Source organism: Nomascus leucogenys, chromosome 1a (genome assembly GCF_006542625.1).
Source record: "Nomascus leucogenys isolate Asia chromosome 1a, Asia_NLE_v1, whole genome shotgun sequence".
NCBI lineage: Eukaryota > Metazoa > Chordata > Mammalia > Primates > Hylobatidae > Nomascus > Nomascus leucogenys.
In genome coordinates this window covers 69,783,916-70,072,273 of record NC_044381.1, presented here as the reverse complement: position 1 = coordinate 70,072,273, position 288,358 = coordinate 69,783,916, and the positions used below count along the sequence as shown (strand labels likewise).

Below are 288,358 nucleotides of genomic sequence, written 5' to 3'. Positions count from 1 at the left end.
GGCTCATGCTTGTAATCCCAGTACTTTGGGAGGCCGAGGCAGGCAGATCACTTGAGGCCAGGAGTTCGAGGCCAGCCTGGCCAACATAGTGAAACCCCAACTCCACTAAAAATACAAAATATTAGCCAGGCGTGGTGGTGGGCACCTGTAATCCCAGCTATTCAGGAGGCTGAGGCAGGAGAATCGCTTGAACCCAGGAGGTGGTGGTTGCAGTGAGCTGAGATTGCACCATTGCACTCCAGCCTGGGCAACAAGAGCAAAACTCCATCTGAAAATATTTATATATTTATATATATATATATATGAATATAGAAAAATTGGAGCCCAGAACCCTTGTGCACTGTGGTGGCAAAGTAAAATGGTGCAACCACTGTGGAAAATAGTATGGAGGTTCCTCAAAAAATTAAACATAGAATTACCACAAGATCCAGAAATTTTACTTTTGGCTATATACTCAAAAGAATTTAAAGCAAGGACTCCAAAAGATATTTGTACACACAGATTCATATCAGCATGATTCACAATAGCCAAAAAAGTGACACAACCCAAATATCTATGAATGAATACACAAACAACATGTGTTATGTTCATATAGCGGGATATTATTCAGCTTTAAAACGAAAGGAAATTATCACGTTACAATGTGGATCAACCTTGAAGATATTATGCTAAGTGAAATAAAGCAGTCACAAAAGGACAAACACTATATGATTCCATTATACAAAGTACTTAGAGTAGTCAAATTCATGGAGACAAAGTAGAATGATGTTGACGGAGCTAGAGAGGTGCAGGGAATGGGGAGTTATTGATTAATGGGTACAGAGTTTCAGTTTTGCAAGATTAAAACAGTTCAGAAGATGAATGGTGGTAATGGTTGTATAACAATGTGAATGTACTTAATGCCACTGAACTGAACACTTTAAAATGGCTAAAATGGTAAATTTCATGCTATATGTATTTTATCATAATTTTTAAAGAAAACTAAAATTTAAAGAGGTTTAGCCAGGTTTCAGAAATGATAAATACCTCTGTGACCACACATGAAGAATAAAACAAAGCAATGAACACAATCAAACCAGCTTTGTGGGGGAGATGGGGGGTGAGGGGTGGGTGGGGGGAACCAAAAGTGATCCTGGAAGAAAAACAAACAAACAAAAAAAAAACCCTGACATTCAAAAAAATATATATCCTGTCAAATGTACATTAATACCAATATTTATAACACCTTGCAAAGTACTTAATAATAAATATTATCCTCACTTTACGCATGAGAAAACAAATTAAAAGGTCTTAAGCAACTTGTCTAAAATCACACACTTAGAACCAGGATTCAGACAAAGATATGGCTTACTCCATTGCCTTTTTTTTTTTAACCCTATATGCAAATGTTTCTAGGGTAGGGAAGATCACCATTAGCTCATTAACTGACCCTAAATTAATAATTATTTTATTAGAAGGTGGAAAGGCCCTAGAAAAATAGCCTACATTACTCAATAAATATTTATTCAACACTTAGATTATCCCAGGCAACATTCTAGATTCTAAGACCATAGCTGTGAACTGAGATGGGGATGGGATAAAGGGAAGAAGTAAAAGAAGAGAGGAAAGAGGGAATGGAGAAAGATAGACGGTCATGGTGTACCAAAGCTGGAAGCCTTGATAAAAAGTCTATTGTGTTGACTTCTAAGAAGTTCCTATGCCAGCAACTACTTATTACCTTGACTGTGGCACCTTTCCCATATGATAAACTGTTCCTATCCTGTTTCTAGACCCACTCATCACCAATTTCCATGCCTTAGAACAAAAATCAAAGCTTCAGTGTAGTCTCCTATTAGTTGTAATTCAAGTATTAACTCATCTTCTTTCATATATCACCATCTTAAAAAGGCTCTATCAAAATGGAAAAGCCATTAAGACCCTAAGTAATGAAGTTATTAAAATAAAAAGAATGACAGATGTCAGCAAGATGGCTGACTAGAGATGCCTGACATTTTCCCCCACTACAAGAAAAGGACAAAGGCAATGAATGAACAGCTAAGATTTGACTGGAGTGTTGAAGGGAGAGCACCAGAGTGTAGCAGGAAACTGGAGATACACCTGTGGTGACTGGAAGTCCAGGAGGACAGCAAGGATGCAACTGGTCTCTGCAGCCTCACCTCCCACCACGCCTCCTCCCTGATTGGATCGGCCTAGAGTCAGGAGGGAATTCCTGTTGTAGGGAAAAGGTTAGCAGAAGATTCCCACCAGCCCCCATCGCCACTACAAATACAAAGAGTCCTTATATAACACGAGAATCCCACAAGCCCTGAGCCCAGTTTGGACAGCTACCAGGAATTCACACAGCCACATTGCCCTGAATAAGGACCACAAGGTGTGCCTACCCGCTTTGAGCCAATCTGCTGCAGCAGAGCACCATCTTGAGGCCAGAGACACCTCTGAAGAGTGTCTTGCCCTGGGGGCCAGTAGCCACTGCACCTCTCCAGCAGTGGGGCTCCATCTTCACTATTCCAAGTCCACACAGGTGGCTGAATGCCACAACCCCAGCTGCAGGGAAACCAACCACCATCACTGCACTTCTAGCCAGAGTAACAGTTTGCCAGTCTTCCCTGGGGCAAACCCACCCTCAGCCAGCCAAACCACTGTGCACCCTCCCCCAAGAGGAAAAGATTCCCAAATCTCTGAGCAGCCGATATGCCCCCAGGCCAGTGGAGTGACTATGTGCCCATGCCAGGACCTGAGAAACAGCCCCACAGTGCCCCCACCTCCCACAGACATGTTCTTGGCTTACCCAATGGCCTGTGCCCCCAATAAGAGTCTGACAAACAGCCCTGTAAGCTGCCCCTGGTAAGCACAACCACTTAGCTAGCTGAGCAGCCTTGCACTAGCATCCCAGACCTGAGAAACCACCCCATGGGCTTCTCCAGCACACATGCCCCCAGGTCAGCTGAGCAGGTGTGTATTCGCTTCCCAGGCCTGAGGAATGACTCTCTGGCCCATCCCCAGGAAACATGCCCCCAGGACAACTGAGCAGCTGTGAACCCATGTCCCTAGCCAGAGAAACAGCCTCATGGGCCACCTTGGTAGGATGCCCCCTCTGGCCAATTGAGCCCTGCTGTGTTTCACAGGCCCATGTCTCATGCCTATGAAACAAGCTTCCGGGCTACCTCCCACAGAATTGGCCCCAGACCAGCCAAGCAGCTGTGCAGCTGTTCCTAGGGCTGAGAAACAGCTCCGTGAGTTGCCCCCAGCAGACATGTCACCAGACCTGCCAAGCAGCTGTGTGACTACATCCCAGGTCCAAGAAACAGCCGTGTGAGCTGCTCTTAGCAAGAACATCCTCAGGCCAGCCAAGCAATTGTATGCTCATGTTCCTGGCTAGAGTAACAGCCCTGTGGCCCCAACACCACCAAGCAAAATCCCAATCTGGCTGGTCCATTGTGTGCATACATGCACCCCTAACCTGAGAAACACCCTGGCAAGCCACACCAGCAAAGTTGCACCACCATCACCACAAATTCTCTCAGTCTAGGCCACGGAGAAACTCACAAGTGTCATTAGTATAGATTATAGCTGAAGAAACTATATGGAGACTGCACTACTATGTCCCTCTAGAACCAAGGCCAACACACCCCATTGAACTGATACACCAAGACCCATTCATACAACTAAGTCTTTCCCTCTGAAACCTTCCATAAAATTGGAAGACGTGACTTTTCTGCCAGATGCATAGAAAATCAACATAGGGACATATCAACCATGAAAAAGTAAAAAAACGTGACCTCTAAGGGAAAGCAGTAATTCTCCAGTAACAGACTCTAATCATAAGGAAATATAGGAAATTCCAGAAAAAGAATTCAAGCCCTAATAATCTTAAGGAAGCTCAGTGAGATAAAAGACAATACAAATAGACAAAACAATGAAATCAGAAAAATGATTTGAATGAGAAATTCAACAAAGAAATAAATATCATAAAAAAGAACAAAAAAGAAATTCTAGAGCCAAATAATTCAATGAATGAAATTTAAAAAACCAATTGAGAGCTTCAACAACAGACTAGACCAAGAAGAAAGAATTTCAGAACTTGAAGGCAGGTCTTTTGAAATAACACAGGCATACAGAATAAAAAAAGAATGAAGAAAACCTACAAGATTTATGGAACACCATTAAGCAAACAAATATTTGGCATTCCAGAAGGAGAAGAGAAGGAAAAACATAAGAACAACATATTTAATGAAATAATAACAAAAACCTTTGCAAGATTTGGGAAAGAGATGGATATCCACTTCCAGGAAGCCCAAAGAAACCCAAATAGATTCAACATAAACAGTTCCTTTCTGAGCCAAATTTGAGTCAAATTCTCGAAAGTCAAAGACAAAGAAACAATTTTAAAAGCACCAGGAAAAAAGTGTCAAGTCACATACTAAAAAATTCCCATTAGACTAACAGTGGATTTCTCAGCAAAAAACTTACAGGCCAGGAGAGAATGAGATGATGTTAATATATTCAAAATACTGAAAGAAAAAAAAAAGCTGCCAGTCAAGAATATTTTACCCAGCAAAGGTATCCTTCAGAAATGATGGAAAAATAAAATTTTTCACAAACAAGGCATAACTAAGGGAATTCACCATCACTAGACTGGCCTTGCAATAAATGCTCAAGAGAGCCTTACATCTGAAAGTGAAAAGATGATAACTACCATAATGAAAACCTGCGAAACTATAAAACTCACTTGTAGAGCTGATAAACAAAGGACAAGGAGAAAGGAATCAAACCTCATTGTTACAGAAAACCACCCAACCAAAAAACATAAATAATCAGAGAGGAAGTAAGGAACAAAGGATATACAAAATAAACAGAAAATAACCAATAAAATGACAGAAATAAGTCCTATCAACAATAATCTTGAAGGTAAGTGGATTAAATTCCCCACTTAAAAGTTATAGACTGGCTGAATAGATTAAAAAAAAAAACAGACCCAAATATATGCTGCCTACAAGAAATTCACCTCACCTATAAAAACACACATAGTCTGAAAGGGAAGAGATGGAAAAAGATATTTCATGCAAATGGAAACCAAAAGCAAGCAGGAGTAGCTATACTTATATCAAACAAAACAGACTTCAAATTAAAAGCTGTAAAAAGAGACAAAGAAGGATATTATATAATAACTAAAGGATCACTTCAGGAAGAAAATACAATAATTGTAGATATATATGCACTCAACACCAGAACACTTAGATTTATAAAGCAAATATCATTAGATCTAAAGGGAAAGATAGACCCCAATTCAATAATAGTTAGGATGTCAACTCTCTAATTTTCTCTCAGAAAATCAACAAAGAAACATCAAATTTAAACTGTAACATTGACCAAATGGACCTAACAAATGTTTACAGAACATTTCACCCAACAGCTGAATAATACACTTTTTTTTCATTAGAACATGGAACATTCTTCAGGATTGATCCTTCAGGACAGGCAGACGCATTCTGAGACAAGTCTCAAAAAATTTTTAAAAATCCAAATCATATCAAGTATCTTATCTGGCTACAATGAAATAAAACTAGACATCAATAACAAGAGGAACATTTGAAACTATACAAATACATGGAAACTAAACAACATGCTCCTGAACAACCAATGAGTGAGTAAGAAATTAAGAATAAACATTTAAAATTTCTTGAAACAAATGAAAATAGAAACACAACATACCAAAAGCTATGGGGCTCACAGCAAAAGCAGTATTAAGGGGGAAGTGTACAGTAATGAAGGCCTACATCAAAAAACTAGAAAGATTTCAAATAAATAACCTAATAATGCACATCAAGGAACCAGAAAGGGACAAACCAAATCCAAAATTAATAGAAAGAAAGAATAAGGATCAAAGCAGAAATAAAATTGAGAACAACAAAAATAAAAAAATAAAAAAGTTAAATGAAACAAAAAGTTGGCTTTTTGGAAAAATAAACAAAATTGACAAACCATTAGGTAGACTAAGAAAAAAAGAGAGAAGACTCAAATAAATAAAATTAGAAATGAAGAAGGAGACATGACAATGGATATTACAGAAAAAGAAAAGATCGTCAGAGGCTGGGCATGGTGGCTCATGCCTGCAATCCCAGCAATTTGGGAGGCTGAGGTGGGTGGATCACGAGGTCAGGAGTTCAAGACCAGCCTGGCCAACATAGTGAAGCCCCATCTCTACTAAAAATACAGAAAATTAGTTGGGCATGTTGGCAGATGCCTGTAATCCCAGCTATTCAGGAGGCTGAGGCAGGAGAATCACTTGAACCCAGGAGGTGGAGGCTGCAGTGAGCTGAGATCTTGCCATTGCACTCCAGCCCAGGCGACAGTGCGAGACTCCATCTCAAAAAAAAAAAAAAAGAAAAAAGTAAAATAGATCATCAGAGACTACAGTAAACAACTATACAATAATAAATAAATTTGAAAACCCAGAGAAAAATGGATAAATTACTGGATACATACAATCTACCAAGATTGAACCAAGAAGAAATAGAAAACCTGAACAGAAGACCAATAACAAGTAATAAGAATGAATCAGTAATAAAAATCTTCCAAAAAAAAAAAGTTCAGGCCGGGCACGGTGGCTCATGCCTGTAATCCCAACACTTTGGGAGGCTGAGGCAGGTGGATCACAAGGTCAGGAGATCGAGACCAGCCTGACCAACATGGTGAAACCCTGTCTCTACTAAAAATACAGAAATTAGCAGGGTGTGGTGGCATACGCCTGTAATCCCAGCTACTCAGGAGGCTGAGGCAGAAGAATCACTTGAACCTGGGAGGCAGAAGTTACAGTGAGCCGAGATCATACCACTGCCTGGGCGACAGAGGGAGGCTCTGTCAAAAAAAAAAAAAAAAAAAAAATCAGGACCAGATGCCCTCACCACTATATTCTGCCAAACCTTTAAAGAATAATAGCAGTTATTCTCAAACCATTTCCAAAAACTGAAGCAGAGGGAATTCTTTCTAACTCATTCTACGAAGCCAGCATAACCTTGGTACCAAAACCAGACAAGGACACAACAAAAATAGAAAACTATAAGCCAATATCCCTGATGAATATAAACATAAAAATCCTCAACAAAATACTAGCAAACTGAATCCAACAACACATCAAAAAGATAAATACATTATGAGCAAGTGAGATTTAGCCTAAGAATATAAGGATGGTTTAATATATATAAATCAATAAATATTATACATCATACCTATAGAATGAAGAAGAAAAAACATATCATCTCCATAGATGCTGAAAAAATTGATAAAATTCAATATCCCTTCATGACAAAACTGCTTAATGAATTAAGTATAGAAGAAAAGCATCTCAACATAATAAAGGTTATATATGACAAACCCACAGCTAATACCTTACAGAGTGGAAAAAAGTTGAAAACTTTTCCTCTGAGAACTGGAACAAAACAAGGTTGTCCATGCACACCACTCTTATTCAACATAGTACTGGAAATCTTAGCCAGAGCAATTAGGCAATAGAAAGAAATACAGGGCATCCAAATTGAAAAGAAAGAAGTCAAATTGTCCCTGTTTATATATGATATGACCTTATATGTAGAAAAACCAACATATTGATTCTACAAAAAAACTCTCAGAACCGGTAAACTAATTCAGTAAAGTTGTGGGATACAGAATAAACAAAAATCATTTATTTTCAGAAACAACAAACTATCTGGAAAAAAAAAAACAAAACAGGAGGGCAATTCCATTTACAATAGCTACCAAAAATAATAAAATAAAATAAAATACCTAGGAATAAATCTAACCAAGGAGGTGAAAGATCTCTACAAGAGAAACCACAAAACACTGATGAAAGAAACTGAAGAAGATATAAACAAATGAAAAAGACAAGCCATGCTCACGGACCAGAAAAATTAATATTGTTAAAATGACAATACTTCCCCCAAAAAGATCAAAATAATCAAAACAACATGATATAAAAACAAATACATAGACCAATTGAATAAAATTAAGACCCCAGAAATTGATCCACGTATCTATAGTCAACTGATTTTTGACAAAGGTGCCAATAACACTCATTGGGGAAAGCACAGTCTCTTCAATAAATGATCCGGGAAAAACTGTATTATCTGTATGAAGAAGCATAAAACTAGACCTCCACCTCTTATCCTATACAAAAATCAATTGAAAACGAATCAAAGACCTAAATGTAAGACCCAGGACAATAAAACAACTAGAAGAAAATATAGGGGAAACACTTCAGGACATTAGTCTGATAAAATATTTTATAAATAAGACCTCAAAGCACAGATGACAAAAGCAAAAATAAACAAATGAGATTATATCAAACTAAATAGCTTCTGCACAGCAAAGGAAACAATCAGCAGAGTGAAAAGACAACCCCCAGAATGGGAGAAAATATTTGCAAACCATTCATCAGACGATTCATATTCAGAATATAAGAGGAACTAAAAAATAACAAATACTGGCAAGAATGTGGAGAAAAGGGAACTCATACACTATTGGTGGGAATATAAACTAGTACAACTGCTATGGAGAACAGTATAGAGTTTCCTCAGAAAAACTACAAACGTAACTGACATATGATCCAGCAATCCCACTGCTGGGAATGTACCCAAAGAAAAGGAAGTCATTATATCAAAGAGACACCTGAACCCCCATGTTTATTACAACACTATTCATAATAGCCAAGATAAGGAATTGACCTAGGTGTCCAACGACAGATAAATTGATAAAGAAAATGTGGTATATGGCTGGGCCCGGTGGCTCATGCCTGTAATCCCAGCACTTTGGGAGGCTGAGGCAGGTGAATCACGTGAGGTCAGGAGTTCAAGACCAGCCTGGCCAACATGGCAAAACTCTGTCTGTACTAAAAATACAAAAATTAGTCAGGCGTGATGGCAGGTGCCTATAATCCCAGCTACTCGGGAGGCTGAGGCAAGAGAATCGCTTGAACCCCAGAGGCGGAGGTTGCAGCGAGCCAAGACCAAGCCACTGCACTCCAGCCTGGGTGACAGAGCGAGACTCTTGTCTCAAGAAAAAAAAAAAAAAGAAGAAAGAAAGAAAGAAAATGTGATATATATACACAATGGAGTACTAGTTAGCCACAAAAAGAAATCCTGTCATTCATGGCAACATGGATGCAACTGGAAAACATTATGTTAAGTGAAATACGCCAGAAACAGAAAGGTGTTTAACTTTCATATGTGGAAGCTTAAAAAAGTTGATCTCATAGAGGTAAAAAGTAGAACAGAGGATACTGGAGACTGGGAAGCGTAGGAGGAAGAGATGGAGAGGGGGGACTTGTCAGAGGATACAAAATTGCAGCTAGATAGGAGGAATAAATTCTATTGTTCTATATCATTGCAGGATGACTAAAGTTAACAATAATATATCACAGTTTCAAATAGCTAAAAGGAGGATGTTAAATGTTCCAACACAAAAATATGATAAATGTTTGGGATGATGGATGCTAATTACCTTGATCTGATCACTGTATATTATATGTATCAAAAATCACTGTGTACCCCCATGAATATTAACGATTGTTACTTGTCAATTTGAAAAATGTGTAAAGAATGCAATAATGTTAAAAAACAGGCCGGGCACAGTGGCTCACGCCTGTAATCCCAGCAATTTGGGAGGCTGAGGCAGGCGGACCACCTGAGGTCAGGAGTTTGAGAACAGCCCGACCAACACGGAGAAACCCCATCTCTACTAAAAATACAAAAATTAGCTGGGTGCGGTGGTGCATGCCTGTAATCCCAGCTACTCAGGAGGCTGAGGCAGGAGAATCGCTTGAACCCAGGAGGCGGAGGTTGTGGTGAGCCGAGATTGTGCCATTGCACTCCATCCTGGGCAACAAGAGTAAAACTCCATCTCAAAAAATAGTAATAATAAAATTAAATAAAACTAAAAATTAAAAATAAATAAAAAGAGGAGGAATGGAACAAATATTTAGGGAAAGAGATGCTTTGAGCCCCAAATCACTCCAGGTGGATAGCACCCTAATCTTAATTTAAATGTTACTGCTTATAACAGAAGAGCTCATTCTAGCTAGGCATGGTGGCTCATGCCTGTAATTCCAGCACTTTGGGAGAATGAGGTGGGGGGATTCCTTGGAATCAGAAGTTCAATACCAGCCTGGGCAACATAGCGAGACCACGTCTTTGAAAAAAAAAAAAATTTTAATTAGCCAGGCATGGTGGCACTTGCCTGTAGTCCCAGCTACTCAGGAGGCTGAGGTGGGACGATTACTTGAGCCCAGGAGGTCAAAGCTGCAGTAAGCCATGATTGTACCACTGCACCCCAACCTTGGTGACATAGTGAGACCCAGTCTCAAAAACAAAACAAAACAATACAAAAAAAACTTCACTCTGCGTTTTGATTAAAGGGATAAAGTGAGGAAAGAAGTGGGTTTTTTTATTTGCTACGTACAGGAGGATTCAATTCAGATCAGTTCAATTTAACAAATATTTGTTGAGCCCTACTCTATATCAGACATTATTAGGTACAGAAGATATGAATAAGATGTCTGTCTTCAGGAAGTTCAAAGTCTGCAGAGAAAGACTAGTAAACCAAAGTTTTATGAGACCATAATGAAACACCATTACACATCCACTAGAATGTCTACAATTTAACACTCACACAATACCAAATATTGATGAAGATATGAAGCAATACATTTTTGGTGGGAGTGTAAATGGTATAATCATTCTGGGGAAAAGTCCAGCAGTTTTTTTAAAAACAAAAACTAAATGTAAATATTCTATGACCCAAAAATATCAGTCCTAGAATTGAGTGTGTGTGTGTGTGTATCAACAAAAAGACCTTCACAGGAATATTCACAGTAGCTTTATTCACAATAGCCAGAAACTGGAAACAGCCCAGGTGTGCTTCAACTGAAGAATGGATTTTTAGAATTTAGTATATCTATATAATGGGGTATTACTCGGTAATTTAAAGACTTAAAAAATAATGACCCTGCCAGGCGCGGTGGCTCATGCCTATAATCTTAGCACTCTGGGAGGCCGAGGAGGGCAGATCACCTGAGGTCAGGAGTTTGAGACTAGCCTGTCCAACAAAGTGAAACCCTGTCTCTACTAAAGATACAAAAATTAGCCCGGCGTGATGGCACATGCCTGTAGTCCCAGCTACTCAGGAGGCTGAGGCAGGAGAATCACTTGAACTCGGGAGGCAGAGGTTGCAGTGAGCCAAGATAGTGCCACTGCACTCCAGCCTGGGCAACAGAGTGAGAATCTGTCACAAAACAATAATAATAATAATAATAATAACCCTGTCTCTACTGAAAAACATAAAAAAATAGCCAGAGGTCGTGATGCATACCAGTAGTGCTAGCTACTTGAAAGGTTGAGGCAGGAGAATTCCTTGAGCTCAGGAGTTCAAGCCTGCAATGAGCTATCACTGCACCACTGCACCCCAGCCTGGGTGACAGAGTGAGATCCTGAATCTAAACGCAAACCAAAAAAATTACTGATACATACAACCTATGTATCTCAAAAACATTATGCTGAGTAAAAGTCTTACATGAAAGAGAACATACTGTACAGTCAATTTATATAAAGTTCTATAACAGGCAAAACTAGTTAGAAGAAAATCAGACTAGTCATTGCCTCTAAAGGAGATTATTTCCTGGTAAGGGGCTTGGGTACACTTTTCAGGGTGGGGATAATGTTCTATATCTTGATAGGCGTGTAGGTTACTCACATGTATTGAGAGGTGACAATGTGCTAGCAGCCCGCACTGGCTCTGGCGCCTCCTCAGCCTTGGCGTCCACTCTGGCCATGCTCAAGGAGCCCTTCAGCCCGCCACTGCGCTGTGGGGGCCCCCTCTCTGGGCTGGCTGAGGCCGAAGCCAGCTCCCTCTGCTTGTGGGGAGGTGTGGAGGGAGAGGCGGGGGCGGGAACCGGGGCTGAACGCGGCTAGTTCCGGGTGGGCGCAGGCTCCATGGCCCCACACTAAGAACAGCCGGCCAAATCCGGCCGGCGCTGCCGGCACAGGCCATGAAGGGCTTAGCACCCGACCCAGCAGCTGCGGAGGGTGCGGCGGGTCCCCTAGCACTGCCGGCCTGCCCGCGCGGCGCTTGAATTCTTGCTGGGCCTCAGCAGCCTCCCCGCGTGGCAGGGCTCGGGACCTGCAGCCAGCCATGGCCGAGCCCCGCCCCAGGCTCCCGCCAGCCCGAGCCTCTCCGACCGGCGCCGCCCCCTGCTCCTAGGCGCCTGGTCCCATCCACCGCCCAAGGACTGAGGGGTGTGGGCGCTAGGGCGCGGGACTGGCAGGCAGCTCTGCCAGTGTGGCCCTGGCCGCGGGATCCACTAGGGTAAGCCAGCTGGGCTCCTGAGTCAGGTGAGGACTTGAGAGAACTTTTATGTCTAGGGGAGGGTTGTATATGCACCAATCAGCACTCTGTGTCTTGGAGGGGGGGGGGGGGGGGTTGTAGATGCACCAATCAGCACTCTGTATCTAGCTAATCTGGTGGGGACTTGGAGAACTTTTGTGTCTAGCTAAAGGATTGTAAATGCCCCAATCAGTGCTCTGTGTCTAGCTAATCTGGTGGGGACTCAGTTTGTGATTCACTAAGTCTGGAAAAGGCCCAACAAATGGCATTTCTAACATGTTCTCAGGGGATGCAGATGCTACTGGCCAGGAACCACACTTTAGGAACCACCAGTCCTATGTCTACTTCTATTTCAAAAACTCAGCTCAAATCCCACTCCCTGAGTGAAGATGGGGTAGAGAAGGGAGGGGTATCCCCTGTTCCTTCTCCTCCCAAAAGGCTATCAATAGCTCCATACCACAGCTGTTTTACATCTCTGGTCCCAGTCTGCTCACCAGATCTGTTTCTACCACACCTCCACCCCACTCCTTTGCAACTTACTTGAAAGGGAGGCCCAAATCTTATTCCTACTTTTATGTTTCTGAGTATCTACAACAGTGTCCATTCCCACCAGATACTTAATAAATGGACCCCCCCCACACACACACACACACAAAATACACAAATGAATAGAAAAATGACTATGAAAGCACTTTTAAAGTCGAAGTGCTATGAAAAAACATGTTGCAAATGAATCTGCAATCTAGTTACAATACAGACTTTTTTGTTTGTTTGTTTTTTGAAACGGAGTCTCACTCTCACCCAGGCTGGAGTGCAGTGGTACAATCTCAGCTCTCTGCAACCTCTGCTCCCAGGCTCAAGCAATTCTCCTGCCTTAGCCTCCTGAGTAGCTGGGATTACAGGCACCTGCCACCACGCCTGGCTAATTTTTGTATTTTTTTTTAGTAGAGTCGGGGTTTCACCATGTTGGCCAGGCTGCTCTCGAACTCCTGACCTCAAGCAATCTGCCCACCTCAGCCTCCCAAAGTTCTGGGATTACAGGTGTGAGCCACCTTGCCCCAACCTTAAAATGCAGATTTTGATTCAGAAACTCTAAGGTGGGGCCTGAGAGTTTGTATTTTTAATAAGCTGTAGGTGAGGCTAACACTGTCTATGGCCCACACTCTAAGTTGCAAGGTTTTATACTGGTGGTTCCCAGCTTTGACTATACATTAGAAATTCCCCATGGATCTTTGATAATATAGAGTCTGATCCACTTCCCAAATTAAATCAGAATCTCTGAGTGTGAGACCCAGACATCAGTATTTTTTAAATGTTCCTCAGTAATTCTAATGCACAGCCGGGGCTGAGAATAGTTGATCCCTAAGTAATCACACATGATATATTCAAATTACTTTAAAATCTAAACTATGTGTTCCAAACATGAGAGTTTTCTATTATTTATGATTGCATTAATGTTGATTATACCAAATACATCATTTTATTCTCTTTAAATCACTTACATATTGTAAAATAATGTCTTTACCCAGCATTATCTAAACAGCCAGAAAAGAAACTTCTAACAGCTTTTAAGTTAAAGCTTTACTTAATATTTACTTAAAGTTTACTTAATATTTACTTGAAGTTTCTCAACTTACTACCATCTTTTAAAAAAAAAAAATCAGTAACTGTTTTATACAATAATTATGATATATATTTTTCTTAGAAATAGGACAATGTACCTCCCAAAGAAAGTGCCCTCAATGTTAAGGATGCCAAGTGTCAGATGTCACAGCATGTGGTCCTGAAAAGCTGGCTTCCAGAGTGCTCCATTGTTTTTTGTTGTTTGTTTGTTTTGAGACAGAATTTCGCTCTTGTTGCCCAGACTGGAGTGCAATGGCGCGAACTCGGCTCACTGCAGCCTCCGCCTCCCAAGTTCAAGCAATTCTCCTGCCGCAGCCTCCACCTCCCAAGTTCAACCAATTCTCCTGCCACAGCCTCCGCCTCCCAAGTTCAAGCAATTCTCCTGCCTCAGCCTCCTGAAAGTAGCTGGGATTACAGGCGCCCACCACCACACCCGGCTAATTTTTGTATTTTTAGTAGAGACGGGGTTTCACCATGTTGGCCAGGCTGGTCTCGAACTCCTGACATCAGGTGATCCACCCACCCCAGCCTCCCAAAGTGCAAGGATTACAGGCATGAACCACCATGTCTGGTCTCCATTGTTTTTATAGTCTGTCTTAAAGAAGCAGAGTCAGGTGACTTTAAAAAAATCTATTTTAAGAAAAATTATCAAATAAAAATCCACAGCTACACAGAAGATAGATTAGAGAGTGTTCTTTCAAACAAAATAAAGATCTTAATAGCATACCTTTAACTTTTAAGTCACCAGAGTTCCTATAAAATATAATTCAATCTTCTACTCAATTTCTACCAACTCTTCACAAAGACATCTGTGCCATAATGTAAGGAATGTTTATAGGGTTAACTTTGATCTTGGTGTTTAAAAAAGCAGCCCAGATAATACAAAACTTTCTAGACTTGGAGTGATCTGTTTTAACATTGTACTAGAAATGGGTTACATAATCCATTTCAGGTCCCTGAATCCTGGGTTTCAATCAGCAGATGCTGGAGTCTCCTCTTGCCAGAATGTGCATTAAAATATCTTATACAGTACTAGGAAGAGGTACTCGGCCAACACTGCTAACTCTAGTGTTGCTGCAGCTGAGTCTCAGAATAATAAAGAGAAGCTCAGTTATGCATTTGGTCAAACCAAAGCTGAGTGCAGGAACTAAGTAAACCTCTCTCAAGCCTCTTACCCTTTAAGAATAAAAGATTGAAATAAAAACCTTTAGAAGACTAATAGTTAAAATTCTTCATTAGGTACAACTGTTAGGATGTACCTTTTCTGATAATCTTACATTTCCAGGCAATTGTAATTGTCAAAGAGATATTTGAAACAGCATGATTTGTATACATGTAAAAAAAAAAAAGATGACAATGTGCCAAATTCAATAAATTGTGCTATTGTGAAATAACCATCTGACAGAAAGGAGAAGTGCCAGGAATTGGCCAAAGGGTTCTCTACACATAAATTTCCTAATGGACTGAAGTTTGTATTCTTATGGCTGAACTCAAAACACAAAAATGCTTTGTACATATTAAGGAAAAGCATTATTAAACCTAAGATGCAGCTTTTATTCCCCTCTAATTAACTCAGCACCTTGAAATCTGGTTTCCAGTTTTATCCCTTTTCCGAAACTTTTCTAAGATTAGCAATGGCATCCCACAGAAAAGAGAAGAGGTGCCAGAAATCTGGAGAATATCTTTTCCTCCACTGATTTTCAACAAAGGGAAGAATATAAATTATATAAAACAAAATGGGTGGCAAGTAAATCCACCATTGATTCTAGGAAAATCTCTAGAATTATTTTAAATATATTAAACACTTAGAAAATTGTGATCACAAGGAATTACACTGAATTCAGGAACACTCATGAAAAACATTTTTTCCTAAGATTCATAATGTGGTAAAAATCTCAGAACTGCTATAGGTATTAAAAATCTGCATTTCAGCAGTCATGATGTCCTTATGGACAAGATGAATAAAGTGACTGCTCAAAAGTATACATAGAACCAAACCCAAAGAATGCTGAGTTATGAGTCAAAGTCTCCCCGAACAGAGATTTCCAAAAGCATTCCCCAGAGCACTGATCTTGTCCCTAACTACTTCAAGCTCTTACTGACAACTTGAATGAGGGTATTTGTGGCCAAGTGATCAAATTTTCAGACAATTTGAAGGTAGGAAATACCATTAATGGTAAATAACTGAATTAGATCACAAAAAGGTCACACCTGTCTGCACAAATAGGCCAAATCTAACCAGATTTAATTTAACAGGACAAACATAAAGTACTACCCAACACTAGGTAGTTTACAAAGGAAAGAAGTTTAATTGACTCAGTTCTGCAGGGCTTGGAAGGCCTCAGGAAACTTACAAACACAGTGGAAGGGGAAGCAAACATGTCCTTCTTCTCATGGCAGCAGGAAGAAGTGCCAAGCAAAAGGGGAAAAGCCCCTTATAAAGCCATCAGATCTCGTGAGAACTCACTCGCTATCATGAGAACAATAGATGTAACCACCCCCATGATTCAATTACCACACATCTGGTTCCTCCTACAACACATGGGGATAATGGGAAGTACAATTCAAGGTGAGATTTGGGAGGGAACACAGCCAAACCATATCATCCAAGGTGTATAGATATATATATATATATATATATATATATACACATATAGATAAATATATATCACGTTTTATTTATCCACTCATTGATTGATGGGCATTTAGGCTGGTTCCATATTTTTGCAATTGAGAATTGTGCTGCTATGAACATGCATGTGCAAGTAACTTTTTTGTATAATGACTTTACTTCCTCTGTGTAGATACAGAGGAGTGGGATTACTGGATCAAATGGTAGATATACTTCTAGTTCTTTAAGGAATCTCCACAGTTTTCCATAGTGGTTATACTACTTTACATTCCCACCAACAGTGTAAAAATGTTCCCTTTACACCACATCCACACCAACATCTATTATTTTTGGTTTTTTGATTATGGCCATTCTCGCAGCAGTAAGGTGATACTGCATTGTGGTTTTGATTTGCATTTCCCTGTTAAATAGTGATATTAAGCACTTTTTCATATGTTTGTTGGCCATTCGTATATCTTCTTTTGAGAATTATCTATTCACATTCTTTGCCCACTTTTTGATGTGATTGTTTGTTTTGTTCTTGCTGATTTGTTTGAGTTCCTTGTAGATTCTGGAGATTGGTGTTTTGTTGGGTGTCTAGATTGTGATGATTTTCTCCCACTCTGGGTTGTCTGTTTACTTTGCTGATTATTTCTTTTGCTGTGCAAAAGTTTTTATGTAATTAAGTCCCATCTATTTATCTTTGTTTTTGTTGTGTTTGCTTTTGGGTTCTTGCTTGTGCAGTCTTTGCCTAAGCAAGTTTCCAGAAGGGTGTTTCCAGTGTTTTCTTCTAGAATTTTTATGGATTCAGGACTTAGATTTAAGTCTTTGATCCATCTTAGGTGATTTTTGTATAAAAATCATTCTTCTACATGTGGCTTTCCAATTATCCCAGCATCATTGTTGAATAGGCTGTCTTTTCCCTGTTTTTTGTTTTTGCTTCCTTTGTCAAAGATTGGTTGAATGTAAGTATTTGGCTTTATTTCTGGGTTCTCTATTCTGCTCCATTGGTCTATATGCCTGTTTTTATACCAGTACTGTGCTGTTTTGAAGACTGTGGCTTTATAGTGTAGTTTGAAGTCCAGTAATGTAATGCCTCCAGATTTGTTTTTTTTACTTAGTCTGGCTTTGACTATGTGGCCTTTTTTGGTTCCATATGAATTTTAAGACTGGTTTTTCTAGTTCTGTTAAGAAGGATGGTGGCACTTTAATGGAAATTGCATTGAATTTGTAGATTGCTTTTGGCAGTCTGGTCATCTTCACAATACTGATTCTACCCATCTATAAGCATGAGATGTGTTTCCATTTGTTTGTGTCATCTATGATTTCTTTCAGCAGTGTTTTGTAGTTTTCCTTGTAGAGGTCTTTCACCTCCTTAGTTAAGTATATTCCTAAGTATTTTATTTTTTTGCAGCTATTGTAAAAGCAGTTGAGTTCTTGATATGGTTCTCAGCTTGGCTGCTATTGGTGTTTAGCAAAGCTATTGATTGTGTATTTTAATTTTGTATCCTAAAACTTTGCTGAATTCATTTACCAGTTCTAGGAAGTTTTTAGATGAGTCTTTAGGATTTTCTAGATATACAATCATGTCATCAGCAAACAGCAACAGTTTGGCTTCCTCTTTAGCAATTTGGGTGCCTTTTATTTCTTTCACTTGTCTGACTGCTCTGGCTAAGACTTCCAGTACTATGTTGAGAAGTGGTGAAAGTGGGCATCCTTGTTTTGCTCCAGTTCTCTGAGGGAATGCTTTAAACTTTTCCCCATTCAGTATGATGTTGGCTGTGGGTTTGTCGTAGATGATTTTTATTACCTTAAGGTACGTCCCTTTAATGTTCATTTTGCTGAGGGTTTTAATTATAAAGTGATGGTGGATTTTGTCAAATGTTTTTTCTGCGTCTATTGAGATGATCATGTGATTTTTGTTTTTAATTATGTTTATGTGGTGTATACATTTATTGACTTGTGGATGTTAAAACATCCCCGCATCCCTGGTATGAAACCCACTTGCTCATGTCAGATTATCTTTTTGATATGCCGTTGGATTCAGTTAGCTAGTAGTTTGTTGAGGACTTTTGCATCTGTGTTCATCAGGAAGGTTGATCTGTAGTTTTCTTCTTTTATTATGTCCTTTTCTGATTTTGTTATTAGGGCAATATTGGCTTCATAGAATGACTTAGGGAGGATTCCCTCTTTATCTTTTGGAATAGTGTCAATAGGATTGGTACCAATTCTTCTTTGAATGTCTGAGAGAATTCAGCTGCTAGTCCATCTGGTCCTAAACTTTTTTTGTTGGTAACTTTTTAATCACTTTTTCAATCTCACTGCTTGTTATTGGTCTGTTCAAAGTTTCTGTTTCTTCCTGATTTAATCTAGGAGTATTGTATATTACAGGAATTTATCCACCTCCTCTAGGTTTTCTTGTTTAGCACATAAAGCTGTTCATAGTAGCCTTGAATGATCTTTTGTATTTCTATGGTATCAGTTGTAATGTCTCCTGTTTCATTTCTAATTGAGCTTATTTGGATCTTCTCTCTTCTTTGCTTGGTTAATCTCTCTAATGGTATATAAATTTTACTCATCTTTTCAAAGAACCAGCTTTTTGTTTTATTTCTCTTTTGTATTTTGTTTGCTTGTTTCAATTTCATTTAGTTCTGCTCTAATCTTGGTTATTTCTTTTCTTCTGATGCATTTGGGTTTGGTTTTTTCTTGTTTCTCTAGCTCCTAGAGGTGTGACCTTAGATTGTCTATTTGTGTTCTTTCAGACTTTTGGATGTAGGCATTTAATGCTATGAACTCTCTTCTTAGCACTGCTTTTGCTGTAGTTTTGAAGCACTGAAGTTTTGATAGGTTGTGTCACTATTATTGTTCAGTTCAAATTTTTTTTTTTTTTAGATGGAGCCTCACTCTGTCACCTAGACTGGAGTGCTATAGCACAATCTTGACTCACTACAATCTCCACCTCCCAGGTTCCAGCAATTCTCCTGCCTCAGCCTCTGAAGTAGCTGGGATTACAGGTGCCTGCCACCATGCCCAGCTAATTTTTGTATTTTTAGTAGAGACGGGTTTTCACAGCATTGGCGAGGCTAGTCTCAAACTCCTGATCTCAAGTGATCTGCCCGCCTCAGCCTCCCAAAGTGCTAGGATTACAGGTGTGAGCCACCACACCTGGCCTAGTTCAAAGAATTTTTTAATTTCCATGTTGATTTTATTGTTGACCCGAGGGTCATTCAGGAGCAGGTTATTTAATTTTCATGTATTTGCATAGTTTTGAGGGTTCCTTTTGGAGTTGATTTCCAATTTTAGTCCACTGTAGTCACAGAGAGTACTTGCTATAACTTCGATTTTCTTAAATTTGTTGAGACTTGTTTTGTGGCCTATCGTATGGTCTATCTTGGATACTGTTCAATGTGCTCACGAATAGAATATACATTCTGCAGTTGTTGAGTAGAAGGTTCTGTAAATAGCTGTTAAGTCTATTTGTTCTAGGGTATAGTTTAAATCCATTGTGTCTGTATTGGCTTTCTGTCTTGATGACCTGTCTAGTGCTGTCAGTGCAGTACTGAAGTCCTCCACTATTATTGTGTTGCTGTCTATCTCATTTCTTAGGTCTAGTAGTAATTGTTTTATGAACTTGGGAGCTCCAGTGTTAGATGTGTATATATTTAGGATTGAAATATTTTCCTGTTGGACTAGTTCTTTTACCATTGTATAATGTCCCTCTTTGTCTTTTTTAACTGCTGTTGTTTTAAGGTTTGTTTTGTCTAATATAAGAATAGCTACTCCTGCCTGCTTTTGGTGTCCATTTGCCTGGAATATCTTTTTCCAACCCTTTACCTTAAGTTTATGTAATTCCTTATGTGAGTCATATGTCATGTGAGTCTCTTGAAGACAGAAGATGCTTGATTGGTAAATTCTTATCCATTCTGCCCTTCTGTACCTTTTAGGTGGAGCATTTAGGCCATTTACATTCAACATTAATATTGAGATGTGAGGTACTATTCTGTTAATCATGCTATTTATTGCCTGAATACCTTGTAGTTTTTTATTATTATTATTGTTTCATAGGTCCTGTGAGATTTATGCTTTAAGAAGGTTCTATTTTGGTGTATTTTGAGGATTTGTTTCATGATTTAGAGCTCCTTTTAGCAGTTCTTGTAGTGCTGGCTTAGTAGTGGCAAATTCTCTCAGCATTCATTTGTCTGAAAAAGAATATCTTTTCTTCATTTATGAAGCTTAGTTTTGCTGGATACAAAATTCTTGGCTGATAATTGTTTTGTTTAAGGAGACTAAAGATAGGACCCCAATCCCTTCTAGCTCGTAGGGTTTCTACTGAGAAATCTGCTGTTAATCTGTTAAGGTTTTCCTTTATAGGTTATTTGATGCTTTTGCCTCACAGCTCTAAAGACTATTTCCTTCGTCTTGACTTTAGAAAACTTGATGACTGTGTGCCTAGGTGATGATCTTTTTGCAATGAATTTCCCAGGTGTTCTTTGAGCTTCTTGTATTTGGATGTCTAGATCTCTAGCAAGGCTGGGAAAGTTGTCTTCTATTATTCCCTCAAATATGTTTTCCAAACTTTTAGATTTCTCTTCTTCCTTGGGAATACCAACCATTCTTAGGTTTGCTTGTTTAACATAATCCTAAACTTCCTGGAGGGTTTGTTCATTTTTTTTATTATTCTTTATTATTTGTCTTTGTAGGATTGGCTTAATTCAAAAGGCTTGTCTTTGAGCTTTGAGGTTCTTTCTTCTACTTGTTCAATTCTATTGCTGAGACTTTCCAATGGATTTTGCAGTTCTCTAAGTGTGTCCTTCTCTCCAGAAGTTGTGATTGTTTTTTATTTAGGCTATCAATTTCACTGGAGATATTTCCATTTATATTACTTTTTTCATTTCTTTAAGATGGATTTCACCCTTCTGTGGTATCTCCTTGATTGGCAGAATAGTCAACCTTTTGAATTCTGTTTCTGGCAATTTAGAGATTTCATCTTGGTTTGGATCCATTCCTGTTGAGCTACTGTGATCTTTTGGGGGTGTTAAAGAACTCTGTTTTGTCATATTACCAGAATTGTTTTTCTGGTTTCTTCTCATTGGGATAGACTATGTCAGAGGGAAGATCTGAGGCTCAAAGACTGTTGTTTATTTTGTCCCACCGGGTGCTGCTTTGACATGGTGCTCTGCACTTTCTCCTTGATTTGGGCCTTCCTGAGAACTGAACTGCAGTGATTGTTATTTCTCTTCTGGATCAGCCACCCAGCAGAGCTACCAGGCTCCAGGCTGGTACTGAGGAGTGTCTGGAAAGAGTCCCTGTGATGTGATCCATCTTCAGGTCTCTCAGCCATGGATACCAGCACCTGCTCAAGTGGAGGTAGCAGGGGAGTAAAGTGGACTCTGTGAGGTGCTTGGTAGTATTTTTGTTGTGTTGCATTGGTTTTGTGTTCATTGGCCTCCAGCCAGGAGGTGGTGCTTTCAAGAGCACATCAGCTGTGGCAATATAGGGAGGATCAGGAGGTAGGTGGGGCCATAGAGCTCCCAAGAGGTTATTTTCTTTGTCTTTGGAGTTCCTTGGCTGTCCCATGGAGCCACAGTTGAAGTTCAAAGGGTCTGTGGATTATCTTGGCTTTCTTGGTATGTTCCTGTAGTAGTAGTTCTTGGAGCAAAAGTTCACGATATGGGTCTCCACACGCTTCTCTGTCTGTCTGAGTGGGAGCTGCAAGTTAGTCCTGCCTCCTATCTGCCATTTTCCCAAAATTTTAAAATTCTCTAATTTTGCCCTAGCCCAGGCCAGGGCCAAGGCTGCCTCAGAGTGCACTGGTGTGCCTGTGGTCTGTGGCTGTGGGGTGGGTCTGGCACCTTTTAAAGTTTGATAAGAAACATTTACCATCTATTCTCTCTGAAGCCTGCTACCTGGAGACTTCATCTGCATAGTAAGAACCTTAGTCTCCACAACCCCTTATCTTAACCCAGACATTCCTTTCTATTGATTTCAGGTCTTTAAATAACAACTTAACTCTTTCAATCAGTTGCCAATCAGAAAATCTTTGAGTCTACCTGTGGTTTGATTTGATTAATGGTTGCTTATAACTTCTGTCCCCCTAAAATGTACAAAATCAAGCTATAACCCAACCATCTTGGGTAAATGTTCTCAGGACCTCCTGAGGTTGTGTCACAGACATATCCTTAACATTGGCAAAATTAACTTCTAAATTGATTGAGACTTGTCTCAATACTTTTTGGTTTACAGTACATTAATATGGTAATACTCTAACCCTCTACAAGCCCTTTATTTGGACTTTCCTGAACTGCCTACTGTATAGCCCTACTGTATAGCTATTTCTAAGCAAATCTGAAAAACATTTATGATCTTAATAGCTATAATTTATTAAGTGTTTCTTGTGTACCTAGCACTCAGCTAGGTATTTATAAATAAATTATTTCTAAACCTCACCAAAATGCAGCAGGGGTATGCATTATTACTTTCATTTTATGTATGTCCTCATGGAAACTCAGATGATTTAGAGATTTATGTGTCGAAAAATCAGAGGTCAAGTGCCTGGGCCACCTTCTTTCCACTTGTTCCCCAGATAATTGTCCCCAAATATTTTGGCCATCTTAGAAAAGTAGTCCCCATTCCAAGCCCCAACCCACCAAGTTCCTCGGCAGTTCCTAACCTTAGTAGTATACTCCTACAGATGCATTTCACACTTTGTTACCTCTATGCAATACATTCATAGCTTTATGTGGTCACTGATTGTATTAGTTCATTTTCACACTGCTGACAAAAACATATCAAGACTGGGAAGAAAACGAGGTTTGACTGGACTTACAGTTCCACATGGCTGGGGAGGCCTCAGAATCATGCCAGAGAGTGAAAATCACTTCTCATAGGTGGCAGCAAGAGAGAAATGAGGAGGAAGCAAAAACGGAAACCCTGATAAGCCCATTAGATCTCTTGAGACTTATTCACTATCATGAGAATAGGACAGGAAAGACCACCCCCCATGATTCAATTACCTCCCCCAGGTCCTTCCCACAACATGTAGGAATTCTGGGAGATATAATTCAAGTTGAGATTTCAATGGGGACACAGCCAAACCATATCATTCCGCCCCTGGCCCCTCCAAATCTCATGTCCTCACATTCTAAAACCAATCATGCCTTTCCAACAGTCCCCCAAAGTCTTAACTCATTTCAACATTAATCCAAAAGTCCACAGTCCAAAGTCTCATCTGACATAAGGCAAGTCTCTTCCACCTATGAGCCTATAAAATAAAAAACAAGCTAGTTACTTCCTAGCTACAATGAGGGTACAGGTATTGGGTAAATACAGCCATTCCAAATGGGAGAAATTGGCCAAAACAAAGGGGTAACAGGGCCCATGCAAGTCTGAAATCCAGTGGGCAATAAAATTTTAAAGCTCCAAAATGATCTCCTTTGACTCCAGGTCTCACATCCAGGTCATGCTGATGCAAGAGGTAGGTTCCCATGGTCTTAGGCAGCTCCACCCTTGTGGCTTTTTAGGGTACAATCTCCCTCCTGGCTGCTTTCACGGGCTAGCATTGAGTGTCTGCAGCTTTTCCAGGTGCACAGTGCAAGCTGTTGGTGGATCTACCATTCTGGGGTCTGGAGGATGATGGCCCTCTTCCAATAGGCAGTGCCCCAGTAGGGACTCTGTGTGGGGGCTCCAACCCCACATTTCCCTTCTGCACTGCCCTAGCAGAGGTTCTCCCTGAGGGCCCCACCCCTGAAGCAAACTTTTGCTTGGGCATCCAGGCATTTCCACACATCTTCTGAAATCTAGGCAGAGGTTCCCAAACCTCAGTTCTTGACTTCTCTGCACCCGCAGGATTAACACCACATGGAAGCTGCCAAAGCTTGGGGTTTCCACCCTCTGAACCCACAGACCAAGTTGTATGTTGGCCCCTTTCAGCCATGGCTGGAGCAGCTGGGACGCAGGGCACCATGTCCCCAGGCTGCACACAGCACAAGGACTCTGGCCCTGGCCCATGAAGCCACTTTTTCCTTCTGGGCCTCTGGGCCTGTGATGGAAGGGGCTGCTGTGAAGTTTTCTGACAGCCTGGAGACATTTTCCCCATGGTCTTGGGGATTAACATTAGGCTCCTTGTTACTTATGCAAATTTCTGTAGCTGGCTTGAATTTCTCCCCAGAAAATGGGTTTTTCTTTTATATCACATTGTCAGGCTGCAAATTTTCTGAACTTTTATGCTTTGCTTCTCTTATGAAACCGAATGCCTTTAACAGCACCCAAGTCACCTCTTCAATGCTTTGCTGCTTAGAAATTTCCTCCACCAGATACCCTAAATCATTTCTCTCAAGTTCAAAGTTCCACAAATCTGTAGGGCAAGGGCAATCCACCAGTCACTTTGCTAAAACATCACAAGAGTCCCCTTTGTTCAAGTTCCCAACAAGTTCCTCTACTCCATCTGAGACCACCTCACCCTGTACCTTAATATCCATATCACTGTCAGCATTTTGGGCAAAGCCATTCAAGAAAGTCTCTAGAAAGTTCTCTAGAAAGTTCCAAACTTTCCCACATTTTCCTGTCTTCTTCTGAGCCCTCCAAACTGTTCCGACCTCTGCCTGTTATCCAGTTCCAAAATCACTTCCACATTTTCAGGTATCTTTTCAGCAACATCCCACTCTACTGGTAACCATTTCCTGTATTAGTCCATTTTCATGCTGCTGATAAAGACATACCCAAGACTAGGAAGAAAAAGAGGTTCAGTTGGACTTACAGTTCCACATGGCTGGGGAGGCTTCAGAATCATTGCAAAGGGCAAAAAGCACTTTTTACATGGCAGCAGCAAGAGAGAAATGAGGAGGAAACAAAAGCGGAAACCCCTGACAAATTCATCAGATCTCATGAGACTTATTCACTATTACAAGAATAGCATGGGAAAGACCAATCCCCATGATGCAATTACCTCCCCTAGGTCTCTCCCACAACACATGGGAATTCTAGAAGACACAATTCAAGTTGAGATTTGAATGGGAATACAGCCAACCCATATCACTGATGATCACCTGAATCACCATGCCACACATGGTGGTGGCATCCAAGATTCTGAAAGACTTCTTCATCAGGTCTCTAATTCTCATCCTGTAGGACTCACAATGGCCATTTCTTGTTGAGATGCCACTCTTGAGCCCCCAAACCCACCTCATTGTAAGTGTAACATCCCTGAGGGATTGATTTAACAGACTTGAACCCACCTTTGCAAATATAACAGTGAGAAAATTAAGACAGTGAAAGAGATATTATCTAACCAACCCCTGTGTTGCCTTTAACCCCCAAACTGCCCTTAATCATTCCTGGGCTTGGGCCAAGCTAACTTTGAGAGATATTTATAGTTTAAACGATAATAGCCCTCCCCCATAACTAAACTGCCTTTGTAAAGCTAGTGACAGATCACCAAGTTAGGAGGATGAGAGGAGCCTGAATTCTGCTTTGGTGTAGACATAAACGATTATCAGCCATTATTATTTATGTCACAAGATTTGCAACTTCCCTAATTACTCCTGCAGATAACATTACTGTCATGATAACATTACTGTCATAGAACCTAAGATTGGCCATTTGAGCTGTCTTTTCAGATTTTTCTATTTCTGAGGATGATGGCTCCACCCAAACCCACCAAACCATCCTGTGGCCCCCACCCAGAAGCGGGCTGTTTTTCACACCCCTGTGATTGCATCCCCAACTAATCAGTGGCACCCATTCCCTGGCCCACTAAACTATCCTTGAAAAACCCTACCCTCTGAATTTCAGGAGAGGCTTATTTGAGTAATAATAAAACCCTAGTCTCCCATTCAGCCAGCTCTGTGTGAATTAAACTCTTTCTCTTTACAATTTCTTTGTCTTGATAAATCAGCTCTATCTGGGCAGCAGGCAAAATGAACCCATTGGGTGGTTACAGACTTACATAGGAAATGTCATGGTAATATGCACCGAAAGATCCATTTGTAGCTGAGATTTCATTTAGGAAGCAATTTGGGATTTTAAAGAGCTCTGCATCACTGCAGTATCACAAATTGCTTATCCATAGAGAATAAATTCAGATAGACACAACAGACATCGCACATAAGCGACCAGAGCTGAAGCAGCCAAGATTCAGGGCTGATAAATGAACACTGGATTCTCAAGTGTCCATCTTTCTGGGTTCACCTTTTGCTTTAACATCCAAATGTTCCAGCTCAAACCCCCATTGCAAGCACTGTAGGTGGTTCAGAACCTCTGCTAGGATTTTTGTTCATTCATTCCAACAACTTTTTTTTGAGTAACTACTGTTACTCAGTGTGTCAAGCTCTTATTCTGGGTACTAGAAATATAACATGAAAAGCAGGTTAAAAAAAAAAAAGTCCTGCCCTCATGGAGCTTACATTCTCTGGGTGCATTTGAGGTAGCGGAAATGGGGAGGAGGTAGGCTGTTCTAGTGCGTCCACTCTGCAGCCCACTTCCCTGTAGTCCCCTGTATCCTGCTAGCTGCTGCCACCTCTCTCTGCCCTGGTGGGAAATACTACTTTCTTCACCACTTTCTTCATTCCCCATAACACACCACAAATACAAGCGGGTCTGTACAACAGACTTTTATAGGAGATGCAGGGTAACAGAATGAGATTATAGCATAATGATGTGCAAGCAACAACTTAAAATGGAATATTAAAAATCACTGATCGAAAAAGCCACCACCTATTCTCCCCAGGGCTCTGGTGCGTCTTCTTCACTTCTCTCTTAAGGTCTTTTTCCATCCCCCAGTTTTCTGAGCTGCCAGTCTCTGACCGTCAACTTCTGTTTACTTTTCATGTGCAAACTAATTCACCTATGGTTTCCTAACTCTGCCGTGGGGTGAGGGGGATAGAGAGAGAGGAGCTTCACCTTTCCCATTCAAAAAGTCTTCCAAGATATTTTTTAAAACAAAGACTCCTCTTGCCTGTCATGAATCATGCCACTCTCCTACTATGTGAAAGCAGCTACAGTCTGCATGGTCTGTTCTACTTTCAATAAAGTTTTTTTTTTTTTTTTTCCTCATGCAGTCAGCCAGCATTTACAGGAAAACAATATGCAAAATGAAATCCTAAGTCTACCCCTAATGTGAAATTTAAGCACTCTCATAAACATAGACTTGGGAAAACGTCATTTAAGGATTCCAAACAAGTTCGCAACCAATCCCAACATACTCAATATTGAACAAGTAGAAAGTAAGAAGAATCCTATGAAAAATAAAACTGGATCATACCACACATCTTACAATAAAATGACTTTCAAATATATCAAAGATCCAAACCTAAAAAAGGAATCATGAAAGTAATAGGAGCATGACTGAGGTTTTTTAATAATAATATTCTTGGATCAAAAAGACTTTATAGTGTGGAGGCCAGAATATGCCACTCCAGAAAATATTTCTTTGGCACATATCCAGTTGGTTATTCGAAGAAAGGCAGACAGGAATAGCTATCCTCTTTATAAAGGAAATTTACATCTATCTACCTTAGTAAGATAAACAGAGATGCAAGCAGAGGTTTTCCTTTGAGGCCCCTTTATCTACCTAAAAACGATAAAGATCTGACACCTTCGCCAAATAGAGATTGCCAATAAGCAATCACCTAATCTTTTGATGGCTGTTATCTAAGAGATTTAATCTGTATAACAAGATAGCCTTTGCTTACCATGTGTTTCCTGCCCCTCACCACCTATAATCCACTGCTACTCATCTATCCCCAGGAACTCCAAGCCCCTACCCCTTTCTCTATGGTATAAAAACCTCAGTCATCTGGCCCTTCTTCCAGTCTAATACTTTGTGTGGCTCCTGTACATATGTGCACATGATAAATCTGTATGCCTTTTCTCCTATTAATCTATCTGTTTATTGTCAGTTTATCTTATAGACTCAAATTATCAAACGTTCAAAAGAGAGGAAGGAAAATTCCCTCTACTCTTACACTAGTAGGATATTGAATCTAGAAAAATTAAGGGAGGGCCGGGCGCGGTGGCTCACGCTTGTAATCCCAGCACTTTGGGAGGCCGAGGCGGGCGGATCACGAGGTCAGGAGATCGAGACCACGGTGAAACCCCATCTCTACTAAAAATACAAAAAATTAGCCGGGCATGGTGGCGGGCGCCTGTAGTCCCAGCTACTCAGAGAGGCTGAGGCAGGAGAATGGCGTGAACCCAGGAGGCGGAGCTTGCAGTGAGCCGAGATCGCGCCACTGCACTCCAGCCTGGGCGACAGAGCGAGACTCTGTCTCAAAAAAAAAAAAAAAAAAAAAAAAATTAAGGGAAAAAGTTTAGCAATTTGACTACATGTAAATATTAAACTTCCATATAACAAAACTACCATAAACTAAGTCAAAAAAAAAAGTGAGAAAACATTGTAACACACAACAGATTAAAGGATAATTTCAATAGAAAAAGAGCCCACATCTCCCAAAATCAACAACAAATTTTTTCAAAGCAGGCAAAGAATATGAACAGGGAGTATACACACACACACACATGCATACACACATACAAATGGCCACTAAAGATAGGAAAATATGTTCAATCTCATTTCTACTTACATAAATAAACATCTGAAAAAAAAAAACATTGTTTTCTACCTAGGAGATGGGGAGTTTATTAAGGAGAATTGACACACACAATCACAAGGTGAAGTCCCACGATAGGCCATCAGCAAGCTGAGAAAGGAAGAAGCCAGTAGTGGTTCAGTCTGAGTCCAAAAGCCTCAAAAGCAGGGAAACCAACAGTGCAGCCTTCAGTCTGTGGTGGAAGGCCCGAGAGCCCCTGGCAAACCACTGGTGTAAGTCCAAGAGTCCAAAGGCCAAAGAACCTGGAGTCTGATGTCCAAGAGCAGGAGGAACGAATGGAAGCATTCAACATGGGATAAAGATGAAAACCAGAAGGCTCAGCAAGCCAGCTTATCCCACCTTCTCGCACCTGCTTTGTTCCAGCCTCGCTGGCATCCAATTGGATGGTGCCCACCCACATTGAAGGTGGGTCTTCCTTTTCCAGTCCGCTGACTCAAATTCAGTCTCCTTTGGCAACATAGTCACAGTCACACCCAGAAACAATACTTTACCAGCTATCTAGACATCCTTCAATCCAATCAAGTTGACACCTAACATTAACTATTGCACCTAGTGTTGGTAATAATAACAGAAAGTACAACTTTCATACACTGTTAGTGTGAAATGTAAATTGATACAACCTTTTTGACAAGTAATTAGGCAATATCTGATTCAGAAATTCTACTTGTAGGAATTTTTCCTCAGATGTATATAAAAGGATGTTTTATACAGCAATGTTTCCCATGGCAATATGACTACAACAATGTAAATGTCCATCATAGAAGTGGTTATATAAAACATAGTACATTCATACCATAAAACACTATGCAAAATACTATGCAACCATATTGAAAAATGAGGTAGGTCACTGAAAAGCTATATTATATAGACTTCTTAAGTGGGAAAAAGTGTGATCTCACTTATATAAAGAAAAAATGTATACATAGCACTTCTAAATTTCAGTCCAAAAAACTGAAATGTATTTTTAAGAATGTCACTTTATTTCTCTAGAGCTAGATATAATATCTACATGGAATTTCTAGTCAACCAAGTGGCAAAACTTAATCTTAACCAATTTGATGTCCTACTTCCCAGGGTTATTTTTAAGTTTCAGGGGGTTTAGAGTCTGGCAAGGCATTCAATAGACAAATACACCTATTCTCTAGAATAGGTATCTATACATGCTAGCATCCATGAGTCATACTTTTTTCCATCTGCTCGTTTGATCATTTCACCAAGGATCAATATTTAACTGGTACCCACCAACTATAGCCAGGATAATGTTTTAGCCAGTTGTCAAAGTACTGAAATACTTCTAAGCCAGTTGGTACACAGATGCTGCCCAAAACACTACTCCACCCACCAGACCCACCCCCCCCCCCAACTCTCCTCCACCCTTGGAGCCGCCCTTACCTCTCCCACAGTCCAATAACTAAAGGGTATTTCTAGGCACGGCAGGGTTTCCAGGACCTGCTCCCGTGACACAGCCAGCATGTCTGACTGGCAGGTGACCATGCCAAATATTGTTGAATATGTGCTCCCTCAGAATACCACCAAACTAATCTATTGATAAGGCAAAGCTGAGTTTATTAATTACTGCAGTATTGGAGAGCAGTACCTTAGTAGTGAGATAAATTCTCAGTAGTATCTTGGAGCAGAAATGCAAAGTCAGGACGTTTTGGGGGCTTACGGATTGAGTTTAAGACAGGTCTTCCAATAGGGGGCAGTTTGATTAATACTGGGTAAGAATCATGTTATAATCATAATTTGTGTACGCAGCAAGGTAGAGGTTTTAAAGCAAGGGTTTTAGAAACTCTTGGAAAGCAAATTATCATGATGCTTGTTTAAATAAAATTTTAAGACAGTTCTTGAAATGGAAAATATGGTTACTTGCAATTTTTATGTTTCTAAGAGTGTCCTGAAATAATAAAGCTATCTTGATTAAAACAATTAAATGCTAAAGTCATGTTAATGTAGAAGACATGCTGTTTGTCTATAGATGGCTTCAGTTCTGTGTTCTCTCTTGTAGTCATTTTTAAGCCTGACCTGAAGGGTGCGATGCTTAACATCTGGGACATGATCAATCCACGTCTTCATTACCCTTTGGGCTGTCATGATTGAGCATCACGTGTCTGAAGATGGTGCTATGGTTTGAAGATGGGTTGTCCCCACCAAAACCCGTGTTGAAGTTTTATTGCCAGTGTTCGGAGGTAGGGCCTAGTGGGTGGTGTTTGCCCAGGCTGAGTGCAGTGGTGCAATCTCGGGCACAGAGGCAGATCCCTCATGAATAGATTAATGCCATCTCTTGGGAGTAAACTCAACTCCTGATATCCTTTAACCTACTCTATTTTTTCCATCACATTTTTCACCTTCTAACATATTATAACTCATTTACTGTGGTTATGGTTTACTGTCAATCTGCCCACTCCCCAAAGGCAAACAAATTTTTGTTTTTCTTTTTCACTGATGCATCCAAAACACTTAGAAGACAACCTGACACTGGCCAGGGGTGGTGGCTCACGCCTGTAATCCCAGCACTTTGGGAGGCAGAGGCGGGCAGATCACGAGGTCAGGAGATCAAGACCATCCTGGCTAACACAGTGAAACCCCGTCTCTACTAAAAATACAAAAAAATTAGCCAGGCGTGGCGGCGGGCGCCTGTAGCCCCAGCTACTCGGGAGGCTGAGGCAGGAGAATGGCGTGATCCCAGGAGGTGGAGCTTGCAGTGAGCCGAGATCGCGCCACTGCACTCCAGCGTGGGCGACAGAGTGAGACTCCATCTCAAATAAAAAAAAAAAAAAGAAGACTACCTGACACTTAAAAAATATCCAATGAGCAAATAAAGCACTTAGAAAAGTACCTGGCCAATAGTCAGAACCATGTAAGTGTTCATTCTCAAGGAATATTATCTAGTGAAAAAGGAAAAAGAAGAAAACTTTTTTTTTTTTTTTTGAGACGGAGTCTTGCTCTGTTGCCAGGCTGGAGTGCAGCGTCACGATCTCAGCTCACAGCAACCTCCGCCTCCCAGGTTCAAGTGATTCTCCTTCCTCAGCCTCCGAGTAGCTGGAACTACAGGCACGTGCCACCACATCCAGCTAATTTTTTGGATTTTTAGTAGAGATGCAGTTTCACCATGTTGGCCAGGATGATCTCCATCTCTTGACCTCGTGATCCACTTACCTCAGCCTCCCAAAGTGCTGCGATTACAGGCGTGAGCCACAGCGCCCAGCCCGAAGAAAACTTTTTGAATGTAAAAATAAAATTCCTTGAGTTGTTAAATTAGAAAAAGTAAACCCATCCTTAACTCACTTTAATTTAGAAGTCAGTGTGAATTGGTAAATAGTTACTTTTGCATGATAAATTAAATGAGTTTTGCTACTTATAATCATATATAGCAATTCTTTTATCAGAATGTCCAGGTAGCAGCTCCTCTGGTTCTGTTGACCATGAAAAGGACCCTTGTCTATAGTGTGACTTGAAACCAGAAGGCAGAGCATTGTCTTGCTCACGCTCAGCTTGGAATATGCATATCCAGTGACTCAAACATTTTGCCACTCTGCACACATCTTCAAATGACTAGGAAAGTGTGATACATCTTGATTTTGGGGGTTACAAATAAATGTTAGCTCATAGGTAAATTCACAAATTCAGAATCCATGAATAATAAGGATCAATTTTACCAAAAAGCCCTCAATTGTATACTTTAAAAGTTAACTTTATGGTATGTGAATTTGTGAATTATATCTCAATAAAGCTCTTTTTTCTTTTTTAGTTTAAACTTAGTTTTTTAAAAATTAGTTAAAAATAAAAAAAGAAAGCTGGGCATGCTGGCTCATGCCTGTAGTCCCAGTTACTTAGGAGGCTGAGGCAGGAGGATTGCTTGAACCCAAGAGTTTGAGACCAGCTTGGGCAACATAACATAATGAGACCCTGCCTCTAAAAAAAAGAAGAAAGAGAAGAAGACTACTGAGTGTTTCAGTGGGCATTTCTATATTCAACATATAAAACTCATGACTGACCAGCCACAGTTGCTCATGCCTGTAATCCCAGCAGTTTGGGAGTCTGAAGCAGGTGGATCACTTGAGGGCAGGAGTTCAAGACCAGCCTGTCCAACATGGCAAGACCACATCTCTACTAAAAATGCAAAATTTAGCTGGGTGTGGTGGTGCATGTCTGTAATCCCAGCTACTTGGGAGGCTGAGGCATGAGAATCACTTGAACCCAGAAGGCAGAGGTTGCAGTGAGCCGAGATTGCACCACTGCATTCCAGCCTGGGCAATAGAGCAAGACTCTGTCTCATAAATAAATACATACATACATACATACAAACTCATGACTGCCTGTGGCTTTTTTTTTTACTCCCATGTATTCTGTGAGACAGAAAAATACCACGCTGTTCCCTGAAAGAATGAGATTGATGAGTAGGCAGAGGCAGAGCAGGAGGAGACCCAGAAAGAGGATTTCCTAGGCACATTACAATGCTCCACATCCCAGTTCCTACCCTTTTGAGGCCTGCTTGTTCATCTTTCTTTGATCCCACTGTAATCAATTGCTTAAGCTGGCTCAGGTAGGTTTCTATTTCTTGCAACCAAAATAATTATAACTAATACTGTAACCACCTTGCCCACTGCCTAGACAGAGCTGATTTATCAAGACAGGGGAATTGCAATAAAGAGTAATCAACGCAGAGCCAGCTGTGTAGGAGACCGGAGTTTGATTATTACTCAAATCAGTCTCCCCGAGCATTCGGGAGCAGAGTTTTTAAGGACAACTTGGCGGGTTGGGGGAAACCAGTGAGCCAGGGGTGCTGATGGTCAGGGACGAAATCATAGGGAATTGAAGCTGCCTTGTGCTGAGTCAGTTCCTGAGTGGGGACCACAAGATCAGATGAGGCTAAAGTTAGTCCTACAAAGTCAATCTAGTCCCCGGGCAGGAAGGAGGTCTGCTTTGGGAAAAGGCTGTTATCATCTTTGTTTTAAACTACAAACCATAAACTAAGTTTCTCCCAAAGTTAGTTCAGCCTACACCCAGGAATGAACAAGGACAGTTTGGAGGTTAGAAACAAGATGAAGCCGATTAAGTTAGATCTTTCATTGTCTCAGTCATAATTTTGCAATGGCGGTTTCAATCCAACAGATTTTTAGCCACTTTTCTGGGATTATTTGACAAAACAATGAATGAGTATAATTAGTTCTCCAACTAGAACTTAAACAGATATTAAGATGACTGTGAAGCATCAGACTGTGAATTCCTTGAGGGCAAGATGTTAGCTTTTCATCTTTGGTCTACCTTAAATTTAGACTTGCCATCCATTTAGCATAAGGAAAATGTTGAAATGTAAATAAATGTTAAGTGAAATAAGGTATTCCTGGCACTGCAGGCTGTGCATTAGAATCCCTGGAACAAGTACTCCTTTATGAATGATAACAACTTGATGTGTGGTCCTGACTGTATCACCAACTAGCTGTGAGAACTCAGTAAAATGAGGAGAGCAGAAAAATCATCACAGGTTTCTAAGGCCTCTCGCAAGTCTGATATTTTCTCTTATGTAAATTAAACATACGTCTAAAAATAGTTTATATGATTGACTATCTTACTTCCTGGCCTGGAAGAAGGAGTGTAGTAAGATAATCAATCATATATAAACCTTCTTCCTTCCTCCCTGACAGAAGACAAACGTCAATTTAGGCTGGCTCAGTCCAGTGCATCCCAGATCAAGTCAGTGTCCAACTAAGCACTCTTCTAGCTCTCAGCTGAATTGGCAAATCCCTATTAAGAATAGAATACATAATTAAGGTGTTATTTTAGTGGACAGACAGGGTATTTTTATTTTAACAGGACAAAAAAGAAGGTAAGCTTCATTCCCTCTTCACAAACATTTATTTTCTCCTCTGTTCAAGAGCCTAAGGCCTAAGGGAGCACTTCCCAGGTGACCAGAGCTACTAGTGCACTGCAGTCTGGAAGGGTCAGGGTGAAGCAGTGGTTTTCAAACTTTAGTTTGCAACAGAACCACATGGAAGGCTTGTCATAATCAGATGGCTGGGCTCCACCCCAGAGTTCTTGATTCAGTAAGTCCAGGATGGGGCCAGAAATTTTGCATTCCTCACAAATTCCCACAGGGAATGAACTGTTGGTTGTTGGTTCAGAACCTTACTTTTAGAACCAGGGAGGTAGAGAACCTCATGGAGTTGATAGTTGGAGCCAGGTTATTTTATCTCTGAGAGGTTGTCAAATTGGAACATTATTTAATATATCAGAGATAGAGGTAAAGAGAACCTCCATAAATGTTTTCATTGTGGTCTTCACCTTTCCTATTTTTAACTTTCCTAAAGAGCTAAGGAGCTTCTCTTAAGAGCTTTCTAGATCATTAAGTGTATCTCCTTTCAAAGCCCCATGAAATGACATACCAATTGAAAGAAACCTATTCCCTCTTGAATCATCTGTTTGATGGCTATGTAATGTGAGAATAGCTCTTTAATGAAACCAGTACATTTAAACCTTTCATAAATGTTTTATGCCACTTCCTTTATCAATAGAGACGCCCTCTCCCCAAGTTAATCTTAAAAATGCAGTCTGCTGACACTCCTTTATGAGTGCCTACTATGCACAAGGAATCAGATTAGGGACTATGGGAAATACATACTGGCTGCAACACAATTATATTGTATTGTGGAGTTAAGGGTACAAAGCAGAAGATGGCATGTGGCCTTACAAGGGCGCAGGCAAAGTTCTATAAGGGTCTAGGAAGAGTCATACTTTGAGGAAGGAATCACAGATAGCTTCATGGTATGGATTTTATTTTTCTCAAGGTTTTGAGCATCTGGAAATTTGGCCCTTTGTTACTTGGTGTTTAATGCTTTTTATGGTACTACAAATGATTTAAGCTAACATCAGTGGCATAACATTGTATCTCTAAGAAATAAAAAGGAGAAAGCTGCATAGGACAGAAGAAAGTAAAGGGTTATTCACTGAATGGGAACCTGGAAGTCACAGTAGCATAACTGATTACTCACAGTAGTTCAATGGAACTCCCTATTCTAACCTTGTCTCTTCTTCCGTCATAAACACACACACACACACACACACACACACACACACACACCTCCCACCAACACTGCTCTTTCAGCCTACCCATGTGCTAAGCCAGCTGGACAATTGCAATTTTAGAAAGAGCAGAGCCAAGAGGTGCACAAAAACACATTAGTCACCTTATAAACCAGAGCTGTTGAAACAAACATACTTGCAGTTTCACTGGAACTATTCATATTTAACACTAGAATAAATAGTGTTGTGCATACTAACCTCTTGAGTATTTCAAAATGGATATAAGTCAGAATATGAGTGAAATTCAAACTGTGACATAACTTTCTACTCAATGTGTATTTAGTTCAATTAGATATATAATTCTGATCATACTTAAAATTGAGATGGAGGGTAAAGTAGCTCCAAATTTTTAGCAGCAGGTGGGAAGAAAGTGCCTATACCACATTACTATATTATAAAGAAAATTTTAGGCCAGGCATGGTGGCTCACACCTGTAATCCCAGCATTTTGGGAGGCTGATGTGGGAGAATCGTTCCAAACCAGTCTTGAGGACTTAGCAAGATTCAGTCTCTATTAAAAATTATATATATATATAAAATTTTCTATATGATATAAATATATATAACATATTATACACAGACACACACACACACACCCCAAGTGAATGATTTTTCAGTTTCCTTTTAATTCTAGATCCTTGAAGACCATTAAACTCCTATCTTTTATTAGATGATTGTTTGAGGCATGTATAATCATACCTTTTAACTGCTGCTGGTGATCAGGTATACTAGTCCATTCAGAGCTAAGCTCCCCTCTTATACAACATCTGAGAAGAAATACATTTGAATTATTTACAGAGCAAAGGCTGTGCCAGTGGAACTGAGGCAATAGCAATGTAAGCAGAAATACAGAAATCTATGTGGTATAATAGAAAGCATAATATTAAGTTCTGTCACTAGCTGTGAGACTTTGAATAGCTCACTTCAGATCTCTGGGTCTTAGTTTCTTCATCTATAAAACAGAGTAATTGGACTTGATAAGTGGTTCTGAACTAGAATAGGCATCAGAACCATTAGGAGAGCTTCTTAAAAGCATCCATGGGCCAGGTGCAGTGGCTTATGCCTGTAATCCCAGCACTTTGGGAGGCCGAGGTGGGCGGACCATGAGGTCAGGAGATTGAGACCATCCTGGCCAACATGGTGAAACCCCGTCTCTACTAAAAATACAAAAATTAGCTGAGTGTGGTGGCGGGTGCCTGTAGTTGCAGCTACTCAGGAGGCTGAGGCAGGAGAATAGCTCGAACCTGGTAGGCGGAGGTTGCAGTGAGCCGAGATCACGCCACTGCACTCCAGCCTGGGTGACAGAGCAAGACTCCATCTCAAAAAAAAAAGTAAAAGAAAATGAAAAGCATCCATGCCAGTCCCCCATGCCCAGTTATACCCCACACCACCACCCCATCCCAGGCCTGGAAGGTGCTCTCCAATGAAATTCTCTAGGTCATTCTGGATAGACTTCTGGATTCTTTCCACCTCCCATCTAAGAGTCTCTAAGCTATGAAATACGTCTTTATTTTCTCTCACGTTATCTCAAAGTGGAGCCAAGTAAGAGAAGGACTTAAGGCACTTAAATGGAAACTTGAATATTTATTAAACAAAGATGTCTTCCTATCTTATTCCGGTTGAAATCCTAGAATTCAAGCTCCCAGAGGCCATTGCAAACTTAGGTTATATCTAGAGCTTTAAAAATGAGACATGATTCTATATTATTTTAAAACTTTCAAATCTGTACTGGCCTCAACATTTGTTCTGTTTCATCCCGGAATGTCTTTTTTTTGTGTTAAAGTTTGTTCGAAAAAAAAAATGTATCCTTTCTAGCTTGAATAGTCATTTAATCATAATCAAAATAACATTGGTTAAATGCCTTATTCTGCCTGATACAATGCTAGAAAATTCATAAAATGAGAAAAAGAAATCATTCCTGGTCTCTGAAAATATGTTTCAAAATCAATAGCATAAATAGCCAACCTTGAAGGTTTATGGTTTCATGATTCAAGATACAGAATTTCATGATGCATCATGAATTCTTTTTTTTTCCCAAAGCACTTGAATATTTATTACCTATTTTTATCCACAGATCAGCCTTTTGAAATACAATCAGAGGGCATTTTCATTCTTATACAATAAACTAAAAAAACAGATTAGATTCCTTGTTTTCTGTGAACAACGAGTTTGGGAAAGGTGGATAAGATTTGTAGCCCCAGTGCCTAGCACAACATAGGTGCTCAATAAATATTTGAATAACTGCATGTGTTGCCTTCTTTCTCCAACTAACTCTCCCAGGCAAGCAAGCAGCAGATTACCTGGACTCATCTGAATCCTCACACACGATACCATGAGAATGAGTATCCACTCTCTTGGCTTGGAGCTGCTGATTTCTGGGGTTTTCAAGTGGTAATGCAGTGAATAGACCAGGAGAGACACTGCGGACATGTAATCGCATGCCTTATTATTTTCACTGACTTCAAGGATGCTTTTAATTACCTCCTGATTCCTGGGGCAGCCTCAGCCTCAGCCTCGCTGCCTTTTATAGCAGCTGTCGCAGCTACAACTTTGGAATAGTTGACAGCTGTTCACACTTATTCATCTTTGTGCAGCATCTAACGCAGGGCCTGGATTTAGGGGTTCAATAAACATTTGTTAAATTGAATTACAGAGGCTGCTAGGTCTAAAAAATACTGATGTGTGGCTCCCATGCCTAGAGATTCAGATTTAACTGGTCTTCAGTATGGCCTTGTATCAGTGTTTAAAATTTTTTTTTAGGTGATTTGAAGGTGCAGCCAAGGCTGACAACTATTGAATGTCTTCATATACCCTGTCCTTTATTAAGAGGGAGATTAGTAGTTCATACACACACACACACACACACACACACACACACACAGACACAAGATGTTAAAGAGAGACTAGCAACTTAATAGAAAATTTCTCTCTAATGTAGTCAGAATTCAAAGCTCAGAAAATAGCAGGAGGATATTCAGAGAGAAATAAGTACAAATGCCACTGACTTTATGAAACCTTTCAATGGCATTGTTTTGTTCCTAAGATATGGCCCAACATTCTTTGTTTTGTTTGCTTATTTTTTGAGATAGGGTCTGTCACCCAGGTGGAGTGCAGAGGCACAATCACAGCTCACTGCTGACTCGATCTCCCAGACCCAAGTGGGAGACTCAGCCACCAAAGTAGGTGGGACTACGGGCATATGTCACCATGCTAATTTTTTTCTTAATTTTATCTTTTGTAGAAATGAGGTCTCATAATGTTGTCCAAGGTGGTCTCAAACTCCTGGCCTGAAGCAATCCTCCTGCCTAGGCTTCCCAAAGTGCTGAGATTACAAGTGTGAGCCACCACACCTGGCCTGGCCCAACATTTTCTCATGGCTACAAAGCCTCTATCATGACACCCCAAACTGGCTTTCCAATCTCATCTGGTGCTGCCTCCTCCCTCACCCTCTTTGCAGCCTGCCTGTTGGCCTTCTCTCAGTTCCATGGTCTGCCATGCCCCTTCCCACTTTGGACCCTCCCAGCTAGAATACTGTTCACTCCTCATTCTTACTTTCATCCCACCCATCCTACCCAAGCCTTTGCCTTGCCAGCTCCTAAGCACTGTGGGAGTCCATGATTGAATGTCATTTTGTCAGGGAAGAATGCTTTCCTTGACCCCTCAGAATAGAAGTTATGCCTTGGCTCAGCACCTGTCATAGCACTCATTACAGCTATCATCAATTATTTATTTGGTTAATTGTTTAACGTCTGTCTTCTTCACACAGGAATGGGATTGGATTGATCTTGTTTGCCCCTCAATGAGCCTCTGCTACTGAATCATTCTGCAACTTTGGACACACTATTTAACCTCACCAAGCTTCAAGTTTCTAATTAGTAAAACGGTAACATCAGTACTACTTACCTCATAGGATTGCTGTAAGGATTAAATGAGATCGTTCCTGCAGAAGGCTTGTGGTTCAGTGCCTATGACACAGTAAGTGCTAAAAAAAAAATAAAAATAAAAAAATAAGGATGATTATTCTGAAAAGGTCTTTAGCTTAGACATGTTTCAGATGGCCTCTTAAGGCCCCTTCCAAACTCCCTCTCACAACTGTATGATGCCACATCATTTTAGAGTTTAGGGCTTAAATAACAGCTACTTTATTCCCTTCCAAAATGTGTAATCAAATCAGAAATAAAACACAGAAGACAGAAAAATAAATATCAAATTGTTAACTTTAAAACAGATAAAACTCATGGATAATGTGACTTTAGATATGAAACCAAAGGGGCTTATTAACACCCCTCCCCAAATTGAATTTGCCTCTCCTTATGGGCAGAGATGCTTCAGCAGGCAGACCACAGGGAAGAGCAGAAAATGTAGGCATTCTGGGTATAGACTGGCTCTGCAAGACAAACCCAAAAGGCATTGAGCTAAGTGACTTCACCAGTCAGGTAATGTGATAACTTCCTTCCTTGAAGGAAGAGAGAAAGAGCAGAAGATAGAATGTGTCCTGGCATGCCTTTCTTTGCTGGGGAAGGGAGTGGATCATCTATTCCTTCTATGGAAACAGGAGTGGGAAAGAAGTACTCTCTCCCTCACAGTGTGGTTCCAATGCCAGTAGAATGGTATTTCTCAGAAGATAATTACAACAGAAGATAATTACAAAATTTACTTTGAAAAACAAGTCATACTGCACTATGGGTGATATTTCTGATAATGATATACCAGAAGTTTGGTGAATGATTTATTTTGTCTTTTAAATCACGTGGTGTCTCTAGGTGTCTGTATGGATAACAATGTTTGAGGATAACATCAAGAGTCTTAATCTGAGGCCCCTCATAGCTAAGGTCCAGGCTTACCCTGGCCTTCCAAGATCACTGCCAATCTCTTGCCCGTTCTTCAGGAGAGACCCTGATTTTGAAACTGGTGCAGGTCTGTGACCACTTTTTTATACCCGTTGATGTCAAAACGAGAAAAATAAATTATGTAACTCCTGTGGTCTGAATGTTTGTGTCCCGCCTAAATTCATATGTTGAAATCCTAACCCCTATGGTAATGGTATTAAGAGGTGGGGCCTTTGAGAGATGATTAAATCATGGAGTTAGACCGCTAAAGAACGGGATGAGTGCCCTTGTATAACAGACCTGAGAGACCTCGCCCCTTCCACTATGTGAGTACACAGCAAGAAGGCAGCAGGCTGTGAACCAGGAAATGGGCCCTCCCAGACCCTGAATCTACAGGCAACTTCATCTTGGACTTCCAGCCTCACACTTGTAATTTCAGCACTTTGGGAAGCCTAGGCAGGAGGATTGCTTCAGGCCAGGAGTTTGAGACCAGCTTGGACAACATTATGAGACCTCATTTCTACAAAAGATAAAATTAAGAAAAAAGGAGAAATAAATTTCTGGGCCGGGCGCAGTGGCTCACACCTGTAATCCCAGCACTTTGGGAGGCCAAGGCAGGAGAATCACCTGAAGTCAGGAGTTTGAGACCAGCCTGGTCAACATGGTGAAACCCCATCTCTACTAAAAATAAAAAAAATAGTAGGGCATGGTGGTGCATGCCTGTAATCCCAGCTACTCGGGAGGCTGAGGCAGGAGAATCGCTTGAGCCCAGGAGGCAGAGGTTGCAGTGAGCCAAGATCACGCCATTGCACTCCAGCCTGGGTGACAAGAGCAAAACTCTGTCTCAAAAAAAAAAAAAATTTGTTGTTCATAAGATAGCCAGTCTATGGTAGTTTGTTATGGCAATCCAAACAAACTAAAACATAACCAACCACTTTTTTAGGGAAGCTAAATGTATAAGACCTTATTAAAGATTATTGCATAGTTTTTAAAACTATGGACTTTGGAGAAATAAATCCAAATTCTGACATTACTGTAAGACTTAGAACATATTACCTCTTTGTACCTCAATGTCCTCATCTATAAAATGGGAACGGTAACAGTATCCATCTCATAAGGTTGTGTGAGTAAAAGAGTACATTGAAATAATTTAGATCAGCATCTTGCCTATGTGTTCAATAAATGTTAGCCACTATTATTCCGTTTGAAAGACCATTGTTTATTCTGGAATTATATCCACTTTATCACTTTGGTATTAAACTGTCTCTTCATAAAATTATATCAATTGTTTCCAGTAAATCCCTTTTTTAATTTCCTTATCTGACACAATTAAAAGTTGGCAAATTATAATTGTCCCTCCAATTTTTGTTTTTAAATACAACTGATGCGTAAAAAACAAAGCATAAAAAGTAAAGTAGAGGTTCCTCTTCAAAGACTTTCCTCCCCATCTAATTAAGAATAAATAGTAACTTCTCTTAGAAGCAAAATTTATTCAAAGAACTGTGCTAACATTCTTAAATATCTGCTAGCCGTAATAAAGAAATCAGTGTACTTTATGTTCTTAGTTCCCACAATTTAGCCTAAATATTTGCCCTGGTATGCTTACACTAGTCCAAGCAAGCATTAGGTTATAGCCTGTTCCTCTTCCTTATTTGAAGGTGTTTTTACCTTTCTCAGCATTCCACAAGTTACTGCCTCCTTCCTTTGTTCTCCTCTGCCTTTGCCTCTTTTAAAAAGTTCTAAGTTGCTAGCCAATCAGGACAAATACAGAATATGGGGTCCCATTCCAGCCAATGGAAACTGGACACAGCAGTAAAGTGGACCATCAGGTTATAAATGACCCTGTGTCCTTTGTTTGGTGCACTCTCTTGGCGAAACTGCTGGCGAGTGTACCCTTTCTGCAGAAAGTATAAAAATGGCATTGCTGAGGAAATTAAATTTATGTTCAAGTGCTATTTCTTTACAGCACCAAGGAACAAACATTACAAACAAAAGTATCTAGAAACCACTTCTAAAACGGAAAATTAAGCTATTTTTCTCCTTCTCACACACTCACAGAACACTTTTATGACCAAATGTGTTGTGGTTTTTCCCCACACACCAAACAATTCTCCAGTAGTGTCTCCAGCTAGGTGTGTTCTAACTCAACCTGGCACTGTCTACTTAGAGATAGTGTCAGATCCCACAGACTGAGGGCTCAATCCCACAAGACTGCTCCCTACTTCAGATGCCAATCTGAACTAGGAGGTTGTCACCCAAACTGATGACTGACAAGCTATAAATCAGGGCTCCCTCTAGCCCCTCCTCAGGTTCAATTAATTTGCAAGAGTGGCTCACAGAATTCAGGGAAACACTACTTACATTGCCAGTTTATTGATGAAGGATATTTAAAAAGGATAAAAAGGAACACCAGATGAAGAGAATCATGGGGCGAGGTGTTGGGGGAGGTGCAGGCCCTCCATGCCCTCTCCTGGGCACCACCCTCCAGGAACTTCCACTTGTTCAGCTATCTGAAGCTCAACCCTTGTTGAGGAGTTTTTAGAGCTTAATGTCCAGCCCCACCCCCTTTCCTGGAGGTTGTTGGGTGGAGCTGAAACTTTCAACCCTCTAACCCTCTAATCGCTTGGTCTTTCTGGTGATTTGGCCCCATTCTGAGGCTATCTCGGGGCCCTACCCTAAGTCACCTTATTAGCATAAACTTCCTCATTATCAAAGGGGCTCCCTATGAATAACAAAAGACATTTCTATAACTCCGGAAATTCCAAGTGTGTCAGGAACTGGAGATAAAGATCAAAGATACTGTTTGTATTTCATATTATACCACACCACTGAACTACAGTGCAGTGCTTCCCACTTTCCTTTTATGAAGATCTTAAAGCTAAGGAGATAGAAATATATATATATATATATATATATATAGTAATTAACTTTTAGAATATTACCAACTCTCCTGCCCCTTTATCCATATAATTTGTCTTTGTTGCAATGTAGTATCCTACCAAAGTTCTGTTAAAGGATTTGCACAAAGGTCTGGAGGGCTCTGTGAAAATGTTCATGGGTTAAACAGTCTTCGTTCATGGGTAATTATTCTGCCCATTTTCCTTGATGTGGCATCATGCAGTGGTGAATTTATGATAAACATGTAATCATCCTACAAATTCTTCCTGCCTGCTGAACAGACAAAATCAATTCACTAAGACCATAACATTAAGTAGACAAAGAGTTTAATTGACCCCCAGCCCACATGGGAGAACTGGAGTTATCACTCACATCAGTCACCCTAAAGGCTCGGATGTTAGGGGTTTATATGGACAATTTGGTGGGCAGAGGGCTACGGAATGGTGCTGCTGATTGGTTGGGATGAAATCATAGGGGTGTGGAAAACTATCTTCATGCACTAAGTCCATCTCTGGGTTGGGGCCACAGGATCAGTGGAGTTTAAGTGTACTCAGTCTGAAAAACATCTCAAAAACACCCATATCAGGTTCTACAACAGTGATGTTATCTATAGGAGCAATTGGGAAGGTCACAAACCTTGTGACCTCTGGCCACATGAGCCCAGAGTGGTAAGGGAGTAGAAACTACATCTACCTCTTAGCAGAGTGTAGACCCCTCTCATATCCTAACCTCGTGGCCTTTCATTGGTTTTTCAAAGGCAGTTTAATTTTGGGAAGGGCTGTTATCATCCTTGCTTAAAGGTGAAACTATAAATTCCTCCCAAGGTTAGTTTGGCCTACGCTTAGGAACAATCAAGGATGACGTGAAGGTGAGAAGCAAGATGGAGTTAACTACGTCAGATTTCTCTTACTGTCATAATTTCACAATGGCAGTTTCAAATGCTCCTCATGATGATAATGTCTGTGGTGACAGTGATCCTAATATTCTCTGTGCCTTTGTTAGATATGAGTTCTAAATTTCTTTTCAAAGAATCAGTATGTTACTAAGTTCAATTATTTGCCTTCTACTTTTAAACTTAACTTCTTCATAATGCAATGTTTTTCGATTACCTGCTCCACCCTGACTCATTCCAATTACCTGCTCCACCCTGACCCATTCCGATTACCTGCTCTGTCATAACCATTTTTCCCGCCAAACCACTTACCCCATCACTCTCTTTAAATTAGCCAATTGGAATTAGTTTAGCCTGTGTGGTCTAACCCTAGCCAACAGGGGAACGACACAGCAGCAGAGGCCATGTGCGTCAGGGATAAGAACCCCTTCCCCTCCCTTGTCCAAGTGTGGGCTCACCATTGCTCCATCTGTAAGGGCGCACCCTTCTATAGAAGTGACTTGCCTTGCTGATAATTAAAAAGAAAATTTTATATTTGAGTGCTATTTCTTTTGCGACACCAAAACTTTATAACAATTTGGGGGTTCGCCTGTGATTACATTCCCCTCCAGGGGCAGTCTCTGGTTCTCTCTCATGAGGAGGTGTGCCCCACTCCCTTGTGGCAGCCTCAGGGGTGAGAAATCAGGACCCACCCAGTGCCAGGAAGAACCTGAGCTCTCAGCAACGTGGAAAGAAACTGGCCAGCAACCTAGCTTAAAATATCCCACATACTGCTGCGATGGCTCTGTGAACAGACCAAGGAAGGAGAAGCCACAGGAGCCGGGAAAGTATTTCCCTGGTGGTCAGGACTAAGGAAAAAGCCAGGGGGCGGTAAAGCATTCATTGGTTAGGACATAGCAAGGACAGAGAAACCGCAGGGGCAGTAAAGCATTCCTTAGTCAGGACTAGGGAAAGAAAGCTGCAGGGGGCACTAAAGTATTCCTTAGTCAGGATGTCTTGGAGGTTAAAAAGAGGTGAGAAATCCCCATGAGGTGGGGTTGAACCTCAGAAAGCGGTGAGAAATCCCCATGGTGAGAGTGAACCTCAAAAAGAGGTGAAAAATCCCCATGGGGGGGTTGAACCTCACACAAACCTCCGGTGGTAAGAAAAATATTCAGAACTCCCCTTTCCTTTCTTCTCAGGGGAAGAAAGAGTAGTAGCTCCATTCCTGCCGGTCTCTCCTGTAGGGGAAGGGGAAGGAGACGGGAGAACAGCAGCATAAGCGGCTGGCAGAGGCAGGGAAAGACCAGCAGAGAGGAGAGAGAAAAGAGAGGGGAAAGAGAGAGAGAAAAAGAGAGGCAGAGAGAGAGAGAGGAAGAGAGACAAAGAGGGAGTTGAAGAAGAGAGAGACAGGCAGACAGAAAGGAAGAGACAGAGACAAAGAGGGAGTCAAAGAGAGAGACAGAAAGTCAAAGAAAGAAAGAGACAGAAGTAGTGAAAACAGTGTACCCTATTCCTTTAAAAGCCAGGGTAAATTTAAAACCCATAATTGATCATTGAAGGTCTTCTCCATGACCCTATAACACTCCAATACCACTTTGTTGTCAGTGTACACAAGGGCGTAGCCCAAAAGCACTGAGGCCACTGACAACTCGTAGCCTTCCTAATCAAAAATCCTTAACCCAGTAACCCACATATGGCCCAAATGCATTCAATCTGTAGCGGCAACTGCTTTGCTAACAGAAGAAAGTAGAAAAATAACTTTTAGAGGAAACCTCATTGTGAGCACACCTCATCAGGTCAGAACTATCCTAAGTCAGAAAAGAAAAAAAAAGCAAAAAGGTAGCTTACTGACTCAAGAACCTTAAAGTATAAGGCTATTCTGTTAGAAAAAGATGATTTAACATTAACCACTGAAAATCCCCTTAACCCAGCAAGCTTCCTGACAGGGATCTTAATTACCTTAGGAAGGTCCAACCAGACCTAGGAGGAACTCCCTTCAGAACAGGACAATAGATGGTTCCTCCCTCCTGGGTGATTGAGGGAAAAAGACACAATGGGTATTCAGTAAATGATAAGGGAACTCCTGTAGAAGCAGAGTTAGGAAAATTGCCTAATAATTGGTCTGCTCAAACGTGCCAGCTGGTTGCACTCAGCCAAGCCTTAAAGTACTTACAGAATCAGGAAAGAGCCATATATACCAATTATAAGTTAATATGGACTGAACGAGGTCTTATTAATAGCAAAGAATAATTGAAATCCCAAACTTACAAAAGTAACTTTACTTTACAAAAGTAAAGTTTGCTAAAAGTTAACCGTGTAACGTATTATCCTAACTTCTAATCTGTGGCCTTAGACAGTCTAGTCCACAGACATGAAGGAAGTTTGCTTTGGAAAAGAATGGTTATCATCTTTGAGAAAAAAAAGTGGGGGGGGAGAATTTATGTAAAAAGGAATGTTATATGGTAAATTCTTGTCCTAAAATAAATTAACTGGTTGTTTAAAGAAAGCGATGTTTGCAACAAGTCAAAAAGTTGAGGCAGGTCGAACAACTGTCTGTAAAAGTCGTGAAAAAAAATTATAACAGGGAATTTATGCAAGAAATGTTGTATAATTTAAAAGTAATTAGGCCTCCTGAATGTAAAACTATTGAAGAAACAGTTTATGTGCAAGGTATATAAGGAAAGTAAAATATATCTTTGGTAAAAGGATTATAAGGAGGCATAAGAATGTGGATTTTTACCTACATTAAAAGGTTAAAAAAATTGTTTTAAAGGTTTAAGCAAGTTTTGAAATGTTAATTGTAAAGGAAATTCTGTGTGTAAACATATTGGCCAAAGTTAAAGGGGTATCATCCAGTTTTTCTGTGAACTGGACATTAAAATAAAAGCACAACAGGTTTTTCTTAAAGCACTAACCTGCTCTTTAACAAAAATTATAAAAGGTTAAAAAGAGACTATAAAAATCTTACCTTATGGTCAGACATTAAAAATTAAATTAATATATCTACAAGGTTTTATTAAAATTGAGTTTAACATTAATAACATACTAATATAAAGGTGAAATTTAGCTTATCTGGTATAAAATCATACAGGAAGCATCGTCAAATATAAAATGGTGTTTGGCTTTCTTTGGTCTAAAAAGTAATAAAAATAGGTGCTAAAGCAAATTTCTCAGTAAGAAGGCACCAAGGACTATAAAGTCCACTGCTGATGTCCCCACATTTAAAACAAAAGGTTAATTTCTTAGAAATTATATACTTGGTTTATCTTCCACTTCCCTTTCCCTCAAAACTAAGTCTTTTAGCACAGGTACCACCCCTAGAATTTCTGGTAAACTAGCACCAGCCTGAAGATCACGTTCTCATCAAATGGTGGAAAGAAGGAAAACTTGAGCCAGCCTGGGAAGGACCCTACCTTGTGCTGCTAACCACCAAGATGGCTGTTTGTACAGCAAAAAGGGGATGGACTCATCACAGTTAAGTCAAGAAAGTACCGCCCCTCCAGAGTCATGGGCCATAGTCCCAGGGGAAGACCCTACCAAACTAAAGCTAAGAAAAATTTAACTCTCTTTCATCTATTCTATTACTCTTTCTTCTTTCCTCACTCTATTGCCGACCATCTAGTTATTAATGTAACCAAGTCAATTCCACCTCAAACTATTGCATTTAATGCTTGCCTTGTTATACCCTGTGGGGACTTGCCAACTCAAAGACAGCTCTCTACTTCAGAAAAATACCTCTGTCCCTCCTGACTCTCCTCAGACTAGGCATTAGTGAATTGGGACCATTTAATCCAGGCAGATTTCAATAAAGACCCCAGTGTCAACCAGGAGTCTTGCTCCCCAATGTAGAGCTTTTATGCCATAGTTGGCCCAACATTCTGTGGACCACTAAAGTGCAAGGATGGACTGCCCCAATCTGGTTTTATAATTTCCTAAAACCATGCATTCATTTTACTAGAGGGACACCCTGCCTCCACCCCACCCCCCAACTGTCAGCTAAACCAGTGCAATCCTATACAGGTTATTATCTCAAACCCTCAAACTTCTTCCCCTTTTCTAAGCTGGTTCCCTTCTTTAAGCTGGTTTTATGGTATGGGAGCTGAGGTTTCAGAGACAGACCCTACTGGATTCTTTGAAATGCATTTCTTTGATCCCCCGCCACCTGTACCTTTCTCTAAGCCTTCTTCCAAAACCTCTCACAATGGAACAATTGCTCCTCCTCCATCTAACGACAAGACCAAGACAAGACCAAGACAGCTATCATAGAAGTTAAAGACTTAAAACAAACTTTGGCAATTAAGACAGGATATCAAGATGCAAATGCCTGGTTGGGATGGATCAAATATTCCATCTGCACGTTAAACAAAAGCAATTGTTATGTTTGTGCGCACCGCAGGCCACAGGCCCAAATTGTCCCCTTTCCACTAGGGTGGTCCTCCAGTTGACTGGGCGTGGGCTGCATGGTAGCTCTTTTCCAGGATTCTACAGCTTGAAGTAACAAGTTGTGCCACCCTCTGTCTCTGCTATATCCCAAAGTCCGGCACCCAGCGGGTCAGCCCCCAAGGGCCACCCAGCTTCCATCTCCCAACACTAAGTTCACTTCGTGTCTCTCATGACAGGGAGGAAACTTAGCTTTCCTTGGAGACCTGAAGGGGTGTGGTGAGCTTAAGAATTTTCCAGAGCTTATCAGTCAGTCAGCCCTTGTTCACCCTGAGTGGATGCGTGGTGGTATTGTGGTGGACCTTTACTGCACAGTCTGCTGAATAACTGGAGTGGCACCTGTGCTTTAGTCCAGTTGGCTATCCCTTTTACCCTGGCATTTCATCAACCAGAAAGACTGCATAAAGCAAGAGAAGCCCCTTGTGGGTCTTTCAACTCTCACGCCTGTTTAAATGCCACTGGAGTCCCACGGGGAATACCAAATCAATTTAAAGCCCAAAATCAAATAGCTGCAGGATTCGAGTCAATATTTTGTTGGGTGACAATTAATAAAAATGAAAATTGGATAAACTACATCTATTACAACCAACAGCGATTTATTAACTACACTAGAGGTGCTGTTAAAGGAATAGCTGAGTGATTAGGGGCTACTAGCCAGATGGCTTGGGAAAATAGGATAGCCTTAGACATGGTATTAGCAGAAAGAGGAGGAGTCTGCATCACAATTAAAACTCAGTGTTGCAGCTTCATGCCAAACAACACTGCCCCTAAGGGAAGTATAACAAAGGCATTGCAAGGTCTGATTGCTCTATCCAATGAGTTAGCCATCAACTCAGGGGTAAATGACCCCTTTACAGAATGGCTAGAAAAGTGGTTCGGTAAACAGAAAAGAATAATAGCCTCAATTCTTACTTCCTTCACAGCCGTAATGGGTATACTTATCCTTGTCTGGTGTTGTGTCACACCATGCATCTGTGGGTTGGTGCAGAGGCTCATAAAAACGACACTTACTAAAATCTTCCTTAACTATCCTCCACCTTATCCAAAGAAGCTTCTTTTAGAAAATCAAGCAGAACAACTAAGCCAAGACATGTTAAAAAGTTTGAAAAGAAAGAGCTGTGAGGAAATGCAAGAGGAGGGGTTGTTAGATATGCATTCTAAATTTCTTTTCAAAGAATCAATATGTTAGTATGTTCAATTCTTTGCCTTCTACTTTTAAACTTAACTTCCTCGTAAAGCAACCTTTTTCGATTACCTGCTGTACCCTGACTCATTCCAATTACCTACTCCACCCTGACTCATTCCGATTATCTGCTCTGTCATAACCATTTTTCCCACCAAACCACTCATCCCATCACTCTCTTTAAATTAGCCAATCGGAATTATTTAGCCTGTGCAGTCTAACCCTAGCCAATAGGGGAACGACACAGCAGCAGAGGCCATGTGCGTCAGGGATAAGAAAGCCTTCCCCTCCCTTGTCCAAGTGTGCGCTCACCATTGCTGATCTGTAAGGGCGCACCCTTCTGTAGAAGTAACTTGCCTTGCTGATAATTAAAAAGAAAGTTTTATATTTGAGTGCTATTTATTTTGTGGCACCGAAACTTTACTTATAGCACCTTGACTTGAGGCAATTGAGGCACTGAATGAACAAACTGTTCATTTGAGACTGACTGCAAGACAATCGAGGAATTGGTGAAACAATTCACCAATTTCACCAGTGAAAACAAAACTTATTCTGATTTCCAGACCGACCTTATGAAATCACTGTTACTCTGATGGTCACTACCGGGAGGCAAAGTCATATTTTGAAATAAATTGGGGATTAAATGAGGAAATGAGAACCCATGTAGTAAGTGAGAATCCATGTCAGCAGTAACACCCAGAAGTTTTTCTACACATTCCACTGAGATAAATTTTAAAAGTCCAGAGCATTTTCCCAGGACCCCTTTCTTACTTACATTGCAGCATTGCTGATTAAAATTGTGATTAATTCTGACCAGGACAACAATTAAGTGATAATATTTTATCATATAAACATATAGTCTTTTGCTTAAAACCGATGTGTAGGGGGATCTTTTACCATTAAACTATCCGGGCTCTTTTAGCCTGTTCCTCCAAGCCGGCTCAAAGCATCTGGCACATCTCTTTGAATGGACAAAGGAGTGAGGCCAAAGCTGTAGTCCCTTGTTGTCTGAGCTCTTGATCTGCCTTACCTGACAGCCCTGCTTGCAGAGAAACAGAGAGATTAGGGAGATGTCTGGGCGCTGGGAATGTGACAAGTGACAGTTTCCATGAGCATTTATCTCTACTTGGCAAAGATAAGAAAAGTCTGGAAGCAGGCCTCTGGTGGAACGTGTTGGCAATCACAAAGCATCCTGAGTTGTGCTTTGGAATCCAGAAATATATGTGTATTATCCATCATAACCAGATAACAAGCCTCACAGTGACTGTGAGAGTCACTAGAATTTGACCTTCATTGAAATAAGAGCAGCCATTTATTGGCCAAGAGATTTATATGCATTGCCTTTAATCATTACAATAACCTCTGAGATCATCTATTTTATGCTTGAAGAAAACTGAGATTGAGGAAGATTTGATGATTTGTACAAGAGCACAAAGCCATAAATGTAAGGGGCCAGGGTTCTAATTCAGGCTTTTCTGGCTCCAAAGCCCAGGCTCTGTCCACTGTGCCACTCTGCCCCTTGCTAGGTACAAGGTAAGACTGCTCTCTGCAAGACCGGGCTGCGTTTGTGAAACTGTCTTTCTAATTAACCTTTGTGCTCAAGTGTTTCTCAGAAAAGGCCATCCCATCAGCAATTCTTAAGTGTTTGGCTAGTTGTTTGTCCCAGACTGGTTAGTTTATTTTCCTGTCATTTTTTTCAAAAATCCAAATCTAGGCATAATATGTACATTTATCTCAGTGGATCCATTTCTCCTGGGTCTGAAGCTAGCTCATCTCAACCATCCCTTCGCCTTGGAAAAGTCTCCCAAGCAAGCTTAGCTAACCATCAGCAAATAATCCCTTTGGCTACTACCGCTTAAGAAGTACCTGATTCTGAAGATACATTCTGCTGATTTGTCACGTAGAAGAATGGAAGCATAGAAAATTGTTATTTATTTATTTATTTTATTTATTTTTTGAGATAGTCTCACTCTGTCACCTAGGCTGGAGCGCAGTGGCAGAAACTCGGCTCATTGCAATCTCCACCTCCCGGGTTCAAGCGATTCTCCTGCCTCAGCCTCCCAAGTAGCTGGGACTACAGGCTTCCACCACCACGCCCGGCTAATTTTTGTATTTTTAGTAGAGACAAGATTTCACCATGTTGGCCGGGCTGGTCTCGAACTCCTGACCTCAGGTGATCCTCCCGCCTCCGCCTCCCAAAGTGCTCAGATTACAGGCGTGAGCCACTGTACCCAGCCCCCAAATGGGGAAAATTAGAGCATAGTTAAAACATCTTTCTTTGTGTTCTACTCCCACTTATTTTTTGTTTATTTATTTTTTTGAGACAGAGTCTTGCACTGTTGCCCAGGCTGGAGCAATCTCACACTCACTGCAACCTCTGCCTCCTAGGTTCAAGCAATTCTCCTGCCTCAGCCTCCCAACTAGTTGGGACTACAGGCACACACCATCATGCCTGGTGAATTTTTGTATTTTAAATAGAGACGGGGTTTCGCCATGTTGGCCAGGCTGGTCTCGAACTCCTGACCTCAGGTGATCCTCCCGCCTTGGCCTCCCAAAGTGCCACTGCACCCAGCCTGTACTCCCACTTCTGACTGCCATCACCCCAATTAGCTATATCAAGGTCCTCATGCCTGGGCAATAACATACCAAGGGGAGGTCCTAAGGCTTGAGACATGCAGCCAATATCTGGCCTAGAGTGAAAATCTACAATCAGGAAGGCAGGAGAATGGTGCCAAAGCCCAGAATCCTGACCAGTTGATCAGTTGGAGGGTAGTCAGGACCAGAATCCTGACCAATCAGCTGGCTAAACAGATACGGATGCAATGAGACTAGCCAAATCTAGTAAGGAGGCATTAAACCAGATGTGGGCAAGTCAGGCAGGACAATGGTAGCCCAAGAAAATTTGAAGTAATTCCTTGCGTAACTAACTGGGCTTGGCCCATTCTGCTGAGCCAAGGTGGAATGAAAGGATTCAACCATGTTGGAAAATCTTAGAGGTAACATTGTTTACAACTTTTGCACTGAGAATATAGGTGATTAGAAGTTACATCTGAACTGGGCACAGTGGCTCATGCTTGTAATCCCAGCACTTTGTGATGCCAAGGCAGGTGGATCACTCGAGCCCAGGAATTCCAGACCAGCCTGGGCAACGTGGCAAAACCCCATCTCTACAAAAAATACAAAAATTAGCTGAACATGGTGGTGCACATCTGTGATTCCAGCTACTCAGAAAGCCAAGGAGGATTGCTTGAGCCCACGAGTGCAAGACCAGCCTGGGCAACATGGTAAGATCCCATCTCTACAAAAAAAAAAAAAAAAAAAAAAAAAAAAAAAAAAAAAATATATATATATATATATATATATACCTGTCGAAGATCGGACAGGAACACTGACAATTTTGGCAGATGCCAGAATGGATAAATGATGACAACATTTATTTTATATATATATGATATATATGATATATGTTTTTTATATATCATATATAATATATATATAAAATAATTTTTTAAAAAGAAGTTAGGCCAGGTGTGATGGCTCAAGCCTGTAATCCCAGCACTTTGGGAGGCAAAGGCAGGTGGATTACTTGAGGTCAGGAGTTCAAGACCAGCCTGGCCAACATGGTGAAACCCTGTCTTTACTAAAAATACAAAAATTAGCCGGGTATGGTGGTACATGCCTGTAGTCCCAGCTACTCTACTCAGGAGGCAGAGGCAGGAGAATCACTTGTACCCGGGAGGCAGAGGTTGCAGTGAGCCAAGATTGCGCCACTGCACTCCAGCCTGGGTGACAGAAGCCAGACTCAGTCTCAAAAAAAAAATATTACATCTGAAAGGTATTAATTTAAGACATAAATAACTAAAGGTATATACCAAATAGCTATACTTGAAAATCAATTCTGACTGTATTTCAAAAAGCAATAAACAGCACACTTGCATGGTAAGAATTTTTCTACATCAGGAGCTCTAACCATTCTGGCTCAGTATCTTTAAACCCACAGCACATGCCAAGCATATATACAGCAAATGTCCTTTCCCATTCCCTCTTTTGGACTTTACCTGAGAAACCCTCAGTCTTCCCACTTCTCAACCTGTCTGAACACTTCCATGTACCAGCCCTGTTTAATACCTGACTCTGACAGGCTCCTTCTGATAGCTGTTCTGCAGTTCTGCCCCTGATGGCCTGATAGGTACACTTGTATACCAGCGCTCTTCTGTATTGCAGCTGCTCCCTTCTCTGAGTTGTCCCTCCCTTAACTGATTTGTTCCAGGCTTCCAGGGAAAGCAGAGAGAGCACCCTTTCCTTTACTCTGAACCATGCAGTGATTACTCCAATAGTGAGAAATATATAAAAATCGCTCCTTTCCAATTATCTTTTATTTTTCTGGATTTTTTTCCTTTTTTTTTTCTCTTCCCAGAAAAATCTCAGGCACACTCCAATTATCTTCAATCCCATAATGATCTATTCCTTTATTTTAAATGTGGGGGCTGCCTTTTTTTAAATTTAAGTATTTCTTTTATTATTTATTTATTTATTTATTTATTTATTGAGACAGAGTCTCGCTGTGTCGCCCAGGCTGGAGAGCAATGGCATGATCTTGGCTCACTGAAACCTCTGCCTCCCAGGTTCAAGCGATTCTCCTGCCTTAGCCTCCCAAGTAGCTGGGACTACAGATGCGTGCCACCATGTCTGGCTAATTTTGTATTTTTAGTAGAGACAGGGTTTCACCATGTTGGCCAGTCTTGTCTCGAACTCCTGACCTCAGGTAATCCACCCGCCTCGGCCTCCCAAAGTGCTGGGATTACAGGTGTGAGCCACTGCACCCAGCTAAAATTTAAACATTTCTACAAGACAGAATATTTTAGTATGAATGAGTATATCTCAATTTTTAACCCTGGGTCCAAAGAGACCAAGATAATGCCTGGGGAAGAGAAAGCAATAAAAAAAATAAGACAGAGAGACAAAAAGGAAACTAGAAGCACCAGACAACATCACTGCTTTCCAATTTTGCTATTAATATGAACAGCACCGAAGTTTTTCAAACAATATCCTATCTTAGCTACATCTTTAGAATGAGTAAGTCAAGTAGTTTACAGGCTTATTATTGTTGTCTTATACCCAAAATCAGGGACCCAAAATATAGACCCATTAATATTTATGTAGTCGAATAATATTTTGAGTTATTAACCTAGAGCTCCTCTCCTTCCTCCCATCCCTTCTTCCCCTACCCTACCCAGTATTTCTTAGTTCCACTCGCCCTTCCCTGAGCCCTGGCAGCTAGGACATTCCATCTTCACTGTCTCAAGGTAGAACCTAAGGAGCCTGCTAGGTCTTTCAGTTCTCCCCACTCAGCTGGATATGACAGAGTATAAATGGCTGCATGATGTTTCCTCCTGCTCAGATGTCCTCACATTTTCTATAGGTCAGTATGTTACTCAAAAAATACTACAAATGTAGCTGAGAGAAGGCTAGCAGGCCTGAAGAAGCCTGGAGCTTGGGATAAGGAAGACAAAACAGTGATCCATTGATCCACCATCAAAGATCGGACAGGAACACTGACAATTTTGGCAGATGCCAGAATGTATAAATGATGACAACATAAAACAGATGCTCCCAGCTCCTCACCTCCATTCTGACTCCTTGGCACAGGTAAACATCCCAGAACTCAGACCCTGAGCTTAAAATTCAACTACCTGGCAGAATAGAGAAAAAAAGGATGTTTCTTATACAATTGAATGTGTAGCCTGAAATGTACACCCACTATGTTGGTTAATAGAACAAGGTGCAATGTGACTAAATAGAAACACATGTTTAAGAAACAAGAAGATAGGGCACAAGCTGGACATAGAAGTACACTGAGAGCCTCTGCCTTACACCAGGTGAACCACAGGGTCCATGTACTGAGATGACATGTGTAAGGGTCCTATCCCTAGGACTCCAGTGCCAGGAACTCCTGCAGAAGCAGCACCTCCCACCTCACGCTCCAGAGGCTTTGCCCACGGTGAGCTGATGAATGAAGTTGGCTGGGAACATATTTCAGTTAGCAAGAATTAGAATAATTTATTTCAGACCCCAACTTCTGAAAATTCTTTTGCAAGAACACTAAAGCTCAAACACTGTAAAGGAAAGAAAGGGGTCAGGGTTGGAAGCAGAATATAAAATAAAACACAAAAATCAGATAATTGTGAAAATACAGAAGTATAAAAAAGAGATAATACATGAGATCATGGAAGAGATCTGTAGGCCACATTCACCCTCTCCCAGTCCCCCGGGACACTCCTGCTACTTCAATAGCTGTAGTTTCCTCTCGGTTGACGTGATATATCAAAGTTCAATTACTTACATATTGGTTGATAGCAGTATGCCAGATGTCCCCATTTGGTCAAACGGCCAAAAAGTTTATGTAGTCATGGATGCTGATTTGGGGGTTGGAAAAACAATTATAAAAGGCTGTAGGCTGGGCACGGTGGCTCACGCCTGTAATCCCAGCACTTTGGGAGGCCGAGGCAGGCAGATCGCCTGAAGTCAGGAGTTCCAAGACCAGCCTGGCCAACATGGTGAAACCCTGTCTGTACTAAAGATACAAAAATTAGCTGGGCGTGGTGGCAGGCGCCTGTAATCCCAGCTACTTGGGAGGCTGAGGCAGGAGAATTGCTTGAACCCAGGAGGCGGAGGCTGCAGTGAGCCAAGATGGTGCCATTGCACTCCAGCCTGGGCAACAAGAGCGCAACTCTGTCTCAAAAAAAAAGGCTGTAGCTAAAAATGACTTTTAGCTCAGTTTTTTACAGTAGGTAGTCATGCAGACATGAGCAGGGCAGGAGGCAGCACCATCCCCACCCCCCTACCAAGAATATCAGGTGATCATCCGGTGATGGTCAGGCGGTTGTTAACTGTCTCCCTAAAATAATAATTGGTTGCAGCGAGCACCAGGGATAGGCAGTTTCCCAACACATGGAAAAAACCTGAAACTGGTGATCAGCAGCTTCCCAATAATATCTCAGGAACTGGTTGAGTGGGCTCACAATGTGCACTAAGAGGCAAAATGGGGCAGTTTAACTGGTATATGACCTCCTAGGGACATTCGGCAGGTAAGGGAAGAACGCCTGGAGTGAGCATGTGTCCAACTCTAGTAAACACACTGCGCATGCTCCGTTTCCAAGAGCCAACAGGCCACTGCGCATGCGGACAGCACACCCCCAAGGGAAGAATCAGGGCGGAAGGGAGGCAAGACCCCGAAAGTATGCTTACATAGAAAACCCTAAGTCAAAAGGTCAAAGCGGGCACATGTCCTTCCACTCGCCAGCTTTGCCCTCTTCCGAGTGTACTTTCCTTTTTTCCCTGCTCTAAAGCTTTTTAATAAACTTTCAGTCCTGCTCTAAAACTTGCCTCGGCTGGGCGCGGTGGCTCACACATGTAATCCCAGCACTTTGGGAGGCCGAGGCGGGCAGATTACTTGAGGTCAGGAGTTCGAGACCAGCCTGGCCAACATGGTGAAACCCTGTCTGTACTAAAAATACAAAAATTACCCTGGCGTGGTGGCGGGCGCCTGTAATCCCAGCTACTTGGAAGGCCAAGGCAAGAAATCGCTTGAACCCAGGAGGCGGAGGTTGCAGTGAGCCAAGATCGGGCCACTGCACTCCAGCCTGGGCAACAGAGTGAGATTCCGTCTCAAAAATAAATAAATAAACAAACAAATAATACTTGCCTCAGTCTCTCCTTCTGCCTTATGCCCCTCAGTTCACTTCTTTCTTCTGAGGAGACAAGAATTGAGGTTGCTGCAGATTTGCACAGATTTGCCACTGGTAACAAATTTCCTCATATTACAGATGAGAAAAAATTAGACCCTGTGAAAGTGAAAGAGTTGCCAGAGGTCACATGTCTAATTAGTGGCAGAGCTGAGTCTGGAATCTAGGTTTCCTAATTTCCTGTCCCATACTTATTCCATTCCTTCATTCCCACATGCTGCTATTAACTACACATCTTGAAACACACCCGCTTTCCCTGATCTCTATCAAGAAGACTAACGTTTTTTCCTTCTGTCTATGAAGGACACTGCTAAGGAGAGCTAGGACCGGCAAGGACCAAAGCACCTACCTACAATAAGAAAGAGAAAGTTACGATAATCCAAATGTTCTGTTTCTCCATACCTAGAGCTCTGCCTGGTGGAGTTCTGAAAAAGGCCTCCATGCAATAACAATAAGTAATTTTTTTAAATTAATTAATTCTTTTGTCACTTGCGTACACTGATGGCTGGGGTGACAGCAAGCCTTAGTTGGGGAAAGGGTAAATCATCATTGCATCACCATGTCTTAGTGAGCTCTGGGGAACACAGTTAAAACAGAAAGTAAACAGAAGAAATCTGAGCAGGCAAAATTAAGTTTTTGCTCAATGTTATTGCCAATTAAACAGAATTGCTGTTCGGTTATTTCTTTGATAGGAGGAAACAATACTCATGTCCACTTAGGAAAAGGGATCTTCTAAGATAAAGTTGAAATATTCTAAAAAATAAGTATCAGAAAATTCTTTGTCTTTGGAGAAAAACCAAACTTAAGGAAGTCTCATTTCATTAGACTACCTTTGCAATAAAGCAGGCCTGTTAAAAATGGATGGCATAGCCATTTTAAGGAGGCTGATAAAATTGTTCCTCTCAGCACCATGAGGCAGGCTGAGAAAAAAAAATTGTTCCTCAAGTTTCATGGACAAAATAAAAGCACCTTTTGAAAATAGAAGTCCTCTAATTCTTGATGCTGGTGCCTCCTAATATTTATGAAAGAAATTTCTTTAAAAGGACACCTCTATTTAATTTGAAAATGAGTTATTGGATGTTGTTGTGTTATATCATTTTATAGAAAGTCTTGTGATATAATGGCATCCCTTATCAGGAAGCAAGGTCTAGTGAGAGACAGTATAGTGAATGGAAGAAGTTGAGACAGTATAGTGAATGGAAGAAGTTAGCATGTAATTCAGTCCTTCCCTACGGGTTTATCCAAAGCTAGATCTTCAACAGTATGTCTATACAGACCATTTCTGGAAATGTTCACTCATCTTTACAATTACAGCAGGCAGTCTCATCTTTTTTTTTTTTTTTTTTTTTTTTAGATGGAGCCTTGCTCTGTTACCCAGGCTGGAGTGCAATGGCACAATCTCAGCTCACTGCAACCTCTGCCTCCCGGGTTCAAGCGATTCTCTTGCCTCAGCCTCCCGAGTAGCTGGGACTACAGGCATCCACCACCACGCCCGGCTAATTTTTTGTATTTTTAGTAGAGATGGGGTTTCACCATGTTACCCAGAAGAGGGTCTCAATCTCCTGACCCTGTGATCTGCCCACCTCAGCCTCCCAAAGTGCTAGGATTACAGGCGTGAGCCACTGTGCCAGGCCAGTCTCATCTTCTTTAATTCATCCTATATCACATGGACTAATTAATCTTCCTTTTCCTTAAAAAAAAAGGTGGGGGGGGGTGGCTGACATGATGTTACTCTCCCGATAAAATATCCCTTAATGTTTTCATATTATGTACAGAATAAATTCTACTCTCATGAGCACGCCATTAGGAGTCCTCCCTGATCAGGTACAAACTTTGGCACAAGTGGCATGCAATTATTGTTTTACTTTACATTTTTTGCTACTGTGCCAGATGAAGTCTTTATCCTATTCTCTTAATAATTTTCAAGTTTTCATTTCCTCTTTTGTTAATTTACATTCATAATTTCTGCCCAGTTTTCTAATGGAAGCTTATTATGATTTCCAGTCTGTGAATAGGACCTCTTTATTTATTGAGGTTTGTAATCTTGTGTCAGTCATATTTATGACAACACTTTCAGAGTTTGTTGTGATATTAACTTATGGGTGATGTTAGAAAGTCAAAAAGTTTATAGCTTAATTGATAGGCCAGAGTTTGTCTTGCATATAATTTATTTCTAGAATCTGTTTTTGGAAGCTTTCCCTCTCATCCTCTGTTCTTCCCATTATCTACCAGATTCATATGAAACTACCTAGAGTTTTCCAGTCTCAGGTATTTAATACTCTGACATTGGCTGGTCTTCAGACTTTAGAGCCTTCATGCCTTTACCAATCGGCTAAATAATTAAGAGTTTATTAGGTTAATAGCAAAGGAGCTACCTTTTCCCCTCTGGATGGCAGAGTTTCCTTTGTGCCTAAAGTGCTTTAGCTGGGCCTGGGCCCTAAGATTTTTGAAACCTGGGTGATAGAGGTGAGGAAGTTGTCATTTAAGAGTGGCAGATTCTGGCCGGGTACAGCGGCTCAATGCCTGTAATCCCAGCACTTTGGGAGGCTAACAAGGCAGGTGGATCATTTGAGGTCAGGAGTTCAAGACCAGCCTGGCCCACGTGGTGAAACCTCATCTCTACTAAAAATACAAAAAATTAGCCAGGTGTAGCTGTGCATGCCTGTAATCCCAGCTACTCAGGAGACAGGCAGGAGGAACACTTGAAGTTTCAGGTGAAAGGTATGGCTCAGAGCTGGGGGTGTCCCCTCCTCCCTGCTCAGCTTGGCACCTGGATGGTGGAGCCAGAGGGAATCAGAAGACCATGCTCTTGGCAAGGCCACCACCAATATCAGGAGGGTACAGCATCATTACCAAGGCAACAATGAGATTCCTTCAAGCTACTTGGAGGACAAGCAGGGCATATGGGTGAACACAGTGTTGCTAGACTAGCAGGAAAGGAACATGGTTGGCTTGGATGATTACTGTAATGGACAGACCGTAAGCAGATATAAGCTATCCTTTGGGGGACAACAGGGAATATTTGGGAAATATTTGACTAGCAATCAATTAAGTAGGGGCTCAAGTTATATTTGGAGCATTAGAAAGTTAATATGACCTTATTTATATCTAGTGAAAAGCCTGGCCATACCAGCTGCACACATTTAAAAATACACATACAGGCTGGGTGCGGTGGCTCATGCCTATAATCCCAGCACTTTGGGAGGCTGAGACTGGTGGATCACCTGATGTCAGGAGTTCAAGACCAGCCTGACCAACATGGTGAAACCCTGTCTCTACTAAAAATACAAAATTAGCTGGGCATGGTGGTGCATGCCTGTAATCTCAGCTACTTGGGAGGCTGAGGCAGGAGAATCGCTTGAACCCAGGAGGCAGAGGTTGCAATGAGTCGAGATCATGCCATTGCACTCCAGCCTGGGCAACAAGAGTGAAACTCCATCTCAATAAATAAATAAACAAACAAACAAACAAGGACAGTGTTCCTACCTTTGTTATGAATGTATGTCAAACCATGTAGGAAGGAAATGCCCTACTGAGGAAGTTTTTAAAGCAGGTTGAGCCTTGCGATGTCCTTTACATCAAAATCAGCACAATGACCGAGGATGAGCCCTTGATAGGACTATATGAGAATAATGATATCAGTATAGGTCATGGAATGAAACAAATACCTAGAAGTGCCCTCATTCAATTATGTAGACTGAGTGGCAATTATGTGCAAGGCCCTGTGCTAGATGCTGACAGAGCTATCAAAGTGCTTCCAATCAAATTGATTTAAGGAAGGCCATATCTCTGATTATTGCTAGGGACTTAAGCCCACCCTTTAAATATGTTATGGCATCTGCTATATTTAGATGATTTTTAGATGGGGTCTTGCTAAGTTGCCCAGGTTGGTCTCGAACTCCTGGGCTCAAGCAATCCTCCCACCTCAGCCTCTCAAGTAGCTGGGACTAGAGGCATGCACCAACATGCCTGGCTCTAGATAATTATTGTTTTATATTGTTTGACTTTTCTAGTAATCTACACTTGTTCATCATTCCTGGCTTACTCTCTATCTTCCAGTTTGTCTAGCTCTTTCATGACTTGGGGTCGGTAGGTACATGATTCTTTCTGCCTGGAATATTCTTCTGCAGTCCACCACCACTCCCCCTTTCGGTTACCTTCTATTCATCTTTCAAGTCCTGGCTTGGGCCTCTGCTATGGTTTGAATGTGCTCCCCAAATTTCATATATTGGAAACTTATTCCCCAAATTCATGTTGGTTGGAGGTAGGGCTTTGGGAAGTCATTAAGATTAGATAAAGTTATCAGGGTGGGGGCCAGTGATGGGACTGTTCAGGCTTTATAAAATGAGGAAGAGAAATATCTGAGCTGAAATGCATGCTCTTTCCTTTCACCATGTGATGTTTTCTGCCATGTTATGATCCAGCAAGAAGGCCTTCACCAAATGCTGGTGTTATGCTCTTGGACTTCCCAGCCTCCAGAGCCATGAGCTAAATAAATTTCTTTTCTTTTTCTTTTTCTTTTTTCTTCATATTTTTAAAATTTCATTTTCTTTTTTTATTCTAATTTTTTTCCTTATAAATTACTCAATCTGTAGTATTCAGTCATAGCAAAATAAAACAGATGAAGACAGTATCTCTTTTTCTGGGATGGCTTCTACAACTAAATGTTCCCATCCTCACCCCCAACTGATGGGTTGGTCATCCCTCTAAATACCATAATAGCACCCTTCTAGGCCCTTCTTAGGGCTTCTTTCACACTTTACAACCACATATTTTCTATGTTTTCCACTGTATTGTAAGTCCTATAAGGGTCAGTCTATTATTGCCCCTGAAAGAGTACAGTCAACACTCAGTATCCATGGATTCTGCATCTACAGAGTTAACCAGCCACAGATTAAAAAATGCAGTAGGCCTACAATGCTTGCATTTGTACTGAACATGTACAGGCCTTTTTTTGTCATTATTCCCTAAATAATACAGTATAACAAGTATTTACATAGCATTTACATTCTGTTTTATAATACAGGTATTATATTAATAAGTAATCTAGAGATTATTGAAAGTATACAGGAGGATATGCATGGGTTACATACAAATACTGTGCTATTCTATATAAGGGACTTCAGCATTCACAAATTTTGGCATCTGTAGGGGGTCCTAGAACCAATCACCCACAGCTACTGAGGGAGGACTGTACTTGGCTGATACATAGTAGACATTCAATACATATGTCTTCATTGGAGTTGACCTTTTGTCAATTACTCTAATAACTCATCACTCTTGAGAGAACGATCATTTTCATTGTCCCTCATTTTACAAGTAGGAAAATATTGCCTGACAATTATTTATAAGAGCTGAAACATGCTACTGAGCATAAAATTCTATTTGCATCTTTTTTCTCCCTAGGAATTCTATGTTTTCACCTGTGACTTAGACTACTAGGTCATCAATCAGAAAACTCCAAGAAAGTTTCACTTACCTTAAAACTCTTTTAGCTCTAATGGGGTTCTCACAGTTTTCATGACCTTTAAAGGAGATCAGAATTTGTAGGCACCAAAGAATCTCATGAGTTCCTGGATTCTTCTAAAGAAGATTTCAAACAAAGCACATTAAGGAGTGTGTTAAATTGGCCGGGTGCAGTGGCTCACACCTATAATCCCAGCACTTTAGGAGGCTGAGGCGGGAGGATCACCTGAGGTCAGGAGTTCAAGACCAGGCTGGCCAACCTGGTGAAACCCTGTCTCTACTAAAAATACAAAAATTAGCCAGGTGTGGTGGCAGGCGCCTGTAATCCCAGCTACTTGGGAGGCTGAGGGAGGAGAATCTCTTGAACCCAGGAGGTGGAGGTTGCAGTGGGCCGAGATCGCGCCATTGCACTCCAGTCTGGGGGACAAGAGCAAGACTTCGTCTCAAAAAAAAAAAAAAAAAAAAAAAAAGAGTTGTTAAATTTTAGTTTTTAAAACTCCATGGATTGCTCCACTGGTATTAAGAAGGCCAGTACTATTAAGTGGGGGAGAGCACAAAGTTGCAACAAGGACTGCACATGATCTAGAATTCAGGTCTGTGGCCTTTCCAAGAAGTTGCACTAACATGGAGAAGCCAAAAAGGGTTTATGAACAGCTTCAGAGAAGAGAACATGGGTAATTACAGGCCCTTTGAGGACTGAGAGGTTGAGTCCCTTTTCCTCATCTCTGTGTGGATTGGCCAACAGTTCTGAGATGAACAAGGTTGAGTAACTAACGTAACAGAGGAATAGAAAGAAATGCAAATAATAAGGTGTTTTAGATGCTGAATCTCACCAATTCTACTTTGTAAGACTTATAGATAAAAAGCAAGCAAGGGGAAAAAAACTTTTGAAAAATAGGAAGTCTTTTGTTGCATAATGTTTGCTGTCAGCTATGGCAAGTGACAGTCATGGGAGGTACCACAAGAGCTTTCATACACATTAGCTCATTTTGTCTTAAATAATCTTTACCACAACAAAGTGAGGCAAGCATTGTTATTATTCTCATGTAACTGATGGTGAATCTGAGGCTCAAAGCTCACAGTCAGTCTTTCACAGGACTGAAAACTGAACCTAGCTCTGTCTGCAATGTGCATGTGATTTGCATGACACCTGTAGACAGTGATTTTATTCAAATATGTTAATTGTCTAAATTGATACAGTCCAGAAAGGAGAGGGCTGCTTGAAGAGAAATCTCTAAAAGCAGGTAGGTGTGGTCAACGTTAAATTATATTTTCCCTTTTACTTATTTTATTATTTCTTTTTGAGGCAGAATCTTGCTCTGTTGCCCAGGCTGGGATGCAGTGGTGCAATCTCAGCTCACTGCAACCTCTGTCTCCCAGGTTCAAGTAATTCTCCTGCCTCAGCCTCCTGAGTAGCTGGAATTACAGGTGCCCACCACCACAACTAGCTAATTTTTGTATTTTTAGTAGAGACGGAGTTTCAACATGTTGACCAGGCTGGTCTTGAACACCCGACCTCAAGTGATCCCCCCTCCTTGGCCATCCAAAGTGCTGAGATTACAGGCGTGAGCCACAATGCCTGGCCTATTTTAGTTATTTTTAAAAGCTATTTTTAATTCTACAAGTAACATATAAATATGTGCTCATCATATAAAGTTCAGATATAGAACTTAAGGTCTACCTTTATTTCCCCCTCACCATCCAGAATTAACTATGTGGATACTTTGGAACATATCCATTCAAACATATCCTTTTATCAACAACTTGCATATATGTAGGTAAACATATAAAAATATATGCATATATGTATATATACACACAGATAGTGTGGGAATATTTGTGTTTTTAATGTAAAAATAAGATCAAACCATGGGTTATTCTGTAACTTGACATTTTTCCCTAATAAATAATATGTCTTTTGAGTTCTTTCTGTGCCAGTACATTCTTTTTAGCTGTTTTTTTGTTTGTTTGTTTTTGTTTTTGTTTTTTTGATACAGAGTTTTGCTCTTGTTGCCCAGGCTGGAGGGCAATGGCATGATCTCGACTCACTGCAACCCCTGCCTCCCAGGTTCAAGCGATTCTCCTGCCTCAGCCTCCTGAGTAACAAGGATTATAGGCACCCGCCACCACACCCGGCTAATTTTTTTGTATTTTTAGTAGAGACAGGGTTTCACCATGTTGGCCAGGCTGGTCTGGAACTCCTGAACTCAGGTGATCCACCCGCCTCAGCCTCCCAAAGCGCTAGGATTGCAGGCGTGAGCCACCATGTCCAGCTTAGCTCTTCTTTCCCTAGTGTTCCATAGTCATGAAGTACAATAGGCTATTTAACCATTCTGCTATTTTCATTCTTAGATCAAGATATTTTCTACTATAGAATAGTTTTCTGTTTTTAGTTTTTCTGGTTTTGGTTTTTTGTTCTTGCTTGGTTTTCAAAACAGAGATAATACACTTTGGATTATATTGTTTAATACCTACATCTATGTCAGTAAGGGTTTAGGAAAGATAATCTCTCTCCCATTGGCTTCCCAAAAATATTTTTTGAAACATCTATGACTTATCTGAGAAATTAAAGAGAAGAATATCTGTAGCAAAGTATTACAATAATATATTTATCAGGCCAGGCGTGGTAGCTCACACCTATAATCCCAGCACTTAAGGAGGCTGAAGCAGGTGGATCACTTGAGGTCAGGAGTTTGAGAACAGCCTGGCCAACATGGTGAAACCTCAAATCTACTAAAACAAACAAACAAACAAAAACTAGTGTGGTGGCAGGCACCTGTACTCCCAGCTACTCGGGAGGCTGAGGCACGAGAATCACTTGAACCCAGGAGGCAGAGGTTGCAGTGAGGCAAGACTGCACCACTGCACTCCAGCCTGGGTGACAGTGAGACTCTCTCTCAAAAAATACATATATTTATTAATTTATATTTCATCTAAAATTCTAAAGATGAAAATAAGTAATTCCCTCTACTGAATAATGCTTTATTCCCTTGCTTACATATGAAGAACAAATATCAGTAACTAACTTTCATCTGATTGAGACTATGAATCACATAGCTAATCTGCTGGAAAGCTCAGAATCTAACTGTGGCCCATCTCTATTTTACAAATATATAGGGCTTTGCCCAGTATGTTTTATTTCTGATTTCTTATTTTTCTAACCTCAATTTTCCCTTTTCTCCCATTTTCTCACATATATTTGTTGTTTTGCATGGTTTTTCTTTTTTTTTTTTTTTAGGCAGACTCTCACTCTGTCACCCAGGCTGGAGTCAGTGGCGCGATCTCGGCTCACTGCAAGCTCCGCCTCCCAGGTTCACGCCATTCTCCTGCCTCAGCCTCCCGAGTAGCTGGGATTACAGGCGCCTGCCACCACGCTCAGTTAATTTTTGTATTTTTAGTAGAGATAGGGTTTTGCCATGTTGGCCGAACTCCAGACCTCAGGTGATCCACTTGTCTCGGCCTCCCAAAGTGTTGGGATTACAGGCATGAGCCACCACACCTGGCCATTTCTGTTGTTTTAAACCATGCAGTGCAGCCCTAGGAAACGAATACACTGTCCCTCTATATCTTCTTAAGGTTTATAATTAATCTCTCTCTCTCTCTCCTTTTCTTTTTCTTTTTTTTTTTTTGAGATGAGATATCACTCTCACCCAGGCTGGAGTGCAGTGGCATGATCTCAGCTCACTGCAACCTTCACCTCCCGGGTTCAAGCAATCCTCCCACCTCAGCCTCCTGAGTACCTGGGACTATAGGCACACCACCACGCCTGGGTAATTTTTGTTTTTGTTTTTTGTTTTGTTTTGGGTAGAGACAAGGTTTCGTCATGTTGCCCAGGCTGGTCACGAACTTCTAGGCTCCAGCAATCCTCCTGCCTCAGCCTCCCAACGTGCTGGGATTATAGGCATGATCCACCTGGCCCAGAGGTTTATAATTTCTAACCTGAGAAATACAGTCACATGAGTGATCAAAGTTTATAACTGTTAACCCGAGAAGCAGAGTAATATGAATAATCAAATGGACTATTTGTGAGTTCTTACAGATGATTAAGAATTAGTATGAATCTGATGTTCTAAACTTAAGAAGTGAAGGAGTCACAAATGCAGGGCCATTGTTACTAATTTCTCATATTTAAAATACATGTTGCTGAACCTTGAAGATAAAATTTCTGAAGAATTTTGCTTTTCTACCATGCCATTTACACTTATTAATGGTATTATCCTAATGGCTATCTAGTATGGTTCAAATAACCCAGTGGGAGACCCACAAAAAAATTTGTGAGCTTATGAGTCTAGAATTATATATATATATATATATATATATATATATATATATATATATATAAATACATATATATATTTTTTTTTGAGATGGAGTTTCACTCTTGTTGCTCAGGCTGGAGTGCAGTAGCACGATCTCGGCTCACTGCAACCTCCACCTCCCGGGTTCAAGCGATTCTCCTGCCTTAGCCTCCTGAACAGCTGGATTACAGGCATGCACCACCATGCCCAGCTAATTTTGTATTTTTAGTAGAGATGGGGTTTCACCATGTTGGGCGGGCTGGTCTTGAACTCTTGACCTTGTGATCCACCCGCCTTGGCCTCCCAAAGTGCTGGGATTACAGGCGTGAGCCACCGTACCCGGCCTAGAATCATATTTTATTCAAGCTGCAACTTTAAATGAATTGCTGACTTATGATGTAAGGATAAACATACTTTTTTAAGCAGCAGTTGCAAAAACAGTAAATCAATTCTGCCGTTCAGTCCTTTAAATGCTCAGCAAATTACTGACAGTTACACTAGTGGAAATAAATCCTTATTGGAACAAAGCTTCGCTTTTCTTTCCTTTTTACTTACATATGAAAATACACATATGCAAGGTGCTGCCTCTAAGTCTTGCTCAGCACCATATTATGATTATCAATTACTTTTTATTGAAGGCTCATATGAGTCTGTGAACAAATATGTACTTTCAACTTACCTATGGAGGTAGGAAAAAATCCTAGAGCACAGAAGTCATTAAATACATCTACAATGGATGCATAATGTGGGCCTCACAGCAGCCAATAGCTATGGCCCAACTCACTTTTCTATAATGAAAGAGCAGGAAGATGGCCAAATCAGTCTGATATACACAAGCTGACGAGGATTTTGTGGCTGCCTCCACAGAGTATGCATCAATGTTGTATTGATTATACTTTCTTTCATTTGAATATATACCTTCACCACCATTGACCTTTATTTCCAAAAGGAATAGAAAACATTTTTATAGGGTTTTGGTAAGTATGGTTTTGTGGATAGGCCTCTCATAAATCTTTAAGTAAATGCATTTCATAATTCTATATTTTAAGTGTGATTTCAGTTAAAAATAAAAACACAACAGCACTAGACAATAAATATTTGTTGAATGAATAAAAGGAAGGATTAATGACTTTATTCATTATGAATCCCTACGTTATTTCTGCCCACCTTGCTTCCTTTGGATTGTAATTTGATTTTGTTTATTGATCTGTCTGTAGGGAGAGAATGACCCTGGGGTAGTGATGCAGCTATAGTGGCATTACAATTATATTCCTCATAGGAACTTAAAAGTCGGCATTGTGGTTTTATTTATAGACCCCACTAGACTGTGAATGCTTCACTGTAGAGCCTAGCACAGCGCCTGAAATGTCCAGTGAATGTTCCCTGCTTCAGTCTAGGTTGTTGTTTCATTTAGTCAGGGCATCAAACAAAACACTCTCATCTTTAGAAACTGGATAAGTGGTAATCTTAAAAATAAAAAGTGAAATAAAATTTAAGGTGTGGTGGATGGCTTATCAAACATGAGATACAGCAGATGGGGGCATGGTTATGTCTGCCCTCTTTCTTTCATTCGAAATAGATGTCCTCTATCATACACTTTGGATGAAGCTATTTCAAGTGCAGGTGTGGGATGTTGGCTTAGGATAAATTACTTGGCATCAAGCGATCCCTAACGTTACAAGGGTGAAGACAGGTTAAAATGAACAACATGGTGGCTTGTGCCTGTAATACTAGCTACTGGGGAGGCTGCAGCAGGAGGATTACTTGAGGAGTTTGAGGCTGCAGTGAGCTAGGATTGGCCTACTATACTTCACCTGGGCAACAGCAAGACCCTATCTCTAAAATAATAAAATGAGTAACAGGGACAAACTTTAAGAAAAGAAGAAAAGGGAAAGACAGCACACAATTGCACTAAAACATCTTTGAGACGCGTGGAGGAGATGGCCATTGTTACCAGATAGCTCTTGCCATATGCCTAATGGGGACAGGAAGGTGGTAGGATACACAGACGAGCCGTTTTAGTCTTTTGCAGTACAAACCAACTGGCTTTACCTCTTTTTTTTTTTTTCTCCACACCAATAACTCCGTCAGGCTTGATTCCACATGCACCTGTTTCTTGCGGCAGCATGGCCCAGTAATGCCAGAAGTCTGAATCAATCACACTTATTTGCCTTACGTGAAAGAGGCCTGGTCTTGGGTAATTATTAAAATACAATGGAATGCTTTATATAGAGCCATGGAAGTTCAGATAATGCTGTGTCCATTGTACACACTAATGATGTAGAGTGGTGAGGAGCCACCTGACACCTATTCTGGCAGGTGGGGACTAGAATAGATGCCCCAACCTATCTCCCTCTGGTCAGGATCATATTACCTGAGAAGATGATCTAGAAAGCAAAAGGAGAGTAGGAACAGGAGGCATTAGATAAAACATGACTTTTTAAAGCAGAAAAGTTGAGAAAAACAACATCATGACCTTTGCCTTGATATGGCTAGGGAGTAAAAAGGAAATAAACACATGCAGTCACATGAAGTTAGATATTCTGCTCTCAAATATCTTCTGGGCACTGTCAGCCTGGGACCCAGTATATGGGTCTGCCATAGCCCAAGCTCACTTCCAAGGGGCAGAAGCAATCTCAGCCCACAAAATGTTGACTGACATATCCCCTCAACAAGGTCTAGACCAAGCTTGTCCAACCTGCAGCCCATGGGCCATATGCAGCCCAGGATGGCTTTGAATGTGGCCCAACACAAATTCATAAACTTTCTTAAAACAGTATGAGATTTTTTCGTGATTTTTTTAAGCTCATCAGCTATCATCAGTGTTAGTGTATTTTATGCGTGACCCAAGACAATTCTTCTTCCGATGTGGCCCAGGAAAGCCAAAAGATTACACACACCTGGCTCTAGACCAAGATAATGAGGTCAGCAGAGAAGCTAGGATTCCCTTCTTCTGCCACCTGGGTTGTGTTGAGAATCAACATTTCCTTCAAAAATGATCACTCTACCTAAAGAGTGTGGCATTTCCCCAGTGAAACCACAAGAGGATAATCTTCTCAAAATAACCAAATAAGCACACTTAAAAATAATAGAAACATTCATTCAATGCAAAGCAGAAAGTACTTTTTTTTTCCAAGACGGAGTCTCGCTCTGTCGCCCAGGCTGGAGTGCAGTGGCACGATCTTGGCTCACTACAAGTTCCACCTTCTGGTTCACGCCATTCTCCTGCCTCAGCCTCCTGAGTAGCTGGGACTACAGGCGCCTGTCACCACTCCCGGCTAATTTTTTGTATTTTTTTTAGTAGAGACAGGGTTTCACCATGTTAGCCAGGATGGTCTCAATCTCCTGAACTTGTGATCCGCCCACCTCAGCCTCCCAAAATGCTAGGACTACAGGCGCTAGGATTACCGCGCCCGGCCTTAGTACTTTTTTTTTTTTAACAGAGGATAATGTTAATGGAAATTGGGTAGTCAAGAGTTAAAATCTGGCCAAAATAATCTGACCAGATAGCTATATAGTTAGGCTACATTCTGTCAAGAAACATAGAGGAATAGAGATATTTTAAATGTTGTGATATTCCTTATTTATAATCCCCTTCATAGTACTTTTCATACTGTACTATAATATAATGTATCTGTTTACCTGTCTGTATCCCCCTCTAGGCTGTAAGTTCCTTGAAGAAAGAACTCACTCTCTCCCATTCTCTCTTATAGTAGAAGTTAGCATAGAGGTGCCTGGCATATAGGTGGCCAGACACCTATTCAAACCCTGTAGAATGAATGCTAGTAAATAGACCAAAGCTCATATCCAATATCATATTCTGCATATTGTCAATAGAAATATTGGGGGAGCAACTGGGAATCAGGTACTCAGAAATTTTTTTTGAGTGGTAAAGAGGGTCCTTATCTTAGATGCTTTCAGTCAGAGCTGCAGTATACAATTGGATAGGTTGTTCACTGCACAAGGTTAACCAGCTAAGGGCACTAATCGGGGTGGAAAATCCAGCCTGTATTCTACTTGACAAGCCATGAACTCCAACACCGCTCTGTATCTGCCCACAGGAAGCAATGCCTTTTTTCAAATTCCTACAAAGGCACTGTACAAACTTCAGATGGTCCTGATTTAAATAATGACAGAGTAATAATGTCTGACAGGTTACATCTCAGGAGCAAGAAAAATTGCCCTACCAATCTGATTCCACCGGAGAGTAAAAGAAACAGTGAAGACTGTCTATTCTTAAAATGAAAACACTGAGGTTGGAGATGGTTTTTCTCTGGATTCTCAACATAGGGTGATGTGCTTATAAAATAATTTTTTTAAATAAAGAAGACCCACATAAGGGAGCCTCTGTATTCAACTTGATCCCTTGATCCCAGAATATGAGTTACAGAATCTGAGATGCATAAAAATCTGGAAGAAACCTTAAAGTTCATAGAATTCCATTGCTAGAAGGAACTTTAGATATCATCTGGTCCAAGAATCTTAATTTTACAGATGAGGAAACCAAAAAGATCAGGGAGATTATGTGATTTGCCTGTGGCTGGTTAGCAAAGCTAAATCTAGAACCTGGTTGTTTTCTACCTGTCAATCTAATACTCTTTACCACAGCTGGTTGGACTTGACATCATTATAATCAACTAAGACTGATTGCGCACCCACTGTGTGGGAGAGGCTGACATACACTTGGTTTCCGTCAAGAGCCTAGCAATGAGGTTGAGAAAACAGGAAATCCAAGCATCAAAAGATAAGTAATAATATGAGATGGCATATGAAGCAAGGTTTAGATTCCAGTTTCCCAGTGGGAGTGGTGACACCAAGGTGAGTGATGGGTGTGGGGTGGAGTGCCCTCGTATCCACCCACCTATGCGTCCTGGTTCTGTCTGGAGGGACCAGGGCCAGGTGACAAAACGTCCAGGCGAGGCCGCAGTAGGGCCTAAGGTCAAAAAAAGCAGTGCTGAATCCAACACCCCGGGGCCCTCTTGACACGTAGCTTAAGGCTCTGGGCTCATGACCCACATTGTAAAGATGAGTGGGGTAAAGCCTATCCACATCTGGGCTGTGAACTCCAGAAGGGGGGGACCGAGGCAGCTGTGCATGAAGACCGCAGGGAAGGAGGAAGGGAGCCGAGGAGGCCCAAGAGCGGCGAGCGACCTGAGGCCACCCTGCCCTCCCAGCCAGAGGGGCAGGGGGCGCGGCCGCCCGCGGCGCCGGTGCAGCCCGGGCTTCCGGGGCGGCGCGCGCGGCCGGGGGGCGGGGCGGGGGCTGAAGCACCGCCTACGTCGGGCTGCGTGACAATGGGGCCGGCCGCAGAACGCAGCTGCGGCGGCTGCGGGTCTCGTGGGGGCGGAGCGGCCGCCGCTGCCGCCGCAGCTCGAGTCGGGATTTGAAAGATTAGAAACTCTTGGGTGGAGAGGGCGGCGGCGTTGAATGTGTAGCGGAAGCGCTGGGGGTCACGGCTCCGCGCGCCGCCGGGCAGCCGGCGGCGTCTCCACAGCATGAATTACCCGGGCCGCGGGTCCCCACGGAGCCCCGAGCATAACGGCCGACGCGGCGGCGGCGGCGCTTGGGAGCTGGACTCAGACGCGGGGCCAGCGTTCGGCGGCGGCGTCTGCTGCTTCGAGCACCTGCCCGGCGGGGACCCGGGCGACGGCGACGTGCCCCTGGCCCTGCTGCGCGGGGAACCCGGGCTGCGTTTGGCGCCGGGTACCGAGGACCACAACCACCACCTCGCGCTGGACCCCTGCCTCAGTGACGAGAACTATGACTTCAGCTCCGCTGAGTCGGGCTCCTCGCTGCGCTACTACAGCGAGGGCGAGAGCGGCGGCGGCGGCAGCTCCTTGTCGCTGCACCCGCCGCAGCAGCCTCCGCTGGTCCCGACGAACTCGGGGGGCGGCGGGGCGACAGGAGGGGCCCCTGGGGAAAGGAAACGTACCCGGCTTGGTGGCCCGGCGGCCCGGCACCGCTATGAGGTAGTGACAGAGCTGGGCCCGGAGGAGGTACGCTGGTTCTACAAGGAGGACAAGAAGACCTGGAAGCCCTTCATCGGCTACGACTCGCTCCGCATCGAGCTCGCCTTCCGGACCCTGCTGCAGACCACGGGTGCCCGGCCCCAGGGTGGGGACCGGGACGGCGACCATGTGTGCTCCCCCACGGGCCCAGCTTCCAGTTCCGGAGAAGATGACGATGAGGACCGCGCCTGCGGCTTCTGTCAGAGTACGACGGGGCACGAGCCGGAGATGGTGGAGCTGGTGAACATCGAGCCTGTGTGCGTGCGGGGCGGCCTCTACGAGGTGGATGTGACCCAAGGAGAGTGCTACCCGGTGTACTGGAACCGTGAGTAGCGGGCCGGGATTAGGGCAGGACGGGCTGCCCCTGCATGGGCCGATGCGCACCGGTGTGGGTTTGGGACTGGTAGCCGCGAAGAGGGAGGCGCGTGAGGCCTGGCGTTTGGCTGGGGCAGGATGGAGATTGCGCAGGGAGCGTCGGCAGGTGAAGGATAAACGAGCAGATGGCAAAACCCAAGCTGCCTGGGGTCAGGAGGACTGGATACCTTCGGGGGTAGCGCCTCCTGGGTGAGCCGGGTGCTGCTGCCATCCCCTGGAAGTGATCCAGGACCGGATCCGCAGCCCGAGGTTTAATTTCGTGATCCTACCAGCTTTATCCACCTGGGGATCTGGTTCGGTCTCATTTACCCTAAACAGCGTATGATTTAAATAGCGGCACGTCTTCTGGAGTAGGAAGGTTTGAGAGGATCTGCTCGAGAATCAACAGCTTAGTTATGGATTCAGGAAAAGTAAAAGAATCCCTGGCGGGAAAGGAGATAGGTTGTTCCCACTGGGTGTGTTCGGAGAGGTGGAAAGCACTGCGTGAAGCAGCTCTGGCAAGTGGCTCCGCTCCCTCGATGGAATACTGGATTCTGTCTCTTAGGTCCTCATTTACATATTTTTTGTCTTTGCATCTTAACCTTGAAAAATTACCATTTCTATGCCCCGTCTTCCTCATCTGTAAAAGGGGAGAAATTGTACCTACCTCACGGGATTGTTGTGAAAGTAAATTAGAAAATATACCTCAAGGGCTTGGAACTATGGTTGGTACTTATGTGTGATATGAGTGTTAACAGTATTTATTAGACAACAACACAGATGGGTTTGTAGTTAGAATAGGAGGAAGGTGACCATAAATATCTGCCAGTGCATGCAGCAAATATTACGTATGTAATATATAGGAGATATTCAATAGTCACAGAAGTTATTGACCACCAGTATTATAATATGTAATATACAGTTCTAATTTTCATGGGCCCAATGCCCTAACTCAGATGTCTTCATTGATTGTCACAACCCTTAGATCCTCCATACAACACTCTGCCCTCTATTAATTAGATGGATTGATGACAGCTTCCTTTCTGTATGTTTAGCACCTTACCATCGGCAGAGCCCATCACCTTTATCTTTGTACTCTGATAGGGCCTAGTGCAATACATATTCAATAACTAGGTATTGAATTGCATCAGTGATTCTGATAATGTTAAAACATTCATATGTTAAGCATGACTTACTAAGATAGCAATTCCAACGTGTGTCAAATCACCAAATAAAATAATAGCAGGAAATTTAATTTCTTACTGCACATTAAGGTGATACTAAAGGCATTCATTACCATTTTTATAAGGTCAGATTTAGTGAGATCTGTTACATCATTCACTTTTTTAGATTATAAACTCACTAAAGGTAGGGTATGTTTATATTCATTCAGTTCTTTCATATTCAGAATATTTATATGTGCATAACGGTACTCTTGTGAAGGCATTAAGAAAGATGAGGAAAAGGAAAATCCTGACCCTTTCAGAACTTCCCACTCGGTGTTTCCTTCAAATGACTTAAACATCATCATAGATTTTTTTTTCCTGAAGATGGAAGTATCAGGACTTAGTGGAGTCAGAAAGTTGGATAAAAATTCAGGGTATCCTTGGAGAGGGGACGGAAACCAAGAGATGAATCTTACTCTTAGATTAAACTGAAGTATATTCACCAAGAATACTGTGTGCTCTCTTGGTTTTTGATAAAATTGTTAATGCCTGCATGGTACTTCACTGTTTACAAAGTGATGTTTGACATTCATTATTTTACAGTGATAGCAAATTAATACCAACATTATATACATGAAGAAATGGGCTCAGCGAAATTAATGAACTTGTCCAAGGTCACTTAGCTAGAAAGTGATGAAGCAGTTCATTCATTAGTCTAGTGGGGGAATACAGTGCAGTATGCAAAGAGCTTCTGACCCATCCAAGGGTGAGGGTATCAGGAAAGCGTCCCAGAAGATTTAAGACAGAGTCTTACAGGATGAATTTAATGAAGCAGAGAAATAGAGGGAAGGGCATTCCAGCTAGATGGGGCACATACACAAGGACACAGGTCTGAAACTGCGTGGCATTTTAAGGAAGTGAGGTCTACACCTGCAGGCACTGTGACACATGGGGTGGGTTTGGGCTTTGACCAACCACAGAGACCGAAGTATGTGAGGGATAGTGTTTGGTCAGGGACAGGATGGAGATTGTGAAGGGAGCACCTGCACATGAATGGCACATTTGGGAGAGTAGCTGGAAAAGAGACAGGGTAGATATGCAGTGCTAAGGAGTTTGGCCTTTATCCTGTGAGTAATGAGGAACCAAACAGTAGAAGGTTCTTTATACTTACATGTGATTAATGACAATGCAAAGGTTGAACTGAAGAGTTGGAAGCAGAATATCAGTAGAATGCTAGTGTCATAAATCAGGTGAAAACTGGTGGGAGCCTACAAAAGTTAACCTAAAGGTAATGTGGACTTGTCTTTCTCCAATCTTCTTTCCTAAAGCAAATAGCCATTAGGCCAATTATAGCTTGTAAGTTTTTGTTAACTAGCATAAGAGCAACACCTATTTTTATCTGTATTTTAGCATTTTCTAAATAGTTCTCTACAAGATACAATCCTGTGGATGTCCAAGCCCTTGTATGACCTATAATAAAAACAGTAGTGCTTTTTGTCTATCCTGTAATTTGCCATTTCTCACAGAATCTCATATAACTTTAACTGGTTTCTTAAGTCTCTAAGTTTTCACACTTTCTAGGAGGGTCCAGTCCTCGTATGGGTTCTTCAGCCTTTCTTCAAATAGAAAAACTCATACTATACGTTGCAGCTTTTGACCTTGCCCCCATTTTACTTTTCCCTTTTAGCTGTTTTGGAAACTGTCTGGTTAGTGGTAATAAAAGAGTTTAAAAAAAAAAAAAGTCCAGAAAGTTCCTATGCAGAATGGTGGTATGAATCCATTGGCCATTTAGATTTTTGTGGCCTAATTTATCCCACTGCATCTGGGTGTCAAGGCCAACAAGTTAGCTATACCTATTCTAAAAGAAAGATTTTATTTTATTCTTCCTTTTGAACTTGACTAGCAGATAAAATTTGAACTAATTTGGGGTACATGAATCAGAAAGGAGAACAGAATTTTTCTTCCATTAATGAGGAGCCAGTATTATTACATATGAAAAAATATTGTAGTAAACTTATTTTTGTTTTATTGTATGTTTAGATATTCTCCTGGCTGCATGTGGACATTTTAGATAAAAACTAATCATTGCTAAGTAATGGTTACGTGAACTCTCTTGTTCGCAGTGTTCTTCCTGTTTGTACTCACTTCATAGACTTGTTTTGAGGATTATTATAGGTAACATACTTATCACAGTGGTTGGCACATTGTACTAGGTGTTAACTATATGTGGATTTCACAAAAACTATACACCTTATTTTTAGAAGTTCACATACAGGTTAGTAAGGTTAATCAGTTCACAGTTGTTGAGTGCCCACAATTTCTTGTTATTAGTCAGTACCTCATCAGAGGTGAAAGAATGTCTGTAAGGAACATTGGCAAGAAAGTGGCCAAAGCATTCAGTAATAGCAGATGGGAAGGCATATGGAATATTCTAGAGATATTTCATGAGCTTAGAATAATTCAACAATTCTAGGCCAGGCGCGGTGGCTCACATCTGTAATCCCAGCACTTTGGGAGGCTGAGGTGGGTGGATCACCTGAGGTCAGGAGTTCGAGACCAGCCTGGCCAACATGGCGAAACCCCGTCTCTACTAAAAGTGCAAGAATTAGCCAGGCGTGGTGGTGGGCACCTGTAATCCCAGCTATTCAGGAGGCTGAGGCAGGAGAATCACTTGAACCGGGGAGGCAGTGTTTGCAGTGAGCTGAAATTGTGACACTGCACTCCAGCCTGGGTGACAAGAGCAAGACTCCCTCTCAAAAAAAAAAAACAACGAATAATTCAACAATTCCAATGGCAGTGATGTGTGCAGTTTGCACTAGGGAGTTGTGTGATTTCTATTCATTGACTCAATTAATAAAGTTATTTAATTGACCAAATTTTTATATGTAGTTTCCAGGAGTCTAACTATAAACCACAGATTTCTTCTTTCCCCTCTGTCACCCTGCACCTTCTGGTATACTTATACAGCCTACTTGCATTATTGTAATTTTAAACCATTTTCAGTTTCAAATGCTTTAGAAATAGACCAGTTGTTTTTGTGGTATATTGCAACAAAGGGAAGATTATATTACCAATAAAATGAGATAAAAAAAATTAGAGCTTTTCCCTTAATTACATAATGTTTACAAACTTGGTGTAGATGTGACCATGTTATTCATAATAGCAATCCTTTGTGTGGCACAGGGCATCATGGGAAAATAATGGAGTCCCAGGGGGTAGAAGGCACTCTCTTTTGATCAGTTTCTGTCTCCAGTAAAGCAGGACTATAGGGATCATGCCTTACCCCGAAAAAGTGTTGGAGACTTTTATGTTTTACTCCTTATAACTGTGTTATTTCCCACTAGCCTGGACTGGAAAGCAGCCTTGGACTGCATTGGAACCCTGACTGCTCAGGTTTACAGTACCAAGGCCCCAGTTTTCTGAGAACCCACCTCATCCTAGATCAAGTCGGCTTTAGAGTGCATTTTAGAATGCACAGTGGCCTGCTAAAACAGAAAAAGGATGTGAATGGATAGTGACATGTATGGAGGGCAGGACTTGGCACCTGACCATGGCATTTGGGGCTTCTCTTGCCCTTTGAAATGCGCCATTACTTTAAAAACGGATCTAATATCAGTTATTGATTCACCTTATATATGGCCAAAATGTTATAATGCATGTTTTGCAAGTGCTTTATGCAAATACTTAGAGCAATCAGTGTGGTTTTCTTACCCCTGTCAACCACCTCTGCTTTTCTTTCCTCTTTTACTGTTTTCTTATAGAAGAGACCTTGAGTATGCTTCTCTCTTCCAAATTTTATTTTGGGTCTTTTATCTCCATATAACTCTTTATAGTTTGTATTTTGCTGAGAACTTTGATGTCTGGAACCTACAGTTGATCCTTTTTTGTAGAGAGCAAGAAAAATCTGGATGTGCTGGTCAAGGAATCCTCTGAGAATTATGGACACTGGGGGACGAAAGTGGATGTCAGGGAGAAGAACTAGAAGGAGAATGTATTATTCACAGGAAGCCTAAGATGAAAAATATTGGCAAAAGAGATTGGGAAATAGGTAGTTATGGAATTCCTAATAACTAGGGAATCCAACCTAAGACCTTTGTTTTTTCATGAGTGTAGTGGAATTTAAACTGTGCATGTTATAAAAAAAAAAAAACTGTCAGCATTGATGAAGGGTACAGATATACAGAGTCCCTTCTTTTTTTCCACAATACACTCCAAAAGTTCAGTTAAAAAGTAGAACAAGGAAAAATTTTTTTATAGTTACTGTATATAATCTACAGTTCTACTCTTTTGCGTCTACATTGGTAAAGGGAAATCGTACCCATAACAAGTGTTGAATCACTGACAATTGAGTAGATTAATAGGATGAAAACCACAATGCAGATACTTTCTGATACTCCTAGATTAGGAGACAAGTGAAATTCAAGGTGGTAAAAAATTGGAACTTGCCTATACCAGAGAACTGAAGAAAAACAGTAGCAAAATTGGTATGATCGTATAAAAGTAATTATATTTTATGTACTGCTTTTTAGCATCAACAGATTGTCAACAAGATTGAATTATACATTAATTATTATTATTATTTTTTTTTTGAGATGCTCTGTTGCCCTGGATGAAGTACAGTGGTGTGATCTCAGCTCACTGCAACCTCTGCCTCCCAGGTTCAAGTGATTCTCCTGCCTCAGCCTCCCAAGTAGCTGAGATTACAGGCATGTGCCACAATGCCTGGCTAATTGTGTATTTTCAGTAGAGACAGGGTTTCACTATGTTGGTCAGGCTGGTCTTGAACTCCTGACCTCAAGTGATCCACCTGCCTCGGCCTCCCAAAGTGCTGGGATTACAGGCATGAGCCACCATACCCTGCCCATTAATGTTTATTTTAATGTCTTATTACATTAAGCTATCTCTAGATAATATTTATAATCATTGCTCTGTATGTTTAAATAAACTATTGAATGACTTCCGGGGGTCAGGTCACCCTTTGGAAATGACCTTGTTGTTGGTACTTCTGTATTCCAAGACCTCAGATACTGGAAAAATCCTTGAGAAATACAAATTCCATCTGAATGGATGGCTTTTCCAAATAATGGAGAGTTAAGCTTTTATGTGCTAGAATGTAATATTAACTATATGAATGGAAATCTCTCTGATATTACTAATTGTCTCTGGCTGCTTCTCAGTGGACTATCTTTCTGAACATTGATGCAGGATATCCTTTGAGAAACATGATATGAGACAAATAACTAGTTGTACTATGTTAAAACTTTTTTTTTTTTTTTTTTTTTGAGACAAGGTTTTGTTCTGTTGCTTAGGCCAGAGTAAAGTGGAGTGATCATAGCTCACTGCAGCCTTGACCTCCCAGGCTCAGGCAATCCTCCCACCTCAGCCTTCAAAGAAGCTAGGTCCATAGGTGCACGTCACCATGCCCAGCTAATTTTTAAAATTATTACTTGTAGAGACATGGTCTTCCTATGTTGCCCAGGGTGGTCTCAAACTCCTGGGCTCAAGCAGCCCTCCTGCCTCAGCCTCCGACAGTGCTGGGACTACAGGGATGATCCATCACACCCGGCCTTGTTAAAACTGAAGATTTTAAAGCACGTGCCATGGAATGCTCTGCTCCGTAATGTTATTTTTTTATTATTTTTGAGATGGAGTCTCCCTCTGTCGTCCAGGCTAGAGTGCAGTGGCACTATCTTGGCTCACTGAAACCTCCACCTCCCAGGTTCAAAAAATTCTCATTCCTCAGCCTCCCGAGTAGCTGGGATCACAGGCCAGCGCCATCACGCCCAGCTAAGTTTTGTATTTTTAGTGGAGACGGAGTTTCACCATGTTGGTAAGCCTGGTTTTGAACTCCTGACCTCGGATGATCCACCTGCCTCAGCCTCCCAAAGTGCTGGGATTACAAATGTGAGCCACCGCTCCCGGCCTCTGCTCTGTAATTTTGGATGATGCACAGGGAGCAGAGTCAGAATTACTTCTTTTCTTTTATTTATTTATTTATTTATTTATTTTTTTATTAATTTTTTTTGCACACAAAACAATAAACATTTTCTAAAAATACATACAAACAAAAAGATGCGTATCAAACATATTAGGAAGGTTACACATGGGAAGTCGGGGAATAGAAGTGGGGGGTGGGAGTTAAAATAAATGAGAGAGGGACTTTATATGGATCAGTGATAATAACTCAATCCTCTATTTGACAAAGAAGAGGGAGTAGGAAGAGGAAGAAAAAGAAAGTGGGATAAAGGATCAGAAAGGGAGGAAAATAGAAAAAATTAGAGTATGACTCCAGGGTAGACCTGTTTTGTTGTCACTGAGTTGGTTGGTTGGTTTGTCTGTTGTATTTTTCATGTTTCGCCAAGTTGGCCAGACTGGTCTCGAACTCCTAGCCCGAAGTGATCAACCCGCCTCGCCCCCCAGAGTGCCGGGACCACAGGCGTGAGCCACCACGTCCAGCCCCCACATTGCTTCTGGCCTCCGTGGTAGACCTCCCAGACGGAGCGGCCAGGCAGAGGAGCTCCTCACTTCTTCCCAGACACGGGGCGGCCGGGCAGAGGCGCTCCTCACTTCCCAGACGGGGCGGCCAGGCAGAGACGCTCCTCACTTCTTCCCAGACGATAGGTGGTCGGGCAGAGGCGCCCCTCACTTCCCAGACGATGGGTGGCCGGGCAGAGGCGCTCCTCACTTCCCAGACGATGGGAGGCCGGGCAGAGGCTCTCCTCATTTCCCAGATGGGGCGGCCGGGCAGAGGCGCTCCTCACTTCTTCCTGGACGGGGCGGCCGGGCAGAGGCGCTCCTCACTTCCCAGATGGGGCAGCCGGGCAGAGGCGCTCCTCACTTCTTCCCGGACGGGGCAGCCGGGCAGAGGCGCTCCTCACTTCTTCCCGGACTGGGCAGCCGGGCAGAGGCGCTCCTCACTTCCTCCCGACGGGGCGGCCGGGCAGAGGCGCTCCTCACTTCCTCCTGGACGGGGCGGCCGGGCAGAGGCGCTCCTCACCTCCCAGACGGGGCAGCCGGGCAGAGGCGCTCCTCACTCCCAGACGATAGGTGGCCGGGCAGAGGCGCTCCTCACTTCCCAGACGGGGTGGCCGGGCAGAGGCGCTCCTCACTTCCCAGATGATGGGTGGCCGGGCAGAGGCGCTCCTCACTTCCCAGACGGGGCGGCCAGGCAGAGGCGCTCCTCACTTCCCAGAGGGGGTGGCCGGGCAGAGGCGCTCGTCACTTCCCAGACGGTGGGTGGCCGGGCAGAGGCGCTCCTCACTTCCCAGACGGTGGGTGGCCGGGCAGAGGCGCTCCTCACTTCCCAGACGGGGCGGCCGGGCAGAGGCGCTCCTCACTTCCCAGACGGTGGGTGGCCGGGCAGAGGCGCTCCTCACTTCCCAGACGGTGGGTGGCCGGGCAGAGGCGCTCCTCACTTCCCAGACGGGGCGGCCGGGCAGAGGCGCTCCTCACTTCCCAGAGGGTGGGTGGCCGGGCAGAGGCGCTCCTCACTTCCCAGACAATGGGTGGCCGGGCAGAGGCTCTCCTCATTTCCCAGACGGGGCGGCCGGGCAGAGGCGCTCCTCACTTCCCAGACGATGGGTGGCCGGGCAGAGGCGCTCCTCACTTCCCAGACGGGGCGGCTGGGCAGAGGCGCTCCTCACTTCCCAGACGGTGGGTGGCCGGGCAGAGGCGCTCCTCACTTCCCAGACGGTGGGTGGCTGGGCAGAGGCGCTCCTCACTTCCCAGACGGGGCGGCCGGGCAGAGGCGCTCCTCACTTCGCAGACGGTGGGTGGCCGGGCAGAGGCGCTCCTCACTTCCCAGACGGGGCGGCCGGGCAGAGGCGCTCCTCACTTCCCAGACGGTGGGTGGCCGGGCAGAGGCGCTCCTCACTTCCCAGACGGTGGGTGGCTGGGCAGAGGCGCTCCTCACTTCCCAGACGGGGCAGCCGGGCAGAGGCGCTCCTCACTTCCCAGACGGTGGGTGGCCGGGCAGAGGCGCTCCTCACTTCCCAGACGGTGGGTGGCCGGGCAGAGGCGCTCCTCACTTCCCAGACGGGGCGGCTGGGCAGAGGCGCTCCTCACTTCCCAGACGGTGGGTGGCCGGGCAGAGGCGCTCCTCACTTCCCAGACGGGGCGGCCGGGCAGAGGCGCTCCTCACTTACCAGACGGTGGGTGGCCGGGCAGAGGCGCTCCTCACTTCCCAGACGGGGTGGCCGGGCAGAGGCGCTCCTCACTTCCCAGACAATGGGTGGCCGGGCAGAGGCTCTCCTCATTTCCCAGACGGGGCGGCCGGGCAGAGGCGCTCCTCACTTCCCAGACGATGGGTGGCCGGGCAGAGGCGCTCCTCACTTCCCAGACGATGGGTGGCCGGGCAGAGGCGCTCCTCACTTCCCAGACGGGGCGGCTGGGCAGAGGCGCTCCTCACTTCCCAGACGGGGCGGCCGGGCAGAGGCGCTCCTCACTTCCCAGACGATGGGTGGCCGGGCAGAGGCGCCCCTCACCTCTTCCCAGACGGGGCGGCCGGGCAGAGGCGCTCCTCACTTCCCAGACGATGGGTGCCTGGGCAGAGGCGCTCCTCACTTCCCAGACGGGGTGCCTGGGCAGAGACGCTCCTCACTTCCCAGACGATGGGTGGCCGGACAGAGGGGCTCCTCACTTCTTCCCGGACGGGGTGGCCGGGCACAGGGGCTCCTCCCTTCTTCCCGGACAGGGCGGCAGGGCAGAGGCGCTCCTCACTTCTTCCCGGATGGGGCGGCCGGGCAGAGGCGCTCTTCACTTCCCAGACGGGGCGGCCGGGCAGAGGCGCTCCTCACTTCTTCCCAGACGGGGCGGCCGGGCAGAGGCCCTCCTCACTTCCCAGACGGGGTGGCCGGGCAGAGGCGCTCCTCACTTCTTCCCAGACGGGGCGGCCAGGCAGAGGCGCTCCTCACTTCCCAGACGATGGGTGGCCGGGCAGAAGCGCTCCTCACCTCCCAGACGATGGGTGGCCAGGCAGAGGCGCTCCTCACCTCCCAGACGATGGGTGGCCGGGCAGAGGCGCTCCTCACCTCCCAGACGATGGGTGGCCGGGCAGAGGCGCTCCTCACTTGCCAGATGGGGAGGCCGGGCAGAGGGGCGGCCGGGCAGAGACGCTCCCCACCTCCCAGACGGGGCGGCGGCCGGGCAGGGGCTGCAATCCCAGCACCCTGGTAGGCCAAGGCAGGCGGCTGGGAGGCGGAGGCCGCCGCGAGCCCAGACCACGCCACCGCACTCCAGCCCGGGCAACACCGAGCACCGGTGAGCGAGACTCCGTCTGCAGTCCCAGTACCTCGGGAGGCTGAGGCGGGCAGAGCACTCGGCGTCAGGAGCTGGCGAGCAGCGTGGGCAACATGGCGGACGCGCGCCTGCAGGCAAAGGAGAAAAAGCCGGCAGCGGTGGCGCGCGGCGGCAGTCCCAGGTAGTCCGTGGCGCGGGCAGCAGTGAGCCGAGTAGATTGCAGCCTGGGCCACAGAGGGGAAGAAGAAGAAAGGAGGAGGAAGGAAGGAGGGAGGGAGGGAGGGAGGGAAGGAAGGATTACTTCTAAGCCTTAGTGTAGGCATTTAGTTAAATGCAATTCCACTCTTATATTTTACAACTTACTACAACTACTTAATAGCAACTTTTAGTTCATATTTTATTGGCTGAGTCTGTTATTCTCATTCTGTAGAATTGCTTCTAACTAGGCCCAGGGTATCTCATGTGTACCTGACACACCTACTTGACCGTCAGTAAAACTTGCATTTTAACATCTGGTATATGTTTCAACATTAAGTGCACCCAAGTTTGTTTATTTTTTAAACAAAGTCTTTGCTGTAAATCAAAAGACAATTGTAGGAAAGAGAGAATCTACTTCAAACCAAAGACGTTGTTGAGCACCCAAACTGAGGAAAGCACAGTTTGGTTGCTGAAGCACTTTCAGTGACTCATATTCTTCCAATGTGGCTATCAACTGCTGAAATGAACCTTTCCTATATGGCTAACACCATATGAGACAAGTGTACCTGTCTGTAAGGTTTAGGAAAAGATACTTGCCTTTCATTAACATTCTCATTGTATAGCCAATCACTATTATGCTTCTTATTTAAGATTAGCACAAGTTACCCATGATTCCGCTCTTTGCCTTTCATTGGAAAACATTAGGACTTTATATTTTAGAATATCTGGTTGGATATAGTTGCCGTTTATTCTTTCACCTATTTACTGTTTCACTTGTTATGCTATTTTATATAAAGTACATTATCTATTACATTTGTTTTGGTAGGGGAGAAAGGTGCAACTGTGTCTCATGTATAGTGAATGCCCCTAATCTTGGAATACTGGGTTGAATCATTTGGAATTCTAATTGCCTGGCAGGATTCTGCCTTTAATGGAAAGACCTACAATCCATCAAGGAGTATGATAGGCCAAATACAAAGGTTGAGCCTTGTAAAAAGTAAAGTTCCTCTTCAAAGACTTTCCTCCCCATCTAATTAAGAAAAATGAGTAACTTCTCTTAGAAGCAAAATTTATTCAAAGACCTGTGCTAACTTTCTTAAATATCTGCTAGCCATAATAAAGAAATCAACATACTTTATGTTCTTAGCTCCTACAATTTAGCCTAAATATTTGCCCTCTCATGCTTATACTGGTCCAAGCAAGCATTAAGTCATAGCCTGTTCCTCTTCCTTATTTGAAGGTGTTTTTACTTTTCTCAGCATTCCACAAGTTACTTCCTCCTTCCTTTGTTCTCCTCTGCCTTTGCTTGTTTTAAAAAGTTCTAAGTTGCTAGCCAATCAGGACAAATACAGAATATGAGGTCCTGTTCCAGCCAATAGAAACCAGACACAGCAGTAAGGTGGACGCGTCAGGTTATAAATGACCCTGTCTCCTTTGTTCGGCATACTCTCATGGCAGAACTGCTGGCGAGTGTACCCTTTCTGCAGAAAGTAAAAATGGCGTTGCTGAGGAATTAAATTTATGTTCAAGAGCTAGTTCTTTACAGCACTGAGGAACAAGCATTTCTAAAAAACATGGTTTACAGCATTTGTTTTCAAATCACCACTCACCTTACCACAGCTCATCAGTTTCATCTCTGCCACCTCCTTTTCAATTCTTACTGGTTTTTCTAGGGAGGCAACATTGTTTAGTGTTTCAAGAATGTTAAGGACCACTGGATCCAGACTTGGCTCAAATCCCAGCTCTGCTGTACACTATGACCTTGAGCAACTGAAATTCCCTGTGTCTTAGTTTCTTCTTCTATAAAATGTCGATAATATTATCTACCTCTTGTGATTGTTTTTAATATTCAAAATATTTAAAGATCTTAAAAATATCCCATGATGAATAGTAAGTTCTGTAAAACTTAGCTATGATTGTTTCTCCATCTTCCTGCCTGTTCTTCCAAATTTCCAACCGCTTGACATTCTTGGCTCTCCTGTTTCAATTTGTAGTCTCTTTCCTCACATGGCATATTCTTGGCCTGCCATCTTGATAATCAACTCTCAAATGGGCACAGCCCTAGATCCTCTGTAAACTGTTGCCTGCCTTTATGAGAAGCTGTGATTTTTGTCTGGTCTCTCAGGCCCCAGAAAGATCGGTGCTGTCTTGAGTTCTCCTGGCTTGGACCTGGGAGAAGTTCACCAGTCATTCTCTTACAGATCTATTGCCTGTGGGAAAGGACGAATTTTTTCCTATAAAAGCATTCTAAATTCTTGAGCGTCTGCTTTTGTTGGTATGCACATCCTGTCACCAAATGTGAGAGATAGCAACTTTATCCCCAGAGCTCATTTAGACGACTCTCCCAGCTACCAGGATTTTTGATAAAATAGAGAACTTTACAGTTTTCTAAAAGACTGCTCAGTTTTCAGTTAAGGCAAAGCCAGTAATGTTCTTGGTTTTTTTTTTTTTTTTTTTTTTGCCATGCCAGCAAGAAAAAAAAGGCCCACAGTTCTTCTTATGATGGAGACCTTAGCATGAAAACTATGAGAGAATCTTCTTAATTGATCTGCAGTTAAACCAGCAGTAGTGGGGATGGCAGCTAGGTTCTGGCACTTAGTATAAAATCTAACAGTATAAAATAATCTTAAATCTCTCCTTAGTCAGTGGACGTGACAGCCATTCCTTATCCATCACTGGCAATAAAAACCATGTGGAAACAGATACACAGATCTTTGTTGTCAAATTCCCTTAGTTTGAATCCTTGATTTACCATAGTTACATGCCTTCGGACAAGTTATAATCTCTGTGGCCTAATTTATTTCTCCTTTGTAAATGGGAATCATTCCTGTTTCCAAAAGTTATTATCAGGTGATTATTATTATTAAGATTTAATTGAAGTACATATATGCAGAATGCTTAGCACAGTACCTAGGTCAATAAGTGTTAGCTAAGCCAGGCTGGTATCTTTGCTCTTGAACTACAGGCCTATCTTCTGGAAATTAAAAAAAATACGTGGTAAACCTGTTCTATTTGGGGTTGGGGGGAAGGGTGGAAAGCTATGACTCTATCAAAATTACTTCAGCCTATATTTGATAACCATATATACGTGTACATACACACATGTACTATAGATATTTTCATGTACTCATCTTAAAACTACTTAATCACTCCAAGAGTTCTGGGAGTCACAGTGAAGTTTCACACTTCACCTTAATTCCTCCTTTGAACTCTGAGTTTGAAGAAAATGTAGAACTTTCTAGGTAAGATGAAGACAATGGAATACTCTTCAGCCTCTGATTACCTCTGTTGGATTCTGTAGTCTGCAGAATGGCAACCTGTGTTGTTAATTTCTAACACTTGTGTGTGACCAGTAGTTTGCAGATTTAATTGAGTGTAACAGTTACTGGGAAGATTGTTAAAATACAGTCTCAGATCTTATCCGTGGAGATTTGGTACAGGGGATCTGAGCTAGGGCCAGAGAATCTTCCTCTTTAATAGAAGAAATTCTGTTTGCAAGGGGTTTGAAGACCTTACTTTGGTAATTCTGTTAGTTCATAAACCCCCTAGTCTAAATGGCCAGAAGCTGCCTCACCTTCACTCGTTTTCACTTATACTCCGAGAATTACCAGTTCAGTCAGTCCAAGGTTGCATTTCAAGAGATTCTAGGGGAGTTAACCTTCTTCTGGCAAATTGGTAGTTTTATTTAATCTCTATTGTTCTTTCTACCTATGTATTGCCACTCTGTCCTTCTAATTTAAAACTTCTATATCTTATTGATCTGTATTATTTTGTCATTGAGGAGAAGGATGAAGTCTCCAACTATAATTGTGGATGTAGTTAGCCTGAATAAAGTTATATTCGTTTTTGCTTCATGTATTTTGAAGCTCTGTTTATAGATGTGTATACATTTAATATTATTACATCCTTTTGATGAAATACTGCCTTTATCACTTTGAAATATCCCTCTTTATCTCTAGTAATGTTTCTTTTGTTGAAGTCTACTTTATTTGATACTAATATAGCCACTCTAGATTTCTTTCGATTAGTATTTGCAATTTATATCTTTTCCTGTCCTTTTACGTTTAAACCTGTATGTTTCTTTACCTGTCTGTTGGGTCTTGCTTTTTAAAATTTATTCTGACAACCTCTGCCTTTTAATTGGCATTTTAGACCATTTACATTTAGTGTGATTAATGCTAAGTTTAATTTAAAAATGAACATCCTGCTACTCATTTTCTATTTGTCCCCTTCTTCATTCCCTTTCTTCTCTTTTCCTACCTTCTTTGGGATTGGATTTTGTTTAATGATTCTCTTCCATCTTTAATATTAGTTTTTAGGGATACTTTTTCATATTTATCTTGGTTTGTGTTCTCTGAGTTTTTTTGGTTGTTTTTTGAGACAGAGTCTCGCTCTGTTGCCCAGGCTGGAGTGCAGTGGCACAATCTCAGCTCACTGCAACCTCCACCTCCTGGGTTCAAGCAATTCTCCTACCTAAGCCTCCCAAGTAGCTGGGATTACAGGCGCACAACACCACACTTGGCTAATTTTTGTATTTTTAGTAGAGATGGGGTTTCACCATGTTGGTCAGGCTGGTCTTAAACTCCTGACCTCAGGTGCTCTGCCCACCTCGACCTCCCAAAGTGCTGGGATTACAGGCATGAGCCACTGCGCCAGGCCTTTCTAAGCTTTTTGAATTCAATTACATATGTATGTTAGATCATTTGATATAGTTCCCCAGCTCATGGATGCTCTATTCTGTTTAATTTTCCCCCCACTCTTTTTTTTCTTTGTATTTCCATTTGCGTAATTTTTTTAACTTACTTTCGAGTTTACTGATTTTCTTCAGCTGTGTTGATCAAAGATATTCTTTATCTATCTTACCATTTTTCTAGTTTCTGGCATTTCTGTTTGACTCTCTTGTAGTTTCTATTTCCATGCTGAAATTTCTCATCTAATTATACATGTTGCTTACCTTTTCCACTAGAGCCTTTAGTATATTAATCATAGTTATTTTAATTTTTCTAATAGTTCCAGCATCTGTGGGCATTTCTGGTTTGGGTCTGTTTTTTTTTTTTTTTTTTTTTTTTGTGGTCTCTTGACAGTGTGTTGGTTTTTCCCATCTTCTTTGTATGTCTCATAATTTAATTTAAAGTTGGACATCTTGTGGTGGGCAGTAGAGTATTTATGGCTAGAAATAGGCACGCCTTGTTTTTTGGGGTTTTTTTTTTTTGAGACGGGGTCTCACTGTGTTGCCCAGGCTGGAGTGCAGTGGCGTGATCTCAGCTCACTGCATCCTCTGCCTCCCGGGTTCAAGTAAATTCTCAAGGCACACCTTGTATTTTGCTAGACGTTTAGTGTGGGGGATTGAGCAACCTAGTTGGGAGTTGATCTGCATTTGGGTTTCATTATTGCTGTGGTTACTATCAGTGCACCACAGGCTTCAAATTCCTCTAGCATTGCCTTGCATTTTGAGTAGAGGGCTGGTTTGCCAAGGATTTTCCTTCAGGTCTGCTTTATTCTTAGCTTCAGGTTTTCCCTTTCCACCTTTATCTCAAAGAAGGTTCTTCATGCTTTTACTCTCCCCCAGAAATAGACGAAACTCACTCCCTAACTTGGTGATGATGGTGTGGGCAAGAGTGGGGAAGGGACATTCTCTGTTGTTCTGGTTCTGCCTTATTCTTAGGCACAGTGTCTCTGGGTCTCAAGAGTGGAGCCTTCTCAGCAATTCTGCTGTACCCCAGCCATGAATGAACTCATGTTCTAGGCCCAGGACAATTTCCTGCCTCTGACAGTTTGCCTATGTGGGTGTGGGTGTGGTTTTTTTTTTTTTTCTCCTATTACCTTTTCCCAGCTGCTATGGTTCTTTAGTTGTTGCTGTTCTAGCAGCAGCTTAAGGCTTTCATTCCTTAGGTGAGATAGGGAGTAAGGATCTAGACAAGACCTTGTAAGGATCCAGGCAGACCTTTCCATACCTGCCACTGTTGCCTTCTCCCAAACCTGCTCTATGAAGGGCATACTTTTTCAGGTTTCTTGCCCTTCCCTCAGTCTTTCTTATGAGTTCCTGGTAATATCTGTGGAGAAGAACCTGCAACAAGGTGTAATTTCCTCTTGTGTCTGAAGCCCCAGAAGTTTTATACTCTTACTATAGCCCACATTGGACCTTTAGCAAATTGTTGAAACATTTTTGCTGAAATCTTTTTACTGGCTTGTATGGCATCTGATGTCTTCCCCCTAAGTAAGCAAGTACTTACATCTTATTTTTCCTTAGATAGATAGTTGCACTGTGACTTCAGCTCTCTGAAGGGTTCAAAAAATTTTTGTGTCACTCTTGTAGACTGGACGAAACTTATTAGCATACTTTCATTTACCCTCCTCATAGCCGTTTTGCCATTGTCATACATTTCATTACTATTTGTTATAAACACCAAAATATAATCTTTATAAACACCAAAATACAATCTTTTTCCCTTTTTTTTTTTTTTTTTTTTTTGAGACAGAGTCTCGCTCTGTTGCCCAGGCTGGAGTGCAGTGGCACAATTTTGGCTCACTGCAGCCTCCATCTCCAGGGCTCAAGCAATTCTCCTGCCTCAGCCTCTCAAGTAGCTGGGATTATAGATGTGCACCACCACACCTGGCTAATTTTTGTATTTTTCGTAGAGATAAGGTTTCACCATGTTGGCCAGGCTGATCTTGAACTCCTGACCTCAAGTGATCCGCCCACCTCAGCCTCCCAAAGTCCTGGGATTATAGGCATGAGCCACTGCACCCAGCCTTTAAGTAGTCAATTTTTTAAAAACAGTTTCTTTAAACTCTGTTTCTGTTTTGAAAGATAATTTTGCTGGATATAGAATCCTAGGTGGACATTTTTTTTTCCTTCACAACTTAAACATCACTTCATTGTCTTTCACTTCTATAGTTTCTGATGAGAAGTTTGCTATCGTTTTTGTTTTTCTGTCAGCCTTTTTTTCCCTGACAGCTTCCTCCCCCCAACCCCCTGACTTTATTGATGACTTGCAGCAATTTGATTATGATGTGTCTTGCTGTGGTTTTCTTCATAATTCATCTTCATGGGATTTGTTGAGATTCTGGCAACTGTGGGTTTATCACTTTCATCAAATTTGGCTATTCTCCAAATTTATTTTTCTGTTCATTCTACCCCTTATCTTGGATTCCTACTACGTGTAAGTCAGTATGTTTTGATATTGCTTAACCACTCTGTACATTTTTATATTGCCCTATAGTATAGTGCCCTGTAGCCCTGTGATTTTCTTTTTATTTTTTGAGAAAGAGTCTCACTGTGTCACCCAGGCTGGAGTGCAGTGGCGCAATCTCAGCTCACTGCAACCTCTGCCTCCCAAGTGCAAGCGATTCTCCTGCCTCAGCCTCTCAAATAGATGGAATTGCAGATGTGTGCCACCAGGCCCAGCTAATTTTTGTATTTTTAGTAGAGACAGGGTTTCGTCATGTTGGCCAGGCTGGTCTCAAACTCCTGACCTCAAGTGATCCACCTGCCTCAGCCTCCCAGAGTGTTGGGATTTCAGGCATGAGCCACTGCACCTGGCCTGCCCTGTTATTTTCTTTTTTCTTTCATCTTAGTTTCTATTATGTTTCTATTGCTGTTTTCTTGAATGAGTATGTCCTATTGCTATATTATGACTTTGAAGAATTTCACTGATCTTTTCTTCTGTAATTTCTAATTTACTATTGATCTCATTTGTTATATGTTTTATTTTTGATACTGTGTTTTTCATCTCTAGAAGTTCATTTTAGGTATTTTTTGTATCTTCCGTTTTCTCCCTCATCATGTTTGTATTTTCCTCCACCTTCTTGAATCTAGGGAGTGAGGAATGGTTGTTTTAACATCTTTTTCTGCCAGTTTTCCTACCCATGTTGTTTCTGGATGTTTTTATTGACTGACTTTTCTCCTGGGTATGTGTTGAATTTTCATGCTGCTTTGGATACCTGTTAGGTATATGCTTTAGATGTTTTTGGATTATGTAGGATTCCTTTAGTACTTTTGGATCTTATTCTAATGGACAGTTAAGATACTTCCAATTAATTTGATCTATCAAGGCTTTCTTTTGAGCTTTGTTAGGGCGGTGACAACAGCATTTAATGTGGGGATAATTTATCTCCACTACTGAGGCACTACCTTTCTGAGGACATTGCTCAATGCCTCTTGGATTAGGTCTTTATATCCTGACTGCTGATTGGAGCATGAACTATTGGTTGCCCTATATGAGCTCTGGAGATTGTTCCACCTGCTCCTTTCCAGTGGTTCTTTTCCCTGGCTTCAGGTAGTTTTTTCCTTTATGTGCATAAGCCAGTACTCAGCTAAAGAATAAAGGGAACTCTTCTAGAGATCTTTGGCACTGCTTTCTACAGTGCCAAAATGCCCTGTACTGCATTTTGCCTCACAAATTCTAGGTCTTGGCGTTCCTGAACTCTTAGCTGTTTCAAAACTCAATTAGAGTGCTAGGCTTTGTTTGGATTAACTTTCCCTGTGCTATTGCCTAGAAACTCTGGCACTAAGCTTGTACTGTCTCACGCATCCTGTGAAGAGACCACCAAAACAGGCTTTGTGTGAGCAACTAGGCTGTTTATTTCACCTGGGTGCAGACGGGCTGAGTCCGAAAAGAGAGTCAGCAAAGTGTGGTGGATTATCATTAGTTCTTAAAGGTTTTGGGATAGGCGGTGGAGGTAGGAGCAATGTTGCGGGCAGGGGGTGGATCTCATAAAGTACATTCTCAAGGGTGGGGAGAATTACAAAGAACCTTCTTAAGGGTGGGGGAGACTACAAAGCACATTGATCAGTTAGGGTGGGGCAGAAACAAATTACAATGGTGGAATATAATCAGTTAAGGCTATTTTCACTTTTGTAGATCTTCAGTTGCTTCAGGTGATCTGGATGTATATGTGCAGGTCACAGGGGATATGATGGCTTAGCTTGGGCTCAGAGGCCTGACATTCCTGTCTTCTTATATTAACAAGAAAAACAAAACGGTGGTAAAGTGTTGGGGTGGTGAAAATTTTGGGGGGTGGTATGGAGAGATCATGGGCGACATTTCTCAGGGCTGCTTCAGGCAGAATTAGGGACAGTGTGGGAACTTATAGTGGGAGAGATTAAACTGAAGAAAGATTTTGGGGTAAGGGGTGATATTGTGGGGTTGTTAGAAGGAACATTTGTTATATAGAATGATTGGTGATGGCCTGGATGCAGTTTTGTATGAATTGAGAAACTAAATGGAAGACACAAGGTCGAACAAAAGGAAGAGAAAAACAGGTATTAAAGGACTAAGAATTGAGAGTACCCAGGACATCCAATTAGAGAGTGCCCAAGGGGGTTCAGCATAATTATTTGGTTGGGGAGTTTTGGGGCTCTATCCTTGAGTTTTTTATGTTGTCATACACCAGGCCAGATTGATTTAGGTAAAAACAACACTCTTCATTTAAAAATATAGAGTCCGCTTTTTTAGCAGTGAGTAAGTCGAGGCCTCAGCGGTTCTGGAGGAAAGAGAAATGCAAAACCAGCAATTGTTTGTTAAGGAAGGATTAGAAATGGCTAGGAGAGAGTGAGTGAGATTGATAGTGTGGTAGAGATAGCAGGGGAGAGGTAGAGGGTGCCATAAGATGGGAATGAGAATAAGAGTGAGTATAAAAGTAAAGAATAGGACTTCATCAGGGTGAAAGTATTGGAGTGTGCCCTGTCAGCAAAGATCATCTATTCACTCCAAGAGGGAGTCAAGAGTGGCTGATTGGGGATAGTACCAGGAGATATCTGCTACGATGGTTTGGAGGAAAAGTGTAAACTGGCAATGTAAACAAGGGCAGGGTATTTACGAGTAGTTGAGAATGGTGAATAGGAGTATGACTAGACAGAATATAGTAGGGATGACAAGTTTTTGGGGCATAGTCCAAGTAGTGGGAGTGACTGCATAAAGCCCTGTTGCAAAAAGTAGGGTAAGGACGAATAGACCTAATAGAATGAAGGGATGTATTAGGCTCATAAGGGTTATTACTGTTCTTCAGAAATGTGAGTTTAAGGGAAGTAGGGGAGAGTACTTGCGACTTCAGGCTGGCTGTCCCACGGACACAGCTTTATTCTGGAATGGTGAACCCAATGGAGAGGGTCCTGTAGGCAGACGGCAGTTGGGGTATTATAGATGACTAAGTAGGGTCTGGTCCATCGAGGTTGTAGAGTTTGAGGGGTCAGATTCTTAACAAGAACTGATCATCCAGCTAGGGTGTCTTCATATGGCTGGGAATCTGGAGTAGGCAGGAGAAGATTAGCAGCTCGGCGAATTTCCTGTCTAGCTTGCTGGAGGACTGGAAGATAATCACCCAGAGGGCTGGTGTCTGGAATGAGACTGGGGCCTAATAAAAAGGAGCATCCATACAGGAGCTTAAATGGGCTGTACCCTGTAGCATCCCGAGGATAGGCCCGAGTTCTGAGAAGGGCAAGTGGTAAAAGTACTGTCCAGTCCTTTTTAAGTTGGAGGCTGAGTTTGGTGAGTTGTGTCTTTAAAAGACCATTAGTTCTTTCTACCTTTCCTGAGGATTGAGGGCTATAAGGAGCATGAAGTTTCCATTGAATGCCAGGGACTGGGAGACTGCCTGAGTGGCTTTACTAATAAAGGCTGGTCTGTTATCAGATTGCATAGAGGTGGGAAGGCCAAACCGAGGAAGTATGTCTGAGAGAAGGGAAGAAATAACTGTGGTGGCCTTCTCAGACCCTGTGGGAAAGGCCTCTACCCATCCAGTGAAGTGTTTACCCAGCCCAAGAGGTATTTTAGTTTCCTGACTCGAGGCATGTGAGTAAAGTCAATTTGCCAGTCCTGGGCAGGGGCAAGTCCCCGAGCTTGATGTATAGGGAAGGGAGGGGGCCTGAACAATCCCTGAGGAGTAGTAGAATAGCGGATGGAACACTGAGAAGTGATTTCCTTGAGGATAGATTTCCATGATGGAAAGGAAATGAGAGGTTCTAAGAGATGGGCTAGCAGCCTGTAACCTACATGGACGAGGTTATGAAATGATGACAGAATAGAATGGACCTGTGAGTCTGGAAGGAGATATTTTCCTTGGTCCAAGAACCATTTGCCTTGTGTGGAAAGAGATTGATAGGTGGAAGTTTCAGTGGGAGAGTAGGTGGGAGTGACCAGTGAGAAGGAGAAAAACTGGCCGTGAGGGACAGAAGTTGGAACAGTAGCTGCTGCTTTAGCTACCTTATCAGCATAAGCGTTGCCCTGAGCACTGGGATCTGATACCTTTTGATGGCCCTTGCAGTGAATGACTCCAGCTTCTTTTGGAAGTAAAGTGGCCTTTGGAAGTAAAGCGGCCTTGAGAAGAGTTTTTATTAAAGAGGCATTAATGATGGAGGACCCTTGCGTAGTGAGGAAACCTCTTTCTGCCTATGTAACAGCATGATGGTGCAGGATATGGAAGGCATATTTAGAGTCAATATAAATATTGACGCGTAGTCCCTTTGCAAGAGTGAGGGCCTGAGTTAAGGCAATGAGTTTGGCTTGCTAAGAGGTAGTGGAGGGGGGCAGAGCAGTAGACTCAGTGATGTGGAAGACCCTATAGCATAGCCTGCCTTTGCCAGTGATTGGTGATTGGGCCTGGAAGAACTACCATCAATAAACCAAGTGTGATCAGGGTGAGGAAAAGGAAAGAAGGAAATATGGGGAAATGAAGTGAATGCCAGGTAGATCAGAGAGATACAGTCATGGGGGTCAAGTGTGGTATCAGGAATAATGTGGGGGCCAGCCTAAAACAGTAAGGTCAAGTTATTTGGACAGAAAGGCTACAGGGCACGGTCCTGGCTCTTGTGTAAGAATTCTGACCGCACAGCCCTGCACTTTGGCTGTGTGTAATGAAAAAGGGTTGGGATGAGTTAGGGAGAGCTAGTGGGGAGCAGCTTTTAGGGCTGTTTTTTAAAGAATGGAAAGGGGAGTGGGGAAAGGATTGAGGATGTATGGGGTCAGCTAGGTTTCCTTTTGTGAATTTATATAATGGTTTAGTCAGGATGGCAAAACTAGGTATCTAAAGGTGAAAGTACCTAACCATGCCTAGGAAGGAAAGGAGTTGTTGCTTTGTAGAAGGGGTTGAGGTTTGGGAGATTAGCTGGACATGATCAGCAGGGAGAGCACGCATGTTTTCATGAAGAATTATGCTGAGGTGGGTAACGGATGGGGAAGAAATTTGAGCTTTGGGGGGGGATGTGCGATGTCCTTTTGAGAATAGATGTTGGAGGAGCAGGAGGGTGTCCTGTTGGGAAGATTTGTAGGAGGGGCTGTAAAGTAGAAGGTTATCAAAATGCTTAATAAGTTGAGAAGCAGATGGATGGAAAGAAAGTAAATCATGAAAAAGGGCTTGACTAAAGTAATGGGGACTGTCCCTGAAGACTTCTGGCAGTACAGCCCAGGTAAGTTGCTGAGACTGATGGGTGTCTGGGTCAGTCCAAGTGAAAGCGAAAAAAGGCTGGGATGAAGGGTGTAAAGGAATAATAAAGAAAGCATGTTTGAGATCCAGAACAGAATAATGGGTTGTGGAGGAAGGTATTGAGGATAGGAAAGTATATGGTTTGGCACCATAGGATGGATGGGAAGGATGATTTGATTAATAAGGCGAAGATCCTGGACAGGCTTTATTCCCTTCAAATCCTGTTGTGGGATGGCATACTGGCGTTGAGCCAGGTAAGGCTGATTAGATGTTAATGGGATAGTAATGGGTGTGTGATCGGTTGCCATGGAGGGAGTAGAGGTGTCCTATCACTTGTGGGTTAAGGTGGGGGGATACAAGAGGAAGATGCAAAGGAGGCTTTGAACTGGGGAAAAGGGCAGCATTGAGGTGTGGCTGTAGCCTAGGAATAGTCAGGGAAGCAGATACTTTAATTAAAATGCCTCAACCTAATACGGGAACTGGGCAGTTCCCGTATTAGGAGTGCATAAAGGAATGTTGTCCAAGCTGGCACCAGAGTTGGGGAGTTTTAAGAGGTTTAGAAGCCTGGCCGTCAATACCTACAACAGTTATGGAGACAAGGGAAGCAGGCCCTTGAAGGTAATGTGGAGTGGGTAGCCTCTGTATTGATTAAGAGGGGGATGAACTTACTCTCCACTGTAAGAGTTACCCAAAGTGTCTGTGATGGTTCAAGAGGCTTTTGAGGAGATCGGGCAGCATCAGTTTTCAGCCACTAAGCTGAGAAGATCTGGAAAGGAGTCAGTCAGAGAGCCTTGGGCTAGAGTTCCAGGGCTCTGGGAGTGGCTACCGGGCAAGTTGGACAGTCCAATTTCCTGTGGGGCCCCCCATAGATGGGACACAGCTTACGAGGAATCCTGGGCTGCAGGCATTCCTTGGCCCAGTGGCCAGATTTTTGGCACTTGAAGCAAGATCCTGGGGGAGGAGGTCCTGGAGGAATGCCTGGCTGCTGCAGTTCAGGCGTTTTGAAGTTCTTGTGTGCTGGAGATGTGGCTGGGGTTTGTCTCACAGCGGAGGCAAGTAATTGCAGCTCTTCTCTATTATCGTACACCTTGAAGGTGAGGTTAATTAAGTCCTGATGTGTGTTGGGAGCAGATTGGGTAATAAAATGTATGTTGAGAATACGACGGACTTCTGGTCCCTCTGGGTCTAGGGTGGTAAAACGTCTAAGGGTTATTGCCAAATGGGCCATGAACTGGGCTGGGTTTTTATATTTGATGAAAAAGAGTCTAAATGCTAACTGATTTGGGGAAGGTGTGAAGGTCTGATAGAGAAAAAGGAGTATTAATCTTGACTATGCCTTTAGCTCCAGCCACTTCTTTGAGAGGAAATTGTTGGGCAGGTAGGGGAGGGCTAGTTGTGGAACAAAACTGTAATCCAGACCGGGTGTGAGGAGGGGAGGTGACAGAAAGATTATAGGGTGGGGGAGCGGAGGCTGAGGAAGAATTGGGACCTGGCTCAGCCTGGCGAGGAGCAGCCTGGGGAGGAAGAGAGAGGTCAGATGGGTCCATAGAAAAGGAGGATTCAAAGGACTCAGAGCTTGGGGTGGAAACTGAAGGAACAGACAGGAGAGAAAGAAGAAGGATTTGCGACAAGTCGCATTGGGAGCAGAGACTAGGGAGGGACCGATGTGTAAAAGAATGCCTGGACGTCAGGCACCTCAGACCATTTGCCCATTTTTACGACAATAATTATCTAGATCTTGTAGGATGGAGAAATCGAAAGTGCCGTTTTCTGGCCATTTAGAGCCATTATCAAGTTTGTATTGGGGCCAAGCAGTGTTGCAGAAGAAAATAAGATGCTTAGGTTTTTAGGTCAGGTAAGAATTGAAGAGGTTTTAAGTTCTTGAGAACACAGGCTAAGGGAGAAGAAGGAGAAATGGAGGTTGAAAGATTGCCCATAGTGGAAGAGGCAAGCCCAGAGAAAAGAGAGGGTAGAGACATGGGGGGTGGGGGGGTGGTACTCACCTCCCAGGAGAGGTGGTGCTTGCCTCCCAGGGAAGGTGGCACTTGCCACCAACGTGAAGGTTCAAGGCAGCATCCCCACGGTGATCAGACACCTCTGAAATGTGGGTGAATAATCAAGCAGGCGTCCCTGCAGTGATTAAACAGCAAGGGAAGACTCTTCCCGAGTCCATGACCAGTGCTGGAGTTTTGAGTTCACGGATAAAACGCATCTCCTCTGTCTCTACCAGAAAGGGAAAGGAACCAAAATTAAGGAAGGGAGAGATTGAAGGGTGGGGGGATAGCGAGAGAGGTTGTAGAAGAGAGTGAAAAGACTGCTTACCCGATTTAAAATTGGTGAGATGTTCCTTGGGCTGGTTGGTCTGAGGACCTGAGGTTGTAGTTGGATCTCCTCACGGAGTGAGGGCAAGGACAGGGGGCTGGTCTCCCAAAGGAGTTCCCCCGTCCCGGGTCTTTGGCACCAAATGTCACGCACATCCATTTGAAGAGAGTCCACCAACAGGCTTTGTATGAGCAACAAAGCTGTTTATTTCACCTGGGTACAAGTGGGCTGAGTCCAAAAAAGGAGGCAGCAGATCGTGGTGGGAGTATCATTAGTTCTTATAGGTTTGGGATAGGTGGGCTGGGGGTGGATCTCATAAAGTACATTCTCAAGGGCAGGGAGAATATTATAAAGTACCTCGTTAAGAGTGGGGGAATATCACAAAGTGCATTATCACAAGGGCAGGGAGTGTGTATTGTCATAAGGTCAGTTGATCAGTTAAGGTGGGGCAGGAACATATCACAATGGTGGAATGTTATCTTTTGTGGTTCTTCCGTTGCTTCAAGCCATCTGGATGTATACCTGCAGGTCACAGGGGATATGATGGCTCAGCTTGGGCTCAGAGGCCTGACATGCAGTTATGGGCTGTAGGTAGAAGTGATAGTTAGACTTTTGTATCAAAACTGTTGGCTTCTGGCCCTTTTTTGCTAACATAATACATATGGCCTAACTGAACCAACTGTTGCACTTAATTTCTTATGCTCCTACAGTGGACTGAAGGTTAATATCTCCCCAAAATTTGTATGTTGAAACACTAAACCTCTAGGTGATGGTATTGGGGAAGTGGGGCCTTTGGGAAGTGATAAGGTCATACGGCAGAGTCCTATGAATCGCATTAACACCCTCCTCCTTCCCCACTTCCACCATGTGAGGGCACAGTGAGAAGGCACAATGAACCAGAAAGTGGACCCTCACCAGACACCAAATCTGCTGGTGCCTTGATCTTAGACTTGGCAGTCTCCAGAGATGTGAGAAATAAGTTTCCATTGTTAAAAGCCACCAACTTTATGGTATTTTATTACAGCAGCCTAGATGGACTAAGACAGAACCTTAGTCTCCATATATTAGTCCATTCTTATGCTGCTATGAAGAAATACCCAAGACTTGGTAATTTATAAAGGAAAGGGGTTTAATTGACTCACAGTTCCACATGACTGGGGAGGCCTCAGGAAACTTACAATCATGGTAGAAGGGGAAGCAAACACGTCCTTCTTCACATGGTAGGAGGAGGGAGAAATATAGAACGAAGAGGAGAAAGCCCCTTATAAAACCATTAGATCTCGTGAAAACTCACTATCAGAACAGCATGGGGGAACCACCCGCGTGTTCTGTTCACCTCCCATGAGGTTCCTCCCCAACACTTGGAGATTACAATTTGAATTACAATTCAACATGAGATTTTGGGTGGCGACACAGCCAAACCATGTTATTCCACCTTTCTTATTCTGTCTTGGTTCATACAACTATACAACTCGATGTAAAAACAGACTCTTAAGGATCTATTTTCACATAAAAAGACCTACCTTTTACTGATAACACCAGGAAGTAAATCAGAGCACTGAGTTAACTTGCCAGTCACTGTGTGTCTGTAGTGATCTCACATTCAGGTCTTAGTATGTATTTGTTTTTTGGTTCTCTGGGCTTGCTTCTCCAGCTGTCATGGCATAAGGTTTTTATTTTAGAAGAGTTGGTGGGGAAAATGGTGTTTAGTTGTACCAAATGGCTAAGGATTCTTGACGGTTAGTCTTGATGTAGCTGTGTGTAACTACTGCTGTGGTTTTAGAAACTTCAAACAATATTCCACAAGTTAAAATAATGCCATAATTTGGGATGAGATTTTGTAGTTTACAAAGTACTTTCACATACATTATTTTATTAATCCCCATTGTAACCCTGCAGTGAGACAATATCCTCATGTTATAGATGATAAGCTGAGGCTCAGAGAGGTTAAGGGGTGAACTGAATTTAGGCTAGGCCTCCTGAGTCCTTAACCCAGTTCTTTTTCTACTGTTGTACAGTCTGCAACTTCACTGTTTACACAATTTGAGCAGATAATGAAGCTTAGGTTGCCAATAATACTTAATATCCTGGATTATTTTGTAACCTGTGTAAAATTTCCTCACTAAACTTTATTGCTGTGTATTCCTCCTGTTTGATGATTTTCTTAATAAATTTCTCAGGTGTCTGGTAACTTTAGTTTCCTAAATGTTTCTTCTGCTTTTTAAAAAAAAATATGTTCAAGCGTTTACATCTGTGCTTGTTAATGAATTTTGACTACACAAATCTTTTTCTCCTTTTTCTCTGTTCTTTTTTAAAAAATTTTTTGATTTCAACCCCAGTTACCGCTTAAATTCTGACGTGATTGTTTTATTTATAGCTAGTTAATCCTCCTGACTAGTAACTATTTTGACAGTCTGACATTTGTTTGCTGTCTTCCTAAACGCTGTGCTTCTCTTTTGTAATGTGAATTGTTTTCTTTCAATACATTTTTTCAAAACTTTAATTTCTTTAATTCAACAAATACTCAGTTAATATTTACTAGGTAAAAAAAAAAAAAAAAGATGGGAATGATCACTTCTACATCAAGTAAAAAGCTTTCCAGAGAAATTGATGCTTGATTTGAGTCTTAAAGAAGGATGTTACATCAGCTGGGTGAGTGGCTCATGCCTATAATCCCAGCACTTTGGGAGGCCAAGGTGGATGGATTGCTTGAGCCCAGGAATTCAAGAGCATCCTGGATAACATGATGAAACCCCATCTCTACTGAAAATACAAAAAATTAGCTGGGGATGGTGGCACAAGCCTGTAGTCCCAGCTATTTGGGAGCTGAGGTGGGAGGATTACCTGAGCCCGGGAAGTCGAGGCTGCAGTGAGCCATGATTGCTCCACTGCACTGCACTCTAGCCTGTGAGATGGGAGTGAGACCCTGTCTCAAAAAGAGTAAAATAGGGTATGCAGACACTACATTTAGATGTATTATAATGAAAATGTTTGAATTCGTATTCACTTCTATTTCACCCTTTCAATTTTTCTATTTTTATGTATCATAATGAATCAAACATTTTAGAACAATAATATATATACATAATTTGTAAATATGTATACATAAGAATACTGAAAATATTTTTACCTTGGGTAAATGATCAGATTTAGAGAATTAACTGTTTTTAACTAGTTGGGAACCAGTGATCACTTATGCAAGGACTGTGTTTTGTGATATATAACTTGAAGAACTTAAAGTACATATTTCTGGACCCTATTTCCAGAGACTGGTTTATTAAGTTTAGGAAGGAATCTTAAAAAGTCCATCTTTTCTGGGTGCGATGGCTCACGCCTATCCCAGCACTTTGGGAGGCTGAGGTGGGCAGATCACGAGGTCAGGAGATCGAGACCAACCTGGTCAACATGGTGAAACCCTGTCTCTACTAAAGATACAAAAAATTAGCCGGGCATGGTAGTGGGTGCCTGTAATCCCAGCTACTTGGGAGACCGAGGCAGGAGAATCACATGAACCCAGGAGGCGGAGGTTGCAGTGAGCCAAGATCACACCGTGGCCCTCCAGCCTGGGTGACAGGGCGAGATTCCATCTCAAAAAAAAAAAAAAAAAAAAAAAAAAATCCATCTTTTAATTTAATTCCTCAGGTGATTCTGATTATAGGCCAGGTTTAGAAACCACAGGTTTAAATCATGGAAAATATGTAGAGTAGAAACAGAAAATAGAAAAGTTTGAATCACACTGTGCTGATATTAAAAGTTTCAACTATGTTAATACATATTCTTTTTATTTTAATAATCTGATAGAATGGCTATAATCAGTGTGGAATTGATTGTATCTACTAAGCTAAAATCAACACTGAAAATTCAGACAACTGTTTTATGGTTGTATATTCCATTTTATTTAGCAAGGTTTTTCTTCCATATCTATGCAGGTTATATCAAATATTTTTTTTCTTAGCTAAGTACCTAGAGAGAAATTTTTCCCTAAGCATATAAAATTCTACATTGCTTAGATCCACGAAAATATTAAACTGGGAAGACTTGATATAAAATGGCCTATGATTTAAAGTCTCTTCTCCAAATTGAGATGCAAAGAATTGAGAATACATAAAAGCTACCTCCATGAATTAAAATTTGCAAAAAGGCTAAGAGTCTTATGTTGGAGTCCTAGCCCTGATACCTCAGATTGTGACAGTATTTGAAGATAAGACCTATAAAAGAGGTGATAAAGTTAAATTGAGATATTTGGGGTAGGTCCTAAACTTCCCTAATCCAGTCTGACTGGTGTCTTCACAAGAGGAGGGAATTAGGACACACAGAGACAGGAGAGACACACACACACAGAGGAAAGGCCATATGAAGACACAGCAAGAAGGTGACCATCTGCAAGCCAAGGAGAGAGGCCCTAGATCAAACCAGACTTGCTGACACCTTAATCTTGGACTTCTAGCCTCTAGAACTATGAGATAATAAATTTGTTTATTTTATTTTATTTTTCTTTATGATATCATTGTGTTCTCTACTATAAATTTCAGTTAATGTATTCTTTTTTTTTTTTTTTTTTGAGACGGAGTCTCACTCTATCGCCCAGACTGGAGTGCAGTGGCACGATCTCGGCTCACTGCAAATGCCGCCTCCCGGGTTCACGCCATTCTCCTGCCTCAGCCTCCTGAGTAGCTGGGACTACAGGCGCTCGCCACCACGCCCTGCTAATTTTTTGTATTTTTAGTAGAGACAGGGTTTCACCGTGTTAGCCAGGATGGTCTCGATCTCCTGACCTCGTGATCCACGTGCCTCGGCCTCCCTGTAATCCTCCTGGGATTACAGGCGTGAGCCTCCACGCCTGGCCAATTTCTGTTGTTTAAGCCACTCAATCTGTAGTATTTTGTACAGCAGCCCTAGCTAACTAATACAAGGACAATAAATCTTTTCATTAATTTTACAGCTACACTGCTGAAGCACTAAAACATATATGCAGGTTTTAAAACCCTTACAGCCTTGTTTCTTGAAACAAAATTAGCAAATGGTATTTAGGGTATACTTACATTGTCCAGAATTCTTTACCTCTATCAAAGTGGTTTGTAAATACTATTGACATTATCCCTTATTGAAGCATTATTTAGTATTCTTAGCACGAATGTTACTTTCAAATGCGATCCCAGTTATATTTTGAGGTATAGGTATTTTTTATGTAAGATAAAATTCTATATAATTGCTAACTACTATCCAACTTAGCAGCCAAGCTAAATGATTATTAGGATAATGATTAATTACTTTTGTCCTGCATTATTCTTTCAGATTATAGTTTCTAGCTAGTGAATGAACAAGTATTCAGGTATTCTAATGCAAGGTAGCATTTTGATGCTAGATCCTAAGTTACTACCTTTCATTCCATTTACCAATTAAATGTTTGATTTTTAACTCTCTCTCTCTCTCTCTCTCTCTCTATATATATATATATATATATATATATTTTTTTTTTTTTTTTTTTGAGACAGAGTTTCACTCTTGTCACCCAGGCTGGAGTGTACTGGCGTGATCTCGGCTCACTGCAACCTCTGCCTCCCAGGTTCAAGTGATTCTCCTACCTCAGCCTCCCGAGTAGCTGGAATTAAAGCCGCCCACCACCACGCCCAGCTAATTTTTTTTGTATTTTTAGTAGAGACAGGGTTTCACCCTGTTGGCCAGGCTGGTCTCGAACTCCTGACTTCAGGTGATCCACCCGCCTTGGCCTCCCAAAGTGCTGGGATTACAGGCATGAGCCACCATGCCCAGTCAACTTAATGTATTTTTATCACCCATCTGAGTATTGTCAGCTTATTATTTTTAATTGTTGACTTTATTATGAAATATCTCAAACATGTAAAAAAATATAATCAGTACCTCTTTCACCTACCTTAAGAAATTAAACTTTACAGATACAATCAAAATCTCCTGACTCCTCCATTCTCCATAATGGAGAATCCAGAAGTAACCACCATTCCAAATTTCTGTTTATTTCCATGCATTATTATTCCCGTTGGCATTTTTTGCTTGTTTTAGCTTTATGTAAACAGTCTCATTCTGTTTGTAACCTCCTAAAACATGCATTTTAGTTTAATATAGGTTTTCAAGATTTATCCATACTGATGCATATAGTTCCAGTGATTTGTTTTTACTGTGTATAGTAATATTTCATTCCATGAATATACCACAGTTTTTTTTCCTCTTTGGACATCTGGGTTGTTTGCAGGTTTGTTTTGCTATTACAAACATTGCTGTAATAATTACAGCAATTGGCCAGGTGCGGTGGCTGATGCCTGTAATCCCAGCACTTTGGGAGGCCGAGGTCAGTGGATCACCTAAGTTCAGCAGTTTAAGACCAGCCTGGCCAACATGGTGAAACCCCGTCTCTACTAAAAATACAAAACTTAGCTGGGAGTGGTTGCGCGCACCTGTAATCCCACTTACTCGGGAGGCTGAGGCAGGAGAATCACTAGAACTCTGGAGGCAGAGGTTGCAATGAGCTGAGATCGCACCACTGCACTCCAGCCTGGGCGACACAGCAATACTCCATCTCAAAATAGTAACAACAATAATAATAATAATTACAGCAATTATCTGGCACATTTGTGTCTCTGTACAAATGTGCCAGAATTTCTCTAGATTATATACTTAGGAATAGACTGTTTCAACTTCTCTGTCTCTCTCATTACCAGTGAATTTGAGCATATTTTACATTATAGTTTTTTTTAACTATTTGGGTTTCTCCTTCTGTAAAAATGTTGTTATATTTTAATCAGGAGACGGAAACCACTCTTAATTTCAACAGAGAGAGTATAACATAAAGAATTACTGGCCGGGCGCAGTGGCTCACGCCTGTAATCCCTGCACTTTGGGAGGCTGAGGCGGGCAGATCACAAGGTCAGGAGTTTGAGACAAGCCTGGCAAGCATGGTGAAACTCCATCTCTACTAAAAATAAAAATTAAAAAAAGAATTAGCCAGGTATGGTGGCGGGTGCCTGTAATCTCAGCTACTCGGGAGGTTAAGGCAGGAGAACTGCTTGAACCTGGGCCAAGATTGCACCACTGCACTCCAGCCTGGGCGATAGTGTGAGACTCTGTCAAAAAAAAAAAAAAAAAAAAAAAAAAAGCTATTAGCAGAGGAACAAAGTAACAGAGCAAAGAGAAGTGTGTAAAGAATACAGAAATAATAGATACAGGTAGCAGCCACTATCCGTGGGACTGAGATAGAGCACCCAAGGAAGAGACCATTCCCTCTCAAGGTTGGGATTCAGACCTAGTTGGAGAGTGCAGCAGTGGTCACAAAGGGCTGCCCCATGGGGACTGTTAGAAATCTGCCCTCTGGAGTGCTAGCAGGGATAGTCTTCCCCAGGGAGATGCCTAGCTGTGGAACTCATTGTAAGCTGCCTGAGTAGGTGCTAAAAAAGTAGTCCAAGGGGAGTTACATAGCAGGTGACATTTCACTATGAAACTGCCAGGAGGTCTGGGGTGGTTGGTGCCAGGGAAGCAGCTCATGAGAAGGTGCCACTGCTGTTAGCACCTGGACGCTGCCAAAAATTAAAATCTGCATCCTGCAGGAACCCAATAAGGTAAGCACACTGGAACCAGAAGGAGAAACACCTTCTTCTTCCAGGATCCTTCAAGTGTCGTCTACTGGTAAAGCCTAATTGGACCAGCTGGCAAGGGAGAACTATTTACAGAGTTCAGCTCCATTATTGTAGAGCACACAAGGAAGGGTAGATTTAGAGCTGAGAGGCAGTAAGTGGATAATTTACACAGTATCATTTGCCCTTTTTTTTTTTTTTTTTAATGTTCTGGGATACATGCGCAGAACGTGCAGGTTTGTTACATAGGTATATATGTGCCTTGGTGGTTTGTTGCACCTATCAACCCATCGTCTAGATTTTAAGCCCCGCATGCATTAGGTATTTATCCTAATGGTCTCCATCCCTTGCTCCCTGACCCCCCAACAGGCCCTGGTGTGTGATGTTCTCCCTGTATCCATGTGTTCTCATTGTTCAGCTCCCACTTTTGACTGAGAACATGGGGTGTTTGGTTTTCTGTTCCTGTGTTAGTTTGCTGAGAATGATGGCTTCCAGCTTCATCCATGCAAAGGACATGAATGCATCCTTTTTATGGCTGCATAGTATTCCATGGTGTATATGTGCCACATTTTCTTTATCCAGTGTATCATTGATGAGCATTTGGGTTGGTTCCAAGTCTTTGCTATTGTAAATAGTGCTGCAGTGAACATATGTGTGCATGTGTCTTTATAGTAGAATGATTTATAATCCTTTGGGTATATACCCAGTAATGGGATTGCTGGAACAAATGGTATTTCTGGTTCTAGCTTCTTGAGGAATCGCCACACTGTCTTCCACAATGGTTGAACTAATTTACACTCCCACCAACAGTGTAAAAGTGTTCCTGTTTGTCCACAGTCTCACCAGCATCTGTTGTTTCCTGACTTTTTAATAATCGCTATTCTAACTGGTGTGAGATGTATCTCATTGTAGTTTTGATTTGCATCCCTCTAATGACTAGTGATGATGAACTTTTTTTTCATGTTTTTTGGGCCGCATAGATGTTTTCTCTTGAGAAGTGTCTGTTCATATCCTTTGCCCACTTTTTGATGTTTTTTTTTTTCTTGTAGATTTACTTGTAGATTCTGGATATTAGACCTTTGTCAGATGGGTAGAATTTCAAAAATTTTCTTCCATTCTGTAGGTTGCCTGTTCACTCTGATGATAGTTTCTTTTGCTGTGCAGAAGCTCTTTAATTAGATCCCACTTGTCAATTTTGACTTTTCACAGTTGCTTTTGGTGTTGTATTCATGAAGTCTTTGTCCATGCCTATGTCCTGAATGGTATTGCCTAGGTTTTCTTCTAGGGTTTTTATGGTTTGGGGTTTTACATTGAAGTCTTTAATCCATTTTTGAGTTGATTTTTGTATAAGATGTAAGGAAAGGGTCTAGTTTCTGTTTTCTGCATATAACTAACCAGTTTTCCCAGCACCATTTATTAAATAAGGAATCCTTTCCCCATCGTTTGTTATTGTCAGATTTGTCAAAGATCAGATGGTTGTAGATGTGTGCTGCTATTTCTGAGGTCTCTGTTCTGTTCTATTAGTCTGCATATTTGTTTTGGTACTAGTACCATGCTGTTTTGGTTCCTGTAGCCTTGTAGTATAGTTTGAAGTCAGGCAGTGTGGCATCTCCAGCTTTGTTCTTTTTGCTTAGGATTGTCTTGGCTATATGGGCTCTTTTTTGGTTCCATATAAAATTTAAAGTATTTTTTTCTAATTCTGCAAAGAAAGTCAGTGGTAGCTTGATGGGAATATCATTGATTTATAAACTACTTTAGGCAGTATGGTTATTTTCACGACATTGATTCTTCCTAACCATGAGCATAGAATTTTTTTCTGTTTATTTGTGTCATTTTTATTTTGTTGAACAGTGGTTTGTAGTTCCTCTTGAAGATGTCCTTCATGTCCCTTGTAAGTTGTATTCCTAGATATTTTGTTTTGCTTCTAGCAATTGTGAATGGGAGTTCACTCATGATTTGGCTCTCTGCTTGTCTGTTATTGGTGTATAAGAATGCTTGTGATTTTTGCACATTGATTTTGTGTCCTGAGACTTTGCTGAAGCTGCTTATCAGCTTAAGGATTTTTTAGTCTGAGACCATGGGATTTTCTAAATATACACTCATGTCATTTGCGGAGACAATTTGACTTCCTCTCTTCCTGTTTGAATACCCTTTATTTCTTTATCTTGCCTGTTTGCCCTGGCAGAACTTCCAGTACTACGTTGAATAGGAGTAGTGAGAGAGGACATCCTTGTCTTGTGCTGGTTTTCAAAGGGAATGCTTCCAGCTTTTGCCCATTCAGTATGATATTGGCTATGGGTTTGTCATAAATAGCTCTTATTATTTTGAGTTATATTCTATTGATACCTAGTTTTTTGAGAGTTTTTAGCATGAAGTTATGTTGAATTTTATCAAAGACCTTTTCTGCATTGATTGAGATAATTATGTGATTTTTGTCATTGGTTCTGTTTATATGATGGATTATGTTTATTGATTTGCATATGTTGAACCAGACTTGCATCCCAGGGATGAAGCTGACTTGTATGTGGTGGATAAGCTTTTTGATGTGCTGCTGGATTTGGTTTGCCAGTTTTCTATTGAGGATTTTCACATCGATGTTCATCAGGTATATTGGCCTAAAATTTTCTTTTTTGTTGTCTCTCTGCCAGGTTTTGGTATCAGGATGAGGCTGGCCTCATAAAATGAGTTAGGGAGGATTCTTTCTTTCTCTGTTGATTGAAATAGTTTCATAAGGAATGGTACCTTGACTCTTTATCCAATTTGCCAGTCTGTGTCTTTTGACTGGGGCAGTTAGCCCATTTACATTTAAGGTTAATATTGTTAGGTTTGAATTTGATCCTGTCATTATGATGCTAGCTGGTTATTTTGCCCGTTAATTGCTGCAGTTTCTTCATAGCATCGATGGTCTTTACCATTTGGCATGTTTTTGCAGGGGCTGGTACTGGTTGTTTCTTTCCATGTTTAGTGCTTCCTTCAGGAGCTCTTGTAAGGCAGGCGTGGTGGTAACAAAATCTCTCAGCATTTGCTTGTCTGTAAAGGATTTTATTTCTCCCTCATTTTCGAAGCTTAGTTTGGCTGCATATGAGATTCTGGGTTGAAAATCCTTTTCTTTAAGAATGTTGAATATTGGCCCCCACTCTCTTCTGGCTTGTAGAGTTTCTGCCAAGAGATCCATCATTGGTCTGATGGGCTTTCCTTTGTGGGTAACCTGACCTTTCTCTCTGGCTGTCCTTAACGTTTTTTCCTTCATTTCAACCTTGGTGAATCTGACAATTATGTGTCTTGGGGTTGCTCTTTTCGAGGAGTATCTTTGTGGTGTTCTCTGTATTTCCTGAATTCGAATGTTGGCCTGCCTTGCTAGAATGGGGAAGTTCTCCTGGATAATATCCTGAAGAGTGTTTTCTAACTTGGTTCCATTCTCCCGGTCACTTTCTGGTACACCAATCAAACATAGATTTGGTCTTTTCACATAGTCCCATATTTCTTGGAGGCTTTGTTTGTTTCTTTTTACTCTTTTTCCTCTAATCTTCTCTTCTCTTTTTATTTCATTAATTTGATCTTCAATCACGGGTATTTTTTCTTCCACTTGTTTGAATCGGCTGTTGAAGCTTATGCATGGATCCCAAAGTTCTTGTGCCATGGTTTTCAGCTCCATCGGGTCACTTAAGGTCTTCTTTACACTGTTTATTCTTGTTAGCCATTCGTCTGATCTTTTTTCAAGGTTTTTAGCTTTCTTGTGATGGGTTAGAACATGCCCCTTTAGCTCAGAGAAGTTTGTTATTACCGACCCGAAGCCTACTTCTGTCAACTCATCAAACTCATTCTTCGTCCAGTTTGTTCCCTTGCTGGCGAAGAGCTGCAATCCTTTGGAGGAGAAGAGGTGCTCTGTTTTTTGGATTTTTCAGCTTCTCTGCTGTGGTTTCTCCCCATCTTTGTGGTTTTATCTACCTTTGGTCTTTGATGATGATGACCTACAGGTGGGGTTTTGGTGTGGCTGTCCTTTTTGTTGATGTTGATGCTATTCCTTTCTGTTTGTTAATTTTCCTTCTAACAGTCAGGTCCCTCAGCTGCAGGTCTGTTGGAGTTTGCTGGAGGTCCACTCCAGACTCTGTTTGCCTGGGTATCACCAGCGGAGGCTGCAGAACAGCAAATATTGCTGCTTGATCCTTCCTCTGGATGCTTCGTCCCAGAGGGGCACCCGCCTGTTTGAGGTGTCTGTCGGCCAATACTGGGAGGTGTTTCCCAGTCAGGCAACACAGGGGTCAGGGACCCACTTGAGGAGGCAATCTGTCCATTCTCAGAGCTCGAACGCCCTGCTGAGAGAACCACTACTCTCTTCAGAGCTGTCAGCCAGGGAAGTTTAAGTCTGCAGAAGCTGTCTGCTGCCTTTTGTTCAGCTGTGCCCTGCCCCCAGAGGTGGAATCTATAGAGGCAGTAGGCTTTGCTGAGCTGCAGTGGGTTCTGCCCAGTGTGTGCTTCCTGGCCTCTTTGTTTACACTATGAGCTACTCAAGCCCCAGCAATGGCGGATGCCCCTTTCCCCCGCCAGGCTACAGCCTCGAAGGTTGATCTCAGACTGTTGTGCTAGCAGTGAGCAAGGCTCCATGGGTGTGGGACCTGCCAAACCAGTCACGGGAGGGTATCTCTTGGTCTGCCAGTTGCTAACACTGTGGGAATAGCTCAGTATTTGGTGAGGAGTGTACCATTTCTCCAGGTACAGTCTGTCACAGCTTCCCTTGGCTAGGAAAGGGAAATCCCCTGACCCTTTCTGCTTCCTGGGTGAGGCGACTCCCCATCGTGCTTCAGCTTGCCCTCCATGGGCTGCAGCCACTGTCCAACCAATCCCAATGAGATGAACCAGGTACCTCAGTTGGAAATGCAGAAATCATTCACTTCTGTGTTGATCTCACTGGGAGCTGCAGACCAGAGCTGTTCCTATTTGGCCATCTTCGAAGGGACCCCTATTTCTTCTAGATTTTCTATTTTATTTGCATAGAGGTATTTATGGTATTCTCTGATGGTAGTTTGTATTTCTGTGGGATTAGTGGTAATATCCCCTTTATCATTTTCATGTGTCTATTTGATTCTTCTCCCTTTCTTCTTTATTAGTCTAGCTAGTAGTCTATTTTGTTAATTTTTCTCTCTTCTTTATTAGTCTAGCTAGCAGTCTATCAATTTTGTTAATCTTTTCAAAAACCCAGCTCCTGGATTCATTGATTTTTTGAAGGGTTTTTTGTGTCTCTATCTCCTTTAGTTCTGCTCTATTTCTTGCCTTTTGCCAGCTTTTGAATTTGTTTGCTCTTGCTTCTCTACTTCTTTTCATTGTGATGTTAGGATGTTGGTTTTCTATCTTTCTCGCTTTCTGATGTGGGTATTTAGTGCTATAAATTTCCATCTTAACGCTGCTTTAGCTGTGTCCCAGAAATTCTCCTTCATTGTCTCTTTGTTCTCATTGGTTTCAAAGAACTTCTTTATTTCTGCCTTAATTTCATGATTTACCCAGTAGTCATTCAGGAGCAGGTTGTTTGATTTCCATGTAGTTGTGTGGTTTTGAGTGAGATTCTTAATCCTGAGTTCTAATTTGATTGCACTGTGGTCTGAGAGACTGTTTGTTATGATTTCCATTCTTTTGCATTTGTTGAGGATTGTTTTACTTCCAATTATGTGATCATTTTAGAATAAGTGCCATGTGGCACTGAGAAGAATGTATATTCTGTTGATTGGGGTGGAGAGTTCTGTAGATGTCTATTAGGTCATCTTGGTCCAGAGTTGAATTCAAGTCCTGAATATCCTTGTTAATTTTCTGTCTCATTGATCTGTCTAATATTGATAGTGGTAATTAAAGTCTCCTATTAGTATTGTGTGGCAGTCAAGTCTCTTTGTAGGTCTCTAAGAACTTGTTTTATGAATCTGGGTGCTCTCCCATATTGGGTGTGTATATATTTAGGATAGTTAGCTCTTCTTGTTGCATTGATCCCTTTACCATTATGTAATGTCCTTCTTTGTCTTTTTTGATCCTTGTTGGTAAAGTCTGTTTTATCAGAGATTAGGATTGCAACCCCTGCTTTTTTTTCCATTGCATTTGCTTGGTAAATGTTCCTCCATCCCTTTATTTTGAGCCTCTTTGTGTCTTTGCACATGAGATGGGTCTCCTGAATACAGCACACCAATGGGTCTTGACTCTATCCAATTTTCCAGTCTGTATCTTTTAATTGGGGCAGTTAGCCCATGTACATTTAAGGTTAATATTGTTATGTGTGAATTTGATCCTGTTATCGTGATGCTAGCTGGTTATTTTGCACATCATTTGATGTGGTTTCTTCATAATGTCATTGGTCTTTGTATTTTGTTTTGTTTTTGCAGTGGCTGGTATCGGTTTTTCCTTTCGATATTTAGTGCTTCCTTCAGGAGCTCTTGTAAGGCAGGCCTGGTGATGACAAAATCCCTAGGCATCTGCTTATCTGTAAAGGATTTTATTTCTCCTTTGCTTATGAAGCTTAGTTTGGCTGGATATGAAATTCTGGGTTGCAAATTCTTTTCCTTAAGAACGTTGAATATTGGCCCCCACTGTCTTCTGGCTTGTACAGTTTCTGCAGAGAGATCTGATGTTAATCTGATAGGCTTCCCTTTGTAGATAACCTATCCTTTCTCTCTGGCTGCCCTTAACCTTTTTTCCTTTGTTTCAACCTTGGAGAATCTGATGATTATGTGTCTTGGGGTTGCTCTTCTTGAGCAGTATCTTAGTGGTGGTCTCTATGTTTCCTGAATTCGAATGTCGGCCTGTCTTGCTAGGCTGGGGAAGTTCTCCTGGGTAATATCCTGAAGTGTGTTTTCCAACTTGACTTTATTCTCCCCACCACTTTCAGGTACACCAGTTAAACTTAGGTTTCGTCTTTTCACATAGTCCCATATTTCTTGGAGGCTTTGTTCATTCCTTTTCATTCTTTTTTCTCTAATCTTTTCTTCATGCCTTATTTCAGTCAGGTGATCTTCAATCCCTGATAACCTTTCTTCCGCTTGATCAATTTGGCTATTGATTCTTGTGTATGCTTCATGAAGTTCTCAGACTGTGTTTTTCAACTCCATCAGGTCATTTGTGTTCCTCTTTAAACTGGTTATTCTAGTTAGCAGTTCTTGTAGCCTTTATCAAGGTTCTTAGCCTCCATGCATTGGGTTAGGACATGCTCCTTTAGCTCGGAGGAGTTTGTTATTACCCACCTTCTGAAGCCTACTTCTGTCAATTTGTCAGTCTCATTCTCCGTCCAGTTTTGTGCCCTTGCTGGAGAGGAGTTGTGATAATTTGGAGGAGAAGAGGCTTTCTGGTTTTTGGAATTTTCAGCGTTTTTGCACTGATTTTTCCTCATCTTCGTGGATTTATCGACCTTTGATCTTTGAGGCTGATGACCTTTGGATGGGGTTTTTGTGTGGTGGTCTTTTTTGTTGATGTTATTGCTTTCTGTTTGTTAGTTTTTCTTCTATTAGGCCCCTCTCCTGCAGGTCTGCTGCAGTTTGCTGGAGGTCCACTCCAGACCCTGTTGACCTTCAGTGGGAGCTGCAGAACAGCAAAGATTGCTGCCTGCTCCTTCCTCTGGAAGCTTTGTCCCAGAGGGGCACTGGCCTGATGCCAGCCAGAGCTCCCCTGTATGAGGTGTCTGTCAGCCCCTGTTGGGAGGTGTCTCCCAGTCAGGAGGTATAGGGGTTAGGGACTCACTTGAGGAGACAGCCTGTCCCTTAGCAGAGCTGGTGCACTGTACTGGGAGAATCACCCTTGTCAGTATCAACTGCTCTCTTCAGAGCTGGCAGGCAGGAAAGATTAAATCTGCTGAAGCCTCATGCCCACAGCCACCCCTTCCCACGGGTGCTGTGTCCCAGGGAGATGAGAGTTTTTTCTGTAAGCCCCTGACTGGCGCTGCTGTCTTTCCTTCAGAGGTGCTCCGCCCAGTGAGGAGGAATCTAGAGAAGCAGTCTGGTCACAGCTGCTTTGCCCCGCTGTGGTGAATTCTGCCCAGTCCAGATCTGCCAGTCTCCTTAGCACTGTCAGGGGAAAACCACCTACTAAAGCCTTGGTAATGGTGGATGCCCCTCCCCTCACCAAGCTCTAGTGTCCCTGGTCGACTTCAGACTGCTGTGCTGACAGTGAGAATTTCAAGCCAGTGGTTCTTAGCTTGCTGGGCTCCATGGGAGTGGGACCCAATGAGCGAGACCACTTGGCTCCCTGGCTTCAGCCCCCTTTCTAGGGAAGTGAAGTCTCACTGGGGTTCCTGGAACCACTGGGTTTTGAAAAAAACTCCTGCAGCTAGCTCAGTGTCTGCCCTAACAGCTGCCCAGTTATGTTCTTGAAGCCCAGGGTCCTGGTGCGGTAGGCACACAAGAGAATCTTCTGATCTGCAGATTGCAAAAACCATGGGAAAAGCATAGTAACCCAGCTGGGTAGCACAGTCCCTCATGGCTTCCCTTGGCTGGCGGAGGGAGGTCCCCTGGCTCCTTGCGCTTCCCAGGTGAAGTGACGCCCCACCATGCTTCTGCTCACTCTCCGTGGGTTCCTTTCTCCAATGAAATTAACTGGCTACCTCAGTTGGAAATGCAGAAATCACCCGCCTTCTGCATTGTTCTCACTGGGACCTGCAGACCAGAGCTGTTCCTATTCAGTCATCTTGGCCTCTCCTCCTTTGCCCATATTTTAAAATAGAGTTTCTCATACTTTTTTTTTTTTTTTGGCTTGTACAGGGTTTTTTTTAAAAAAAAAAAAAAAAGGAAAATATAGAATGGCTATATGCATTATAAATCATTTCTTCTAGTTCTAACCCTTTTTTAAACAATAGTGAAAGATGGCCAGGCATCGTGGCACATGCCTGTAATCCCAGCACTTTGGGAGGCTGAAGCAGGCAGATCACTTGAGGTCAGGAGTTTTGAGACCAGCCTGGCTATCACAGCGAAACCCTGACACTACTAAAAAAAAAAAAAAGAAAAGTTAGCCAGGCATGGTGGCGCACCCCTATATTCTTGGCTACTCTGGAGGCTGAGGCAGGAGAATTGCTTGAACCTGGGAGGCGGAGGTTGCAGTGAGCTGAGATCATGCCACTGCACTCCAGCCTGGGCGACAAGAGTGAGACTGTGTCTCAAAAAAAAAAAAAAAGTGAAAGTCACATTTACATTATTGCATATTTCTTTACCAAGTGATTCTAATATATCTTTTTTTATGTTCAGGCACTCTTCATGATTTTCAATATCATGAATAGCATGGAACCAGTTTTGTTAAAGTCAAGCAGGGCTTAGTGATAGGTATGAAGAACGTCTACCATTGTCTTGCAATAATAAAGAATGTGTAGGCTCCACAAATTATACTGGTATAGATGATAGATGCTGTAAAGCCTATTCCACATGTTACTTACACAAATAGGAATAGAAAATAGTAGATAAGGACATATGTTTTGATAAGCAGATTGATAAGTAAGTTATATTAGTAATGTAGAATAAGAGATATAGGTGTTGAATATCATAGACATGGAGAGCAGGCAAAAAACTTAATCACCATAAAAAATGGTTTTATTTATGGTAATTTGAGAAAAGACTTGTTTGAAAAGGCTTTGATATAGCAATTAATTTTATATAGCTCAATTCATGTCACATTAAACTGTGTAACTTTTTTTTTTTTTTGTGATGGAGTCTCGTTCTTTGTTGCCAGGCTAGAGTGCAGTGGCATGATCTCAGCTCACTGCAACCTCCGCCTTCCGCGTTCAAGCAGTTCTCCTGCCTCAGCCTCCCAAGTAGCTGGGACTACAGAAGTGCGCCACCATGCCCAGCTAATTTTTGTATTTTTAGTAGAGACACGGGGTTTCACCATGTTGGCCAGGAAGTTCTTGATCTCTTGACCTCATGATCTGCCCACCTCGGCCACTCAGAGTGCTGGGATTACAGGCGTCAGCCACCATGCCAGGCCCTGTGTAACTTGTTATATTCATCTAAGACTGATACGGATTAGCAGTAGACAAAGTTGACAGTAGAGACACAGACAATGTTTAACATCTGTTCTGTGGTCAAAATCCTTTCAATATAAGCAGTATATATGGCTTCCACAACAAAGCTCCCTTTCATAATAAATTAAGGTAATGCCTTAAAAATGTAAAACTATATTTACCCTATTCTGTTTACTAAGGGAAGTGTTAAATACTTTAGGAAGTGTTCTGTGCTTTCAATTGGACAGTTAGCTTTGGGATATCTTAATTATCCACAATATTACATTTCAATAACCAGACTAATTTTAATGAGGTTGTCAAGCAAAGAAATTGTACCTGAATAGCTGAAACCTTGTATTTCTGTTCAACTCTAGTTCTGTAAAATGGATTTTAATTCAATGTATATTACATATCAAGCATTAAAGTGAAAAATTCTTAATTTCCTGAGTCTAATGTATTTTTTTTTGGGGGGGGGAATAAACTTTAAATATAATTACCAAAACACCAAGATACCTAGCCTTCTCTTAGTAATGCATAACAGCTTTTGCATCACCTGTGCAGGAAAACTCAGTCTACAGTACACAGGTCCCAAGCTGCCTTTTGTCTTTCTAATTCAGAAAAAGCCTGATGCCTGTGCTGTAAGCACGTTAACTACAGGGAAGAAGGAAGAGTCATTATCACCAATAGCTATCCAGTCCTAGCTACTGTTAAAAAAAAAAAAAAAGATTTATGGGATATAGTATTTACCCTACTGGACAAATAAATGCTTGATGGTCTAAATTAAAACTTAGAATTTTTTTTTTATTATTATACTTTAGGTTTTAGGGTACATGTGCACAATGTGCAGGTTTGTTACATATGTATCCATGTGCCATGTTGGTTTGCTGCACCCATTAACTCGTCATTTAGCATTAGGTATATCTCCTAATGCTGTCCCTCCCCCCTCCCCCCACCCCACAACAGTCCCCAGAGTGTGATGTTCCCCTTCCTGTGTCCATGAGTTCTCATTGTTCAATTCCCACCTATGAGTGAGAACATGTGGTGTTTGGTTTTTTGTCCTTGTGATAGTTTACTGAGAATGATGTTTTCCAGTTTCATCCATGTCCCTACAAAGGGCATGAAGTCATCATTTTTTATGGCTGCATAGTATTCCATGGTGTATATGTGCCACATTTTCTTAATCCAGTCTATCGTTGTTGGACATTTGGGTTGGTTCCAAGTCTTTGCTATTGTGAATAGTGCCGCAACAAACATACGTCTGCATGTGTCTTTATAGCAGCATGATTTATAGTCCTTTGGATATATACCCAGTAATGGGATGGCTGGGTCAAATGGTATTTCTAGTTCTAGATCCCTGAGGAATCGCCACACTGACTTCCACAATGGTTGAAATAGTTTACAGTCCCACCAACAGTGTAAAAGTGTTCCTATTTCTCCACATCCTCTCCAGCACCTGTTGTTTCCTGACTTTTTAATAATGGCCATTCTAACTGGTGTGAGGTGGTATCTCATTGTGGTTTTGATTTGCATTTCTCTGATGGCCAGTGATGATGAGCATTTTTTCACGTGTTTTTTGGCTGCATATATGTCTTCTTTTGAGAAGTGTCTGTTCATGTCCTTTGCCCACTTTTTGATGGGGTTGTTTGTTTTTTTCTTGTAAATTTGTTTGAGTTCATTGTAGATTCTGGATATTAGCCCTTTGTCAGATGAGTAGGTTGCAAAAATTTTCTCCCATTTTGTAGGTTGCCTGTTCACTCTGATGGTAGTTTCTTTTGCTGTGCAGAAGCTCTTTAGTTTAATTAGATCCCATTTGTCAATTTTGGCTTTTGTTGCCATTGCTTTTGGTGTTTTAGACATGAAGTCCTTGCCCATGCCTATGTCCTGAATAGTATTGCCTAGGTTTTCTTCTAGGGTTTTTATGGTTTTAGGTCTAACATGTAAGTCTCTAATCCATCTTGAATTAATTTTTGTATAAGGTATAAGGAAGGGATCCAGTTTCAGCTTTCTACATATGGCTAGCCAGTTTTCCCAGCACCATTTATTAAATAGGGAATCCTTCCCCATTTCTTGTTTTTGTCAGGTTTGTCAAAGATCAGATAGTTGTAGATATGCGGCATTATTTCTGAGGGCTCTGTTCTGTTCCATTGATCTATGTCTCTGTTGTGGTACCAGTACCATGCTGTTTTGGTTACTGTAGCCTTGTAGTATAGTTTGAAGTCAGGTAGCATGATGCCTCCAGCTTTGTTCTTTTGGCTTAGGATTGACTTGGCGATGCGGGCTCTTTTTTGGTTCCATATGAACTTTAAAGTAGTTTTTTCCAATTCTGTGAAGAAAGTCATTGGTAGCTTGATGGGGATGGCATTGAATCTATAAATTACCTTGGGCAGTATGGCCATTTTCATGATATTGATTCTTCCAACCCATGAGCATGGGATGTTCTCCCATTTGTTTGTATCCTCTTTTATTTCATTGAGCAGTGGTTTGTAGTTCTCCTTGAAGAGGTCCTTCACATCCCTTGTAAGTTGGATTCCTAGGTATTTTATTCTCTTTGAAGCAATTGTGAATGGGAGTTCACTCATGATTTGGCTCTCTGTTTGTCTGTGATTGGTGTAAAAGAATGCTTGTGATTTTTGTACATTGATTTTGTATCCTGAGACTTTGCTGAAGTTGCTAATCAGCTTAAGGAGATTTTGGGCTGAGACAATGGGGTTTTCTAGATATACAATCATGTCATCTGCAAACAGGGACAATTTGACTTCCTCTTTTCCTAATTGAATACCCTTTATTTCCTTCTCCTGCCTGATTGCCCTGGTCAGAACTTCCAGCACTATGTTGAATAGGAGTGGTGAGAGAGAGCATCCCTGTCTTGTGCCAGATTTCAAAGGGAATGCTTCCAGTTTTTGCCCATTCAGTATGATATTGGCTGTGGGTTTGTCATAGATAGCTCTGATTATTTTGAGGTATGTCCCATCAATACCTAATTTATTGAGAGTTTTTAGCATGAAGAGTTGTTGAATTTTGTCAAAGGCGTTTTCTGCATCTATTGAGATAATCATGTGGTTTTTGTCTTTGGTTCTGTTTATATGCCAGATTACATTTATTGATTTGTGTATGTTGAACCAGCCTTGCATCCCAGGGATGAAGCTCACTTGATCATGGTGTATAAGCTTTTTGATGTGCTGCTGGATTCGGTTTGCCAGTATTTTATTGAGGATTTTTGCATCAATGTTCATCAAGGATATTGGTCTGAAATTCTCTTTTTTGGTTGTGTCTCTGCCAGGCTTTGGTATCAGGACGATGCTGACCTCATAAAGTGTGTTAGGGAGGATTCCCTCTTTTTCTATTAATTGGAATAGTTTCAGAAGGAATGGTACCAGTTCCTCCTTGTACCTCTGGTAGAATTCAGCTGTGAATCCATCAGGTCCTGGACTCTTTTTGGTTGGTAAGCTATTGATTATTGCCACAATTTCAGAGCCTATTATTGGTCTATTCAGAGATTCAACTTGTTCCTGGTTTAGTCTTAGGAGGGTGTATTTGTCAAGGAATTTATCCATTTCTTCTAGATTTTCTAGTTTATTTGCGTAGAGGTGTTTGTAGTATTCTCTGATGGTAGATTGTATTTCTGTGGGATTGGTGGTGATATCCCCTTTTTCATTTTTTATTGCATCTATTTGATTCTTTTCTCTTTTCTTATTAGTCTTGCTAGCAGTCTATCAATTTTGTTGATCTTTTCAAAAAAACCAGCTCCTGGATTCATTAATTTTTTGAAGTGCTTTTTGTGTCTCTATTTCCTTCAGTTCTGCTCTGATCTTAGTTATTTCCAGCCTTCTGCTAGCTTTTGAATGTGTTTGCTCTTGCTTTTCTAGTTCTTTTAATTGTGATGTTAGGGTGTCAATTTTGGATCTTTCCTGCTTTCTCTTGTGGGCATTTAGTGCTATAAATTTCCCTCTACACACTGCTTTGAATGTGTCCCAGAGATTCTGGTATGTTGTGTCTTTGTTCTTGTTGGTTTCAAAGAACATCTTTATTTCTGCCTTCATTTCATCATGTACCCAGTAGTCATTCAGGAGCAGGTTGTTCAGTTTCCATGTAGTTAAGTGGTTTTGAGTGAGTTTCTTAATCCTAAGTTCTAGTTTGATTGCGCTGTGGTCTGAGAGACAGTTTGTTATAATTTCTGTTCTTTTACATTTGCTGAGGGGAGCTTTACTGCCAACTATCTGGTCAATTTTGGAATAGGTGTGGTGTGGTGCTGAAAAAAATGTATATTCTGTTGATTCGGGGTGGAGAGTTCTGTAGATGTCTATTAGGTCCACTTTGTGCAGAGCTGAGTTCAATTCCTGGATATCCTTGTTAACTTTCTGTCTCGTTGATCTGTCTAATGTTGACAGTGGGGTGTTAAAATCTCCCATTATTATTGTGTGGGAGTTTAAGTCCCTTTGTAGGTCACTCAGGACTTGCTTTGTGAATCTGGGTGCTCCTGCATTAGGTGCATATATATTTAGGATAGTTAGCTCTTCTTGTTGAATTGATCCCTTTACCATTATGTAATGGCCTTCTTTGTCTCTTTTGATCTTTGTTGGTTTAAAGTCTATTTTTTCAGAGACTAGGATTGCAACCCCTGCCTTTTTTTGTTTTCCATTTGCTTGATAGATCTTCCTACATCCCTTTATTTTGAGTCTGTGTGTGTCTCTGCACGTGGGATGGGTTTCCTGAATACAGCACACTGATGGGTCTTGACTCCTTATCCAATTTGCCAGTCTGTGTCTTTTAATTGGAGCATTTAGCCCATTTACATTTAAAGTTAATATTGTTATGTGTGAATTTGATCCTGTCATTATGATGTTAGTTGGTTATTTTGCTCGTTAGTTGATGCAGTTTCTTCCTAGCCTCAATGGCCTTTACAATTTGGTATGTATGTTTTTGCAGTGGCTGGTACCGGTTGTTCCTTTCCATGTTTAGTGCTTCCTTCAGGAGCTCTTTTAGGGCAGGCCTGGTGGTGACAAAATCACTCAGCATTTGCTTGTCTGTAAAGTATTTTATTTCTCCTTCACTTATGAAGCTTAGTTTGGCTGGATATGAAATTCTGGGTTGAAAATTCCTTTCTTTAAGAATGTTGAATATTGGCCCCCACTCTCTTCTGGCTTGTAGAGTTTCTGCCGAGAGATCAGCTCTTAGTCTGATGAGCGTGCCTTTGTGGGTAACCTGACCTTTCTCTCTGGCCGCCCTTAACATTTTTTCCTTCATTTCAACTTTGGTGAATCTGACAATTATGTGTCTTGGGGTCGGTCTTCTCGAGGAGTGTCTTTTTGGTGTTCTCTGTATTTCCTGAATCTGAATGTTGGCCTGCCTTGCTAGATTGGGGAAGTTCTCCTGGATAATATCTTGCAGAGTGTTTTCCGACTTGGTTCCATTCTCCCCATCACTTTCAGGTACACCAATCAGACGTAGGTTTGGTCATTTCACATAGTCCCATATTTCTTGGAGGCTTTGTTCGTTTCGTTTCTTTTTTCTCTAAACTTCCCTTCTCGCTTCATTTCATTCATTTCATCTTCCATCACTGATACCCTTTCTTCCAGTTGATCGCATCGGCTACCGAGGCTTCTGCAGTCTTCGCGTAGTTCTCGAAACTTGGCTTTCTGCTCCATCAGCTCCTTTAAGCCCTTCTCTCCATTGGTTATTCAAGTTATCCATTCGTCTAATTTTTTTTCAAAGTTTTTAACTTCTTTGCTATTGTTTTGAATTTCCTCCCGTAGCTCGGAGTAGTTTGATCATCTGAAGCCTTCTTCTCTCAACTCGTCAAAGTCATTCTCCGTCCAGCTTTGTTCCGTTGCTGGTGAGGAACTGCATTCCTTTGGAGGAGGAGAGGTGCTCTGCTTTTTAGAGTTTCCAGTTTTTCTGCTCTGTTTTTTCCCCATCTTTGTGGTTTTATCTACTTTTTGTCTTTGATGATGGTGATGTACAGATGGGTTTTTGGTGTGGATGTCCTTTCTGTTTGTTAGTTTTCCTTCTACCAGACAGGACCCTCAGCTGCAGGTCTGTTGGAGTTTGCTAGAGGTCCACTCCAGACCCTGTTTGGCTGGGTGTCAGCAGCAGTGGCTGCAGAACAGCGGATTTTCATGAGACCACAAATTCAGCTGTCTGATAGTTCCTCTGGAAGTTTTGTCTCAGAGGAGTACCTGGCCGAGTGAGGTGTCAGTCTGTCCCTACTGGGGGTGCCTCCCAGTTAGGCTGCTCAGGGGTCAGGGACCCACTTTAGGAGGCAGTCTGCCCATTCTTAGATCTCCAGCTGAGTGCTGGGAGAACCACTACTCTCTTCAAAGCTGTCAGACAGGGACATTTAAGTCTGCAGAGGTTCCTGCTGACTTTTTGTTTATCTGTGCCCTGCCCCCAGAGATGGAGCCTACAGAGGCAGGCAGGCCTCCTTGAGCTGTGGTGGGCTCCACCCAGTTCGAGCTTCCTGGCTGCTTTGTTTACCTAAGCAAGCCTGGGCAATGGCGGGCGCCCCTCCCCCAGCCTTGCTGCCGCCTTGCAGCTCAATCTCAGACTGCTGTGCTAGCAATCAGCAAGACTCCGTGGGCATAGGACCCTCCCAGCCAGGTGTGGGACACAATCTCCTGGTGTGCCGTTTTCCAGGCCCTTTGGAAAAGCGCAGTATTAGGGTGGGACTGACCCGATTTTCCAGGTGCCGTCTGTTACCCGTTTCTTTGACTAGGAAAGGGAGCTCCCTGACCCCTTGCGCTTCCCAAATGAGGCAATGCCTTGCCCTGCTTCGGCTCGCGCACAGTGCGCTTCACCGATTGTCCTGCACCCACTGTTTGGCACTCCCCAGTGAGATGAACCCGGTACCTCAAATGGAAATGCAGAAATCACCCATCTTCTGTGTTGCTCAGGCTGGGAGCTGTAGACCGGAGCTGTTCCTATTCGGCCATCTTGGCTCCACCTAGAATATGTTTTTCTATAAGAAAACATAAAGGATGGTTTGATGGCAACAGTGCATTAATACATTAGATATTTAATAGTTCAGGGGCTGATCTGGATTAGACACCATTTATAGCGTTAATTCTGTGAGAAAAACATTCATAGTTCCCAGATACAATAAACCTTAAGAATGAGTGACTGCATTTTCTTAGTTTTCTACTTCTTTCTTTTCTATCTTCCTTGTCTGTCATATCTCCTTCCCCTTTTCTTATGTTTTCTACTTATTTCTAATCCTTGCTTTCTTCTTCTCTAGAATACAAGTTCTCCACCATTCCTAATTTCCCATGCTCTGTGACTTCTTTCCTCTTTAAGTCAAGTGTGGTCAGATTTGAACCATAGGCATGTCTTGGACCCTAACTGAGTAAAGCTGTAGTGGCATGGCCACATGAGGGAAGTGGTCCTTAGGACTTTCTCTATATGCATGTATTTTGCAAAGTATAATATGGATATAAACAGTTCTTAGAAACAGACCTTTAGGAATCTTATACATAGAAACTCCCTCTGACTCTTGGTGTAAGTGTAGCTTTTTATACATAAATATCTTTTCTTTTTCTTTGGGATGGAGTTTCTCTCTCTTGTTGCCCAGGCTGTAGTGCAATGGCGCAATCTCCGCTCACCGCAACATTCGCCTCCTGGGTTCAAGCAGTTCTTCTGCCTCAGCCTCCCGAGTAGCTGGGATTACAGGCATGCACCACCACGCCCAGCTAATTTTTGTATTTTTAGTAGAGATGGGGCTTCTCCATGTTGGTCAGGCTGGTCTCAAGCTCCCGACCTCAGGTGATCCACCTGCCTCAGCCTCCCAAAGTGCTAAGATTACAGGCATGAGCCACCGTGCCCGGCCACATAAATATCTTTATCGCAAATGTATTCCTACTCACACACAAGATCCACTCAAGCATTTGTATAGTAGAAAATGAACCTTAAAATTATTTTTCAGTCAAGAACCCATGTTCTTCTTTTGATTCCAATAAAGACCATTCTTCCTAATGATTGTAATTAGGATAATGACTTAGTTATTTTCTCTTTTTTTGAGACGGACTGTCGCTCTGTCACCTAGGCTGGAGTGCAGGTGCAGTGGTGTGATCTCGGCTCACTGCAGCCTCCGCCTCCCAGGTTCAAGAGATTCTTTTGCCTCAGCCTCCTGAGTAGCTGGGATTACAGGCGTGTACCACCAAGCCCGGCTAATTTTTGTATTTTTAGTAGAGACAGGGTTTCACCATGTTGGCCAGGCTAGTCTCGAACTCCTGACCTCAGATGATCCACCCACCTCAGCCTCCTTAAGTGCTGGGATTACAGGTTTGAGCCACCACGCCTAGCTATGATAGTTACTCTTATCTTTTGAGTTCTCAAGATGTATGAAGACATAACACCTGTATGTAAGAATCCCATAGAAGGGAGGAAGACTAAATAGAATGCAGTTAAGAAAAATACTGACAGATATGTACAGAATTATTTCAGTGAAATCACAGAAGGTGATGAAAGGCTTTCCTGAAGAAGTAAATATAAAAGCTAGCTAAATGTAGAAAATAGGCATGAGCATCCCAGATAGAAGGAACAGCATATGCAAGATACAGAAGTAAGAACCAGCACAACACATTCTGGGTTTTAAGGAGGAGAGAGTACATGAAGGGAATCTGAATGTATGTGCATGTACTTACATATACACTTGCTTGTGAGTAGGCATTGGGTAATGGTGGTGAGAGTGTTGTAGAGTTGAAACTAGGGATACTGAGTTTACGTAGGAGGCTTCTGAAATAAAAGAAGCAGGAAATGATTAGTGTGAACTCAGATAATGACTGTAGGCCTGATAAACAAGGGATGAATTTGAGAGTGATTTAGGAGATGGAATAAACAGCACTTAGTGTCCAGTTGTAAGAAGTACTTGAGGAGGCAGCATCTTGGATAATCCCAGGTTTCTGCCTTGGATAGCCACCTAAATACTGTCAGCTTTCCATTCACTGTGATAGAGAATACAGGTGGAGAAACAAGCGTGTGTTCTGTTTTGTTCAATTTTTTTCCAGGAAGCTAAGGGTTTCATGACTATTTGTGGTTGAACACCACTAAAGAACCTCTGTTGCTTGGGAGGCGAGAACTAAATGAGAGCTGAAAATGCATTTTGTATTTGAGAGTATAGGTTGTATTATGTAGTAGAAAGAGCTTGAATGAACTTTGAACTCAAACTTTGGTTGGAATCTTGGTTCTTACATTACTAGTAGCTATGTGCCTTTAAGCATATTATTTAGTTTCACTAAGACTTAGCTTATTCATTTGTAAAGTTGGGAGAATGATAGCCTTTTAAGGTTATTGTTAAATGGGATGAGCTTCTGGGTCTGGAAGATAATGTCAACTGTCCAAATCTAAATCTCCCCACATGTCCTCCCCAAAAGCTGTAAGAACAAAAGGACTCCACACACACATGCACACACACATATATACACACAAACCATACATAACTCACACTTTCAGTACTACTGCAAGAGAGATGATACCATGAATTTTTAATTACCTTTATACAAGGAAATAGCACATTACAGTGGTTCCTGTTGCTGCTACAAACCTGTGAGTGGGAAGAGTTGGGTAAGGAAAGGCTTAAGAGACTGAGAAAATAGAAGGGAACAGAGGTTAAAATAAAGCACAGGCAACATCACCCTCAGAAAAAGTCCCCAATGTTGCCAAATACAAAGACAGGCCTAGGACTTGGTAATTTATAGAACTAGCTACAGGAAGCTGTATGAAAGGGAGAGGGGCCACAAGCAGCAGCTTCAGAGTAGCATTGCTCCTAGAAGAGACAGACAAAAGACGATACCTCTTGGAGGCAGGGCAGCAAGAGGAAAGAAGGAAGTGGGGATAAAATTGAGGCTTCTAGAAAAATGAAAGAGAAACAAGGCACGGCAACCCATCCCCCACCCAACAACTCCACCGTAACACCGTCCATTATAGGTGCTCCTCTTTACTAATCTGCAGAAGTGAATGCTCTTAAACTAAGAATCCAAGAACCCTATTCACAAAATGCTCAAGAATAGAAATGAATCAAATGCTACACAAAGCTACTTTAAGAGGAATATAGAAATTTGAAAGAAAGTGTTTCAGTTGATAAAACTTCTCCCCGAAAAAGCAAATGCAAAGGGAAAGGGCATCTCAGTGCTCCAACCAAATAAAATATTCTCAAACAAATCTGTGAACATACTACAAAAACCACAAACTTAGAAGCAGAAATCTAAACTCTGACATGAAAAGAAAAGAAGTGAAAAAGGAAGAAGTGTAACAAAATTTGATTGAACACAGGAAAGAAATTGAAGAGAAAGGCAAAGCCATCTCATAAGACTACAGTAATCCAGCTTTATAGCTGTGGTTTCGCTTTCTGCAGTTTCAGTTAGCCACAGTCAACCAGAGTCCAAAAATATTAAATGGAAAATTCCAGAAATAAGCTATTTTAAATTGTTTTTGTTTCTGATTTTGGTTTTTTTGAGACAGAGTCTTGCTCTGTCACCCAGGCTGGAGTGCAATGGCACTGTTACCAGGGGTCCTTGCTCCCAGAGCTCCCAAGATGGTGGCGGCCCGCTTCCAAGATGGTGGCAAATCTCACGTTCTCTGACCTGGGGTTCTTGGCCTCACAGATTCCAAGGAATGGAATCTTGGGCCATGCAGTGAGTTTTATAGCTCTATTAGAAGCCGTGGGTCACGGAAAAGAACCTTGGAACCCAGTGACTAGTGTTCAGCTCAATTAGGACGAACCCAGGCACTTAGCTGTGGAGGAGCAATGGCAAGCCTTTAGCCCAATCGGGAGGAGCAGTGGGCGCCTCGCTGGATCAGGAGCACAGCGGACACCCTGCCGCATCCAGAGGGATGGAAGTCAGCGGCGGGTCTGCAACGGTGGCAAACAGCAGTGGTGGACGGGGAACGAAAGCTCAGCTCAAGCCGTAACAAACACGGACCAGAAAAGAATGCAGTTGCAGGATTTAATAGAGTGAAAACGGAGCTCCCATACAAAGGGAGGGGACCCAAAGAGGGTAGCTGTTGCCAGCTTGAATGCCTGAGTTTATATCCTGATCATTGTCCCTCCCGCTGTGCTCTCAGGCAATAGATGATTGGCTATTTCTTTACCTCCTGTTTTTGCCTAATTAGCTTTTTAGTGAGCTCTCTTTACTGCCTGATTGGTCAGATGTGAGCTAAGTTGCAAGCCCCGTGTTTAAAGGTGGATGCGGTCACCTTCCCAGCTAGGCTCAGGGATTCTTAGTCGGTCTAGAAAATCCAGCTAGTTCTGTCTCTCAGCGTGATCTCAGCTCACTGCAACCTCCGCCTCCTGGGTTCAAGTGATTCTCTTGCCTCAGCCTCCCAAGTAGCTGGGACTATAGGTGTGTACCATCATGCCTGGCTAATTTTTGTATTTTTAGTAAAGATGAGGTTTCACCATGTTGGCCAGTCTGGTCTCAATCTCCTGACCTCAGGTGATCCTCCTGCCTCAGCCTCCCAAAGTACTGGGATTACAGGCATGAGCCACCATATCCAGCCACAATTACAAGTTTTAAATTGGATGCTTTTCTGATTGGTGTGATGAAGTCTCCAGCCATCCTGCTCCATCCTGCCCAGGATGGGAGTTACTCCTTTGTCTAGGATATGCAGCTGTTTATGCCACTGGTCCATTAGTCATTTAGTAGCTGTCTTGGTTATCAGATCAACTGTGGTGGTTTTGAAGTGCTTATATTCAAGTTACCTTTATTTTCTTTAATAATGGCTCCAAAGTGCAAGAGTGGTGATGCTAGCAGTTATAATTGTTGGATTTTACTATTAGTTGTTGTTAATCTCTTATTGTGCCTAATTTGTAAAGTAAGCTTTATCATAAATATGTATATATTGCAAAAACATTATAAGGTTCAATACTATTTAAGGCTTCAGGCATCCAGTGGGGGTCTTGGAATGTATCTCCCACAGACAAGGGGGGACTACTGTATATTAATTACAAGGTGCCCATGGGAGAATAGATTCAAATAAAAATCTAATAAGAGCCATTGATAAAAGGAAGGAAAACAACCAAGAGAATGTAAAAAGTAGTTTAAATTCAATACAGGCAAAAGAAGACCTAACATACTTAAAATTGGAGTCCCTGAAGAAGAAAAGCAAATCACTAGAACAGAACTAAATAAACCATAACTCAACACTTTTCAGAAATAATAGGAAATTTCAAATTTTGTATATTAAAAGGCCCCATCATGGACAGATTAATACAGAACAGCTCTGAGTCATAGCCTAGTAAAACTATTAGATTTTAAAGACTTTTTTCCTGGGCCTCTTGAGAGGGGAAAGAAGATTATATTATTAATAAAATCAGGCTGACATCAGATTCCTTAAGAACAGTATTTTTTTTTTTTTTTTGGTCTCACTCTGTCACCCAGGCTGGAGTGCAGTGGCATGATCTTGGCTCACTGCAACCTCCACCTCCCAGGTTCAAGTGATTCTCGTGCCTCAGCCTCCTATACCTGGGATTATAGGCATGCACCACCATGCCCAGCTAATTTTTATATTTTTAGTGGAGATGAGGTTTTGCTGTGTTGGATAGGCTGGTCTTGAACTCCTGGCCTCAAGTGATCCACCTGCCTCAGCCTCTCAGAGTGCTGGGATTACAGGCATGAGTCACTGAGCCTGGCCTAGAACAATATTCAAAGGAAGGCTACAGTAGAGCACCATTTTTAAAAACTCGAAGACATAAAGCACAAGCTAGCCAACCTGTCTTTAGAGTATCAGGTAAACAGTTTGAACACACAAGAATTTAGGAAATATGTGGTGATAATTTACTATATTTAAATGTAGATCCAAGACTTAAAACAGTGTTGGGGACATAGATGTAATTTTTATATGTTCTGACAAAGTAAAAAGAATAAAACTAAAAATAAGTGGGTGAACAAAGAATTAAGATCATTCTCCACAATATAGGTAATAAGTGAGAGTCATACAATACCTTTTAAGTGGACTGACCAGATAATAAAAGGTAAAGTAAGCAAAAAGGCGATTTGGGTTACTCTAAAACACACACATATACACACACACCACCACCACCACCACCACAGGAGAGAGAGAGAGAGAGAACCACTGGAACAAAAAATTAAAATTTTCGTAACTACCAAAAGAAAGTACAAAAAATCAAAAAATAGCAGAAATACCACATAAAGGAAAAAAAAAGAATAAGTATGAATAACAAACATGGTAACTATAATATAGAGTTGAGTTCAAATATGTCAATCATATTAGTAAACATAAATGGGCTTAACTCATCTATTAAAATAAAAAGATGTTCAAATGGCTTTATAAAGCAAAACCCAATTCTATGCCTTACACAAGAGACATATAAAACAGTGATTCCAACCATCAAAAATAAAGGAATATATAAAGATATTACAGGCAAATGGAAAAAGAAATCAGGAGTTTCCATTTTGATAAACAAAGTATAATCCAGGCAAAAACTATTCAGTATGCTAGAGTATATTTATAATGGTTGAAGCCATAATTCACAATGAAGTTATAATATTTTTTAGTATCTAGGTACCAAATGACACAGCAAACACCTAAATATACCAGAATCACTATAGCAGAATATAGTAGAATGCAAGTAGCAATAGAAACACATAATAGAAAATTTTAAATACGTCAAAGTACAAATCTGGTATGACAAGATGTCTCAAGATCATCTAGTATATTTATTGTCTCAAACCTGAAGTTAGCCATTTTTTTCAAGGACTCTTGGTTTCTTTTAATGGGAAATGATATTTATCGTTCACAATCTTTATATTAGGAGTGTTCACTTATACTGGGTTTGTCTTCAGTTCTAGGCCTTTACTAGGACATTTTTTCAAAGAGAAAATACATCATTAGTCCATACTGAAGTTTTTAATTAAAATTTATGATTACAAGCTTTTTTATTTATTTGATTTTTATATTTGTATCTCTTTTGTCTTATGCTTAAAATCTAGGTTCCTAATGATATTAATAAAATTAATACATTCATCTTAACCTACAGTTCCAAATTAGTAATACAAGTAGTATTACTAACAATATGGTTATTGCAAAAGGTTTAAGATGTTTGCAGTTCTTTTTCTCCATATTTTATTTCCAAATATGTATGTACAAATGACGGAGTTTTAAATTCACTTGAAATAATTTCTCTTTATGTGATTAAACCACCAACATTCTACATAATTAGATCCATTTGTTTCATTTTGCTTTTTACTTTTAGGGTTTTGTTATTTTTATTTTATTTTTGCTTTATTAAAAAATTGTTTTAAAGACTTCAAGATAGCTTAGCTGACAGTTGTGGTTTATTTTAAATAACAACTAAAAGTCTTAGGTTTCTAGGGATAGTGTTTCATCAAAAGTTAGCCAAGAAAATTTTTCTTGATTTTTTTTCCCGAAAGTAGATGAAATATTTACTAATATAATAGTTTCATTTATCCTGTATATGTACTAGAAGCCTCTGGTCTCCAAGGCAGCTCTAAAAAGTGCCACACACTACTACCACACACACTATTTCTAAATACTATTCTGGATTTTATATTAATATTTTCTAAGACATTGGAACTATCATCAGAGCCTTGCATGAAACTCGTTTTAACAAACCCTTAGCCTACTAATTTTGGTTACTGAGAGTCTCAATTATATACATAGCTGCTCATCTATTTTTCCAGTGCTAAAGTGATTTTTAGGCATAATAATTTAATATAAGTAAAAGTATATGCTATAGAATATGATACACTCTGGCTCAAAATCTGGATTTTACAACTTTAAATGGGCCAGGCGCAGCAGCTCATACCTGTAATCCTAGCACTTTGGGAGGCCAAGGTGGGCGCATCTCTTGAGCCCAGGAGTTTGAGACCAGTCTGGGCAACATGGCAAAACCACATCTCTACCGGAATAATATAAAAATTAGCCTGGAAGGTCAAGGCTGCAGTGAGCTGTGGTCACACCACTGCACTCTATCCTGGGCAACAGAGCGAGATAAATATCTCAAAATAAATAAATACAAATAAAAGTTTAGATGATTGTATTGGGTCATGAAAATCTGTTTTTGTGACAGCAGTAGCAAAATATAAGATTGTAGATACTATGTTTCTTTTGGGGAAGCTGAATCTTAAAATGTGTATAATTCTGTGATTTCTCTTTTTCAGAGGCTGATAAAATACCAGTAATGCGTGGACAGTGGTTTATTGATGGCACTTGGCAGCCTCTAGAAGAGGAAGAAAGTAATTTAATTGAGCGAGAACATCTCAATTGTTTTAGGGGCCAGCAGATGCAGGAAAATTTTGATATTGAAGTGTCAAAATCCATAGATGGAAAAGATGGTAAGATCAATTGATACATTTAATATATTCTACAAACCAAGTAAGTTGTTGATAAAGTTTAGTTTGTAAATTTGACATAATAATTCAGGAGGTTTAGAATTAGAAAATTTGATTTTTTTAAACATTTGATTATTCTAGAATTTTAAAATTAACTGCTATAAATATCTGAACTATCTCAATTTTTATTTTAATGTGTATGGTAAGTGTCATGATATTAACACAGTTTACTATAAATGTACAGATTGTTACAATGCACTCCCTATTTAATCTTTTTTAGTAATTTTTTAGTTATCAAAGGAAATTGAACTTAACCAAAAAATTCCTTGTCATTATATCAAAAGACAAGTTTCATTAATATTTCAATGTTCTTTTCCTGAAGTTCAAAAAAAAAAAATCTTTAATTATCTTTGTGTATCTCTCAGCTATCCCCTATTGAAAACCATATCAAGTTTTAATTTGAAACAATCTACTCCTTACATTTCTTTATTCAGCACTTGCATATTTTCGTAACAGTTAAAATATTATATAGTAGCTAAGATTGCCACGTTTTCATTGTGTGTCTAAATCTTAAGTAAACTTCAAAATATGTGGTAAAGTTAAAAATACTTCTATTGTTCCATTTACTGCAGGCAGTGGGATCAACTATTCTGGTGAGTATAACTGTACAGGTAGATTAGAATTTGTAGATTTGTCTGAAGTTTTTCTTCTAAAAGCGTTTCTTCATGCTAGCCTTTATTTAGGAGGTTTCTTGGCAAGCTCTACTGAATCTAGTGAATTAAAATATTAATTGATTTTTTCCCCTTCCCATCCTAAAACATCTCTAAAGCAGAAAAACTCAATATTGATCGGTAATTTACAGAATGAAGCTTGAAAAAAATGAATTATGTGGTTGGAAGTAATTGTTTACATAACATAATTAATGTCAGCAGTAAGCTTTAAGTTGGCAGGGGATTTTTTTCTTCTTATTGTTAGTAACACTCCATGTTTTTTCTCTCTTCCACTCTTTGCTCTCTCTTACCTCTCTGAACATATGTATACATTTGTCACAAGCAAGGAAACTGTATTTTAGCTTATATCAAATTAAAATATCATTTGCATCTAGTTGATTAAAAGTCTAGGTAACTGAGGAAACTTGTGACTTCTGAAAAAATTAGCAATTAAAGCTAGCAAATTTATATAATAATAGTTGTCTGTTATGTGCCAGATACCATACTCTGGAAATTCTAAATATATTTTCCTAATCTGTAGAATCAAATATGTCCTTATTTCACTGTAAAATTTAAACTAAAGGTTCTTACATATCAATAAATAAGGAGCAGCCCAGTATAAGAGCTCTAAGTATGTTTCCACAGATTGCCATATAATACTTTGTTCTTCTTATAGTAAAAATAGCAAGTTCTATATATCTGTGATTTTATGGTAGTGACTGAAATATTTTATAACTTCTCATCACTATTGGTCAGAATAATTTCAAAAGTCTACTTCATAGTATTTGAAGGACAGACCTTTTATCATAAAATAATCTTACTGCCATTGGGGAAGTCTGAGTTCCAGATTTTTTTTTTTCCTTCTATTAATTCTCCTAAGTCTTCTGCCTCAAAAATGTCAATTTCACCATCACAAACCCAGTTTAGCCACCTGAATTTCTTATTATTAACACATGAAAAAAATCCAGGAGCTTGGAGGAGAAAGAGGATGAGTATGAAAAATACAAGTAGATGGTTCCCCCTTCTCATTCTGTGTTCAGAACTTGTTTTTTTTCCATTTGCTAAGTCATCCTGTGGAGATTAATCATCAGCTCTGTTTCATCTCTAGATTCTGCATGTTTCTAATCTTGTTTTTACTACAATAAAAATTAGAATTTAATATGTCCTTTTTACTTCTGCTTCCTGTCTAAATGCTAAATGTAGCAAGATACTTCAGTTTTTCTCAAAATGTTTGAATTTAAATAAGACTGATGTAAGAAGATGGTTTATTTGTATGAGTACATTTTTTAGAACATCTTTGTGTATCTGTATGTGTGAGTGTACATTTCAGCTCTAGGGTAGCAATCTCTAGGATATTGTAATATTTTTTGTTATCTTTATGGATATACATGGAGTAGTAAAATTTTAATTAGTAATGGAAAATTATTAAATTATTAGAACACTTTTGCATTGTAATCTTTCAAAAATGATGATTCTTTGAGGTTCATTAGAAGAAAAATTTTTTTTTATAATGTACTGTGGCATATAAGATTAAGCATGTTCTGTTATTAGCAAAGATATGTTCAACTGAACATATCTTTGTCATAATTTTTGTTCACTTTATTTTTATTCAGTATTAAACATATTTATATCTTGTGACATTTGACTTTGAAAATTATGGGAAATTGTGTAGTACATTTGAAAATAATAACAAGTCTTAAGGAAAGAATATTTGCTATCCAGAAAACTACCATTGTTGGGAAAATAATTCAAACTTACAACTACAAAGACCAAAAAATATTATAATCTTTTTAATTAATTTACTGTTACCTCTAAGCTTCTGAAATTTTATACTTCATTAGTTTGAGGGAGGAAAGTACCCTTTCCACCTAAATTTTCTCGTGTATAAAGCCTTGACTGTTCATATTGTCAGATTTTGAATGATCCCATGTATAGTAATGTGGTAGGCACTTCTGTGAGAGAAATTGACAAGGTTTCTACCCTCAAGGAGTTTTAAGCCTATCAGAGTAGACAAAGCCAACAGATGAAAACAGTTACAAAAGAGTAAGTACAAGAAGACATAGTAGTAGACAGTCAATATTACATATTCTGAAAAGATATTTGGAATAAAGTGAGTAGATAATCACAATGCGGTGGAATTATTCACATAAGGCTTTCTGGAAAAACCTCATTTAATAATTTAAAACATTTTAAAATACTATCATCAGGGATGTTTATTAAATGCTCTAGGGAATATCAAAGACACTAATAGTTCTTGCCTTCAAGGACATTAAAATAAATAATAATTCCTTTTTCTTCTGACCTTGGCTGTTTGGTTAGGGTTGTTCTTGCCACAAACAGATCAGTGGTACAGTCGTCCTTTGGTATTTGTGGGGGATTGGTTTTAGGCATTCCCTACCACCACCAGATACCAAAATCTGAGGACATCCAAGTCCCTTTAATAAAATGGAGTGGTATTTGCATATGACCTACGAGCATCCTCTTGTATATTTTATTTTACTTTTTGGAGACAGGGTCTTGCTCTGTCACCCAGGCTGCAGTGCAGTGGCATAATCACAGCTCACTGCAGCTCCTAACTCCCGGGCTCCAGGACCCTCCCACCTCAGCCTCCCAAGAAGGTGTACACTACCACACCAGGCTAATTTTTTTTTTAATTTTTTGTAGAGACAGGGTCTCACTATGTTGCCCAGGCTGGTCTTGAACTCCTGGGCTCAAGTGTTCCTCCTGCCCCAGCCCCCCAAAGTGCCAGGATTACAAGTGTGAGTCATCATGCCCAGCCCTCTCTTGTATATTTCAAATAATCTCTAGATTATGATACCTAATACTATGTGATGCCATGTATATAGTTGTATACTGTGTTGGTTTTTGATTGATAATATTTTTTATTTTTGTTTTTTTATTTTTTTTTCCCCAAATATTTTTGATCTGTGGTTGGTTGAATCTGCAGATCAGGAGTGCCAACTGTATTTAATATTTTCCTCCTTATTAACTTTCCTTACTAATCTCAAAATGAGCATTGAATTAAAAAAACATGAAAATTTGGTACACTGTGTAACTCTTTGTAGCATACAAATAAAGATAACCCACAAAAAGATAATGACTTCGTGATTTAGATACTTTAATCTAAATTTAGTTCTCTGTGAGAGTTAAAATGAAAATTGATTTTCTCCTTACCCTACCTCCTGGGCTAGAAAATGTTTAGCAGTTTAACAAATGAAAGCCTATTGTTTCACTTGGGATGAAACATAAAAATAGAAATTAAGATGTCAACAAGTAATTTGGTAAACATTAATACTTAAATCCACTGCTGGATTAGTGTTTCACTCATTTTACATCTTATTTATCCAAACATGCATAGTAATCAGTATAAAATAGGTTGAACTGAATGGGTAAGTGCAGCACATCACTCTGCCCAAAAAATGAGTAAACTCAATTCAATCGTGAGAAAACTGGTACTGAGGGTACAAAATAACTGACTGACCAGTAGTCTTCAAAAGTGTCAAGGTCATGAAAGACAAGTTTATTGAGGAGTTTGTCACAGAATAGAGTAGACTAAGGAGACATGACAGCAAAACACAATGTGGTACCCCGGATTGGATCGTAGAACAGAAAAAGATACTAGTGGAAAAACTAGAGAAACCTGAATAAAGTCTATATATTAGTTGATAGTATTGTACCAGTGTTAATTTCTTAGTTTTGATAATTATACTGTAGTTATGCAAGATGCTAACATTAGGAGAAGCTGGATGAAGGATATGTCATAGCTCCCTGTACTATTTTTGCTATTTTTTGTTAAGTATAAAATTATTCCAAAATATAAAGTTTAAGTCTAGTAGAGGAATTAAAATGAAATACTAAAAAATATTCAATTAACCCAAAATAAACCAAGAAAAAGGAACAGAGATACAAAAAACAGATGGGACAAAGAGAAAAATAAATGGAAAAATGGCAGACCTATTCACCCATATCAATAACAAATATAAATATATTTGTATATATAAGATAATTAATACTCCAATTAAAAGGCAAAGTGACAGATTGTTTAAGAACGCAAGACCTGACTATAAAAATCACAGATAAATTGAAAGTAAAAGATTGGAATTTTTACTGTTCCAGGTAATTTCAGGTGCCATAGCAGCACAGGTGTTGGTGTCTCCGTAAAGATTTATGACATTTAACAAGTTGGTGGATGAAGTATGTATTCCTATCACTGTAGCTGAATAAATATACCCCATACTGTGAACATAGCATTTCAAAGCTCAATTAAAAAGATGGAGGGGTGCTCACCTTCTAACTAGCTTTCCTTTTCTAATCTCTTTGGTGACTAAGGATTCCCACCTTCTAGCTTTTAGTTATTATTTAATTTTTATAAACTTATCTAACTTTATTGCTCTGAGGTCCAAGAAAGATTGCCAGGAATTTTCTCATTATAGTTGGCAGGTTAGAGATGTGTAAGACAGCTTCCCTGGGGTTGGAATTTTTCAGGTTGCCAGCTTTTCTAAAGGGAAAAGTTAGTTTTTCTGTTGTAGGAATTAGTATGTCATCAGCAGCAGTAACCCTCTTTTGTGATACTCTTGTGCTTTCAGAATTATATAATGTAGAAAGTTTCTTTAAGATATAGTAAGGAAATTTATTGGAAATATTTTTAGTATTTTAAATCTTTTTCGGCCGGGCGCGGTGGCTCACGCTTATAATCCCAGCACTTTGGGAGGCTGAGGCGGGCAGATCACGAGGTCAAGAGATCGAGACCACGGTGAAACCCCGTCTCTACTAAAAATACAAAAAATTAGCCGGGCGTAATGGCGGGCGCCTGTAGTCCCAGCTACTCGAGAGGCTGAGGCTGGAGAATGGCGTGAACCCGGGAGGCGGAGCTTGCAGTGAGCTGAGATTGCGCCACTGCACTCCAGCCTGGGCGACAGAGCGAGACTCCGTCTCCAAAAAAAAAAAAAAAACAAGTATTTTTTTCATTGCTATGTAAGACTTTAACATATTAAAATTTTTTATTGAATGTTAGCATTAATAAATTAGCATTTGCAGTTGTGTTTTGAGCTTATACTATGTAAGAATTTCTAACTAAAACTTTATTTAAAAAAAAGAAAATTAAATAGTGCTTTCTGGCACTTGAATTTTCTTTAACAGTGATCTTTCTTTGGATCGATAGTAAACTCTTTTTTTCCTCTACTGTACTTATCATAGTATCCCTAATTCTGTGCTTTGGGTTGAAAAAGTTAAGCTCTGTATGCTACAGGATGTGTAATAAATAAAGCAAATGACTTTCAAGTGAAAATAAGAATTACATTTTAAAAGAACCATGTCTGTTTAATTTTGTGAAAATGTTTTAAATATGTTTCTCTGGAGGATGAAAAAAAATTTTTTCTTTGTTTTTCTGTGTATGGGGTGTTTGTCTTTTTTTTAATCCTTAAATTATACTATTCTTTTAGAAAATAAAGCCTTCATTTGTGTATCTTGGCTAGCTTTCTGAAAGCGTTTACGTAATTTTAAAACATGGTCAAATGGTCCATACATTTCCCATTTCGTTCTCTTTTAGTAATATGGAATTGGTTCACGTTAGTTTTACTACCAGATCTACAAAATCTAGTTTTTGTTTCAAGCAGTAAAGTCTCAAGTTTGTGTCAGTTTGATTTACTTTGATATATTAGCATCTTTTTCCTAATGAATTTTTTGTTTAAAACTGTTTCCTGGTCTAAGTGGGACATCTGCTCCTCAGTAACTGACCAGAAGGCACATGAAAGAAGAAACATTTTCAGTGAAGAAAATTGCATCAGTTGTCATTTTCTGCCTCTCTGTGACAAGGAAATGTTTTTATAATCCTGACGTAGCAACCCAGCTTTTAGTTCTAGTTTATAGTTTTTGTAGCCATCTAATTACATATAGATATAGTTATTGTGTCTTGTAAGCATTTCTCAATTACTTTTATTACACAAATCTTTGTATATACTACATCTGCATATTCAACAGATTTGTTACATTTCTAGTATTATAAAACAGGAATTAAATATTTTTGTATTTGAGCAGTATTTAACCTTTGAATGTCACATTAATATAGAAGGGAGTGAGGATGAAAATCAAATGTATTTGAACATAAATTTGAGCTAATCAAAGATTCTGTAATTTATTAATTGGTGAGAAACTAATTTGTAAGATTCAAGTTCAAGTGAACTTTTAAATAATTACTTACTTAAAATATAAAGAAATTTATATAACTACAAAAATTTGACAGGGAAAATGTTGACTTTAAGGTTATCTACTGATTTGCCAAATATCAAGTGTATGCCTAACTTTACTCTTATGTTGTCTGTTTAGTGCTTACAAGTTGTCACAGCATACATTTTTACTAATGACTTTTTTCATTATTTTATTACAGTCTTTTCAAAAGCGAAGTTAAAAGCAGAGCTTCCAGTTTGATTTTTGTTTTTTAGTAAAAGTTTTGTTTTTTAAAGTATTTTAATAACTTGGAGTTGAGAAAATAATTTTTTTTTTTCCGTAAGGGAAGGTTCCATTATACTTCAGTAGTGGAAAGCATCTAGTAGAATGTATGCTGTGGTATCTTCTCAGGAAGGTTGCATTAGATATGTAAAATGTCATGTATTGCGTTCTCAATTTGTACATCAGCTGTTGGCTATGTCAGTCACAAATTTGGTGAGAGTAAATAACCTTAGTGTTGTAAAGATGGAGTTTATAAATCTCTTAGCATTTGAAAATGTTATGTTCTTTTTTAAAAATTCTTTCTATGCAAAGACATTAAACATGATAATCACAGTTGTTTTTAATAAATTTAGATATCATTTGCCTTTTTTCTTTCAGTAACAGCAGCTATTTGATAAACATTATACTAATGTTTTGCTTTACTGATTCTTAGAAATCATATAAATGAAGCATTTAGAATAATGTTTTTCAAATGCAACTCATTTTTTAAAGTTAATACTAGAACAAAAAGGCAAAATGGCAAATCTCATTTAAAATTTACTTTGAAGCTCAGTGTTTTTGCTTTCTTAGTTGTCTACCACCTCCCTCCCTTCTCCCTCCCTTCTCTGTTCAAATGGAGAAGATATAAGGAGAGTACAGATGCGGCAGGTCTTAAACGAAAGCGTTCCCAAGGTACAGTAATTGTAGTTTTATTTCTCCATGTAGTTATATTCCTGGCTTATAGTATTTAGTTGCATTTAAAGCATAGAAATTATTAGTTTTTTTAAAACGTGCCTATTGTACTATTTTGTTTACTGCTACTTTATTATATGTATAAATATTGGTAAACAGTGTGTATAGTCCAGTAACAGGATATTCAGATGTTCCCCAACATTAAAATGGTTTACTTTAAGATGATATGTGGATGATTTAAGGAGGAAAAGAATTTTTCTGGCTTAACACTCATCTCTAAATATCTTGGTCTCATAGTTTAAGGTTTTAAGCATCTGTTGCTCACAACTATTTTAACAAAAATGTCGTTTAGAAACATATAAGAGCTTGAAGTAGTGGCATGGAGCAGATATGTAATTAGAAAAGTGATTGTTAAACCCTTGCAAAAGATTTTTTTACTTTATGAAAAGTTCTTTTATTTAAAAAGCTGACCTTATACATTATTTTCTTGGAACTGAAGATATAATTTATGTTTATTATGTTAATTGAATCTTGATCTGGTGTACAGTGTTAGTAATGTGCTGTGGCAGGTAAGTAAAATATAAATTGGTTTTTCATAAACTTTTGAAGTTGCACACTTACTATAACTAAGAAGTACAAGTCCTCATAATGTACTTGTATCCTAGTAGGGAATAGGTTTTCATAAAAATGTCTTATGATCATACATCTTGACCAGAGCTATATGTTTTTATATTTAGCTTGAGGTTATTTTCAGCCCAACTTTAAATCAGAAGAGTTAGACTCTGCCAGTAGCTAACTCTGTGGCAGGTCAGTTTGTCTCTTTGTACCTCTGTATTTTTGTAAGTAAAATGAGAGATAATATTTTGCCTTGAAAGAATTTTGAGAAAATAAGCATAGTGATTTGAAGGTACTTAGCTTTCTGAAGATGGGTATGTTAATTTTTCCTACCTATATAACAGAGCTATAAAGGAAAAGCTTAAGGCCCTCAAAACATAAGAATTATCAAATTATGAGTTGATAAGTATGTTATATCAGTTTCTTCACTGCTTCCACAAACATTGCTGTATTTGTGGTATGTGCCAGACACTGTGATAGGACATTCTGTTTGGTGCTAGGGATATAAGAAATGATCAAGACACATTCCCTGGCTCCTGGGGCTTATGAATTCCTAAAGAAAATAGGTTTGGAATTTTTTTAAGGCCTCATTTTCGCCAAGCATATCCCCAGTTACAGAAATGCAGCAACCATACTGATTTTTTTTTTTTTTGAGACAGGATCTCTCTGTGTTGCCCAGGCTAGAGTGCAGTGGCATGATCATAGCTCATTGCAGGCTTGACCTCCTGGGCTTATGCGATCCTCCTGCCTCAGCCTCCCAAGTAGCTGGAACCACAGGCACGTATCACCGTGCCCAGCTAATTTTTTAGTTTTTTTTTTTAGAGACGGGGTCTCATTTTTGTTGCCCAGGCTGCTATCAAACTCCTGGGCTCCAGTGATCCTCCTGCCTCAGCCTCCCAGAGTGCTGGATTACAGGCGTTAGTCACTACACCCAGCCAACCATACTGATTTGAACATCATGGCAGAAAAACACTTCCTTAATTTTGTATTACTAAAATATCTTTCAGTTTTGGATTTCTGCTATGATGAGCAACATCCAGTAATTATTGGCTTTACTATCCATTCCAAAAATACCTCATTTGCTAATAGATTATTTTTTTCCCAGTTTAAAGGTAAATTTTTTTCCCCTCTGAGTCTTATTTTGTCTAGCACTTAGTGAATTTTTTTTTTTTTTTTTTTTTTTTTTTTTTGAGACGGAGTCTTGCTCTGTAGCCCAGGCTGGAGTGCAGTGGCGCGATCTCGGCTCACTGCAAGCTCCGCCTCCCAGGTTCATGCCATTCTCCAGCCTCAGCCTCCTGAGTAGCTGGGACTACAGGCGCCTGCCACCATGCCTGGCTAATTTTTTTTTGTATTTTTACTAGAGACGGGGTTTCACCTTGTTAGCCAGGATGGTCTCGATCTCCTGACCTCGTGATCCGCCTGCCTCGGCCTCCCAAAGTGCTGGGATTACAGGCGTGAGCCACTGCACCTGGCCACTTAGTGAAATTTTTACAAATCCTTTGATATTTTTAGTAAAATCAGTAGAAGAAACTGAAGTTAAGTTGCTCTGTCAAAGCTATTGAGGGCTTGAGGTACATATGCCTTAGACCCGATGAAGAGTCAGCCACATCACCCGGGAAAGCAGTTGTTTAATTATCAAAACACATAGAAGCTGTATATTAGAGGTCAAAATTATGATAGTTAAGTCACTCAGTGGTTTAAAAAGTTGCCATTCCCTGTAGCAGGATTATTTGTAAAATAAAGTCCCTATCCATTACTTGCTTCACATAACTTTTTTTAATGTGAAATAGTGTTTTATTGAATTAAGTTCCATATCTGAGTTTGTTAGATAACATTGATTTTAAAATCTGAGTGTTATAATTTTTCAAAGTTTGTCTTGGAGACCTTCAAATTAGCTTTTCCTTTTTGCAATAGCTGTTCATAGTTTCAAGTTGAGTCGAAACCATGTGGACTGGCACAGTGTGGATGAAGTATATCTTTATAGTGATGCAACAACATCTAAAATTGCAAGAACAGTTACCCAGAAACTGGGATTTTCTAAAGGTAAAATTGTTAAATATTACTAGAGCTTATCAAAATTTTGGGAATCTTTTTCTCTTATATTCAAAATAGACAATTCATATTGTTTTTAGTATGTTTTAAATATATTAAATTTAGTGACAGATTCCTTTTTAAATGAAACTTTTATTAAGTTGATTGAGTTGACATGTGTTCATCAAGGAATAATTATATATTTAGAATGATTTGACAAAATTAATAAATATCTTTTATACTTCTAAAAGCACGAAAGCTGTTAAACCTAAAATGTGGCAGTTGAAATAATAGTGTCAAGGAAGATGAGGACTGAAAGTTTTCCATTGTATTTAGTGACCTGGAGGTCATTGGTGACTTAGATGGATTGATGGGGCAGAAACCAGATCGGCATGGGTTGAAGCGTAAGTAGAAGGTGAAGCAATGGAAGCAATGAGAATAGACAACTCTTTTTTTTTTTTCTTTTATTTTTAAGATGAGATCTCACTGTGTCCCCCAGGCTGGAGTACAGTGGTGTGATCATAGCACATCATAACCTGGAACTAATTCCTGGGCTCAAGCAATCCTCCGAACTCAGCCTCCTCAGTAGCTAGGATTACAGGGATGCATCACCATGCCCAGCTAGTTTATTTTATTTTTTTTTAGAAACAGAGTCTCTTTATGTTGTCCAGGCTGGTCTCAAATTTTTGGGCGCAAGCCATCCTCTCGCCTTGGTCTCCTAAAGCTCTGGGGTTACAGGCTTGAAATACAGTGCCTGGCCTGACAACTCTTTAGAGAAGTTTGAGTAAATGAAAGAAAAGAGAGAATGATACCTGGGGAAGATATGAGAGCATTATCAAAAAATAAATGTAAAAAGAATTTTAAAGTTTGATACAATTTTTATATCCTATTTTAAAATTTTAATTTCATCAATAAGTGTGCTTTGAATATCTTTTTATGTTTATTAGTCAGTTATATTTATTTTCTGAATTACCTTCCATAACTTTAGCTTATTTTGCTGTTTGAATAGTTGTCTTTACTTTTTAATTAGTAACCTCTCTTTGTATACTTAAGTAATTAGGGGTTATATTTTGCATATTTTTTTTCCAGTTTGCCATTTCTTTTTTCCTGATATTTTCTTATTATAGAAGCTTTAAATTTTGTATGTTCAGTTTCTCCGTTTGTCCTTCTTTCCTTCTATTTCTTTCTCTTTATGGTTTCTGGCTTTGGTGTTGTGTTCAGTTCACTTTATATCACAGCTGATCAATATATACCTTCTTACAGTTTTTATTTCCTCCCCCACAGCCAGTGAAATTTTTTCATAATACTCCTTTTACTTCTTTTTTTTTTCTTTTAACGTATCGTGGAAAATGCTATTTCTCAGATTAAATAGTAAACTTAGAATTATAATTTTTCTACAGCATCAAGTAGTGGGACCAGACTTCATAGAGGTTATGTAGAAGAAGCCACATTAGAAGACAAGCCATCACAGACTACCCATATTGTATTTGTTGTGCATGGCATTGGGCAGAAAATGGACCAAGGAAGAATTATCAAAAATACAGCCATGTAAGTTCTTTGATGAATACATTCTATATCTAATCTAGAATCCCAACTTTCATCCAGGGTATAAGAGATATTAACAGTATACTAATTCCACTGCATGTTCCTCCAGTGCCAACTATTCTAATACCTCTTAAGTCATAGATCAAGTATCTGGACCACATTTTGAGAGGGATTATGTCTACAGGATGATGATGATGTTTGATCTTTCTCCCCACAGTATGGAGAAGAGGGATAAGGAAGCCTTTTTTAATCTAATATATTAAGTTAATTTATAATCTAAGGTTGAAAGCAAGAAAAAGATCTAGTTTTAAGTTACATCTTACTCTGAACTTCAGAAACTAAGAATACTGCGAAGTTGCACAACTCTAAAAAGGCTAAGAATTAGCTAGTTAGCAGCTTAACCTATCCGATTAATTGCTACCCAAGGAAACTGAACTCTCAATTTTATGTGGAAAACAGTGGATTGTTTACCAACACAGCAGACAGGTTATTTACCTCATTAGTTTATTTATATTCAGCTTTATCCTAAAACTTTTTAAGATGTTTTAGGGGTATATGTGATACTTGCGTGTTTCAAAAACATTAACGACTTTGTTAAAAGGGCATGTTAGGGTTAAGGGTTCCACCACAAACTTGGCTCTGAGCTAGCAACCAGTATAAAGAAAAATATAATCAGTTATAGATGATGCCAAGAGAACAAGTCTGTTGTTGACAAGCCCAGTTTATTTGATTCTGAGGCTTATAAAGGCTTATTTGAGTCCTTATACAGCAAACAGTGTATGATACTAGGAAGTATGTCCTCAGCAACACCTCTATAATAATAATGCAATGCTGAGTTTTATTTCACTTTTTATTGTAATATCTCTTAATGCCAGCTAATGGATTAAAGTAAAAATACTATTCAACTTTTTTTTTATTATTATACTTTAAGTTCTAGGGTACATGTGCACAACCTGCAGGATTGTTACATATGTATCCATGTGCCATGTTGGTTTGCTGCACCCATTAACTCATCATTTACATTAGGTATTTCTCCTAATTCTATGCCTCCTCCATCCCCCAACCCCGGTGGGGCCCGGTGTGTGATGTTCCCTACCCTGTGTCCAAGTGTTCTCATTGTTCAGTTCCCACCTATGAGTGAGAACATGCAGTGTTTGGTTTTCTGTCCTTGCGATAGTTTGCTCAGAATGATGGTTTCCAGCTACATCCATGTCCCTACAAAGGACATGAACTCATCCTTTTTTTATGGCTGCATTGTATTCCATGGTGTATATGTGCCACATTTTCTTAATCCAGTCTATCACTGATGAACATCTGGGTCGGTTCCAAGTCTTTCCTATTGTGAATAGTGCTGCAGTAAACATACGTGTGCATGTGTCTTTATAGTAGCATGATTTATAATCCTTTGGGTATATACCCAGTAATGGGATGGCTGGGTCAAATGGTATTTCTAGTTCTAGATCCCTGAGGAATCGCACCACTGTCTTCCACAATGGTTGAACTAGTTTACAGTCCCACCAACAGTGTAAAAGCATTCGTATATCTCCACATCCTCTCCAGCACCTGTTGTTTCTTGACTTTTTAATGATTGCCATTCTAACTGGTGTGAGATGGTATCTCATTGTGGTTTTGATTTGCATTTCTCTGATGGCCAGTGATGATGAGCATTTTTTCATGTGTCTGTTGGCTGCATAAATGTCTTCTTTTGAGAAGTGTCTGTTTATATCCTTTGCCTACTTTTTGATGGGGTTGTTTGATTTTTTTCTTGTAAATTTATTTAAGTTCTTTGTAGATTCTGGATATTAGCCCTTTTTTAAATGGGTAGATAGCAAAAATTTTTTCCCATTCTGTAGGTTGCCTGTTCACTCTGATGGTAGTTTCTCTTGCTGTGCAGAAGCTCTTTAATTAGATCTCATTTGTCAATTTTGGCTTTTGTTGCCATTGCTTTTGGTGTTTTAGACATGAAGTCTTTGCCCATGCCTATGTCCTGAATGGTATTGCCTAGGTTTTCTTCTAGGGTTTTTATGGTTTTAGGTCTAACTTTAAGTCTTCAATCCGTCTTGAATTAATTTTTGTATAAGGTGTAAGGAAGGGATCCAGTTTCAGCTTTCTACATATGGTAGCCAGTTTTCCCAGCATCATTTATTAAATAGGGAATCCTTTCCCCATTTCTTGTTTTGTCATGTTTGTCAAAGATCAGATGGTTGTAGATGTGTGGTGTTATTTCTGAGGCCTCTGTTCTGTTCTATTGGTGTATATCTCTGTTTTGGTACCAGTACCATGCTGTTTTGGTTACTGTATCCTTGTAGTATAGTTTGAAGTCAGTTAGCATGATGCCTCCAGCTTTGTTCTTTTGGCTTAGGATTGTCTTGGCTATGTGAGCTCTTTTTTGGTTCCATATGAACTTTAAAGTAGTTTTTTCCAATTCTGTGAAGAAAGTCATTGGTAGCTTGGTGGGGATGGCATTGAATCTATAAATTACTTGGGCATTATGACCATTTTCATGATATTGATTCTTCCTATCCATGAGCATGGAATGTTCTTCCATTTGTTTGTGTCCTCTTTTATTTCCCTGAGCAGGGTTTGTAGTTCTCCTTGAAGAGGTCCTTCACATCCCTTGTAAGTTGGATTCCTAGGTATTTTATTCTCTTTGAAGCAATTGTGAATGGGAGTTCACTCATGATTTGGCTCTCTGTTTGTCTGTTATTGGTGTATAAGAATGCTTGTGATTTTTGTACATTGATTTTGTATCCTGAGACTTTGCTGAAGTTGCTAATCAGCTTAAGGAGATTTTGGGCTGAGACAATGGGGTTTTCTAGATATACAATCATGTCATCTGCAAACAGGGACAATTTGACTTCCTCTTTTCCTAATTGAATACTCTTTATTTCCTTCTCCTGCCTAATTGCCCTGGCCAGAACTTCCAACACTGTGTTGAATAGGAGCGGTGAGAGAGGGCATCCCTGTCTTGTGCCAGTTTTCAAAGGGAATGCTTCCAGTTTTTGCCCAATCAGTATGATATTGGCTGTGGGTTTGTCATAGATAGCTCTTATTATTTTGAGATACGTCCCATTTTACCTAATTTATTGAGAGTTTTTAGCATGAAGCATTGTTGAATTTTGTCAAAGGCCTTTTCTGCATCTATTGAGATAATCATGTGGTTTTTGTCTTTGGTTCTGTTTATATGCTGGATTACATTTATTGATTTGCGAATGTTGAACCAGCCTTGCATCCCAGGGATGAAGCCAGCTTGATCTTGGTGGATAAGCTTTTTGATGTGCTGCTGGATTCGGTTTGCCAGTATTTTATTGAAGATTTTTGCATCGATGTTCATCGGGGATATTGGTCTAAAATTCCTTTTTTGTTGTGTCTCTGCCAGGCCTTGGTATCAGGATGATGTTGGCCTCATAAAATGAGTTAGGGAGGATTCCCTCTTTTTCTATCGATTGGAATAGTTTCAGAAGGAATGGTACCAGCTCCTCTTTGTACCTCTGGTAGAATTTGGCTGTGAATCCATCTGGTCCTGGACTTTTTTTGGTTGGTAGGTTATTAATTATTGCCTTAATTTCAGAGCCTGTTATTGGTCTATTCAGTGATTCAACTTCCTCCTGGTTTAGTCTTGGGGGAAGGTGTATGTGTCCAGGAATTTATCCATTTCTTCTAGATTTTCTAGGTTATTTGCGTAGAGGTGTCTATAGTATTCTCTGATGGTAGTTTCTATTTCTGTGGGATCGGTAGTGATAATCTCTTTATCATTTTTATTGCATCTATTTGATTCTTCTCTTTTTTCTTCTTTGTTAGTCTTGCTAGTGGTCTATCAGTTTTGTTGATCGTTTCAAAAAACAAGCTCCTGGATTCATTGATCTTTTGAAGAGTTTTTCATGTCTCTGTCTCCCTCAGTTCTGCTCTGATTTTGGTCCCAGCTAGTCTGTGCATTTCGGTGACTAATGATATTGATCCAACTTCCTGAATCTATGTATGTAGCCATGCAGGGTATGATTGGCTAAACTTGTCATATTCCCAACCTAGAATCAGATGGAAGTTGCCTTCATCTTAACTATAGGAAGAGATGGAGTCACAGATAAAAATCAAGAGCTATTATTGGAAGCAGGATGAATGAATCCAAGGTGGCTCAAAAAAAAACCCAAGTGTCCACTACAGGGAGGATTGCCATCATTTCTTCATAGACAGGTTAATTTGATGGAAAATTCTACACATAACTTAGTAATCAGTGCAAAATATTCATATAAAAGGAATTCTGCATAATAAAAGATAGAAAGATAGGAAAATCCGTAGGATTTCTTACCACTTCCCTGCTTGCTGTCATTCCTAAGTTCAGTGTTCAGGCCTATACAAAACTTCATCCTTATCAGTGCCATCCTGAAGTTTGTGTGTACTTGTGATTGACTTGACAGCCTTTTGTTCTCTGAGGATTTCTTTAAATCACGTCTTAGATTCCTGGGAATAGAGAGTTTTCCCTCTTAACCTTATTTAGCAAACTTGCTAATGATTAGTTCAGACTAGCTTCAATCACCTTTGTTCCAGAAAAATATGTTTACCACTTACGTAGACTGAGAAGCAAATTTTTAGAAAACTTCTAGGAATGTCAGAATTAGTTTACTAAAAGGGATAAATGGAAGGCATTTTAAGTACAATTGGATTTACTTGTTGTGGAGTTTCATTACAAGAGAACTCTTCATAGAACTTGCATATCTAATGCCCTAAGTTAGTCATTTTACAGCTATAATCTTAGAAGAATATAAAGAGGTGTTCAGTTAAACACAGTAGGTTGAACACATGAGCTTATCTTACTCCCTCCTGAAACGTCTTTGAACATGATATAAAAAAGAATTTTAAAAAGCAAAAAGGCATAAACCCGTAAGTACAGAAAAAAAATGGGAGAATAAACAATAGTGACAAGAATATCAACAGAACTTATTTTTTTGAACAGGAGATACATACATGTAGTTCACAAAACAAAATATTAAAATGTGGAGTAAAAAGGCTGATTCTCATTTCTGTCCCCATCTTCCCTCATTATACTTTGTCCTTGTGTCCCCATTTAGAGTCTTCTAGATTTTCTTTAGGCATACACAAATTTTTTTCCACACAAAAGGTGCATGCTATAGACTTCTGGACCTTGTTTTTTTGTTTGTTTGTTTGTTTAAAAAATGTATTCTGGATTGCTTGAGCCCAGGAGTTCAAGAGAGTGTGAGTTGCCAGTGCACTGCAACACTGGACAATGAAGCAAGACCCCCTGTCTTTTTTTTTTTTTTTGAGACAGAGTCTCACTCTGTCGCCCAAGCTGGAGTGTGGTGGTGTGAACTTGGCCCACTGCAGCCTCCGCCTCCTGGGTTGAAGAAATTCTCCTATCTCAGCCTTCCTAGTAGCTGGAACTACAGTCACACGTCACCACACCCGGCTAATTTTTGTATTTTTAGTAGAGACAGGGCTTCACCATACTGGCTGGTCTCGAACTCCTGACCTCAGGCGATCCACCCGCCTCAGCTTCCCAATGTGCTGGGATTACAGGCGTGAGCCACTACACCCAGCCAACCTCATCTCTTAAAAAAAAAAAAAAAAAAGTATCTTGGAGATCACTGCATGATTTTCTATTTATATCTTTTTCTATTTTTTTCTATATATCACGCATATATTTTCTTAAAACCAATTAGTTTACCAGTTTTTTTCTAATTGAGAGGAATTATGAAGACTTATGTTTTATAGGTATTTAATGATCCTCAGTTGTACAGTAATTCTTAAATGCTATTAATCTCTACTCTTCTTACAATATGAAGTAAACACTCATTGCTCAGAGAACATAGAAATTGAAATAAGCTTATAACAAGACTGAAATCATGATTTTTGTGCATGCATAGCACAGTAATGGGTCATTGTCTGAGGTATAATATAATATTTTTTAATCATTCCTTTTTCTCATTTTCTCTATCACCCATTGGTCTCAGTAGTTCTTATGAGATATTTAAGAAATAGATTTTACTGTTTTTAGTAAGGCAAATTTGGGCATATAGCCGGAACATATCCATCTTCTCTATTCCCTCTCCCTGTCTCCCCCTTCCTCTTTTCCATATCCCCCTCCTCTCCCTTCTCTTTCCCTCACTATTTTTTCATTTTTCTTCCATCCTTTTTTTTCTTAACAGTCACTCCAGCACTCCAAATGATTCAGGAGACATACCTGTTTGATCAGTTTTTGATCATTCGAGAATTATGATAGCGATCCTGTGGAGTGAAGGATTGTATAAGTTTGCTTTATAACAAAACAACATTTTAAGCAGATGTAGTATTTCCAAGTTGAGAACTCAAAATTTGGGTTTCCCAGCTACATCACTGTTGACATTTTTGACTGGATAATTTTTTGTTATGATGGCTGGCCTATACATTGTAAGATGTATAACTGTATCCCTAGCCTCTCCTCACTGATACAAATAAAACCCTTAGTTGTTAGAACCAAAAATATCTCCAAACATTGCCAAGTGTCCCTCAAAGTAGAAAGTTGTCTATGGGTGAGAACCACTAATCTAAATGAACTCTTTTGTGTGCAAATTCAAACAGCAACACATGTACCACTTCCTAATTACTATATCACAATGATTTACTTAAGAACTACACAGCCATTAAAATTGAATGAGTGGGTAGAAAAATATTAGAAATTTTTTTTTTTTTTTGAGATGGAGTCTCGCTCTGTCACCCAGGCTGGAGTGCAGTGGCGCAATCTCGGCTCACTGCAAGCTCCGCCTCCCGGGTTCACGCCATTCTCCTGCCTCAGCCTCTCCGAGTAGCTGGGACTACAGGCGCCCACCACCACACCCGGCTAATTTTTTTGTATTTTTAGTAGAGACGGGGTTTCACCGTGGTCTCGATCTCCTGACCTTGTGATCCGCCCGCCTCGGCCTCCCAAAGTGCTGGGATTACAAGCGTGAGCCACCGCGCCCGGCCTAGAAATTTTTAAATATGTTCTTTCTCACATATACTCATATTTGTTAAAACTGAACATTTGAAAAGATGACAAACTTTAAAAATGTTTCTGCGATTACTTGAGTATCTGATGTAAAAAAGGAACTTTTAGACTCTGTGGATAACAAAGAGATCCTGCCTTCAAGTCTAAAGTTTTGGCTATCATTTTATTTTCACTGATGATAAGGGAAGCACATCTTTATTTTGGCAAAGTAGAATCTAGGCTTCTTAAAATGCCAACTTTGGGGATATGCAATCAATAAACATAATTATAATGCAATGCCTTTTAAAATATACTGAAAATGAAGATAGACTTCTCAACAAGTACTATTAGGATAACTAGATTTGCATATAGAAAAAAATAAATTAGATCCATTTCTCACACAAGGATAAATTTCAGTTGGATCACATTTAAGTGAAAGAAATGAAACCAGGACATGGTAGCACATGCCTATAGTCCTAGCTACATGGGAGGCTGAAGCAGGAGAATCGCTTGAGCCCAGGAGTTTGAGGCTGTAGTGCCCTATGACCACACCTATGAATAGCCACTGCACTTCAGCTGGGGCAACATAGCAAGACCTCATCTCTTAAAAAAAAAAATGGAGGGGGGAAGGAAAAGAAATGAAATTATACAAGTATTAGGGATTCTTTTAAAGGAGAGTTTGAATTCTTCTAGAACTTAGGAATAGAGAAAACTATTCTATGACTTGATCCACGAGAAATAAGGAAAAGTATTGATAAATATTATATCATCTAGGGAAAAAAATGGCAAAGAAAAACTAAATTGAACTGAAAGAAAACATTTTCACCTTACAGATGAAGGATTCTTAATATGTAAAATCATTCTAAAAATAAAAATCTCTTCAACTACCTTATAGGAAAATGGGCTAAGGATATAAGCAAGTAGTTCCCAGAAAAGGAAGTGGCTGTTAACCATATGAAGTTTTTTTTGTTTTGTTTTTTTGTTTGTTTTTGTTTTTTTTGTTTTTTTTTTTTTTTTTTGGAGAGAGTTTTGCTCTGTCACCCAGACTGGAGTGCAGTGGCATGATCTCAGTTCACTGCAGCCTCCACCTCCCGGGTTCAAGCAATTCTTCTGCCTCAGCATCCCAAATAGCTGGGACTACAGGTGCGCACCACCACACCCAGCTAATTTTGTGTTTTTTTAGTAGGGTCGGGATTTCACCATGTTGGCCACGCTGGTCTCAGACTCCTGACCTCAAGTGATCTGCCTGCCTCGGCCTCCCAAAGTGCTGGGATTACAGGCATGAGCAATGCACCCAAACAGATGTCATTTCTTAACTATCAGATTAGCAAAAGTTCAAAATTTGACAACATGCTTTTTTTGGCCAGGCTGTGGGTAATAGATGTTCTTGTACAGCTGATGGAATGCAATGAAAACGAGTATGTGGCAGTATCTATCAAAATTACATATGTATTTATCCTTTGACCCAGAAAACCTACTTTCAGGACTCTATCCCAAAAAATATCAGCAAAAAATAAAAGAGGCATGCACAAGGATTTTGATTGCAGCATCACGTAGGAAACTACTCAAATGTTCATGAATAAGAGATGGGTTGATAAACTACAGCTTTTATCTATATAATGGAGTAGTATGCAGTTGTAAAATCGAGAAGATCTCTATGTATTACCCTGGTTCTTTGAAAAGATCCGCAAAGTTGAGAACATTTTAACTAGACCAAATAAGAGAAAAAGAAGATCCAAATTACTAAAATGAAAAAGGAGGAGACATTACTACCACCAAAATTACAGAAATAAAAAGGATTATAAGGGAATACTATGCACAATTCTGTGCTACAAAGTATGTAACCTAGATTAAATGGACAAATTTCTAGAAACAGACTGCCAAAACTGTTTTAGTAATCACTTTCCAAGACAGACACAAACTAGGAAAACTGAAAACTGATCTGGTAACGAGTAAGAAATAGAAAGTCTGAGTAGACCTATAACAAGCAAAGTATTTGAATTAATAATCAAAAAACTTCCACCAAAACAACAAAAGCCCAGGACCAGAAGATTGCACTGGTTAATTCTACCAAACATTAAAAGGAGAATTAAGCTGGGTGCATTGGCATGTGCCTGCAGTCTCCGCTTCGTGGAAGGCTGAAGCAGGAGGATTGCTTGAGCGCAGGAGTTCCAGGCTATAGTACACGATGGTTCCAGTGACTAGCCACTGCACTTCAGCCTGGGCCACATAGTAAGATCCTGTCTCTTAAAAAAAATAGATAAAAATTAGCACCACTTCTCTACAAATTCTCTAAAAAATAGAAGAGGAAGGAAGATTTCCCAGCTCATTCTATGAAGCCAGTATTACCCTGATACCAAAAACCAATGAAAGCATCATAAGGAAAAGAAAACTATACCAATATCCCTTACTGAATACAGACCACAGAAATCTCAATGAAATGCCAACAAACTGAATCCAGCACCATATATAAATGGTGATATACCATGACTAAGTGGGATTTATCCAAGAATGCAAGATTGGGTCAACATTTTTTTTTTAATCAAGGGAATCTACCACATGTGTAGAATGAAGAAAAAAAAACACATCATGTGATTTTCAGATACAGAAAAGACCTTTGACAAAATCTCAACATACTTTCATAATAAAAGCACTCGGGAAATTAGAAACAGAAGGCAACTTTCTCAACCTGGTAAAGGGCATCTACAAAAAGCCTGTGGCTAAACTTATTCTTTAATAGTGAAAGACTGAAAGCTGCTCCTTGAGATCAGGAACAAGACAAGTATATCCACTCTCACCACTTCTGTTCAGCATTGTACTGTACATTTCAGCCAAAGCAATTAAGCAAGAAAAGAAATAAAAGGCATCTAGATTAGAATAGAAGAGACAAAACTATCTGTGTTTGCAAGACGTGATATTATAAGTAGAAAAGTCCTTTTGTTCTTCAAGGGACACTGAAGAAAATGAAGACAACCCTCAGAATGGGAGAAAGTATTAGCAAACCACATATCTGATGAAGGTCTAGGATCCAGGATATATAAAGTACTCTTACAACTCAACAGTTTTTAAAAAGGAAGACCCCGGTTTTTTTAAATGGGTAAAGGGTTTGAGTAGACATTTGTCCAAATAGGATATACAAATGGCCAATAAACCTGTGAAAAGATGTTCAGCATCTTTAGTTATTAGAAAGATGTGACCGTGAACGCTACCACTTTAAAGGTACCACTTTATACCCACTAGGATAACTCTTATCGAAAAGATGGAAATTAACCAGTATTAGCTAGGATGAAGAAAAATCACAACGCTTACATGTTTCTCGTGAGACCAGAAAATAGTACAGCTGGTTTGGAAAGAGTTTGGCAGTTCTTCCAAAAGTTAAAGTTAGTGTATGAGCCAGCAATATCGCTCCTATGTGTATACCCAAGAGATCTGAAAATGTATGTCCACAAAAACTTGTTAAAGAATGTTCGTAGAAGCATTATTCATGATAGCCAAAAAATGGAAGCAACCCAAACATCCATCAACTGATGAGTGGCTAAAGAAAAGTGGCATATCCGTATAATGAAATACTATTCAACAATGAAAAGCAACGAAGTACTGATTTATGATGCAACATAGATGAGACTTGAAAACATTACACTGACTGAAAAGCCAGACTCAAAATGCCCCATATTGTATGATTCTATTTATATGAAATGTTCAAAATAGACAAATCTGCTGAAAGTAGATTAGTGGGTGTTGGCAGGTGGAAGAGGGATAGAGAGTGACTGCTAATGGGTATGGTGTTTCTGGGGTGATGAAAGTGTTATGAAATTAGGTAATGGTGATAGCTGCATAACTCTTTGAATATACTAAAGGCCACAATTGTTTAAAAAAAAAAAAACCAATGAAGTTGTATCAAAAGCAACCTGGAGAGATTCACAGACCTAAAATAGACAATTTGAACCTTGGTAAGGATAATAACTACAGTGGATTGATATGCATCAAATATGCTTAAATCTGTGAGTTAGCAATGACATCAAAATATATAAAACCTAATGACTTGTTATTTTGAAAACTGTTAATAAAAGGGAAGAATTAACCATTTATCCTGCCTTTTCTAGATTAACTGTGCCTCAGTTCATGCAGAAACTATTTGGTTATACCCCAGTGCAGCTAAATATTTAATGTAAGGAAATTTCTCTTTCTAGAAGTATAAGCCTGTAAACAAATGAAGAGTGATGGAATTTAAAAGGCACTTTTGCCACCATGATAAACTAATGGATTTAAACAATGATCATCAGTAACTGCTATCATCACTAAAAAGAGAAGAGTTGTCTGTACCTATGTACGTATGGAGTAGTAGTCTCACCAAAACAGAGCTTGCATCTGATGAAGCCCCTATAACTAACTACCAAACTATAGGAAACGGGACAAAGAACATGTTAAATAACACCATAGAGATGCAGTGAATGAAAATCGGACTCTTGAGTAACTCTATAGGACACATACACAAAAAATTACAGGTATACCTCAAAGATATTGTGGGTTTGGTTCCATAACACTGCAATAAAGCGAATATCATAATTAAGCAAGTTGCACAAATTGGCTTCTCAGTGCATATAAAAGTTATGTTTACACTACACTGTAAACTATTAAGTATGTGATAGCATAATGTCTTTAAAAATCGTGTACATATCTTAATTTTAAAATGCTGTACTGCTAAATGTTGCTAACCAACTGAGGCTTCAGTGACTTTACAGCATCTTTTTGCTGTTGAAGGGTCTTGCCTCCATGTTGATGGCTGCTGACTGATCAGGATGGTATTTGCCGAAGTTTGGGGTGGGTGTGGCAATTTCTTAAAATAAGACAACAATGAAGTTAGCCACATCGATTGATTCTTCCTTTCACAGAAGATTTCTCTGTAACATGCAATGCAGTTTGAGAGCATCTTACCCACTGTAGAACTTACTTGAAAATTTGAATCAATCCTGTCAAACCCTGCCACTACCTTATCAACTAAGTTTATGGCGTATTCTGAATTCTTTGTTGTCATTTCAACGATATTCACATCTTCACCAAGAGTCCATCTCAAACCACTTTCTTTGTTCATCCATAAGAAGCAACTCCTCATCCACTGAAGTTTTCTCAGGAAATTGCAGCAATTCAGTCACATCTTCACACTCTGCTTATTTTAGTTCTCTTGCTATTTCCAATACATCTGCAGTTACTTCCTCACTGAAGTCTTGAGCCCCTCAAAGTCCTTTATGAGGGTTGGAATCCATTTCTTCCAAACTTCTGGAATGTTGGTATTTTCACCCCCCATGAATCACTGAATCACAAATGTTCTTAATGGCATCTAGAATGATGAGTTCTTTCCAGAATATTTTCAGTTTACTTTGCCCAGATTCATCTGCTGTCGATAGCAGCTATAGCATTATAAAATTTGTTTCTTAAATATAAGTCTTCAAAGTTAAAATTACTCCTTGATCCATGGGCTGCAGAGTAGATATTGTGTTAGCAGGCATGAAAACAACATTCATCTCCTTGTACATCTCCATCAGAGCTCTTGAGTGACTAGGTACATTGTCAGTGGGCAGTAATCATTTGAAAGGAATCGTTTTTTTTCCTGAGCAGTAGGTCTCAACAGTGGGCTTAAAATATTCTGTAAGCCATGCTGCAAAAAAGATGTGCTGCTATCCAGGCTTTGTTGTTCTATTTATAGAGCACAGGCACAGTAGATTTAGCATAATTCTTAAGGGTCCTAGGCTATTTGGGATGGTCAGTGAGCATTGGCTTCAACTTCAAGTTACCAGCTGCATTAGCTCTTCACAAGAGGGTCAGCCTGTCCTTTGAAGCTTTGAAGCCAGGCATTAACTTCTCCTCTCTAGCTGTGAAAGTCCTAGGCATCTTTTTCCATTAGAAGGCTTTTTTGTCTACATTGAGAATATGTTGTTTAGTGTAGCAACCTTCATTGATTATCTTGGCTAGATCTTCTTAACTTGATGCAGCTTCTACATTAGCACTTACCTCGCACTTTTATGTTATGGAGACAACTTCTTTCCTTAAACCTCATGCACTAACCTGCTAGCTTCAAACTTTTCTTTGGTAGCTTCTTTGCCTCTCTGTCGTTTAGAATTGAAAAGAGTTAAGGCTTGCTCTGGATTAGGCTTTGGCTTAAATAAAGGGAAAGTTGTAGCTGTTTTGATCTTCTATCCAGACCACTAAAACTTTCTCCTTATCAACAATAAGGCTTTTTCATTTTCTTATTTGTGTATTCACTGGAGTAGTACTTTTAATCTCCTTCAATAACTTTTCGTTTGCATTAACAAATTGGCTACCTGGTGCAAGAGGTCCAGCTTTTGGCATGCTTGGCTTTTGACATGCCTCCCTCACTAAGCTCGATAATTTCTGGTTTTTTATTTGAAGTGAGAGATATGTGACTATTCTTTTCACTTGATCACCTAGAGGCCAGTATGGAATTATTAAGTACCCTAATCTCAATATTGTTGTGTCTCAGGGATAATACGGAAGCCCTCGGAGCAGGAGAAAGGTTGGGGATTAGCCAGTCAGTGGAACAGTCAGACCACATACATTTATCGATTAAGCTCATCTTATACAGGTGCAGTTCACCATAGTGGATGTAATAATAATGAGAAAGTTTGAAATATTGTGAGGATTACAAAATGTGACACAGAGACACAGAGTGAGCACATGCTGTTGGAAAAATGCACTAATAGACTTGCTCCATGCAAGGTTGCCACAGACCTTCAGTTTCTTAAAAAGGGAAGAAAAAGGCAATATCTGCAGAGTGCAATTGTTAAAAAAATGAATGCAGTAAAACAAGGTATGCCTTTACAAGGCAAAATAGAGAAAGGAGCCTGTAGTAGAGACATGTCTTCCAATTGCAGTGCATGGATTGTATTTAGAGCTCAATTTAAACAAGTGTAAAAAATTTTAATATTATAAAATAATGTTTATAGTCCAACTGGGAAAATAGGACCACTGAACTACATATTTGCTGAAATTAAAGAATCATTCATTTCTTTGGTATGATAATACTGAATAGGTTATGTTTTTCTTATATTTTAGAAGTAGATACTAAACTACAGACAAAATAATGCAATATCTAGGATTTGCTTTTAAATATGGGGGAAGGGAATGACTACTAAAGGAATAGCATGAGCGGGTTTTTCTGGATGAACTGTTCTGAATTGTGTAATACTAATCACAAATCTGCACATTTGCTAAAATTTATATAACTGACACCAAAAGGGGGAAAAGGGTCAATTTTATAGTATCTTAATATTTTAAATAAAATTTTCAAATTTATATTATGGAAAGGATGATGAAGAGACCAATAGATTAAACAAGATAGGTCATGACTTGCTAATATTTGGAGCTGGGTGATGGCACAGAGGTATTCATTATGCCATTCTGTCTACTAAAAATTCTTATGTATAATTATTTAGAATATAATGTAAAAGCTTGGAATATTTGAAATCATAGATGGCAAATTTAGGAAAATAACCGCAAAACGAAGGTATCCTAGTATTGCAGACTTGCTTAGTGTGGTAGTCATTGGAATGTAATTTGACAAAGCTATAAGCAAATGGAAGTGTTATGATTAAACACATTTTATCTCATATAAATTTATATGTGAAGTTACTCTCATAAAGCTTTGTTTGCATTTTTGTTTGTTTTTTTAGGATGAGAGAGGCTGCAAGAAAAATAGAAGAAAGGCATTTTTCCAACCATGCAACACATGTTGAATTTCTGCCTGTTGAGTGGCGGTCAAAACTTACTCTTGATGGAGGTATATTTTGTTTAAAAATTGAATGATTTAGCCAATGGCAAATTTTTACCAAAATAAATGCAGAAAGTTTTAGAAAACACTTTTTGTTCATTGAGAATCTAGTGTCTTCAATTTAATTGTCTTGAGGTATACTCACCCTTTGTTCTAGATTATTTAAGAAAATAAAATCCATTGATTTCTAGAATAATTATACTGACTAATATCATTTGGACCACTATATAGATTTCATAGATAGCACTGTTTTCATGCATGCCCTCTGGATTGTGAGGGCAGGTAGAGGGATATAGTGGGAACAAAATGTTTTCTAAAGTTTTTGACACTAAGTTGGTTTGTCAGTACTTTAAAAATATTTATTTTCCACAATTCCATATGAGCTTACATTTTTCTTTCTAATAATTTTCCCCCCATAATCGGAAGATAAAAATCTCAGGTTTTTTGTTTTCCTTTGTTGTTTTTCATATGTTCCCTGGGCTGGTGAATTACAATCTAGCATAGAGAATTTGTATATTTGTTTAAGTAAAATCAGTTGTCTTCCTTAAAGAGCTGTCATCAACCAAAATATGTGTCTTTCTTTACACAAAGTTATGTCCGTTAAATAGTAAAACCACAAAAACAATGTTTGGATTGATTATTTACATAATCTGCAAAATGAGAGAGTTGTTATACTGGATATAATATTAGCAGCTGCCATTTGCGGAGCCTTTTGCTATGTGCCTGGCAGTCTGCTATGCATTTTACGTGGAGTATCTCATTTAATTGTCTCAAAAATCCATGAAATACCTACTTTATTTTCTCCATTTTACTGATAAAACTGAAACTCACTAAAAGGCAAATTTAAGAGTGGCAGGCAGAATCTAGCTCTGTATGATGCCAGATTCCATGTTTATCACAGTATTAAACTGCCTCCCTGGGTGATTTATAAGAATTTATCCAGGTCTGTGATTCTGTCTTATAGTCAGTTATGATTTATAAGGATTTGTCCAGGTCTGTGATTCTGTCTCACAGTCAGTTAGGAATGTCAGTTGTCGTTTATCAAACCCAAATTGCATCAAAAATTGTAATGAGTTTTAAAAAAAAGGAATGTTATTGACCAAAACAGATCTCAGCAGCAGTGGTTCATATGTAAAGTTCTAGTGTAATAACAACATGATCCCTTGAACTTTTCCCATTCATACAGGTAAATTGCTCAGGCTTCTCAGGAAAGTACATAATATGGATGAATTAACATTTAGTAAAACTCCTGAGGTTGTAATTTCTGTTAGGTTTAATCTACTTTGGTAGTATAAAAGGCATTCTGATGAGTGAAAGAAGCCAGTCTTAGGCTGGGCGCGGTGGCTCATGCCTGTAATCCCAACACTTTGGGAGGCCAAGGCAGGCAGATCATTTGAGGTCAGGAGTTCGAGACCAGCCTGGCCAACCTGGTGAAACCCCATCTCTACTAAAAATACAAAAAAAATGAGCCAGCGTGGTGGTGGACGTCTGTAATCCCAGCTACTCAGGAGGCTGAGACACGAGAATCACTTGAACTCAGGAGACAGAGGTTGCAGTGAGCCAAGATCGTGCCAATGCACTCCAGCCTGGGTGACAGAGTGAGACCCTGTCTCAAAGAAAAAAAAAAAAAGCCAGTCTTGAAAGTTTATATACTTTATGCTTCCATTTTCATGACATTTTGGAAAAGGCAAAACTTCAGGGACAGAGAACAGATCATTGGTCAGCAGGGGTTAGGGGAAGCAGGGAGGATTTGAATTTATAGGAGCAGCATGTAGAAGTTTTTTAGGGTGATGGAACAGTTCAATATCCTGATCATGGCAGTAGTTACATACAACTACACATGCATTAAAACTCAGTCAATTTTATTGTGTGTAAATTTAAAAATAATTTTAAAAGGGTGTCTACTACCTACAGCAAACATCATTGTGTTCTTTGGTAGTGAAAGGCTAAAACCATTTCCTTTAAATCAGGAATAAGCCAAAGATATCCACTCTTACAACTTAAATATTCTGCTTGAAAGTCTTAGCAGTGTAATAAGATAAGAAAAATAATAGTTACAAAGACTCAGAAACATCTGTTTTGATTTGTAGGTCATATGGTTGTCTACTCAGAATATACAAAGAATATACAGAAAAATTATTAGGCCAGGCACAGTGGTATGTGACTGTAGTCCCTGCTACTCAGGAGGCATAGGCAGGAGGATCACTTGAGTTCAGGAGTTCTGTGCTATAGTGCACTATGCCAATCAGGTGTTCACACTAAGTTCGCTATCAATATGGTGACCTCTCGGGAGCAGGGAACCACCAAGTTGCCGGAGGAGAGGTGAAAGAGCCCAGGTTGGAAACAAAGCAGGCCAAAACTCCTGTGATGATCATTAGTGGGATTACACCTGTGAATAACCACTGCACTCCAGCCTGGGCAACAGAGAGACCCCATATCTGGAGGGGAGGGGAAGAAAGAAAAAATTACTAGAATTAATAATATAATTTATTAGGGTTGTGACATAGAAATTCCATATGTAAACATAACTGCATTTCTGTATACCAGGAACAGACAAATAGCATCAAAAATACAAAGTTCCAAGAAATAAATCTAGCAAAAGAAGTATATTTATGTTACAAATTAAAGAAACTTAAAAGACCTTAAACACAACTGAAAGATAATTTTGTTAGATTGGGAAATTCATTATTCTAGAGGTGTTGATTCTCCCAAATCGATCTATAGATTCCATGTAATTCCAGCCAGGATTTCCAGAGTTTTTCCATGAAACTTGACAAACTGATTCTGAAATGATTATCAAAGAACAAAGGGCTAAACAATCAACAAAGTGAAGAGACAGCCCACCGAATGTGATAAAATATTTGCAGACTACCCATCTGACAAGAGATTAATAACCAGAATATCTAAGGAGCTCAAACAACTATATAGGAAATAATCTAATAATCTGATCCAAAAAATGTGCAAAAGATTTGGTAGGTATTTCTCAAAAGAAGACATACAAATGGCAAACAGGCATATGAAAAGGTGCTCAACATCATTGATCAGCAGTGAAAGGCAAATCAGAACTACAATGAGATAGCTCATCCCAGTTAAAATGGCTGATATCCAAAAGACAGGCAATAACAAATGCTGGTGAAATGTGGAGAAAAGGGAACCCTCATACACTGTTGGTGAGAATGTAAATTAGTACAACCACTACGGAGAACAGTTTGGAGGTTCCTTGAAAAACTAAAAATAGAGCTACCATATGATCCAGTAATCCCACTGCTGGGTATATAGCAAAAAGAAAGGCAATCAGTATATTGAATAGATGTCTGCAGAGTCCTGTGTTTGTTGCAGCACTGTTCACAATAGCCAAGATTTGGAAGCAACCTAAGTGTCTATCAACAGATGCGTGGATAAAGAAAATGTGGTACATAAACACGATGGATTACCATTTTGGCCATAAAAAAGAATGATATCCTGTCATTTGAAACAACATGGATGGAACTGGAGGTCATTATGTTATGTGAAGTAACTCAGGCACAGAAAGACAAACAGCAGATGTTCTCATCTGTAGGATCAAAACAACAATTTATGGAGATAGCAGGATGGTTATCAGAGGCTGGGAAGGATACTGGGGAGGTGGGGATGGTTAACAGGTACAAAAAAACAGAATGAATGAGACCTAGTATTTGATTGCACAACAGGGTGACTATAATCAATAATAAATTAATGGTACATTTTAAAATAAAGAGTATAATTGGATTGTTTGTAACACAAAGGATAAGTGCTCGAGGGGATGGATACCCCATTTTCCATGATGTGATTACTATGCATTACATGCCTATATCAAAATATGTACTCCATAAATGTATACACCTCCTATGTACCCATAAAATTTAAAAAAAAAAATGACATAAAAAAGGAACAAAGGTCTGAAAATAGCCAAAACACAGAATGATGGATTTGAGGGGTGGAGTCTTGACCTACTAGGTAGCCATACCTAGTACTGTATTCAAACTTCCGTAAATATCCTTGGCACAAGGATAGGCAAATAGACCTGTGTACCAGATTAGAGACTCCCTAAACAGGAAACCTTTAATATGTCAGAGCTGGCTTTACAGATCATTAGTGAAAGGATGGTCTGTTCCATAAACGGTATATGGTAATAACTGGGTGTCCTATGGGGGAAAAATGTAAAAAATGATCTCTACTTCACATTTCACATGGATCAAAAACATAATATATGAAAGCCAAGACTTTAAAACTTTTTAGAAAAATATACAAAACAGTATCTGTATAACCTCAAGGTGCAGAGAAAGAATTCTTAATATACAAAAAAAGCAACTGTAAACTAATAAAGATAATTTGATTAGATTAAAATTAAGGACTTCTCTTGACCAGTAGACCATAAAAAACAAAAGACAAGCCACAAACTGGGAAAAAGATGTTACAACAGAGCAACAGATATAACCGCCAAAGGTTTGACATCCAGAATAAAGGACAAGAAACTTAAGTGGGAAAGAAAAGATTGTTTTAAATTTATATATGTATATTTTTTCTAGTAATCAAGGAGATGCAAATTAAAGCCACAGTAAAGTATCATTCACACCCATCAGGCAAAAATTTAAGAAAGTGACAATACCAAGTGTCGTTGGGGTTGTATAGCAGTGAGAGTTGTCATTCACTGTTGTTGGGAATGAAACTTGCTGTAGTCACTTTGGAAGATTTAACATCATCTTATAAAGCTGAATGTGCATGTGCCCTTTGACACAGTAGTCCCACTTCTTAGAGATGTACTCTAAAGAAACTCTTAAACATGTGCACCGGGAGACATGTAAAACAGTGTTATTTATATGACATATGATTTATATGTAGTAGCAAAAAACTGGAAACAACCCAGATAACTCTAAAAAGAGAATGGATAAATTGTGATATAGGTATAGAGTGGCATATTATACAACAGTGAAAAAGAGTGGATTGCAGCTATATGCATCAACTTGGATGAATCTCAGAAACATAATATTGGGTGGAAGGGTGCAAGCAAACCATAGATAATGCCTCAATTTACACAGTGTTCAGAATCAGATAAAATATTTAGGTTCTGGCACATAGTAAATTCTATAGAAGTAATTGGGTGCAGTTATTAATATTATTGGACATGTAGTAAATCTGTAAGGAAAAGGAAAAGCACAATTAATACAAACCTCTTACCTGTAGTTACTTCTCCCTCTCTGCTAGAGAGGCCTGTGATTATTTCGGAATATATGGTGGGTTTCTAAGATACTGGCAGTATTCTTAAACTGGATGGTATGAACATGTTTTTGTAGATTATTATTTAAACTGCCCATTCATAATTAAATACCTTTATTTATATGTGTCTGTATTTCACAGTAAAAACTTTTTTTGGAAATGCATTAAAATGACATTTGAAGTATTTTCAGATCAGCATGGTAGTCACATCTTTCACTTGTACAATTTAAAAATAGGTACAGCCTGTAAATATGTTGTAAACCACAAACAGCAACATTTCCCTTTACATCGTTGAAAAAAAAAAAGAACCTTTGCTTGTCTTTGCCTTCCATTTATTATTACATTGTATTAAAGTGGAGGAATAAATAAAATAACCTAAGCCAATAAAGTGAAAAAGAATAAAAGAAATTTTGTTTCACTAAAATCATAAGCCTTCTGCTCACCTTGTGCTTTCAAATCACAGTATTCATCCAAGTATAGTGCTTTGTATTTCTATAAGAAATGTAAAATTTTCTATATCTCTAATAATTTTATTAGGTGTCCAATAGAATAATCTTTCCAAGGTAAAATTTCCATAGGTTAGGCATAACTCGTGGAAGGGTGTACTGGTTCGAAAATCAGTTTATGTAGCAGTTTTTTTCAATACAGTAACATTACACCATCTTTATCTTGTTTACTGATAAACATTGCTGATTTATTTGCCTTTGTGCATACTTGTGATCTGACAGTTCTTGCCCATAGAATCTTTGGCTCACTAAAGATAGATGGATGCAAATTGTAGGATGATTTTTTTAATTTGTTGCTGGTTGCCACCAGTGGCTATAGGCAGTGTACATGTGTATTGCCAAGCTGAAGGTGCATAGATCAAAAAAAACAGAGAAGCTGGGCGAATGCCTCACACCTGTAATCCCAGCACTTTGGGAGACCTAGGCAGGCAGATCACTTGAGGTCAGGAGTTAAGAGACTAGCCTGGCCAACATGGTAAAACCCCATCTCTACTAAAAATACAAAAAGTAGCTGGGCGTGGTGGCACGCGCCTATAATCCCAGCTACTCGGGAAGCTGATGCAGGAGAATCGCTTGAGCCAGTGAGCCAAGATCACGCCACTGCCCTCCAGCCTGGGGGACAGAGCAAAACTCCATCTCGAAAAGGAGAGGAAACAGAAAAGGAGGTACAAAAATAATTGGGATTGTGTTTTGACACTAGTTCTAAAATATGTGGCCTCGTTTTGCTCCGGGTATCCCTGAATTTCATGCAAAAGCCAATACATACAAAAAAGGATGACGCTTTATAGATTTGATAATGGCTTTCATCCTTTAATGTTTCTTTTCATCTCCTATTTTGTCTTTTACTGTTTTGTTCTTGAAGTATTTTACAGGAAGGGAAGATCCATTAGAGCCAAAGCTGGTCTTGAATATTTAAATGTTAACTTAAATAGTTACTATTTCAGGCAATGTAATTTTCTTCACTATTATTTTCCTGTAACAGAGACTTCCTATAAGTTTACTTGTTTTTTTTTGTTTGTTTTTGTAGACACTGTTGATTCCATTACTCCTGACAAAGTACGAGGTTTAAGGGATATGCTGAACAGCAGTGCAATGGACATAATGTATTATACTAGTCCACTTTATAGAGATGAAGTAAGTATCATGATTATCTTGCTGGTGGGTATTTTTTAGTGATAGCTTATAAATGTCCTGAATTTTTACATTTTATGTTTTTTTAAGCAAATGAGAAATTACAATAATTCATTAATCTGTAAATAGCCTACTTTTAATAAATTTGGTAGTCTTCAAACTAGACATTGGGACCCTTAATAAAACAGATGATCTCAGGTTGGGGGACTGGTTAGAAAATAGTTCTTTGAGAAATAACATTTTTTGTAAATCTAATTCTATCTATGATTGTTGTCTTCACAAAAGAGTTTTAGATGTAAAGTGTCCTTTAAACTTTTTGTATATGATGGACTTCTTTATTGCTTCACTTCTGTAATAATGGTAGTGGAGCCGATGTCTCCCAAGAGTAACACTGGGGGCAAGAGGTGAAGGTTTACTCAAGAAAATGAGAGAATCTCCACCAAATGCATTTTGTCACTTTATTGTTAAGAGGGAAAGGAATTCTGTTTAGTAGGAATAACTAATATTTGTTAATTGCCTAACATGTGTGAACTTGTTTAACCCTTATTTTAAAAAATCCTGTGAAGTAGGTATGATTAGTATCCTCATTTGAAGGATGAGGAAACTGATGCCAAGAGAGATTTTGAGGGTTGTTCATTGTGTCTCACTTAATAAGTGGCAGAGCCAGTATTTGAACCCAGGCAATACAGCTTCACAGCTTATACTCTTTACCACTTCTCTCCTCTGTGTTCACAATATAGCCAGTCTCTCTGTTATTTATTGGCTGATCATTTTGACTTTCCTGGGCCTTTAATCAGTAAATATTTAGTGAGCCCTACTCTATGCCAAACACTGGCTAACAGGGGGCCACTTTACTGCAGACTGTTACCCTTCATTAGCAGGGAGACAGAGAAAATCAGTGCAAGTGTTTGAAAGTAAGATCGGTCACTTTGGTAAAATTTATTTATCAGGAATCCCAGGTAAGATTTGATAATATATTATGTATACTGAATGAGCTGGTTAAAGGTGCTTTGAACTAAGAATATGGTCTACATGTTTATTGAAAATTTGTTTATCGAGAACTTACTATGTATAAGATACTGTACAAGGATCTTGTACAAGGGGGAGTCTCTGCCTTCAAGAAAGTTTAAAATATTACAGTACCTAGGGCCACATTTATGAAATGTATGGAAGGAAGAGAAATCCATGGAAATTTTTGCAATTATTCTTTTTTTCCCTCTGAAAAAAGCATTTAGGCTTATTGTTATAGTACTTAAGATAAATTACATTTCCACATTTCCTCATAATCATATATGGCCCCAATTTTTGTTCTAAAAACCATGCAGTGGAAATTTTTTTTGTTGCAAATTGTATATGGGCTCTAGAGATAGACTGCTTGAATTCCAGTCCCACTGTAACACTTAATTTTTGTATGGCTTCTCTATCTGCAAAGTGGATATTCTAACAAGTAGCTACTTCATAGCACTCTTGTAAAGATTAATTGAGGTAATGCCTATATTAACATGTGGCACATGGCAGTCAAGAATTACTGTTATTACAGGTACTATAATATCAAATCATTTTAGTTTCTGAATTCTGAGTAAAATTCTCCAATGCTGAAACAGATGTGTTGCTGCCTGTAGATACCTCTGCTTTCATAAGAGAAAGAAGTGTTTGATGTTTTTTCTGGGCGCTTTCTTTTATCAGTGTTTTTAATCTAAAAATATTCCTAACTAAGCTTTGAAAAACTAAGTATGGAATGGATTTAGCGTATATGTTTTCTGTATAAAGAGTTTAGATTTCTTAAGGTTTCATAACCTGTAACTGTTTTTATAATAGACATGTAAAGCATTTCAGAGTTAACAGCTTTATTTTGTATGTATTAACATAAATTTAATTTGCCAAATATTTTCTGAGCACATTTTGACACATTTTCATTTTTATAAGCTAGTAAAATGACATAGATTTGGCAAAGGAAGTAACAGATAGTGTTGTGTCTCATTTCTCCCCAATATTTTTATGTTCTTGAGAATGAAAAAAGGAAAAAACAGTTCTATTCCATACCCCAATTCTATCTTCATAAATTCAAGTGAGCGATAACAAGGTTCTAACCCAAAATAACGTCAGTAGGAATAAAGAGAAGAGATGGATTCAAAATATGATAGAATTAAGTAGTCTTGAAATGATTTGTTATGGGTGATACAGGAAGGGAAGAGACAGATGATGCTTACAATTTCTAGCTTAGGCAAGTGGTAGATGGTTCTGATATTAACTATAAACGGAGGAAAGGGAACCAGATTTTTGTAGGGAAAGAGAGTAGAACATAAAGAAAATAATGAATTATACTTGCAAATTTTTGGTATGTTTATGATTTCCTTCTGGAGTTGTATAGCACAGAATATACTCTAATATTAGAAGTGAAACCAGTGAGAGTGGAGGGAGGAGGATATCAGAGCGCATGTTACCATACACATACACATACGTGCATATATATGGTTGGTGGTACCCCTAAGAGGGCTCAGAGCTCTGGCTATTGGCTAGTGGTGACTGAGCAAATGGTCACTTTCTGTAATGCTCTTACATGTGGAAAGATTACTATCCTCAGAAAGGAACTGAATAAAATAGTAGGAAGAGGGAACCAATGGCTATGTTAAATGGGGGGCAAAGGGAACACCCAGTCCTTTGAATTAGTCTTTTAATCCAGATGAATTTCATGGGAGAGCATGAGAACTTGTGACTAAGATTCATCAGCAGTCTTTAGCAGTGATTTTCAAACATCCCTGACTAGAATCATTTCATACTCATTAAAAATAACAGCAAAAATAAACCCAGGATGGGAGTGGCAGGTACTGGAATTTGAGGGTATCATTGTAAATTCAACAATTTCTAAAATATGCGTGTGTATTGTAAGTATTATATATGTAGGTGAATATGTATATATACAGGCATACCTCAGAGATACTGTAGATTTGGTTTCAGACCACCACAATAAAGTGAATGTCACAATAAAGCAAGTCATGCAAATTTTTTGGTTTCCCAGTGCATATAAATTATGGTTACACTATACTGTAGTCTGTTAAGTGTGCAACAGCATTATGTCTAAACAAATATACGTACCTTAATTTAAAAATACTCTATTGCTATAAAATACACACAGACATGAAGTGAGCACTGTTGGAAAAGTGGCACCAGTAGACTTACTCAACGCAGGGTTGCCACAAACCTTCAATTTGTAAATGCAGTGTCTACAAAGTGCCATAAAACAGGGTATGCCTGTTTATGCATGTATTTCCTAACTTTGTCCACTAAAGTGGCCAATAAGCAAAGACACCCTAATTGAGCACACCTAGCACCCGGATCTTTTCCTTTAGTGCTATTATTTCCCCCTGAGGAAAACCAGGGTTCCTCAGGAAAATGGCTGATTCTGGGGCTGGGACAACTTGTTACGGCAGAAGGTAGGAAGATGCTCAAGAGAATCATGGGGTAGGTCACAAGAACACAGGGCCAAATTAAGCAGCTCATACTGGCCAAATCTGGAACATTTGAGCACCAAAATTATTATTTATAAATCATTGAAAAAATTATAAGTTCATATTGACTATAAATAAATAAATGGGGAGAATGGAGAATCCTTGCTTACAGTAGAATGCCAAAGAGCAACTGATGGAGGGAATCCTGGAGTTGGAAAACCATTTTGCAGCTATCATGGTAGGATTAGGTAAGAGAAGACTGGACACAAATCATCGATGGATACTAAATTGAAGGCAGTATTTTGATGAGGAGCAGGATATTTACGTGGTCATAAAGTATATCCCCGTAAACTGATTATTCATTTAAGAAAAAGGGACAATAATTATACACTGGAGAAATCAAGCAATACCTATACTGGGTATTCCTGAGGAACAGATGGACATTATGGGCCTCTGGATATGACACACACAGGAGAACACATCACTTATACAGTATTCTCACAATGAGGAAACATCAGACAAACAAAAAATGAGGATGTTGTAATAAAAAGTAGGAATGAGACTGTATTCTTTAAAAATATCATTATCAGGCTGGGTGCAGTGGCACACGCCTGTAATCCCAGCCTTTTGTGAGGCCAAGGTAGGAGGATCACTTGAGCCGTGGAGTTCTAGACCAGCCTGGACAACATAGCCAGACCCCATCTCTACCAAAAATAATTTTTTAAAAATTAGCCGTGTATGGTGGTTTGGGCCTGTAGTCCCAGCTACTCGGAATGCCGAGGCCGGGGAGGACTGCTTGAGCCTGGGAGGTTGAGGCTGCAGTGAGCTGTTCTCACGCCAGTGTACTCCAACCTGGGTGAAAGAGCGAGACTCCGTCTCAAAAAAAAAAAAAAAATAAAAAAAATCAGTATCATAAAGGCAGAGTGGCTGCGGAAAATGTTCCTGATTAAAGGATGCTAAAGAGACATGTAGCTAAATACTCTATCTCATCCTAAACTGGATCCTGTACTGAATAGGGGAAACTGCAATAAAAGATACTATTAGATACACTGGCAGAATTGGAATGTGGATGGTAGATTAGATGAAATATTATTTCAAAATAAATTTATAAAGTTGATTACTATGATTATAGAAGAGAATATTCCTAGTTTTAGAAAATATACAATGAAGAATTTAGGCGTAAAAGATCATGACATATATAATATATCCTCAAATGATTCCCAAAAAAGTGAGGGTTTATGTGTTTATCATAGAAATAGAACGAGTGAATAAAGCAAATGGGATACAATGCTAACAATATGTGAACCTGGATAAAGGTTATATGAGTGATCTTTATGTTACTTTTATTTTGCAACATTTTATATATTTGAAATTATTTTCAAATAAGAAGAGGCCAGGCAGGGTGCGGTGGCTCACACCTGTAATCCCAACACTTTGGGAGGCCGAGGAGGGTGGATCACCTGAGGTTGGGAGTTTGAGACCAGCCTGACCAGCATGGAGAAACTCTATCTCTAGTAAAAATACAAAATTAGCTGGGCGTGGTGGCACGCACCTGTAATCCCAGCTACTTGGGAGGCTGAGGCAGGAGAATGGCATGAACTCAGGAGGCGGAGCTTGCAGTGAGTCGAGATCACACCACTACACTCCAGCCTGGGCGACAGAGTAAGACTCCATATCTTAAAAAAAAAAAAAAGAGGCTAGACATGGTGGCTCATGCTGGTAATCCCAGCACTTTGGGAGGCCGAGACGGGCAGATCACTTGAGGCTGGGAGTTCAGACCAGCCTGGCCAACATGGCAAAACTCCATCTCTACTAAAAATAGAAAAATTAGCCAGGCATGGTGACAGGCACCTATAGTCCCAGCTACTGGTGAGGGTAAGGCAGAAGAATCTCTTGAACCTGGGAGGCAGAGGTTGCAGTTAGCCGAGGTCACGCCATTGCTCTCCAGCCTGGGCCACAGAGGGAGAGCCCATCTCGTTTAAAAAAAAAAAAAAAAAAAAAAGGTTAGGAAATGGAATAGCTTCCCAGATCTCCCAGAGATTCTCATTTGGTGGTTCTGAGATGGAGCCTGTGATTTTGTATTTTTAACAGTTCCCCTACTTGATACTATCCCGGGAATTCTGGGAAAACACTGCTTAAGGCATTGTGAAGAACAAAAGGGGTGCTTCCTAAGTGAGAGGTGGGCAAACTTTTGTTTCTTTTTTTTTTTTTTTTGAGACAGGTTCTCACCATGGCAGGAGTACAGTGGTACTATGTCAGCTCACTGCAGCCTCTATCTTCTGGGCTCAAGTGATTCTTATGCCTCAGGCTCCTGAGTAGCTGGGACTATGGGCATGCACCAATACACCCGGCCAATTTTTGTGTTTTTAGTAGAGACAGGGTTTCACCATGTTGCCCAGGCTGGTCTTGAACTCCTGACTTCAAGTGATCCTCCCACCTCGGCGTTCCAAAGTGCTGGAATTACAGGTGTCAGCCACTGTGCCCGGCCTATTCCTATTTTTAAAAAAGAAAAGTTGATTCTGTAAACTAAAATACATTAACATGAGATTGGTGTTAGGCAATATTCTAGGATAAATTATTTAAAAGTATATGTTTCCTTAGGGAAGGAATGATTAGGACTAAGTCACATGCCTGGTGAATGAACCTTGTTTGGTTTATTTGTGAGGCATTTGAAAGAGCCTTTTTCCCCTTTCTTCTCTGAGCCTTTGTAGTCAAATAGATGCAGATTCAAAGCCTGCCGCTTCTGTAATCCCAGCACTTTAGGAGGCCAAGGCAGGCAGATCACTTGAGGTCAGGAATTCAAGACCAGCCCAACCAACATGGTGAAACCCCATCTCTACTAAAAATACAAAAATTAGCCAGGCATGGTGGTGCACACCTGTAATCCCAGCTACTCAAGAGGCTGAGGCAGAAGAAGCACTTGAACCTGGGAGGCGGAGGTTGCGGTGAGCTGAGATCGCGCCACTACACTCCAGCCTGGGCAACAGAGCAAAATTCCATCTAAAAAAAAAAACAAAAACAACAACAACAAAAAAAACCTGCTACTTAACCAGCTCTGTGATCTTAGATCGAATTTCTCACTTTCTTAGCTTCCCCACTTATAAAATGGGATAAAATATGTACTGATAAAGTTTGTCATTAGGATTAAAGATGCAATGTATATAAAGTTTCCAGTATAATTCATGGTCCTTAGACATTCAAATTATGATTGATGTATTTCAAGGGCCACCATATTTTTAATAGGCTTATTCTGTTAACTTTAAAAAGTAAAGGTCAGTGGATAGAAAATAGGTGAAGAAACATGTTTGTTTACTGTAATGAACTTTGTAGTAACAAAGCTGTCTCTAAAGATAGAAGTGGATACTTTAAAATGGAGATATGCACTAAGGTAGAAACTGAGTGACCACTTCTCAGGGATGCTACTGAAGGGACTCCTACCTTCACAGCAATTTAAATTAGATCATTGCTGAGGTCCCTTTTAACTCTCAGATTCTTACATGCTCTTGGGAGAACCCTAATGATTTTCCCAATAATTCCTGAAAAGTCATGGTTGGGGAAAAGTTGTGTATATCAGTCAGTACTTCTCAGATGACTTTCTGAGGACCAGTTTAAAAAATCAACCAAAAATTAATTTCAGACTATCAAGAGATCATCAGAGAGCCTTTGGCCCTTACTTCAACCCTAAAGTAACACAAGAAATCCAGAGAGAACTGTACATCTTGTGTAAATCTGAACTCTCTTTTTAATAGCTTTTAAAATTGAAGAATTATAAAGAGAATTGTCCTAGCTGTATCTTGACATTATTTGAATTATTTAATTGATACAGATGCCTAGAACTCTCTATATTACATTTTCTCATTACAATTTCTTGAAGCAGGGAGAACAAAGGACTAACTCTATTCCTCAGCCATATTTTGTGTGTTTGGACTCAACTCTTGAAACTGCCAGGTTTTTCCTCCTTATGTTCATTTCCTTCATAAATTTTAACTCTTGAGCAGTGGTTATGGAAATTAGAAATGGTTTTAAACTTTTGAAAAGCTATCCAGTGCTTACTGTGTAAGAGGTTTGTTGACTTGATTAGATCATATTGTAGACCTAATAGATAATAAAGTTAAGATTACAGGATATATTGTTAATCTTGGCTGAGATGTCCCAAATGAATACACTTGGTCACAAAGGGATCCTAATTAGGAGAATATAATTGGATCAGAAAGGAGAAGGAAAAGGAAAAAAAAAATTCCAATTAGAGTAAACTTGTTGGATACAACATAGAGATGAATTTCTCCTTTCACTGATGAGCGGATGAGATACAGAAGCATTTAGAGTTAGTACAAAGCTGTTTAAAAAGTTGGCTTTCAAAATCATAATGTCTGACCATAGATGTCTCTCATATATGCAAAGCAATAGAAAAAGAAAATGCTACCAAATCCAGATATGCTCTAATAAGGAAATACGAAGGCCATTTCTATTCAAGTGTATAATTATTAAAACAGATGACATCATCAGGTCTTCAGAAACTGTCCATGCTATGCCTCATTCCATAGTGAAATATTTTAGTATCAAATAGACTTTCTCTGCCTCAGATAATTTGATCTTGTTTTTTTACCCATATATGATTGCCAAACTAATGAAGTATTTGGTGTAGTGAGAGATGTTTTAAAATTTTTGAATACGAAATAGGTTAATTACTGGTAGTGTGATTTCCTTTTTAAAAAGACTTTAATATGGGAGTAGGCTGGTATTTTATAAAAACAAAAAGATCAGGTACGTTTTGTCAGAGTACTAAAGTATGTATCTTTTAGTGCTTTGAGATTTACATGGTACAAGTCTTAAAATCAAGGTCTTCAAAAATAAAAACGATTAAGAACTGTTGCTTTTAAAGGAAATTATTTTATCTAAACATTAGCCTTCTCTGTACCTACCTCATGTAGATTGTAAATCAGGAAAATAACGAAATTTTAAGGATTGGTTGATATTCTTATCAAAGCCAAATCCAAAGCATATGATAGCTCCCTTCAAACAGAGCCATGTAGTATTTCACACTGCATATTCCTGAAACTATATTAATTAGAGTTTTACTTACAACCCATGTCTTAGAAGATGTTTATGTACATTGCCATTAAATCAGTAGTTACTAAAGTGTAGTCCTCAGGCCAGTAGCATCACCTTCTGGGAGCATAATGAAATGCAGATTCCCAGGCCACATCTCAGCACTTCTGGATCAAAAAGTCTGGTGTGGTACCTAGAAATCTGTATTTAACAAGCCCTACAGGTTATTCTAATGCATGTTGCAAATTGGAGAACCATTGCACTAAAGCATGTAATTCTTTTTTACTTCTTGATTAAAAGAAGAGTCTAATTAAAATAAAACTTTGGCATTTCTCCCTAGAGAAAAGGCAGCTTATCATCCTTCCACATGCTGCAAGCTTGTCTTATCTTTTTCTTTCTTCATCAGCTGAATATATTTCATCAGACATGATAGTTTCAGAGCTTTAACTAGACCTTTAGCTTTAACCAGTATTGCATGTCAGCAGAGACCGTCATCCCTTTATTCATGTCACTGCTAACCCTGCCAATCATAAAGTACATAAAGAATGATTTTCAGGTTGTGTCAGCAGATAAAGAATTTTCAATAGAAGTTGATAGTGGCTAGTTTTCTCTTGAGACGTAGTAACAAACTTGAAAATTGAAGCAACAAATAACTGATATGTATATGTCAGAGTAGCAGCTGGTATATTAAGAAGTACTGAAATGAGAAATTGAACATCCAGCAGGAAATTCATAATCCAATAGAAATAAGCAATGGTAGGAAGAAGAGAAGACTGCCTTAAAACTCAGATCAGGGCCCAGGATGGGTTTGAGTAACAAAAGAACCTTATTCTTCTGACTTTATGGAATATTTCAGTAATATTTGTTAAAGCTTAATTTCAAAGAAAGCACTTTTACAAAGAAAAATTATGAAAATACTCCCCGCATTATTAACCTCTAAACTTAAAATAGCTCTGCTTTCCAGACATAGAAAACAACTTTTTACTTTTATATCTGTATTGCCAACTTAGTGGGAATTTTGAAATACCCAGTAGATCAACTTTAGTTTTTTCTTCAGTCGTTCAGTGGCCTTTTATTACATTACTCTATCTAAATGCACAATAATTTATAATATGTTAGTATATGTATTCTCACAAGCCCAGATACTCATTTTCTAAAATTTACTGACTAAAAACTACAAGGTACAAAAATTTAGAATTGCATGTGGGTAAGTTACAACAAAAAAGAAATTTGCAGGGGTCTTTGAAAATCTTATTGGTATTTGCATAGAACTTTGGTTTGTTTTTTTTTTTTTAATCTATGGAACTACTGGTTTATACAGTTGGTTTAAGGACTACAGAAGGATCTATGTAGGTAGTATCTGCCTATATTCTTAGTGATGATATGGATTATAACAGTATGTATACCTTACTTCATTCCTGCAAGATTTTGAAAGACCTAAGTTAATTTTAATAACCTAGGTATATTTAATCGGTAATGTATGTTTTTCTACCTTAATGTATTTGAGTTTAGAATAAGTGTATAGTAGTCGGTGACAACTCTAATATGATAATGTTTTCTTATTTCAAACAGCTAGTTAAAGGCCTTCAGCAAGAGCTGAATCGATTATATTCCCTTTTCTGTTCTCGGAATCCAGACTTTGAAGAAAAAGGGGGTAAAGTCTCAATAGTATCACATTCCTTGGGATGTGTAATTACTTATGACATAATGACTGGCTGGAATCCAGTTCGACTCTATGAACAGTTGCTGCAAAAGGAAGAAGAGTTGCCTGATGAACGATGGATGAGCTATGAAGAACGACATCTTCTTGATGAACTCTATATAACAAAACGACGGTAAAATATCCTAATCTTTTGAAACATTTTTAAATGTCTTTATGGAATTACTGGACCTCTTAGGAGAAAACTGAGAATTTCATGATAAAGAAATAATGCATTGTTCAAGTTACAAAGATTACTACATAGCATGCCTAATCAAGCTAGAGACTGTTGATTTTCATGCTAATTACATGCATTTTCCTGTAGCATAAAATAAATTCTTTTGTTATTCTCCTTGTTTTCCTTTCATCTTTTCTTCACAATTTGTTAGGAGTGAAATTTAAAACTTATTCCAAGCTTAGTCACTGCATAGAATCCTTATTGAAAATGTTTACCAGTTTATAATCCTTTGTAGTTTTACTGACCTTTTGAGGTGGGTTTCTACCTTTTTTATTATTCTGAAAATAATTTTTAGGCGCTTTTTTTTAGCAAATATATTTTTTTACATGTTATATGTATAAACATAATTATATGTGTTATATAATTATAAGTAGATTTTATAATTATTTAATCATTTGTGGCCCTCCCGATACTATCTTTTAATTCTTTGCTGCATTCCTATCTTCATCTCTAGTTACATGCCTTATCTTCTTTGTTCTCTTTATATGATTAATTCTAATACAAAAATGAAAAATCACTCATTTTGATAATTTACTAGCATATTAAAACAAATGTGCTAGTTGACTAAAATTTTTACTAGTTTTTGTCTTATAGATGTTAACTAAGGATTTCATTTAGAATCTTATTAAGTATCATAGGCTAGACACATAAATACTATAGTGTCAAAATAATTGATAGGTTTGAAATAAAATGTTGTGTTTGGCAAGACTCGGAGCAGCATTTTAGATGTATAAATCCAGTAAAACTTAAGAAAAAAAAAAAAGCATGGAAAATGACAGATTTTTTTTTTTTTTTTTTTTTTTTTTTTGGAGGCAGAGTCTTGCTCTGTTGCCCAGGCTGGAGTGCAGTGGCACAATCTCAGCTCACTACAACCTCTTGTCTTCCAGGTTCAAGTGATTCTCCTCCCCCCGCCTCCCCAGTAGCTGGGATTACAGGCATCTGCTACCACGCCTGGCTCATTTTTGTATTTTTAGTAGAGATGAGGTTTCACCATGTTGGCCAGGCTGGTCTTGAACTCCTCACCTTAAGTGATCCACCCACCTGAGCCTCCCAAAGTGCTGGGATTCCAGACATGAGCTACTGCGCCTGGCCAACTATAGCTTTTAAAAAATACTACTAATAATAACTTCATTCCATAGTTTACTAAATGTAAGTAGCTATGAAACATTGTAATTGAAAATGATATTCATCAACAGAGAAGGGTTAGACTATATGGTTCACCTGTATTTTGGACAGTCATAGTTGTTAAAAAAAAATATTGAAGTTGGTCAGGAGGCAATGAAATGATAAGATCTCTAAACTCTGAAGTATAGAAAAAGAACAGTATATATGGTATTAACCGTTTGGTATAATTTTTTAAAAGATGTATATGTGCTTGTATATGACTCACATTTTAGTACAAAAAAAGCTATTAACAGCAGGTATCATGACAACTAGGGGTACTTTTACTAATTATTTCATAAATTTTTATATACTTTCTGTACTGTGGCAGAGACATTTATTAAGTACTGTCAACCAGGATTAATGTGAGGGATAATGGACCATCATCCACGTCTTTATACTTTAGTAAGCTAGCAAGCATCTAATATTTATGAAATTATAAATACATGTGTGTATATAATCTCATACCCCTTCTTAGGCTGAAGGAAATAGAAGAACGGCTGCATGGATTGAAAGCATTGTCTATGACACAAACACCTGCCTTAAAATTTAAGGTAAGGAAAGAGCAATGTGTTCTTCAACATTGGATCTCGTATTTTTTTTAACATCATCTGAAATATGCCTTTAGGATTCAAATGAAAGTTTATTGTTGTTCTTTCAAAATAAATATTTATTCAACATATACTATATGTTGGACACTGCCGTTTCTGGTTGTACAAAGAAAAGAATAGACAAGTCAGTTCCCCAGTCCTCAGGTTATATAACACAGTATTATTGATACTATTATCAGTATACAGAACAATACATGTACAAGAGAGGGAGGTTCTAATTTTGCCTGCAAAAGTTTACAGAGGAGTGATATTTGTACTTGGTCTCAGTAAATTAGATATTGCCAAGGGAAAGAAAGGAGAGATGCTATTCTGTGTAAGAGGAATGGCATAAACAAAGACATGGAGGGCTGTATATATATATGAAGATATACCTCAAGAAGCATCAACTAATCTAGAATAGTGGTAAAGAAAAATAGAGACAGATGAGAAATATTTACTATTTAGAATTAAGAAATCTTAATGACCACCTAGTTGGTCAGTGGTGAGAAAAAATCAGAGGAAGTATATGAGTAATGATTCCAGGGATGGAAAGCTGGCATTTCAATGGGTGAACAATATATGACAAAAGCACAAGACAGAGGGTTAGCTTGGAGCTGGGTGAGCAAACTTAGTTTAGCTAGAATATATAGGAGTCAGGACAAGGAGGCAGTGAGAGAGCAGGAATAGCTAGAAATAAGGAACTTATATTGATATGGGCATTGGGAAGCTTTGCAGCGTTTTTAAGTATCAGAATGACCTGTTGAAAGCAGTGATTTAGGAAAATGTGGCAGAGGTGTCAGCATTGACTAGACTATTGGAAAGGACATACCCTATAGCTGAATAACAAATAACTTGTTTGCAGTGTTAAATGGGAAATGTCATAAGTTTCCTAATACCCATTTCCTGTTGAGTATTGGCTTATGTCTAGTATACTATATTACCTCTTCTTGAAATGTGTTTCTTTTATCACAAGAACTTAACACACAGGTTAAGATGTGGAATGATGCAGAAATTTATTTAAAATGTTAAGAGTTTTTAAATTGAATCTATCTCCATTACTTACAAAGTGTTTTTTTAAAAATATATATATATAAAATGTATATATATTAAATATATATATATTAAAAATATATATATATTAAATATATATATATATATTAAATATATATATATATATTTTTTTCCATACATTGTAAAACAATGTGGTAAGTTATAACATATTTTTAAAAGCCCTAAGAGTATGGTCTTTGGAGTAATCCCATTGTAGAATTTGCATTTCATCTCTACTATCATTACTTTTTTTTTTTTTTTTTTTTTTTTTTGAGACGGAGTCTCGCTCTGTCGCCCAGGCTGGAGTGCAGTGGCGTGATCTTGGCCCACTGCAACCTCCACCCCTCTGATTCAAGTGATTCTCCTGCCTCAGCCTCCCGAGTAGCTGGGATTACAGGCACCTGCCACCACGCCCAGCTAATTTTTGTATTTTTAGTAGAGACGGGGGTTTCACCATGTTGGCCAGGCTGGTCTCGAACTCCTGACCTCGTGATCCGCCCGCCACGGCCTCCCAAGGTGCTGGGATTACAGGCGTGAGCCACCGCACCCAGCCTATCAGACTGTTTTTATTCTCAAAAATAAACCAGGTTATGGCCGGGCACGGTGGCTCATGCCTGTAATCCCAGCACTTTGGGAGGCCAAGGCAGGCGGGTCACGAGGTCAGGAGATCGAGACTATCCTAACACGGTGAAACCCCGTCTCTACTAAAAATACAAAAAAATTCGCTGGGCGTGGTGGCGGGCGCCTGTAGTCCCAGCTACTCAGGAGGCTGAGGCAGGAAAATGGCGTGAACCCAGGAGGCGGAGCTTGCAGTAAGCTGAGATCGCACCACTGCACTCCAGCCCGGGTGACAGAGCGAGACTCGGTCTCAAAAGATAAATAAATAAATTAATTAAATAAAATTAACCAAGTTATTCCCCACCTTGGCTTTAGTTCATTCGGTTCTATGAGTCTGGAATGTTATTCTTTCCAGCACCAATATCCAACCCCAGCTGTAGAAACCTTTCTCGTCTTTTACTGGCCAATGCACAGGCTACCTCCTCTGTAAAGCCTTCAAAGTTCGAATTATTTTTTTCACTCTTAAAGCATTATTTCCCTCTGCTATGCACGTATTTTATTCTGCGTTCCCCACAGGACTGTAAATTTTGAGTGCAGAAGCTGTGTCTTATTGGTCTTTATGTCCATCACAGCACTGAGTGTATTACTTCACACAAAGTAGTACCTCAATAAATATTTGATTAGTGTATACAAATATACAAGAAAATGATCCTTATCTTCCTTTTATTCAACTAGTATTAGATTTAAAGATAATGAAGTATCTCATGGAAATAGATTATTCTAGAATGGTTAATGGTTGGCAGAGCCCATCTGGATAACTCTTATTAAAAACGAATATACTGAAAGATAATTTTGTTATTTCTATTTTGCTATATATTATGTTATGCCCAAATTTTGTTGAAAAATAACACTTCACCATTTTTAAACTTTAAGATGACTTTATCATTTTAGGTTGAGAATTTCTTCTGTATGGGATCCCCATTAGCAGTTTTCTTGGCGTTGCGTGGCATCCGCCCAGGAAATACTGGAAGTCAAGACCATATTTTGCCTAGAGAGATTTGTAACCGGTTACTAAATATTTTTCATCCTACAGATCCAGTGGTGAGTTGCAATATAGACTCTTTTTTTCTCAATGTCAAATTGTTCCTAAAAAGAATCTATCAGCTGGGCACAGTGGCTCATGCCTGTAATACCAGCACTTTGGGAGGCTGAGGCAGGCGGATCATCTGAGGTCAGGAGTTCAAGACCAGCCTGACCAACATGGTGAAACCTCATCTCTACTAAAAATACAAAGATTAGCTGGGCATGGTAGTGGGTGCCTGTAAGGCAGGAGAATCACTTGAATCTGGGAGGTGGAGGTTGGAGTGAGCCAAGATCATGCCACTGCACTCCAGCTTGGGTGACAGAATAGTGAGACTCCATCTCAAAAAAAAAAAAAAAAAAAAAAAAAAAATCCAGGCGTGGTGCTCACACCTGTAATCCCAGCACTTTGGGAGGCCAAGGCAGGCAGATTGCCTGAGCTCGAGTTCAAGACTAGCCTGGGCAACATGGTGAAACTCCATCTCTACTAAAATACAAAAAATTAGCCGGGCATGGCTATAATCCCAGCTACTCGGGAGGCTGAGGCAATAGAATTGCTTGAACCTGGGAGGCAGAGGTTGTGGTTAGCTGAGATTGTGCCACTGCACTCCAGCCTGGGCAACAGAGTGAGACTCTGTCTCCAAAAAGTAAAAATCTATATGAGACATCTTACAAGGTGCCATCGAATTAATGAAAACACTTCATTTATCTGATTATTAAACATGTGTTTTGGTTAATTTAGGGCTCATGAGATAAAATACTTCAGAGATGGTCTGGTTATGTTGCACTTGTAATAGAAGAATGTAATGTAAAAATATTATTCCCAGACAGTTAATACAAGAGACAGGAGTCTACTGGACTTTCAAACCTTAACCAGTTGTAATACCAGTAACCTAGAAACCATAAATCTTAAAAATCCTGCTCTAAATACTTTTTTAATCTAAAGTATGCTACAATATTGGAATGTATTTTGTAGACTCTGAAAAATAAAAATATTCAAATACTAAATATCAAAATAAAACTTTATTATAGCCTAATAGAATTGTAAGATGTTGGATTTTTCTATTCTCTGTTTATGCTGTAAATATTTTTTTAATGGAAGCACCCCAAGACCCTTGCATCCTGGTAAACAGTATAATGCCAAGTAAGATTTTCAGACAAGAAAAATGCCCCCTTAAAACTTCTTTGGGACAAGGCTGGTTTAACTAAATATTAAACTGTTTTAAATAGCATTTATTCTCTGAAAAAATAGCTTTATATAATTGTGGAAAGTCTTTTAAAGGATCCTTTTAGCTAGTACCAAATAAATGTAACATTGACTAACCATTCGAATTTTAGAAAATCTCCCATATGTTAAAGACTTACAACTGCCATATTAACTTCACTGAACTGGAAGTTTAATATAAGATTCAAATACAAACTGCACAATCCTGGCCAAGTTACTTCTGAGACTGTATCTTATCTGTATGATGTAGATGATAATATTTTGCCTTCTAGGATTGTTAGGATTAAGTAAAATATATATATACGCCCAGCTAGACAATAAGCGTTTCATTAACATATACTCATTTTATTCGTTGTCTCGTAATTTGAAAGTGAATTTCAGTTCATAGGTCTGCTCTGAGCCCAGTCCTTTGTATAACTTAAACTTTGTTGTAACTTTAAAGGAGGGTTCCAAACTCTTAAATTTTTATTATTCATTTTATAGTTTTTCTGTGATTTTTTTAAAAATTAATACTTTGTTAAATAGTTAACGTCAGAACGGTGCAAGACAGTTTTTACAAATGTTATCTGCTCTTTCTCACATCTCTGTAAGAGAGGAAGTGTTACCTCCTTTCTACAGCTCAGGAAACTCAGGGCTCTGAGACCTAGTGACTTAACAAGCATCATGCAATTAATAAGTGACAGAGGCCGGGCACAGTGCCTCATACCTGTTATCCCAACACTTTGGGAGGCTGAGGTGGGAGGATTGCCTGAGCCCAGGAGTTTGAGACCAGCCTGGGCACCATGGCGAGACCCCATCTCCATCTTAAAAGATAAAATTTTCTAAAAATGTAAATTGAAAAATAAGTGATAGAAACCAGAATATGAATTTTGGGGATTCTGATGCCATATCCATTGCCTTTTCTGCTGTCTCATCGGTACTTCACATCAGACACATGCTCTTATGCTGGCATCTGATTTATGCTGTTACTATATCAATCTATTTTAAAATACAGCTTAAACAGAGCTCCTAAAATATTAAAAATTGGCCTTATTTGCTGTTTCCCAGGATTACCATCTAGTACTTCAACTTTGCTCATGAGACTAAAATAAATCTAATTGTTACATGATATCAGAACATAATAAAAATATTTCTCTGAAAAACTAATTGATAGACACTACTAGCCTAGACTGTTTTTCATAATCTCATCATTAGACCAACTGCATATTAACAGTGAACAAATAGAAATACATGTTTGAAATAGCTATTGTTTTTTAATTAAATTCCTTCTCTGAGTTTTACTTAACATGCAATAGAGTAAGAACAGTTTACTAAAATCCAAGCATTGTGATTTAACGCTGTGTTTCTTTGAATTTTTTTTTTAAATCAAGGCTTATAGATTAGAACCATTAATACTGAAACACTACAGCAACATTTCACCTGTCCAGATCCACTGGTACAATACTTCAAATCCTCTACCTTATGAACATATGAAGCCAAGCTTTCTCAACCCAGCTAAAGAACCTACCTCAGTTTCAGAGAATGAAGGCATTTCAACCATACCAAGCCCTGTGACCTCACCAGTCTTGTCCCGCCGACACTATGGAGAATCTATAACAAATATAGGCAAAGCAAGCATATTAGGTAATTTCTCTTAAGTATTCCTTATCTGTGCATATAAGCACTTTTATAGACATTAAGTTTGGGGGACTAGAAGTATTGTATGTATTAGGAAACTCCCAATAGTTAATCCCTGTGTCTAGAATTAACTACCCTCCCAATGCTCATATTTGAGGCCCAAAAAGCTCTAAAGTTCTCTAATTAGATCAGATCTTATAGTTTTAGAATATGAGATAGCTGGATGGACCAGAAAAAGCTGTTCTGAGAATCAAGTCCCTCATTTTAATCTTGGTCCTACCACTTGCTGTGAGATCTTGAGTAAATAATATAGTTTTTAATGCTCTACTTGCTCATCTGTGAAATGAGAAAGCACTTGTGTCAGAGGGTGCTCCCTACCAACCAGTTCTCTGATCTATTCTAAAAGTCTCTCGAACTATGTGATTCCTGAGGGCAACAAAGATGTTTAATTTTTCTTTGAATGATCTCCAGTACTGGCGCAATGTTTGCTGTATCACTGGAACTCGATTATGTGCTGTTTGAATCTGTCCATTGCCTTTGATTACAAGTTGCCTTAATATAAAATACCACAAGGTGGCACTATAAATAGGCTTTATCTCCTGGACTCATTGGCTGTTTCACTTTCTCATGTTAATACATTGTTTATTGATGGCTTTTTCTTACATGTCCATTTAAATTCAGTAGTAAGTATATCAATAGTAAATCTATACTCATGTCAATGGCATGGTTCTTTTATTAAAGATTTTAATCTTGCCAAATATCTTAATAAACTATGATCGCCGGGCACGGTGGCTCACGCCTGTAATCCCAGCACTTTGGGAGGCCGAGGCGGGCGGATCACGAGGTCAGGAGATCCAGACCATCCTGGCTAACACAGTGAAACCCTGTCTCTACTAAAAATACAAAACATTAGCCGGGCGTGGTGGTGGGCGCCTGTTGTCCCAGCTACTCGGGAGGCTGAGGCAGGAGAATGGCCTGAACCCGGGAGGCGGAGCTTGCAGTGAGCCGAGATCGCACCACTGCACTCCAGCCTGGGCGACAGAGCGAGACTCCGTCTCAAAAAATAATAAACAAACAAACCATGATCACTTAAATAAAATAGAATCTTTATTCCTTTGGTTTATATATTCCTGTATTATATTCCTAGAGCTTATACAACTCTCATTCTATTCACCATTTTTATTTAGAAACCTGCAATATAAATTATAATTTTCTTATGTTCCCACCCTGGAAAAACATGACTAGGGTTTGGTCCCTCTGCCAGTTGGCTGTAATTATGGGTGGTGCTCTTTAACTTAGAGTGTGGTGTAATTCAACAGAATGACTACCCTGCTTTGTGAAATACAGGGGCTGCTAGCATTGGAAAGGGACTTGGAGGAATGTTGTTCTCAAGATTTGGACGTTCATCTACAACACAGTCATCTGAAACATCAAAGGACTCAATGGAAGATGAGAAGAAGCCAGTTGCCTCACCTTCTGCTACCACCGTAGCAACACAGACCCTTCCACATAGCAGTTCTGGCTTCCTTGATTCTGCATGTTAGTTCATACATTATTTCCTTAAGTTTATACTGTATCTTTTTAAAACTTGGGGAGGGCAGGGAGGTATAAGATATTAATGCTAGCTAGTCAACTCTAAGACCTAAAGTGTGCCTTAACTTTGAAAGAAAAAAAATGCTTTCCTTCTGCTTATATTTTTAAGAATAATTTCCAGGAAAATGCAGTTTTACTTTCTGCATTGGTGAATTAATAGAATATTAATAATTAGGGCCTCGTGGCACAGGGTCTTAAACATCAAGCATAAAACAAATCTCTTTAGGGTAAGTACCCCCTGAAGTTTATAAAGTAGATTTTTACTAATGTGATCTTCTCAGTCTCAAAAATCATGTAATTATTGCTTTAGATCTGTGCTGTATCTGGTCTTGAGACTTTAAAAACTGCTATACCAAAGTCATCCTACTTCTATTCAAAGCTTAGAAATTTTATTGGATCTGCTGAATGGCTTCCAATTCTATCCCAGCTACCTAGTGTAAAGCAGATATTGAAAAAATGAGTAAATAAATGGATAGTTATGTTGGACTTAGCATTATATGGATCTTTATTTAAGCTTTCTCCGGTGGACTTAGAAAGTTTGAAGTGTTGAGTAGTTGTGAAACACTAATACACTTAGTATATATTTACTTGCAGGAGTCTGAACTTGAACGTTATTTTTAGGTGTCTAGTAAAATAAAACTAAAACATCAAGTCCTATTTTTTCATCGGCACCTATAAAGAAATATAAATTCTGAAACTAGCTACTCCTTTTCTATAACTATAGCAGGGAGAAACTTTTCTTTCTCTAGAAATTTTTAAACAGCTTTTATTTGTTACTTATAGTGTTGTGTTCTTACTGTGTCTGCTACTCTAAATTGTAAAATGATGGCATTCATTGCCATCCATCCTTAGAAAGTTCAGGTGTGACACTCCTGGAGGCTGAGTAATTCTTCCACAGTCAACTCCACTCCAGGATGAATTATTAATAGGATTGAACATTCCTACTTGGGCCAACAGCATTTTTGATTTAATTCTATCTGTGCCAGACTCTGGACACTGAAAATTTTGTAATTGCAAGTCTGAAAAATTCTTTTTTAGACTTTGATATTTGCATTAAATATATTTTACTTTTCCTATAAGAGTTCTCATACTATTTCTGACTTGTTTCCTTTTCTACTTAATATCAAAAATGTGATTGTGAAAATACAAAATTCTGTTGTGACATGCAGATGTCAAGAAAACTCTAACTCCTGAGGAAAATTAATTTCAAAGAATTTTGTAAGGTAGCAGGTAAAACATCATGGTTCTCTGTAGTGTCATTAATGCACAACAGTAGTGCTAGTAAACATTAGAGTGAGTGAGGGAGCAAGAAGAGCAGGGTAGGGTTTAACCCCCTAGAAAAAGGGTAATGAAAATGTGTGTATAGAATCTATAGGCTCTGAGGGAATAAAACTTTTTTAGTTTTTTTTTTTTTCTGTTTAACATAGTAATTTCAGAATAATAGAGAAACCCCCAGTTGTTTCTTCCAGAACAGCAGTTAGTAGAGGTGCGTAGCTGTATTGCATCTTTTTATTTTGAGAGCTTAACAAAATACATACTATGTCATTCTTACACATAAATTCTTTGATAGTCCAAATGGTAAATTTGTTGTCAACAAGACTCAATGTGAGGTACTTATGAGTCTTACACATATTCACATATTACACATACTTATATATTATAAATATTACACATTCACCTCTAGATATAGCCATAACTATTAAAATTGGACTATTATAATAAGATTCTGCCTTTTAAATCCTATTCCCAAGATTTGCTTTACTAATTATTTGGCTTGCTTCAATAATGTAATCTGTGTAATCGTCATAATTTCTCGTCGTAAGTGCTGTCTTGGCTATATCGTGCAAATCATAAAACTTTTCTTCATTAAATCTTCTTTCTGAAATTTGGTCATTGTGATTAGGTGATTCTGGCTTCCCTCCTTTCTTCCTTCTACTTACATTAATTGCCTCAGTTCTTCTGGATAACTTTTATTCTGAAGCTACCGACTTTGATTCACTTGCTATTTGAGGGTAAAATGGGGCACAGGCTTAGAATTCATGATCTATCTGTTTCTTTATGTGAAGAATGAGTGTTGTCAATTGAAACCTATTTTATTTTCATCCAGTTGAAGCATCTTACGTAGCTATTCTTCATTTCTTTTGAAAAGTCTAGACTTCTTTTCTAACATGTAATGCAAAGATCTGTTTCTTGTAGCCTTGTTTTGCATCTAGGTTAGGAACTAAATTAGCTGTGAATTTGAGGAATATCTGGGTGTTAACAGATTGTGAGATTATATTTCAAGTTAGTTATGCTTACATTTTCCATGAAAGAGCTCCTTACAAAAATTAAGATGTGTACTACTTTATGTATGCTAGATTTAGTCAGCTTATTTGGGAGTGTTGTTCTAACTTTTGGCCACTACATCATTGAAGGCCATTGTTAATCATCAGCCAACCCTTTACAGCATCTTGTGTTTTTTTTTTCACAGATTTCAGACTTCAAGAATCGTTCTTTAATCTCCCACAACTTCTTTTTCCGGAAAATGTAATGCAGAATAAAGATAATGCCCTCGGTATGGTATATGTCAGGAATAGCATTCAGAACACTATAAAAATGATCTACTTAGAGTTCTTCTGCTTATTGAAAAACTGGATCAGTTCTTCTATGAGATCCCAGCTTCAGTGTTACCATTACAGACTATTTTATGTGTATTTTCTTCCCATATTTTCTAATCTTAAATGGTAGTGGTTCTGAAACCTGAAAATTGACTAGCCACTTAATGTGCTAAAGTACATTCGTGTATACTTCTACAAAGAAGGAACCTGAAGAAAAGCATAAGGTCATTTTCTTTCTTCTTTATTGTCCTAAAGGCTCCAAAGAGGTTTGCTATTTCTTTTCATTTAATACATTTAGATATAAAAGGGTTTCTAATAGGACAAAGAATGTAATCATTCTTGGTTATTTCAGGTATCAGTAAATTTACCACTTAGGGTTGTAGGTATGTCATAGCTGATTGCTTTCAACACAGATATTTAATGTAGTTTAGGGGAATACATTCACTTTTAAAAACAGTATTCTTGGATGTAAGAGATATTTTTAATCTCTTAATTTTCAGTATATTCTAAATGTATCACTATGGATTAACTTTAGCAGTTCAAAATTATTTTTATGACTAACTTCTGATTCTTTTTCCACAGCTTCTCTTTAAAAAAAAAAAAAAAAAAATACTGGATTTTATCTCTGACAAAACACGTTACAGGGCTTTGTGGTTTTTTTTTTCTTTTACTGTTTTAACCAAATCTCATTTTACAGTTTCTTTATTTGATCACCAATTTTCATAAATTTTTTCAAGTAAAAAAAAAAAAAACTCTTACATTACTTCAGTTTGTGTTGATCTAACTCAGTGAATTCCCCTTAAGAAATTATCTTACATAAGTGCTCTCTCTGGTCTCTGCCCAAGCCAGCCTCTTTCATAAAGAAATAATTTTATTTATGTTTTTTGCATTTTTGGTTGGAAAAAGGAAAATTAATTCACTCATATATTTGTCCTGCAACCAAGTAGCCCATATATCCAGTATCTCAAAACCGTCCTACCTAGCTACCTAAGTAGTTAAACCTGTAATCATAACTACACAAAATGATTCAGATGGTAATATCTATATGGCTTCTTTTTGCGCTTCCTGTTTTCATTCACTGAACAATTATTTACTTCACTGTTTACCTTGAGCCAAGAGACCATGGTAGTCACTAGAAAAGATAAGATGAAACAAATTTCAATACTGCCTATAAAGATGCTAGTGTGAAAATTATGTATTTTCTAAAGAGCATAAACTCTAGTAGGGAAGGTAGATAACTGCATAAGTAATTATAATATATGGTAGAATGTGACGAACCACAAAACATGGGTACAATAAAGGACTCTCTCAGTTCTAAGGAATGAAAGATTGCTTTCACCTGGAGAAAGGTCTCAGTCATTCATCCAAAGAAATGAATGGCTAGATTTGTTGGACCCTTCACAATTTGGTTTGACAAAATTTTCTAGTCAAATTCAGAACTACTCCCTTTTAATCATTCCTGGTTTTTCTAAAGAAAACTAACTTATATTTCCCTTCGTACCCCATGCTTCCCACCTCTGCAGTTTTGCTCATGCTGTTTCTTCTCCCTGCAGTGTCTTTTCATCTCTACATGTCCAAATCCTCCTCCTTCCAGAGAGCCTTTTATGATTTCTCCAGGTGAAAGCCATCTTTCATTCCTTAGAACTGAGAGGGTCCTTTACTGTACCTCTGTTTTGTGGTTCATCACATTCTACCATATATTATAATTACTTATTATATGTCTGTTGACAAGCCTTGTGCACAAAAGAATTCTCTGATGAAAGCACACTACTGATGACACTTGACCTTCACACTATGGAGATTCCTTGATTGTCAAGCACTTCCACATGGAATGTAGCAGATATTCTACTTTGGGGAACAGGGAAAGAAACATGCCTATGTATGTGACACCCTAGAAAGAAAATAATCCATGTTTTAAAACAGTGTAAGCAAAGAGTTGATGAGATTGTTTAAAAACAGTTTCTTTTCTCATTTTTACTTCTCTTCAACTGTTCAGAAACCTGATTCTTCTTTTTTATGGATAGAGAAATTCTGTCACTTGGGCGTTCCTGAGAGAAAAAGAAGTGATGATTTTATGTTCTCCTTTTTTTTTTTTTTTGACCTAGCTCAGCTAGAGAAACCAGGAAAAAACTACCAACCTGTATGACAACACCCATTCTTAAGATGGTAATAATGAGAAAGTAGGTCCTAGGCTAATCCACGTAGATTTGAGCCTACTTTGGCCAAGAGCTGATCTCACAGCACATACGGAATGGTGCTACTGTGTAGACCCTCACTCCCTTGGGAAATCTGTGATCTACCTAAAAGAGAGAGAAAAGATGGAACATAGGCCCACCTAGTTTCATCCATCCACCTACATAACCAACATAGATGTGAGGTCCACTGCACTGACAGCCAGACTGCCTGGGATAAACCTTTTCAGGGAGGACGAGAAACTGAAACAGGTTCATCAAGTACAAGCTAGCTTCCTAATACCCATTTTGATGGAGACAATCTGTAGATAAATATGGAAGGATAAAGGGAGTCAATCTGGTTAGTGACACTGAGTAAAGTCCCTTTAAGTGATAAAATGATAAGGGCACATAGTATAGGACAAGAATGAAATTTAACATTTGAGTGTCTACTCAATCAAAGGCAGTGTTGTAAGACAGTAATAGCATATTAAGAATAATTTCAGGAACATCAAAGTGGAGCCAAATAACACGTTATAAACAGGAAATATCTTCCTTTCTTTGACTTAAAAAACAGAATTATAACTAAAGAGTGTTGGACTAGGAAAACATTATGAAGTGGCATTTGAAAGTGAATTCTTAAAAATTATAACTTTGTGGTCTTCACCAATATTAACACATTTCCCAACTGTTTTTCATCTTCTTTTTCTTTTGTAATTCATCTTGACTCATCTTCATTGTGCTTGAGCATTCCAGTTTCTTGTTCTATTTTTGTCTTCCCGTCTATTGTGTTGGAATGTACCACAAATCTAATACAAATGTCCCATGGAATACAAAAGATTAGGACATTTACTAACTCACCAGTCCACATGGATTTCAGCTATTTCTGACTTGTTATTGATTCGCTTATTGTAATGTAAATTTTAAAAATGCAGTCCAGGCTGGGCGTGGAGGCTCACACTTGTAATCCCAGCACTTTGGGAGGCTGAGGCGGGCAGATCACAATGTCAGGAGTTCAAGACCAGCCTGGCCAATATAGTGAAACCCCATCTCTACTAAAAATACAAAAAAATTAGCCAGGTGTGGTGGTAGGCACCTGTAATCCCAGCTACTCGGGAGGCTGAGGCCAGAGAATTGCTTGAACCCGGGAGGTGGAGGTTTCAGTGAGCAAAGATCGTGCCACTGCACTCCAGCCTGGGTGACAGTGCGAGACTCCATCTCAGAAAAAAAGCAGCCCAAAAAACTTAGTAAAAAGTCCATGTCAATGTATTTTACAAGTATTTTGTAACCTAATTGGTATTTATACCACTTAAATGTAAACCTCTGAAAATGTGTAGCTAGATTTATGAACATACCTTGTAAGAAGAGTGTAGTTTAATAGAAAAATAACAACTGTATAAGCATTGTTAAATTACCAACTGGTATTGTCACAAAATACCTATTTAAAATAAGCATTAACTAAGCATTTATATGAAATATTTCCCTAGAGTATTATGATTTCCTATGTATGATTACCAAATTCCAAGTATAAAGCAAAACCCAACTTTTTCTCCAAACTCCTCCTTAATTTGTGCCAGTTTTACTCTTAAAATCCTTTTGGTGCTTGTTCAGAGGCAGACTTTATGGTGTCTGGTTGGTAGCAATTTGAGCATTTTTGTTTTGTTTGTAACATAGACCCTTCAGAACACTCTACGGCTCATTAACAGTTTTAAAGGAGTTCCTAAAGATCAAAATGTCATTTTCTTAAGTGTTTATCTCTAATCATTTATTAAATGAGTTCGTTGGAATTATCTTAGAGCCTTGATTTGTTAAGGTGATTTTTCTCTAACAGGTAATTGCAAGGACTTTCTGTGGGTTTTAAAAAATACTTGATTGAATTCACTGAATTGTTTGTGGACAGCACTGTTATAAGCAAAGTCCTTCCTCCCGAGAATCACCACTGCTCCTCCCTGTTTAACTTTCCCAGCCACCTGCATGTTCTTCTTTTGTTGACCAAACACTTAATGAGCATTTGTATGTCCCAGGCACATAATAGACCCTGCTGAATGGATGGAGACTAGGGTTTACGGGGGTTGCCTGTGAGACGTTCAGCCTAGTAGAGAAGAAAACATTCTAGGACTGTACACAGATGGTTATCTTCTAACATACCCCCACACAACTAGTGGATATATAGGGCCTCCCTAAGGAGGAGATTGAATGATCTCTTGCACTCCCACGGGCATTATGGCATGCAAGCCTGGCCCGTAAATCTTCAAGAGGGGTGTTTCCCTTATTTTATAGATTAGGCACAAGGATTAAATGGTAATGCCAAGTTTTGAAAGCAATTTTTTTAACTCTGAAAATATTCTGTGATATGCCAAGTGATTTTTTTGTCTTCCTTTATTATTTCATATTAACTTTAGCATACAAAGGACATAACTTTATAAATAGAATCCTGTACTACTGAGGCTCTTTTGAGTGTTTTTCTCTTAAGATGATAGTGGAAGGTCACTTCTTAAAAAAGTGACAGAATCACTTCTATTTAGCTAAATTTTTACTCTCAACTCTAGTAAGTCTATATAGAACATATTTTATTGTAACCTGTATTCATTTGTTTAACTTCTTTTCTTTTTAGTGGAGTTGGATCACAGGATTGATTTTGAACTCAGAGAAGGCCTTGTGGAGAGCCGCTATTGGTCAGCTGTCACGTCGCATACTGCCTATTGGTCATCCTTGGATGTTGCCCTTTTTCTTTTAACCTTCATGTACAAACATGAGCACGATAATGATGCAAAACCCAATTTAGATCCAATCTGAACTCTTGAAGGACATGAATGGCCTAAAACTGACTTTTTTTTTCTGTTAAAATGTGTGTGTCAAGATACGGAGATTTCAGGGTTAAAGTATATTTCAGTTTTCTTTAGGGCAACAGATATTTGAATTTAAAAGCACTTTATTTAAAAAAAAAAGTTTTCAGTTCTGAAGAAGTCATTTACAGTTTGCATCATTTTAATTATGAGTCTGACAAAACCTTCTCCAGAGAATCAAGCAAGACCTGGATGTGAAGAAGGTTTGGGTAAACTGCATGTAAAGGCTACAAATCACAATCTGAGTCCTCCCAAATGTAAAGGCATATGGAACATAATGTATTAACCAAAGTATGTTATAAATTAAAAATGGTCCAGGTTCAGCATATTCCATATGAAGATTGCAAGGTGGTATCATTGTTTTAGATTTCTATGAAGGCTTTCATTTGTACATCCCTTTGAAAAAATATAACAGATTTAAAATGTTTTGAATTTAACTTGTTTAGAAAAACTAATGCTTAAAACAATATTTGAACTACTGTATTTATAATTTATTACCTCTAATTGCTTTATTTCAGTGTATGAGACATTACTGTTTTAATTTTGCTTTGAACATAATTTAAGAACCAGATTTATTTTCTATAGTGTTAAACCCTCTTTTCTCAGAACTCCATCTTTGTACTCTTCAGATGAATATATAGACACTGTGGCATACTTTTTTTTTTTTTTTTCATTAAAAACTTATGGCTTCATACAACACTAGTTCAATTTTTTAAATAAACTTTTTATTACGTTACATGTACTTCAGAGAAAGCTAAAGTTTCTCTAAACTTGACATGGAGTACTCCATAATGGGTACATTTCATTAGCTTTATTAGAAAACTAGTAAATGCTTTTGAATAGGTAGTATGACAGCTATTTTAAATGTATAAACATTTGTGTGCCAAACAACATATATGAAGGGATGGGATGCCACTAAGTAGTGCACATTGTTTCTCAGTGTGCCATTGAGACACAAGGCACAGTCAGGATTCTGAGGCATTGGAAGGGTTTTCTTCAGCTGTAATTGTTTCCACAGTGCTTTTCATCTGAGGGGCTCAAAGTTTAAGAGGAGTACATTCAATAACCCATGTACTAGCTTCTTGAGGTAAGTAAATAAATCTTGTTCTCATGTTACATGTTAATAACACCAACTCACCAAAACATTTAAAGTGCCATGAATTAGATTACATCACAAATCAGAAAAACTTGGATTGGGCTAGTCACCGTGGCTCGTGCCTGTAATCCAACACTTTGGGAGGCCAAGATGGGAGGATCACTTGAACCCAGGATTTCAAGACCAGCTTGGGCAACATAGTGAGACCCCCTTCTCTGCAAAAAATGACAAAAATTAGCCACTTGTAGTGGTGTACACCTGTAGTCCCAGGTACTCAAGAGGCTGAGGTGGGAGGATCACCCGAGCCCAGAAGTTCGAAGCTGCAGTGAGCTCTGATCGCACCAATGCATTCCAGCCTGGGTGACGGAGCCAGACCCTGTCTCTAAAAAACAAAAAAGAAAAGCTTGGGTTGAAGCCAGGCCATACTCTTTTATATGCTGTTCAATGACTTGATTCACATGTGACCTTTTAGTAGTTTGCAAACAATAATAACAGAAGTTGCAATTCATAATTCAGAGAAATGACCATGAAGCCAGTGTTTCCCTGCTTGATTTCTGTGTTCTTGGATTCTCACACAAAAGAGGAGTTACCTAGAGGGGATCAGTAGCCATCCCTGTTGCATACAACCGTCATTTCTGAGTGGTTTCCACTAGGTTCCACTTAAGGTGCTGTCTTTTCTTAACTTGCAAGGAATTGCTTAGCTTCCCAATAATCATTGTCAAACTGGGAGCACAGTTGGTCAGCTGTATCTCTTACCTCCTCCTTTCTTCATAAGATAGTAGAATCTGTGGCTTACTTATAGGTTTTACTTAGCACTTCAGTACTGTTGGCTGCTTTGGCCTTTTGTTGAATTTGCACAACATAAAGCACTTCTTTCTAATGTTTAAAAAAAATTCCAAGGCTCCATGACCAAGTATGTGACTCACTAAGAAACCCTTGCTATAAAAGGCTTTTGATGAAATCTTAGCAAAGCTAAAGTATCTCTAACTTAGAGATTCCTATGAACTCAGGTCATTTTCATAGCCTGTTTATTTTGTAGGTCTAATTTAGTTCTCAGGAAAATTAAACTCATGCTATATGACTGTATCGTTAAAGGTACTTGAGCATATGTTGCTGTAGGTGGTATGACACTCAAATGCATAAGAACTTGAGGGGATTTATTCTTAACCACTAGAATATGAAGAGCCCTTTTTACCTGAGAAGAGTGAAATTATGTCAAACCTTTTAATTTGATATCACTGAGTAAAAGGTATGTTCCTATAGCCATAGGAATATGTCTGCTTCCTTTTTTTCATATTGAGAAAACAGTCAAATTTAACCATTTGGAATTTATTTGAATTCGTGGAAGAGCAATATTGAAAACCTTTTCAAAAATTAGATGTTCTGGACTACTGGATGGATGTTTTGTTTTCAGTTCATTTTTCATCAGTAGAGATGGTGATTTTGGTTTTGTAGTATCCTTGTTTCTATGTCTGTGCATGTTAATATTGGATGTATTTGTATATACTTAATTAATATACAGACTGTGTCATTCTGGCTTGATTAGAAGCTAAGTCAGTTACTGAGTAACATTTTGCAACTTTATTCCAGCAAGTACTAAATCGGCCAAAAAAAGTTTTGTTTTTGATACCATTAAAATTTTATTCTCTATTTTGTGTACATGCTATGATGATTCTCCCAAGTAGTGATTAGATCACTGAACTTTAGTTAGGTTCCCAAGAATTACTGATGGTTGGAATAAGAATGTCTTAGATTAAATCTTGCTTCATTTTTACTTTAAAATTAGTCTTGCTAAGGCCTTATGTTAGTTCATACTTTCTTTTCAACAGTAATTTTGTTTATAATCCAGTGTTTCTGTATTTTAGGACATAATTTAAACATATACTGGATTTTGGCCAGTTGTGGCAGCTCATGCCTGTAATCCCAGCACTTTGGGAGGCCAAGCAGGGAAGATTGCTTGAGCCCAGGAGTTGAAAACCAACCTGGACAACATGGTGAAACCCAGTCTCTAAAAAAAATACAAAAATTAGCTGGGTGTGTTGGCACACGCCTGTGGTCCCAGCTACTCAGGAGGCTGAGGTGGGTAGGATTGCGTGATTCCGGGAGGTCAAGGCTTCAGTGAGCCAAGATTGCACCACTGCACTCCACCTTGGGTGACAGAGCTGGAAGCTGTATCCAAAAAAAAAAAAAAAAAGTATATATTTACATACACACACACATACACACTGGGTGTTCTAATAACTGCTCTTTTGTATGTGAAGCAAGCCTTAGGAATCTTACGTTTTACTTATTTCTGTTAGACGGCATCTGTTATCTTTTGAAGTACTCAACACTGAACGTGCTTCATGCTGAATACTCACACTAAAGGCGGCAGACATGTAAACATTCATCCTTAGTCTCTTTTTTCTCTGTTTCTTCGTTGGGAGCTGAAGCATCCTAGTCTACAGGAAATTTAACACACCATATTCCAGCTTTGCATCACCTGAACAGTAGACAAAAGGAAAAGAAATTGTCAGTGCCGTATCACAGCTAGTGCCTCTGTTCATTCCAGTGATAGTACATGAGCCCCTTCCAATGGAGTCAGATCAAGCCAAGAGATTTTACTGTAAAGTCTGTAGTAGAAGACAAGTAAATAAATTTCTTTTTGATCCATTAGATTGGTATTTCTATCTTCTTAGCTAATTAATGAGTAGGGCATGTGGACAATCGAGAAAACTAATTTGAGTGTATTAAAATTGCTCTTCTAAAAAAAGTAAGATATTAAAGATCAAGGCAGAGCAAAAAAGAATGTAGCAATCATATACTGGAAAAAGAAACTAAGTTTTGCTAAACTGTGTTTGGGGTAGTTGACCTCTGTAGTTATTCTAAAGTTTTCTATCCCTTATCTGTATTCTGCTGTCATTCCTGTGCCTCAAGCCTCTGCCAGGAATCTGATGGTACTCTGGCTGAACTTAAAACATAAGAATCTCAAAGGTCTTATTTAGTAAATGTTAGTGCTGAGTTGGTGACATCCTGGGTTATATACTTTCTCCTTCAGTCTTCAGTAGATGCTTGTGATAGTTTTCAAAGAACCGTAAAATTTCCAGGTTTGTACAGATTTTTAGAGATCATTTAATCCAACCCTGTTATAGTATCATGTCAGCATTTAAATAGCAGTAAAGGTCATGAAAAGTGAAGTGAAGGGCAGCAGACTCCATGAAAAACTAAATACAGCGACAACTGAGGGAAGTGGTAAAGTAAAAAATATTAATGACGGAGTTTTAAAGCTGGAAGGGGCATAGAGACCATTCTTTTCTCAATAATATTCTGCAAATATTAACAGGTGTCATGTCAGAAACTAAGTTTAGAAATTGACAAATTGAAAAATCTCCCTTACAGCAGGGCCTTGGGAGCCTTTGCTACACTAAATGCTCTGTGAATCTGTCTGGTGCTGCGTGGGGGCCTCCAAATTTATTTAACCATGTTTTTAAATTTGGCATTTACCTAGAGAAATGCTATCACATTTAATTCCTTCATTTTACAGTTTCACCTCCTCATGTGATTCCTTCATTTTGTAAGTGACCGATTCCACCCTGTACAATCACATGGCCAATCAATGACAGAGTCAGAATTACAACCTAGTCCCCTGATTCCCAACTATGTCTTATATACCAGACTGTTTCCCCTAATTGATAGGAAACTACTCCTAAAGGGCAGAAACTGCCTCTCTTCATTTTTGTCCCCCAACCTCCCCTCCACACACCTCTGTAATCTGATCCTTTACTCAGCAAGCTGTTAACACATGGCTATAGGCTTGAGTTCCCAGTTGGTCCCTTCTTCCTTCCAGACTCTCATAAGAGTACCCTATCAGGTCTGGACAGACTTCCGTTTATGCCTCAGACTCAAAATACCCAGGAAAAAGAAGAAGAAATACAAAACAACAAAAAGAAAATCAAGAAAAAAATAAAATGTCCAGGAAATATTTTGTTAGTTTTCTATTCTGGTGACAAATGCAAACTCAAGGAAACAAGTTGCACAGTGTTAACTAATGTTTAACATTCCTTTCCACAGTGTTTGTGTGTTGGCCTTTTATCAATTCATGACAAATAGGTCACTTCCAAAACTGTTCCAACATAGGTTAACTGAGAAATTTAAAATTTAAGTACTGTCCTTTTTGGAGACTACGAGAAGAGTTCTTACTATTGTGTTTTGTTTTTTGGTGTGTGTGTGTGTGTGTGTGTGTGTGTGTGTGTGCATTCCCCAAAAATAGTCCCTTGGCAGATTGTTAGGGTGAACTTTTCCTCTGCCTTTGTGTTTGAATAGGGCCGGGTGCATGCTTAGTATTGTCTGCTACCTCATGGTTTTTCATTTATATGTAACGTGGTACAACTTGCTTCCTCCCCACCCAACAGTTGTCAGGATATGTTGGGGAATATTCTTTAGGAAGATTACATCTGGTCTTCTGTTGGAGTAAGATGAAAAACAAGTATGTTAACACTTGACCTTTAGTGCTTTCTCCTGGAAGACATTGAATATCTAGGAGCGTCACTCATACCTTCCCTTGACTGTACCCACACCCACCTTGGTCCCTGCTTGATCTCTCAAACTTTTTGTTTCCCTTTGAGCTTCATGACAAAAAATTATAACCATTTTCTGCTTCTAAGGCTGCCATAATCCCAACTTTGCCAGTAAGAAGATGGAGAATTTTTGCTCATAGTGACATTTCTCAGAAGCAGCTGGCACCATGACTCTCCTGAGACCCTTAAGTTGTTTGCTTTCTTTCAGCTCCTGTGACTTATGTTCACTCTCCCTAACACTACTAAATGTTGTCAGTGACTGCAATCACAACTCTTTGAAGGCAGGCTTTTTCTTTTTCCTTTTCTTTGTTACCTCATTTTCAATAGCCAAAGCAGGTTAGTTTTCTCAGGATCTTCGGTTTTACTGAAGCATGCATTATTTCTGTTTTCTCTCCGCAATGATCAGTTTGGATGACAGAAACTTTAAACTTTTATTTCTAGCATTATCCAGTTCTGATTTTTCTCAGCTGGAACTGGCGCATGCACATTTCATAATTTCAAAGAAGTGAGAGGTAAATGTTTTCTCTTGCATTATACTGTGTTTCTCTAGCTGAATTGATCCGTTTGTTATCTTGCTCACCCGAAACAAGTAGTTGTGCTCTACAGTGAGCAACCTCAGACTAGGCTGTTCTAAGCATTCTGGGGAAAATAATCCTCATCATACAGTTTGTGGTAAGTCTTCCAAAAAGTTTATGAAAATTGAAAGATTTCCCTATTCATCAGCTATGGCTGCCACATTCCATTCTACTAGGAAGGCTGGTGGCCACAACTCCCTCTAGAACATCAGAGGATAAAGTACACTTACATATAAGAAAAGATAGGCATATTCTGATTATGGTTCATTCACAATTTCTCAGTCCAAAGTTCAGTCAATGACCACAGCTCTGAGGTTTTCAGGCTAACTCCAAGAACCCGTGCAGATAGAAACCTACTCCTACTACATTTCCACTCACCTTCCCATTCCCCCACCTTTGTTACCAAAGTGACTTTAAAAGTCGAGTTTTAGGTGTTTGTTTTTTTTAATTCCAGGAATTTCAGTGCTGAACAAAAGCAATTCCCTGAGGTGGTACTGACCTTAGATAAGAAGTAAGTGGCCAGGTCATAGGGACTACATATAGAATTGAGATGGGACAGTGAACGGACTGTTAGGGGAAAGAAAAGGTAAATGTGTGAAAGGAAAGAGATTGGGGCATGGTCATGACAGTCTGACAGCTTAGACATTTCAGAGACATTGTTTCTGAGAAAGGGGATAGGGACACATAGGTCTGATGGCAACCAGAGCCCTTTGATGATGCCGTCTGTCACTCAAGGCTCCCCACAGCCTGCCCGACCTGACTCTCCTGCCTGCTTCTCCACTGCCTACCTTCAACAATCAAACTATATTTTTGCTACAGCAAACTACATTCCATTTGCCTTTAAATGCTTGCATTTTAGTTATTGTAGTGGCTACCTGTTTTTGTCTGCCCAGCATCCTATTTCCCCTCCTTTTGGATCCTCTCCTAGCCAACTCCATACATCGTCTTGAACCCTGTCTTGCTCCTGGTTAAAATTATTTTCTGCTTTGTGTGAGTCCCTGTAAGCACCAACAGCTCAATCAGCACTGTCTGTACCATGGCCAGGAGATGAACACATGACTCAGGTCAGACCTTATTTCCCACCCCATAAGCCACAGTGATTAGACAAGAAATAGGCACAGGACCCTAACTAGATAGGGCAGAAGCCTTCCATAGGATTTTATTTGCTGGCCCTGAAATGCAGGTAGCCTTCTATGGCTGTTAAACACAATCCAGTGGCACATGGGGTGATAAGAGGATGGAGCCATCCATGGCAAAAATCCAGTCTTTCCTGTGACATGGATTATGTGCATCTGCCAAGAAAAGGAAGTCTACACAAGAAATGAGCCAAGAGTTCTGGGAACTGAAGCAAGTATCACCTCCAGGTCAGTTGTACTTTTATTTGCTTACACTATTCTGAGGTGGGTCTCTCTCTCTTGGATCCAAAAGAGTTCAAATTAATACTCATTTAACAAAAAATTACCTCCACGTTCCTAATGGAGTTGTCTTTGAAGGTAATGTCTTGTGATCCCCTGGTTGAAATTAATTACTACTGTGAGCCCCCATTAACAATGTGTTCCTTTCTCCATTGCTTGTTTGTATCAGCTTTGCTGAAGATCTATTGGCTGTAGGTGTGCAGCTTTATTTCTGTGTTCTCTGTTGTGTTCCATTGGTCTATGTGTCTGTTTTTGTACCAGTGTCGTGCTGTTTTGGTTACTGTGGTCTTATAGTTTGAAGCCACATCTGTGCGATGCTGCTGGCTTTGTTCTTTCTGCTTTGGGTTGCTTTGGCTATTCAGGCTCTTTCTTTGGTTCCATCTGAATTTTAGAATAGTTGTTTCCTAATTCTGCGAAAATTTTCTAACCTCTGTGAAAAATGAGGTTGGTAGTTTGATAGGACAGCATTGGTTCTGTAAATTGCTTTGGGCAGTATGGCCATTTTTAAACTATGTTGATTCTTCCAATCCATGAACATGGAATATTTTTCCATTTTTTGGTTTCATCCCTGATTTCTTTCTGCCATGTTTTGTACTTCTCCTTGTAGAGATCTTTCACCTCCTTGGTTAGGTATATTCTTAAGTATTTCAATTTTTTTATGGCTATTGTAAATGGCATTGGGTTCTTGATTTGCTCTCAGCTTGAATGTTATTGGTGTACAGAAATGTTCCTGCCCTTTTTGTGCATTGATTTTGTATCCTGAAACTTGACTAAAGTTGTTTAGTCTAGGAGCTTTTGGCAGAGTCTTTGGGGTTTTCTAGGTATAAAATCATATCAGCAAAGAGAGCTAGTTTGATTTCTTTTCCCAGTTGGATGCCTTTTATTTATTTCTCTTGCCCGATTGCTCTAAGTTGAATAGGAGTGATGAGACTGGGCATCCTCTTCTTATTCCAGTTCTCAAAAGGAATAGTTCCAGCTTTTGCTCATTCCGTATGATGTCTGTGGTTTGGTTGAGCCATATGCAGAAGAATGAAACTGGACTCCCCACCTTTCACCGTATATGAAAATTAACTCAAGATGGATTAAAGATTTAAATGTAAGACCTCAAACTATAAAAATGCTAGAAGAAAACCTAGGAAATACCCTTATCAGCATCAGCTTTGGCAAAGAACTTTTGGCTAAGTCCCCAAAGGCAATTGCAACAAAACAAAAATTGGCAAGTGGGGACCTAATTAAACTAAAGCACTCTGCAGAGCAAAAGACACTATCAACAGAGTAAACAGACAACATACAGAATTGGAGAAAATATTTGCAAACTAGACATCCAACAAAGATCTGATATCCAGAATCAATAAGGAACTTAACAAGCAAAAACCAACCCCATTAAAAAATGGGTGAAGGACATGAACAGACACTTCTCAAAAGAAGACATAAAAGCAACCAACAAACATATGAAAAAATGCTCATCACTAGTCATCAGAGAAACGCAAATCAAAACCGCAATAAGGTACCATCTGACACCAGTTAGAATGGCTATTGTAAAGAAGTCTAATAACATGCCAGTAAGGTTTCAGAGAAAAGAGAACATTTATACACTGTTGGTGGGAATGTAAATTAGTTCAGTCACTGTGGAAAGCAGTTTGGAGATTTCTCAAATAACTTAAAACAGATCTACCATTCAACCCAGCATATGGGTTTATTTCCCAAAAGGAAATAAATCCTTCTACCAAAAACACATATGGTCGTCACAGTGCTATTCACAGTAGCAAAGACCAATCAACCTGGCTGCCCATCAACAGTGGACTGGATAAAGAAAATGTGGTACATATAAATCATGGAGTATTATGCAGCCATAAAAAGAACAAAATCATGTCCTTTGCAGCCAGCCACATGGATGCAGTTGGAAGCCATAATCTAAGCAAATTAAGAACAGAAAACCAAGTACTGCATGTTCTAACAAATGGGAGCTAAACATGGAGTATCTGAGGACACAAAGGTGGGAACAACAGACACTGCAGACTAGAACACTATGGGTGAGGAGGGCAGAAGGATAGGTTGAAAAACTACCTATTGGGTACTATGCTCACTACCTGGGTGATGGGATCTGTACCTCAAACCTCAGTATCACACAATATACCCTTGTAACAAACTTGCACATTTATCCACTCTTTCTAAATGAAAAGTTGAAAATATTTTTTATTAAAAAACACAAAAGCAATATGCTTCTCAATAATTGCACTGGTTTCATTTTGCCTTGATTTGGGGTTTGATTACAGTCTCCCACCTGTGTGTGTAAGCTCTTTAAAGGTGGGGAGCAATCCTAATCATCACCAGACCCTGCACAGTACATCATAGGTGCTTAAATTTACTGAATTATATCTACACTGATATATACACCAGGCTCTAAGTGCTGTGAATAACCATGAATTTTAAAAATACAAAAATCTTTGCCTTCATGGTAAATTCTGTGACCAAAATAATGAGAATTGCTGAATTGGGAGAAGCCTTGAGAAAGGGCAAACCTACCTGGAACCAAAAGGCTCAGACAAAAGGAACATTCCTTTTTCCACAGCCAAAGAAAGCAAAATTAGTAGCTTGTGGGGCAGGGCAGAAGAATAAAAATTATATGTCAGGGTGAACTTGAATGCAGAACTGGGGTGTGCTATTTTAAAAAATCTGTTACATTAACCTGTGCTAAAATGCCTAACAAAATATAATTGCAGGCACTCCCCGACTTGGTCCCATAGTAACTCAGTGGCAGTTTCCTACAGAAACCAAGAAGTATTTCCTCCTTGCCCTGTGCTGTTCCCTAAACATAACTGCAAGTTCACCCCTCTCTACCTTTGCATTTGCTGTCCCCTCACCCCGGAAACTTCCATGTATTGAACTTTCATTTATTTTGGAGTCAGCAATGAGTTGCAATTGGAAAAAAGACACATTCCCAATGCTTTCTCAATGCCTTCCAGCTGCAGACTATTTTGTCTCTAAGCCAGACAGTAATTTATGATTCACTCATTCTGCAACTGAAATAAAATGGAAGGGAAAACAAACAAAGGAGAAAAAGCTGAGGTTTGTGGAAAATGGTGGTTGATCAATTAGTTTGCTTTTGTGAGGGATACTACAACATTTTGTTGTTGTGTTTTGTTTATAAGGAAGGGAATGTATTCCAAGTTTTAAATAGCTATTAACTTTAGGAATGCAACTATTTTGGAGGCTAAGGATCACCAGTTTCTACCAGTATATAAGTGCATTTTAAGGTGTGACTGATGTACTAAAAATGATTTCTGTGGGGAGAGAAAACCACAACACAGTGAAGAGGGAGGACTAATGTGGGAGAGAAGCCCCTCCCACAGATAGTAATGGTGGAAAGTTACTTAAGCAATGGAGACTACTGGGGCATCTTAGGGGCGGAGTCTGGCTTCTCATAGTAATGCAAAATAGAGAACACTCATTGCTGATAAAACAAAGGCTGAGCATTTCTCTCAACAAGATCAGTGCTTTAAATATTTGCTAACACCACCTGTTACAAAGAATTCTCATTTTTCCCCGTCAACTGTAAAAAGATTTTAAGAATGTGGCTATGTATATAGGAGTGAGAGCTTACTAGCTTGCAAAATTTATTAAATCCTTAATTGTGCAGCTTGTATTAAGACCACTGTTAACATTACTGAAGGTTTGCTACACCTGGCACTGTAGGTGCTTTAGATACATCCCCTCATTTAATGTCCACAATACCCCTATGAGGGAAATACTGTTGCTAGCTCTTAACTTTTCACAAAACCAAGGCACAGAAAGGTTAGGTAACCACAGCCACACAGCTATGAGATAGTGGTGGAGCCGTGGTATGTCTATGCTTAATCCTGTACTCTGCTGCCTCTCCCAGCTTAATGTGTGGGAACGCCTTCTATATGGGCCTTGAGACCAGACTCCACGTAAACTTCTGTATGTAGAGGCCTGAAAATTGTAACTCAGTCAAAAGTCTACCCTACTTCCCTGCTAGTGATCTCAGTTGCTAGTAAAAATAACTACAGTGTGCACAAGTGGAATAGAGAGAAACCTTTCACGTGGAAGAAGAAACCAAGGTGATCACATCCTGCTTTGCCCCTTCTGGGCTTTGAGCAGAATGGCTGGTATCTTGCCAAGTGAGTTGCCCAATGAGTATAATCTTACCTGTATTCCTTCCAGTACATACAACAGCTAAATATTCTTATCTAGGAATAACATTGTCCTAGGAATGGTTCAATTCACACTCCCCAGGTTTAAGTCTGAAAATATCCTGTATTATAATGTCATAATCATCCTGGAGCCACATTTTTAAGAGTGTGAAGTCTTTTCTAGAATAAAGACCCTGAAATCTTTCAAAGGTTCTTCAGAATCACACATATATGACATATAGGTGGCATACATGTCATATATGTTATATGTTTTATTTATGCGTGTGTGTATATATGTATATAAAACTAAGACTCAGGTTCTTAGCTATACAGAGGTCCTTAATGAGTCCACAAATCTTAAATTTTAAAATTGTCATCAAAAGGAACTGGAATACCCTTTAGTTTTGGAATCATGTTTTACATTTCTCTGAGAGGCTTGTCAGACTCAGATTTCCGTTTATCTGAGATTTGCTGAATCTTGTAACCACAGGACTTAATGATACTTAAGGCACATGTTAAAACTCAGCATGGTCTGTTTGTAAAAAGTATTCCTCATATAACTCAGTTGAGACAAATTCTATTAATATAAGGACAATCTGCCACATGTGGTGGCCACGCCTGAAATCCTAAGCACTTTGGAAGGCCAAGGCAAGAAGATTACATGAGCCCAGGCCTTCAAGACCAGCCTGGGCAACATAGCAAGACCTCCTCTTTACAATTTTTTTTTTAATTAGCCAGGTGTGGTGGCACACACCTGTAGTCCTAGCTATTCAGGAGGCTGAGGTGGGAGGATCACTTGAGTCTAGGAGTTCTAGGCTGCGAGTGAGCTATGATTGCACCACTGCACTCCAGCCTGGACAACAGAGTAAGACCCTGTCTCTAAAAAATAAATGTATGTGGAGAATCATCAAATCTGTGTTAGGTCATTTTCCTAGAATTGAAAATGCTCTCCTAACTTGATATGCTTTATGCTTAATGTAATGTAACAGTTTCTTTTTGCTGCCTATTTTGCTTCACCTTTCAATAATTTCTCATGTACAAATAGTTCATATTTATAGCTTGAGGTGTTGCCTTTATAATGGGAATAAAAGGTAAATGATATATTACGCTGTCACGCCACCTCTTCTCTGTTCAAAGAGGTCTCATTTCACGATTTTGGCAACATTCTTAATGCTCAACAAACCAGTGAGATCATTGAATTGAATAGCCATGTCAATCACAGCTCATCTTTACACTTTTACTAGCCAGATTTTACAGCCTGGTCTCTGCTTTGGTAAATATTTTATCATCCATATGCCTTTAACTTTATTGCTTAAAACTTGCCCCAAGTTTTTGCTTTTAACCTTTGTCCTACTTTTTGGTTGTCACTATACAGGCTGAGCTTTCAGTAAACTGTATGCTGTTCAGATTCTTGCATAACATTCTAGTTTAGAACACAGTAGTCTTTTTGCAGAGGGACAAGCTAAAGAATGTTCTCATTTATATGGTGGCAGGAAACTCAGACTTACCTAGGTATGTATATCACACTGTTATACATCTTAAAAAAATTAAGTCAGCTCTTAATTACTCATGGCATTGAGAAAAGTTTGACTACAACGAAATGATGAATGCATTATTTGTTTTGGAAATGTAATCCAAAAATACACTCAAGTCAACACATAAGTTTATCCTCAAAAATAATTCAGTAACTAATGCAGGCTCTTTGTCAGCTCTCAACTGAACTAGGGTGATGGTAAGAGGGACCTCCCAGTTCATAACGGTTTGGCTGACCCTTGATGAGTGGCCATTTATCAAATGAGGCATTAAAGATAGATTTTAATCCACTAGATCTTTTTTTTAAAGACTTGAAGATCCTCCAGCTGGAATGTCAGTGTGCCCAAGTATGCAACTCACTATTCACAAAAGAGCTTTCTTTCAAGATCTCTGCCTTCCATAAACAATTCACAAACTCCTCTTCCTCTTTGCACCCTGTGTCAAGGCTTCCTGAGTACCATTTCAACAGAGAATTTATTTATAACTGCAATATATCTAAAAATCATAGTCCAAAATCTTTCAGGCAGACAAATGCCATTGATCTCAATGTCATATTCAGGAAGTCACTGATCCAAGTGCCATATTCCGCAAATTCCCAGGCATAATCGAACTTGCTAGAAAACCAAAAAGGGAAAACCTGGGAATTGGGCCAAGATCCTTGGTGTCATTGTACAACATTCAAGCCAACTCTGGTTTCAACATTCTTCTGAGATTGTTAATCCCTGATTGGAATGCATTCCACAGTGCTTGGCCACAGATTGTCACACAAGAAGTACACTGCACAATTGTACTTGCATATTGCTGGCTTTTTGCAATAGGAAAATAGAACCCTTAGTAGGAAAGTCGTTTTGTCGTTTTAATTTGTATGAGATCTCTGTGGAAGTATTACCAAGTAGTAGACATAAAACTGGATTAGGATGGTCTATCATATATAATCTTGAGCTAATCCCTAATCTTCTAACTACCCTACCTGTTTCCCAAGGTGGTTGTAAAGAATTAATAAGATAACATTTTATGTAAGGCATCACTGTTGTGATAAGCATAAGGAAGATGTAACTCAAAGCACATGGACAAATGGTAAGCTTCAGCAGTAAGCTTTACCACGTGAGTAATACTATCCAAAATAATCTGTTAATATGATACAATCTGAAAAATGCAACAGGATCTTTTTTGGAACCGGGCAAGCTGTGTCTTAAATTTGTATAGAAAAAATAAGAATATTCAGGAAATTTCCAAGGGGGAAAGAAGAGTAATGAGGACAATTAGCCCACTAGATAGTAAAACATAGTATAATCCTGTTGTGATCAAAACACTATAGTAATAGTGTATGAAGAGACAAGAGAGACCAATAGAATAGATGAGAAAGCCCAGAAATATATCAGACACATAGCCAATTTTAGTATATGATAAAGGCATTTCAAATCATTTATAAGAAGAGTCTAAGAAAAAAATCAGTGAGGTACCACTTTTCACCTATAAGAGTGACAAAGTTCTAAAGGCTTTATAACATGTTCTGTTGGTGAGGGTACAAGGAAAGTTACTCCCAAACATTTGCTGGTGGAAATGTGAGTAGGTACAACATTTTTGGAGGGCAGTTTGGCAATATCTATCAAAGCTGAAAATGCCCATACCCTTTAACCCAACCATTCTACTTCTACAAATCTGTCCTTCAAATATTACCATTCCTGAAAAATGACTTACATATAATTAGTTACAGAATTGTTAGTGACAGCAAAAGATTAAAAGCAATGTAAATTCTATTGATTGGGATTAGCTAAAGAAATAATGGTACCTCTATAAAGTGGAATTGTGTATAGCTTAAAGATTAAAGAAATTAAAGATAAGGCAGTTCTAAATGTGTACAGGTATGGCACAGTCCCCAAGCTATATGGTTAAGTGAAAACCCAAATGCAAAACAGGACGTATAGAATGTAGAGTGTAGAGTGTTTAGAATTTATGCCATTTATAGGCAGTCAGGAAGACATAGTATATAATACCTCTGAAAGATCAAACCAGAAATTAGTCTTAGTGGTTACCTCTGCAAAAGAGAATTAGATAACTGAGGGACAGAAGTAGAAGGTATGCTTGCTTTTAGCTATATATAGTTTTTTATTCCTTTTGAATTTTTAATTGTATGCATGAGTTACCTATTCAAAAGTGTGTTTTATTTTTTAAGAAACAAAAAACATTAGTAGCAGAAATAACAGGAATAATCTGATAACTTTACATACTAGTCTACATACCAAGGAACTTAAATATTCCTTATTCTTTTGAGAGTATTGAGCAATATTAATATGATTACTATCCCAGAGGCAGATAGGAGATTGTAGGATGTGAGATTAGGAAAGAAATGCCTTACTCAGAATTAGAGGAATAAAAGATCAATCTTTAAAAGTAGGATGATTTAACTATCTGTCCCCATGCTCTTCTTCAGAAAGGCTGAAAAGAAAGGCCTTTGACTGCAATTCTCTTTATAGCTCAAGGTTCATATTCCTTAGATGAGCCATTGTTTTTTGTTTGTTTGTTTTTTTTTTTTTTTTTTTTTTTTTTTTTGAGATGGAGTCTCGCCCTGTCGCCCAGGCTGGAGTGCAGTGGTGCAATCTCGGCTCACTGCAAGCTCCGCCTCCCGGGTTCACGCCATTCTCCTGCCTCAGCCTCTCCAAGTAGCTGGGACTACAGGCGCCCACCACCACGCCCGGCTAATTTTTTTTTTTTGTATTTTTAGTAGAGACGGGGTTTCACCGTGGTCTCGATCTCCTGACCTCGTGATCCGCCCACCTCAGCCTCCCAAAGTGCTGGGATTACAAGCATGAGCCACCGCGCCCGGCCGAGCCATTGTTTTGGAAAACACACTAATGAGTTTTGGGATGGGACAGGGCAGGTCTGGAAGAGAAGAATCAAAATAGTTCTGCACTGGCTATTATTAAAAAGTCAAAAAATAACATGCTGGTGAGGTTGTGGAGAAAAAGGAATGCTTATACACTGTTGGTGGGAGTGTAAATTAGTTCACTCATTTTGGAAGACAGTGTGGTGATTCCTCAAAGACCTAAAGACAGAACTACCATTTGAACGAGCAATTCCATTACTGGGTATATACCCAAAGGAATATAAATCATTCTATCATGAAGACACATGTGTGTGTCTGTTCATTGCAGCACTGTTCACAATAGCAAAGATGTGGAATCAACCTAAATGCCCATCAATGATAGACTGGATAAAGAAAATATAGTACATATACACCATGGAATACTATGCAGCCATAAAAAGAATGAGATCACATCCTTTGCAGGGACATGAATGGAGCTAGAGACCATTATCCTTAGCAAACTAGTGCAGGTACAGAAAAACCAAATACAACATGTTCTCATAAGTGGAAGCTAAATGATGAAAACACATGGACACACACAGAGGAACAACACACCGAGGCCTAGTGGAGGGTGGAGGGTGAGGGAGGAGGGAGAGGATCAGGAAAAATAACTAAAGGGAACTGGGTTTAATACCTGGATAATGAAATAATCTGTACCAACAAACCCACATGACACAGGTTTACCTATGTAACAAACCTGCACATGTACCCCAAACTTAAAAATAGTTCTGCACATAAAGAAAGAAGTAAAGTGAAGAGCAGAGAATCATAGAAGCAGGTAAGTTTAAGACCGGAACATGTGAAAAGAAAAAGTAAAAAGCTGTGAAAAGGGAAAGGGAAACCAAGCAGCCTTCAGTAAAGTTAGTTTCATACACAAATGCCTTGTGTGAGTATTATTGTGTTCAGGGGGTTAAGGGGGTAAAGGCTGAGAGTCCTCAGTTGGGACAAAGCAATACAGGAGAGTAACAGCACATAGGGAGCCACAGTGGCACACACCTGTAGTTCCACCTACTTGGGAGGCTGAGGCAAGAGGATTGCTTGAGCCCAGGATCTTAAGTCCAGCCTAGGGAACATAGTGAGACTCTATCTCTAAAATAAATATAAATTAAATTAATTCTCCAAATACTGAGGTAACTGGAAAATGCATAAATCGCCCAGATTTTCCTGAGGAGGGACATAAGAGTTCAAGCTAATTTTCTTTGAATTTCAAAGGAAAAGGTGCTTCAACTGACATCTGGGTTATACCTTCCTCCATTCAAGACCTTTGTCATTAGACTAGAAATAGGCAACACACTTTAAAGAAGTTTAAGCTAACCGAGTCTCCAATGCTTAGTCAGAAAATCCAGCTTCTCAAGACTTCCAATTTCTCCTGAGATTTTTAAAACACTTGCTTCCTCCAAAGACCTTCCTAAGAATTTGCTCATAAAAATCTTCCCATGTTTTTGTCTAGTACTTTTATGAATTAGTTTGTTTACATTTAAAGCTTTATCTCAAATTTATTTTGGTATTGTCAACCTTAAATAATGAGATTTAAAAAATGAGATTAAGTATGGGGTTTATTCAAACACAAATCTTGGTGACCATCCAGGAAACACAGACTCCTAAAGAATGGGTCAGCATTCCAAAGTGGGAAAGTTAAGGTTTCACTTATATAGGCAGAGACAGAGATGTTTAACCCTTTTCCCATTTGCCCCAAAAATACTCACCAGCAGTGCTTGTGGCTGCAGTTTTTACCCGTGGATAACTCTGCCACAGAATATCTTGCTTTTATTATAATTTTTGCATTACTCTAGTATATCAACTTTGGAAACAAGACATCGTTCTATTTATAGCATTCTGGTTTTAGTAGTGGTGTTTCCATTTATAAAATGTAGTAATTCTCAATCACTGAAAATTTCAAATCCTAGGAAACATAGCATTCCTACATGTGATGTTAACATCATTCTCAAACAGTTGTTGGCCGAAGATTCATTTAATAAATGATTTTTCCAAAATAGACAATTCTGATGATTCAGACAATTCTGATGTTCTGTTTAGAAATAACTCCAAGAAGTTTTTTAATATTTTATTTTCACATTGAAAATCAGATTTGCTTCAGCCTCAAAGAGCGTGTTCATATAAAACTAAACGAGTCCTAGCAGTGAGCCGCACTTTTTTTTTTTTTTTTTTCAAAACGGGAAAAGTGTTAACAGGGTTGCAACATTCTCCATACAAACTCAGTACATATATTATAGTGATTTGACTGGTTACAGCTTGCTATATTCCAAAGAAGATTGCTTTCACATACCATAAGGAGGGATAATGGTCTTGAGGAGTTTGATCTCTGGTGCTATTTGGCCTTTCCCAATCATTTACAGGACAAGAATTAGGAAGATATTTAATCTATAATCAAGAAAGAGAAGTTGCAGCTGCATGCTGTGACTCAGGCCACATAGTCACTTTGCTCTCGAGTCTCAAAATAATTTAAAGTTCTAACAGCTTTAGGTTTGAATTATTTAACAGTATACAGAGTGAAGTAGGGGGACACAATCTCATATTTTTAAGATAGTCACTCAGGGTCAGGCACAGTGGCTCACGCCTGTAATCTCAACATTTTGGGAGGCTGAGGTGGAAGGATTGCTTGAGCCCAGGAGTTCAAGACGAGCCTAGGCAACATGGTGAAACCTTGTCTACAAAATTAGCTCGGCGTGGTGGCACACACCTTTAGTCCCAGCTACTCGGGAGGCTGAGGTGGGAAGATCGCTTGAGTCTAGGAGGTTGAGGCTGCAGTGAGCCATGATTATACCACTGCATTCCAGCCTGGATGACAGAGTGAGACTGTCAAAAAAAAACTCACTCAGTTAACTGTCCAACCATTTTTTTCTCCATACATAAGGAAGCAATCATTTTTTAATTGAATAATTTTTATTCCCAAAAGCAGGGCATACATTTCTCTTTGTAAAATAACATAAATTTTCCTTGTGAAGGTATCTCTGTTGTACCATGATGAGGAGAGCAATCTTATCACCAGGGACAGAAAATCAGCCCCAAAATAAATTTTCACAAACAAGCCAGGCGCAGTGGCTCACACTTGTAATCCCAGCACTTTGGGAGGCTGAGGCAGGTAGAGGTTAGGAGTTCGAGACCAGCCTGGCCAACATGACAAAACCCTGTCTCTACTAAAAATACAAAAATTACCTGGACATGGTGGTGGGCACCTGTAATCCCAGCAACTTGGGAGGCTGAAGCAGGGGAATCACTTAAACCCAGGAGGCAGAGGTTTGCAGTGAGCCAAGATTGTGCCATTGCACTCCAGCCCAGGTGACAAGAGTAAAACTGTCTAAAAAAAAAAAAAACTGCACAAACAGACCTTACTAAAATAACACTTATCTTTATTTAGTTCCCCCATATATTTTCTAGTCACCTTTTGACAATTCATCATCTATAGAAGCCCAACTCCCTTTTTCATCTAGTCACTTCACAATGTATCACTCTTTGTTAAAATGATATATAAACTTCTAAGTCTAACTGCTTTTGTGGGTTTTCTCTCCTTTTCTGTGAAGCCCTCATGCACAGAAAAATGTTAAAATCAATAAAATGTATATGCCTTTCTCTTGTTAATCTGTCTATTCACAGTTTAATTCACAGGCCTCAGCTACTAAACCTAAGAGGGTAAAAGAAAACTTTTCCCTCCTCTACATATTCATAAGTGCTACTGGTCTGTGGGGTTTTTTGTTACCTTTGTTGAGTTTTGAAATCAATTATAGGCTGGATTCGTCATGAGAGCCTTGAGGCTTTTCTTTTTGGTATACTCTAGAACATTTGATTTTATCTGTTATTTAAATGTTAGTAGAATTTACTAGTAAAATTATCTATGACTAGGGCATTGTTTATTTTTGGTAAGGAGGCTGACAACTTTCCATATTTCTCTCACAACGAATGCTGTTTTGATTGCCTATCTCTTGTGAGGACAACATTGGCAATTAATATCTAATAGAAAATCATCCACTTTAATCATAGAAACTAGTTTGATAGCACTAAGTAAAATTAGCTTAAGTCTGTTAATTTCCCCTATATCTGTGATAATTAACCTATTTCTATTTCCTATTTTTAGTATGTTTGTTTTCTTCATTTAAAACAATGAAGTTAACCTTTTTTTTAGCTTTTGGTTTTATTTATTAGTACTATTTTTCTGTCTTCTGGTTTTTAAGTACCTACTTTTATCTTTATGCATTTCTCTCTTTCACTGTATTAGCTGCAATAATGCCAGTTCATGCTCACTGTAGCATTTCAGAAACTAAATAAAAATTAATGTGCTATCTTTATTCTTCTCCATATGAAGAATTTTTAAAAATTAAAGGAGAATTAAATTTGGTGAGCAAAAGTGGAATGAAGTCCTTAATTTTCTTTCTTTAGGTAAGCATAATTACAAGTTTAACTGTCTAGGGCTTGTGGTTTTAGAATTATTGACTATTTTTTTCTAAGCAACACACCTAATGTGACAATAGGAATTTTGGGGGTTTTCTGGGTTTTGAGTCAGGGCCTCTCTTTGTCACCCAGCTGTAGCACAGTGGTGTGATCTTGGCTCACTGCAGCCTCAACATCCTGGGCTCAAGAGATTCTCATGCCTCAGCCCCCCAGGTAGCTGGGACTTCAGACACGCACCACCATGCCCAGCTAATTTTTGTATTTTTAGTAGAGATGGAGTTTCACCATATTGGCCAGGATGGTCTTGATCTCTTGACCTCGTGATCTACCCGCCTCGGCCTCTCAAAGCGCTGGAACTACAGGCATATGCCACCATGGCTGGCTAATTTTTGTATTTTTAGTAGAGATGGGGTTTCTCCATGTTGCCCAGGCTGGTCTTGAACTCCTGGACTCAAGCAACCTTGGCCTCCCAAAGTGCTCGGATTACAGGCAGAAGCCACCACATTCATTTAAAAATGGGAGTTTTTTTAAATGCCCATTTAATTGACTTTCCTTAAGCTGGCCTTCCTCTGCAACGCCCCCTCTTTTTTTTCTTTTTGAGATGGAGTTTCGCTCTTGTTGCCCAGGCTGGAATGCAATGGCACAACTTCAGCTCATTGCAACCTCTGCCTCCTGGGTTCAAGCAATTCTCCTGCCTCAGCCTCCCAAGTAGCTGGGACTACAGGCGCCCGCCACTACGCCCAGCTAATTGTTTGTATTTTTAGTAGAGACGGGGTTTCACCATGTTGGCCAAGCTAGTCTGAAACTCCTGACCTCAGGCGATCCACCCGCCTCGGCATCCCAAAGTGCTGGGATTATAGGCATGAGCCACCGTGCCTGGCATCCCTTAATTCTTAATAAATCATTATACAATAGTTCAGGCTATAATATGAAGATCAAGGAAAAACACATTCCCAGTTTCTCTCCCTGTCCAAAGTTGCTTTATCTATTAATTTAATTGTTTAGATATCTAGCAAGTGTAGAGACCAAGGGAAAGTTTCCCCTTTACCCTCTAAAGGTTCACTGAAAATGAATGACAATAAGCAGATTATTTGGAGAAAAAGGTATATATGTTTATTTAATATGCATAAGCACAGGGGAATTACAGGAGAATGATTAATAACCCAATGAGGTCCATATGCTTATATACTCTTCTTCATAGGGGAAAAGGAGATGGGGAAAATATGGCCATTCTGAGGGGTAGTGTCTTAGTCCATTTGTGTTGCTATAAAGGAATACCCAAGGCTGAGTAATTTATAAAGAAAAGAGGTTTATTTGGCTTACAGTTCTGCAGCTGTACAAGAAGCATGGCACTTGTACCTGCTCAGCTTCTGGTGAGGGCCTCAGGCTGCTTCCACTCATGGTGAAAGGCAAAGGAAAACCAGTGTGCAGAGATCATACGATGAGAGAGAAAGCAAGGGAGATGGGAGGGAGATGCCAGTCTCTAGAATGACTAGCTCTTGGGGAAACTCTCTTGAGGGCTAATAGAGCGAGAACTCACTCATTACCTCAAGGACAGCACCAAGCCATTCATGAGGGATCCATCCCATGACCCAGACACCTCCCATTAGACCCTACCTCCAACATTGGGGATAAAATTTTAACATGAAGGTCAGGCACGGTGGCTCATGCCTGTAATCCCAGCACTTTGGGAGGCCGAGGCGGGCAGATCACCTGAGGTCAGGAGTTCGAGATCAGCCTGGCCAACATGGTGAAACCCTGTCCATACTAAAAATACAAAAATTATCCGGGTGTGGTGGTGTGTGCCTGTAGTCCCAGCTACTCAGGAGGCTAAGGCAAGAGAATTGCTCAAACCTGGGAGGCGGAGGTTGCAGTAAGCCAAGATCGTGCCACTGCAGTCTAGCCTGAGCAACAAGTGAGACTCTGTCAAAAAAAAAAAAAAATTCAACATGAAGTTTGGAGGGTCAAATATCCAAACTATAGCAGGTAATGAATTATTTTTAGGGGAAATCAATGGGTCCAATGCTCAGACAATGACTACCAAATAATTACTTTGGGGAATTTAATGGAGCCAGAGAACAGAAAATAGTTTGGAAAAAATTCAGCTGAGCTCTAGATGTGGTGTTTAATTTTCAGCCTCTTCCTTGGTGATATGAGTTTTAATCTCTGGTTTATGAAATTTCAGGGAGGGGATCAAAGACAATTGTGTTTCTCTTTCATGGGTCCAGTTTCTAGGTAGATAAGGGAACTTCTAAGAACAGCTACATCCTGTGCTTTGGGAGAGAGAGAGTATTGAAAGAGAAGCGGGCAGGGAGGTCAGAGAGACCTTGAGGCTGCTTCTTTAGTTCAGCATGTCAAAGCGTCATATTTTAGAGATCTTTTTCTGAACCCCAACACAAGCATTCCTTGTTTATATGTGGTTTTCATCTTATGGGTCAGTTAGTTCCATCCCAGTTTGGTTCAATTCAATCCAACAGTAATTTCGTATGTGCTCGCAATTGTCCGAGGTGATAGGGAAAACTCAATAAGCCAAGCCTCTCTCCTTCCACCTCCCTACTCCCACCTTAGGAGTTCACAGCCTGTTCTACTGGTGCAGCTCAATTAGACTACAGAAATAAGTGTCACAAAACAGGAAAAGGAGTAGGGAAGATGGCTTAACCCAGATCACTTGCTGTAACTGCAAAAACAAGGAACAAAAGTTAAGCTGGTTAATATGCACGCTCAGTAGTCAGAGGAATCCTTACAGCAATACTACTTGTACCAACTTTCATTAGCCTGAATGAAGCTCTTGTTTGACTCTAAATCCTGCCAGTACTGAGTACCCAGATTGTATTTCCCAGGGAGAAGCCTTGGTCCTTTGTGCTGTGCCAAGGAGAGTTAAAGGTGAGAAGGCCTCCATTTCCCACAACTTCTCTCAATTCTTGATGCCACTGGATCCTGGGAGTTGTAGAACCAGTTTATATATTAGATTGGTGCAAAAGTTATTGCGGTTTTTGCCATTACCTTCAATGGCAAAAACTGTGATTACTTTTGCACCAACCTAATACAGGCTAACAAAAGGATTTAATTACCTTCAATATTTTTATTTCTCACAAATGCAAAATATCCTCAAGTATTTCAGTTCTCAACATTCCACATAGAAGCTAGAATACTTTGCAAGTAATATATGCACATATAAAATGAGTTTAGGCTGGGCACAGTGGCTCAAACCTGTAATCCCAGCACTTTGGGAGGCCAAGGCAGGAGGATCACTTGAGTCCAAGAGTTCAAGATCAACCTGGGCAACACAGTGAGACCTAGTCTCTACAAAGAAAAAAGGCAAGAGTGGTGGTGCACACAAGTAGTTCCAGCTACTCAGGAGGCTGAGGTAGGAGGATCGCTTGAGCCTGGGAGATCAAGGCTACAGTGGGCTGTGATCGCACCACTGCACTCCAGCCTGAGTGACATAGCAAGACTCTGTCTCAAAATAAATAAATAAATAAATTAATTAATTAATTAAATAAAAGGGTTTGGATGCTGGACCACCTAAATTATGAATATCTATTATATGCCAGGCACAATGGCTCATGCCATAATCCCAGCACTTTGGGAGGCCAAGGCAGGTGGATCACTTGAGCCCAGGAGTTTGAGACAAGCCTGAGCAACATGGCAAATCCCCATCTCTAAAAAAAAAAATTAAAAACTTAGCCAGGCATGGTGGCACACACCTGTAATCCCAGCAACTCAGGAGGCTGAGGTGGGAGGATCACCTGAGCCCGGAAAGTTGAGGCTGCACTGAGCAGAGGTCTTGCCACTGCGCTCTAGCCTGGGCAACAGAGCAAGACCCTGTCTCAAAAAATATATATATATATACATATACATATATATATATAATATTTAAATTTTCACTTTGTTAATTTGGGCTCATCAATTGAGAATCATCTCTCTCAAGTAATGATTTTGCCATCCAGTGAGCTTACATTTCCAGGTTTCTGCTGCTACACACTTTTTTAGATAGTCTTTTGTGCTTCTCCAGACTCAAAGAATTGCACAGGATAGGGTCAGAAGCAATCGTTGTAACCAGGCTTTCCTCTGATTTAAAGAACATCCATTTATCTTAAGGAAATGGCTAACCAAACAGCTATGGTCCTCTTAATTGCTGAATAACCCAGTACACAGACCTCCATCCTGCCACTTAAATAAGAGATATTAAGAAAAGTTTTGTCAGATCCTGTGACAGTTAATTTGATGTGTCACTTGACTTGATCATGGAATGCCCAAATATCTGGTTAAATATGACTTCTGGGGTGTGCCTGTGAGGGTATTTCCAGAAGAGATTTGCATTTGAATTGACAGACTGAGTAAGGGAAATTATCCTCTGCAATGTGAATGTGCACCATCCAATCCATTGAGGGCCCGAGTAGAGAAAGGAAGGATTCACTCCCTCTGCCTGACTGCTTGAGCTGAGGCATTTATCTTCTCCTGCCCTCAGTACTCCTGGTTCCCAGGTCTTTAAATCCACAGTGGAATCCACACCATTGGCTCTCTGGTTCTCAGGTCTTCAAATTATGCCACCAACCAGCTTTCATGGGTCACCAGCTTGCTTGGCAGCCTAATGTGGAAAGCAGATGAGCTACCCCAGGTTACACAAGGGTGGCTTGTGGTTCAGCTGTAACATCTGGTAATTTGACAAGTGTTTGTACCGTAAGAGTCAGTGTCAGGACCATTTATGACCTTCATAAGAGGCCTGAGGATGCTGCCTGTGAAATCAAACCACAGGGTATGTCTTGCCTTGGTATGTCACACAGGAAAGGCCCAGCACCACTCCTGTTTTCAAGACAAAGGGGAAAATTCCCTTCTAATGACTTTACCTGAGCAAAGGACAGTCCTTGAGCTTCCCTGAAAGTTTTTCCATATCCAAGTAACTCATCAAGAGGAGAAGTAGAGTGACGTTGTTTTCTTGGTGATAAATGCCATATCTTGTCATAGGTCTATTTTCCAGTCTTGGTCTACCAGCTTCTTGCAAGTACCTGTCATTCCTTGGAAGGAATTAAAATTAGTTCGGGGTTTTTTTGTTTTGTTTTTTTTTTTTTTGAGATGGAGTCTTGCTCTGTCATCCAGGCTGAAGTACAGTGGCTCAATCTTGGCTCACTGCAAACTCTGCCTCCTGGGTTCAAGCGATTCTCCTGCCTCAGCCTCCCAAGCAGCTGGGATCACAGGCATGCACCACCACGGCGGCTAATTTTTGTATTTTTAGTAGAGACAAGGTTTCACCACGTTGGCCAGGCTGGTCTCGAACTCCTGACCTCAAGTGATCCACCCACCTCAGCTTCCCAAAGTGCTGGGATTACAGGCATGAACCATCGTGCCTGGCTTAGTTCAGGTTCTTTTGTGTGATCTAGATGTTGGACATAGCCAGCAATCTGATTAACTAATATGCCAGGGTTTGGGAAACTGGTGTAGGAGGATGTTAGGTTTCTGCTTGGCCTGTTGACAAAACAGGAAGAGTTTATAAAAGCATAATAGAGTTTGGAAGAGAGCCCATAGTGGAGAATCAGAGTGAAAATAGGATAGATTGAGATGCACAGTCTCCAGTCAGCCTTTAAATAAATGGCCAAAGAAAAGGAGTCTTCATTAAAAGGAAAAGGTATTTTTGTTTTTGTTTTGGAGTAGGGAGACATAATGGGGGAGAAAATCGGTGGAAGTGAAGTTTCTTAATGACTTTGGGAAAAAACTGTCTACTTCATGATGCTGTCTGCTTTCTGAGCCTGGGGATTAACCCTGGAAATCCTTACCTTAAGGTCGCTTGCAGGGATGGTCTTCCAAATTGTCCTGAGAGTGCTGATCTGGGGTCTCTCAATTGTCCTAAGAGTGCTGACCTAGCTTGGCATGGCTTGCAGGAATCCATGAGGATTTTTATTTTATTTAGATAGCGGCATAAGTTGTTAGCAGTACTTCATAAGGTCCTTCCTAGCTAGGTAATGTCTTCTAAAAACCTTGATGTACATAGATCTCCTGGTCAAAAGAGATGGCAAGCATTGTCAGTTGGCAGAGGCTGTGTCATTTTTACCTGTTGATATGCTCCAAGTATACTAGTCAGTTCCTGTATATAACTAGTCGCAGCATCAAATTGTTCACATAAGTCTCCATAATGGTTCACTCAGTTCAAGAATAGAAGGCTTAGAGATACCAGTAGGCATAGGACAACCAAGTATTGTTTCCAAAGGGGTTAGTTCATGCCTTCTATTTCAAGTATTACAGATTTTATGTATTTAGGGGAACACTTCTGGCCATTTCAGTGCAGTCTCTTGACAGAATTTTCCTAAAGTTTTTTGTTTTTAACTAGCCAATATTTTAATAATTCACAATATTAGCTGATTCATAAAAAGTGCTTTTACAACCTGTTACCATCTAAGATAATGCATCATACAATTTTCAAGAATGTGTTGATTTTGAGTCTCTGTTCTTTAGAATTCCCTGTGCTGCAGCCGGTACATGCTCCTTTTTGATGACTCCACATTTATTCTCACAGGCATTTGTCCTGGACTCTTCTGCTAATCAATGAACAAACAGTAAGTCATTCAGATGGGCCAGTAACTCACCACTTGTCTCCATACGAAGGCGAGGCTTCTGTTACTTGAAGACTTGATTAAGAAAGCATGGGAGACTGGGCATGGTGGCTCACATGGGCATGTAATCCCAACAGTTTGGGAGGCCGAGGCAGCAAGAGTTCATGACCAGCCTGGGCAATATAACAAGACCCCCATCTGTACAAAAAATAAAATAATTAGCTGGGTGTGGTGGTACGTGCCTGTAGTCCTAATTACTTGGGAGGCTGAGGTAGGAGGATCATTTGAGCCCAGGAGGTCAAGGTCACACCACTGCACTCCAGCCTGGGTGACAGAGCAAGACTCTATCTCTAAAAAATTTTTAAATAAAATCTTTTTTTAAAGATGTGGGGGAACTTCTACTGTATCTGCTTTTTCTGGTGGACTGTGCCGCCTCAGCTCCTAAAGCCCTCCCCACACCACACACAAGCGCATGCTCACTAGGGCAGTGAAAACAACCCAGTCCCTCCAGTGCTTCTTTCCCCAAAGTCCTTTTTATGTCTAGATTTTTCTGTTCCACTTGCCCTGAGGATAAGGGATGATCAGGGTATGAAATTTTAATGAGTATCCCAAAGTTTTTGCAAGCAAGTGGTTTATTTCTGCTATAAAATGAATTCCTTGGTCTGACTCAATTCATAAAGGAATGCCAAAACAAAGAATAATCTTATTCATTTATTCACCACTGTTGTGGCATCAGCACGTCTAGTCAGATGGCATTCAGTCTATCCACTAAACATAGAAACAATAAGCAAACAATGAGAATAGCCTAAAGCTGGAGGTAAATCTATGAAATCCACTTGGAGTGCCACAAGAGGCAATGTAGGCCTCAAGGACTTCCTGAGGAATATTGGTTTCCTACAGAAATTTGGTGAGATTTACAAGCAGTATGCTGGGAAATAATTTGGTCAGAAATTTTGTGGGTGCCAGGGCAGAACCAATTATCATTTTTTTTTTTTGAGACGGAGTGTCGCTGTTGTTGCCCAGGCTGGAGTGCAATGGCACAATTTCGGCTCACTGCAACCTCCGCCTCCCGGTTCAAGCGATTCTCCTGCCTCAGGATCCCAAGTAGCTGAGATTACAGGTGCCTGCCACCATTCTCAGCTAATTTTTTGTATTTTTAATAGAGATGAGGTTTTACCACGTTGGCCAGGCTGGTCTCGAACTCCTTACCTCAGGTGATCCACCCACCTCGGCCTTCCAAAGTGCGGGGATTACAGGCGTGAGCCACCGCACCCGGCCTCCATTTATCTTTTAGGTCCTTAACTATCCTCCATCTGCACATACATCCCATTTGATGGGAGAAAAGTGCAAGCCAAAAGCCTGAAAGAATGGGGGCCGTAGGAAATCCTTTTGGCCCAATGTATAATCCATCTGATCATTGTTTTGAATGCTTTTGTATCCATTTGTCTTTTCAGATCATGGAGCATCTGCCTGATAATCAATAGTATCAGCTAGAGATAAAGGCAGATTTAGAAACTAGATATAAAAAAAAAAAAGGTGGCACATTTTTGGCTGTGTATTTAGCAGCCTTGTCAGCCCTATTGTTCCCAAGAGATACAATACCAGACTCCTTAGTATGGGCTGAACAATAAGCAACAGCAATTTTAGTAGAGAGGAAAATAGCCTGTAATAGATCAACAATTATATGCCCATTGGCAATAGAAGCACCAGCGGAAGTTAAAAATTCAAGGCATTTCCAGATTATGCCAACAGTATGGCAGACTCCAAAGCCATATCTAGAGTCATTGTAAAGAGTGGCCATTTTTTCTTTTGCCAGTGTGCAAACTTGAGTGACAGCTATCGGTTCAGCAGCTTGGGCTGATCTTACAATGAGCAAAGAGCACACCTCAAGTGTTTCATGTGGGAAAACTAGCCAGTTATTATGTTTCCTTGGAAATTTCATCTACAAGAGCATCACAAAATAGAAGTAAGTCTGGGTTGTCCAAAGGGGTAGCTAAGAGGTTCGCTCATGGCTTTGAGACCATTTCTACAGTGTCAAGGCAACGATAAGAAATGGAATGAAGCTCTTCATCTGCAGGGAGAGGTGGTAGAGTAGCTGGATTTAAAGTGTTACAGTGATGTAACGTGATGGAGGGATGGTTAACAGGGCTTTTCTGAAGTAGTCGGTCATCATGTAAAGAGGTGCTGTGTTTTATAAACTTATAAGAAAGCAGACAGACATAATAGGGGGAACATAGAGGTAAATGGAGGATTCTACTATAAGAGTACTGCCTCTGCCAATTAGGGTGGCAGCTGCAGTAACTGCACACAGGCATGAGGACATACTTGCTACCACAGGGTCTAACTGACATGAGAAATATGCTACAGGACATATTTGAGATCCAAAAATTTGTCCTAGAACACCTGCAGCAATCTCATTATTTTTATGGCAATACAGGTGAAAAGGTTTGTCAAAATTAGGTAAGCCAAGGGCAGTGGGTATGAACAATGCTAATATTAAGGCTCAGAGGAGATCATCAGCATATGGCACAAGAGTGGAGCCCTGGGTAAGGGCTAAAGAGTCTAAGTGGGCTTTGAAGACCTGGGAAAGTATTAAGGGAGACTCACGATATCCCTCAGGTCTGTGAGTCCATGTTAATTGTCTCTGTTATATGTAAATGCAAAGAGAAATGTCTAGTCAGGGTGCAATGGAATCGAGCAGAGGTCAGTTACTGTAAACCAGCCTGTGTCAGCAGGAATTGAGGTAAGAATGGTAGCTGGATTAGTGACTATGGGGTAGGGTAGCAAGGAATTACAAAGGAGTTGCTTTTGGCTCTTGGATCTTGTACAATTGGATAGAAGTGATTCCCCCATCCTCCTTCCCACCCCCATCTGAATCAAATTTCTCTTCTTTCTTTCCTGGCAAGCTTGGGGTGCTACAGGGTGAAGAAATAAAGACACCACCACCCTGCTGTAAAAAGGAGTCGATTATATGTTTGATTCCTCGTGTTGCATCTCATAAGAGAAGACTGTGGGCTACTGGTGGGAAAGGCTTGTTTCTTTCCCAGGCGATGTGCACAGGCCCTGTGCTTAGTAGCAAGCCAGTGTCATTTGCATGTGAGGCCCAAAGACTAGTTCAGGCATCTTTTAAGATTGCATCCTCTTCAGAGGATTTTAAATTGAGATGGGTTTCCATTAAGGAAAGTAGAAAGTTTTAGGTTTGTTCTGAGGGCAGGAAAATAAAAACATCTTTCTCATTACATTATATGCTTGCATTAAACTTGCATTAAAAATCTCTTCTGGAAAGATTTGCCAGTAAGGAGTCAGAAACTAGAAAAGCACAATGTTGAGAGGGCCTAAGAATATTGGGATGGCCTAAGACATGGGCAGTGAAATAGGTTGCCCACAGACTCTGACAACTTAAATAGAATCAGAGGCGACAGGTAAAAATAAATCCTCTGGGTGTTATGGTAGAAGAAGTCAAACCAGTGTCAATTAAGAAATCCAGTTCCCAAGCCTCTGCTTAAAGTTTAATGATGGGTGTGGGGGTGTGGCTGAGGATCAGCTGACCCCATCAATTAATAGGGTATTATCCCTCAGAAGGGCAAAATGAAACTTCTGAGGATGGTGGGATCTACAGACCCCACTTTTTCTTTCTTCTTCGTCTTTCTTTGAAGTGCAGGACAGTTGTTTTTCCAGTGTCCTGGTTTTTTAAATATCTGCAGACATCTGGAGGCAAACAAGGCAGGCACTGTGGTTGGTAAGAAAAATGAGGGGATTTTGAGTTACTCTTAGAGTCATAGCTTTGTTTCTGTAAATACTAGATTTAGAAGGCAGAGCTGTTGGTTTTAATTTTTTTCTTATTTTCTGCAAGCTATTTTCAAAGAATTGCATAGCTGCTTCTATAATAACACTCAGAGACTGACTCACCCAGGCAGCCACACAATTTTGAATTTCCCTCTTTATATCAGGGAGAAGATTTCCAACCAAGCCAGAAATTAAAAGATTTCTATGTTCTGGGGCTTTCTGGTTTAATGCAGTGTGGCTTTTAAAAGTTTGTATAAAGTATTCCTTAAAAGCCTTAGGAGATTCTCCTTCCTTTGAGCGCATGCTTCAACCTGAGGCCAATTCACCTTAGGGAGAAAGGCCTCTTTCATCACCTCCATTAGGCATGGAATACTGGCCTCTAGCTGAGCCATTTCCTGGTCACTTGCAGTAGGGTCTAGAAGTAGCTCCAGCCATTTATTTCCTGGGTGGAGGTGGGTGGGGAAGAGTTGGTTCGCCTAGAGTCCATCTGGCCTGTCTAATAACTACAATATCATCACAGGTGGGAAGAACACATCTTAGTGGCCAGTTGAGGTCCCTGTGAGTGGGATTATGAGTGGCTACCAATCCTTCTAACTTCTCTCTAAACTTCTGAAAGTGGGGACCAAAGGGCTTTGTAATTTAAAAGATCTCCTGCTATACAACATCAACCTAAATGTCCATCAACAGATGAATGGATAAAGAAAATGTGTTATACACACACAAGTGGAGTACTACTCAGCCATAAAAAAGAATGGAATCCTGTCATTTACAGCCACATGGGTGGAACTGGAGATCATCATCTTAAGCGAGATAAGCCAGGCACAAAAAGACAAGTATTGCATGTTCTCACTTATATGTGGGGGCTAAAAAATTTGATCACATGAAGGTAGAATGTGAAAAGATAAATAACAGTGACTGGTAAGGTTGAGTGGGAGGAAGAAGGATGATGAAGAGAAGTGAGTTAAAGAGTACAAACACACAATTAGACAGAAGAAAGAAATTCAAGGTTTGATAGCAGAGTAGAGTGAGCATAGTTAACAAAAATGTTTTGTACCCAGGAGATGGGAGGGACACCCTAAATACTGACTTGATCACTATGCATTATATATACATAACAAAATTTCCTACTATCCCATATATCGGTACTAATAAAAAATATTTAGGCCAGGCATGGTGGCTTACACCTGTAATCCCAGCACTTTGGGAGGCCAAGGCCGGCGGATCACCTGAGGTCAGGATTTCAAGACCAGCCTGGCCAACGTGGTGAAATCCCGTGTCTACTGAAAATACAAAATTAGCCGGGCATGGCGGCACGTGCCTGTAATCCCGGCTGCTCAGGAGGCTGAGGCAGGAGAATCACTTGAACCCGGGAGGTGGAGGTTGCAATGAGCTGAGATTGCACCACTGCACTCCAGCCTGGGCAACAAGAGCGAAACTCCGTCTCAAAAAATATATACATTTCTTAAAATAAAATAAAGGGTCTACTGCTGTCTGGAGACAAATTCTTTGTGGTAGGGATCCAGTATAACATTCACGGCACAGTAAGGTCTGGAGTTGATGGAGTTTGCAGAACCTGAGAAGTAGGAGGAGTCTTCCTGGAGCCTGGGCCAGATTTACTTCCTGGCTATCAGCATTTACACAGGCAACCTGTCTACCCCAGGCCTGGAGACCAGGCCAGAGTGTGCTCTGTAATCTTCCCAGGAAAGGGAAGTTAAAGCAGGCAGCTGAATGTTTAAGGGATTTTCTAAAAAGTTGGAAAAGTTTTACAAGTTAAAGGATTTTGCTGAAGAGGTGGGGCCGTATTTTGAGGAGGGGGATTCAAGCCAGGGGCCCAGAGATCCAAAAGATCTTCTGGAGGGTCAGGGTCAGGCAGTTGGGGGTAAAGGGAAGTATAGGTGGATGGAGAAGGAGGATTTGTAGTGTGTGTGGACTTTAACTTTTGTTCTAAATCTGTTCATCCCTAAAGCTCGCTGTTACCCTCCTCTACGTCCTCTTTACAATGTGATCTTCCCGCAGTGCCAATAGGACAGTTGTTTTGGATGATGAAACTTTTTTCAAATGGGGAAGTTTTTCCAATTCAAAGGACCCATTGTCTGGCCATTGACAAATAGGATCTCCAAGAATGTGTTTATTCCAATAGCAACTCAAACCAATAAACGTTTTCATGGAAAGACTGTGAAATAACTTTCCAGGCTTAGAATAAATCTTTACCGTGGATGCAAGAGGCATCCCTAGAGTGAGTGTAGAAGATGCACCCACATGATCCTAAAAAGTTCACGCCAGAGGTGGCCTAGGAAAGCAAAGGCCTTTGCTGTCATCAGCAGTGAGAACTGTGTTTGTGGAAATGCTGTCTCTGGTCTCTCACAAGACGTGGGACATCTCCAGCCATAGACCCACTAATCTGTAGCACCAGGTGGGCAACTCTAGGATGGGATATTCCCGGTACTAATAAGACAAAGAAGATTGAGACAGCAAAGGCCCCTTATGGACTGGGACCTCCCCTGGAAGCTGGCATGTTTAAACAAAGAGAATGCTACCTGTCATCACGTGTCTCAGGCTTCCAGCCTGTAGGCCGGCCACCTGACACAAGGCAAGCCAACACTTACTCCCCTGAGCTAGTGGGGCCCAGAGAGAATATTCTCACTGGTCACAAAGCCAAGCTTTCAGGACATAAAACAAGTAAAAGAAGAATCTCATCTTGTTTTTGCTTCAGGGACTCACAACGAAGGTTGTCTAAACAGACACCAGTCTGGTGAGAAGTGTGCACTCACCAGTCCATGAGGCCAGCTCGAACACAGGACTATAGGCCCTAGAGCTGGGTTCCCCCTTGTAGCATATGACACAAAAGATAAAGACAAAGGAAAACAATGACCATCTCTGGGAAGAATGGGATCAAATAGAAAACAAGAATACTTGAAACAGAAAATGCCAAAGTTGCCATACCCTAAGAATGACTTCACACAAATATTTTCTCCTGCTAACGTAAACATAGAAAGAAAAAAAGACAAGAGACTCATCAGTCTTGCTTCAACCAGACCCTGCAGGCAGAGATCTAGGACACTGAAGTGGTAAGAATTTCTACCCTCTGCTGGCTTTTGTCAAAGGTCCCAAAATCTCTCAGCTACAGTAGCCAAGGCAAGCAGTGAAATTCCCTCCTCATCACCAGAACTGTTGGGGAGAAAAAAAATTCTCCTCTACCCTCTAGGATCTCCAATAGGCCTAAGAATTAAACTGAGGGCCGGGCGCGGTGGCTCACGCCTGTAATCCCAGCACTTTGGGAGGCTGAGGGGGGCGGATCACGAGGTCAGGAGATCGCTACCATCCTGGCTAACATGGTGAAACCCCGTCTCTACTAAAACAAAATAGAAACAGTTAGCCGGGCATGGTGGCAGGCGCCTGTAGTCCCAGCTACTCGAGAGGCTGAGGCAGGAGAATGGCATGAACCCGGGAGGTGGAGCTTGCAGTGAGCCAAGATCGTGCCACTACACTCCAGCCTGGGCGACAGAGCGAGACTCCATCTCAAAAAAAAAAAAAAAAAAAAAAAAGATTTAAACTGACAAGACAGATTAATAGGATAAAAGTATACAAGTTTTATTAAATTTTTAGATGCACATGGAGCCCTTCACAAGAATACAAAGACCCAAAGAAGTTGAACAGAGTAGAAAGCTTTTATACCTTCTAGTCAAAGCAATGATAAGTTTTTGAAGTGATGACCAGACAAAGGGGTTTGGGTTAGGGACAGTAAATTGTGGGGAAGTGACTAGGAAATATACGGGAAGGGAGATAAAACTAGTGGATGATAAGGGCTGCTTTAGTAAGTTTATACAGATCCATTTCGGTGCTGATTCCCAGTCTCTGGTGTTAAGGATGTTTTTCTCTTCCTTGTACAGGGAGGGCTCCTTTCTTATGGGGAATTTTATGGCCTGTTCTTACGTAGAAAAGGGTAGATCAGAGAGCTCTTCCTGCGTCTGCTGTTTTTCAAGTGCCTTCAGCTCAAAATAAACAACATGCCAAAGCAGCATATGTTTTTAGGGTGACATGTCCTTAACTTCTTCACTAAATAATCCTAAACTTGAGAGTATGCCTTCTCCCCACTCAGCCATTCCAACCTAAGAATAGGATACAACCTCCAACTGGGCAAAACAAAACTGGTATAAGATATTTAACAAAATATCAGGAAAGCAGAGCCCAAATAGTCTAACCAAGCCTGCAAATTGGCTGGGCATGGTGGCTCATGACTGTAATCCCAACATTCTGGGAGGCTGAGGTGGGAGGATTGCTTTGAGTCCAGGAATTCAAGACCAGCCTGAACAACACAGGAAGACCCCATCTCTACAAAAGAAAAAAAAACAATTAGCTGGGCATGGTGGCTCTCACCTGTGGTCCCAGGTACTTGGGAGGCTGAGGTGGGAGGATCACTCGAGGGTAGGAGGTAGAGGCTGCAGTGAGCCATGATTGCAACACTTCATTCCAGCCTGGGTGACACAGTGAGATCCTGTCTCAAAAAAAAAAAAAAAAAAAAAAAAACTAGGCCGGGTGAGGTGGCTCACACCTGTAATCCCAGCACTTTGGGAGGCCAAGAAGAGAGGATCACTTAAGACCAGGAGTTCCAGACAAGCCTGAGCAACATAGCAAGACCCTGTCTCTACAAAAAATTTTAAAAATTAGCTGGGTGTGGTAGGCGTGGTCCCAGCTACTTGGAGGCTGAAGCAGGAGGATCACTTGAGCCCAGAAGTTTGAGACTAGCCTGGGAAATATGGCAAGACCCCGTCTCTACCAAAAAATACAAAACTTAGCCAGGTGTGGTGGCGTGCACCTGTAGTCCCAGCTACTTAGGAGGCTGAGGTGGGAGGATTGCTGGAGCCTGGGAGGTCAAGGCTGCAGTGAGCCGAGATTGCACCACTGCACTCCAGCCTGGGTGGCAGAGTGAGACCCTGTCTCAAATAAATAAATAAAGTGGTGTAGGAGACCAGAATATAACATCTGAAATATGGCTGTAGGAGACCAGAATATGCCACCCCAAAATACGCCTTTTTGGAGCAAGGATTATTTTGAATGATAGCAAAGGACTAGCTCTGAAAACAAATTACCATCTTGTAAGGAAAATAGAAAGGAAATTTCCATTTGTAAGGATGACTTCTCTCTGTACCAGGAGGAGAGGATGACTCTGAATCACAAAAGACCTGTCAATGGAGAAGGCACCAACTTAAATCCACATAACAAACCTTACCCTAGTTTACCCATGCTTTCCCTGGCTACCTCTCCATAACTGGCCTTCCCCACACCTGTTTGTTTCAGTGAACTATAGTATATAAGGCTGAATTCAAAGCCACTTCTTTGAGATTGACTCATTTCTCTGTGTATCTCCCATGTATACCTGAGGTATACATGTTAATCAACTTCTGTTTTTCTCTTGTTAATCTATCTTTGATTATAAGAATCTCACTAAGAACTATGAAAGGTAGAGAAAATTATTTTTCCTCTTCTACGATAGAAAGAAGTGAGAACTAGATGAAGATGATGTAATAAAATGACGAATTGTGTCTCTGAAGTAGAAAGCCCAACAAATTGAACAGAAAAATATTCAAGAGAACATCCCTGAAACAAAGAAAAGTGAATCTGCAGAATTAAAGAACACGTTGTGTTTCTAACAACTTCAACATAGAACATTCAATATTGAGACATATCTTGACCTACCTATTGAAATTCAAAAATAAAGAATTCTTCAGGCATTCAGACAAATATTAACACATTATATACAGGGGACAGGCTGACCTCAGAACTTAATGGCAGAAGACAGTGGACCAATGGCTAATGGAGTGTAATCCAAGGATCTTATGCAAATAAGTTCCCGCACATGGGCAAAGAGGAATTTCCCAAACAAGAAAAAAAATCAGGAAACACAGCGTCCATGAGCCTTTCTCAGAGAAACTACTTGATGATATCCTGGCAATTAAGAGAAGACTTCGAGAAAGAAATAAAGGAGCAGAAGCCCTGTAAAAGGTTTTGGTGGGCCAGGTGCGGTGGCTCATGCCTGTAATCTCAGTACTTTGGGAGGCCAAGGTGGGTGGATCGTGAGGTCAGGAGTTCAAGACCGGCCTGGCCAAGATGGTGAAACCATGTCTCTACTAAAACTACAAAAATTAGCCGGGCATGGTGGCAGGTGCCTGTAATCCCAACTACTCGGGAGGCTGAGGCAGGAGAATCACTTGAACCCAGGGGGCAGAGGTTGCAGTGAGCCAAGATCATGACAGAGTGAGACTATCTAAAAAAAAAAAAAAGGTTTTGGTGAACACCAAATTAATTTAAATATAGATCAATACAAAACTGTTGGACTACCACTGAAGAAAATATTAATGTTATAAACTTGTCAAAATAAAAATATGAAGGCCGGGGGTGGTGGCTCATGTCTGCAATCCCAGCACTTTGGGAGGCCAAGGCAGGTGGATCACCTAAGGTCAGGGGTTCGAGACCAGCCTGACCAACATGGAGAAACCCCATCTCTACTAAAAATACAAAATTAGCTGGGCGTGGTGGCGGGTGCCTGTAATCCCAGCAACTCGGGAGGCTGAGGCAGGAGAATCACTTGAACCCAGGAGGCAGAGGTTGCAGTGAGCCAAGATTGCGCCATTGCACTCTTTCTTGCCTGGGCGAAAAGAGCAAAACTCCATCTCAAAAATAAATAAATAAATAAAAATAAAAATATGAAAGTTGAGGAGAGGGGAATGTGAGGAGAGGAAGTATGATAATCCTCATTTTTTGTGGAAGTCAATCAATGTATAAAATTGAAATGTGTGGTTCACAAAAAAAAGCATCATTACTTCCGAAATTTCTTAATTTTACAAAGAACTTTTAAGAGCTAATATTTGTTATACAGAAAAAAAAATTATTTGAAATCTAGCCTATGTAACAAACCTGCACGTTCTGCACATGTATCCCTGAACTCAAATAAAAATTAAAAAAAAAGAAATCTAGCAATTTTTTTCTCTTTCCACTTCACATTTTGTTTTCTGTTCAATCCAAGTTGTTTTCTCCTATGAAATCCAAGTAAAACTATATTGAATATTGTTTGATAGCAAAGGAGCCTTAACATGTGACGATGTTGCACCCACGGGGTTAGAGAAATGTAGGCGAATATGAAATACTGTTGACCCCCCCATGTGCATTTATTTCATTGTTTTCCTATCTATTAAGCCATTGGCTTCAAATTATGCCTTAGAGGGGTATGTAGGTTTGCCAAAACTCATAAAATTATACACCAAAAATGAGTGGGGTTTTTTTGCATATATATTATTTTACTTTATTAAATCTTACTAATATTCTTCAAGGGACAAGCCAGACAAGTAGGCTACAGTGAAGAAATCTTATTCTGAAGAGTTAAGAAACCACTATGATACTTCCAGGTATTATCTTCAGTGATGCTTCTTATCTTTATTCAGGGACTGCAGATAATATTCAGTTCCTACAGCTCCCACAAATGCAGCAAATCCCCACTTGAATCCTTGAATCCTTTTAATAATGCACCAATAAAGGAACCACTGTTTGCAAAGCCACCCATATATCTCCAAGCTTCATCTTGGCCCCATGGATCCCTTAGCCCTTGCGCAGCCAACTTCTTCTTGACAGTTTCTGATGGTGTCCCTTCTATCTTCCATTGTTTATAATCTGGAAGTTCCATTTTACCATGTCCATGTTCATGAGCCATGTCTGACGGCAATCTGACCTCTCAGGACACTCAACTCTGCAACCAGAGCCAACCCGGGTGTGTTTTCTTACATGTAAGTTTACATCAATAAAGTTTATTTAAAAGGTTTTCAAAATTATGCCCAATTGGAGTCTTTATAGAGGATCAGGAAAGAAGTGAAGGTGAGAAGGCACAGCTTACCCTCCCCCATCTCCATTGAATTAACCTGGACAGCAAGACACTAATTTCTTTTACCTAAAGACCTGCAACATAGGGTCTCATAGCTTTAAGGGTCAGGGAAGAACACAGCTGTCATAAGAGTAGATGTCAATTGACCTGAATATAAACATAAATTGTGTACAGCTGAAGGTGGTGAGGAGGCAGAACAAGCTGACAAAATCATTCCAGTGACGTAAAGGTAAACTAACATTTGAGACAAACAATACTTCTAGATGACACCCCCATTTCTACTTTCCAGAGTGGCTTTAACCCAGTCCTTCATGGACACATGGAGATGGTCTCCAGATGGGGTGTGGTGCCTCTGGGTCTGTGATTGGAACCTCCTGGGGGCTGGGACAACCCACAGTTGACTCAGCTTCCACAGAGGCGTCCCCTAGCTCTGCTCCAGTTACAAGCAGGCCCAAGTGAGGGAGCGGCTGGCTGGGGTTCTTCCAGCACAAAACCTTTTCAGTTTTCCGAACAATTTCCCGCCTCATGTCTGCAATGTTTTGGCAGCTGCAGGGCCTCTTTTTCTCCTCCCTTTCAACTTGCCTGGTTCTTTGAGTCACAAGGGAGACCCAAAACCCTGAGGAACATCCCGGAATGCAAAGCATTTGCAATGAGTCACAGCTGCAGAGGTGCCAGGCTTAAGAGCTGTTCCAGGCTTAAGTAAGACAGGGAAGTGGGGAGAGAGGTTAGGGGTCTCAGCTGCAGAGTTTATGTCAAAGGCTGGACCCAGGAAAGAGGAGCAGTAGCACTGGCTGGAACAAGGAAAGAAAACAATGAGAAATAGATGCATGGGGACCACTCTTCTGAAGCCTCCCCACCTGCTTTGCATGGGGCTGTCAGCCCTACTAGCCATTCTCTAAATTCTAAAAATTCTCACAGGAATAAGAACTTTCTGGATGACAGAGGAGTGTAAGTTGGCATTTGGAAAATGATCCCTGACAGTCTTCTAACCAACAATCATAAAGGGCTGAGCCCACTGAGCTTTGCAACACACTATTTTAAGACGTACTTTAAAAATGCAGTGGGCGTTCTCTTCTTTTGCTCCCACAGAGGGGCATTCACTGGCTCTTTCTTGCCTGAAAAACACGCCTCCCTTTTAAGTCCTGGAGAGAGCCTTTGGGTGTCAAAACATTACTTCCTTTTCATTTTTGTATTAACAATTGTGAATAGAGAATATATTCATAATATTCACCCAAAATATTCAAAAAACTATAAAATAAGAAGTGTCTAACTTTGGTTTTCCCCAGTCACCTAGTTCTTCCTGGAAGCAAGTTTCTTGTGTATTTTTCCAGAAATATCCTTTGCATGTATAAGCATGTCTGGTGTATGTGTTTTTGTACAAATGGCATACATTACACAATATTCTCCTCTTTGTTTTTCTAAACAACCTTGAAAACTGCTTCATGTCAGTATAAACAGAACTACCTTATTTGTTCATTTTCACTAGATAAACAGTACCCTGTTTATATACATGTTGGTTATTTTCCATCTTTCCCTATTACAAACTGTGCTTCAGTGACAATCTTTTAAAATATATCATGTGTGGGTAAAATTTCTTTTTTTTTTTTTGAGATGGAGTCTCGCTCTGTCACCCAGGCTGGAGTGCAGTGGCGCGATCTCGGCTCACTGCAAGCTCCGCCTCCCGGGTTCATGCCAATCTCCTGCCTCAGCCTCTCCGAGTAGCTGGGACTACAGGTGCCCGCCATCACGCCCGGCTAATTTTTTGTATTTTTAGTAGAGACGGGGTTTCACCGTGGTCTCGATCTCCTGACCTCGTGATCCGCCCGCCTCGGCCTCCCAAAGTGCTGGGATTACAAGCGTGAGCCACTGCACCTGGCCTATGTGTGGGTAAAATTTCTAGAGGTGAGATTTCTATGTCAAATTTGGATATTTTGATAGATATTTTGTCAAATTGTCCTTCACAGAGATTGTACCAATTTATATGCACAGGTATGAGAGTACCTGTTTCCAGTCCAGTGTGGTGGCTCACGCCTGTAATCCCAGCACTTTGGGGGGCTGAGGCAGGCAGATCGCCTGAGGTCAGGTTCGAAACCAATCTGACCATGGCGAAACCTTGTCTCTACTAATACAAAAAAAAATTAGCCGGGTGTGGTGGCATACACCTGTAGTGCCAGCTACTCTGGAGGCTGAGGCAGGAGAATCACTTGAACCTGGGAGGTGGAGGTTGCAGTGAGCCGAGATCACACCACTGCACTCCAACCTGGGTGACAGAGTGAGACTGTGTCTCAAAAAAAAAGAAAAAGAGAGGGCCTGTTTCCCCTTCCCTTAGCACAGAATATTCCAACTTTTTTACCTATCCCAATTGACAAGTTAAAAAATAACACCTTATCATAATTTTAATTTGGTTTCATCTTTATCAAATGTCAAGCATCTTTGCCTATGTTTGAGAGCCACTTGCATGTTCTGTTCTGTGAACCATGTTCTCTGCCTGTTTTCTATCACATTGCTGTTTGTTTTGACTTGTTGAACTCTACGTATCAGGGAAAATCGCGTTTCGTCAATGTACATGTAGGAGGGTTTTTTTCCCGTTTGTTTCTTCTTCCCTCCCTACTTCCACTGTTTGTTTTATACAGAATTCTAGTTTTATGTTTTTGAACTCACCTTTTCATTCTTGGCCTCTAGAAAGTTTATCATTTAGATAGTATTTCCCTTGAAATTATGAAAAATTTTCGCAATATATTCTACTCAAAGATTTATTATTTTGTGCTCAGCATTTATATCTGTGATCCAGTCAGAATTTATTGTAGTGATGAGGTAAGTAGGGCTCTACTGATATCTTTTTCCAGCTGGCTCTCTGGTAGATTCAACACCATTTATTGGGCCAGGAATTCAGGCACAGGTGAGCAGGATCCTCTGTTTTAGGGTCTTTCACAAAACTGCAATGACTGTGTCAGCCAAGCCTGGGGTTTCACTGAAGGCTCAACTGGAGAAGGACTTGCCTTCAAGTTCACATGGTTGTTGGCAGGATTCAGTTCATTGTTGCTTGTCAGGTAGAGGAGCTCAGCTCCTTCCTAGCCTTCTCTCAGAGGGCACCTTAAGTTTCTTGCCACATGGGCCTCTCCACATTGGCAGCTTACTTCATCAAAGCCAGCAGGGGCAAAATCAATTGAGTCTACTCAATTGAAGTTACAGTCTTACCTAAAGTAATCACAGAAGTGACATTCCATCTCCTATACCAAATTCTATTGGTAGAAGCAAGCCACAGGTTCCATTCCCACTCAAGGAGAGGAGATTATACAAGGTAAGAATGCTAGGAGAGGGGTATATCAGTCTATTCTCACGCTGCTATAAAGAACTTCCCTGAGACTAGGTAATTTATAAAGGAAAGAGGTTTAATTGGCTCACAGTTCCATATGGCTGAGGAGGCCTCAGGAACCTTACAATCATGATGGAAGGCAAAGGGCAAGCAAGCACCTTCTTCACAAGGTGGCAGGAGAGAGAGAAGGGGGAAGAGCCCCTTATAAAACCATCAGATCTCATGAGAACTCACTATCACGAGAACAGCATGGGGGAAACCACCCCCATGATCCAATCACCTTCCACCAAGTCCTTCCCTCAACACCTGGGGATTACAATTTGAGATGAGATTTGGGTGGGGACACAGAGCCTAACCATATCAGTGGGGCTCATTGGGAGCCACGTAGCCTGTCTGCCATAATCCACGCTCTGGCCCCCAGTGATCCATGTCCTTCCCATGTGCAAAATACATCTACCCCATCTCAAGTCTCCAGAAGTCTCATTCCATTACAGAGTCACTTTGAAGGCCAAAATCTCATCATGTAAATCAGGCCCAGGTTTACGGATGAGGGTCCTCAGGTGTAACTCGTTAAGTCCAGTTCCTGGAGCACAATTCCCCTTCATCTGTGGACTTGCAAAACTATGAAATGGAAAAAAAAATGACACAAGTTGTCTGCCTCACACATACAATGTACAATGGTGGGACAGGAGAAAGACAGCAGCTAGAGGCATTCCTATTCACAAAGGAAGAAAACGGGAGGTACACAGGAGTCACTGGTCCATGGCAACACACAGATTTAGGTTTGTTCAAAATGTCCATAGCTCAATTGCAGTATTACTCTATTTCGTCCATTCATTTTTTCTTGCTCCTCTCTTTGTACACACATACACACACAAACACACACACACACACACACACAGAGAGAGTTCCTTTTGTATTACTCTTTTAACCAGCATCATCCTTTTCCTTCTTCTTTTTTTTTTTGTTTGTTTGGAGAGATGGGATCTGATTATTTTTCCCAGGCTGGTCTCCAACTCCTAGGCTCAAGTGATCCTCCCACCTCTGCCTCCCAAAGAGCTGAGATTACAAGTGTGAGCCACCATGCCCAGCCAATCACAATTATCATCACTTTATGCTTACTACGTTCTAGGTAACTTTCTAACTGTTAACATTTATTAATTATTTAACCCTCACAACAACCCTATGAGTGTAGGTACTATTATTATCCCATTTTTACATAAGAGCAGACTGAAATAGAGAGAGGTTAAACAACTTTCCAAGAACATAAAACTAGTAAGGGCAGAACCAGACATGAGATGGGTATTCCCAGAAGAGCAACAGGTAGGAGGTTTCAATGAAGGAGGGACTAAAGTGGTGTTCTCCACTGGCAAAAATTCTTTTTGGTTCCTTGTAACACAAGGGTGTGGGTGTGTGTGGTATATGTGTGATGCCCTTTCTGTTCCCTAGTCAGCAGCAATCAACAACCGTGAGACTGTTCACAAGTCACAGGTAATTTTTTCTTACTCTGCTTCCCTGACAGACTGTTTCCTACAATTAGAGCAAGATTGTGTGCTTCTTCATTTAATCTCACCTCCCCCTACCACTCCTCAGTGTCCCCTGGAAATTCCTGCAGCCAGCCTAAGCATCCTGTGCCCATCGGTTCTAACCAGGGAGTGTTGAGAGCCCCCCCATGGTACACCATGTGGGAGAATGTGTCTGAGACTCAGGCTGCAGGTTCTATCCTGGGGTCTTCACCAGCTCTCACTAATCTTTACTGCAAGCCCTTCCTCATTATTGTAGATCAGGGTTTGCAGCTCTTCTTTATGGTTCTCCTTTCCCTCCTTCCTAATAGAACCTCAGCTTCATTAATGCATCCAGCAGTCCCGCATGCATCTTCAGCAGCCCAGGAGATTCAGGGGAAGAAGGTTGTATCCCCGATTCCCACTCAAGGCATGAGCTCTGATTGGCCTAAACTAATTTCAGTAATTCCTTCTCCCCTCTTTTGCGAGTGTTCAGTCATCTAATTTGAACAAAACAGCACATGGCATTCCCTTCGGTGAGAGTTATGGATCCAGGGGCAGGCATGTGAACTAAATTGGTCTACCTCCTGTTTACTTGCTCTCTCACCTAGTGAATACAGACAAGGAATTATGCAGCCAAAATTGCTATGGGTCATGACAGGAAGACAAATGGAACCAGCATTCGATGAAGCCTATGGACGATAGCAAAGAGAGGCAGGAAAACTGGGGGTGATGGGTGATATTGTTGAGCCTGTCAATCTTCGGACTTCTTATTATATGAGTTATCTTTAGATAACTGAGTCAGTTTCTGTGTTTTTCTTATTTTAGCTTTTTTGTTGTAACTTCTACACTGGATTAATTACAATCACTTATTTTTGAGGATGTTCAAAACTAGGTCTCATTACCTTTATGAACTCTATTAGTTCATCCAGGACCTTAAACTATCAAAAGGTGTAATTAGCTTCGAAACAGACAGCAACAGCATTGCCCAGGGAAAGCCACCCTTGTAGTAATTGTCATACTCCAGAAGCATGGGCAACCCACAATATTGCTTTCAGATACCCATCCTTAGACTCCCCACCTCCTGTCCTATTTGTCTGTTTACATGTCTGTCATCCACCACTGGAGTGTATGGAGTGCTTTGGGGTGGAAATTGGCTTCTCCCCATCCAACAGCTTACTATAGTGCTTGCCTGTCACTTAAGAATGAACAGATGAATGAATACCAGGTGTGAAACACTCAACGTTTCTTTCCAAATTTCACAGTGATTCCAAAGGCCCTTAGGATGCCCTAGGGATAAAAACTGAAATCAAAGTGGCATCCTGAGTAAATCAATGAAGGCTGGGTGGAGCAGAGACTTCTCTATGTATTCAAAGCCCATTGCTCCTGTGGAGGGAAGAAGGAAATGTTCCAAGAGTCCCCCCACTCCCAGCTTAATTACTCGTGTTGTGTGTGCTAAATTTGTTGTATGTTGGTTGTTTCTAAAAGTCTGAGTGGTCCTTAGTACTCTTCTTCCCACAGTGAAAAGTAAAGAAACTTTTGTGCTTCAGGCCCAGCACAGAGGATTGATTTAAGTGAGCCTTAAGGAGGATGGCAGAGTGGCTGGGGCTTGGAACAAGGCATTTTCCCCATGGCAGGGTAGCTGGGAAGGGGTAGCTTTCACAGGCTTTCTGGAAGTGACAAAGATGGGACTCCATCTGCACACAGATGAAATGATGCTGGATTTTGAGTGAGCCCCAAATCCAATGACTGGTACCCTTCTAAGAGGAGAAGGAGATTTGAAACACAGAGACACATAAAGAGCAGGCTGTGTGAAGGTGGAGGCAGCAATTGGAGTTTTGCTGCCACCAACCAATGAACACCCAAAGCCACCAGAAGCTGAAAGAGGCAAGGAAGGATCCTCCTGTCAGGCCTCAGAGAGAGCGAGGCCCTGCCAACACCTTCATTTCACACTTCTGGCCTCCAAAACGATGAAAGAAGACATTTCTGTGGTTTTAAATCACCCAGTTCGTGGTAATTTGTTAAGGCACTCTTAGCAAACTACCGCGGGATACATCTGTATCAGAGACCCCCATCCTTTGGGCCTCTGATTATAAGTGATGAAGAAGGATTATTTCCATTACTTATGTAACAGTTGATGACTCAGACCATTTTTTCATATTGCTAACCGCATGTGTAACTTTTTAAAAATAACCTTTAGGCCTGGCACGGTGGTTTATGCCTGTAATCCCAACGCTTTCCCAGGCAGGAGGACTGCTTGAGGTCAGGAGTTCAAGACCAACCTGGCCAACAGGGCAAAACCCCATTTCTACTAAAAATACAAAAATTAGCCAGTCATGGTGGCTCAGGCTTGTAATCCCAGCTACTTGGGAGGCTGAGGCAGGAGAATCGCTTGAATCTGGGAGGCAGAGGTTGCAGTGAGCCAAGATCGCACCACTGCACTCCAGCCTGAGTGATAGAGCGAAATTCTGTCTCAAAAAAAAAAAAATTAGCTTGGCATGGTGGTGTGGACCTGTGGTCCCAGCTACTCAGAAGGCTGAGGTAGAAGGATTGCTTGAACCTGGGAGTTAAAGGCTGCAGTGAGCCACGATAGTGACACTGCACTGCAGCCTATGCTACACAGTAAGACCCTGTCTCAAAAAAATAAAATTGAAAAATAAACACAACCTTGCTTATAAATGCTTAAAATTCTCTCTAAATTCAGGGTATACAAGAAGGAGTATCATTTGATGCCTCTGGTGATAGGGACTGGATTAGAGGAACAAAGGTAGGACAGAAGCATTTTAAAATATATACCCTCATGCTGTTTAAGTTTTTGTATCTTGTGCCTTTCTTTACTTAAAAACACACAAACACACGTTAAAGAAAAAAATAGCATGGCATTCCTATTGCTTGTATAAACTGTGATGTAGTTGTCACAGAGTTACATAAAAGTATCTTTTAACCACCAATTGCTTAATCAAAATCAAACTATGAATTTCTATAAAGAACGGTGGTATTACTACTAACAGTTTGGCAAACACATGAAATGCTGGTGCTTTGTTATGTTGCTACTGCCTGAAACCTGTTTGCAAATCAAATATATTCTTTCTTCACTTGTTTAATTTCTTTGTTATAACTTTGTTTGAATTGTTAGGGTACGTTTGTACCTTCTGTAATATGGTTGAATAAAAGTGAAGGCAGGCTGTAATGATTGTTACAACTAGTCTCCTTAAAAAAAAAAAAAAAAGGACAGGGGTCCCAGGACACAGGCCATTTTGGGTTTCTTATTTTTTTGCCAAATGGAAAGCTGAGATAGGCTTACCTGTGAATGTGAAGTTTAAAGATAATTATTACTACATCTGTCAGTATTTCTGGAGACCCAAAATAAAACAGCACTCATTAATGCTTATTCATTCTTTCATTCAAACGTATTGCCTGCATGTGCTTTATAATGTGTTAGAGGCTAAGGATTTATAAAAGCTACATAAGGTGGGAACCTGCTCTCAAGACAGCGACGAACCTGTAACTGGGTATATAAGTACGATTCACTCTGATGGGTGCAATAGGAGCACACAGCAACCCACGTGAAAGGGGTGAATTGCTGTGTTCAGGAGCTTCAAGAGGACAGCTTATGTGGTAAAAGTCATAGAGATGATTAATGTTGTTAACGGATCCATGACGGACTCTATTACAATTCCATAACCATTCTTCCAGGTCATCTAAACAGACAAGTTTTTTCCTCTTACGCTGTCAACTTCAATTATTGGTAGTGTCTATTTCTTTTTTTTTTTTTTTTTTTTGAAGACAAAGTCTCATTCTGTTGCCCAGGCTGCGGTGCTGTGGCATGGTCTTGGCTCACTGCAAACTCTGCCTCCCTGGATCAAGCGATTCTCTTGCCTCAGCCTCCTGAGTCACTGAGATTACAGGCGTGTGCCACCATGCCCAGCTAATTTTTGTATTTTTAGTAGAGATGGGGTTTCACCATGTTGGCCATGCTGGTCTCGAACTCCCAACCTCAAGTAATCTGCCCACCTCGGCCTCCCAAAGTGCTGGGATTACGGGCGTGAGCCACTGTGCCCAGCCAGTGTCTTTCTGATGTGCCCTTAGCAACTTTCAAAGACCTGACTGGGTTCATTCACATACATTATGGGAGGATGACAACATCAAATAAGAGGGATAAATTTGAAGCAGAGACAGGTTTCACTGTAAGGAAAGTAAAATAAAGAAGCTATACATTTGGAAATTAAAATTTTACATTCTCAGCCAATTCAGCTATTTAGTGATTTGGTCTATGCACTGCACTACACTTGACAATTTTCACTGTTAAGAGCTGGAACCATTCAGAGCAGTGTGGGTCTGTCAAGAGTTTAGTCTATTACTTAGTACAAACCAATCTTGCTGAAGGACATTACTTCCATGCTGTGGCAGAGATACTAGCTGCTTCCTTACCATGTTCTCTTCTTCCTGAGCTCATGGCTAGACCACATGCCCCAGCCCCTCTGGCAGGGAGGAGTGGCCACGTGGCTGAGTCCAGCCAATGGAATGAGCTGGAGTGATGTGTGCCACTTCCAGGTCTGCCCCATTACAACTTCCCATGCTTCAACTTCTTTGCTCTTTGCAGCTGGCTGGAATGAAGATGACCCCCAGGGCAACCCTGAAAGCTTGAAAGCCACCAGTTATAAACAGCAGAGCCTCCGTCAGCCCAGGTGCCCAAACGACTACATGAAGGAGGCACTGTGGGGGCCTGTGAGGTGTACCCATTACTGTTATATGAACAAGAAATAAACTCTATGGTATTTGAGCCATAATACGTTTTAAGGTCAGTTTGTTACAGTGGCTGGCTTTTCCTAACTTACATACTTGCCTAGCAAAATTTTTCTCTTTTGTTTTTCTTCGCAGGGGGTTGGACACAAGAAAGGATAAGTTGAGGGAAATGTACTTATAATATGTATGCCAGATATCTTTCATTTGCCCCTCTAGACCCGAGCTCCCTCCTTCTGTATCCTGAAGACTGACCCCCATCTCTGGGCCTCTGAGCCCTCTGACTGCTGGGAGATGAGAAGGAGGGAGGAGGGGGAGGTCAGAATATTTCTTGCCCTGGTTTGCTCCCTGCAAGATCCCTCGGGTGGGCTACGTCTCCTAACAGAAGTTCACTGCTCCTCTCCACTGGCCTGTTTTACACAGCTCTCTCGCTCCTGGGTTCAGGGATGGCTTCCCTGCCCTTGTCCCTTTGGGCCTAGGGCTGCGTTGTCGGCCAGGCTGCTACAAACCCAGGTTACTACAACATCTCTTGCAGGGACTTTGCCCTATGCCCAACTTTGTCGTGTCCCTCTGTAAATAAACCTTCCTAGAATTGTCCTACTCTGAGTGTGCATCTGCTTTCTGTTAGCACTCTGACCGAGACAATCATTCTCTGTCTTCATTCTCAAAAATAATGGGGGGGGGGGGGGGGGGGGGGGGGGGGGGGGGGGGGGGGGGGGGGGGGGGGGGGGGGGGGGGGGGGGGGGGGGGGGGGGATGCATCCATGCGACAATTCTCAAAAAAAAAATAAAAAATAATAATACCAAATATTGCACATATTATATTTCCAAAACCTAGCAAGGCTGTTGTACATTTTAGGGCAATCAGTCACAATCAGAAGCAGTAAGTCACAGGCAAATTATTACATCTCTCTCTTTCAGTGGTACCTTGAATTTTCAGCATCTCCAGGTTCACCTATCTTCACAATCCAAACCTAATATGTAAGTCCCCTTAGTGTCTAGATCAGAATCCAAATACCTTAGCCTGGCATTCAATGCCCTTCATAATCTGGTCTCCCTCTCCTGTCCTCCCATGGCCATTTCCTTGCCCTCCCCTTCTCCCCCACCCCACAAGGCAGGGGGATGGTGACTCTGTGACCCTGTCTCTGGAATCCCCTCCCGAGCCTTCCTTTTCACTTTACTCCTGGTAGTCTCAGAAAACTCAGCTCACCTGTCCTGCTGAAAAACACTTTCCCCATTGCCTACACCCCCGACACGCCCCTCCCCACCCACACACCTATTCACCTTCAAAGGCTGCAGTAGCTGCTTCTCTGCTCTCCCATGACGGGCCCACCTGTGCCACGCCACTGCCTGCCTTCCCCGACTCCTGGGCTGTGTTTCTCTAAAGGACTGGGATGGACTACTCTTTATGTTTGAATCTTCATACTAGGTACGTGATATGTTTGCTGAATGCACACGTCTCCAGTGGTTTTAGGCTTTTGTTAAAAACTTGCGAGAACACTGCAATTCCTGTGGAGGACATGGATAAAGCAGGGATAAGGAGAGGGGCATGTCCCTTTTCTCCCATTCCCTTCTCTACATGAGCTGGAGACTCGGGAGAAGAGCCCTGCTTCTCTTCCGGAGTTTCTGAGCCTCTGTCTTCTCCATGGAGTGAAGAAATAAACCATCACCCCTGCCTTTAACGTGATCCACTCACCACAGATGCCCATTGACTAGAAACTGAATTACTGAAGTTTGTCTCATGCACATGTATTTTTTTAATTTAGGTTTTTTTTGTTTTTGTGTTCTTTGTTATTGTTGTTGTGAGACAGAGTCTTGCTCTGTTGCCCAGGCTGGAGTGCAGTGGTGCAATCTCAGCTCATTGCAACCTCTGCCTCCTGGGTTCCAGTGATTCTCCTGCCTCAACCTCCTGAGTAGCTGAGGTTAGGTTACAGGTGCCCGCCACCACGCCCGACTAATTTTTTTTTGAGGTGGATCTCACTCTGTTGCCCAAGCTGGAGTGCATTGGCGCGATCTTGGCTCACTGCAACCTCTGCCTCCTGGGTTCAAGCAATTCTCCTGCCTCACCCTCCTGAGTAGCTGGAACTACAGGCGCGCACCACCACGCCCGGCTAGTTTTTTGTATTTTTAGTAGAGATGGGGTTTCACTATGTTGGCCAGGCTGGTGTCGAACTCCTAACCTCAGGTGATCCACCCGCCTCAGCCTCCCAAAGTGCTGGGATTACAGGCACGAGCCACTGTGCCTGGCCTAATTTAGTTTCTTAAATAGGTAATATGTTGTCATGGGTCAAAACCAAAATATATAAAAAATTATGCAGTGAAACCCACCCTAACCCATGACTCCCATTTTCCCAGTTCCTTCACTCCATAGGTAACCATTCTTCTTAATTTCTTACCTATACTTAGTTCCAGAGTTGTTTAATACACATAGAAGCAAATTATAAATATGTATTCTTAAACGTCTTTTTTGTTGATAAAGGGTCTTGCTGTATTGCCCAGGCTGGAGTGCAGTGGTTCAATCATGGCCCACTGCAACCTTCACTTCCCAGGCTCAAGTGATCCTCTCAGCTCAGCCTCCCAAGTAGCTGGGACCACAGGTGCACACCACCACACCTGACTAATTTTTTTATTTTTTGTAGAGACAGGGTTTCACCATGTTGCCCTGGCTGGTCTCGATCTCCTGGGCTCAACTGATCCACCCACCTAAACCTCCCAAAGTGTGGGATTATAGGCAGAAGCCACCATGCCCAGCCCATTCTTACATTTCTCCCTTCTTTATCAAAGCATGACATACTTTTCTGGGCTTTGCTTTTTTTAACTGAATTTTTTTTTTTTTCAGTTTCCAAATGGTTATTTTATCAGATTGTTTGAACATTTAATTTATCCTGTTTGCAATCCAAAATAGTTACCTGAACTTTGCTGTTTTGTGTGTATGTGTGTGTTTACTTTTATTGTATATTTATTTTTCTAAACTCTGGCACAATTTTCTGGGGTCATTCAGACTGCCACAATACAAGTCAAGGGAGGGCGTTTTCTTTGTGCTGCCAATTCTGATCATTTAAATTTTGGTTTGTTTGGGTTGTGACTTTTTTGTTTTTGAAGTCTGCATTATTTGTAATAATTGTACTTATATTTTTCTATATCCTGTAAGGCCAGAGTTTTCTTTTTCTGCCCCCGCCCCGCCCCCCACCTTCTACATTCACAGTTGAACCATATTATTAGGAAAGGTGCCTTGATGAAAAGATCAGGATAGGAGCTCTGACCATTCGTCAGTGTTTTCCCTAGAGTAAAAAAAAAAAAAAAAACCTAAAGAGCGTTTTTCCTCTGTGTTTTTTGTTTTTTTGTTTTACATCTCTTGTGCTGCATTAACTGAATATTTTTTTAGTATGTTTTGGAAACCTTTCCTTACCTGTTGCTTCCTAATTCTTTTGAACAGCTGCATAGTATTCCATCATCTGGATGTATCATACTTTATTTAACAAAAACTTTATTAATATACATTTGAATTACTTCTAATATTTTCTTAAAATAATGCTTAAATGACACATTTAATTTTGATATGATGCCATATGATTCAATGTATAAATCTTTTTTTGACTTCATACATTTCAAAAAGTGTTTCTTTTAATCAGTGGACCAACCAGTATGTGACATTTGCTAAAGGATAAATTAAAGTTAGAGAATAGATCAATAGCCTGAAAAATTATCCAACTTAATGAGTTCATTTCTGGGCATTTATCCATAAGAATGTTGGAAGATACAGCAGAGTATGAGTTCATTTCAATGGAGCAGGCAGGGTTATGTGTAAACTTTGTAGCTTCTGCCAAGGTCATTTAAACAAAGCAGTATTCCAGAATTCTTGGGAAAAAAGCTCACTCATTTTGGTACTTTTGATGATCAGTAATATTTTAAATTGTATTAGAGATGCTAATGCAGCAGAGGTTTATAAAAAGGAGAAAGGCTCAGCATGTCTATCCACAACCAGTGTACCATTGGCCTTTTGAGGAAGGTATAATGCATCAGTTTCAAAACTTGCTTCATTCCAGAGGCTGAGAGGTCACTTGTTGGTTTTCTGACTGTTCCCCAGTACAGAACACACAAGTACGGGATTCTCTGTGTTCATCTTGTGCATACATGCTGCTGTGGAGGCTGGCGTCCCATTTGACCAAAGAAGAAATTCCATCCAGCCGCCCCTCCTATGCAGCCTGTTTTGCAGGGCTTGGTTGTCAAGGCTGTCTAGTGAGGAGAGCCCTCAGCCATGGTGTGTGCTACCTCTGCCAGAGGCCAGAGTGATGGGTTGGAAAGGGCCAGTCGAATACTACTGAGACTTACCACCAGCTTATAAAAGCACATTTCCTCAAAGGGGGTTAATAGGGCTCATTATGAAGCTGCTTAGTCCAAATAATACCTGGGCTCAAGAACAAACCTGTAAGACACAGACTTACCTCCGATCAGGGCGACTGGACCTCCAGACCCACTGAAGAAGATCCAACTGCGGACACTCAATGAGGTCATGCTACCCTCGACCAAGGCTTTCTTGCAGGGTCCAGAGGCATAAACTCATTTAAAGCCGAGACGTGAGATGCTTTACTTGCCTGAGCTCTTTACGTGTATATCTTATACTTACCAATATGAAGATTATTTTCTGAGTAAAGGGAATAGGAGAAAAGAAAAAGTTGCAGATAAAATTAAAGGTCTAAGTTAGAGGAAACTGTTGCTAAGAAACATAGGTTTCAAAATGCTTTTATGTATAGTTTTCACACATTGGCTTTATTTGGAGTGTTAGCCTTCCTAACCCTTTTCGAGTTTCTGGTAATGGTATATATCTATTTTACAGATTTCTGGAATGCTCTTCCATCAACTCACGCCACCTCTTCCGATCTAACCAGTCGTCAGTTTGGAAACCCTAAGCTGGATGAACTCTGTTACACTTCTGATATTTATTAGGTAAACATTTTTTTAAGTATATTGCTGTTTCCCTTTGTGTTTATTTTCTGCCATATGTTTTCAGTGACTACCTATGAGGTAGGCCAAGTTTCAGTGACTTGGGGATGGATCAGTGAGCAAAACTGGCAAAATCACGTTCCTGACAATTTCTACTGAAGGATATAGTGGTAGATGACTGACATTTTATATGATCAATAATTGAACATGGGGTAGTCTAATAAACTTAATTCTAGTGCTTCTCAAGTTCAAAGCCCTGAGCTTGGCATATGGGCCTGAAAGAAAAGTGAACCTTTCTATTGACTGCTTTTCCTTTTCTCCTTTCTTCCCCTTCATTTTTCCCAGAAATCTCCTTGACTTTCCCCAACACACAGACAGACACACACCACTTGTCTTGTCGTTGTCCTATATTTAATCTAAATACAGTAATAACTATTTATAACTCAATCCTGTGATTTTCTCCCATAGTCTATGTATTTTACTTTTGTGCTTGGGAGAGTTCTATCTACTACAAAGTAAAGGCCCTGGTAGGCAGATGTTACACACACACACACACACACACACACACACACACACACACATCTTTGTAACCTCATGACTGAAGCTATATGCAATTAAGTGCTTAAAAATTTTTATTGTGACAATACCTGTATGTTTCAGTTATCTGTTGCTGTGTAACAAAAAACCCCAAAACTTAGTAGCTTAAAACAACAATGATTTGTTAGCTCAAGATTCTGTGGATCAGAAATTTGGAGTGGGCTGAGCTGGCTGGTCCTTTTGCTTCATGTAACATTGGCTGGGCTCACTCATTGAGCTGCATTCAGCTGTGAGTTTGGCCAGGACTAGAATGTTCCAAGTGTCTTCAGTCTTCTCTCCAGTTGTCTGTCTCCCACAGAGTGGGACATTTCACATGGCAGCTGGCTTCCAAGATGGAGACCCATCCTTGGAAATTACACAACATCACTTCTGCTACATTTTATTTGTCAAAACAGGCCCCAGGGCCAGCCCAGATTCCAGGGGAGAGGAAACATATTCCCGTCCTGTTGGGGGAGTGGCAGGGTCACAGCGTAATAGATTGTGCAAGATGGGAGATGGTGTTGCCCTATTTGGAAACATGAGCTACCACACTATATATACTTATTTTATGTTAGTTGGTAATTTAATATAAATCCCAGTTCTAGGCAGTAGTAATGAATCCAGCATTAGTTTGTTTTCTCCCTGTATGTCCATCTCCTCATTAATTAGTACATTATCTGGTAAAGAATGTCTTGAGTTATAATCCTGAGTTCTGTGTGTATCAGTCAATATTTTTGGCTCTAAGGCATATGAAGCAATTCTAGCTAACTTAAGCAGAAAGGTTTTGTTGGTAGTGGTGGTGGTGGTGGTGGTTTATCAAGTAGCTATAACTAAACTCGGAATATGGGCAGACTCTAAGGAAGGCTGGGCAGGAAGGCATAGCCACAGTGATATCACAAGGACACTGGACAGGGCACTGCTGCTGGTGCTGTACACACTGTGCAATAGATACTGTTTCTGCGCGGCTGTCAGCACCACCATTCCTGTGCCTGGGGTGTTGATTTTTTTTCTCCTTGATGGCTCCAAGTCCTGGATAGAAATAACCAATTCTATTTGCTCCTTTATCAACCAGGAAGTGAAGAGAGGGTCCTTTCAACTTGAAAGGTTGGGGCTGAGGGTATTCTACCTCCTACCAAGACTTACATTATGGAGTATTGTCTCCAGATACAAAGAGCTATCTAGTCCTACACATTCAGTAGTCATTGCCAAAAACAGTAAATTGTCATGATCTGGCCCCTGCTACCTCTCTGACCTCAACTTCTACTCACTCTGTTCCAGTCTTAATGCAAAACACCAAACATGTTCCTGCCTTGGGACCTTTGCATATGCTATTTTCATCTCTGGAATACTTCTCCCCAAATATCTGTGTGACTCCCTTTATCACCTTATTCAAGTCTCTACACAAATATTACCTTCTTATAACACCTAACTGCGGCCATTCTATTTAAAATTGTAAACCTGAGAGGGAGGCAGGGCAAGATGGCGGAATAGATGCCTCCAGTGATCACCCCCCACCCCACAAAAACATCAAATTGAACAACTATCCACACACACACACAAAAAGCACTTTCATAAGAACCAAAAATCGGGTGAGCAATCACAGTACCTGGTTTTAAGTTCATATCCCTGAAAGAGGCAGGGAAGAGGGTACAGAAGACTATCTTGAATTGCCTCCACCACCCATTCCCCATCCCCTGGCAGTGGCCACATGGTGCAGAGAGAGAATCTGTGTGCTCAGGGGAGGGAGAGCACCGTGACTATGGGACTTTGCATTGGAACTCAGTGCTGTCTGGTCACAGCAGAAAGCAACACAGGGCAGAAGTCAGCCAGCACCCAGAAGGGAGCATTTAGACCAGCCCTAGCCAGAGGGGAATCATTCATCCCAGTGGTTGGAACCTGAGTTCTGGCAAGCCCTGCCACTGCAGGCTAATGTCCTCTGGGGTCCTAAATAAACTTGAAAGGCAGTCTAGGCCAGGGGTCCTTCATACCTGGGCCACGGACCAGTACCAGTCCATGGCCTGTTAGGAACCCGACCACACAGGAGAAGGTGAGCGGTGGCCAAGTTAGCATTACCGCCTGAGCTCCACCTCATGTCAGATCAGCGTCAGCATTAGATTCTCATAGCAACATGAACCCTGTTGTAAACTGTACATGCAAGGGATCTAGGTGCGTGCTTTTTATGAGAATCTAACTAATGCCTGACGATCTGAGGTGGAACAGTTTTATCCCAAAGCCTTCTCCCACCTCTGGTCCATGGAAAAAATGTCTTCCATGAAACCAGTCCCTGGTCCCAAAAAGACTGGGGACTGCTGGTTTAGGCCACAAGGACCGTAATTCCTGGGCAAGTGTTGGTGCTGTGCTAGGCTCAGAGCCAGTGGACTTGAGGCGCACACAACCTAGTGAGACACAGCTTGGGAGCTTAAGGAGTGCTTGCATCACCCCTCTCCCAAAGCCAGGCAATGCAGCTCCCAGCTCCAGGAGAAACTCCTTACTTCCATATGAGCAGAGAAGAGGGAAGAGTAAAGAAGACTTTGTCTTACAACTTGGATACCAGCTCAGCAACAGCAGAACAGGGAACAGGCAGAGTCCTGAGGTCCCTATTCCAAGCCCTAGTTCCCACATGACATTTCTAGACACACCTGGGCCAGAAGGGAACCCACTGCCTTAAAGGGAAGGACCCAATCATGGCAGGATTCATCACTTGCTGACTAAAGAGCCCTTGGGCCCCAAATAATCAGCGGTGGTAGCCAGGCAGAACTTGCTGTGGGCCTTGGGTGGAACTCAGAGCCATGCTAGCTTCAGGTGTGACCCAGCACATTCCCAGCTGTGGTGGCTATGGGGAGATGCTCCTTCTGCTTGCAAAAAAATGAAGGAAGAGTAAACGGGACCTCGTCCTGCAGCTTGGGTACCAGCTTGGCCACAGTGGAGTATAACACCAAGCCAGCTGCTGGGATCCTCGATTCAAGGCCTTGGCTACTGGAAGACATTTCTAGACCTACCCTAGGTCTGAGGAGGAGACCACTACCCTGAAGGGGAAACTGAGGCCTGGCAACATTCAACAAGCTGACTGAAGAGACCTTGGGCCTTCAGTGAACATTGGCAGGAGGCAGACAGTACTGTGGGCCTGGAACAGTGGTGGCCATGGGGAAAGACTCTTTTGCTTGAGGAAAGGGGAAGGAAGAGTGAGAAGAACTTTATCTTGTGGCTTGGATGCCAGCTCAGCCACAATAGAATACAGCACCAGGTAAATTCCTAGGGTTCCTGACTCCAGGCCCTGGCTCCCAGGCAGGATATCTGGACCTGTCCAGGGCAGAAGAAGTTACCTCCCTGAAGGGAAAAACACAAGCCTGGATGGATTCACCACCTGCTGATTATAGAGCCCTTGGCCTTGAGTGAACATAGGCAGTCGCCAGGCAGTGGTCACTGAAGGCAGAACAGCACTGGGTCTCACAGCCTCGGTCTCACGGCTCAGCACAGACAGAAAGAGAGAGACTCTGTTTGTTTGGGGGAAAGTAAGGGAAGAGAACAAGAGTCTCTGCCTGGTAATCCCAGAAATTCTCCCAGATCTTATTCAAGACTACCAAGATGGTACCTCTATGAGTCTACAAGAACCATGGCATTACTGGGCTTGGGGGTACCCCCTAACACAGGTACAGCTACAGTGACCAAAGACAGGTCACAACACCCAAGTCCCTTGGAAAACCTTCCCAAGAAGGAAAAGTACAAACAAGCCCAAATTGGGAAGAATACAATAAGTTCCTAACCCTTCAATGCCCAGACAGTGACAAATATCTACAAGCATTAAGACCATTCAGGAAAATATGACCTCACCAAACAAACTAAATAAGACACTAGTGACCAGTCCCAGAGAGACCAAGATATGTGACCTTTCAGATAGAGAATTCAAAGCAACTGTTTTGAGGAAGCTCAAAAAAATTCAAAATATCACCGAGAATGAATGCAGACTCCAACCAGATAAATTTAACAAAGAGATTGAAATAATTAAAAAGAATCAAGCAGAACTTATGGAGCTGAAAAATGCCATTGGCATACTGATGAATGCATCAGAGTCTTTTAATAGTAGAATTGATCAAGCAGAAGAAACAATTAGTGAGCTTGAAGACAAACTATTTGAAAATGCACAGTCAGGCTGGGCGCGGTGGCTCACGCCTGTAATCCCAGCACTTTGGGAGGCCGAGGCGGGCGGATCACGAGGTCAGGAGATCAAGATCACGGTGAAACCCCGTCTCTACTAAAAATACAAAAAATTAGCTGGGCGAGGTGGCGGGCGCCTGTTGCCCAGCTACTTGGAGAGGCTGAGGCAGGAGAATGGCATGAACCCCAGGGGGCGGAGCCTGCAGTGAGCTGAGATCGTGCCGTTGCACTCCAGTCTGGGCGACAGCGAGACTCTGTCTCAAAAAAAAAAAAGAAAGAAAATGCACAGTCAGAGGAGAAAAAAGAACAAAGAAGAACGAAGCATGCCTACAAGATCTAGAAAATAGCCTCAAAAGAAAGAGATTGGGGTAGAAAGTTTAATCAAAGGAATAATAACAGAAAACTTCCCCAAAAATATATCAATATTCAAGTACAAGAAGGTTATACAGCACCAAGCAGATTTAACCCAAAGAAGACTACCTGCAGCATTTAATAGTCAAACTCCCAAAGCTTAAGGATAAAGAAGGGATCCTAAAAGCAGCAAAAGAAAAGAAACAAATAACATACTAAGGAACTCCAGTACATCTGGCAGCAGACTTCTCAGTGGAAACTTTACAGTCCCAGAGAGAAAGGCAGGACATATTTAAAGTGTGGGAAGAAAAAAACTTTTACCCTAGAATAGTATATCTGGTGAAAATATTCCTCAAACATGAAGGAGAAGTAAAGACTTTCCCAGAAAAACAAAAGCTGAGGGATTTTATCAACACTAGACATGTGCTACAAGAAATGCTAAAGGGAGTTCTTCAATCTGAGAAAAAGGACATCAATGAGCAATATGAAATCACCGGAAGTACAAAACTCACTGGTAAGAGTAAGTACACCAAAAAACAACAGAATATTATAACACTGTAATTATGGTGTGTAAACTACTCATGTCTTAAGTAGAAAGACTAAAAGATGAGCCTATCAAAAATAATAACTACCGCAACATTTCAAGGCAGAGATAGTATAATAAGACATAAATGAAAACAAAAGTTAAAAAGTAGGGGATGAAGTTAAAATGTAGAGGTGTAGAGTTTTTATTAGTTTTCTCTTTGTTTGTTAGTTTGTTTATGCAATCACAAGCGGCTGGGCGCAGGGGCTGACACCTGTAATCCCAGCGCTTTGAAAGGCCAAGGCAGGTGGATCACTTGGGCCCAGGAGTTTGAAACCAGCCTGGGCAACATGGCAAAACCCCATCTCTACTAGAAATACAAAAATTAGCTGGGCGTGGTGGTGCACACCTGTAATTCCAGCCACTCGGGAGGCTAAGCCACGAGAATTGCTTGAACCTGGGAGGTGGAGGTTGCAGTGAGCCGAGATCATGCCACTGCACTCCAGCCTGAGCAACAGAGTGAGACTCTATCTTCAAAAAAAAAAATAAATAAGTCATAAGTTTAAAATAATGGAAAAAAATAAAAAAATAAAATAATGGGTTATAAGATGTCATTTGCAAGCCTCACTGTAACCACGAATAAAAAAACATACAACAGATACACTAAAAATAAAAAGCAAGAAATTAAAACATACCACCAGAGAAAATCATCATCACTAAAAGAAAGGAAGGAAAGAAAGAAGACCACAAAACAACCAGAAAACACATTTTTAAAATGACAGTAGTGAGTCCTTATCAATAATAACATTGAATATAAGTGGACTAAACTCTCCAATCAAGAGACATAGAGTGGCTGAATGGATTTAAAATGAAACGAAACCCATTGATCTGTTACCTGTTAAAAAAACACACCTCACCTATTAAACACATATAGACTGAAAATGAAGGGATAGAAAAAGGTATTCCATGTTAATGAAAACCAAAAAAGAACAGGAGTACCTATACTTACATCAGACAAAATAGATATCAAGACAAAAATGCTAAGAAGAGACAAAAAAGATCACTATATAATGATAAAGGGATCAGTTCAGCAAAAGGATATCACAATTGTAAATATCCAAGCACCCAACACCAGACAACTCACATATATAGAGCAAATATTATTAGAACTAAAAAGAAAGACCCCAATACAATAACAGCTGGAGATTTCAATGCCCCACTTTCAACATTGGACAGATCATACAGGCCGAAAATCACAAAGAAACATCAGATTTAATCTGCACTATAGACCAAATGGACCTAACAAATATTTAAATACAGAACATTTCAACCAATGACTATGGAATACATACTGCTTTCCTGAGCAAGCACATGGATCATTCTCGAGGATAGATCCTATGTTAGGCCACAAAACAAGTCTTAAAAAAATAAAAAAAAAATTGAAATAATATCAAGCATCTTCTCTGACCACAGTGGAATAAAATTAGAAATCAACAAGAGGAATTTCGGAAAATATACAAACCCATGGAAATTAAGCAATATGCTCCTGAATGATCAGTGTGTCACTGAAGAAATTAAGAAGGAAATTGAAAAATTTCTTGAAACAAATGGTAATGGAAACACAACGTACCAAAGTCTATGGGATACAGTGAAAGCAGTACGAAGGGGTAAGTTTATAGCAATAAATGCCTACATCAAAAAACTAGAAAAACTTCAAATAAACAACTAGAAAAGAAAGAGCAAACCAAACTCAAGATTAACAGAAGAAATAATAAAGAACAGAGCAGAAATAAAAGAATTTGAAATTTTAAAAAATATGAAAGATCAATGAAAGAAATGTTGGGCTTTTGAAAAGTTAAAGAAAATAGACAAATCTTTAGCCAGATATGCAAGCCATCCTTGCAAGCCAATCTTGCAAGCCATTCTCCCATCTCAGCCTCTTAAGTAGCTGAGACTACAGGCACGTGACACAATGCCCAGCTAATTTTTGTATTTCTTGTAGAAATGGGGTTTCACCATGTGGCCCAGGCTGGTCTTGAACTCCTGAGCTCAAGCGATCCACCCACTTCAGCCTCCCAAAGTTTTGGGATTACAGGGGTGAGCCACCATGCCTGGCCAATAATCCAGTTTTTAAATGTGCAAAACTGCATCCTACTTTATCCGTTTAAAAAAAGTAAAAATAAATAAATGTGCAAGAGATCTGAACAGACATTTCTCAAAAGAAGACGTACAAATGGCAAACAGGTATATGAAACAGTGCCCAGATCATCAGAAAAATGTAAACCAAAACTACGATAAGATATCACCTCATTCCAGTTAAAATGGCTTTTATCCAAAAGACAGGCAACAACGAATGTTGGCAAAGATGTGGAGAAAAGGGAACCCTTGTGCACTGTTGGTGGGAATGTAAATTAACACAACCACTGTGGAGAACAGTTTGGAGATTCCTCAAAAAGCTAAAAATAGAGCTACCATATGATCCAGTAATCCCACGGCTATGTATATACCTGAAATAAAGGAAATTAGTGTATCAAAGAGATATCTGCACTCCCACATTTATTGCAGCACTGTTGACAAATATAGCCAAGATTTGGAAGCAACCAAACTGTCTGTCAACAGACAAATGGATAAAAAAAAAAGGCAGTACCTATATACAATGGAGTACTATTCCACCATAAAAACAATAAGATCAGTCATTTGCAACAATATTGATGGAACTGAAGGACATTATATTGAATGAAATAATCCAGGCACAAGAAGACAAACTTCACATGTTCTCACTTATTTGAGGGATCTAAAAATTAAAACAATAAACTCACGGAGATAGAGAGTAGAAGGATGGTTAAGGATTGTTGGAGGGGAGTGGGGATGGTTAATGAATATAAAAAATATGGTTAGATAGAATGAATAAGATCTAGTATTTGATAGCACAATAGGGTGACTACAGTCAACAATAATTTACAGTACATTTTAAAATAACTAAAAGAGTGTAATTGGATTGTTTGTAACACAAAGAAAGTATAAATGCTTGAGGTGATGGATACCCCATTTACCCTGATGTGGTTATTATGCATCGTATGCCTGAATTAAAATATCTCATGTACCCCATAAATATATACAACCCATTTTGTGCCCACATTTTCTTTCTTTCTTTCTTTTCTTTCTTTCTTTCTTCCTTTCTTTCTTTCTTTCTTTCTCTTTCTTTCTTCTTTCTTTTTCTTTCTTTCTCTTTCTTTCTTTCTCTCTCTCTCTCTCTCTCTCTCTCGCTCCCTCTCTCTCTCTCTTTCTTTCGAGACACAGTCTCACTCTGTCACCCAGGCTGGAGTGCAGTGGTGTGATCTCAGCTCACTGCAACCTCTGCCTCCCCAGCTTAAGCAATTCTTGTGCCTCAGCCTCCCAAGTAGCTAGGATTACAGGCGCCAGCCACCACACCTGGCTGATTTTTGTATTTTTAGTAGAGACAGGGTTTCATCATGTTGGCCAGGCTGGTGTTGAACTCCTGGCCTCAAGTGATCCGCCCGCCTCTGCCTCCCAAAGTGCTGGGATTACAGGCGTGAGCCACTGCGCCCATCCTTGTGCCGACATTTTCTATCTCACTTAACTGCCTATTTTCCGCTTCTTAACATTATCTAATATATCATATGTATATTTTCCATTCTCCCTCTAGAATGTAAGCTCCATGGGAGCAAGGATTGTAATCTGTTTTGTTCAGTGTTATGTCCCCAGCATCTAGGATAGTGCCTGCAAAAAAGTAAGTTTTCAATGAATATGTTTTGCATAATTGAAGGTAGAGTCAGTAGAACTCAATCCTTTTGAAGTCCTATTGTCAACTCATTTCTATGCAGTTGACAATGATTTTTCTCAGAATTTAATTCTCCTACCAATATATCTGCCTAGAATGTGTTTTTCTCATTTAAAATTGCTATACAAGACAAAATGAACATTCTTGATAGGTTTAAAAAATTGTTTTATTTATTGCTCCCTTTCCTTCAACCAGTCTTAAACATCTGCCCAGAAGGAAATTGGATAAGTCAGACAAGGATCATTTATTACAAAGCCATGCCTTATGCTTTGTTCCCTTCTCAGCATTTCTAAATTGATACCTGTTGATTTACTGCACTACTTCTCAAGGTATTGCTGCAAGCTTAATAATTTTCAAGGTCATCGCTTTCATCCTTCATTCAGTAAGACATTAAGTTGGCCTTTTTCCAGTTTTCAAGAATATATGAGTCCTCAGAGGCTGCTGCAAGCAAGGCTAATTCATGATGTATCCCAGAAGATAAAACATCAGGCATTGTAGATTTAAATACTTTGGTAAGGGTTCAAATAGTCATCAGTGAGCCAAAACTGAGGGTCAAATATGGTGGTTCACACCTGTAATCTCAGCATTTTGGCAGGCCGAGGCAGGAGAATCACTTGAGGCCAAGAGTTTGAGACCACCCTGGACAATATAGCAAGACCCTATCTCTTAAAAAAATAAAAGAAAAATTAGCCAATGGCACACTCCTGCAGTCCCAGCTACTAGAGAGGCTGAGGCCAAAGGATCACTTGAGCCCAGGAGTTCGAGGCTGTGGTGAGCTATGATCACGCCACTGCACTCCAGCCAGGGTGACAGTTAGACCCTGTCTCTAAAACGAGAAAAAGTAAAATTTGCTGAGTGTCTCCTGAGTACAAAGCCTGTGCTAGTTGTTCCCTCTCTGTGGTTTTCTGCCTTATTAGTATGTGTGTCATCAACTGAGGAGTTAATCTAATCAAGCTCTGCCATTTGCACAGCAGGCAGAATGGCAAGGATCCAACTGGCTATAGCAAGCTCTTCATTTTAGTTCACTTTGCCTCCTTGGCAGGGGGCATAATTTCAGTGGTTCTGTTTCAGTTGATAGCATATTTCCCTATTTATGTAATTAATAAAGAGTATCCTTTATTCATTCATTTACAGAATACATACTTACTGAGTCCATAATGCCTCAGAAGGCATTGTGGTTATAGCAATGAACAAAACAAAAGTTCCAAAACTCGGGAAGTTTACAACTGATTGTGCCACCCAGTTTTTACAATTCTTGCTCTAATAACTACAAATAAATACAAAAGAGTATTGATGGCTGACACTTTTTCCACCCCCAAAAAGCCCTGAACCAAAAATGAGCAAAAGGGAGAAAATAGGGCTGTGCTAATTCTCATTCATATTCCCAGCAAGTGTCATCCAGACATACTGAGAAAGGTGAGTAGATTTCACTCTACCTGCCCTGTCACTCCAGGCCCCTGTCACACCATAACAACCCCTCATGTTACATGCCTTCCCTCAAATGATGACAACCTGTTGTTCTGAGTCATAAACTGTTGGTAATGGGAAATCCACAATAAGTATGCAGGGTTGTAATTATTATAGCATTTGGGACATGTATTAGTCCATTTAGCATTGCTATAAAGAAATTCCTGAGACTGAGTAATTTATAAAGAAAAGAGGTTTAATTGGCTCACAGTTCCACAGGCTGTGAAGGAAGCATGATGCTGGGATCTGCTTGGCATCTGGAGAGGCTTCGGGAAACATACAATGGTAGCAGAAGATGAAGGGGAAGCAGGAACGTCTTACATGGCAGGAGGAGTAGGAGCAAGGCTGGGGGGAGGTGCTACACACTTTTAAACAACCAGATCTTTCAAGGACTCCCTCACTCACTATCATGAGAACAGCACCAAGGGGATGGTGCTAAACCATTAATAAGAAATCCACCTCCATGATCCAATAACTTCCCACCAGGCCCCACCTCCAACGTTGGGGATTACAATTCAACATGAGATTTGGGTGGGGACACAGAGCCAAATCATATCAGGGCTGCATCAGCTCACAAAATTCAGACTCTTAAATGCAAAATGAAGTGTTTGCAAACCATTTTCTTTTACCATTTCTAGCCTGTCAGTTAGTGCAGCCCACCAGGTTTCCAGAGCTTTGGAGCTTGCATTGTTTTCCACCTATTATTTGCCCCTGAGAGGCCCTGCCTACAAGCCTCAGAAGTTCATTCTCTTTCCCAAAGTGGAGGAAGTAATGCTAAAAACTTCCAGGATATTTGGATGGAGTTGTCGTTAGTGAGCACTGAGCACACAGAATGTGAAGCAAGTTATTTTCTAGCATAGGTAGTGCTGTGGTCTGAATGTTTGTGTCCTCCACAAATCCACATGTTGAAATCCTCAATGTGATAGTATTAAGAGGTGGGGCTTTTGGGAGGTGATAAGGTCATGAGGGATCTGCCTCCTCAAATGAGATTAGTGTCCTTATAAAAGAGGCCCAAGGGAGACTGCCCCTTCTGTCTTCTTGAGGACACAACAAGAAGGCACCATCTATGAGAAATAGGTCCTCACCTGACACCAAATCTGCTGGCACCTTGATCCTGGACTTCCCAGCCTCTAGAACTATGAGCAATAAATTTCTGTAGTTTGTAAATTACCCAGTCTAAGGGGTTTTGCTATGGCAGTCTAAACAGACTAAAGCAGGTAGGAAGCAAAAAGTAAAGCAATTTCTGAGAAACTGCATAAACAGGGATAACAATTAGGATGGATGGTGCAGAGCCATTTGTTAGATATCCAATTCAGTACAACAGACATTCTCTGGAAACATCCTTTGTTTTGCCTTTCACACTCTCCTGCTTTCTTCTCACATCTCTGGCTGATTCTATTAAGTCTGTCATATGGGTTACTCCTCCCTATCTGACCTCTACTTGTTAGAGAACTCCGTGGCTCAGTCTTGGGTCACCTTCTCATCTCCATCTAGCTACATTTTCTACCGAAATCATCTCACTACATCCTGGTCTTTAATTTACACTATATATATATGTTTATATATATTATATATATAGTATATTATATATTATATATAGTGTAAATAATATAGTGTAATTAGCATATGTATAATAGTTTACATTATCTATAGTAATATATCATATATGTATTTCACCACCTTCTACCACCACCAGCCTCAGTATATCATATATATTACTATATATATCATATCATATATATATCATCACTCTCTCTCTCTCTCTCTCTCTCCACTTGGACGTTTCAAAGGTACCACAGACTCAACATATCCGAACTGAACACAATGCTCTTTCTCTTTCAACACCTGGTCTTCCTTTGCTCCTGATATTGAATGGTGCTTCCCATTCTCTCAGTTATACAAGCTGAAAACCCAGGACTTACTCTAACATTTCCATCTTTCTTATTGCCCACATCCAATCCATCACAAAGTTTGGTTCAGTTGGCCTCCTGAATATCTCTCAAATCTGTCCTCTTCACATCTACTGCTGTCACTTCAAGCCACACGGAGATCATAAATCCTCTAGATTTGATTTGTCTATCTGCATTCATTTTGTTCTCCTTCAGAATAGCTGAAGTGATCATTCACAATGCAAAGTTCTCCCATGGCTTTTCCACTGCCCTTAGGATAAACGTGGCCCCTCTGCCTACATCAGCCCCCACTGGACACATATCCTCCTCCCTCTGCATCCAGCTCCCCAGCCTGCCTTCAAGATCTCACATCTGCATGTCCCCCTACCACAGGGCCTTCCTCCTTCAACTTGGAAATTCTTACCATATCTTCTTCTTAGCATTTACTCTGCTTCATGCTTCAGATCTCAACTGTCTTTTCCATAACACTTACCACAAAAAGGTTTGTTAAATGATGTTCAGGTTTGAGGTAGGGGACCCATAAGTAAGATTCTCTTTTCCCTGACTGGGTTTAGAACCAATTGAGAGTTAAGATATGGCAGAAGGAATCAGATGGAGATCAAAATATCAGTTTTAGCCGGGCGCGGGGGCTCACGCTTGTAATCCCAGGACTTTGGGAGGCCGAGGCGGGTGGATCACGAGGTCAGGAGATCGAGACCACGGTGAAACCCCGTCTCTACTAAAAATACAAAAAAAAAAAATAGCCTGGCATGGTGACGGGCGCCTGTAGTCCCAGCTACTCGGAAAGGCTGAGGCAGGAGAATGGCGTGAACCCGGGAGGTGGAGCTTGCAGTGAGCCGAGATTGCGCCACTGCACTCCAGTCTGGGAGACAGAGCGAGACTCCATCTCAAAAAAAAAAAAAAAAAAAAAAAAAAATCAGTTTTACAATCAACACAGTTTTTGAAAAATGAGGCTTAGATGTGCAGCAACACATGTATCCCCAATAAAAACCCAAATCAGGCAGCCTCATTCACCCAGTCTCCACTGTGCTGGAAATTCTACACACATGCCCACTGGATGGGCCCCCATGGAAGTCACCCCAAGAGGAAGAACAGAATATATGTCCAAGGGAGGAGAAAACAATGGGGCCAGGCTATGCCTCTACCACCACCAGCCTCAAGATCCTTTCCCATATTCACTAGCTGAGTGGCCCACTCCAGCTCCATAGGGAGGAATAAGAGGCACCAACAGAGGTTGAGTTTGTTGGGAAAATCCTTTCTCATAGAAACCAAAGGAGTGGATAAGAAACAATTTACCCTCTGGCTGGGCGCAGTGGCTCATGCCTGTAATCCCAGCACTTTGGGAGGCCAAGGCAGGTGCATAACGAGGTCAGGAGATCAAGACCATCCTGGCTAACATGATGAAACCCCATCTCTACTAAAATTACAAAAAGTTAGCCGGGCATGGTGGTGGGCACCTGTAGTCCCAGCTACTCGGGAGGCTGAGGCAGGAGAATGGCGTGAACCTGGGAGGCAGAGCTTGCAGTGAGCCGAGACCACACCACTGCACTCCAGCCTGGGTGACAGAGTGAGACTCCATCTCAAAAAAAAAAAAAGAAAAGAAAAAAAGAAAAAAGAAACAATCTACCCCTAGCAAATAAATAGTTAAATAGATGGCTACACAATGGTAAGTGTATTTGTCTGTTTTCACGCTGCTGATAAAGACATACCCGGCCGGGCGCGGTGGCTCACGCCTGTAATCCCAGCACTTTGGGAGGCTGAGGCGGGCAGATCACGAGGTCAGGAGATCGAGACCATCCTGGCTAACACAGTGAAACCCCGTTTCTACTAAAAATACAAAAAAAAATTAGCCGGACGTGGTGGCGGGCGCCTGTAGTCCTAGCTACTCGGGAGGCTGAGGCAGGAGAATGGTGTGAACCCTGGGGGGCGGAGCCTGCAGTGAGCCGAGATCGCGCCACTGCACTCCAGCCTGGGCGACAGCGAGACTCTGTCTCAAAAAAAAAAAAAAAAAAAAAAAAGACATACCCAAAACTGGGAAGAAAAATAGGTTTAACGGACTCACAGTTCCATGTGGCTGGGGAGGCCTCATAATCATGGCAGAAGGTGAAAGGCACTTCTTACATGGCAGCAGCAAAAGAGAATGAGAGAGAAGCAAAAGCAGAAATCCCCTATAAAACCATCAGATCTTGTAAGACTTATTTACTACCACAAGAACAGTATGGACAAAACCACTCCCATGATTCAATTATCTCCCAGCAAGTCCCTCTCACAACTCATGGGAATTATGGGAGTACAATTCAAGAGGAGATTTGGGTGGGGACACAGAGCCAAACCATATCACTAAGTGTTGGAGATACAAAGATAAATAAGAATACCCAACATTTATTGAATACATACTACATGCCTAGCTCTTGCACTCCGTTTTTTTGTTTTTTTGTTTTTTTTAAACAGGGTCTCACTCTATTGCCCAGGCTGGAGTGCAGTGGTGTGATTACAGCTCACTTCAGCCTCGATCTCCTGGGCTCCAGCAATCCTCCCACCTCAGCCTCCTGAGTGGCTGGGACTACAGGCATGCACCACCATGCCCAGGTAATTTTTAAATTTTTTGTAGAGATAAGGGCCTCCCTATTTTGCCCAGGCTGGTCTCGAACTCCTGGGCTCAAGCAATCTTCCCGCCTCGGCTTCCCAAAGTGTTAGAATTACAGGCATGAGCCAATGTACCCAGCTTCTAGCTCTCTTTTAAGTGCTTTCTCTGTATAAATTTATTTAATATATTGGTAATTAATATAAATGTATAATTGTTAATATGTTAATAATTGTACATATATAAATACAATTTGATTTTATTAATATAATTTATCATACTATAATTTAACATATTAAATATAATATGCAACATAATTATAACATATAACTATTATATAAAATAATATATACTATAGTATAACATATAATAGAACACAATTTAATATTTATTAATATTTTACTGTATTAATATATTTACTCCCTATAACAGCTCTCCTCCTCCCTCACCTTTTTGCCTTAAGAGGAGGCCTGGCTGATGTGATGGTGAGTTCTGAAAAAGGAATGTGCCTACCTGTCTCAGAACTTTCTCTCTGTGTGCCTCTGCCTGCCCACACAGATGAGGTACTTTTCTTTGCTCTGCCTTGTGCAATAAGCTAAGAGTAGGCCTATGGTTTTGAAGACTTTGTTTACTTTCTTAATCAAGAAAATCCCAACAGATGAATCAAAATTTCACATTATGCTCACATTAAATAAAAATGTTACTGAGCATTGGCTGAACGTGATCCTACAAGGTGGAAAATTAATAAAAAATCAGCTCTGTCCTGTGCCTTATTTAGATTTTTGGTTTTGGTAGACAGCATTATATCTAGTTTCAATAATTACACTTTGGAAAGATATAGTGTGTGAAACAACAGGGACTCTCATTCACTGCTGGTGGGAATGCAAAATGGTGACTTTGGAAGACAGTTTGGTGTTGTCTCACAAAACCAAACATGCTCTTACCATGCAATCCAACAATCAAGCTCCTTGGTATTTACCCAAGGGAGTTGAAAACTACATCCACACAAAAACCTGAACATGGTTGCTGATAGTACCTTTATTCATAATTGCCAAAACTTGGAAGCATCCAAGATGTCCTTCAGTAGGTGAATAGATACATAAACTGTGGTATATCCAGACAGTGGCATATTATTCAGTGCTAAAAAGAAATGAGCTCTGATGCCACGAAAACACATGGAAGCCAGGTGTGGTGACTGATGCCTGTAATCTCAGCACTTTGGGAGGCTGAGGCAAGTGGATTGCTTAAACCTAGAAGTCTGAGACCACCCTGGGCAACATAGTGAGACCTCATCTCTACAGATAATAAAAAAAAAAATTAGCAAGATGTAGTGGTGCACACCTGTAGTCCCAGCTACTCAGGAGGCTAAGGTTGGAGGCTAAGGTGGAAAGAAGCTAATCTGAAAAGGTTACATATAATGATTTCAACTGTATGACATACTGGAAAAGGCAAAACTATGGAGACAATAAAAAGATCAGTGGTTGCCAAAGGCTAGTGGGGAGGAGCTGGGAGAGAGGAATGAACAGGCAGAACGCAGAGGATTTTTAGGGCAGTGAAAATACCCTGGATGATACTATAATGGTGGATATGTGTCATTATATATCTGTCAAAACCCATAGAATATAAAACACCAAGAGTGAACCCTAATGTAAACAAGAAACATCGGGTAATAATTGTGTATCAATGTAGATTCATCAGTTGTAAAAAAAGTAGCACTCTGGTGGAGGATATTGCTAACGGGGAAATCTATGCATATGTGGGGGTGGAGGGTATATGGGATATCTTTGTACTTTCCTCTAAATTTTGCTGTGAACCTAAAAGTACTCTAAAAAATGATATAATGAATGTGCTTAAGGTTCTAAAAAAAATGGCAATGATGATCAAATCAATAAATTATTGCTTTAAATTAAGGAATTAATATACTTAAAACTTTTGTTGCAATACTTTATTATCTATTGATCTGATCTTCATTCTATAAGCTTATAGAAGAAAAGGCTAAGAAATTATTTGATTACTATTTTCAAGGCCAGGTGCAGTGGCTCACTCACATCTGTAATCCCAGCACTCTAGGAGGCCGAGGCAGGTGGATCACTTGAGGTCAGGAGCTCGAGACCAGCCTGGCCAACCTGGTGAAACCCCGTCTCTATTAAAAATACAAAAATTAGCCAGGCATGGTGGCAGGTGCCTATAATCCCAGCTGTTTGGGAGGCAGAGGCAGGAGAATCACTTGAACCTGGGAGGCAGAGGTTGCAGTGAGCCAAGATTGTGCCACTGCACTCCAGTCTGGACAACAGAGTGAGACTCCATCTCAAATTAAAAAAAAAACAAACGAGAAATTATTTGATTATTATTTTCAAATAAATGAAGTGTTTCAATAAGTAGGATGGCTGTTCATTCACAATAAGAAATAAATTAAGTTTAAACAGATGGGGCTGGGCCTGGTGGCTTATGCCTATAATCCCAGCACTTTGGGAGGACAAGATGGGAGGATCACTTGAGACCAGCTTGGGCAATGTATCGAGATCCCTGTCTCTACAAAAAAAATTAAAAATTAGCCAGGCATGGTGGTGCACACCTGTAGATCTAGCTACTTGGGAGGCTGAGGCAGGAGGATTGCTTGAGCCCAGGAGTTTGAGGCTACAGTGAGCTATGATTGCACCACTGTACTTCAGCCTGGATAGCAGAGCAAGACCCTGCCTCTAAAAAAAAATTTTTTAAGTAGTCTTTTGGTTTTTGAAATTTTAATTTTATAAACTACAAAAAATACAACAAAGCCTACATTTCTACCACCCAGAATTAGCAACCACTACCATTTTGTTTTACTGTGTTTCCTACATTCCTTAAAAAAAAAGGCAGTCATACAGTGCATGATAGAAATTACAATATTATTGAAGCCCTTACAATAAAAAAAAAAAAGTCCTCTATTTCCTCTATTCCCAAGCCCCTAGTCTTCTCTCCCAGAGGCAACCTCTGTCACATGCTTCTTTTATTTCCTTACAAAGATATTCTATTAAAAGTAAGCATATGTGTAAATGTATTTCTCCATTTTGTTTCTTGAAAATGGAACCTCATGATATACAACATTCTGTATCTTGCTTTTTTCATTTAATATATCTTAGAGTCTGTTGAAACAGGAGAGTTTTGAGTCTAGCATGAGGAAATCTTTTTAATTGTCATGATGCTAAGATTCTGGAATGACTCACTAAAACCAATAATAGTTTCAGCTCTTTCAAGCTCCTTCTGGCACCAAATGCACAGGTGGGATTCCTGAGAAGCAGACTGTAAAATGGAGATTGTTGTGCATGAATTTTATGAGGAAATGCTCTTGGGATCAACACCTGTGAAAGAGACTGGAAGAAAGCCAGGGAGAATTGGGCAGAGAGAAAGTTTGGGCTGCAAAGCAGACTCAAGAAAGGCCTCAGCTGGCACCTTGGGGAGCTGAAGCTGGTCTGGCCCTTCAGGTTTCTGGAGTAAGAAAGCAACCCAGGCCTTTAGACCTGCACATCAGTCATGGGATGCAGATGGCCCTGATGGGGAGGCGGGGTGTGAGCTTGGGCTCAGAGCCTCCTCAGACAAGACAATTTCCAAAGAAGCTAAGGGCAGTCTGCCGGTGATACTCCAAAAAATATGGGAGAATGAGCTCTTCATTCCTGAATGGGGATCTGGGTAGAGTTTTGTAGTATCCACTACAAAACAAAGTCCTTGTTTTTAGTACACAGTATAGTGTTTAGAAGTGGAATTTCATGATATATACTGTAATGTTCAAATGATTCAGGAAAATATATCTATGGGAGTGTGAAAAAAGAGATAAAAACAAATGTATAAAATGTTAACAATTAGTGAATCTAAGCCAAGGATACATGGGTGTTTGTAGCACTGTTTTTGCGGTATTTCCGTGGCACTGGTAGCATAGCAAGAAATTATATCTGGTACCTGAATGTTAGATCTAGATGCCATGACTTGTTAAAGGCAGATAATATAACTGTCTAAGGTTAGATTTTGTAACTATCTAATGCTGGAGTTTCTGGCCAACATGATTAGAGGTACAACAAATTTGGTCAGCCTCCATTCAGGTCTTCTCCCAACCTATAGGGAACTCATTCTGGTAGGAAGAATTCTCCACCAAGGCAACATGTCTTCAGTAAAGATAGTGGGGAAATTTGAGGAACTATGTTTTCTATACACCCTATTTTTTTTTTTTTTTTTTTTTTTTTGTGACAAAGTCTCGCTCTTGTTCCCCAGGCTTGAGTGCAATGGCACGATCTCGGCTCACTGCAACCACCACCTCTCGGTTTCAAACGATTCTCCTGCCTCAGCCTCCCGAGTAGCTGGGATTACAGGCACCCGCCACCATGGCCGGCAAATTTTTGTATATTTAGTAGAGACGGGGTTTCACCATGTTGGCCAGGCTGGTCTCAAACTCCTGACCTCAGGTGATCCGCCCACCTTGGCCTCCCAAAGTGCTGGGATTACAGGTGTGAGCCACTGCTCCCGGCCTGTATACACCTTCTTTTTAAAAAAAAGTCCAAAACTTGCAAATAGTACTGTATGGCCTTTCAATATCATAATAGATCATTATCTAACACACCTGCCTAAGACTCTAAATTCTCTAGAAAATATAATCTTGTTTGATTTACCATTTACTGATGATTAGAGCCTAGACTCTGTAAAGTTCAATATTACCTTGTAAAAAACTGATAATGATTTTTGTCCAGTTATTAAGATAACCTCAAAGGTTATGACTTTATTGCCCTGTAGGACATTTACCAGTTTTATACCTAATTTTGCCATCTTCTTCCAGGAGTCTTTATTTTTTTCCACCAATCCTATAGATCAGCTTTCTAGATTCTCTTCAAATCAACTGAACCATTCTGCTGCTTTACTCATTAATGAGTTAAATAAATTTTTAACATGTGTTCACTATATATTTATATGAAAGTCACGCTTTGAAAATTATACTCTGACTTTCCCCCAGGCTACTATCTCTTAGGGGCCTTTGTAAAAATGTGTTTCTTTTGCTTATCACCATAAATTCTGACTTTTAACTTCTGTTAGAATTTATAGATCAAAATGCTTTCTTATGCCAAGTTTTCAATTCTGTCATCTGTGGGACTACTTCAGTGGAGTTTTCTGTGGCTTGCCACTGACAGCATTCTCCTTGAGATATATGTATACATATATATATTGTATTTCTCTCCCCCAAGTACTTTAAGGAATTTATAATTTCACTAGGTCTGCAAAAAATCCAGTGAGCCAATAAAGCCAGCTGCACAACTATTAAAGGAAAAGAAAATATCTAAAAATGCCACAAAGCAAATAGCAGCATTAGGGTGAGTTATGTAATAGATAAAGGGTTGCTGTGCAGCTGTGCGCTCTGGTCTGGTCCATCAATCATCCACTCTGACTGGGCTGGGCTTCGTTCCAATTGCCCAGTGCCCCTGTCATGCCAGTTGTTCAATATTTTTCATATCATCCTTGAATCAATACAGCTGTAATAAGGTTATTATTTTTGTCATCTAAAATTACTACATGTTAGAGTTCAGAAGTGTTATTTCTTTTGAAAAAAAGAAGAATGAACTTAGACAAAGTACCTAAAATAGTCAAATTCATAGCAGCAGAAAATAGAACAGTGATTCTACTTTCCACTGGAACTGGGGTTGGGAGAATGAGGACTTTACTAGAATAGAGTTTAATAGAATAGAGTTTCAGTTTGGGAAGATGAAAGACTCTGGAGATGGAGACTGGTAATGACAGCACAACAATGTGAATGTACTTAATGCCACTGAAATGTACATTTAAAAATGGTTAAAATGCTTATTAGCTGGGCGTGGTGGCTCACGCCTGTAATCCCAGCACTTTGGGAGGCCGAGGCAGGTGGTTTGTTTAAACTCAGGAGTTTGAGACCAGCCTGGGCAACATGGCAAAATCCTCCCTCTATAGAAAGTACAAGAATCAACCAGGCATGGTGGCATGGGCCTGTAGTTTCAGCTACTTGGGAGGCTAAGGCAGGACAATCGCTTGAGCTCAGGGAGGTTGAGGCTGCAGTGAGCTGTAATTGTGCTACTGCACTCCATCCTAGGCAACAGAGCAAGACCCTGTCTCAAAAAAATAAAAGAAAGAAGGTTAAAATAATTTTAAAAGACTGGCCATATATTAATAATTGTTCAAGTTGAATAATATAGTATTTTTTCAGCTTTTGTAAATGTTTAAAAATTTTAATTATAAAAAGCTAGAACAACAAAAAAAGTTAAAACAGTAAATTTTATGTTGTGTGCATTTTATCACAAAAAAAATTAAAAATAGACAGTTTTGTTTTAAAAAGGAGACCACAAGTAGAAAATTTAGTTCCTATAGATGATAAAAAGATAGAAGAAGATGATCTGTATTCAGGAAAGCAATAGAAATAAATGGCTAGGATCGGGCACGGTGGTTCACACCTGCAATCTCAGATACTCAGGAGGCCAAGGTTAGGTGATTGCTTGAGCTTGAGCCCAAAGGTTCAAGACCAGCCTGGACAAAATCACAAGACCCCATCTCTGAAGAACAACAACAAATGGTTAGAACTATTAATTTCTTTGAAGAGACTAAAGAAATAGATTGCATACTGGGGAATTGTTTGGTATATTAATACCATATTTGAAAATTTTAACTTTTCACAGAGAGGAAATATTTAATCTCCAAGAGAACAAAATGAAATTTAAAAATGTAGGTTGATTACTGGAAACACTCCCTGTCTGGAAGATAAATATTAAATTATGAAAGGGCCTCCTCAGGGAAATTGTGAAAGTCATCATCCAAAATATTAAAAATTAAATCAGATAAAACATTAGCTGGACCTAATGTAGGAAATGATCATGTTCTGGTTTGGAGGAGACAGACTGGGAGACTTATTGAGACTTCTCTATTATTTATTTTAAAGATTCTGCCAAGAAGCGAAACCCTTATGGCATAAGCTCTGAAATTACGATTCAGAGGTCCTAAAGAAACAAGTGTGTTATTAGAGGTTGGAGGTAAAGTTTATACTCTTATTTTGAGCATATTAAACAAGAGACCCAGAAATGCCCAGATCCTGCACTGCCAAGCATCCTTCCTACTCAATTGGCTCTAGCCACATGAAAAGGAAACCCAAAATGCAAAACAAAGTTCTACTTCATTGATAGCTGAGCAAGCGCTTGATACTGCCACAAAGAGGGAAGTGGTCCCTACCTGGATTGGAGAATGTAGTTTCTGCTGAAAGTGCAGGCAAGATCTCATTTCTTTTGCCCAAATAAAAGGGTCCTGAGACCCTGGAAGCCACATGGAATGGAAGGGAGGAAGGTGTTGAACCTGCCCCAGGTATAGGATACTTACCACAGGACAACAGACTGTCTATAGGCACAAACTTTAGGGTAGAGTAATCCTGCCAATTAGTGACACTATCCCAACTAATAATCTGGGCCCTAAGCAATAAAATTAGTAACTCCCCCATTGTTGCAATGAACGGAGACAGACTTAAAGTTATGGGGAAAGGGAAGAAGTGCCTTCTTTTCCATTTTCTCACACACTAAAAAAAACATTTATGAGGAGAGATTAAATCTCAGAAATGCACAGTTGTTGAGTATGTTTTCATATGTTCACCTGCTTCAAAAGTGAAAAGGGCAATGGAAGCCTGCAATTAAAGGCCTTTATAGGCTTCAAGGATGGATGTCAAGGAATGTTGTGGCTTGAAAATACAAAGTCCTGTTATAAAAGGAGACTGTCCTATAGTTAGAATATTAAGATTAATGTTTTGGTAGGAAGGGATATACTTTAAAAGCTAAACTCAGACAAAATTAAGGGAGAGTAGTCTGTGGTATTACATGGAGAATGCCATTGTCCCAAAGATGAAATGAAAAAAGTAAACTTTATGAAAGGAAGGAGAAGACTAGAAGAAATGTAAAATAAAAATATGTCAAAAGTAGATGGCACTAAGATGATTGAAAACCTGATAATTTATCAGATAATCCTTGAGCAAGTCATAAATGAAAGGGTACTAGCCATTCATTCAGTCAATCATTCAACACACATTTATCAGGTGTCTAATTTTGTGCCACACACTGGTAAGTGTTAAGGATAAAACAAACCACTGGGCACAGTGGCTCACATTTGTAATCCCAACACTTTGGGAGGCTGACTGGGGAGGATTGCTTGAGCCCAGGAGTTTGAGACAAGCCTGGGCAACATAGGAGACCCCATCTCTACAAAAAATTTAAAAATTAGCTGGGTATGGTGGCACAGGCCTGTGGTCCCAGATACTTTGGAGGCTGAGGTAGAAGGATTGCTTGGGCTCAGGCGGTTGAGGCTGCAGTGAGTTGTGATCACACCATTGCACTCTAGCCTGGGCAATAGAGTGAGACCCTGCCTCAAGACAAAAGCAAACAAACAAATAAAAAACAAGAGAAGGGGAGTGGGTGGGACAGACACTGTTTCTTCAGTGTAACAACGGGATTTTGTGATGGATGAAACTCCTAGAAGGTGATCCTTGAATAAGAGAAGGATGTTAAGATAGAGCCTCAAAGACTCTACCTAATCACGATCATGATGGTAAAGATAACCCGGCAAAGGAGTCTGAGAAGAAGCAAAGTAGAACCAGGAAAATATGGTGACACAGAAGGCAAGAGAAATGTTACAAGGAGGAAGTGGTTACCAGTATCAAAAACTGCCAAGAAATGAAGAAAGATGAGGATTTAAAATGTCCTTTGGATTTAGTGAAATGGAGATAATTTAAACCACAACATGAGTCATTTCAGTGGAGTAAGGAGGTATAAACAATGAAGAAATGAGTTCAATCATAAGACAGTGGAGCCAGATAGTGGAATAAATGTCTCCACTGATCATCCTCCCTGCCCCCTTCAACCCCACAAGGACACAAATTTAACAACTATTTACACAAGAAAACACCTTTATAAAAACTAAAATTCAGAAAGGAAAACTGGACCAAACTCAGCTGATGCCCACCTACAGAGGGAGCATTTAAATCAGCCTTAGCCGGAGGGGAATTGCCAATCCCTGCAAACACCACCACAAGCTAAAGTGTTCTGGGGCTCTTAATAAACTGGAAATGCAGTCTAGGCCAAAAGAACTGCAACTTTTATGTGAGTGCTAGTGCTAAACTGGGCCCAGAACCACTAGATGGGGTGATGCAACCTGCTGAGACAGCAGCCTGGGCATGTAATGGAATGCTGGCATCACCCCTCCCCTCACACCAGGCTGCACAGTTCACAGCTCCAAAAGAGACACCTTCCTTCCACTTGAGGAGAGGAGAGGGAAGAGTGTTGAGGATTTTGTCTTGCATCTTGAATACCAGCTCAGCCACAGCAGGAGAGGGAACCAGTCAGAGTTGTGCAGCCTTCTTCCTAGGACTTAGTTCCCAGATGACATTTCTAGACATGTCTTGGGCCAGAAGAAAACCTGCTGCCTTGAAGAAAAGGACCCAGTCCTGACAGAATTCATCACCTGCTAACTGAAGAGCCCTTGATCCCTGAATAACCAGCAGCACTACCCAAGTGCTATGTCGAGAGCCTTGGGTGAGCCTCTGAGATTTGCTGGCTTCAGGTGAGACTCAGGACATTCCTGGCTGTGGCGGTTATGGGCGAGACTCCTTCTTCTTGACAAAAGCAGAGGGAAAAGTAAAGGGGACTTGGTCTTGCATCTTAGGTACCAGCTCGGCCACAGTATAGTAGGGTACCAAGTAGGTTCTTGGGGTCCCTGATTCTAAAACTTGGCTCTTGGAAATCATTTCTGGACCTGCCCTGGGCCAGAGGGGAGCTCACTGCCCTGAATGATGAGCCCCAGGCCAGGTAGTTTTCACCACAAGATGACTGAAGAGCCCTTGTACCGTAAGAGTCTGGCCGTACTCCTCGTGGGCCTGTGGTGGTGGTGGCCACAGGGTGAGGCTCCTCTGCCTTTGGAAAAGGGGAGAGAAGAGAGGGAAGAGTCGGAAGACTGCATCTGTGGTTTGAGTGTCAGCTCAACTACAGTATAACAGAACACCAGCTAGACTTCCAAGGTTTTTGACTCTAATCTCTGGTTCCTAGATGGCACCACTGGACCTGCCCTGAGACTGGGCTAACTCGCCACCATGAAGGGAAGGACACAGGCCTAGTTAGCTTTGCCACCTGCTTATTGTAGAGCCCCAAGGTCTTGAGCAAACATAGTCAGTAGTCAGGGAGTGATTACAGCAGGCCTTGGGTAAGACCAAGTGCATTGCAGGCTTTAGGTCTGACCCAAACAGTCATAGTGATGGTGGCCACAGGGGTGCTTGTGTAACTCCACCTCCAGCATCAGGTGGCTCAGGACAGAGAGCTAGAGACTCCATTTGTTTGGGAGAAAATAAGGGAAGAGAACAAGAGTCTATGCCTGGAAATCCAGATAATTCTCCCAGATCTTATCAAAGACTATCAATATGGTACATGTACAAGTCTGCAAGAACCACAGCATTACTGACCTTGAGGTGCCCCCTAAAGCAGATACAGCTTAGATCACAACACTCAAGTCTTTTCAAATATCTGGAAAGCGTTCCCAAGAAGAGTGGGTACAAACAAGCCCAGACAGTGATGACCACAATAAATACCTAATTCTTCAATGCCTAGGCACAGATGAATATCTACAAGGATCAAGATATTCCAGGGAAACATGACCTTACCAAATGAACTAAATAAGTCACCAGGGACTGATCCTGGAGAAACAGAAATAAATATATGGCATTTCAGACAGAAAATTCAAAATAGCTGTTTTGAGGAAACTCAGATAAATTCAAGATAACACAGAGAAGGAATTCAGAATTCTAGCAAATAAATTTACAGAGACTGAAATAATTAAAAAGAATCAAGCAGAAATTCTGGAGCTGAAAAATGCAATTGGCATACTGAAGAATGCATCAAAGTCTTTTAACAGTAGAATTGATCAAGCAGAAGAAAGAATTAGTGAGACTGAAGACAGGCTATTTGAAAATATACGGTCAGAGGAGACAAAAGAAAAAAGAATAAAGAACAATGAAGCCCACCCACAGGATCTAGAAAACAGCCTCAAAGGGGCAAATCTAAGAGTTATTGGCCTTAAAGATGAGGAAGAGAAAGAGATAGAGGTAGAAAGTTTATTCAAAGGGATAATAACAGAGAATTTCCCAAACCTAGGGAAAGATATCAATATCCAAGTATAAGGGGTTCTAGAATACCAAGCAGATTTACCCTAAAGAAGATTACTTCAAATCATTTAATAATCAAACTTCCAAAGATCAAGGATAGAGAAAAGCAACAAGAGAAGAGAAATAAATAACATACAATGGAATTCCAATACATCTGGCAGCAGACTTCTCAGTGGAAACATTACAGGCCAGGATAGAGTGGCATGACATATTTAAAGTGCTAAAGGAATAAAACTTTACCTTAGAATAGTATATCCAGTGAAAATGTCCTTCAAGCATGAAGGAGAAATAAAGGCTTTCCCAGACAAACAAAGCTGAGGGATTTCATCAACACTAAACCTGTTCTACAATAAATGTTAAAGGGAGTTCTTCAACCAAAAAGAAAAGGACATTAATGAGCAACATGAAATCACTGGAAGGTACAAAACTCACTGGTAATAATAAGCACATAGAAAAACACAGAAAGACTCTGGGCACGGTGGCTCACACCCATAATCCCAGCACTTTGGGAGGCCGAGGCGGGTGGATCACGAGGTCAGGAGATTGAGACCATCCTGGCTAACATGGTGAAACCCCATCTCTACTAAAAATTACAAAAAATTAGCCAGGCGTGGGGGTGGGCACCTGTAGTCCCAGCTACTCCAGAGGCTGAGGCAGGAGAATGGCGTGAACCCAGGAGGCAGAGCTTGCAGCGAGCCAAAATGATGCCACTGCACTCCAGCCTGGATGACAGAGCAAGACTCTGGCTCAAAAAAAACAAAACAAAAAAAAAACACAGAAAGTTATAACACTGTAACTGTGATACATAAACTATTCTTATTGTAAGTAGAAAGACCAAATAATGAACTAGTTAAAAACAAGAACTACAACGTTTCAAGGCATAGACAGTACAATAAGATATAAATAGAAACAACAAAAATTAAAAAGTGGGGGGATGCAATTAAGGGATAGAATTTTTATTAGTTTTCTTTTTGCTTGTTTGTTTGCTTATGCTAACAGTGTTAGGTTGTTATCAGCTGAAAATAATGGGTTGTCAGATAGTATTTGCAAGCCTCATTGCAACTCAAACCAAAAAGGATACAACAAATACGCAAAAAATAAAAAGCAAGAAACTAAATCATATCTCCAGAGAAAATTACTTTCACTAAAGAAAGACAAGAAGGAAAGAAAGAAGGAACAGAAGACCACAAAACAACCAGAAAACAAATAACAAAATGGCAGGAGTAAGTCTTACTTATCAGTAATAACAGGGAATGTAAATGGACCAAACTCTCCAATCAGAAGACACAGAGTAGCTGAATACATAAAAAAACGAGACTCATTGATGTGTTGCCTACAAGAAACACACTTTACCTATAAAGGCACACATAGGCTGATGAAGAAAGGGAAAAAGATATTCCATGCCAACGGAAACCAAAAAGAGCAGGAGTACCTACAGTTACATCAGACAAAATAGATTTCAAGACAAAAACTATATGAAGAGACAAATGAGGTCACTATGTAATAATAAGGAGGTCAATTTAGCAAGAGAATATAACAAGTGTAAATATCTATGCACCCAACACTAGAGTACTCATATATATAAAGGAAATATTATCAGAGCTAAAAAGAGAAATAGACCCCAATACAATAATAGCTGGACTTCAATACCCCACCTTCAGCATTGGCTAGATCATCCCAGCGGAAAATCAACAAAGAAAACATCAGACTTAATCTGCACTACAGACCAAATGGATCAAATAGATATTTACAGAGCATTTCATTCAATGGCTGCAGAATACACATTGTTTTCCTCAGCACATTAATCATTCTCAAGGATAGACCATACATTAGATCAAAAAAACAAGTCTTGGGCTGGGTGCGGTGGCTCACGCCTGTAATCCCAGCACTTTGGGAGTCCGAGGCAGGCTGATTACTTGAGGTCAGGAATTCAAGACCAGTCTGGCCGACATGGTGAAACCCCATCTCTACTAAAAATACAAAAAATTAGCTGGGCATGGTGGTGCATGCCTGTTATCCCAGCTACTTGGGAGGCTGAGGCAGGAGAATCACTTGAACCCAGGAGGCAGAGGTTGCAGTGAGCCAAGATCATGCCACTGCACTCCAGCATGGGTGACAGAGTGAGACTCTGTCTCAAAAAAAAAACAAGTCTTAAAACATTCAAAACATTAAAATAATATCAAGCATATTCTCTGACCACAAAGGAATAAAACTAGAAATCAATAACAAGAAGAATTTTGGAAACTATGCAAACACATGAAAATTAAACAATATGCTCCAGAATTACCAGTGGGTCAATGAAGAAATTAAGAAAATTGAACATTTTCTTGAAACAAATGATAATGGAAACACAACATACCAAAACCTATGGAATATAGCAAAAGCAGTACTAAGAGGGAAGTTTATACCTATTAATGCATACATGAAAAAAAAGAAAAACTTCAGATAAACAATCTAGCAATGCACCTCAAAGAATTAGGAAAGCAAGAGCAAAACAAACCCAAAACTAGTAGAAGAAAATACATAAAGATCAGAGCAGAAATGAATAATTTTTAAATGAAGAAAACACTGCAAAGGATCAATGAAACAAAAAGCTGTATTCTTTGAAAAGTTAAAGTAAATTGACAGACTAAGAAAAACAGAGAGAAGACCCAAACAAACAAAATCAGAGGCGAAAAAGGAGACACCACAACTGATACTACAGAATTTCAAAGGATCATGAGTGGCTATTTTGAGCAACTATATGCCAATAAATTGAAAAAGCTAGAAGAAATGGACACATATCTAGATACACACAACCTACCAGGATTGAACTATAAAGAAATCTACAACCTGAGCAGACAAATAACAAGTAACAAGATCAAAGCCATAATAAAAAGTATCTCAGTAAAGAAAAGCCTGGGACCCAATGACTTCACAGCTGAATTCTATCAAACATTCAAAGAAAAACTAATATCAATCCTAATCTAAGTATTCTGAAAAATAGAAGAGGAGGGAATACTGCCAGACTCATTCTATGAGGCCGGTGTTACCCTGATACCAAAACCAGACAAAGACATAACAAAAAAAGAAAACTACAGGCCAGTATCTCTGACAGACATTGATGCAAAAATCCTCAGCAAAATACTAGCAAAGAGAATTCAACAATACATTTTAAAAATCATTCATCATGACTAACTAGAATTTATCCATGGGATGCAAAGATGATTCAGCATATACAAATCAATAAATGTGACTCACCACATCAACAGAACGAAGGACAAAAACTATATGATCATTTCAATTGATGCTGAAAAAGCATTTGATACAATTTAACATCCTTTCCTGATAAAAACCTTAAAAAGCTATATATAGAGGAAATATACCTCAACATAATAAAAGCCATATACAATAGACCCACAGCTAGTATCACACTGAATGGGGAACAACCGAAAGCCTTTCCTCTAAGATGTGGAACACAACAAGAATGCCCACTGTCACCACTGTTATTCAGCATCATACTGGAAGTCCTAGCTAGAGCAACCCAATAAAAGAAGAAATAAAAGGCATCCAAACTGGCATCGGAGAAGTCAAATTATCCTTGTTTGCAGATGATATAATCTTATATTTCAAAAAACGTAAAAGACTCTACCAAAAAACTATTAGAAATGATAAATTCAGTGAGGTTATAGGATATAAAATCAACACACAAAAATCAGGAGCATTTCTATATGCCAACAGTGAATAATCTAAAAAAGAAATAAAGAAATCCCATTTACAATAGCCACAAATGAAATTAAATACCTAGAAATTAACTTGACCAAAGAAGTGAAAGATCTCTCTAATGAAAACTATAAAACACTGAATGAAAGAAATTGAAGAGGACACCAAAAAATGGTGTTCATGTTCATGGACTGGAAGAAACAATATCGTTAAAATGTCCAGCCAGGCATGGTGGCTCACACCTGTAATCCCAACACTTTGGGAGGCTGAGGTGGGTGGATCACCTAAGGTCAGGAGTTCGAGACCAGCCTGACCAATATGATGAAACCTCCTCCCTACTAAAAATACAAAAAGTAGCTGGGCATGGTGGCAGATCCCTGTAGTCCCAGCTACTTGGGAGGCCGAGACAGGAGAATTGCTTGAACCCGGGAGGCGGAGGTTGCAGTGAGCCGAGATCATGCCACTACACTTCAGCCTGGGTAACAGAGCAAGACTCCATCTCAAAAAAATAAATAAAATAAAATAAAATGTACATACTACCCAAAGCCACCTACAGATTTAATGCAATCCCTATCAAAATACCAATGACATTCTTCACAGAAATAGAAAAAAAATCCTAAAACTTATATGGAACCACAACAGACACAGAATAGCCAAATCTAGCCTGAGCAAAAAGAACAAAACTGGAGGAGTCACATTACCTGACTTCAAATTATTATACAGCGCTGTAGTAACCAAAATAGCAAGGTACTGGCATAAAAACAGACACATAGACCAATGGAACAGAATAAAGAACCCAGAAACAAATTCACACATTACAGTGAACTCGTTTTTGACAAAGGTGCCAAGAACATACATTGGGGAAAAGATAGTCTCTTCAAAAATCTTTGGAAAAGTGAATATCCATATGCAGAAAAACTAGACCCCTCTCTCTCACCATATACAAAAATCAAATCAAAATGGATTAAAGACTAGTATCTGGTCAGGCGTGGTGGCTTGCACAAGTAATCCCAGCACTTTGGGAGGCCGAGGCAGGAGGTTTGCTTGAGGCCAGAAGTTTGAGACCAGGATGGCCAAAATAGCAAAACCCCATCTCTATCAAAAATACAAAAATTAGCCAATTGTGGTGGTGCGCACCTGTAATCCCAGCTACTCAGGAGGCCGAGACACAAGAATCACTTGAACCCAGGAGGCAGATGTTGCAGTGAGCCAAGACTATACCACTGTACTCCAGCTTGGGTGACAGAGCAAGACTCTGTCTCAAAAAAAAAAAAAAAAACTTACATATAAAGCCTCATACTATGAAACTATGACAAGAAAACATTGTGTAAACTCTCCAGGACAATGGTCTGGGCAAAAACTTTTTGAGAAATACCCACAGGCACAAGCAACCAGAGCAAAAATGGACAAATGGTATCACATCAAGTTCAAAAGCTTCTGCACAGCAAAGGAAACAATCAACAAAGTGAAGAGACAACTCACTGAGTGGGAGAAAATATTTGCAAACTACCCTTCTGACGAGGGATTAATAACTAGAATATAAAAGCAGCTCAAACAACTCTACAGGAAAAAACTAATAATCCAATCAAAAAACGGGCAAAAAATTTGAATAGACATTTCTCAAAAGAAGATATACAAATGTCAAATAGGCATATGAAAAGGTGCTCAATATAATTGAGCATCAGAGAAATACAAATCAAAACTATGATGAGATATCATCTCACCCCAGTTAAAATGGCTGATATACAAAAGACAAGCAAAAACAAATGCTGGTGAAATGTGGAGAAAAGGGAACCCTCGTACACTCTGGGTGGGAATGTAAATTAGTACAACCACTATGGAGAACAGTTTGGAGGTTCCTCAAGAAACTAAAAATAGAGCTACAGTATGATCCAGTAATCCCACTGCTGGGTATATACCCCAAAGAAAGGCAATCAGTATATTGAATAGATGTCTGCAGAATCCTGTGTTTGTTAGGCTGGGCGCGGTGGCTCACGCTTGTAATCCCAGCACTTTGGGAGGCTGAGGCGGGCGGATCCCGAGGTCAGGAGATCGAGACCACGGTGAAGCCCCGTCTCTACTAAAAATACAAAAAATTAGCCGGGCGTGGTGGCGGGCGCCTGTAGTCCCAGCTACTCGGAGAGGCTGAGGCAGGAGAATGGCGTGAACCCGGGAAGTGGAGCTTGCAGTGAGCCGAGATTGCGCACTGCACTCCAGCCTGGGCGACAGAGCGAGACTCCGTCTCAAAAAAAAAAAAAAAAAAAAAAAAAAGAATCCTGTGTTGTTGCAGCACTGTTCACAATAGCCAAGATTTGGAAGCAACCTAAGTGTCCATCAACAGATGCATGGATAAAGAAAATGTGGTACATACGCACAATGGAGTACTATTCAACCACAAAAAAAAAAAGAATGAGATCCTTTCATTTGCAATAATATGGATGGAACTAGAGGTCATTATCTTAAGTGAAATAAGCCAGGCATAGAAAGACAAACATTGCATGTTCTCACTTACTTGTGGGATATAAAAATCAAAAAAATTGAACTCATGGACACAGAGTCCATGAAAGAAGGTTTGTTACCAGAGACTGGGAAGGGTAGTGGCTGGGGTTGGAGGGGTGGTGAGAGGGGAGGTGGAGATAGTTAATGGACACACACAAAAAAATAGAAAGCATGGAGAAGGCCAGGAGCGGTGGCTCACGCCTATAATCTCAGCACTTTGGGAGGCCAAGATGGGTGGATTACTTGAGCTCAGGGATTCAAGACAAACCTGGGCAACATGGTGAAACCCCATCTCTACAAAAAATTAGCCAGGTGTGCACCGTGGTCCCAGCTACTCAAGAAGCTTAGGTGGCAGCATGGCTTGAGCCCAGGAGGCTGAGGTTGCAGTGAGCCAGAATTGTTCCACTGCTTTCCAGCCTGGGCAACAGAGTGAGACTCCATCTCCAAAAAAAAAAAAAAAAAAAAAAAAAAAAAGGTTGAATGAATGAGACCTACTATTTGACAGCACAACAGCATGACTAAAGTCAATAATAACTAAATTGTACACTTTAAAAATAGCTAAAAGAGTATAATTGGATTGTTTGTAACACAAAGGATAAATGCTTGAGGAGATGGATACCTCATTTTCCATGTTATCATTACATACTGCATGCCTGTATCAAAATATCTCATGTACCCCATAAATATATACACCTACTATGTACCCACAAAAATTAAAAATAAAAAAATTAAATATAGTAAGACAGTAAGAGGAAATGGAGACAGTAAGTATAAACAATGCTTAAAATTTTTTGGAGACGTTTGACTATGAAGGGAAGGACAACAGCAAAGGAGACAGTAAAGTCTAAGGAGGGCTTTCTGACTTCTTCTCTAGCCTCTCAAATGATGGGAAAGACTTGAGCGCATTTAAGTGCAGACAAGAAGCCTCTGGGTCAAGGAGAGAGTTTAAAGATGCAGGAGAAAATACTGGAGAATCTCTTGAGAATAGGAGGAAATGGGATGCAGGCACAGCTGGATTAACCTTTGATAAGAACGTGAACACTTCTGCCTAATGGCAGGAAAGGAAGAGAGACCATCTTGTGTAGATTTTGACATGCCGGAAGGTTTGGTAGAGTAAATCAAGGGAGTTATTCCCTGGTGGCTTCAATTTCAATGGGAAATAGGAGATGAAGTCATAGGAGAATGAGGAGTGAGGCTAGGTTACAAAGGGCCAGGGTTGACTAATCAAAGATAGTGGAAAAGATTGAAGGACAGTGTCAGGCCAGGCGCAGTGGCTCCCGCCTGTAATCCCAGCAATTCGGGAGGCTGAGGCGGGTGGATCACAAGGTCAGGAGATCGAGACCACGGTGGAACCCCGTCTCTATTAAAAATTAGCCAGGCGCGGTGGCGGGCGCCTGTAGTCCCAGCTACTCTGGAGGCTGAGGCAGGAGAATGGCATGAACCTGGGAGGCGGAGCTTGCAGTGAGCCAAGATCGCATCACTGCACTCCAGCCTGGGCGACAGAGCGAGACTCCGTCTCAAAAAAAAAAAAAAAAAAAAAAAAGATTGAAGGACAGTGTCTATGGGGAAGATGAGGACAGGATCTATGCGTATTGATATATTTGGTTACAGCTCAAAGATCAGAGCACACTACAAAATAAGCATGTGGGGCTGAGAAGCACATCAATATTTATATGTCATGCTGATGCTCTTGGTTCTAACAGTCTTTAAGAGTTTAAGTTTCTTAGTGGCATAGAATCCACGATATGCACCCTTTCATTCTTTCATCAAATTTTTGTTGAGCACCAGCCATGTGCCAGGTACTATGCTGGGTGCTTGGGAGATATGGCTGTGAACAAAGTAGACAATGGCTGGGAGCCTTAGGGACCTGTATTCACATGATCATGACATGAATTGTGCCCACGGAGCTGGAATGGTGCCAGTGCATGGAATTGGAAAGTCTCTCCCTTCAAGGAGCTATTACAATGGCAGAAAAGAAGCCTGGCTGGGATGAAGACAAATATGCTGTATTAGTCTGTTTTCACACTGCTATAAAGAAATACTTGAGACTGGGTAATTTATAAAGAAAAGAGCTTCAATTAACTCATAGTTCCACATGGCTGGGGAGGCCTCAGGAAACTTAAAATCATGGCAGAAGGGGAAGCAAACACATCCTTCTTCACATGGTGGCAGGAGAGAGTGAGTGCAAGCATGGGAAATGCCAGACACTTATAATACCGTCAGATCTGGTGAAAACTCATTCCCCATCACAAGAACAGCATGGGGAAAACTGCCCCCTTGATCCAATCACTTCCCTCCCTGGACACATGGGGATTACAATTTGAGATGAGATTTGGGTGGGGACACAGAGCCAAACGATATCATAAGCTAACAAATGTGATAATTTTGAATTCTTGATAAGTTTTATAGGAGACCAAAAGCAAATGAGGAAATAGAAAGTAATGGGGCAGTGGGGATGCAGTGTGGTAAAGGCTAGTACAGACTGCCTGGCCAGGAAAAGCCTTGCTGAGGGATGATACTGGGGCTGAGAAACATAGAGCCACAGAAGAGGCAGGGAAAAGCCTGGGGGCAAAGGGAATGGTATGTGCTAAGATAGAAAAGTAAGGAGTCCTGAATGACTGGATACAGTGAGCAAGAGGTCAGCAAGGTAGACGGGCCAGATCCTGTGAGGCCTTTCAAGCCATGATAAGGAGTTGGGATTCTATTCTAAGTGTGATGGAAAGCTACTGATGTTATTAAGAGAAGAGAGTAAATGTTGTGATTTACAGATTTAAAGGATCACTCTGGCTGCTGTGTAGAGAAATGGATTGGAGAGGGAAAGATCAGAGAGGCCACTTAGGAGGCTACTGAATAAATAATATAAGTGAGAAGACAGTAGCTAAGATTAGGGTGGGGTGGTGGAGGTGGAGAAAAGTGGATCAATTTGGGATCTGTTTTAGAGACAGACCAACAGGATGTAGTGTTAAACTAGTCACTGCAGACGGGCAGTAAAGGAAAGTGGAAAATCAAGGTTGACTCCTAGTTTGTAAGTTTTCCAAATGGGTTGAATGGTGATATTATCTGATGAGATAAAAAATACTGAGGCAGGCCGGGCACGGTGGCTCACACTTGTAATCCCAGCACTTTGGGAGGCCGAGGCGGGCGGATCACGAGGTCAGGAGATCAAGACCACGGTGAAACCCCGTCTCTACTACAAAAATACAAAAATTAGCCAGGCGTGGTGGCGCGCGCCTGTAGTCCCAGCTACTCGGAGAGGCTGAGGCAGGAGAATGGCGTGAACCCGGGAGGCGGAGCTTGCAGTGAGCTGAGATCGCGCCACTGCACTCCAGCCTGGGTGACAGCGAGACTCTGTCTCAAAAAAAAAATGCTGAAGCAGAAGTAGATATTGGAGGAAAAGTCCAGAGTCTCACACTGCACATTTTAGTTTGAAGTGCCTACTACACATGGATCTACAGGTCTGGAGCTTCAAGGACAGGTCTGGGCTAGAGGTTTGGAAATCATCAACAGAGAGATAGTATTTTAAGCCTCAAGGTATGAGGAGATCAGCTGGAGAGAGAATGTAGGTACAGAAGAAAAGAGGTCCTGGACAGAGTACTATAGCATGCTGACTTCAGAGATCAGCTAGAGGAGGAGCCAGCAAGAAAGTCTGAAAAATGAGGACAGAGAGGTAGAGGAAAGCTCAGAGATGGCAGTGTCCAGACTCCAAGAGGGGTGTGTGTTTAGAAAGAGAGAGTGGGCAAGCGGCTGAGAGAATTCGAAGAAAAGGATGGAAAGGGCACCATTTCTTTTGCAACATGAAGATTATTGGTGATATTAAAAAACTGACTCAGTGGAGTGATAGAAACAGGTATTGGGGAGGAAAAATAATTTTCCCTCAAATCCTCGTAGTTCTTAGCTGGGATGCCTATAACAAAACACAGATTAACAACAACAACAAAAAAAACCAATTTAATTAATGCATACAGCACACATCATCTGGGAGAAATTTCAATGAAAATTAACTCAAATCAATGGCTTATACAGCATATACAGCATCTTCAACAAAGAACAAAACATTTGTAGAGAACGGACAAAGAAAAGCAATTTTAGACTTCTAAGGAAAGGTAAATATATTGGAGGAAACTAACAGAATAAAATTTGTTTGCAGATCCCTCTGGTGCCATGTCTGGGTTGGTAAGAGTCTAGAGTGGTCTCCAGCAAAGGAGAATTTATAGCCTGTCTTTAGGCAGAAGAGGAGGTTGGATAGAGAAAGCTTTTCTTCTGCTGCATCTTAATTGCCTTCAGCTCAAAAATAATTTTTATGTCAAAGAGCCAGCTTTGGTTCATGCAGATGTGAAAAAGAAGAAGCATATTTTGAGGTGACATGTTTTCTTCAGATGCAAATTTGGGGGTGAGTTTTGAAGTAATCGAAAATTGAGAAAGCAAAGCTATTACATATAGTCCTTTCATTTGAGTGGTTTTGTGTTTAAGGGAACCACGGAAGTAAAAATATAGGGAAATATGTGATCAAGAGAGACTTGTTTCTTTATGTATTTAAATGGGAGATAGTACAGTCTGTTTATATGGTGATGGAAATCATATGAAACCTAAAAATGAAGAGTTATCTTTTTTTTTTTTTTGAGACAGGGTCTCACCCTGTCACCCAGGCTGGAGTACAGTGGTGCAATTATGGCTCACTGCAGCCTCGACCTCCCAGACTCAGACTCAAGCGATCCTCCCACTGCAGCATCCCAAGTAGCTAGGACAACATGTGCATGCTACCATGCCTGGATAAGTTTTAAAAATTTTTTATAGGGGGGTGGGAGGGGTCTCCTCATGTTGCCTAGGCTGGTTTTGAACTCCTGGGCTCAAGCGATCCACCTGACTTGGCTTCTCAAAGTGCTGGGATTACAGGCCTGAGCCACCAACCCTGGTCAAGAGTGTATCTTTAATAGGTGTAGGGACACATTTTCATTTGCTTACTAAGTTCTTGAATTTGTTTTGCTTTATTTTAGAGACAGCATCTTGCTCTGTTGCCCAGGCTGGTCCGATCCTGGCCTCAAGTGATCCTTGCACCTTGGCCTCCCAAACCACAGCACTGGGATAGAGGCATGAGCCACCACACCCAGCCTAAATTCTCCCTTTTCTCCCTTTTTTTTTTTTGAGACAGAGTCTCACTCTGTTACTCACGATCACAGCTCACTGCAGCTTTCACCTCCTGGGCTCAAGCAATCCTCCCACCTCAGCATCCCAGGTAGCTGGGACTACAGGGGAACACCACCACGCCCAGCTAATTTTTTGCATTTTTGGTGGAGACAGGGTCTTACCATGTTGGCCAGGCTGATCTCAAACTCCTGGATGCCACTGGTCCGCACCCCCACCCTGCCCCACCCACCCGGCCTCCCAAAGTGCTAGGATTACAGGCTTAAGAGCCACTGCACCGGGCCTAAATTCTTAATGAATTATTTGTTGAATTTAGTTCAAGAGAGAGGAAAGGTTTATACAGTGACACCTCCCAGGCACCAGATGGCAATGTTCAGCTGCTGTTCTGTTCTCTGTCACCTGAGAGCACCCTCTCAAGAGCTAGTAGATAAAATGCACTTCTGTCCTTCCAAGGTGGACTGAGTTGGCCCTAGGGCAGTTGAAATTTTAGATGACTTTCTGGTTTGGCTCTTTTAGTGGAATTGCAACTCCTGGGAAAGAACAGAGGGTTTATGCATTTAAAGAGGACATTGTGTTACAAAGGACAAAGGGTAGGGAACATTTCTCAGAATGGGTTTGAGAGTCAGCAGATTACCTGCCACCCAAAACTAGGAGGAACCAGCTAGACAATAAATAACACTAAAAATCAGGGAGAAGCCTACATGTTTATTAACAAGGAAACACTGATCAATCATTGTAGGATGAAGGCAGCTGTGAGGACTGGCTTCTTGGCCTGTGGATTTCCAGTGACTCTCGCAAGTGGCAGCAGCACTTCTAGGCTGGCAAATGCACCTCTGTGCTGTCACCGCTGGTTTCTCTATGGCCTCTGACTCTCCGCCCTAGTTATACTGAAACCAATCTCAATCACATCCTTCCTTTCTTACATCCTGGCCCAGATCTGACCTGGGAAGGGCTTCCATCCGATCAGCACAATAACTCAGGCAGCCCCACCCTCTCGTTGACTAATATTGACAGTATTTGTTTAAACACATTTGTGATCAACTTACTCTAGCCTCTTGGGCCTTTCTACTTTTATAAGATGGTTAAAGCCTTCCAACAACCCAATCTTGAAAATTGATGTGTATTTCTTCTAGCTTGGCAAGGGCTTTTCCTATTTCCTCCTGGATATTTGGAATTATCCCAGTGAAGAATCTTTTAAACAAATATTTCCTCTTACATTTTCTTTTCTTTTTTTTCTTTGTTCTTCCTGATAACCACGTATCAATCTAAATCCCCCTTACATGTTTCATAGTCTTTACTCATGCTTAGGTCTCCTTTGCTTTGAAAAGTGTCTTTGTTTCTGGTGCACCTCCAAATTACCATCTTATTTCTTGCTTTCCTTTCCCTGGCAAACCTCCCTTTTTCTTCTTTAACTCTTGGAAATCTGTTTTCCATCAGCTCTAGAATTGTCCTCTGCAAGGTTAAGAGTAACTTTTGCCAGTCACTATTTTCCTGAACTTTTCTATGTCATTTGATACTGCTGACCAACCTTTCTTTCTTGAAATAGTTTATTTCTTTCTTCTTCTTTGTTTTTTTGGCTTGCCTAACTAATCTGATTCTTTTCTCAGCTCTGATCCTTTCTTCTCTGTTACCTTAGATAACTCTTCTTCCAACTTCTGCCTGTGGGGAACAGTGACCCAAGGGGCAGCCTCATTTGGGGACTCTGAGCCATCCATCAGGGCTCACCTCTGTGTTAATGACTTCTCTGTGTGATCTGATCCTCTCACAAGACTGCCAGCCTTCTTTATCTAATTGTCCTTTAAACATTTCCACTGAATGTGATGCTTTCACCCCAAGTTCAATATTTCTTTTTAAAAACTCTTCATCTTTACCTGGCTCCCTGAAATCATCTCCTTTAAACTTCCATTTCCCTGTCCAGGAGTACCCCTGTTATTCCAGTCACCTCAGCATAAAAACTTTGAAGCATTTATGACCATCTTTTTTTTAGACCTAGGTTTTAGTCCCATATCTTCCACATACCAGCTGTGTGGCTTAGGACAAGTTGTATAAACAGATAACCGATCTGTCAATCAGTGAACTCACATTAAATAAGGATAGTAATAAAAACTAAGTGTTATTGTAAGGAACATTTAAAGTGACTTGACAGCACCTGGAACATCAAAAATGCTCAGAAACTTTTTGTTAATACTATTTTTGAAATCCCCTGCATCCTCCACCCCCTATTATTTATCTTACCAACCAAAGGTTTTTTTCTTGCATCTAAGTTATGAACAGATTCCGAACCAACCTTTCAGATTCTAGTCCCTAGCTCTTTCAAACCATCATGCATGTTTTTACCAGATTAATCTTACTTGAACATTGCTTTCATAATATTACTACCACATATCAACTTTTTTTTTTTTTTTTAGATAGAGTCTTGCTCTGTCACCCAGGCTGGAGTGTAGTGGCACGATCTTGGCTCACTGCAACCTCCGCCTCCCAAGTTCAAGGGATTCTCCTGCCTCAGCCTCCCCAGTAGCTGGGATTACAGACACACACCACCACACCAGGCTAATTTTTGTATTTTTAGTAGAGAAGGGGTTTCACCATGTTGGCCAGGTTGGTCTCAAACTCCTGACCTCGTGATCCACCCACCTCAGCCTCCCAAAGTGCTGGGATTGCATGAGCCACCGCGCCTGGCCCACAAACCAATTTTTAAATGGCTCCTCTTTCTTTTTTTTTTTTAAAACCTCAGAGTCTAAACTTCCGTTCTTCCTGGTTTGGCTTCACTCTGTGCTCACCAACCCCGAGCATCTCCTTGGCATTTATTCCTTTCTTCTCCTGGCTGGTGAGCACTCCATACTCACTTCTGCCTCGTGATTTTCCCATGCTAATTGTCTTGATAGGCCTAACTCCATCTACTCCTTTGTCTGCTTAGCTTTATCATCTTCAGAAAACACATCATGACTTCGTTAATCAGCTTCTTACAGAGTCTAGACTATCACAGTCCTCAAAATGGATCTGTACTTCACAATTTAGCCTTTTATTTTTGCTCCCTTGTCTCCCTTCTGATTTATTACTTTATTATTATATAATTCACATACCATAAAATTCAACGTTTTCAAGGATACATGTCAGTAGTTTATAGCAGCAGTCCCCAACCATTTTGGCACCAGGGACCATTTCATAGATGACAATTTTTCCACACACCAAGGTGCAGCAGGGTGGGGGTGGGGGATGGTTAGGGGATGAAACTGTTCCATCTCAGATCATCAGGAATTAGATTCTCATAACAAGCATGCAACCTAGATCCCTTACATGTGCAGTTCACAATAGGGTTTGCATGCCTATAAGAATTTAATGCTGCTGCTGATCTGACAGGAGGTGGAGCTCAGGCAGTAATGTTCATTCACCCGCCACTCGCCGCCTGCTGTGCGGCCCAGTTCCTAACCGGCCACATACTGCTACCGGTCTGTGGCTCAGGAGTTGGGGACCCCTGGTTTATACTATATTCATAGAGTTGTGCAAACATCACCACTATCTAATTTCAGATCATTTTTATCACCCTCAAAATAAACATTGCACCTATTAGTAGTACTTCCCATTCTTTCTTCACCACCCTCCCCGCTGCCCCCAGTTCCCAACAACCACTAATCTGCTTTCTATCTCTATTGTTTTGCCTATTCTGGATATTTCACATAAGTGGAATCATACAATACCTAATTTTTGTGTCTGGTATCATTCACTTGGCATGATTTCAAGTTTATCTATCTTGTGGCATGTATTGGTACTTAATTCTTTTCTTAGGCTGAACAATCTTTCTTTCTTTCTTTTCTTTTCTTTTCTTTTTTTCAGACGAAGTTTAACTCTTGTTGCCCAGGCTGCAGTGCAATGTCGTGATCTCAGCTCACTGCAACCTCCACCTCTTGGGTTGAAGGGAATCTCCTGTCTCAGCCTCCTGAGTAGCTGGGATTACAGATGTGTGCTGCCATACCCAGCTAATTTTTGTATTTTTAGTAGAGAGGGGGTTTCAC

The 288,358-nt window shown here is 40.3% G+C and overlaps 1 protein-coding gene, 1 long non-coding RNA gene and 1 pseudogene across 6 annotated transcripts; 1 reads left to right on the top strand and 2 right to left on the bottom strand.

The window, feature by feature from the left end:
• Positions 1–58,232: 58,232 nt before the first annotated feature.
• Positions 58,233–63,838, bottom strand: LOC115834749. Its single transcript, XR_004029650.1, has 3 exons — positions 63,742–63,838; positions 61,749–61,881; positions 58,233–58,361 (listed from the first exon to the last, which is right to left on the bottom strand). It is a non-coding gene; the product is annotated as an uncharacterized LOC115834749 (long non-coding RNA).
• A 9,458-nt stretch (positions 63,839–73,296) lies between these two features.
• On the top strand, positions 73,297–195,903 carry DDHD1 (DDHD domain containing 1). 5 transcript variants are annotated; one of them, XM_012504317.2, is made up of 14 exons: positions 73,297–74,359; positions 132,428–132,601; positions 133,231–133,251; positions 142,957–143,085; positions 144,474–144,621; positions 159,265–159,371; positions 166,131–166,237; positions 176,305–176,567; positions 178,309–178,384; positions 180,980–181,129; positions 183,704–183,956; positions 185,298–185,489; positions 188,014–188,097; positions 192,926–195,903. In XM_012504317.2, the coding sequence occupies exons 1-14, from the start codon at positions 73,522–73,524 to the stop codon at positions 193,105–193,107; spliced, it is 2,724 nt and encodes a 907-aa protein (XP_012359771.2). In that variant the 5' UTR covers positions 73,297–73,521; the 3' UTR covers positions 193,108–195,903. The 5 variants fall into 5 exon arrangements, with proteins under 5 accessions (XP_012359771.2, XP_030666513.1, XP_030666518.1 ...); XM_030810653.1 differs by lacking the exon at positions 133,231–133,251; XM_030810658.1 differs by lacking the exon at positions 188,014–188,097.
• A 35,602-nt stretch (positions 195,904–231,505) lies between these two features.
• On the bottom strand, positions 231,506–231,798 carry LOC115835900 (annotated as a pseudogene).
• Positions 231,799–288,358: the final 56,560 nt, after the last annotated feature.

Excerpts from the sequence above, each read along its gene's own strand:
- DDHD1 (XM_012504317.2), top strand. The coding sequence starts at position 73,522 with ATGAATTACCCGGGCCGCGGGTCCCCACGGAGCCCCGAGCATAACGGC. Across the intron at positions 143,086-144,473 it reads GAAACTGGGATTTTCTAAAG|CATCAAGTAGTGGGACCAGA; the intron begins GTAAAATTGTTA and ends ATTTTTCTACAG. Across the intron at positions 188,098-192,925 it reads GAATAAAGATAATGCCCTCG|TGGAGTTGGATCACAGGATT; the intron begins GTATGGTATATG and ends TTTTCTTTTTAG.